At 40.0% G+C, this 288,358-nt stretch overlaps 2 protein-coding genes across 2 annotated transcripts; one reads left to right on the forward strand and one right to left on the reverse strand.

The window, feature by feature from the left end:
• Window positions 1-17,980: 17,980 nt before the first annotated feature.
• Window positions 17,981-200,486, reverse strand: sppl3 (signal peptide peptidase 3). The gene is made up of 11 exons (XM_073065430.1): window positions 199,685-200,486; window positions 131,695-131,772; window positions 105,064-105,152; window positions 92,679-92,798; window positions 81,722-81,800; window positions 76,692-76,804; window positions 37,381-37,487; window positions 34,930-35,093; window positions 33,027-33,214; window positions 26,284-26,393; window positions 17,981-19,582 (listed from the first exon to the last, which is right to left on the reverse strand). The coding sequence occupies exons 1-11, from the start codon at window positions 199,705-199,707 to the stop codon at window positions 19,511-19,513; spliced, it is 1,143 nt and encodes a 380-aa protein (XP_072921531.1). The 5' UTR covers window positions 199,708-200,486; the 3' UTR covers window positions 17,981-19,510.
• Window positions 185,996-186,477, forward strand: LOC140738956 (large ribosomal subunit protein uL15-like). Its single transcript, XM_073066965.1, has one exon. The coding sequence runs from the start codon at window positions 186,009-186,011 to the stop codon at window positions 186,453-186,455; it is 447 nt and encodes a 148-aa protein (XP_072923066.1). The 5' UTR covers window positions 185,996-186,008; the 3' UTR covers window positions 186,456-186,477.
• Window positions 200,487-288,358: the final 87,872 nt, after the last annotated feature.

The following is a 288,358-nucleotide window of genomic DNA, read 5'->3' on the forward strand; positions in this document are numbered from 1 at the left end:
GAATAAGTTCAGGGCACTTGCAAATAGTCTTGAGTTCTTACCGTAAATTGCAAAAGGTGAATTGAAGCTAAACTGTCCTATAGACTAAGAGATTGCATATGCAATGCCAAGTATAAAGACAATGGTGTTGTGTTAATTGGCTTGCATCAAACCAGGCAACATGGCTAAGGTATTTGCAACACTGGGACTTGAGTTCAAGCTGACAGACCAGACTTATATTGCCACTTTGTATATCAAACATGGTCACAGGTACAGGCAATCAATAGTTCCTGTGTACTGAGAGGCAGTCCTGACAACATTAATTTTAGGTGACGTTTCGGGTCTTGACCCAAATCGTTGACTGCTTCTTTCAACGGATGCTGCCCGACCTGCTGAGTTCATTCAGCTTTTTTGTACGTCTTGATTTGACCACAGCATCTGCAGTGTACTTTGCCTTTATTAATTTTAGGTGCTTGGCTCTCTGTTGTCAAAAGGGTTTAGTATATGTGTGTTAATTAATTTCTCCCAAAGACACTTGGACCTTCAGAGGTGACTTATCAATTATTGTGTGCTTCCACTATGTATTTCAAAAGAATTATTTGTCAACCCGAAGTATTGGAGTAAACAATGTCATTGTAACTATGGAAATTGTATTGAATCACCTGCTGCTGCCTTTGATCATAAGGGTATAAAACTGTGATATACCTTTGGGTTTGTCAGCCGCCACCAAGAGTGTCCCCAGCATGATGCCTGCTTGTTGTGCTGAAAAAGACTTCTATATCACCAGTTTTAGTGTCTTTCCAGTGACTTTGATCCACAGTCACAACATCTGGCAATTGCCCAGTGGACTGACATCAATTGTGATGAAATGCTTTGAGAGGTTGGTATGAACCATATCAACTCCTGCTTGAGAAGTGGCTTGGATCCATTCCAAGTCAACAGGTCAGTAGCAGATGGCTTTTCTTTGGCTCTTCACTCAATCCTTGAACTGGACAGTGAAGATGCTCTTCATTGACTACAGCTTGGCATTTAACACTGTCAACCCTTCAAAACTAATCAATAAGCTTCAAGATATGGGCTTTAATACCTGCTTGTACAACTGGATCCTCAGTTTCCACAATGTCAGTTTGGATTTACAACAACATCTCCTCCACAATCTCCATCAGCACAAGGCCCCTGCTGTACTCGCTTTACACTTATGACTGTGTGGATAAGCTCCAATGCCAAATACCAATTTGCTGCAGTGGGCCAAATCAAAAGTGGTGGGGAACCAGCATAGAGGAGGGAGACTGAAAATCTGCCTGTGTGGTGTCACAGCAACTTAATGTCAGCAAGTCCAAAGAGCTGATTATGGACTGGGGGTACTTGTCAGAGGCGGAAAGGGTCAGTAATTTAAAATTCCTCAATGTTATCATTTCGGAAGATCTGTCCTCAGTCCAGGACGTAAGTGCCATTACGAAGAAAACACGACAATGCTTTACTTTCTTCAGAAGTTTGTAAAGATTTGGCATGTCGTCTAAAACTGACAAAATTCTATAGATGTGTGGTGGAGAGTATATTAACTGTATTACGGCCTGGTATGGAAACACCAATGCCCTTGAATGGGAAATCCTACAAAAATTAGTGAACACAGCCCAATCTATCACAAGTAAAGTCCTCCGCACCTCTGAGCACATCAATATGGAGTGTTGTTGCAGGAAAGCAGCATCCATCATCAAGGACTTCTCTCCCCCCAGGCCATGCTCACTTCTCACTGTTGCCATCAGGAAGGTGGTACAGGAGCCTCAAGTCCCACACCAACAGGTTCAGGATCAGTTTTTACCACTCAGCCATCAGGCTCTTGAATCAGAGTGGATAACTTCATTCACCCTGTCATTGAACTGTTCCCAGAATCTGTGGACTCACTTTCAAGGACTTTTCATCTCCTGTTCTTGATACTTATTGCTTATTTATTAATGATGATGATGATGATGATGATTATTAACATTTTTTCTTTTTTTATGTAATGGCACATTTTGTTGACTTTTGCACATTGGGTGTCCATCTTGTTGGGTGAGGTCTTTCCTTGATTCTGTTGTGCTTCTTGTACTTAATGTGAATGCCCACAAGAAAATGAATCTCAGTGTTGTAAATGGTGATATATGTGTAAGTTAATAATAACTTTACTTTGAATTTTACTTTGATGGAGTGAAGTAAAGCCACGGACATAGACAACAAGAAGAACTGTCCATGATGTGTTTTCAGCCTTGAAATCTTTGTAAGTTGCCTTTCCCATTATAGCTCTTTCCTATGGTACATTATTCATCAAATTCGACTCATTCTGCTGTTATGCTTTCTGTTCCATCAAAACTCACTGTAGTCCTTCACCTCACCTCTTAAATGCTGTTGCTTTAGTAACCTACATCTCCCATTGATGTTCATTCTCAAAAAAATTTTCTCTTTCTAATTTTAAAGGTCTCCCCACCAGTATCTGAACTTGCACTATCCAGCTGTGCTTTGAAGACAGCTGTACCTTTTCCCTTTTTGCACTGAAAAGATTATTTGCAAAGATGTATTGTTGCTTACTGAAGATCCTCGCTGGTGTCTGATAGCAAAGGACACTGACAGTGTAACAAATTTTCAGCTTCTTCATCTGATAACATTTATTGATTAATTGTGACAGTTAAAAATGCTTCCTTTCCTCTTATATCCATCTTGGTGATAAAATGACTTAGCATTACCACTGGTGAAATTAGAATACTCCGTCACTCATACATGAAAATAAAAAAACATCTCATTTTCTGAAAATCTGAAATACTTTCAGAAAATGCCGGAACTACTCATCAGATATCAGATCAGACAACATCTGTCGGGGTGGAGGGGACAAGTCCAATACCCTTCAACGGAATTGGGGGAGGTTAAGTTTAGAAGAATAGTAGTGATGTTTCTTTAACAGAGAGTGGTAGGCATGTGGAATGCGCTGTTGGGGGTGGTGATAGAAACAGATATTGTACATCAGGGACATTTGAGAGACCCATTGATAGGCAAATGGATGAAAGAAAAATCATAAGCTAAATGGGAGTTGTTAGTTTAATCTTGGAGTCGGTTACAAGGATGGCAGAGTAGCATAGTGGTTAGCAGAACGCTTTACAAGTGACACGGGTTCAATTCCCTCTGCTGCCTGTAAGGAGTTTGTACGTTCTCCCCGTGACCACGTGGGTTTCCTCTGGGTGCTCCAGTTTCTGCCCGCTATCCAAAGCCATACCAGTTGATGGATTAATTGGTCATTGTAAATTGCCCCATGATTAGGCTCCAATTAAATCGGGGGGGGGGGGGGGTGCAGGGTGCCGCAGCTTGGAGGGCCAGAAGGGTCTGTTCCATACTGTATCTCAATCATGATGTGAAACATCATGGGCTGAAAGGCCTGAACTGTTCTGTAATATTTTATGTTCTAAATCATCTGCCTAGTTTTAACAAGGTGATTCAAAGACCTTCCTTTTGATCTTTATTCTTCTGAATCGGGAATTGGTTGGAATGATCTTTAAAGGAGGAAGATGTTACTAGATATTTGCTAAGTGAAAGAAGGCTCTCAAGGTGAAGTCTTAAAGCATCTACACTTACACAGGGTCTCACCCATACCAGAGATATCTTGAAGTGTTTTACAGCCAATTGATTTGAAGTGTCCTTGTTTTTGTTGGTGAATTAAGTAGCAGCCAAATACACGTGGGAAGGTCATACAAGCAGCAGTGAGTAGATTCTATCAGTTTTACTGGTGATGATTTTTTTGGATAAATATTGACCAAAGTACCAGGTCAGCATCTCCTCAAACTGTCTACGTGGAAGTCAGCACCACTGACAGTGTAGCACTCCATCACGTTTGTGCTCGTCTGTAGAGTGGAATTTAACAACACGGACAGAACACTGCTACTGGAACACAGCCACCACAGTATGATTGTGGGTGAGGACATTTCCAAGATGTGCTGTATGTCCTGTCAATACTCAGCCACTGCTGATAGCCTAGAGCTAAAAAATCACCCACTAGCATTCATGTCAGTGTCCACTGCAATTTCGAAAGGATGTTTCCAGTATATTAATAATAGTAAATAACTTATATGCAAATTTTAATAATAGTCCTTCAAGTGATTACTCCATTTTCAAGACCAATAGTCAAGCAAATGTGGAGGAGAAATACTTCCAGAGCCACTTATCAAAGAATCAAAAGGCCAACTCCATGATGCAAGTACAGTGGTAAGTCATTTAACATAATTTCCTGACAAGACAATGATGATGTGATCAGTTAAGTTGAAATTAAGTGCCAGCATATCACCCTCTCCTTTGTCTTCGTGCTCTTAGACATTTAGACAAACCTGGGCTGCAAGAATGATTTAAAACGTGCCTTTCCTCTGCATAGTTATGTTCAGATCTGTGAGTTACTGGTGGCTGAAGTGATGTTCATAGTTGAGAATCGGTGGCCCCATGCTAGACAAAGATTCAAAGGTCTCGTCTGAACAATACACTTATGTTATTTGGAAGTATAGAATATTTTTGTTCAAACTATCTTGATTCAACAGGAAACTGCCCTGCAAATCATTTCAGCTGTCATCACCAATTTAGAAGCAAGCTCAAAGTTTTGAGTATACTAACCCTAATTCAACAACAGATCATAAAATGCAGAAAATGTGCAATATTTGTTAGAACTGCACATTTATTAAAGGTGAAATTAGTTCATCAGTCACTGTCAATCAGTTTTGACATAAGTGTGACAGTTTGCTGATTTGATCCATGTCGATGCTACTGAAATGTCATTATCTCAGATTTATTGCCAGATGCATATGCACTGGTGCGGAATCAAGCAAAACATTTCCAATGTAATTCATCCATACAAAGTTTGAGCAAATAAAAACAAAATACTGGAGGAACACAACATGTCGAGCATCATAGGTGACAGCAAAGGGATGGTCAACGTTTAAAGTCAAAAATCTGATGTGAAATCCTCTAAAATGTTGGCTATCCTTTTGCCTTCATGGATGCTGACTGACCTGCTTGGTTGCTCCAGCGGTTTATCTTTTGCTCCACCTTCAGCATCTGCATTCTCTTGTCTGAGTGAAAGATCGAGGTTAGCCAGCAGGAGTCCAGCTACTTCTCTGCCTCTGGCTCATCCCACCGATTTGTCCTTTATCTTGTTTCTTCCAGCAATACCTGCCTCCCAGTTCAGAATTTTCACGCCTAATGATAATTTCATTCTTTGTTCACCATTTCTCTTGAGTTTCTGTATCTTTTCCTTCAGTCTCCTGCTTTTCTGTCTTTGCTCACAACAGCAGAGGTGCTAAGAGAGCCGTGCTTAACTTTAATGATAATGAAGACAAGACTCAGCCAAGAAAATACTCAAGAATCATTCTAATAGATTTAACAAATGGCAAAAAATGCTACTTCAGAGCTCAGCAAAAATCCAAATTATGTGTTTTATTCACACACTACTTGATATTTCTGGAATGACATACACTCTTTCATACACCATCACTATCAAAAGATGATATGTTCTCAAGCTGAGTGCTGGGAGATGCAATGACTCCTTTTTGTTGACATCTTTTTGCTTTTTAAAGCTTGACAAAGCAAATAAAAAACCTGCATTTGCTGAAAAGTCAGATTGGGCATGATTTTGTGGAGAGAGAAACAGAGATAATGTGTCAGGTCAATTACCTTTCATTGGAACATTTGGAAGGCCGTTGACTTGAAATGCTAACTGATTTTTGCCACACACATGCTACCTGACCTGCTGAGAATTTTTATCATTTTCTGCTTTTACTAGATGCTAATCATGTGATATGAATCAAAGGTTTAGTTATCATCTGATGGGTACTTCTTTCTAAAAGCATGGTGTACATGAAGATGTAAACGTGGGCCAAGTACTGCTTTTTTCACTGAACAAGCTTTTTAAATAGTTATGTAAAAATAAATAACCATTTCTGAGCAGAGAGCTAAGGAAGGAGCTTTCAATATGCCACTTAAAGAAGAAATCTGAGAAAGTGAAGTCGAGAGGTTGAGGTTGGGCATTCTGGAGCTCAGTTTCAGTGCTCAACTTGTAGGTTTCTCTTGTGCTTGTTCTTCTCATCATTTGAGATTGAGTTTCACTGGTAACTGCAGCATCTTCTTTCCATTCATCCAAATCCGCACCAGAGTATACAGGCTAAATGAGCTCCTTATCAAAAGGAGGGTAGGTTCTGTTGAAGGAGCAATCATACCTGGTAATTAAAGTGGCTACTTTGGAGACTGGAGTTAATTCTGCTCAGATTGATGACTGGAATATTTGCCTTAATGAATAAACTCTTCTCAGGTTTCCTGCTGGGTACAGGTATCAATTTTAACCAATGTTTGGATGACAAACTCTGCCATCTTCATGCCTTGGCATGTCTCATGCTACAGAATGGCTACAAGGTGAAGGGAATCAATTGGGCCCTATAAGGTCCAATGGAAAACCAGGAAACCTAACAACAAGGATGAACCTGTCACTACTGCTTGTCTTCCCTATATTTCCATAGTTTCTGGAAGGATTGCCAGAATCCTGAAGAAATACTGGATTAATACCATCCACAAATCCGTAAGGAAGGTCAAATCCCTACTTATACAGGTCAAAAGATAACCCGTGAATCAGTACGGCTGGCATTTACAGTAGTCCCTGTGAATACGGACCAGCGTATGTTGGCCAGTCAGGGCCCACGCTAGAAACCTGCATCAAGGAGCATAGGAGGCGTATCCATTTGGGTTACCCAGAAAAATCAGTGGTAGCAGGTTGGACTTCCATGGCTCAAAACAACTGTGCCACACCAATGGCTTCTGGGACCACCTGTTGAAGGAAGCCATTGAAATAAGACTGGTGAATAAGAATTTTAACAAAGACAAAGGTGTCACTCTAAGTAAGAACTGGAATACAATTATAAACAAGGTGAGACAGCAGAAATCTGATTGAGGACTAACCAATCAGGAAGGATGGACAATGAGGATATATACCAACTGACTAGACATCTTCCGTGATGAAGGTGGCAGAGTTTGTTATTGAAGCATCAGTTAAAATCCATACCTGTACCCACTGGAAACCCGAGAAGAGTTGATCTATCATATACACCAGGAATGCACTAAGTACTTTTTCATTTGCCTTGATCTTCAAGGATACAGCCATGCTGGGACAGGTTTCATTGTTGTCTAGGTCATTTGTTTTAGCAGCTGGAATTTTAAGTTTCCCTGCGTCTATCCAAATTATATCTGTTGCACTTTTAAAAATGAAGCTATAAGTTTTAAATCTTGTCTTCCGTTCACCGAACTAGCTATTTTTGTTTTGGGCCTGAATTATAGTTTATTCAAACCATTTGCTGAGCGGGTCTGTAACTCTTTCAGTCTAATTTCCCTCAGTCATTTTCCTCCAATTCATTTTGTTAAAGGGCTAGATTGAGAGAGACTAAAGTCTATTTTGCAATATTGTCTGCTGACAAGATTGTCCTCAATTCCTGTTCGAATGATACAGAGATGTTCCTAAACTGTTCCCCATATTTCTTATAAATATGTCACCCTTTACATTAAATTGTATAGAATAAATCTGTGTTGTTTATGGGTTTGTCACTTGTCATTTCTCCTACATTGCTGTTATGTATGATAGTTTGAAAGTTTGGTCTTATATTTGCCAAAGTTTCCAGAATCAAACCAGAATCAGGTTTATTATCACCAGCATGTGTCATAAAATTTATTAACTTTGCAGCAGCAGTTCAATGCAATACATAATATAGAAGAATAAATATAATATAGAAGATTAAGTAAATCAATTACAGTATACATATATTGAATAGATTGAAAATCGAGCAAAAACAGACATAAAATTTATTTAAAAAGTGAGGGAGTGTTCATTGAATCAATGTCCATTTGGGAATTGGATGGCAGCGAGGAAGAAGCTGTTTCTGAATCACTGAGTATGTGCCTTCAGGCTTCGGTACCTGAAGGACATGCCCTGGATGCTGGGGGTCCTTAATAATGGATGCTGCTTTTCTGAGACACCGCTCCTTGAAGAATTCCTATACTTTAGACTTCTGGGTTTTTCAATGTGTGGTGTTATATAGATCTGATGTATCTAAGAGAGTGTGTAACCGCTGTCAAAATGCAGCGAGCAGGTTTGTTCTTGCCTGGTTAAAATCCTCCAAGTTAGTGCTTCTGCTTTGGGAGTGTCAGCTATGTCTTTACAATTCCTTGGCCGTTAGGTGTTGAATGGCAAATTTTAGTGTGGATTAAGGTGAGGAAAACAATGTCAGTAACTGAATTTCAGAGCCCAGATTTAGGGTGGTTATAGGGATGGGGGAAGAGTACAGAAATAAAGTGAGGTATGAAGGGGTTTGAAAAATGGATGAGATGTTTCTTTAGTGCTCTTCACTGGGAACCAATAAATCAGCAAGACAGGGATAATATGTGAATGGGGATGGGCAGCAGAAATCTCAGGATTGCTACCTGTGCCACGTGCGAGTGAGGCAAGGAACAGAAGGATTATACAGATTAATACGTGGCTGAGAGGATGGTGCAGGAGGGAGGGCTTCAGGTTTTTAGATAATTGGGCTTTGTTCCAGGGAAGGTGGGATCTGTTCCGATGGGACGGTTTGCACCTGAACTGGAGCGGTACTAACATTCTTGCAGTAAAGTTTGCTAGTGCTTCTCGGGGGGGGGGGGGTTAAACTAAATTTGCAGGGGGCAGGGATCCAGAATGCGAGAGAGGATAGCGAGATGAAGAATAAAGGATGGTTCTGGAATATTAAGTGTGTAGTAGAGAAAGGTGAGGCGGAACAAGTGATAAGGAGGATATATGTACAGAGGGATGGTCTGACGGAACATAGAGTTAAATGTGCAGAAAGAATAGGTAAATTTAGGAAGGACAACAAAATTCAAGGGGTGTATAGCCCGATGGGAGTTCGGGGAGCTGGGTTAAGCACAATGGGCAGCGATTTAAACAGGGAGAGGAGAAATGGGCTAAAAATTCTATATCTGAATGCACGAAGTGTCAGAAATAAGGCAGATGAGCTTGAAGCTCAGGTGCGAATGGGTAACTATGATGTTGTTGGGATAATGGAGACATGGCTGCAGAGAGATCAGACCTGGGAAATGAATGTACAAGGGTATACGTGCTATCATAGGGACAGAAATGTGGGCAGAAGGGGTGGGGTGGCTCTGTTGGTGAGGAATGAGATAGATAGATACTTTATTCATCCCCATGGGGAAATTCAACTTTTTCTTCCAATGTCCCATACACTTGTTGTAGCAAAACTAATTACATACAATACTTAACTCAGTAAAAAATATGATATGCATCTAAATCACTATCTCAAAAAGCATTAATAATAGCTTTTAAAAAGTTCTTAAGTCCTGGCGGTTGAATTGTAAAGCCTAATGGCATTGGGGAGTATTGCAAGTCCTTTGCAAGGGGGGACATAGGATCAGGAGAAATAGAGTCTGTGTGGATAGAACTGAGGAACAGTAAGGGCAAAAAGACCCTAATGGGTGTTGTCTACAGGCCAACAAACAGTAGCATGGATATTGGGTGCAAGTTGAATAGGGAGTTAACACTGGCATGTGGCAAAGGTAATGACGCAGTAGTTATGGGGGATTTCAACATGCAGGTGAACTGGGAGAATCAGGTTTGTGCTGGACCCCAGGATAGGGAGTTTGTAGAGTGCCTACGGGATGCATTCTTGGAACAGCTTGTACGAGAGCCGACCAGGGACAAGGCTATTCTGGATTTAGTCTTGTGTAATGAACAGGATTTGATAAGCGATCTTGAAGTAAAGGAGCCATTAGGAGGTAGTGATCATAATATGATAAGTTCTTATCTGCAATTTGAGAAGGCAGCTCGGAGGTGTCAGTGTTGCAGTTGAACAGGGGAGACTATGGAGCCATGAGGGAGGAGCTGGCCAAAGTTAACTGGATGGATATCCTAGCAGAAAAGACAGTGGAACAGCAATGGCAGGTATTCTTGGGAATAATGCACAAGGTGCAAAATCAGTTCATCCCCCGGAGAAAGAAGGATTCAGAGGGGGGGGGGGGGAAAGGGGCCACAGTGGTTGACAAAGGAAGTCAGAGATTGCATAGCATTAAAAAAAAAAGGAAGTATGACAGAGCTAAGGTGAGTGGGAGGACAGATGATTGGGACATTTTTAAGGAACAACAGAACTTAACTAAAAAGGCAATACGGGGAGAAAAAATGAGGTACGAACGCAAACTAGCCAGGAATATAAAGGAGGATAGCAAAAGCTTTTTATAGGAATGTGAAGAGAAAGAAGATAGTTAAGAACAATGTTGGGCCCCTGAAGAATGAATTGTGTGAAATTGTTATGGGAAACAGAGAAATGGCAGAAGAATTTAATTAGTACTTTAGATCTGTCTTTACTAGGGAAGACACAAGCAATCTCCCAGATGTATGGATGGGCCAAGGACATAGGGTAACAGAGGAAATGAAACAGATTGACATTAGGAAGGAAACGGTGATGAGTAGACTGATGGGACTGAAGGCTGACAAATCCCCCGGTCCAGATGTTCTGCATCCTAGGGTACTAAAGGAGGTGGCCCTGGAAATTGCGGATGCATTGGTAATCATTTTCCAATGTTCCTTAAAGATTCAGGATCAGTTCCTGAGGATTGGAGAATGGCTAATGTTGTCCCACTTTTTAAGAAAGGAGAGAGGGAGAAAACAGAGAACTATCGTCCTGTCAGCCTAACTTCAGTAGTGGGGAAGATTACAGAGTCCATTATTAAAGATTAAATAGTGGCATATCCAGATAACAGTGATAGGATTGGGCCAAGCCAGCATGGATTTACCAAGGACAAATCATGCTTGACTAATCTATTGGAGTTTTTCGAGGATGTAACCAGGAAGTTAGACAAGGGAATCCAGTGGATGTAGTGTACCTCGATTTTCAGAAGGCATTTGATAAGGTCCCACATAGGAGATTGGTGGGTAAAATCAGAGCTCATGGCAATGGTGGGGAAGATATTGACATGGATAGAAAACTGGTTGGCAGATAGAAAGCAAAGGGTAGCGGTGAATGGGTGTTTCTCGGAATGGCAGGTGGTGACTAGTGGGGTGCCACAGGGCTCGGTATTGGGACCACAGCTGTTTACCATTTACGTTAACGATTTAGATGAAGGCATTGAGAATAACATCAGCAAGTTTGCTGATGATACTAAGCTGGGTGGCAGTGATGAGGATGTTAGGAGAATTCAGGGTGACTTGGATAGGCTGAGTGAATGGGCAGATACTCAGCAGATGACGTTTAATGTGAATAAGTGTGAGGTTATCCACTTTGGGAGTAAGAACAGGAAGGCAGATTATTATCTGAATGGTGTAGAGTTAGATAAGGGAGAAGTACAAAGAGATCTCGGAGTCCTTGTTCATTAGTCACTGAAGGTGAGTGAGCAAGTGAAGAAGGCTAATGGAATGTTGGCCTTTATTACAAAGGGAATTGAGTACAAGAGCAATGAAATCCTTTTGCATTTGTACAGGGCCCTGGTGAGACCACACCTGGAGTATTGTGTACAGTTTTGGTCTCCAGGGTTAAGGAAGGACATCCTGGCTGTAGAGGAAGTGCAGCATAGATTCACAAGGTTAATTCCTGGGATGTCCGGACTGTCTTACGCAGAGAGGTTAGAGAGACTGGGCTTGTGCATGCTGGAATTAAGGAGATTGAGAGGGGATCTGATTGCAACATATAAGATTATTAAGGGATTGGACAAGATAGAGGCAGGAAATATGTTCCAGATGCTGGGAGAGTCCAGTACCAGAGGGCATGGTTTGAGAATAAGGGGTAGGTCATTTAGGACAGAGTTAAGGAGAAACTTCTTCTCCCAGAGAATTGTGGGGGTCTGGAATGCACTTCCTCAGAAGGTAGTGGAGGCCAATTCTCTGGATGCTTTCAAGAAGGAGCTAGATAGGTATCTTATGAATAGGGGAATCAAGGGATATGGGGACAAGGCAGGAACCGGGTATTGATAGTAGATGATCAGCCATGACCTCAGAATGGCGGTGCAGGCTTGAAGGGCTGAATGGTCTACTTCTACACCTATTGTCTATTGTCTAAATTTGATTAGATCTAACAGCAGCATGTCTGGGTATTTCAGCACCAGGTATTCTGATACAGAGCCAGTCAGGCAATTTAGCAGAAGTGAAAACAGGCTGTCTAGGTGATGGCACAGATGTACACACTGGAGATAACCTCTTGGTTAAACATGAGGCTAACAATGCCAACAGGCTGCTGCATTCTCAGGTGGTAGGGATAGAGATGGTAGGTGTACAAACAAAATTTGTGACAGAAACTTATGTCCTCTGAACACCAAGTGGTGGAAATTTCTGCTGAAACAGTCTAATCATTGAGGTTTTGTACCTGTCAAAAGAAATTAGGTGATCTCGAGCAACCCATCTTGAGAAAAAGGAAAAATACTGCTAGACAAGTTAAACTGCACTGCAACTGAAGCTCGTGTTGAGTTACGAATGAGAGAAGCTAACAAATTAATAAAATTAATGCATTTAAATTATTTATTAAACAATGTCTATGTGGGAATCACATCTGAGAAAGATACCTGCTATCAGTTAGATAGCTATCAATACACAAATGATCCGCTAAGATTTGTTAATTCCCATGACATTTTGAAAATCCTGGTGCGGTCAAAGATTACCTTTTTTATTTTTGATTTGTCCTTTTGAATGTAGTAGACCAGAAAAGCAAAAAAAAACCTAGATAAGGGTTTTGAATCAGACATGATTATAGTTTGGAAATCCAATGTGCATTTAGAATCTTGCTTCCATTTTTCTCCAGTGAATTAGAATTAATTTTCTCTCCTCCCCTCCAGCTGAATTATACGTATTTTAACTTGTATAATTAAAGGTTGTGATGTGTACTTTGCCCATCAGAAGTAAAGATAAATTTAAACATGTGAACTTGATTACCATGTACTAATGAGAACGGACTTTTTGTACTTCTGAAATTATTTCTTTACACTAGGTATTTAATTTTTCATACAACACGGTTAAATACCACTCCAAGAGATTCAGCTGATTTTGAAAGATCACTGCTAATTGAGATTAGAATTTTGCACCTCACATTTAGAGGTAAGTTCTCTCTTTGAAATACAAAAAACTTATGAATGTGATTGCTGCTGGTTAGTCTGGGACAGGTACTAGCATTTCAAAATTGTGACAGGGCACTTAGAAATGAGAGAAATTGTACAATGTCAATGTTGTGTCATCAGATAGACGTAGTTTAGTCCCAATTTCAATTCCATATAATTTGGTCTTTAGATAAATACACAACTTTCTCTGCTACAGTACAGATTGTGTTAATACAGTGAAAACATCATATAAGCAGATATAACCAATATTAAGAAATGCAGTTATAACAGACATGAACAGAAAATATACACAATTTGTAGAGTTATCAGATTGAATCCATTTGTCCAGTAACATACACTGTTGCCTGCCTTCGGGACTCTTACAGTGAGCAAGAAATCAATGCGGCAATTGCTTGTTTTGCACTTGCATGATAACAGGTGTTTATTACCAGTTATGAACCACTGCTCACTTGTCCATCACAACATTTTCTCTTAACTATCAAAAATATGTAGCTTTTCTTATAAACAGCTTTCTTGCCTCCATACTTCTTGCCTATCCCTAAATAAAGGTCAAATTGAGCTGCCTTCTTAAACCACAGCAGTATTTGAGGGGTGGGTATTTCTGCCATGCTGTTAGGGAGAGAGTTCCAGGATTTTGACCCAGTGATGAAGGAACAGTGATGGCGTGTGGCTTGGAAGGCCTTTCATTGTTGATGTGGGATTTGCAGGTGTAGTTCCTAAGATATACAGGGCCTATGAAAAGTATTCATCCTCCTTGGAGGTTTTCCTGTGTTATTGTTTTACAACATTGAATCACAGTGGATTTAATTTGGCTTCTTTGACACTGATCAACAGAAAAGACTCTTTCGTGTCAAAGTGAAAACGAATTTCTCCACATTGGTCTAAATTTATTAATTATTTAACACAAAATAATTGATTGCATAATTACTCACACCCTTCAAGTGAGTATTTAGTAGATGCACCTTTGGCAGCAATTGCAGCCTTGAGTCTGTGTGGATAGGTCTCTATCAGCTTTGCACATCTTGTTGATTTAACTGTACTCCAAGAGATATTCAGTGATTTGGAAATTATCTTGTATCCATCTATCTTTTCAATAACCTTTTCGTGGAGTTGCTCGGAGTGTTCTTTTGTCTTCATGGTGTAGTTTTTGCCAGGATACTGACTCACCATCAGTTGGACCTTCCAGATACAGGGTTTTTTTTTATTACAGCTTACCTGCAAACAGGTTTATATATAGCTAGGACACCTTAACTAATTATATGACTTCTAAAATGAATTGGCTGCACCAGTGATGATTTGGTGTGTCATATTAAAGGGGGTGAATATTTATGCAATCAATTATTTTGTGTTTTATATTTGTAATCACTTTGTAGAGATTTGTTTTCACTTTGACACGGGAGTCTTTTTCTGTTGATCAGTGTCAAAAAAAGCTATATCTAAATTCACTGTGATTCAATATTGTAAGATAATAAAAGATGAAAATTTCCATGGGGGGGGGGGTGAATGCTTTTTATAGGCACTGTAGGAAACAGTCCATATTTTCCAGAATCACGTCATGGATCTTCATGCTTGGGAGGTTGTTGTACAAGGGCAGATTAGGCAAGTATCTTGGTTTTGAAAATGTTGAGTAAATGGTCCAGCTACTGCTTTGCTTAAGCAAATGAGTCAATGTTGACTTGAAGATTGTCCTCTGAAAGTACGGGCGCAAACACAAGTGTCATCTGAGTACTGCAGTTCAACAACTCATCTTCTGGAACAAATACAACATTAGCAAAAGAGTTTTTTTGAAGGTGAGATTGTGAGGACAGATATTGAAATGTTGGAGAATGAGGTAGCCCTGCTTGACATTGATCTGCACATTGTTTCAAGTCATTTAAAACAACTAGGATCTTCGGAAAATCATGCTTTTATTGTTTCAGAAAATATGGAAGCAGGTAAAACTGAAATGCAGAGCCCTCAGGCCTCCTATCCTGACTAAAGTAGTCAATAAATTAAATTGAAGACCTCAACACAAGATTGCAGAGCCAAAGGGACATCAGGGAATATTATGTACTCTACTTCAGAGCCATGCCTCAACCCTGGCAGTGCTTCAGCCCAAAGACTTCACCTTCCATTACATGGACCAGTCAGCGGCAGCTTTAGTTTAATGATTAATTCATTCTGACTCAGTCCTGCTCCCCTGACCTGGAACATTGGCAGTCGAGTATCATCCATTCTATCTGCCGAGGGAGTTTAATACAGTCATCGTGCTCGCAGTGTATATTGCATACCTGGCCCATGTCAGGCTGGCACTGGAAGACCTAAGCACTGTGATCAGCAGCCATGAGACAGTGCACACTGATGCCTTCCTGATCATTGTGAGGGACTTCAAATAGGCCCGCCTGAAGTCCAAGATAAACTACCATGAACATGTCACTTTGGACAAGGCAGACTGATCAAATAGGGTAAATATCTTTAAATTCCCTTGTCAAAATATTGAAAACACCTCTATGGCCTTTCTTTTGGCAGGATAAACTGTCATTTCTTTGTGTTCTGAAAAGTGTCCATAAGATCAAGTGAGGAAAGCTGCTCTTAGTCATGTAGGGATCATATATTCTTGGTCTTATCTAATGCAATTTATGCATGTGTAGCAATAAATCACCCGTTGGATTACCTGCTGCCAAGAATGGAAAAGAAGTACAGATGTGAAAATCAAACAAACTGCAGAAATTTGAAATACAAATGCATAAATGCTTGAATACTCAGCAGGCCAGGCAGTATCTATCAAAAGACAAACAGAATTGAGAGTTATTGACCTAAAGTGTTAACATTTCTCACCGCTCAAATCTCAGTTACCTCCAAACTACAAACTTCACCATGCACCCTCTGTAGCAGTGTTTGGGAGATCCCGTGAAGAACTGTGTTCTAAGCCCTTACCATTATTGATGGAATCAAAAGCAGTTCATTGCAAAAACCTGCTCTCAGATTGTGAATGATGCATTGCACTTCTTCAGCATTAACTGGTGTGTTATAAAACTGTTCTGATGATGGACTAATTGCCTGCACCTGGTGGTGTTTGCAGAAATATGAATTTATACTCTTGTTAGGGCATATTCTGGAATTAAACATTAACTTCAACAACCAAGCTTTAGACCTGAACGTGGATTGTACATTAAATTTAAAATGCAGCCACGGACAATAGTTTCCTGAAGCTGTGGACAGTAGTTAATTGGAAAAATATAATGCTGATTAACAGACATTCTGGGTGTCTGGAGTGTGGGTGCGAAGGTGGTGTAAACATTTTATGTCATTCAAAGGAAGCATTGTAGATACAATGTAAATATAGAATTGTCCTTTGATCTTTAACATATAAAATATCATGTAATATTGGGTCAGGCCTGTTCCTCTGAAAATATCAACATCACGCCGGCTGCTTATTTTTGTTGGATTAAACATTTGTGTATCCACTAGCTTCAGGGTCTCTCTGGTGACTTTGTTCACAATACAACTATCATCGTTATGATCTTGCACTTTGAGTACCCGCATTGCTCCTTTGATCAATGTGAACCTTTTCTCCCTTTACATTTCTGATAAGTGCCTTGAATGCCTTTCCTTTGGTAAAATAATTGCGCAATTGTCAAATGTAGTAGAAGCAAACAAATCATTGTTAAGACTAGTACATGATGGAAAAGAGCATCATGTGTTTAGTGCTGGGGAGACATGCTACAAGGAATATACATAACATGAAACTGTAAATGCAACTAATTATTTTTCACTACTTGGACATACCTCTTCATACAGCATGCAGTTTGGAAGACTTCCATAATCTGAAAAGAACTTAATTGACTTTGATACTGTAGCAGTTAGTGTGACATTATTACAGCTCGGAACATTGGAGTTAAGAGTTCAATTCCGATGGCATCTGTAAGGAATTTGTATATCATCTCTGTGAACGCATGGGTTTTCCTCCCACCAAGCTGTCTGGATGCACATGGCTGCACAGTAATTGAAAGGCTCTTGTGCACATAGCCTTTATTGCCACACAGTTGAAATTTTCCTTTATATGTTAATATAATTTTGAAAGCTACATTGTGAAATACCGTTCTTATGTTACTGGATATAATCCATAAATTTCCTAAATAATAAACATAAACCTTTACTTTGAAACACTTCAGAGCTTCAACATATTTACATTGCCAGTGTTTCAAATTACGACACTGTTATAAATTATTACAATAAACACAGAATGGAAGTTAGTAGCTCATTAATAAACTGCCAACCCATTGAATGCTGATGCCATCTAAGTTTAAAAGTTTCTGAAATGTGAAAGTTTTGTTTTCTTGTACTGTATTTCATTACACCCTTTAATAAATGAAATCAAAAGCATGTGATTTTTCAATTTTCATTCTAAACATTTATTGTTCAGAGCAATGGTTGGTCTGTGCAGCTGTAAAAAATATTTGAGGGAATGTTGCCCATCATCCAAAAATACACTGGTTAGTAGGTTAATTGATTATTGTAAATTGTTTCATGATTAGGCTAGGATTCAGTTGGTGGATTGCTGGCAGCATGACTCAGAAGGCCTGATTGGCTATTCTGCACTGTATTTCTAAAGAAATAAAGAAAACATCCAGCATAAACAGGTCACGAACTGGTTCAAAAGTTGTAACTTTAAAGGGCTCCAAAGTGAGAAACTTTCCCCATCAGATTGTGAATGGATTGTTACACATTGTCAGCTCACCCCAGCTGATTTAAAACTATTACCAATGTGCCTAATTCACAAATCAATGTTGTTCTAGCAAAACTCTTACCTCTGCAGGATTTACAATAAACTCAAGCAGTTCCCTTTGTTATTGTGAAAAACTTGCACAACCCCAAAAATAAACAACACGAGTGCACTTAAACTTTTGGTTTTATTTACAAAGGAATCTTGACTGCGCATGTTATATAGAGATGAAGATAATGTTCATTTCCAGGGGCAGAAATACACTAATGATGTACAGATGATTGTACAGTACCCATTCAGTCCACTTGAAGGCTTTCAGCAAAGCCATAGTCTAATAAAATGGCTTAGCAATTTGTCTAATCTACAGCACAAAAACATTACACTCAGTGGTTTTTTGGAAATGTGAATATTTCCTCCTTTAAAAGTGACACATAACACTGTTTGTGTATGCTCCAGTGATAGATGTGAAGGGACTGATGGCAGGGTAGAGGTGGGCATGGAAGAGTTTGAAGGACTGTTGGAATTAATTCATGTTGGTTCTAGGCCCTGCACTGGTCTTAAACAATATTTAGGTCTGGAGACTACAATGGCAGTCTTGTTCACTCAGTAACATTGCAACATTTTACAAGCACGCTACTTGCTGGTTTGATTTGCGCGCTGCCCAGTGTTACCGTGCTGTTGTGACAGCATCTGAAAAAAGTAATGGGAACCAAATACAAACCCAAGGTACAAAACAGATACTGCTTGTAAACTTGGACCAGATTACGCTTTTCAACAGGTAGAACTAACAACACACATTTAAACAAATGTATACAAAAAATATATTTACAAGGGTACACCACTATAATCAAGAGGGTTCAAATAACAAGTACTGCTATGATACATGCATTAGCTAAATTAATCAAACCAATAAAGAAAAAGGAGAAACCATAAAAAAGTTTTTTTTTTTGCTACACCAATCATAATTGTGCAAGGTCAACTGGGATCATTAACACGGGTACGAGTGCAAACTACAATTACATTTCTAAACTCACATATGGCATAGGAGCATTTGGAAAAGGAGACAGTGGGTCTTATACTGAAGTGATATTTAATGCTATACATGCTAAAATTTACAACAGGCCACTTAAGTACACAACATGATTCATCTTGGCGTCTTTACCTTTCTGGATCAATGCAACAAAACTTTAAGGTGTAAAGTTAATTACAGCACAGATTTTACTGCATACCCATCTCATGTCTGCAGGGAGACATACAAGTCACCTAACAGGTAATTACCGCATTCAAAAGATTTGTCGCTGCCTTGTCTTTTCCTTAGTCTAAAGTTCAAGACAATTAAAGAGTTGCTGGTCCCTTCAAAGAGGCATCTTCAAAGTTGCGTCTTCTGTATAGCAGCTGTATGTACAAGACTAAATTTGATATCTTGTCATTTTAAAAAGTGGGTTTGTTTTTCTTAAACTTGTAATATACATGGTAGGGTGTGAAAGTCTGTTGCTAATCCAAAGACTGCAGATGGGTTGAATTAATTGTACAGAGTCTGCACTCCACAAAAGGAAAAGAAAAACATTTCCTCCGCAACCTTTTTTTTTTAAACACTTGAAGCACCAATCACGTTTGATGAAAACGATGAAACCACATGACACAAATCTTCTGGTGCCCAGCATACATTATTCCTGCGTTCAGCTACACTTCCTGCTATCATACCTCCAGGAACCTGGAGCTGTTTGTCTTGGTGTGGAAGGGCTCTGACCACATACGCCGTAGATCACCCTGTAGAGAACAAAACAGATCAGGCAAACAACAACTGACCTGAACAACAAACACCTACACTTTTAATGCATCTTTAACAGGGAAAAAAAGACTTTATATGGAAACGTTACTAAATGTGATGCTGAGCCATAAATTAAGGCAGGCTATAGACAAGTTTGAATGGAGAATTACTCAAATCATTAAGGTTTAGCTAGAAAATTCTGAATTTCCTTGCTATGAGTCTTTACTTAAGAGGGACTAAAATATTCTGATAGGAACTTTATTAATACTGAGAACTATTGAGCAAATTTTCTTTTAATCATAAAACCCTAAGAATAGCCTGGCAAATTAAGGTTTTGTAATATCAAGAAAATTTGTTCAATAATCTTCAAGATTTATAAAGTTCTTAATTTATACTTCAGGATGCATTTCACAGTGTAAAGAAATCATTTAAAAAGTTGCTTTAAAAAAAAATGTTTTGTTATACAAAGTGGCCAACCAATACTAATCTCTGCAGTAAGCTACGTTTAGGATTCTAACACCATTGAACTGGTCTCAACGTTTACTCTCTGCACCCCGAGTTAACACCACAATTAGACCAGGCTGCAGTGGGGAATGTAGATAGGAAAGGGACTGGATGGAGCCACTTTACCAAAAAATGGTTTAGATCAAGGTATTGAAGTGGGCCTCACTGGATCACTCTTCATAGCTCTGATGCACCTGGCTCTTTCTCCATCCCATAATTGCTCGTGTGCTGCCAAGATAGTTGTCATTAAATAAGCAACAGGAAAATTTTAATCACCTCAAACTCCAACTCAACATACCCACGGAATGCACCTCAGTTTCGCATATTCCAGATTCAAATGACCAAATGCAGGCCATAGGAGGTATTCCTTTGTACGCAGCATGATCAATAACTGCAATAGACTTTTAGATAAACTGGAGACATAATAGGTCTTTTAGATGAATTTAAGGTATTATAGAAAGCCCCTCTGATCTTTGGCCATGCCATTAAACCCTGAATGTTTTGATGATGGATGTTTTCATACATAATATTTTAGCATCAAGTGTAATTTGTTTAGGACTCAATTCAAAGTAATTTCCCCTAATGTCATCATGGTTGGTTTGAGGGTGCAGGAGATATTTAGGCAGATGTGGCCTAGACGAGAGGGCCTGAGTTATAGGGAGAGGTTAGCCATGCTGGATCTTTATTCACTGAGGGATAGGAGAACGAGGGATGACCTCACTGAGATTTATAAACTCATGAGGGGTCATAGCCCTTTCTTCAGGGTTGAGGAATCCAAAACCATCAGGCACAGATACAAGAGGGGAGAGACTTAGAAGAGATCTGAGATGTAACTTCCTTACGCAGAGTGTAGTGAGTACCTGGAATGAGCTGTCAAAGGAATTGGTAAAGAAAGGTACAATTGTAACATTCATGAGGCATTTGAGTTTGTCAGATGTGTTCAGGAAAGTTTCCTTAATCAGTACATAGAAGTCCCAAAGAGAGAGTGTGCAATACTTAATCTTCTATCAGGGAATGACACAGGGCAGATGATAAGTTTGTGTAGGGGAACACTTCACATCTAGTGATCATAATGTCATTAATTTCAAGGTAATTATGAAAAAGGATAGGCCTGGTCCTCAGACTGAAATTCTAAATTGGAGAAACGTCAACTTTGATGGTTTCAGAAAGGATCTGGTAAGTGTGGATTGGGACAGGCTGCTTTCAGGCAAAGGTGTACATGGTAAGTGGGAATCATTCAAAAGAGAAATTTTGCAAGTACAAATCTTGTATATGCCTGTCAGAATAAAAGGTAAGGATAACTAGTGTAGAGAACCTTGGTTTTCAAGAGGCCCTGGTTAAGAGAAAAAAGGATGAGTATAGCAGGTAGGAACAAATGAGGTGCTAATGGAGTCCAAGAAATGTCAGAGAACACTTGAGAAAGAAATCAGGAGAGCTAAAAGAAGGCGTAAAGTTGCTCTAGCAGGCAAAGTAGACTCCTGAGGGATTCTACAGATATGTTAAGAGCAAAAGGATTACAAGGGACAAAATTGGTCCTCTGGATGATCAGAATGCCAACCTATGTGGAGCCAAAAGAGATGGGGGAGACCTTAAATGGATTTTTTGCATCTGTATTTACTCAGAAGATGGAAACAGAGTCAACAGAAGTGAGGCAAAGCAGCAGCGAGGTCATGGGCCCAATACAGATTACAGAGAAGGTGGTGGTTGCTCTTCTGAAGCAAATTAGGGTGGACAAACCAGTAGGGCTAGACAAGGTGTTCCCTCGGATGCTGTGGGAGGCAAATGCAGAGATTGCAGGGGCCCTAGCAGAAATATCTAAATCATACTTATTGATAGGTGAGGTGCCAGAGGATTGGAGGATAGTTAATGTTGTTCCACTGTTTAAAAATAAACCAGGAAATTATAGGCTGGTGAGGCTGACATCAGCAGTGAGAATGTTATTAGAAGGTATTCTAAGGGAACGGATATATGAGTATTTGCATTGACAGGGACTGATGAGGGATAGTCTGCATGGCTTTGTGCGTGATAGGTTGTGTCTAACCAATCTTATAGAGTTTTTCGAGGAAGTTACCAGGAAAATTGATGAGACAAGGCAGTGGATGTTGTCTACACAGAATTCAGTTAGGTATTTGACAAGGTCCCGCACGGCAGGCTGATCAAGGAGGTTCAGTCACTCAGCATACAAGATGAGGCAGTAAATTGCATTAGACATTGGGCTTGCAGGAGGAGCCAGAGAGAATTAGCAATGGTTGCCTCTCTGACTGGAGGACTGTGACTGGCGGTGTGCTGCAGGGATGGGTGCAGGGTCCATTGTTTGTTATCTATATCAACAATCCAGATAATAATGTGGTTAACTGGATCAGCAAATTTGTGGATGACACCAAGATTGGGGTGTAGTGCACAGTGAGAAAGACTATGAAAAGTTCAGCAGGATCTGGACCAGCTGGAAAAATAGGCTGAAAAATGGCAGATGGAATTTAATGCAGACAAATGTAATGTATTACGCTTTGTGAGGACAAAGCAGGGTAGGTCTTACACGGTGAACAGTAGGGCACTGAGAAGTGCTGTAGAATAAAGGGATCTGGGAATACAAGTCCATAATTCTTTGAAGGTGGTGTCACAAGTTGATAAAGAAACCTTTTGGCAATTTGACCTTCATATATCTAAGTTCTGAGTACAGGAGCTGGGATGCTATGTGGAAATTGTATAAGATGTTGGTGAGGCCTAATTGGAATATTGTATTCAGTTTTGAAAGATGTAAACAAGATTTAAATAATACAAAGAAAATTTACAAGGATGTTGCTGGGACTGTTGGACCTGAATTGTAAGGGAAGATTGAATAGGTTAGAACTTTATTCCCTAGAACACAGAAGATTGAGGGGAAATTTGATAGAGGTATACAAAATTATGAGGGTATAGATAGGGCAAATGTAAGCAGGCTTTCCCACTCAGGTTGGGTGTGGACTACAGCAAGAGATCATGGCTTAAGGGTGAAAGGTGGAATGTTTAAGGGGAACATGCAGGGAAGCATCTTCACTCAAAGGGCGGTGAGAATGTGGAACGAGCTGCCAGCACAAGTGGTAGATGTGATTTCGATTTCAATGTTTAAGAGAAGATTGGATAAATACAGGAGGGGTATGGAGGGCTATGGTCTGGGTGCAGGTTGATGGGACTCGGCAGCTTAAATGGTTCAGCACAGACTAGAAGGGTCAAAGGGCCTGTTTCTGTTTTATTATTCTGTGACTCTAATCACATAGTGACTATTTTGAGTATGCATGATCATACATTGCATGTTAGCCAAAGCTAAATGCTATCATAAAAGAGACTGCTGTATCCAGTTTATAAGCAACTTGGCTTCTCAACTGACCCAAAAACCCAAAATTTCTGAGTGGGGCCCATCACTAGTGTTCCTTGTTGTCTAGATTTGCCTTATACTTAAAGAGATAATTAAATTAACTGAAAAACAACATTAGATTCTGTATTGCTTCCTAATATTCAGGACTAAAATCCCCACTGAATGAATACTGATTCAGTGATGGATGTTGTTGCCAACCATCTATTAACAAATTTCATTTCTCTGGATGCAATTCTGAAATAAAAATGGCTGAAATTTCAGCCTGCTGGATTTGCCCTATTCATTTCTATGAGCAATCAACAGAAGCCAAAATTAAGTGTTAAGTGTTCATGTCTCCCTGATGGTACCATGTGATGGATAAGAATCTGCTTGTATTTCTCAGCACTGAAGACTCCATTAATTCTGACTAAATCACCAACTCCGTTTGCAGAACCTACAGGAAGCCTCCACCATGCTTCACTATTGGCTGAAGATACTCACCTATGTAGCGCTCTCCAGCTCTTGTACAAACTGTCTCCTGTCTGAACCAAAAATTTCAAATTTTGACTCGTCAGTCCAGAGCACTCGCTGCCATTGTTCAGCCCCCCAGTCCTTGTGTTTTTGTGCATAGGTGAATCAGTTGCTTTGTTTTCACTCCAGAGGAATGGGATTTTGGTAGCAATTCTTCCATGAAGACCAGTTGTGACAAGACTTCTTCAGACTGTACTTGGGTTCCAGTGATTTCTGTGAGTTCAGAGCTGATAGTGGGGCTGGTCTTCTAATTTAGAAGGGATATCAGCTTGATGCATCTTGACTGCTGCACTCAGTTTCTCCGGTCCACCACTATGTTTCTGGTCTCAACCATGGCAGTTTCTAAGTGCTTTTTCAGAAGACGGTAGACAGCACATTTTAATCTCACGTTTGCCGTGAAATTTCTGTTTGGGAGAGACCTTGCCAATGCAGGATGACCACCTTGTGTCTTGTTGCTGTGCTCACTCTTGCCTTGGTGTAAGAATTGATGATTTGAAGGTTAAACCATCACATCTTCCACACTCTCATCGTTTTGGTTTGGTTGTCTGTCATCCATTTTAATTCATTCTACACCATTTCTGTTTCACTTAATCAGTTTAGTTCATTCAACTCATTCTGTCATTGATCATTAGCATCCTGCTCACTATCTTTGCTTAATCATGAATTGGGCTATATATCTACAAACTAATCAAGCTTTTATTTGAAAAGTGATCTGTTACTTCATATGTTACGTTCTTTAAAGAAATACAAATATTTCTCTATAGCATTTAAGAAAAGTTTGGAAATCTAAAATTTGGTCTTTTTTACTAACACTAATGCAGAAGACAATAAATATCTAAAGCAAAGTTTATATTAAAAAAATCTAGGGTGTCTTAAGACTTTTGTACTATACTGCAGATTTTCAATAAGGTAGAGTTTATCAAGCAACATAACTACAAAGTACAACCCACATAAAATGATACATTATGGACTATATTCCAGTAAGGAAACAAAGCATAGTTTTCTAGTGGAAACTATAATTAAATTTACCACTTTCTCTCACTGTCCTATCTACTGAAAATTACTAATCAAAATTAAAACAGCAAGGTGGCCTCATTGTTTCCTTTCCTGCAATAGTGGACCACAGTTAACCCACTGATATAACAGTCTGAATAATATAAAGATTCAAAAATCATCCAGAACATGCCTTCCATTCACTGAAAACTATATAATTTTTGAAAGGGTACCCAGGCTCAGTGAATAGCACTGGCTCTGGAGAAAAGTACCAGAAATGAAATACTCCTCTTTCTAAATATACAGCCTAACCTGCAAAGTATTTTCCCAGCATTTTCCATTTTTATTTCAGATACCCAAATTGTGATATTATTTTGAATTTTCATCTGCATGCCTGGGGCAAATCATTATGGTTGTTGCATAACATCTACATTCACAGAACACCACACAAATGTAAATATGAAATGTCAGTGCATAGTGGAGGAAGATTTTTTAATGGAAGTGAAAGGGGGTAGTAGTATAAAATAATTTGGAAAAAAAAAGGCTGTGACTTTTGCTGTTGTATTTTCCAAGTCTAAGCTGGAATGTACTCTATAAACTGGAAGTTAATACATGTACTCAAAATATTTATACATCAATAACCAGAATTCACCAACCAATGATGTTACCCAGACAGACAGATCAATAATCAGCCCTAGTTTTTGCAGAGACTTCCCTTCCTTTCTGGCTATTGTACAACCTCAAAGGCAGAAGCTCCTAATTTGTCAATGTCTACTCATCTTATCATCTAAATTTTGATGAGTAGTTTCATAAAGGACACAAGTATAATAGTACAAATTACACCAATGTAGGAAAATAGCATTAAAATAGATCTGTTGCTTTGCATAATAAAAAAGTAACTATTACAAAGAAAGTCTCATTGCAGTGTGATATATTCCTACCTTAACATTGAAGATTTAATATCGTTTCATTTTTGAAAAAAAAACTGCCATTACTAGAGACAATACAAAAGGATCAAAGTCCTTTGGCCCAACTTGCCACGCGGACCAAGCTGACTAAACTGATACGGTCCCATTTGACCAGGTTTGGATCTCTGCCTTCTACATCCAACCTTCTAGCTTGTCTTAAATCCCATTCATTCTCAGTTACTCACTCTCTCAAATCTCTTTTCCCAATTCAAACCCTACCAATGAGCGAGAAGCAACTCCAATGAAGACAAACCTGAAAACATAAACTTCACTTTGAGGATAATTAGGGATGGGGGATGTTTGCAGCCCTTAGCAATACATTTCACATTGTTTAGACAGTGGTTTTGTTTAGCTTTGATATTTAACTTGCCTTTAAATAAGCCATGGTAAGAAGTGGTAGCAGTGTAAATGGAACAAGGTACAGAAGTGCTGGCTGGGCAGCCCGGTGAATTCTTGATGCTACAGTGGCAGTCAGAAGACCTAAATTAGAAGATGGATCAGAAGGACAAGGAGTTATAAAACAGGCAGAGTATGAAGATTTATATTTTAATTAAGTGCACATTATATTCTGTTCCTATATCTTATGTCTAAGTTACAGTATCCCATAAATGAAATGAACTGACCACCTTGCGTACCCTCAGGAAGATGCACAATAAGAACATTAAATGTAAATCTGAACTCCCGTTGTTTCAAGAAAACATACCTGCTACAAAAACCTACAGAAAACTCTGGGAAAAGTTAATCACTCTGAGTGAAGTTAGTGGAGTGATAAATATACATCAGTAGAACCACTTCCCTTGAATAGAATCCATGAGACTACAGTTCTTTCATAAGGTACGATAGTTACATTGTTCAACTGCACTGATCTAGAGTTACAACTTTATAACCCATAACAGTAGCAGATGTTAAGTAAAATTCAGAATTGAAAGTTAATATCTGAATTATGACCACAAAATACCACATTATCATAACAATTCATCTGGCTCACTAATGTTCAAAGTTCATTGTATAAAGTACATATTTACAACCCTGAAATTCATTTTCTTGCAAGCATTCTCAATAAATCTATAATAGAATAATAACCAGAATAGAATTAATGAAAGACTGCAGCAACCTGGGCATTCAGTGTGCAAAATACAACAAACTGTGTAAATACAAAAAAATAAAGAAATAATAATAAATAAGTGATAAATATTGAGACCTGAGATGAAGAGTCCTTGAAAGTGAGTCCAAAGGTTGTGGGAACATTTCAGTGATAGGGGCAAGTGAAGTTGAGTGAATTTATGCCTTTTGGTTCAAGAACCTGATGGTTCAGGGGTAATAGCTGTTCCTAAAACAGGTGGTGTGAGTCATGAGGCTCCTGTACCTGGCAGGAGTGAGAAGAGAACATTATCTGGGTGGTGGGGGTTCCTGATGATGGATGCTGCTTTCTTGTAACAATGTTCATGCAGATGTGCTCAATGATTAGGAAGGCTTTACTCGTGATGGACTGGGCCATACCCACTGCTTTTTGTAGGACTTTCTGTTCAAGGGCACTGGTGTTTTCATAGAAGGTTGTGATGAAGCTAGTCAATATACTCCCCACCACACATCTGTAGAAGTTTGATTAAGTCTTAAATGTCATGCTGAATCTTTGCGAACTCCCAAGGATATAGAGGCACTGCCATCTTCAGGAAATAAGATTTGCCACATATATTGAGTTTGGTCTTAATATAACACCAGACCAGAGGTTTTAATATATTACTGCCCTCAATAATAGTACAGCAAGCTACTCCATTGTACAAAGTCACTATGACAAGGACAGAAAAGAATAAAATTTGAAGACACACAGTATCAACCAACGTATTGGGTTTTAAATAATAACATCTGGTGCTAATTTCTTCAGATTAATATCTGGGACACGCTAAAACTGAAAGAACTGTACAATAGATAATACAAGCAGGAACCTGACATAGCTAAGTTTAAAACAATAAACTACCAAACTCCCTTTTACATCCCGGGTACATTCTGTTCTGTTAGAATAGACTCAACTGAAGTGCACAGAATCAGGAGGAAAGGCCACGTGGTCTTCATTAATGACATGGTGACTTGATATCAGGTAAAATATATGTATCAGACTCATTCCGCCAGCCGGTTGTTTAGTTCATTTGCATGTGGAACACAATGAAAAAACAGAGAGCAGCTAATGCACTGTGGACTTCACCAGTTTTAACTTTGTGACGCCAACACCAATTAAACACTGCTGTGAAGTTTGCCTGATCTACCTGTGACAGATGCTGGCCCGTCATAGTGAAAGTGACCTCTGCAGAGTTCTCAGAGAAACTAGGTTCTATTTCACAAAGAGGGCACTGTCACTAAATGTAAAATAGGCTGGGTAATTCCAAATTGGGAACACTATGCAAAAGCAGAATTCAATTTGACAACAACTTGTGCATGTACAATGTGGCTGAGCATGTCCAAGCCAGGAGAACGAATCTGGCTCAACAGGAACGTGCAGCAGCCTGCCAGATAGTTTCCTGCTGACTGAAAGTAAAATGGTAACCCACAGCAGTTACCACATAGGACTACAATAGCAATACAATATAAAGAGAAGGTTGTTAGGTTTTTGATTGAAGGATTCAAAGGTTACAGGGAGAAGGCAGGAGAATACAGTTGAGAGGGAAAATAATTCAGCCACAATCAAATGGCAGAGTAGACTCGATAAATCAGCTATGATTAAATAGTGAGCAAAATGAAGGAGTATGGGAGGTGACTTGATAGAGGTGTACAAGATAGTAGGCCTCCGTTTGTCTCAATAGACCATGGATTTGTGCCTTGGAAAGTTTCCAGAGCGCAAGCCTGGGCAAGGTTTTTTATTATGGAAGACTGGCAGTTGCTCAAGCTGCAAGTCTCCCCTCTCCACGCCACCAATGTTGTCCAAGGGAAGGGCATTAGACAAGATAGTAAGATTGAGTGGATAGCCCAAGACATTTTCACAGGTCAGAGATGGCTAATATGAGGGGTCATAACTTTAATGTAACTTTAAAAGATGGGGGGGGGGGGGGGGGATGTCAGAAGCAGGCTTTTTTCAGAGCGGTGGGTGCATGGAATGCCCTGCCAGGAGTGTTGGTAGAGGCAGATACATTGGGGGGCATTCAATAAACTACTAGAAAGGTACATGGATGATCAAAGAATGGAGGGCTATCTTTGAGGGAAGTGTTAGTTCTTAAAGTAGGTTAAAAGGTTGGCACAATGTTGTGGACTGAAGGGCTTGTACTGTGTACTGTTCTATGTTCAGTGACTTGACAGGCAGAATGGCCTAATCCTGTTCCTATGTCTTATGGTCTTACAAGCACCTTTAACTGACTGGAAGATTTGCAGACTTCAATTCCTTTGGCCAAAGTTGTGCATGGACCTACCCTCTCATTTCAAAAGAATGGAAAAAGACATGTCCAGAACTCATGCAACCACCCTCAGCCAGAGATGCCAAGTGAATAATTAATCATGGCCTCCTCATAAGGTCCCACCACTATTAAACCTATAATCTGTAAATGTGATAAACATCAAGATAGGTCCAATTACACATTACCAGCAAAGGCCAGGAGTCCCAAATATGGAGCTGATATTCTTGAGTTCCACCCAGAACTGTGAATGGATGTTGTACCCCCACCTAGACAGTGTTGCAGGTTTCCACACAGCAGAAGCACCCACGTCACACCAGTGGACTACACAAAGAATCCACCGGTGATTATGCGGATTCCCATCGCTCTGGTTAGGAACGCTGCCAGGTAAACGTGAATCAGCAGCAGGGCCACTAAAGTAAACAGACAAACTGGCTGCTGGGAGACAGGCAATTGGAGGTTTGATTTGACTGAACTTAATTAAAATTCTTGGAAATTGTTTGTGTATGAGATTTTCAGTCTTTTAACTTTAATATTTCACATCTCCTTAAAAGCCAGGCCTCAAGTGAATTTGAATTTGTCAAAGATATTCACAAATATTCAGCATCAGTGTAAGCTCTGAAAACTGCTGAGCCTAGTTGGAAGCTCATGGCTGTCAAAACTGTTGAGAGAGTACAGCTTGCAACTTGGGACAGGGAGAGGCCATGCACTGCACTGCTTTGTCCTAAGCTACACCACTGTTCTGGGAATGAGGCTCCACTCAAAACCGGACTGGAGGAAAGGGCAATACCCTGGGCCAGACAATCAGTGATCTCAGGTGGAGGAAGATCTTCCCCAGAGTTCTGCCTTTAGCACTGAAAGAACATGCTCCAGAACTACCTGCAACGTTAGCCAAACAGATAAAGAGCAGCAACCATGAATGAGTCAAAACAACTGAATAGAAAATGGAAAAACACACACAAAATGCTGGAGAAACTCAGCAGGTCAAGCAGAATCAATAGAGAGGAATAAAAAAAAATCAGGACTGATTAAAGGACTCGGCCCAAAATGTAAACTCTTCATTTCTCCCATAAATGCTGCCTGACCTGCGGAGTTCCTCCAGCATTTTGTGTGCGTTCCACTGAAGCTCTTGTGTAATGTAGAAAATGGTTCATTAAAAGAACTAAGCCAACCTGAAAAACTACTGCTTCAGCAACATACTTGCAAAGTGATGGAAAGGAATCACTGACAGGACCATCTGCTATCACTCTTACACTAATAACATACTCATTCTGGTTTTCCTCAGTCCCTCTTCCATTCCTGGTCTAAATACAAACCAAAAAAGCCAAACTCCAAGGGTGTGAAGATATCCGAGCAACATTTAACCCACAAACAATCTAGTAAAATGGAAACAATGGGAATGGAAGGTGTCTATGGATTTTGGAAAGCAATGATCTCAGACCCAGAATGTCCCTTCATCACTGACATTTCCCAATAGAGTGGTGTTGGTCTGGCAGATTTTCCAGGCTGCTGGATGTTATTCCCATGTGACATCCAACAACATTCCCATACAACACACATTTAATTCACTTTTAAAAATGTTACATAGTGTAATACGCTTTTCAGTAAACCTGATGAGATGAAAGGAAAATTGGAATGCAGGGCTCAGCAAACAGGGCATGGGTAAGTTAAAAGGAACACAGGAAAGGGTGAATTTAAAGAGAGCGTGGGAATTGGCCACCTACAAGTTTAATGGGAGCTTGGGAAACAGATCATTGCGAGTTTAATGGGAATGTGAGAAACTGGTCACTGGTTACTTAAAGGAACACAGGAAATGGGGACTCAGTAAGTTTAAAAGTAGTGTGGGAAACTGTACTTGTGAGCATTAAGGGAGCATGGTGTAACATTCAGACCAGAGACAACATTCAGAACTCACAAGGAGCAAGTAATACTCATGCAATGCAAATACCTTACCTATCTACCATGGCATTACCGACATCATGCTGAGGGGAATTCAACACTGATCAAATATTTAATTGGCCCAGATATAAACACAGGAATGGCAAGTGCATCCTGCAGCCAATACCTCACATTCTGATCTCCACCATCTACAAGTCCTAGGTAAATGCAGCTTTTTAACACTCAGATTCAGTACTTTAAATCCAACATTTCCAGAACACTGTATCCCCTCTTGCTTGCACCTCATTCTTTAACTTAAACATCACTCCCTTCAACCCAGTGTGCAAGATGGACTGCAGTAACTTTGAAAAAGATTTTGAACAGCACTTCCCAAATTTCTACCACCTGTCAATGAATCTGTAACACAGGGACACAACATACAAGTTATGTACCAACCTGGCATGGGTAGATGCCGAAGTTCAAAGTAAATTTATTTTTAAAAAGTACATCTTTTTTCTTTACTGCACATTATGCCGCTGACATTTAGGGCTGCAATGAAGGTCTTTGGCCACTCAGATGTAGGATTATTCATTGCTGTTTCTGCAACAGTTTTGTTTTATCAGTTAAGGTTGTTAGCCTTGAGCTGAACCCCCAAATCTGGAGGTCCAGTGAACCACTCTTACCCTTTGATCTGTTTGGCATGGGTGACTCTACCAAGAGCCTTGACTCCAGCCAGCAGAGCTCTCCGGGCCATTGAGGCGCACAAGCCTCCAAACCATGACAAGGCTGTGGTCCTCTTGGAGTATCAAACTAGACATATGTACCCTGAGATTCATTTTCTTGCGGGGATTCACAGCAAGGACAAAGAATTGCAATAGAATCAATGAAAAGGTGCACACAACAAAGACAGATAAACAACCAATGTGTAACTGCAACAAACTGTGCAAATGCAAGAACAATAAAATAATAATCAGGGACAGATAAGTACTGTTTGTGCCACCAATGCCCATATCCAGACCAAGATTAAAATAAAATCCACCTGCGTATACAGAAGGCTCAGCTGATCTATCCCCCACCATCAAGGACATTTTCAAAAGGCAATTCCTCAAAAAGGCAGCATTTGCAATTGGGGATCCCCACTGCCTTGGACATGCTTCCTTCTCATTGCTAGAACCAGAAAAGACGGTATATGAGCCCGAAGACATACACTCAATCTTTTAGGAATAGCTTCTTCCTTCCACCAACAGATTTCTGTACAATCCACGAATACTACCTCACGATATCGCTCTTTTTTTCCACTACTTTTTAAATTTGTAAACAATAATTCTTATTGTAACATATAGCAATTTCTGAAGTATTGTACTGTTGTTGCAAATCAACACATCTCACACAATGACAGGAGAAAATCTGCAGATGCTGGAAATCCAAGACAACACATAAAATGCTGGAGGAACTCAGCAGGCCAGGTAGCATCTGTGGAAATGAATAAACAGTTGATGTTTTATTAAGTCAACTGTTTGTTTATTCCCATAGATGCTGCCTGACCTGTTAAATTTCACACCACGTCAGTGATGATAAACCTGATTCTGAATCCTCTTTATAACCATGCAGCCATATTCTTGTACTGCACTGAAGTATTCACCCCAATATTGAAACAAAGACTCAGGCAAACATGTAATCCAGTTGACAGAAGTTGTATAGGGTATTATTCCTGCTTGTGTAAACAGCTCATTAGATACTACAGTTTAATATTTAAAATAACAGGTGAGAGTCCAAGCACCACAATGGTGCTACAGTACAATCTGCATAAAATACTCCTTCAGAAAACAATTTATTTTTATTATTTTCCACTTACCTACAAAGTAACCAATCAAGGTGCAATGGAAGTACGACACTTTCTGCATTCGACCGGGTATATTGGCTGGGATTGCATCGCTGTTAGCTAGTTTCTTGTAGTTGTCATATCGAAGAACAAAGCACAATAGAAGTCCTGGCATGACAATATCTCCAATCCCCAGCATAGAAAAGTGGGTGCCTGTGGAGCTGTGCAAAGGAAAAGCTAATGTAGATATTCAACTACTAACAATTAAACTCGAACTCAATTCTATGTAATTAGCAGCTAAATGCATGCATGTCATGAGGGAAGGTGACTGAATTGAGGAATGCAAGAGCTTGACACTGCAGTACGGACATCTCAGAACACCATACAGTTGGGAGAGGCTGGAAAAACTGGGATTGGACAGACCAAGGCTTGAAATATAGTTGAAAATTTCAAAATGAAGGTGATCATTAAAATGGAGCAGAATTTTTATTTATGAAAGGCGGGAGTCCATTGGACTAGTCAAGTCTAGGTAACAAAGAAATGGACAAAGGATTCGTTAACTGGTGAACCGAGGCAATTAAAGGTTGGATGTAAACAGATGTGATGATGTTGAAGCTCATCTTGTCATCAAGTTACATGCTGTTTCAGAGAAACTCTGCAAAGCATTCTTAATAAGATACTTGGATTCACACTGGGCTGTTATTTATAGAATATAATTATTAAACACTTCCCTTCAATTCCAATCAATATTGTCCAACCATATACGTTAGTCTGAATACTATGGCTTGAGTTGGAATATAGGAAGTTTATTTGAAAAGTAGTGTCTCCACCAAGACTCAATTCTCTACGCTTATTACTCAAAACAGTAACTGTTGAGGAGATCATCAGCCTCTGCTACTTCATGAGACAACCAGTGACTCAGCCATCTACAATGCAGTGGCACGTGAAACAGGTCAACTTACATTCTGGAAGCAACAAAGCCAAAGTTATTACTAATGAAAGAACAAATGGCTCTGGGCCTGTACTCACTCGTTTAGAAGAATGGGGGGGGGGGCGCGGAGGGGGGATCTCATTGAAAACTATCAAACATTGAAAAGCCAAGATAGAGTGAATGTGGTAATGATGCTTCCTATGATGGGGTAGTTTAGGACTAGAGGGCACAGCCTCAGAATACAAGCATATCCCTTTAGAGCAGCGATGATGAAGAATTTCTTTAGCCAGAGCATGGTGAATCCATGGAATTTATTGCTACAGACTGCTACGGAGGCCAAGTCATTGGGTATATTTAAAACAGAGGTTGATGGGTTCTTGGGCATCAAAGGTTATGGGGAGAAGGTAGAACGGCATCAAGAGGGATAATAAATCAACCATGATGGAATGGCGGAACAGACTTGATGAGTCAAACAGCCTAATTCTGCTTCTATGTCTTATGGTCTCATTACTATGTGGAAAATGTACATGACCCATTAATGAATTTCCTGAAAACACAGGACAGCAGCTACAAGATCTGCTCCAATCTCACATTACAGCTGCAGAAATACGTTTTTTTTTCTTGTAGATATTTTATTCTTCCAGTAGATAAAAAGAAAAGCTTATATAGTACTATTTTTCACTGGCAGCAAGCAGGTAATATGATTCATTTATGCCTCCCAACGCAACTGAATGGTGGTGCTAAATAATAAACTAGCAAACTCTATGTTGAATTGTGAAATAATAGCTACAACTACCACCACTCTGGCTCCACCTAAATTTCTTTTTCATGCAAACACTACCATACCATTTCCTAGCAAAGTTCACCCACATCTACAGTACTTCCATGCTCTTATGGAAAATTAAACTTTTAAAGACTTTATCTGTTACTGAATCTTAAAAAATATACACATGGAGCCATGTACTTAAAAATGAAGAATCCCGATCATATGCACATGCTTCCTACCTTGGAAACACTAACTTCCCAGGGAGCGAAAGACGAGGAACGTCACGTCCAACATTTGGTCCTAAATGAAGTTTTCTCGAGAGCACATCTAAAGGATTGTCAGCAGGCTGAGTGGCCACTTTCACCATCACGTTGCTGTTGAAGATGTAAGCAGAGAAGAATACCTGAAAGGCAAGAGGGTAAACATGAGGAGAAATTATTAATTATTCCCACGCAATTCAATAACTTCCAGATTACTCCATTAATCCCTTGTATTCAGTATTTTTTTTAGATGACTATTTTATTACCTCTAATCATCTGAAAAATGAATAATTCTTCTGTTCCTCAGCACAATGTTGACCCAGTAGTTTACTTTAGCAGACAACAAGCATGTTTTTGAGATAATATTTTTGCATCTAGAACTGCCCTGTACTCCACGCTCATCACTGTTCTTTCCCTAGTCAAACAACTCAAAAGTTCATTAATGAGAAACAGCTAACGCTTTGTGATGTCTAAACTAGCTGCTCTTGAGGACTAATCGCAATTAGATTATTCAAATAAGGCACTGTGTAATAAAGAACATTAAATGAGAGCTCTAATATGTCCTTCAGTGGTACTGAAAGATTAAGGAAAATTACAGGTAGCAAACAGGCTGCTTCAACAATCAGTCGAGTCAATACTGGGCTTGTTAACCTGATGCTAACACCAATGCTCAAAATAAAAAGGAAATAGTTTATACTTAGCCGCAGTTAGAGAATACTGTTGAATATCTCATAAATTCAACTAATCTGAAAGAGTCATAGTGCTCATCATCAAATGAACTCTAAGGTGAAGCAAACTACAGTAGGATTTTCTATTCAGTATCTAGTTCCATGCACTTCAATAAAAGGTAAAAATTGCAAGAGCAAAGTTTTTTTTAAAACAGCCTCAACATTTTCAGATCTCTAAAGTTCATAGGGCACAGAAGTTTGTATATAAATTTGTATTTTAGCAATACAAGTTTTGTATTCATAATGCAAAGAAACAGAACTTCATTAGTTAAAAATATAATAGCAGATCTTAATTACCAAAGTATGCCATTTGGCTTCAAAACAACTGCAGTCTCAGGAGAGGACAGAAGGTGATTTGTTGCAGTCATGCTTAGCTGAGGCAGACTACAACATATGCATAGCAAATGCTGTTATTCAGTGAAGGATTTCAATATATAAAATTGGGTATGGAATCAAAGGACATTTTGTTCAAACACAATATGAAGACTCAGTGATTAAATACACCATGTTGCTGTACAGATCTGTGTTGGGGGCAAGCAAAACAAAAAAAAAAGTCCCCTGCTAGTTTCATAGCCTCTTCTGAAAATGTGGATCTATAATTAGTTTATTTCCCTTGAGCGGAAAGGAGATGAAATTGAGAGATGAGCAAAGATACCCACTCAATGCAAAATTGTAGTCAGTGCCAGAGATGGATATAGCGTTTGATGCTCTTCACTGCTGAACAGCTTGTTAACACTTCAGTGTCAAGGCTGATATGAAAGGTTGTGAAAACACATAAGGTTTGGCAGTGTCTAACTTGTCTCAATTCCTCAAGGAAGAATGGAGATACAAGGACAGGAATAGGCCCACACAATCAAACAAACAACAAGTAGCCATTGTAGAGATTCAACTAAGTGGGATAATAAGACCTTAAGATATAGGAGCAGAATTAGGTCATTTGGCGCACTGAGTCTTCTCCACCATTTCATCACAGCTGACCCATAGCCCGCTATAATTTAACGAAGTATACTATACCTGGAACAAAAGTGGGCTGTAACAGTTGTTTCACATCCCTCATTAATTGGCTAAAAGTTCTCTCAATTACTGATGATCATTAACATTATAGTGTTAAAGCTCACTTAAACACAAGAAGATAACTGGTTTGATCTGTGACCTGTGCTGTATTAACTTTGGCAAGGTGTTCCTTGGGGTTCAACAACTGTACTCAGCAACCCTGCTGGAAGTCTGATTATGGACTTCAGGTGAGAACAGGACAAGCTCAACTGTAACCGCCCTTGAGATGGACTGGCCCATCGGCACTCACCGTCAAGGCTCATGCACGAGGAATGGCCACTTGGTGGATGTACCAGAGGACCATCGCTACCCATGGAATCGTGCCAACACGAGCCACCATCTTCAGGAGAGACAGAGCAGGGGAGTGAATCAGGGATAAACAAACTCTTAAAAAAATTGCTATCTGAAGCCTCCCAAGCTTAAAACTACATTCTGTATCAATGGCATCTCTAATTGCTTACTGACATGCATTATGAGATCACTGTATATTTTCACTTGCTTGTTGAAGAATTTAAATGAGCTAATTTTAATGCGTCTTCATGCAAAGGCACAAAGATAGAGTTGAGTGAATGTGTTTACAATTATGTAGTTATTAATGAAATTGTAAAGAGCAGAACTATTACGTTAGTAATATTTAATTGCAACCTACCCAGAAGACATCATAAATAAGGAGCCCGGAAAGCAGCAAGCAGGAAACTTTAAGACTTGGCAATCGCACAAAAGCGATCATGGCGACGCAGAGTCCCATTGCCAGAGCTGTAATAGAACAAAAAGTGAATTGGTAAACTGAAATAATTCCCTTGAAAAATTAATTTTCTATGCCAAACCTGAAATAAAACATTTCAAAACAGCGAGAATCCAAAAAAAATTATACAATTAGCGCAATAAACAAATGCTGGAATTTTGTATTCTCAGAAACCCTCTTTGCTGATAAAGTAAGCAGAAGATGAGTACCTTTTAGAAGGCTCCCTTTTGAGTTCACCAAATTGCTATTTGATGTCAGCATACCTAAAGTCCCTAGGAACTTTAGAGCAAAGTCAAATCATTGCCAGTACTCTTTATGTCTAGGTATAATAATGTCCATTTTCTTGCAGCGCTAGTTGAAACCTAGAACTGCACCAGAGGAATGCCACAGATGCCTAATGAGTGGGTAGTTTACCGTCTTAAATGCTGCTTCCAACAATGTTGCACTGCTTAATATTGCACCAAAATGTCGTTAAAATAACAATGTCTGCAGGAAGGTCTGAATGCAGCGTGTTTTAATATTTTTCTATTTAAAGAAAGAATTTTGCCCGCCATTCTTAGCTACATAATCAACATGTAAAAAGTAGCACTAATATAGGTTTATATACTTCAAATATAGTGATGACAATAGTTAGTGTTACGTGCCAGCAGCAATAGACCACAGACTCAGTTTTAATGTTTAACAACTGTATTTTCAGTATCTACTCAAAATACAGACAATTCAACAAATTATTCCCCTAAACAAAAATTAACAGTGCTATGCATTTGTAGCTCACAAACAGTGTCAGGTTTGGGAACAGTTCTTCTCAAATCTTACTCAAACACAGCCCCAGAAATGTCAATCCAGATAATTCCAGAAATCCACGGAAACAGGTGAGGGGAAGAAACTTGTAAATCCACACTAAGATGACACGAGGCGGCGATCACGGAAAACTCCAGAGCATCCACGCTGGGAAAACAAGACAGCAGTCACAGCAGATTCCAGACGTTGAGCAGTGTTCCAAAATCCACCGAAGGATATCACAAGGTGACAGTCACAGAATATTCCTCAACACAAGTGGTCGCCATCTAACATATCCAAATCCATGTATGGGTTAACAAAAATGGTCTTCACAGGAATACTCCAGAAATCCAAGTATGGATCATGTAAAGTGACAGTCACGTATCCAGTACACTGAGTGCCGCTAATGATCACAATCCTGTGGACATGGAGGAGGATTAGACTTGTCCGCTGCTGTAGCGAACTCTTCAACTATCTCCACCCAGCTCGCTCTCCTGCTGGTAGCTCGCAGTCCGCTGGTTCTTCTCTGATGAATGTCCCAGAAACCTGTCCGCATTTTGTTATAATGACGTCATCCACCCGCCTTGTCCAGGCACTTAAAATGACGCTCGCAGTAAAAACACGTAACATTAGAAGAAATCAATGGCACACATAGCATAGGGAAACTAACTGAATAAAAGACATTTAGGAAAGAGCTGCTAATGATCATTTGTTTTAAACGTCAGGCTGAGCTGACTTGCATATAAATTTTCCAGTCAATATCCAGATTTCACGAATCAGAAAGTTATAACATTAACATGGTAGCAAGAATACAATTTAAAACGAAAGGTGTAGAAACCGGTGAGAAGAATAGTGCAGGCTCCAGGAGGATACATATATTCAGAATGATGATATGAATGAATGCATGGCAAGTGACATGGATGTGCTGTGATATATTGTGGAAGGAAGATTGAGAGCCATCATGAATTAGGAAAAGAGAAGAGACTTTGCAGACTGAAAGAGATGTTTAAAAAAAGTACTAGGAAAATATACTCAAATACATCTGTAAGATAGCTTTCAGTTTGGTGGAAAATCTGGGACTGATTACTGTATTTGAGAGGTGAAGTAAAAGGGAATATTGGAATGTTGAGCCTTGTTCATCATAGGATTTTAAGAATTAAAACCTGGGTCCTTTCAATGGTTATTGAGAAAAAAAACTTACATAACAATATCCCTTGAATAATTTACTGCCTTTATCAATTACTGGAAATTTACATAAATGTAAATGTTAATTTTGAGATAAACTACATGGAGGAAAGCATGAACAGGCCCATTTTAAAATGAAAACTTGTCCATTCAAATTATCACATCACTCATTATCTTGTCAAGGAAACAAATTCTTTTTTTGTTTAAAAATCATTTCATAAATTAAAACAGAACATTAAGAACAGTTTTAATATTAATATTACACAGTGTTAACCTTACAAAGAGCTCCAAAATCCATCTATCAATGAATACTTTTTTTTGGATTTCTTCCTTTTCTGAAAGCACCAATTCACGATGGGATACCATAAAGGTGCTTTCTCTAATTGACCACTGTTTTGAAAAAACACTTTTCACTTTTTCAGCATGGGCCAATTCTTGTTGTCTGTGACCTGCCATTTCTAATGCAAGAGCCAGTGTCAAGTCACTACCTGTGACTGAGACCTGAACTGAAGCATTACATTTGCCACTCTGCTCGATTTTTTTTGTGTGCCATACTCTGCCAGAGCCTCGGCGACCACTTATTATTAAGTGGTTGTCTTGGAAGGAAGAGTCTGTGAGTGGTCCCCCACGTCCTCCTCACAGTGCAGTGATTTTTTTTTTAACGAGGCTGAGTTGTGAGCTCGACAGTCAACCCGGCATGGATGGAGAGTGTGTCTGGTGTGATTGGTTTCAAACTCAGGAATCCTTCGCTCCGGAGTCTGGCGCTGATGTTATTGTGCCACCAGCCGGGTTCGATTGCTGGACTCTAAATGGAAACAGTCAGAGTCTTGCCTTGTTGACACTTTAGTTTTAATTAATGAAGGTAAGGAAAGTGGTTTTCTTAACTAATGTCTACAAAAATGTTTATATTTTTAAAACATAATATGCATCATGGTATCATGCTCTATGTTTAATATTAGAGTTTAGCTCAAACGTTTCACACATGACATTCTATAATCATTATAGTAACAACAATCTGCATTTGAATACCACCTCAAAAGTAGTTAAATACCTGTTTTATTGCCACACATAAAACAGTACAGAGAGGACATGTTTAAAGTGAGAGGGAGGAATTTTGAAGTAGATTTGAAGGAATATCTGGCACACACTGCTTGAGGTGGTAATGGATGTCAGATACAACATTTGTAGGAGATACTGAGATAGGCATACAAGAATACAAACATGGTGCAGGAAAGTGAGATTAGTGTAGGTGAGCAAAAAAGTTAGCATGGACATGGTGGGTCAAAACCATTCTCCTTCTTTCTTTTGAGCATTTCCAACAAAGCCTCACGCCTACTGCTTTAATTCCAGAATGCAGGTTTGAAAGGAACTACCAGGCAGCTAGTTTAACTCATTCACTGTTAGATACAACTGGATCATTATAGGCCCTGCTATCTGTCAAAACTGCTCACCATCATAGGATCACTCTGACTTAAGGTAACCACAGTAGAGTCCTTTTTTAAGAACTCTACTGCAGTCTTAAATGCTTCTAACCTGTCTCATCATCTCCAATAATTAGTATGAAAAACTCATAGAATTCTTCATTTACGCTGAAGCCATGCAGTAACAGGGAAACAAATTTGAAAGGCTTCAAATTCATTCAGGGGATTTGCAAAGGAAAGGATTTGTGATATGGGTCTATCATTTTCAAACCTTGACTTACAACCCCTGAAAACAGCACCTGCTGGTGTGCCACATTCTTTTTCTATATATAGGTCATTCGTATCCATCACCCTTACACTTTTTGGGCCACAATTACTCTTGCAAATCTTCTCCTGCCTTGTAAACTCTCACAGCCACATGCTCACAATTTTGGTCCCCCAATATTCAAGCACAGAGATTCCCTTTAACAATTTTTAATGGCATCTAAAAAGAAAGGAATATCATCTTAATGTTGTTTTTAACAACGCAATCTTTGTTTACCCAGTCCTTGGTACAGTGTTGTTGGGTTTCCATGTGTGATGCTGTGCTGTCAAATGTCAGCACAAACCATTACAGTGATTTACTGTGAGCTTTCATGGTTCCTGGCTATGTCAGCAGCTGTGAGTGTGGCCCTCATCCCATACTGGGAAGCACAACAGAAGCGACTTCAGTGGATGACTGCTGCTAAAGAATGGTTGCTGTGGTGATAGGAGGAGGGAAGAATTGTTAGCAGGGGCGTAGGAGGATCTGAGCATGATGGTGAAGAGCAGGGTCCATAAGGAGACTTATTCTTTGATCAAGGGGATCACCAACACCCCCACAGCTACAGACAGATACTCTTGGCAGGTGATTATCAGGGAGATTTCTGTAAGGAGCTATCCTGCGTTTGTGCATTCAATTAATGTTCGTATTTTGGAAAAGGTACAATATAGGAAATACCTCCTTCTGAGGGAGAAAGGGAAGTTGTCAGTTTCTCCTTCAATAAGGACGATGAATTACCTTCCTTCTCAGCAGTGAGCAGGTAATCAGATAGTCAGACCAGATAGAATCATACTGCAAAACTGCACAGAAACATGCCCTTCAGCCCATCTGGTCTGTGCTGTACTGTAATTCTGCCCACTCCACTGACCCGCACCTGGACCATAGCTTTCCATACTCTCCCATCCATCTACTTATCCAAACTTTTCTTAAATGTTGCAGAAAAACCACATCCACTACTTATGCTTATTGTGTACTCTCCCTGCTCTGAGTGATGTTGTTCCCCCTCAGGTTCTTGTTAAATTTTAACCTTTCACCCTTAACCTGTGACCTCTAAGTTCTAGTCTCACACAACCTGAGTAGAAAAAGACTACTTGCATTTACCCTATCTATACACCAGCTGCACTTCTGTGCATTGTACTAGCTATTCTTCACCCATTTACTGCAAAATAAACTCTCAATACATCTAGTTTTTAATAATCGTATGCTAACAACCTAACAGCAACAGGGGAGATAAGGATATATTAATTCATTTATTTTCAATATAGAAAATCTAGTTCAAATATATACCTTTAATTTTTTTGATAACTTTAGATACTTACTCTGCCCAATGCCATATATACAATGTCACTTCGCTTCCTCAAAAACATTGCAGGTGTTCATTTAAGATAAAATACATTCCATCTTCAAAATAGTATTTTTCGTTTGCTGAGTACTGCGCACCATTAATTTCTATACATAATCAAACCATTTAAATTTTTTTAATATACAGAAGTAGTTTTCTCAAATCAGCTGAGGGGTGGCTATGGGACTACTTCCGAGTTGGGGTAGACTGGGCCATGTTAAAGGATTCATTAGAGGACCTGAACAAATACACCAGGGTTATCATAGACTTTATAAAAACAGTCATAGACGAATGTGTTCCTACAAAATCATTCAGAATCTTCCTCAACCAGAAGCAATGGATGAACTATTTGCAACCAGCTGAGGGCCTGATCAGAATCAGAATCAGACTTTAATCGCCAAATACCTGTGCACATACAAGGAATTTACTTCCGGCAGATGTTGTCTCTCTGCTCATAACAATAATAATGATAAATATAAATGAAAATATAGATTATACATACAGGTAGTGCAATCCAAGTAATAGTTAGCCGACAGTTAACCGGCAGTTAACTGTTCAGCAAAGTGACCGCAGTAGGGAAAAAACTTCTCCAGTGCCTATTAGTCTTAGTCTGGAGAGATCTGAAGCGCCTACCAGACGGAAGCAGATCAAACAGTCCATGCGCAGGATGGGAGGAGTCTGATCTGTGGCATTTCAGTCTGGTGACCAAGTAAAGTACAAGAGGTTCAGGTATGATCTCCGGAAAGTCATCTCACATGCAAAATGACAATTCGGGATAAAATGTGAATTACTGAAGGATGCATGACAGCTGTGGCAGGGCTCAATTGCTACCCACCTCTGACAAAGTGAAACCAAGTGACATAGGTGACAACAAGGTTTCATTCCCAAATGAACTCAATGCCTTTTATGCTTGCTTTAACCGTCAAAACATGCAGGCACCTTCACAAACTCCCACAGTCCTTGATGACCATGCGATTTCAGTCTCTGAGGCTAACATGAGAGCATCTTTCAGGAGGGTGAACCCACAGAAAGCATCTGTACCAAATGGGGTGCCTGACCGAGTACTAAAGACCTGTGCTGGTCAACAGGCTGGAGTGCTCACTGATATCTTTAACTTTTCACTTTGGCAGTCTGAGGTACCCACCTGCTTCAAGCAGGCTTCAATTATACTGTTGTTAGGAAGAATATGGTAACCAGCCTCAATGACTATTGTCAGTAGCAATTACAATATGTTGAAGTGCTTTGAGAGACTGGTGATCAAACATATCAACTCCTGAGGAGTGACATGGAGCCACTTCAATTTGTCTCCCATCACAATTGATGAATACCAGATGCAAGCTCATCGGCTCTTCACTCAAATCTGGAACATCTAGACAGCAAAGGTGCATATAATCAGGATGCCCTTCATTGACTACAACTCAGCATTCAGTACTATCGTCCTCTCAAAGCTAATAGGCCTCAATACCCCCTTGTGCAACTGGACCCTCGATTTTCTCACCTGCAGAAAATCTGTGCTTAGCCCCCTGCTCTACTCGCTTTATACTTACGATTGTAAGGCTAAGCATAGTTTCAATGCCATATTTAAGTTTATTGACAACACTACTTTTGATGGACAAATCAAGGGTGGTGACAAAACAGCATTTGGGGGGGGGCGACCTGGGGGAGAGACTGAAAATCTGGCGAGTGGCCCCACAACCATCACCTCTCTCTCAATGTCTGTAAGACCAAGGAGATGATTACAGACTATAGGAGGAGAAAACTGGAGGTTCATGAGCCAGTCTTCACTGGGGGGGAATCAGAGGAGGAGAGGGTCAGCAACTTTAAATTCCTTGGTGTTATCATTTCAGAGCATCTGTTCTGGGTCCAACACTAAGAAAAAACAGCAGCTCCTCTACTTTCTTAGAAGTTGGCAAAGATTTGGCATCTAAAACTTTGACCAACATTTATAAATGTGTGGTGGATAGTATAGTGACTGGTTACATCATGGCCTAGTATGGAAAGACCAATGCCCTTGTATGGGAAAAACCTACAAAAAGTAGTGGATGCAGCCCAGCTCATCACAGATAAAAGCGCTCCCCAACACTGAGCACATCTACACAAAGCGCTGCTGCAGGAAAGCAGCATCCATCATCAAGGACCCCGCCATCCAAGCAATGCTCTCCTCTCACTGCTGCCATCAGGAAGGTGGTACAGGAACCTCAGGACCCATACCACCAGGTTCAGTAAGTTATTAGTCCTCAACCATCAGGCTTTTGAACTAGAGTGGATAACTTCACTCGCCCCATCTCTGAACCGGACTCACCTTCAAAGATTTTGCATCTCATGTTTTCATTATTTATTTCTTTTTATTATTTCTTTATTCTCTTACTTTTGCATTAGCAGATTTTCTTTTGCATACTGGTTGTTGTCCACCCAGTTGGCTGTGTTCTTTCATGGATAATATTGTGTTTCTTGTACTTACTGTGATTGCCAACAATAAAATGAATCTCAGGGTTGTATATGATGACATATATGTACTTCGATAGTAAATTTACTTTGAATTTAGTGGAGCTGGTATGGAAACACCAATGCCCTTGTATGGAAAAGCCTACAAGAAGTGGTGGATACAGCCCAGTCCATCACAGGCAAAGCCCTCCTTACCACTGAGCACATTTACAAAGAGCACTGTCACAAGAAAGCAGCTTCCACTTTCAAGGAGCCCTACCATCCTGGCCATCCTTTCTTTTTGCTACTGCCACTGGGAAGGAGGCAGAGAAATCTTGCGTCCCACATTGCCAAGTTCAAAACCAGTTAGTACCCGACAACCATCAGGCTCCTGAGCCAGCATGGATAACTTAATTCACCTTCAACACTGAACTGAGAATTGAACATAACCTATGGACTCACTTTTAAGTACTCTACAACTTATGCTCTCAATATAATTTATTTATTTATTATTAGGGTTTTTTTTTGTATTTGCCCAGTTTGTCTTTTGCACATTGGTTGTTTTGTCAGTATTTGTTTGTGCAGTTTTTAACTGACTCAATTGTATTGCTTTGTTCTATTGCAAATGCCTTCAAGAAAATGAATCTCAGGGTAGTATATGGTGACATATACATAATTCAATATATTTATTTTGAACTTTGAAATCCACAAGTATGAAACAACTGCAACTGAACAGGAAAACTAGTCACGTGGTCAATTACCGATACAAATGCACTGGAATCATTATTTTTATTGTGACAAGGATAAGGAGGGATTTAGTGATTTATTATTAAACTATCATGTCCATTCTCGGGCAGCTCACTCTCCTTTGGTCTCCACCAGACACTCAGTTCTCACCTATGACTCCAAGTAGCTGTTTGTATGCAATAGTGGCCACATCCTGGTAAACCATTTCGACAGGCAGGCCCAACCAGATAAGGGTAGCCAGTGGCCCCTTACTCCGATGAGATAGGGACATGCCTGTTCTAGCATGCATGTTAGGACCAGGTGGATGTGGGATCCAATGGCTAAGAAGGCAGGTCTGCAATGCTCCGTGGAGAGCAAAGGGCATGACGAGGCACAGATGTCGTGGTCATCCATGCAGTCAAGGAAGACCCTAGTTTGTGACACCTGTTCGTACCGCTTCTGAGGTTGAGACAGTGGAACTGTTCTGTGCAACGGCCTTTCCACTTTAAAACTCTCCCATACAGATTTTCTGTCATCATTGGGGGGCGGGCATGGTGGACAACTATATATCAAAAGACACTAGTTAAGTTCCATTGATCTTTCACAAATGGTGAAACAATATGGAATTTATCACACTAGTAATTAGTAATTACATGTTATGGCCAGAAAAGCAAATCAGCACCTCTACTTCTTAGAAAGCTAAGGAAATTTGGCATATCTCCAATAATCCTCACTAATTCTTACAGATGCACCATAGTGAGCATCCTGTTCAGATGCCTCACAGCATGGTGTGGCAGCTGCTCTACTCACTACCTCGAGAAATTACAGAATTGCGAACACAACTCAGGAAATCATAGAAACCAGCTTCTACACTCCCCCCCCCACCCCCCACCCATGAGTTTGTCAGCAATCCCCAATGCTTCTGGAAAGCAGCCAACCTCATGAAATACCTCTCCTGCCCCTGGCATCCTCTCTTCTACCCCTTCCATCAAGCAGAACATACAAAAGCTTGAAACCACACACCGCCAGGCTCAAGGACAGCTTCTATCCCACTGTTAGCTTTTAGAACCTCTTGTAACTTAAAGACGAACACTTGATATCTCAATCCATCACATTAAGGTCTTTGCACCTTATTTGTCTACCTGCACTACACTTTCAAACACCATATTCTGAATTCTGGTACTGTTTTCCCCTTGAACACGTTGACCACCGATTTTCTGGAAACTGATGGGTTGGCACTTCTTTTAATTTGGATGAAATTACAAGACATAGTTTACTGGGCGGCCACCAGATGGCACTATGTTTAACACACGCAGTGCCATCTGTGATGAGACTGACAAAAGCACACTATTTTTATTATTTACATTGCACGTTGGTGGTAGTCCCAATATTTTGTGTTTATTTTACGTAAACTTAACCTTAGCTATGGCTTCTAAGATAAGTGCAAGTGCCAGTGGTTGAGTCAAATGTAATCATCATTCCACAATCAATCCAAGAGAAGGTTGAAATGTTGAAAAAGCTGGACCAAGGTGTTTCTATGCATAAGCTGTGTGACTTATATGGCATTGGTTCATCAACTATGTATGATATAAAGCACCAAAGGGAAAAAAATTTGCAGTTCTACACAAACAGTGATTCACGAAAGCAAATGAGCATTAGAAAAACTATGAAAGTTGGTAAAAGCACTGCACATGATCGAGTGGTGATTGTATGGTTTTGCCAGCATCGGAGTGATGGAGTTGACTTGTTGAGCAGAATGATCATGAACAAGCTAGGTTGTTCCATAAATAACTTAAATTAGAACATACTTGCGACTATAGTGAAGGATGGCTTCAAAGGCTTAAGAAGTGCTATGGAATTTATTCCATGCAAAAAGTCTGTGGATAAAAACAGTCTGCAAACCAGGAAGGAAATAACTGAGTATGTGGATGAATTTGCGAAGCTCATAGCTGACAAAAGCCACAGTCCTGAGCAGGTGCGTAATGCAGACGAAACTGATGATGCACACCTAGGAAAATATTAGCAACAGAAGACAAAGAAGATCCCACAGGATTCAAATAATCTAAGGAAAGAATTACCACTTTAGGGTGCTCCAACGCAGCATGTACTTGCAGATGTAAACCACTGGGCCTTGAAAGGTGTTAAAATTTACCCAGTAATGTATCGCGCAAATAAAACTGGCTGGATTACCACTGGTATTATTTTAGAGTGGTTTGAAAAATATTTAGTGTCAGAAGCCAGAGCACATACCCAAAGATCGCAAAATTCTTATTTTGGTTAACTGTTCAGCTCACCCCAAAGCTGAACTCCTGTGTAGGAATAATGTTTTTACAGCGCATTTACCACCAAATTGTACATCACATCCAACCCCAAGACCAAGGAACACTGCATTCTCTAAAGGCTCACTTTTCATGTAATATCTGTTAGATGAGGTGAATGCTTGCAATTCTGTACAGCCATTTATTAAAGAATTTAACATGAAGGACATTCTTTGGTTCATTACTTGAGGGTGGGAGAAGGTAGAACCTTCAACATTAAAGAGTGGCTGGCACAAGTTGTGCGCTGCCTTGATGTTTGATAATGCACCGGAAGAAAAGCTTGATGAGGATTTTACAAGATTTTGTGTACCAAAGGAGAAAGTAGTTATTCATGATTTGCTTGCGTATGCAATAAGTGTTACAGGACCTGCTACCAAAGATATAACAAGTAGTTTTAATGAAGAAAATCTATGTGAGTGGATGATTGTCAATGACGAAACACCTGTTGTGCAACACCTTACAGACTGAGAATTATAGGCAGTGTTCTGAATGCTGATAAAAACACTGCAAGTGACGAAGATGGCAGCGATGCTGATGAAACAGTAAGATTTACTATTGACAAGTTAATTGAGTTGTTGGGTGATTTAATCAAAGGATTAGAGAAATGTATCTTCATGACGGAACAAGATCAAATGAATTTTTATTTGATGCAAGAAAAACTACAGACAGAGAGATCAAAACACATGAAACAACTTGGCCTGGATGAAATATTTAAAAAGACAAATGAGAAGCAACATTCTTTGTAAGCACAGTAATTCAGAAATTTACACTTAATTTTTGTTAAATTAATAATCCTTTTTAAGATTCTACAGTCCATTTTTGCCATTAAGCATAGAAACATAGAAAACCTACAGCACAATATAGGCCCTTCAGCCCACAACGCTGTGCCGAACACATACTCAGTTTAGAAATTACCTAGGGTTACCCATAGCCCTCTATTTTTCTAAGCTCCATCCAGAAGTCTCATAAAAGACCCTATTGTATCCGTCTCCACCACCGTCAATGGCAGCCCATTCCACGCACTCACCACTCTCCGCGTAAATAAACTTACCCCTGACATCTCCAAGCACCTTAAAACTGTGCCCTCTCGTGTTAGCCATTTCAGCCCTGGGAAAAAGCCTCTGACTATCCACACGGTCAATGCCTCTCATCTTGTACACCTCTATCAGGTCACCTCTCATCCTCCGTTGTTCCAAGGAGAAAAGGCCAAGTTCACTCAACCTATTCTAATACGGCAAGCTCCCCAATCCAGGCAACATCCTTGTAAATCTCCTCTGCACCCTTTCTTTAGTTTCCACATCCTTCCTGTAGTGAGGTGATCAGAACTGAGTACAGTACTCCAAGTGGGGTCTGACCAAGGTCCAATATAGCTGTAACATTACCTCTGGCACTTAAACTCAATCCCATAGTTGATGAAGGCCAATGCACCATATGCCTTCTTAACCACGGAGTCAACCTACGTAGCAGCTTTGTGTGTCCTATGGACTTGGACCCCAAGATCCTCCACACTGCCAAGAGTCCTACCATTAATACTATATTCTGCCCTCAAATTTGACCCACCAAAATGAACCACCTCACACTTTTCTGGGTTGAACTCCATCTGCCACTTCTCAGTCCAGTTTTGCATCCTACTGATGTCCTGCTGTAACCTCTGACAGCCCTCCACACTACCCACAACACCAACCCTGTGTCATCAACAAATCTACTAACCCATCACTCCACTTCCTCATCCAGGTCATTTATAAAAATCACGAAGAGAAGGTGTCTCAGAACAGATCCCTGAGGCACCCCACTGGTCACTGACCTCCATGCAGAATATGACCTGTCTACAACAACTCTTTGCCTTCTGTGGGCAAGCCAATTCTGGATCCACAAAGCAAGGTCCCCTTGGATCCCATGCCTCCTTACTTTCTCAACAAGCCTTGCATGGGGTACCTTATCAAATGCCTTGCTAAAATCCAAATACACTACACTTATCGTCTGACCTCTTTTAATATACATTAACTTTGTGTGACCTCTTTTAATTTAGCAAAAACGTTAATGCAGCAAGGCTCAGGAACCGAGAGTGTTGGAAAATCAGTGGTCAACCTGTACTTATCTTTGGGATGATCTGTCTGGATGGTATGAAAAACAAAAAGTTTCACCGTAATTCAGTACAAGTGCCAATAATAAACCAATTACAATAAAGCCAGATGCTTATAAATGCCAGAGAAACGATGAATGCTTCAGTGAAAATGGCATACCTGTGAAAGTTAAATTATCTGATCTTATACAAGGGCTAATGTATAATTTCCACTTCACAATTTAACAGGCAATTGTAATTACTCTTTAGAAGATGGCCCCCATAAAAAGTTGATTTTCTGCACTGGGTTGGGAATAACTTTAAATAAAAATACCCTAAATGTTTGTGGATAAGTACTCAACACATTACTGGCAATATCTGGAGAGCTTCAAGAACACCTAGCATTAAGCATTGGCTCAAAATCCATGACACAAGTATTTTGTAAGAGTCCAACAGTCATGAGTGTACGTTATGGGCAAAGTATTTACTTAGCAATGTAGTGCAGAGTAGGCTCTCCTGGCTTTTCAAGCAACACTGCCCCAGCAAACCCGATTAATCCTAACCTAATCATGGAACTACTTACAATGACCAATTAACCTAACCGATATATATTTGTACTGTGGAGGACATTGGAGACCCAGAGCAAATTTTATGCATTCCACAAGGAAGACATAAAGAAACTCCTTACAAACAGCACCAGAATTGAACTCCAGACAGCCCGAGCTGTAATAGTGTGGTGCTAACTGCCAAGCTACTGTGGCACCCAATATACGAAATTGAATACTGGTTATTGGACCAGCAGCCATAGTGCAGCTTCACTGATCGAGACACGAGTTCAAATCCCACTATGCAGCTAGAGAATTAAAGTTATTTGGTTTGTTTCCATGACAGAAATCTACAAAATCTACAAAGTCTGCTCTGTGACCACACATATGCTTGACTCTTTCTGCCTCCTCAAGCCAAAGGGAAATTAGGGACAGACAACAAATGCTGGCATTGCCAATGACTACCACCTCCTGTAAACATAGAACAGTGCTCGTTCTCAGGTTAATCCGCAGTTACATTAGCTTATTGCCACTTCTACTAAGAAAACACTTGTACACTTGTGTTAAGTGAAACTGCAGTTAAGCGAACAAAAAAATTTAAGTCAGAAAAATCCTAGAAATCACGGAAAGATTAACTCATTAATTTCCCTAAAACAAACTAATTTTCATTTATTGAGGAAATAATACCAGTAAGGTCCGCTGTGTCTCCCTCCACAGATGCTACTTGACCTGCTGAGTTATATCACATCTAAACAAGCTGTTTGGCCCGGCTCATTTATGCTAACCACAATGACTACCTGAGCTGGTCCCATTTGACTCTTGACCTTTTCTAACCATGTATCTGCCCTAATGTATCTTAAACATTGGAAACTGTAACCACTTCAACAGATTCCACAACAGCTCATTCCATATACCTGCCTCAACACCCCCCCCCCCCATATGAAAACTTGCCCTTAGGTTCCTTTTAAATTTTCCCCTTTCACTTTAAACCATGTTCTCTAACTACAGACTCTCTTAACCTGGGGAAAAAATACTGTGGCATCCACCTCATCTACTCCAATCATGACAAACAACTGTCCACCATCACCCCTCTGACTCATTTCACTAAGCCAATTTTGCATCCAATTAGCTAGCTCACCTGGATCTCACATGAACTAACCTTACAGACTAACCTACCATGCAAGAACTTATCAAAGGCCTTGCAAATTCTAGTAACTCTTTGTTGAATAATATAGAATTAAAACTCTTAATGTGGCCAGGCAACACTGGAAAATGCAGCACTTTGTTGGTCATTCCTTTATGACGACATATTTTGGGATATGATATTACATATTTTATACATCTGCTATGCACAGGGGTTTTCCTGGTCTAAATTTGGCCTTTCATAAGTAAAGATTTACTAAAAAATAAACTCTTAATGCAAAATTCAGCCTAGTCAATTATAAAATGGTACAGTTGTTTTTTGTTATTTGAAGACAGTGTAATTGAAGAATATATGCCAAATGTAATCAGTTGATATTGTCATAAAAATTAACTAGGAGAGTTTGATATTACTGAACATTATTCTTTACAGTCACTAGCATTTAATGAAGCCTTACAAAGGTAAATTATTCATTAAGGATGACTTCAGTTCTCAATTAACCTTTAAGTAATGAGCAGGGTTGTCGATTGGAAGAAAAATGAGTAAATAATTTCAAATCAGTAGGGGCGTGGGTTCAACAGCTGGGAAAAATATGGACACTGGGAAGGAGAGTGCATGAGAGCTTACTGAAGTCTCCAGAATAATGAATAAGACAATAAGTCTAGAAAGGCATAAGAATTTAACTTCAGGCAACATGGAGACAAAACTGAAATGAAGGGTTATGACTACCAGACTGACTGAAAGAGTTATACTTGAAGTATAGAAAATATGGTAGATGATTTTGTGGTGCAGTTAGAGATTGGCAGGTGCAACAATGTGGCCATCACTGAGTCAGAGGCAGAGGGTGTGGGGTGGCTTTGTTTGAAATCAAATCAGAAAGACATAAGATCAGAAGATACAGAATCCTTGTCGATAGAGTTAAGACATTGCAAGGATAAACAAAAAATCCCAGTGGGAGTTTAGATACAAAGGTCTCCGAACAATAGCCAGGATGTGAGGTACAAATTACAACGGGAGATAGAAAAGGCATGTAAAAAAGGCAATGTTACTATGGTCATGAGGGATTTCAATATGCAGGTAGATTGGGAAAATCAAGTTGGTGCTGGATCCCAAAGAACAGAATCTGTAGAATACCTATAAGATGCCTTTTTAGAGCAGTCCACTATGGAAAATTTGGTGTTGTGTAATGAACCAGATTTGATTAGGGAGCTTAAGGTAAAAGAACTCTCAGGAGGCAGTGTTCATAATATGACTGAATTCAGCTCCAGTCTGAATGGGAGTAAATAAAATCAGAGTGGTGGATATGTGGAATGCTCTGCCCCAGAAGGCATTAGAGGCCAAGTCTCTGGATGCTTTCAAGAGAGAGTTAGATAGAGCTCTTATAGATAGTGGGGTCAAGGGATATGGGGAGAGGGCACTGTGAAAGACAACAGCAGCTGCCAGAGTGTCAGAGGGCTGAAGTGAATGTAGTCGCAATTATTAAGGAGAAGGTACTTAGGAAGCTGATGATACTGTGGAAGCAGTAGTAATCTTTCAAGTATCACTGGAGTCAAGAATGGTTACAGAGGGCTGGAAAATCGCAAATATCGCTCCACTCTTTAAGAAGGGCAGGAGGGAAAAGACGGGATATTATGGGCCAGTTAGCCTGACTTCAATGGTTGGTAAAATATCAGAAGTCCATTACAAAGGATGAACTTTATGGGGAAATCGTGCCTGACAGATCTGTTGGAATTCTTTGAGGAAATAACATGCCAGACAAAGGAGAGTCAATAGATGTTGTTTATTTGGATTTCCAGAAGGCCTTTGACAAGGTGAAGTACATGAGGCTTGTAAACAAGGACTCATGCTAGTACAGGAAAGATACTAATATGGATAGAGAATTGGCTGACTGGCAGGAGGCAAAGAGTGGGAATAAGGGGGAGCCTTTCTGATTGGCTGCTGATGACTAGCGGGGTTCCACAGCGAATGGTGCTGGTTCCACTGCTTAAATGTTAATGATCTGAATAATGGAATTGAAGGCTCTGTGGCCAAGTTTATGTATGATACAGATAAGTGGAGGAGTAGGTAGTGTTGGGGAAGCAAGGAGTTTGCATAAGTATTTGGACAGATTAGAGGAATGAACATAGAAGAGACTGATAGAATGCAGCATAGGGCAGTGTATAGTCATGCACTTTGGTAGAAGGAATAAAGGTTTATTTTCTAAATGGGGAGTGAACTCAGAAATTGGAGTTGCAAAGAGGCTTGTGAGTCCTCGTGCTGGATTCCCTATAGGTTAACTTGCACATTAAGTCAATAATAAAGAAAGCAAGTGCAATCTTAGTACTCATCTAGAGAGGACTAGAATATAAAAGCAAGGATGTAATGCTGAGGCTTTATAATGCATTAGTCAGACCACATTTGGAATATTGTGAGCAGTTTTGGGCCTCATCTAAGAAAGGATGTGGTGGCATTGAAGAGTCTAGAGGAGGCTTATGAGAATGAACCTAGGAATGAAAAGGTTAACATTTGAGGAACATTTAATGGCTCTGGGCCTGTACTCTCTGGACTTCAGAAGAATGATGGTGGGGAGTGGGGGGGGGGGGGGGTCTCTTTGAAACCTACTGAATATTGAAAGGCCTAAAGTGGACATGCAGAGGACATTGCAAATAATGAAGAGTCCAGGACCAGAGAGCACAGCCTCAGAATAGAATGACGCATCCCATTAAACCAGAGATGAGGAGAAATTACATTATCCAGAGAGAGGTAAATCTGTGTAATCTATTGCTGTAGCTGGTTGTGGAGGCTAAGTCATTGGGTATATATAAAGTGGAAGTTGATGGGTACTTAATTAATAAGGTACCTAAAGTTATGGGAAGAAGGCAGGAGAATGGGGTTGAAGGGAAAAATAACCAGCCTTGATTGTTTGGTGGATTAGATTTGATGGGCCGAACAGCCCAATTCTGTCCCATTGTCATAGTTTTCTTGCTTTGATATTCTTGCTTACTTCCAAAGTAATAAAGTTCACTGCTAGATTTAAAAAAAAAATGGTTGATACATCTAGAATAATGAGCTCAGCAACTGGCAGAGATTCAAAGGTAATCTTAAAATGTGAGAAAAGTTAAGTACCGGTATATATTTCTCGTGAAAATGTAAAGCGCAATGCAGTGATGTATTTTTAAAAAACAAATGGAATTCAATGCAACAGTGCAATAAATTTTCATCCATACAATTTTCCAATGGGATTGTAGCTTAAAGTGGATGAGTAAAACAATACTAAGCCAGGTGTTTCCAGAAAGGAGTGCTATGTATCACCACTGCTTTTGTACACCCCCTACTGGCCAGTTCACAAATATTTACAATATCAAAACAGTGCAGAGTGGTTTATAGGCAAAGTAGTTAATTTTTAGCTGTATTGGCTATTAGCATTTCACTAACAGACAGGTTCCATGTAGTAATGTATATTTTGTCAGTTTCAGACTGACAAATATTGTATTATTGGTTTACGTTGCGTATGTGTTGCTTGTATAAGTAATTCAGAGCCCAGAGCAAAAGAAAGAGTAACATCAAAGCCCAATCATAGCCCATGTGTAACTGTAGTAGAATTTGGCAGAACACAAAGAGACACCAACTAAAACACAGCCACAATGTGTGTAACTGATGCTGCATGTGATACATATGGCCGCACAGCTCTACTCAATCTTAATAAATGCAAACTTAACCACTAGGTTATGCACTGTGTCATCAGCAAATTCATTATTAACCCAGCAGATCACCAGTGCCAACACACAAAATGCTGAAGGAACTCAGCAGGCCAGGCAGCATCTATGGAAAAGAGTATAATCAACATTTCGGGCTAAGACCCTTCAGCAGGACAGCCAGTGCTGCTGAAGGTTGTTAGCCTGAAACGATGATTATACTCTTTTCCATTGATGCTGCCTGGCCTGTTGAGTTCCTTCAGCATTTTGTGTGTGTTGCTTGGATTTCCAGCATCTGCAGACTTTCTTATGTTTGTGATTAGATCACCAGTGGCTTTGTTCATTATCCTGCTGGTTTTATAGATTAGATTAATTAAATCTAGCAGCTACTATTATTTCCAGCAAACATTGCTATATGATTTAAAAAGAATACTGAACTGTTTTCCTCCATTACCAGTGAGTGGGAACATAGTACTTTTCCAACTACTTTGTAGACTACAGTCTGTAAATATGGGGCACAATTGGTTAAAAAAAAAGAAAACAGTTGTGAAAATGGCCAGACAATCTTCAGTAAAATATTATGGAATTGCCATCAACTAGATGATTGCAATAGTGACAAAATAATAGCATATTACTACCGTGAACAGGTTTATTAATTACCAGTGCTAAAAAAATCAGTCTCTGATACTCTCCAAACTACACAGCTTTCAGTGACACTTAAGGAAAAACTAATGCATTTGTTTTGTTGGTAGAATGTTAAAGAGAATCACCATTTTGCCTTCCTTTGGCTTCAGGAAGAATGTTTTGATTAACAGGAAATATGGCAAACAACCTGTTAGATAAACAGAAAGACTTTTCAGCAAGGAAGCATTTAATATAAGATGCAAATATACAAATGTGCATCGGCTATTCAAAATTAGCTGGTGTGGGGAGGATATTTTTTATATAAGCAGATCGGTCTGGAAGAAGAGTACCTTAATCAGTAAATCTACCAGAAACTGTTTGAGTATGTCAATGCAGATTATTTGTTTACATTTGTTATCAAGTTTCAGGAAGAATATGTCCCTCTTTACACAAATAAAAATTGAAAATGCCAGAAATACTTTAGAAGTTAAGCCACATCCCGGGAAGTGAACCAGAGTTAAGGAGGTGGCCTCCTATTGTGATACAATGGAACTCAAATTACACTTGGAGAATAGCACCTAATTTTCCACCTGGGCACATTCTAACCTTCTGAACTCAATACTAAATTCTCTCAACTTCAGGTAACTTTATTTCTCTATTTATATCAATCCATCTATGATAGTTCTCATCTTGTTCTTTCCTTCCTTTCTGTTCTTGTTTTAGATTTCCAGCACCTGTGGTTCATTTAGCTGAGATTCATTTTCAGTGCCGACAACCTAGAGCTATTTCACTGAAGATCATCTGGCTACTATTTAGAAGAGATATAAGTATATATACACGCTAATTTAAAACAGTGATTCCCAACGAGGGCAGTTATGTGTCCCAAGGGGGCCTTAGGGGAAATAGAAGCCGTGGGGGGTGTTCATGAATCTTGGGGGTTGGTGCGGTAGGCAGAACCCTAACTGGAGGTATGAGACCTGATCAACCTTTAGTAAAGAGGCACTTTCAAAGAAAAGGATGAGGCACTGGAAAACAGGAAGAACCACAGCTCTGCAGGTGGTGAACACTCGCTGTCACAATGCGCCTGAAACTCGGCATTTGCATTCAACCTGACCAAACAGACATTATTGGGGAAGTATAAATTAGCAACCAGGGTGTCCAACAGTTCCCCTTGACTCGTGGCATGGAACGAGCTCATGCAACTTAACAGTTGGTAAGTCAAGTACACCCTCTCAACTTTCTCTACAGATCTACGGAAAACAGGTGGTGCAACGATACACGCTGGCCGGAACCAAACAATGAAACAGAGCCAATCAGTGAATCTGCTGACCCCAAGGATTCCTCCTGAGGTGTTCCAAGCAACCAAAGCTTCTCAAGTGTGGTCAAGAACCACCTTATGGGGATTACGAGACCTTAGGCAACTGGTCAATTGCACTAATTGTAATAGTATAAAGGTAGCTTGCCCAACACCAGCTTTATCCCGACTAACATTTAGATTCCACTTTGAATCCTTGTTAATGTAATTTTTGCTGTTGTGATGGTCTTCATCTTTGCCATGCCTGTCATTTGCGTACCACTACGATTGTTCCATCTATGTCAACTTGCTGTCGTTGGCAAATTCCAAAAGGCATTCCCAGTTTATGTTAATTTATGTTAAAGATGGATAAATATGTATGGCGTGATTCAGTGAGTCTGAAGGTAGTGAAGCCTTACATTCTAATCCTGCTAAGAAACAGAAACTATAGAAAGTGCATCAATACAATGTTACATACCTGAAGTATGGTTTTATTCCGTTCCAGTCAGATCAGCGATGACCCATGTGTCTTATTTTTAAAACTGTACTGTCTAATTAAGCCATGAAACCATCAAGATTGCAGGAACATTTCCGTAAAAGACACCATAAAAAGGCCACTTAAGGTATTACTCAGTTCCACACACTGAAAGTAGCATTTAAAAAGTGTTGCCCACTCGAGTCATTTGCCAAGAAAGCTAAAAATGACTTTGATAGTGGTCTCATTGCTTCTTATAACATTTCCAAAATGATAGCAAAGTGTGGAAAATCTCATACAATTGCTGAAAGATTAATAATACCTGCTGTATCAGAAATGCTCACTACTATTCTCAAAATGGATACCAGTATTTTAAAATCAATTCTTCTGAGTAATAGCTCTGTAGTTGGTCGTATTGACGAAATGAGTGAAGACATTGAGTATCAACTATGCACAGAGCTACAAAAAAAGACAGTATTTGGGATACTGTGTGAGACAACAAGGCATTACTCATGGCATATGTATGGTTTATCAAAAATGGAGAAGTTTATGACAAGATTCTCTGTTGTAAAGTTAAAAACAAATATCAACGGACAATCAATGTGACAAGCTCAAAACATATATTGAAGATAAAAGTATTCCAATTATGAACATGATTTCTTGAGCAACACATGGAGCACCATATATGACAGGTCACCATGCTGATTTAGCTGCATTTATGAAAAAAGAAATTAGTGACTTTTTCAAGCATGACTCTTGTAATATTGCTATCTATAAAATTAAAGCTCATCCATTAAGTTATTTTGCCAGTTAGGTCAAGATAATGATGAAGCGTTTGAATGCTCAGTTCTTCACACTCATCCACACAGATTTCAACATTCACATAAAATCGATGATCTTAGAGCCAGAGTGCTGAATCAGAGGAATAGTAGGACCGCGTGTGTCCTTTGTTTCATGGAATCCTGGTTAACCCCTTCTGTACCAGATGCAGCCATTCAAATCGACGGGTTTACTATACACCAGTAGGATAGATCTATAGAGTCTCTCAAAAGCAGAGGTGGAGGTGTAAGCCTCATGATTAACTCTTCTTGGTGCACAAATATATCAGTGCTGTCCCAATTTTGCTCACTAGACCTGGAATATCTAGCAGTAAAGTGTTGTCCTTTTTACCTACCACAGGAGTTCTCTGGGGTCACTCTGGTAGCAGTTTACATTCCACCCCAGGCCAATGTCAAGCAGGCTTCTGAGCAATGGGATCAACTTGCACAAAACAGCGCATCCTAACATCCTCACCATTGTTTTGGGAGATTTTAACAAGGCCTGACTGAAAAAAAACACTAAGCAATTACTATCAACAGATCATTTGCAATACCAGAGGAAACAACACACTGGACCATTGCTACACCACCATCAAGAATGCCTACCACGCTATTCCACGCCCTCACTTTGAGAAGTCTGATCACCTAGTTGTACTTCTACTCCGAGTATATGCAGAGACTTAAGACTGGAGCACCAGCAGTAAGGACTAGGAAAGTTTGGAAAAGGGAAGCACAGGACTGAACTGTATTCAGGGATTCATCTTTGAATCTGGATGAGTATGCTGCAGTTGTTACCGACTTCATTAAAACCTGTGTGGATGAGTGTGTGCCTACAAAGACTTACTGTACATTCCCAAACCAAAAGCCATGGAAGAACCAGGAGGTACATTGTCTGCTGAAGGCTAGATCTGTGGCATTCAAGTCTGGCAACTCAGGCCTGTACCAGAAAACCAGGTATGATTTGCGGAGGGCTATTTCAAGGCCAAAGAGACAATTTCAAACGAGGTTGGAGGCGATATCACATACACAGCATCTCTGGCAGGGTCTGCAAGACATTACTTCCTACAAAGCGAAACCCAATACTATGAATAGCAGCGATGCTTCACTACCAGATGAACTCAACGCTTTCTATGCACGCTTTGAAAGAGAGAACACAACTACAGCTGTGAAGATGCCTGCTGCGCCTGAGGACCCTGTGATCTCCGTCTCAGAGGGTGATGTTAGACTGTCTTTAAAGAGAGTGAACACTCGCAAAGCAGAAGGTCCAGATGGAGCACCTGGTAAGGCTCTGAAAACCTGTGCCAACCAACTAGCAGGAGTATTCAAGGACATTTTCAACCTCTCACTGCTACGGGCAGAAGTTCCCACTTGCTTCAAAAATGCAACAATTACACCAGTGTCCAAGAAGACTAATGTGAGCTGCCTTAATGACTATTGCCCAGTAGCATTCACATCGACAGTGATGAAATGCTTTGAGAGGTTGGTTATCACAAGACAAAGGAGCAGAAGAAGGCCATTCGGCCCATCGAGTCTGCTCCACCACTCCACCATAAGCTAAACTATTCTCCCATCTAGTTCTAATTTCCGGCTTTTTTCTCATATCCCTCGATACCCTGACTAATTAGATACCTGTCAATCTCCTCCTTAAAAACCCTCAATGATTGGGCCTCCACAGCTGTATGTGGCAACGAATTCCAAAAATCCACGACCCTCTGGCTGAAAAAATTTCTCCTCATCTCTGTTTTAAATGAGTACCCTCTAGTTCTAAGACTGTGGCCTCTTGTCCTGGACTCACCCACCAAGGGAAACAGCCTTTCCACATCTACTCTGTCCAACCCTTTCAACATTTGAGTATTCTAGTTATAACTAGACTGAACTCCTGCCTCAGCAAGGACTTGGACCCATTGCAATTTGCCTATCGCCACAATAGGTCAATCTCAATGGCTCTCCATACAGCTTTAGACCACTTGGATGACACAAACACCTACGTCAAGATGCTGTTCGTTGACTATAGCTTTGCATTTAATACCATCGTTCCCACAATCCTGATTGAGAAGTTGCAGAACCTGGGCCTCTGTACCTCCCTCTGCAATTGGATCCTTGACTTCCTAACTGGAAGACCACAATCTGTGCAGATTGGTGATAACATATCCTCCTTGCTGATGATCAACACTGGCGCACCTCAGGGGTGTGTGCTTAGCCCACTTTTCTACTCTCTATATACACATGACTGTGTGGCTAAGCATAGCTCAAATACCATTTATAAATTTGCTGACGATACAGCAATTGTTGGTAGAATCTCAGGTGGTGACAAGAGGGAGTACAGAAGTGAGATAATGCCAACTAGTGAAATGGTGCCACAGCAACAACCTGGCACTCAACAGTAGTAAGACAAAAGAGCTGATTCTGGGCTTCAGGAAGGGTAAGATGAAGGAGCATATACCAATCCTCATAGAGGGATCAGAAGTGGAGAGAGTGAGCAGTTTCAAATTCCTGGGTGTCAAGATCTCTGGGGATCTAACCTGATCCCAACATATTGATGTAGTTATAAAGAAGGCAAGACAGTGGCTACACTTTATTAGGAGTTTGAAGAGATTTGGCATGTCAACAAATACACTCAAAAACTTCTATAGTTGTACCATGGAGAGCATTCTGACAGGCTGCATCACCGTTTGGTATGGATTGGCTACTGAACAGGACCAAAAGAAGCTGCAGAAGGTTGTAAATCTAATCAGCTCCATCTTGGGTACTAGCCTACAAAGTAGCCAGGATATCTTCAGGGAGCGGTGTCTCAGAAAGGCAGCGTCCATTATTAAGGACCTCCAGCACCCAGGGCATGCCCTTTTCTCACTGTTACCATCAGGTAGGAGGTACAGAAGCCTGAAGGAACACACTCAGCAATTTAGGAACAGCTTCTTCCCCTCTGCCATCCGATTCCTAAATGGACATTAAAGCTTTGGACACTACCTCATTTTTTTTTAATATAAAGTATTTCTATTTTTGCACATTTTTCTATCTATTCAATATAGGTAATTGATTTACTTGTTTATTTATTATTGTTTTTTTTTTGTCGCTCTCTGCTAGATTATGTATTGCATTGAACTGCTGCTGCTAAGTTAACAAATTTCACGTCACTTGCTGATGATAATAAACCTGATTCTGAAGTGCTTTGGCTGCCAAAAAGCAGCTGCTTAAAATGGTTCTTTGATCTTTTTGACACTGTGGTTGGATTTTGGTCGAAGTTGACAAGTGTTTGCAAAACAAGATTGAACTTCTACATGGAGATGTGGCACACTTAGCTGACCTGTATGACAAAATGGATATTCTCAATATGAAACTGCAGGGTGAGAATTTCAATCTAATCCAGGCAAGAAGTGCAGTATCTACTTTTATCGGAAAATTGGAAATATATAAGCAAAATACAGGGAGAAGAACGGTCCCATAGACTCCCTGAGTGGGAAGTATGGTATGCTCTTTCACAGACAATGATTTAAAAGAGTACTGCTCACATGTGGTCACTGAAGAAGGATTTTCACAATCGATTCAAGGACTTAAAAGATCTGGAAATTCTGGACTGGGTAATTAACCCATTTCTTTGCAAGGTGGAAGAACAGGAAGACAGCTTGCAAGAAGAAATTATTGAAATTCAGAATGATGAAGTGGCAAAAACGCTTTTAAAAAATGCCAGCTTTTGTGGTATGGGGTTACTCTGTCATATGGAGTTTCCTGGCCTCTGGAGAAGAGCCAAACTGCTAATTTCATTTCCATTTTCCTACCTTGTTGAAAGAAGGTTCAGTGAAGTGAATCACATACTCACAAAAAACAGAAACTTTTTGGACATTGTTAAGTGTGGGGTCTTGAGGCTTTTACTATCATAGCTTGTACCAGGTAATTTAACTCTTGCTAAAAACCATCAAGCTCAAGGATCACATTGATATTGAAGCTGCTGTAGAGAGCACAGGTACGGTGTAAGCTAGTTTAAAGACAAATAAAAATTTAAAGCAGAATCATTTTTCTCATGTTAGCATATGGTAGACATGTTTTTACACCATGGAGGCAGGCACCTGAAAGTATATTGTGCCAAAGAGGGCCGCTGGGAAGTATGAAGGTGCTTTAGGGGGGCATTGGGCTAATAAAGGTTGGGAAACATTGGTTTAAAACAATCCATTTATTCACAAACCATTCTTTTTTTTGTTTTATTCAATCATATAGTATATGGCAAAGCCAGGATTTATTGCTCTTGAGATGCAAAATTCCATTGTGCTTGCTGTTCCTTTCCTACAAAATGAGCTTTGTCCTGGGTAATGCCATACTTCTTAAATGGTGCTGGAGCTACACACATCCAGGAAATGGTAGAGCATTCCAACAAATTCCTGATATTCACACATTGTGGAAAGGTTTGGGGTGCCAACAGCCAAGTCACTCACTGTTGGATACAAAGGATTTGTCATTGGGCTAATGTGGTGTACCCATTTGCATTTATGATCAATGATGACTCCCCTCTCCAAGACACTGATGGTACAGGCCCTCGCAATGGTAGTGCCACTGAATATCAAGTGTAGGTGGCTATACTTTCTCATGGGAGAGCGTCTGTTTTCATTGTCTGACACTTGCATGGTGTGAATGTTACTATTACTTCAATGTTATTAAACCTAACATACTAAACGTTGCCCAAGTTCTTGCTGCACGCAGGCAGAGAGGTTAGTTCTTATTTGAGTTGGAAAAGGAAAAATGCAGCCATCATTGAAAATCCAACTTTTTGATCCTATAATTGAAATAAGATATAAGAAATTGAAACAGTCTATAACACTGCACATATACTTCTGGTGCAATTTCCTGTGGCTGCAATGATTGATGTCCTGTCCAAGCAAGCACAACTGTTTTTGCACAAGGTATAACTTCCTGAAGAAGAAATGTCCCAAGCTTCAGTTCCCAAAAAGGGCTTTTTAATCACATGGTGCCTCAATGTGAAAATTAGACATTCCAACCTTACCTCAGCAATCAGGCCTTTTAAAAAATCCTTATGCAGGTCGATGCTGAAATGAGGTCTGTACGCTATTTCTCTCAGTGAACACAAGGCAAAAACACGCATACATCACCAAATTGTAAGACATCAAATCCAGCCTTACGTGGAATGTGCAAACTTGGAGCAAATAGCAATTTTCAGTTGTGATTGGCTAAATGTACAACACCAAAAATGCACATCTCCTCAATTGGAACTTTAAATAATGTAATTATTTCTGTTTTTATTAGCAATGTGGACAACCTTGCTACAGTTTAAAATGTTCCTAGTATATATTCTGCTGATCTATTTAAAACGTACTTTCATTCAAAGTGTTCTTGGAAACCATAATTTTATGTCAGATAACTTAGAGTGCAAAACACCCAAGTGGATAAGGCTGTGTGTACTTAGCATGCCCTCTCCATCGCTGTACTCACTTTATACTTATGACTGTGAGGATAAGCACAAGTCCAATTTTAAGTTTGCTGATAATACTCGAGTTGTTGGCTGATCAAAGGTGGTGGCAAATCAGTATAAAATCTAGCTGAGTGGTGCCACAACAAACACTTCTCACTCAATGTCTGCAAGACCAAAGAGCTGATTATTGACTTCAGGAGGAGGAAAATGGTGGTCCAGGAGCCAGTCGTCATGAAAGGATCAGAGGTGGAGGGCATCAGCAACTTTAAATTCCTAGTGTTCTCATTCAGTGTAATTTTGAAGAAAGCAAACTTCTCTACTTCCTGAGAAGTTTGGGAAGATTTAGCCTGACATCTAAAACTTTGAAAAACTTCTATAGATATGTGGTGGAGAATATACTGACTGACTGCATCACAGCCTAATATGGAAACACCACCTGATTGGAAAATCCTACAAAAAGTAGTGGATATGGCCAAGTTCATCATGGGTAAAGCCCTGGATATAAAGCCCCAATACATCCAGCAAACAGTTAACAGTTTGAATAACATTTACAGTAAGCCAGTTAACTAGAATCACCTACTATTAAACCCAGTCCACATTGGCAATGCCTCCATAACCAGAATAAACAGTGATTAAAAGAAGGAGTGGACCACTCATCTCCTTGAGCTTGTTCTGCCGCTTAATGAGGTGAGCTAATTATAAACACAACTCCACAGTTCTGTCTATCTACAGTAACCTTACAGAAAGGTTTACAATCCTGGATGAACATGAATGACTTGTTGCAAGTGTCACCCAAGCTCTCCATTCTCTTACAAGGACTGAATTACCATCAAACTTCCAAAGTCTGCAATGTGGATTACTTTCATGGTAACAAATAAACTGAAAACTAAGGGATTGAGAGCACCAAGGATAATATAAGGGACATTGATGAGTAATACTCTGAAACTACTTTTGCCTACTGAGTTGAATTGCAGCTATCAGTCATGTCCTTCTGAAACCCTAAACATAGCATAGGTACAAACATACACATCTCGGGCTCAATGACACAACAATGTCAATAGTGAGAAGGAAAAGGAATTATAGTTGCTCTAACATATTTCCTGTATCCAAAACATCTCACTAGCAATGACACGACTGAAAAGCAAATTACTGCAAACCATTATAATTATTTTGCATCATATTCTATAAGTGGTAATGATATAAACAAGAATTAATCTGTTGACCAAAGGAAGTATGGTAACCAAAGCATTGTATTCCTGGGATATCTTGGAGCACTTGGTCCATTGCTCTTTGCCAAATTGCTGGAGCTGATGCGACACCAAAGATGAGATTATCATACTAGTGAGTCACTTGTGAGTGTTGATTATGAGGAATTTCCTGCTTGAGTCCTCAGTCTCCATTTGCAGATAGGCTTGTAACACGTCAGTCTTTGAAAACCTCTCCCCACTTGCTAAAGGTGCATAAACGTCTTCTATTCGTGGCAGGGGCACTACACAGTATGCAGCACTGGACTGATGCTCACCTTGAAATCCCCACGTATGCGAACAGCTCCGGTCTTCCCTTTCTTGATCACCGGGACAATGGGTGTGGCCCAATCATTCCACTCAGCCTTGGAGAGAATTCCAGACATCTCCAAGCTCTACAGTTTAGCATCTACTTTAGGATGTAGTGCGTATGGCACTGGATGCACTTTATGGAATCTTTGGTGTTGCTGTTTCATCCAGTTCAATTCTGGCCTTCATGCATTTGAGTTTACCTACCTCCTTCTTAAACATCTTCTCATAAGCATTAAGCAGTTGTGCCAGTCTCTGATTAGTGCTACATTTGGGCAGCCATTGCCTGCTGATGTCACATTGACAGCTCTGATTCAGTGCCAGTCTAGTTGGATTTTTCTCAACCATTCATGTCCCAAAAGTACTGGCCCTCCACTTTTCAATACATCAAGGCCTAACTGTTGTGTTTGGCCTCCATACGTCACATTTACTTTCTGTTTGCCTTTTGGAGACACTTTTTTGCCTTTAGCATCACTGAGGTCTTCTCTAACTGTACCCTAGATAACAGTCTGTTGTAGTCAACCTCTGGAATTATGGACAAAGCTGACCCTGTATCCAGCTCCATTTTCAGTTTTACACCAGATACACCTCTAGTGATCCAGATGATTTTATGATCTGCTTCAGTTATACTATGCAGTTCTAGGAATGCCAGTTCACTTTTGTCAGACTCTACGTTGTCTGATTCTGTTTTACATTTGTTAACTTTATATATTTGTTTAGTTTTGTGTTTGAGACTTTCCACTCAGTTGTGCTGTCTGCCTTGCACACTCCATGTGACCTTGTCTGTGACCCTTTCTGCCGACTTTTTCTTTGAACTAATAGTCATTTGCATCATGGAAGGATCAGCCACATCGATAACATCTTTGGCTTTTTGCACCATTCAGGTCATTTTGTGCATTTCACATTCTAACCTTTTCTGTAGTTCTGCTGCATCCTTTGCTGCAGTCTCTAAAGATAGTGCTCTGCTCAAAGCCTGTTTTAAGGTTAGGCCTGTTTCGGATAGTAGCCTCTTTTGAGTGCTTTGACTATGCATGCTACATACAAGCCTGTCCCTTGATGCATTAGATAGTCCACCTCTAAAATCATAGTACTGGGAAAGTTTGCGCAGTCCTGCAATGTATTCAGAAATGTTTTCATCTTTTGATCGGTTCTTTTTGTAAAATCTAAATCTCTCAGCTATTACCAGCGGTTTAGGGTTCAAGTGATTTTGTAAAATTGTAACAATTTCTTTGCTAGCTTTGCAGGGGTTACTTAGCTGCATAAGACACTGTACATTCTTGCATCTGTTAAGCTAAGAAGCATAGGGGCTTTCTTTTGCTCCTCCATGTTGTTCGCATTACAATACAGTTCCACGCTCAGCTGTCCTGACCGAAGCCATCACTGAGTTAATTTCACTTTAAATTCAGCATGTCTTTCATGTCGTCCTTTGACTTTCTCGTGCTGTTTAACACTTGCTCTTTCATCCTGTAACTGCTGGTGCAGTTTGTGATATTTTTTGACATTCAGGTTTGTACTTGTTGCCAATTTGTTGTGCCTGTGCTCAACTACATAACTATTAAATAAAAGCATGCATGCGGGAGACAGCTTTAACTGGTGTATTCACATTGCAATGGGGGAAAGACAGAACAATGCATATGCATAGACAACAGAGCAGGCGCAGACAACAGATCAACACATAGTGCTAAGTAAGGGGTGGGGGCACTGCTCTAAATTAAATAGATCCATTCATTACAGTTATTATCTCTCAAACATCAGGCTCTTGAACCAGAGGGGATAACTTCACTCAACTGAACTATTGACACAACCTATGGACTCACTTTCAAAGACTCATCTTATGTTCTTGATATTTATTACTTATTTATTTATTATCATTTCTCTTTTTTCTTTTTTTGTATTTGCATGGTTTTATGTCTCTTGCATACTGGTTGTCTGCCCTGTTGGTGTGGTCTTGCATTGATTCTATTATGGTTAGTGTATTTATGGAGTACACCTGCAAGAAAATGAATCTCAGGGTTCTATATGGTGACATATACAGTTGCAAGAAAAAGTTTGTGAACCTTTTGCAATTCCTTGATTTTCTGCATTAAGTACTCATAAAATGTGGTCTGAGTCAATAATAGACAAATACAATCTGCCTAAACTAACACAAACAATTATGCTTTTCATGTCTTTACTGAATGTATTGTTTTATCATTCACAGTCCAGGCTGGAAAAAGTATGTGAACCCTTGTATTTAATAACTAGTAGAACCTCTCCTAGCAGCAATAATCTCCACCAAATGTTTTCTGTAGCTACTGATCAGACTTGCACAATGGTGAGGAGGAATTTTAGACTATTCCTCCATACAAAATAGTATGTTCATAGTTTTAGTTCATAGTAAATAGTTTTAGTTCATCAGTATTTCTGGGACACTTTGCATGAACAGCCCTCTTCAGTTCATATCACAACATCTCAATTGGGCTAAGGTCTGGATTCTCACTTGGCCATTACAAAACATGAATTTTCTTTCTAAACCATTCTGTTGCTAATTTACTCCTGTGTTTTTGATCATTGACTTGTTGCATCATCCAACTTCTATTAAGCTTCAGGTGACGGACTGCTACCCTGACATTCTCCTGTAAAATGTCTTGATACAATGTTGAATTCATTATTCCCTTAACGATTGCAAGCTGTCCAGGCCCTGAGGCAGCAAAGCAGCCCCAAACCATGATGCTCCTTCCACGATGCTTCACAGTTGGGATGAGGTTTTGGTGTTAGTCTGCAGGCCCTTTTTCCTCCAAACCTAGCAGTGTGTATTTCTGCCAAAAAGTTCAACTTTTGTCTCATCTGTCTACAAAACATTGTCCCAGAAGCACTGTGGAGCATCCAGGTGGTCTTCTGCAAACTTGAGATGTGCAGCAAGGTTTTTCTTTGGAGAGCAGTGATTTCCTCCATGGTGTCCTTCCACGGACACCGTTCTTGCTCAGTGTTTTTCGTATAGTGGATACAGGAACAGAGACTTTAGCAAATTCTAGAGATTTCTGCAGATCCTTTGCTGTTACTCTTGGGTTCTTTTTCGCCTCCTTCAGCATTCATTGATCAGAACACAGGACTCCAATTAGCTTTTGTAGAAGGCATTACCCCAGAGGTTCACATACTTTTGTGACTGTTTAAATGGTGTACGCAGTATTGACAAGTAGTACAATTGTTTATGTGTTATTAGTTTAGGCAGATTGTATTTGTTTTTGTGACAGATGAAGATCAGACTACATTTCACGAGTAATTAATACAGAACACCAAGTAATTGCAAAGAGTTCACAAATGCAACTGTGTGTACTTTGATAATACATTTAATTTGAACTAATGCTAAAGGTAATTTTCAAATTGTCAATATATTGACTTACGCAGTTTTAGGAATCTTTCGAATTTCGGGATTCAAATAACCCATGCTACCTTCCCAAAGTTTAAAACCTTGGGATTGCTGATGTGTTAAAAATAATGTAAAAATGAGAGCTGTTAGTCTTGATTTATGGACAGGTCCAAAAACACAATGATTTTCTCATGACCCAAGTAAATCCCAATGAATATAATTATCTTGGACAAAGTTAAAAATGATTCTGAATTAAAATATAAAGTTCAGTGACAGATAGTTGCAGACTGCTAATGGGACAATGAACTTTAATGCAAAGTGTGAAAGTGATATATTTCAAATAACCACGAGGCAACTTGAATTAAATGGGATAATTTTCAAAAGGTGCTAAGTGCCAAAATAGAAAGGCCTGAAGCAACGTAGATAAACCTTTGAGAGGAGCTCAACAAGTTGCTAAGGCTGTTGAAATTCTGGATACCTGGCTTAACTAACAGAGATAGAGCACAAGAGCAAGGTGCAAACCAATTCAATAGTAACATTCAATCTAAATTGGATAAATATTTGAAAAGAAATATGGAGCTGCATTGGTCCCTTGGTACAATATTGAATGCTCATTAAGTGCCAAGAACAGAAGTTAAACTGATTGTCAAATACCATAACTTACTGTGATAGAACATAGAACACGATGTACAGCACAATGTTGTGCCAACCTTTTAACCCACTTCAAGATCAATATAACTTCCCTTCCATGTAGCCCTTCATTTTTCTTTCATCCATGTGGCAATCTAAGAGTCTCTTTACTCTCCTCAATGTCTCTGCCTCTACCACCATCTCTGGCAGTGCATTCCACTTACTTAACACTGTGTAAAAAATCTACTGCTGATACCCACCCCTCCCATATTTTCCCCCAATCACATTAAAATCATGCCTTCTCATATTAGCCATCTCCACCCTGGAAAAATAAAAAAAAAATCCAAATAATCTCAAACTCAGCAGCAAGTCTGACAGGCCAAGCTAATTATTTTAGCACAATTTACCCCATGCAATGGCTTGCTCAATCTCAAGCTCATTTGATGATCTGTATAATTTCTTCCTATTCCTGCTGTAGAGCCTAAAGAAGCATTAGTGTATACCCTATCCTTGTTATATGCATCTTCAGACTATGTGGATTCACAGTTATGCGAGGAACCTATTTCTACCTATGTCTCCTTACTTGCGTCCAAAACTCACAGTTAATCAACGAGCACTGCTTCTCCGCCAATACAAGTCACGTCTGCACGCCTCACAGTCTCCCTGTTGGGATGAGAAGTGCTGCTTTCCCGCCAATACAAGTCAGGTCCGCGCGTCTCACAATGTCGCTCCCGCCAGTCTCGCATTGATTTTGGCAAGGTGTGGATATGCAATATTGCACTTTTAAACTTTTGTTGGTTTTATCTATGTTGCAGTGATATTGTGCTTGAAATATTTGACTATGCCTCCTAAGTGTCTGATGTCACGTCCTGGGCTATCAGCCAAGTGGCAGAGAACCACTTTAACACTTGAGAAAAAGTTGGAAATTATAAACAGCATGACATCAGGTAAAGGTAACACAGCTCTGGGACACTACTGCCGGGAACAGAATCTTGCCTTTGAAGTTCTTTTGTTGCTTGACAAATCACCAGCCCATCCTAAACATTTGGACAGCATTCATCCTAACATAACAGTGTGTTTCCTGCTGCCTAACACAACATCGCTGATTCAACCACTCGACCAAGGTATGATCCACATTTAAGGCATTTTTTTTTACGGCGAACTATCTCTCAGATGCTGCAAGCAACAGAGGATTTTGAAAATCCCAGGAGTTTACCAACTGTGAGGGAATGGTGGAAGTCGGAACACTTGGCACAGATGGCGATGGACATGGACCCAAGTTTAGAATGGAGTCAGCATTTCAGTCATTCCCTGCCATCAACCCTTCTTCCCTACAAGCAAATTTATGTTGAAAAACAAAATGCTGCCAACCAAACAACCCTCATCACTTTCTTCAAACCAGTGTCATCTCCTGCTGCCAGCAGTTCTAAGAGTTCTGTGAGTCTTCCTTCACCCCTTGCTGTGCTTGATATGATCCTGACGACCCACAACCATCTACTTTACCCATATAAAGCTGCCCGACACCACAACAACCACTCATCTCCTGGAGCGAACACACTTGCCATTGTTGGTGACAACTGTACACCTTACTATGTTAACTCTATGATTTATTACGTTGAATATTACCTTAAATTGATGAAATATAATACGAATGTTGCCTTGTGGTACTGCATTTGTGTCGTATTGGTATGAAAATGTGAATAAATTACAGATAAAACATATTTAGGAAGCCCTCTGGAAGGCATCCCTATTTTCTCCATTTAAATAATTATTCACATCATGCGTTTTCACATTATGCTTCGACTACGAGGAACTTATCCCCCGCATATAACAAGGATAGGGTGTACTTCTCCAAGGTTTCCATTCACTACCTGGAAGCTTTAGTGAACGGATGCTCCCTTAGTCTCTATAATAATCACAGGAGAAATTGGTGATGTGATTCAATTTTTTTCCCAATTCCTTTTCTGTGCGATATCTACTACCTAAAATCTGTTTAAATTCCATTGGACACCATGGAGCATAAAAATAAACAAAGAGATAAATGAACCATTGTCAAAGGTCCTTCAGGTGAGATTCTAAGTTGAGACTTTAAAACCCTCCTGGATGTAAAAGTTCCACACCACCACATGATGCTGAAATAATTCCCCGTGATTTAGTCAACATCTATCCTTCTAAGCCGCAGAATCAAAATAAGCACTAAAAAGTGCATTTAAATTGCATGTGGTATTTATCATGTACAAATTGGCTAATACATTTCCTTACAAAACAACTATACTTCAAAACTCTAAGTACTGTCAAATGCCTTCAAACAACCAGAAGGCCTGAAACTGTGTCTTCTTTTTGATGAGCCACACCTTCCTAGCTGTGACCAGTTGTTTCAAAAAGAAGCACCTGGTTATTTTTCTGGCAGTAAATCTTAAAATTTTGAGGACAGTACAACAGTGGTGCCCAGTTTTGCTGGTATTTCCAGCATGAGACAATACAGATTCAGAGAGACCTCATGGTGATTTTTCTTTTGGCAGAAAAGGGAAATTATTTTAATTATATCACTTAACTAGTTTTAAGGTTGTAAATGTTTCACTGATTTTAAATATTGTAATGCTTTGAATAGTTAAAATCACTGAATGTCAAGACATCTAAAACTTCCTTAACTGCTCCATGGCTTAGAAGAACTTTATCTCAATCCCCGACTTTGCCTTCTGCCCAAACCTGTCAGTACTTTCCAGAGGCAGGAACCTCTGGGCTTTCCCACCCAAGGCTGCTCACCACTTAGTTTAGCCAAATGACTCCAAGCTTGTCGAGAACAAGTGAGATTAGCCCTCTACATCCAGTCCAGGTGAGCGTGTGAGAGCAGGGTTGTTATTTCTCATGGTACGGGTTGGATACAAAAAGATCTGTCGCCATAAGCATAATGCTTTACAATGCCAGCAGCCTAAGTTCAAGTCCTGAGCAGTTTGTATGTTCTCCCCGTGACCATGCGTGTTTCCTCTGGCTGCTCTGGTTTCAACTTTGCCCACCTCCCTCATGCCTCTGTAATTCTCTTTAATACTGATACATCTTAACTTTAGCTTCTCACTCTCAAAATGCAGGGCAAATTCCATCATATTATGAGCACTACTTCCTAAGGGTTCCTTTACCTTAAGCTCCCCAATCAAATCTAGTGCATTACACAACACCCAGTCCCGAATTATCATTTCCCTAGTGGGTTCAACCACAAGCTGCTCTAAAAAGCCAACTCATAGGCATTCTACAATTCCCTCTCTTCGGATCCAGCACCACCCTAATTTTCCCAATATACCAACATTTTGAAATCACCATGACTTTGCAGCATTGCCCTTTTGACATACCTTTTCTATTTTCTGTTGTAATTTGTAGCCCACCTCCTGGCTACAGTTTGGAGGCCTGTACAGTGGCATGCAAAAGTTTGGGCACCCCGGTCAAAATTTCTGTTACTGTGAATAGCTAAGTGAGTAAAAGATGACCTGATTTCCAAAGGGCATAAAGTTAAAGATGACACATTTCTTTAATATTTTAAGCAAGATTACTTTTTTATTTCCAGCTTTTACAGTTTGAAAATAACAAAAGGGCCTGAAGCAAAAGTTTGGGCACCCTGTATGGTCAATACTTAATAACTTCCCCTTTGGCAAGTATCACAGCCTGTAAACGCTTTCTGTAGCCAGCAAACAGTCTTTCAATTCTTGTTTGGGGGATTTTCACCCATTCTTCCTTGCAAAAGGCTTCTAGTTCTGTGAGATTCTTGGGCTGCCTTTCATGCACTGCTCTTCTGAGGTCTATCCACAGATTTTCGATGATGTTTAGGTTGGGGAACTGTGAGGGCCATGGCAAAACCTTCAGCTTGTGCCTCTTGAGGTAGTCCATTGTGGATTTTGAGGTGTGTTTAGGATCATTATCCTGTTGTAGAAGTCACCCTCTTTTTATCTTCAGCTTTTTTTTTACAGATGGTGTGATGCTTGCTTCCAGAATTTCCTGGTATGTAATCGAATTCATTCTTCCCTCTACCAGTGAAATGTTCCCCATGCCACTGGCTGCAACACAAACCCAAAACATGATCGATCCACCTCCGTGCTTAACAGTTGGAGAGGTGTTCTTTTCATGAAATCCTGCACATTTTTTCTCCAAACATACCTCTGCTCATTGCGGTCAAAAAGTACTATTTTAACTTCATCAGTCCACAGGACTTGTTTCCAAAATGCATCAGGCTTGTTTAGATGTTCCTTTGCAAACTTCTGACACTGAATTTTGTGGTGAGGACGCAGGAAAGGTTTTCTTCTGATGACTCTTTCATGAAGGTTATATCTGTGCAGGTGTTGCTGCACAGTAGGACAGTGCACCACCACTCCAGAGTCTGCTAAATCTTCCTGAGGGTCTTTTGCAGTCAAACGAAGGTTTTGATTTGCCTTTCTAGCAATCCTACAAGCAGTTCTCTCAGAAAGTTTTCTTGGTCTTCCAGACATCAACTTGACCTCCACTGTTCCTGTTAACTACCATTTCTTAATTACATTAAGAACTGAGGAAACGGCTACCAGAAAACGCTTTGCTATCTTCTTATAGCCTTCTCCTGCTTTGTGGGTGTCATTTATTTGAATTTTCAGAGTGCCAGGCAGCTGCTTAGAGGAGCCCATGGCTGCTGATTGTTGGGACAAGGTTTGAGGAGTCAGGGTATTTATAAAGCTTTGAAATTTGCATCACCTGGCCTTTCCTAACAATGACTGTGAACAAGTCATAGCCCTAACAAACTAATTAAGGCCTGAGACCTTGGTAAAAGTTAGCTGAGAGCTCAAATCTCTTGGGATGCCCAAACTTTTGCATGGTGCTCCTTTCCTTTTTTTCCCCACTCTAAAATGGTACAAAACAAAAATAATACACTAATCTTAAAATGTTGAAAAGAATGTTTCATCTTTAACTTTATGACTTTTGAAGATCAGTTCATCTTCTACTCACTTAACTATTCACAGTAACAGAAATTTTGACCAGGGGTGCCCAAACTTTTGCATGCCACTCAATATAATTCTCATCAGGGTTTCTTTAGCCTTGCAGTTTGTTAACTCTACCCACAAGAATTCTACATTTTCTGATCCTATGTCATCTCCTTTTATGAATTTAATTTCAATTTTTACCAACGGAATTACCCAACCCCCTCTGCCTAACTGCCCGTCCTTTCAGTACAATGTGTCTCCTTAGATGTTAAGCTCCTAATGATGATCTTTCAGTCTTGACTCAGTAATACCCACACACCTGTCAATCTCTAATAGTACTACAAGATCATCTATCTTATTCTTTGCACTGTGTGGTTTCAAATATAACACCTCCCACCCTGTTTTCATCACCTTTCTTGATTCTGCCCCCATGCTAAACTTCCAACTTATCGCACTGACTGAAATTTTGTCCTGTCATCTGCATGACCTTCCTTAGTCTCACTACACACTACATTTACTACTATACCAACTGACCCATCCTCAGCACTATCACTCCAGTTCCCACTGCCCAGCCAAATTAATTTAAACTCCACCTCCAAAAAGTTCTAACAAATATGCCCGCAAGGATATTGGTCCCTGTCAAGTTCAGATGTAACCTGTCCTTTTTATACAGGTCATACCTTCCCTAGAAAGAGATCCCAATCATTCAGAAATCTGAAACCCTGCCCCATGTACCAATCCCTGATCTGCCAGATCATCCTATTCCTACCCTCACTGGTGTGTGGCACTGACAACAATCCAGAGATTACTACCCCTCAGATCCTGCTTTTCAGCTTTCTGCCTAACTCCCTATATTCTCTTTTCAGGACCTCATCCCTTTTCCTACCTATGTCATTGGTACAAATATGTACCATGACTGTTCTGTTTCACTAATGCGCTTTAAAGGAAAAAAATCTGCCATTCCTAATGTGTCTGGCCTGCAAGTGGCCCAAGATCAACCGATGTAATTGGCTCCTGATTGCCCTCTATAACAGCCTAGTTGAGTAGGTTGAAGTGTAATTGGGGAAAGGCAATAAATGTCAAACCAGCAACATTCTCAACCTATGAATGAGTTTTTAAAAAAATCCCCAGATTTGTGCAAGATATTTTTTTAGCCCAATGTTTGTACAATCACATACCATTCAAAGAAAAAAAATCACATTATTTGCATAAATATATACCAAAGATTGGTTTTCTTTGCCACACGTACATCAAATCATACAGTGAAATGTGCTGGTAGCATCAAATCAAATCAGTGAGATTTGTGCCGGGCAGCCCACACGTGTTTCCAGTGTCAAAATAGCATACTCATAATTTACTGACCCTAAGCATACATCTTTGGAATGTGGGAGGAACTCACAAATTCCTTGTAGAAAGTGGCAGGAATCAAATCCTCATCTCACAGCTGCCACTGAAAAATTTCATTCTAATATTGCAGAAATCTATGCAAATAGTGCAATTGTAGAGGCGAATTTCAATGTCAATAATCTAATAAAGAACATCAAACATGCAGACCGACAACTATTTTCACAGTGAAGTCACATTACAGTGAAATAAATTAACATCAGAGGACAGTTTAAGAAATACTTGAATTCTAGATAGAGTGGGAAACCAAGGATCGGGGACTTATCAACCCTGCAATCATCAAGAGGAAGGCACTACTATCGAACAATGTTGTATGAACTGATGGGGGGGGGGGGGGGGAATCACTCAGAGTGTTGGGGTCCTCCTAAAGAGATGTGCATGAGCAATTAAAGTGCATGGTTCAATTTTCCGTGCAGCATATAAAGGAAATTATCACTATTGTGCTTCTTTCATGGAAAGATCAGATTTCAGCTGCATAACACTGTCAACTGAAGAGTACCATCAAACAAATTCCTAGGATATAAAATTCTCCAATACACTAACACTAAAATATCCTTTTCGTACAATCACAATGGCATTCAATTCAAGCTGAACAACACATATTCTCATACCACTTGAGTAACTTCAAAGTTTTATCATTAGGTCTGCCAGATAAAAATACACTTTGCATGATGAAATAGCTATAGAAAGATAATATGTGATTCACAACTACCTTCATTTCTTGATAGTCAAGTGCAATAAAGCGAATTAGCTTTAATCCAATGGTTACAATAATTCACATTGTTTTACTCACCATCCATTAGTAGCCAGTGCCCCGTTAATACCCAGATAAGCACAAGCAAGACTGAAAGAGTAAATGATAGTAGCTCAGCAGCAGTGAATCGTCCACAGCAGCCAAATGAAATTCTGAAAGAACAACAGGAATTATAGTTTGTTGTTTTTATCAATATAAACATACACAAAATACACTGCTTCCAGTTCCAATGGAAATTGGCAGCAAATGATATTAGTATGAGCTGCTAGTGTTCTGACATGAAAAAGCATGCTTGCTCCATGACAGGTTAAATGAGAAAGAATTTTCACTCTAATCCACAGGTGCATCAAATGAAGGAACAGAATCAAGGGCTTATTACATATTTACAATTATAAACAAAGTCTCCCTTGCAAAGAACTCCCTCCACCAGATTTAGAATCAGAATATCACTGGAATAAGCCCTGAAAGTTGTTGTTATGTGGCAGCAGTACACTGAAATATATTATAAAAAAAACTAAATTACTGTAAGCATATATATATTTTCTAAAAGATAAATTATATAATTAGTGCAAAAGAGAAAACAAAAGTAGTAGTGAAGTAGGATTCATGGTTCAATATCCATTCAAAGATCAGATGGCAGCGGGGAACAAGTGTGTGCTTTCAGGCTCCTATACCTCCTCCCTGAGGAGGAATGAGAAGAGGGCATGTCCTGGGTGATGGGGGTCCTTAATCATAGATGCTGCCTTTTTGAGGCATCGCTGGATGCTGGGAAGGCTAGTGCCCAGAACGGAGCGACTGAGTTTTCAACTTTCTGCAGCTTATTTTGATACTGTGTAGTAGCCCCCCACCCCCCAGCCCATGCCAGACGATGATCTAGGGTGCTCTCCATGGTCCATGTAGACACTTACAAGTGTCTTCACTGACATACCAAATCTCCTCAAATGCCTAATGAAATATAGCTGCAGTGTTGCCTTGTTTGTAACAGCATCGATATGTTGGGCCCTGGATAGATCCTCAGGGATGTTGAACCCCTAGAACTAGAAATTGCTCAACCTTTCCACTTCTGATCCCTTGATGAGGATTTAAAGTTCATTTTTGCAATAACTATGCATTTTCTTAAGTCCCTACACAAAAACTGGGAATATTTTCCAAAACAAACTCCAAAATGTTTAAAATCAAACATTTTGATACAGCTGAACAAAAGAGCCACCACAGAACTGCATTAAGCGTCAGAGTTGTGAACCTACACTGCCCAATTTAAGACTAACACTGTACTTGGGATTTGACCTTTAGGGTCAGGTGCATGGGCACAGACGTGATTTTTGACAAATTTGTAATCATCAGCAGCAACTGACTACCTCCAGACAGACCTTTAATGGAACATAGATAGGGTTAAGTCCAAATCTTTTTCCACTCAGATTGGGTGAGATTAGACTGGTGATCATGGGTTAAGGGTGAAAGATGAAATGTTTATGGGAAACACAAGGGTGAGCTTCTTCACAGAGGGTTGGTGAGAGTGTGGAATAGGCTGCCAGCAGAAGTAATAGATAGGGATTCAATTTCAGCATTTAAGGAAAATTTGTACAAATACACCAATGGGAAGGGTAGGGAGGGTGTTGGCCCAAATCCAGGTCAAAGGGGTGATGCAGATTAATAGCTCAGCACAGACAAGATGGGCTGAAGGGTATGTTTTGGTACTGTGGTGCTCTATTTACAGTTGTGAGTCATGCTAAATAAGTTTCTCTGGCTAGCGATCACCTTTCAATATCTCATTCTCTGTGCTTTGTGCCCCACACACAGAACTCATTTGGCATTTATTTTATTATGTAAATTGTTCTGTTTTGCCTCACTTCTACAGACTCTGTGTCTGTCTCCCAAGTAAATGCAGATGCAAAAGATCCAGTTAGTATCTCCCCCCAACTCTTTTGGCTCCAGATGCCACTCTGATCATCAAGAAAACCAATATCATCTTTTGCTATCCTTTTGCTGTTAATATATCTGTAGAAGCCCTTGGGATTCTCCTTCACCTTGTCTGCTACAGCAATCTAACTCTTTCTTTCAGCCCTCCTGATTTCCTTCTTAAGTGTTCTTTTGCATTTCTTATACTCAAGTACCTCATTTATTCCTTCCTGCCTATACTTACTATGTACCTCCTCCTTAACCAAGGCCTCAATATCTCTCAAAAACCAAAGTTCCCAAAACCTGCTCTCCTTACCATTTATTCTGAAAGGAACATACAAACTCTGTACTCTTAAAATTTCATTTTTGAAGGTCTCTCACTTACCAAGCACCTGACCTTTGTCAGAAAACAACCAGTCCCAATTCACATTTGCTGGATCCTTTCTGATACCATCAAAATTGGCATTTCTCTGATTTAGACTCTCAACCTGAAGACCAGACCTTGCTTTTTCTATAATCATCTTGAAACTAATGGCGTTATGATCACTAGATGCAAAGTGCTTCCCAACACAAACCACTGTCACCTACCCCATCTCATTCCCTAAAAGGAGATCTAGTATTGCACTCTCTTGGGTTGGGACCTCTATGTATTGATTAAGGATGTTTTCCTGAACACAGCTGACAAACTCTATCCCAGTCAATATGTGAAAAGTTAAAATCACCAACTATGCAACTTTAAACTAGTCCACGATCTCTCTACAAATCTGCTCCTCTAAATCCTGCTAACTATTGGGTGATCGATAATATAACCTCATTAACGTGGTCGCCCCTTACTTATTTCTCAGTTCCACCCATAATAGTCTCAGTAGACTAATAGTCCTGTCTGAGCACTGCATATTTTCCCTAATAATTCCACCCCTCTCCCTTTATCCCTCTTACTCTATCACATCTAAAACAATGGAATGCCAGAACCTCCTCCAACCTAGCCTCTTAATGGCTGCAATGTCTTAATTCCACATGCTGATTCATGCCCTAAGCTCATTCACCTTTTCAAAAATATTCCTTGCATTGAAATATGCACAAGTCAGAACATCAGTCCCACCATGCTCAACTTTTCGATTCCTGACTTTGTATATAAGCTAACAACATCCTGCCCCACAATCACTCTCCTATCAGCTCCACCCCCCCCCCCCCACCCCCGGTGTAGCACTAGCACACCTTGGAAGAAACAATATGGGAATAGTCTGACTCTAATGGTAGCTTTATTGTGAGATTCAAATCGGTAAATCAGTAGTTTCATTGCTGTTCTATGTTTAGTGAATGAACTGGCCTCTATATTCCTGGGCTAAATTCTAAAACATATCTAAAAACTTAATTGCAGTAACAATCAATTAAATACCCCAAAACAGATGCGGAACCTAATACTAACTAAACAGGCTCTGAGGTTTTACGAGGCCTTTCTTTCCTAATATGAAGCAATAATATGCTAAACCACTGTAGGGTGTTAAGCAATTAAGTCTAAGTCAATTTTCTGTACATGAGATTGCACGAGTTTTGGCAGTCTTTTGGGATTCTTGTTCCTCAATTATAATTAAGCCCATTGATTTTCTGTAATTGCATAGAAATAAGTTTTACTTTTATGATGCCAAATTTGGGAATTATTATTGTACCCTTTGTGGAATGTTATGCCATTCCTCACTAATTTTTGGAAACCATTAATTTTTAGCCATGACAATCTTGTGAGACAAAGCAGCACAGCAAATTATTACAACAAAATCTAATATAAAAAAGTATTAAAACTGCATGACCTTAAGCATATACCAATAAAGTCCTACAGAGAATGCCTGCATTCCAGTAACATTGCTGACTACTATTCCAATAGGATAGGTATCTTCTAATTTTTAATAAGTGGAACTATATGGAGTCTGTAACCTTATATAGATTTTCTCTCCCATTTTCCCCTCTCCTTTTCGCTTCTTTTACATGACTTTCCCTCTATATCTGTTCACTTTTATTTCAGCCTTTTGTCTGCCCTTCCCTCTTTTTGCTTAACTGCTCCATCACATGTGCTGTACTCCCCTCAGCCTCCCCTCCTGCAGTTTTCACTAACTTACAAATGGAGTCAATAATACTCAAGGGGAGGGAGGTTGAAACTATCCACAGGATGGGCAAGAAAGGTGGAAATCGAAAGTGGAATAAACAAGTGCAAGTCCTTATCGCAACCAGACTGTTAACTCACAAATATCTGAGTTTACTAGTGGGCTGATATAATGAAATACATTTATCAATCTAAACATGACAATTCTGGCTTTCCAAGGACTGCTAAGAATTCAGAATACACTACAGCAACAGCTCAAACTCTGACATGTTATATAGACAACTTTTCAGAAACAAAATAACCCACATCATTATTATTGATGAGGCAGTAAAGGGGTATCTCTTCCTGTGTGAGCCCATATACAAAACAGGTCATCAAACCACAATCTATGGCTATTACCAGAATCCTGTTGTGTGAAAATTGCCATATTTCAAATATTACAACAATTCCTTTTGATTACAGTTGAAAAGATCTTTAGCTATATAAAAACTCATGAGCATATGGCATCATAATTATATATCACCCCTACTCTATCAAATCTTATCAGTCCCTTTCTATAGATACTCCGGTACCTAATGTCACTTTATGTCCATACAATCAGTCTATGTATAGAAGCTTATCTTACACATTTACTGGTTTTTACACATATCTTACACATTTATTGTTTTTTTCCTGTTGTGTTCCTTATGTTTACTGTGTTTTTTCTGCTGCACTGGATTCAGAGTAACAATCATTTAATTCTCTTTTACATTTGTGTGCTAAAGAATGACAATAAACAATCATGAATCAATAGAAATCAAATTCTTTACCGCTATCTTTGATAACTTATTACCAATATAAATTTTCAGTTATGGCTGAACAAATTTTTATATTAACCTGAATAAAGGAATTTTATACAAGCATACACAACATAAAGCATTCCATATATGCAGTCAAGAGAATTTGTGTGCATTAAAAGACAGATCTTTCTCTTCTAGTAAACGAAAAGAAAATGTAAAATGTAAAATTACAACATAGTTGTTATACAACAAAGTTCACCTTGAAGAAAACAGATGGAATAATAAATTCTTACTTGTTCTGAGTTGAGCAGGCTCTTGTTAAATACTGGCACATTGGAAGCAGCAGAAAGGCAAATGCTATTGTTGCAAGAACTGAAAAAAAAAATCCATTGTGAGCTTCAGCTAATGAGAATATTATCAACACACAGAACTTGAGACTCAGCTCAGATTATTCACTCAGAATTTAAAAATGTCTGCATCATTCAAAAGGATTACCTAGGGAGATGCAAGTACAAATCAAATAACAATTTCATTAAAATTGGAAGCAGATGCTATTATTTGCTCTCATGAACAAAAGGTTTTCCAACTTAAATGTGAACTATTAGCAGGAATTAAAACTGTATATAAATTATCAGTCAACATCCTACAACACAAACCTGTAATGAACTTAAGCAAGAGGGCACCAATATTCAAAAAATTCTACAAGGAAATGCTTCAATGATAACTAAATTTGTATACCAACTGAATGATTAATGTTCAACTTATTTCATCCCACGCATGAAGCACACTTGTAAACACAAAGAAAATTTTTCTAATTCCATATTTTCACATTTTTTGCGCAAAGCCAAAATCATTAGAAGGAATAACTAACAAAATAAATGCCAACATCACTTCTTCTGTTCCGCTTTCTCCATGAGATGCAGGTTTTTAAAAAAAAATCGATGTCAGGGCAATAAATCTTAAAAGTTTTAAGGGAAATTCCAACCTCAAACCATAAACATCCACTCCCACTCAACAACTAATGTGAAGTATAGGCATGCAGATCAGACCTATATATATCACAAAACTGCTGTGACTGGCCTGGAATTCATAAGCGTTCTGCAATTTCATGTTTGAATTCATGGTGGCCAAATATATATGGAAAACTGAACACTTTCAGGTAGACAACTTGTTATTTTCAGGCTGATGAGAGATTTTAGCCACTACCTCACAGAAACCCAAATGCATTCCTGATCTCTGGTGCACTGTGGATTTTGCATGTTCTCCCTGTGATCATGAACTTGTACAAACAAGCTGGATGAACTCAGCAGGTCGGGCAGCATCCGTTGAAATGAGCAGTCAACGTTTCGGGCTGAGACCCTTTGTCAGACCTCACCTACCACCCCACCAACCTCTGGATTTTTTTTTAAAACTCTTTGATCATGAACTTGTGTTGGGTGGTACTATTTCCTCCCACATCTTAAAGATTTGCAAGTTGGCAGGTTAATTGGCTACTGTAAGCTGCCCCAAATTAATGAGAAAGTGAGGGGTGAAATGTTGAGGTGGTTGATAAGAATGTGGGGAAATCTTTAAAAACTGGGATTAATATAACATTGGTGAATATTGATTTTTGATAGTTCGCATGGGCTCAGTGAGATGAAGGGTCTGTTTGCAGGCTACATCTCTCATGACTATAAATATCATTGCTACCTCAATCACATTTGAGCAATAACAGAACACAGCCATTTATATTTCTTTTAGTCAAACTGGATTAACTATATGATTATATTAACAGTATTTAAAATGCTTTTGAATGGCAGAGTCAAAGACATACTTTTGACAACTGACAAAGCCTAGAAGCAAGGCACCATACCATGCCGAAGTTTATTTTCAGAGTACTTGTTGTTTGAGCCTTCTTTACATTTCCTCTCCTTTGTGATGTGAGTAATGCTACCTTTTAAGGACCCTTCAGGAAGGATATTATTGTGAAGATCCCACAATAATTACACACAGAGTCCATCAGACAACAACAAGTGCAGGCAATTCACTACTGCCTGGAAAATCTGGGCATTTTTTGTTTAATACATGCAATTAGCAAATTAAATAATTAACATGTTAATTTGTTTTTGCGTTAATCATGCTTGTTAACTGCAATTAAAGGCCTGTTATAGTTCTACAGTTTGCAGATGCAATTTTCTTTTGCCAAAGCATCTTTCTATAATTTACTCACTTCTATAATGCAAACATTGAACATTGATATTCTTAGATACCTGATAAAAGCTTTCCTAATTGGGATAGGTGAGAAACTGATAAAAGTCACCGAAGTTTGGAGGATTCTCTGATATTCAAGACAATACTCATTTAGAACCTTTTACAATATACTTTTGTAATTGCATTAGAATATTTGATTTCTCAAACATTAATAATGTTAAAATGAAAATAGGTTTGGATATTAACATTTCTATTCAGAATGAAAATCAGGATTAATTTCACTGGCATGTCATGAAATTTGTTTTACAGCAGCAATACATAATAAAAACTATAAATTACAATCAATAGATATTAAAAATTAAATAAAATAAGCAGTGCAAAAAGAGAGCAAAAATAGTGAGGTAGTGTTCATGGGTTCATTATCAACTCAGGAATCTGCTGGTGAAGGTGCATTATTGATATTTCAGAAATCAAAAAGTGAGGGGAAGGAAAGTTCAAAGAAAATTTATTATCAAAGTATATTGTCACCATATACTACCCCAAGATCAATTTTCTTGTATGCTTTCACAGTAAAGACTAAGAAACATAATCGAATCAATGAAACACTACAACATAAAGATGGACAAGCAACCAACGTGCAGAAGACAACAAACTACAAATACGAAATAAAATAGACAGATAGATATTGAGAACACGAGTTCCAGAGTCCCTGAAAGTAAGTCCATAGGTTGTGGAATCAGTGTTTGTGTGAGTGAAGTCATCTACTCTGGCACAGGAGCCTGGTTGGTGGTTGACAATTAATAACTGTTTTTGAACCTGGTTATGTGGGAAATAAGGCTCCTGTAGTTCTTGCACAATGGCAACAGCAAGAAGAGAGCATGGGGATCCTTGATGATCGATGCTGCTTTCCTTCAACATAACTTTTTGTAGATGTGTGCAATGGTCGGAAGGGCTTTAACTGGGATGGACTGGGCTGTATCCACTCTTCTTTATAGGCTATTCTGTTCAAGAGCACTGGAAGGCACCAGGGGTAGGAGAAGCTTCTAAAGCTTCTTATAGAAGTATTTCGTTCTGCTATACAGTCGGCCCTCCTTATCCACGGGGAATTGGTTCCGGGACCCCTCGCAGATACAAAGATTCGCGGATGCTCAAGTCCCTTATTCAACCTGTCTCAATGCACTGAACCTTAGGACCCAGCGGAACCCCAGACCTTATTTAACCTGTCTCAGTGCGGTGAACATTAGGACCCAGCACCAGAGCTCTGAATGCGCAGTGTTTCTGTTCACAAAAATAATCACGATCACGATTGAAAATAAAGTGGAAATAATAAAGCGATTGGTAAGAGGTGATACGCCATCGGTCACTGTAAAAGCGTTAGGCTACGTCAGTCAATGATCGGAACAATTTAAAGGATAAAGTGAGAAAGGCTCTGCCCTGATGAAAGCTACAATTATAACTAAGCAACACAGCGGTTTAATTATTGGGTTTTGGGGTTTTGAGTTTTTGATCCTCCACATCAACCTGGTACAGTGGAGAGCGCGCTCAGAAGTGGTCTGTCACTGGATCAAACTCAGAAAATTCCGTTCCCGAGCTCGGCGCTGAAACATACGTTCTTAAGTGTTTTATATGCATAGAAAGGTAAAATATATACTATATACTAAGACAAACGTTTGACTAACTGACGCTAAATAATACCGGATGTACCTGTTCCGACTTACTTAGTAAGAGAACTTCCGATTTTTTTCAATCCCAATGCACGATAATCCACGCACATCCTCCCGTATACTTTAAATCATCTCTTGATTACTTATAATACCTAATTCAATGTAAATGCTATGTAAAATGGTTGTTATACTGCACTGTTTAGGGAATAATGACAAGAAAAGCAAGTCTGTACATGCTCGAACAACAAGTGCTGGAAGAGCACTTCCGGGTTTTTGCGTTTGGTTGAATTCGCGCATGCGGAATCCGCGGATAAGGAGGGCCGACTGTATTTTAGGCAAACAAGTCTTCGTCTAAAAGAGACACAAGAGATGGCAGTTGCTGGAACTCAGCAGGTCAGGCAGTATCTGAGTGGGGAAATGACATCTCAGATCAAGGTCAAAGCCTAGTTTGACCATTCCACACTTCCTTAATCTCTCTTTTGACTGCCCTTGCATAAAAATTTTTCTATGCCCCCTCACCCTCCACACTTTCCTTTCCTCACAACTTATCACCTTCCTGTCCATACAGATTTAATGGCCTTGCCTGGAGTCACTGAGGTTTGGCACAGCAGACAGGGCTGTATTGCTATACTTTGACCCAGGGTAGTAAGTTGGCAACTTCTGAGACTCTCCAATGGTGATGATGAGAGAAGAGGTGGAGTAGAGGCTTGGTCCTAATATCTGAAGCACGTGACCTCAGAAATTATTACACCTAATGCTGGAAAATGTTTTGTCCAAATCTCTGGTGTAGACATTTTCCTAAAGTACATTAGAAATTTGTGCAGAATGACACCAATCAACTAAAAAGCCCTAAAATGCATGCCAAAATAACAAGATTTCTGGTTGTCATCACATGGTAGGAACTAGTTGAATTCTCGACGGACTCGTAAATAAAAAAACATTCCAAGTAGTACAACTGTTACAAGCCGTTGACCTAAAAGCTGTCTGGAGCTTTCATTTTCCCAACATCAAACTTTACTTGAATTTCAAAGAGAAAAATATGATTGAAATTTAATAGTTTTGTGCCAAACTGTTCTTGCATTGAGGCTGAACACACTGCAATAAAATGCAAGGGTATAAACAAATACCTATTCCAAATAGTACTTCCCAAGCCGATAAGTTACTAACAAAGAAATAAGAGAGGGCTGACACAATTCTTTTTAAGAAACTGTAAGCAAAGCCAAATGTACCTCTTATGATATTTAACCAAAAGCATACAGAGCCTAACATATGAAAATAACCTGCAGCACTTTAATCATTGCATATAATGGCTCTATTGCGGCCAATGTTTAACAACTTGGAAAACTTTACCTTGTAGTTGGTACACACAGCAAACTGTCCTTTTGGTTTCTGCTTGTTCTATAGTACGTTTTGTTATATTTTCTACTTTCCAAAGTAACAATAGATAACTTGTAGGGATATAGGCCAATGGACATAAAAACTCACTTCTTTAAAAGGAGTAAAATGAAAATTAAAACTGAAAAATGTGTTTCCTATTAAACATGGGACAAAGAGCAGAACACAAAATATGCAAGCAATTTTAAAATGCATCTGCAACATGATTACCATAGAAAATAATATAAATTTTTTCTCCAAAGTAAGCACATCTTTAACGAATATTTCTACATTTTTTGTTTAACAAACATTTTTGATATTTCCTGACAATTATTTTTGTGAACTATTTGAGAAAAAAACAAGTAAGTCTGAATCTGATTATTCCTGGGTTTCTGTCCCAAAGTGATACACACTACCACACTACCTTTGGTTTAGTCTGTCTTTTTGTTCTCCCACCCATCCCCCCCCCAGCAGATTCTCCAATTAACATTTTCTCAAGAAATGGAGGAACAGAAACTTCGAAAGCTTATTTTTAGGGCAATTTATTGCCTGTACTTCATCAAATATGTACTTCATACTCTGAAATTCTGAAAAAGTTTTTTAAAATCTCTCTTCAAAAACCAACAAGTAGAAAAATGACTGCATTACACAGTGAAGTCCAGTGCATTAAGAATCATATAACTGGTATTTGCATATTTTCCTGTAAAATTAAATATATTTGTAACTAATCTCATCCATTAATATATTAAAAAACATCATTATCACATTCTCTCTATCTACCTACGCAGCCTTGTAAATATATGCTATTACCCAGGTAAAGCAAAATGACAAGTTTTGGAAAATAATTTCCATTTTTATAGATGACCAAAAATGGTTTCCCCAATGTTATGCATTTGGAACTTAAAATAGTGTCCTCCTGTATGCTATGTTTAATCAAGTCCAAAGAGCTTTTCTACTTGGATCAATCTAAATTTGGTTTTTGTCAGATATGCTCCAGGTCAATCTCTTCACCCTTATTGTTCACTAACAAATCTGATAGCCATACCTTCAGTAACCTTGGCCAGTTATTTTTTAATGTATTCCCAAAGTTCAGCTGCTTCATCAGCCCACCTTCAGGACTCCTAGCTCTCTCTTGGCTATTCCTGGGGTTTGTGCCAGCCTATGCAAAACACCTTTTGCACAACAGACTGTTACATGTCACGCCCATCTTTTTGTTATTTGTTCTCTCTCTGCCCAACTTTCCTTGCTTCAGCTGTGCTGGGCCCCTCTCAATCTCCATTTAGAGTACTGCTAGACCTACCGCTTTGTCAGAATTACTCCAATCGGGATTTGGAGAGTGCAATTTGAAAAGGTCAGCATCTGGGGAAAGGGAGAGTTGACTATTAAAGAATTGTGCTAGTTCTTGTTTTTACAAACTTGTAGTTTTCGTATTCTGACCTGTGTTCTCATATTGTGGATTTTAGCTTTTGGATTACTCCCCTGGATTTGATATCTTTGGATCACTGCTGTAAATACTGTAAACATATTGCAAATAGGGCCTCCTGTATCTGCCATGTCCTTTTCCCATGTAGCTGGCACATGGCACTGAGGGAGGACTTGTTTTTATGATGCTTCCCCAACACCCTTAGAATAGAGCCAACGGGGGGGCATAACATAAACTGGGGGCTCGTCTGGGATACATCCTGTTGGAGTCAGATCCTTTTGTAAAGGATGAGTTGTTTACTTTCTTTAATGATTGATCACCTTGCTATTGAGTATTCTCATGTTAAGTTAGTGTGTTCACTCCTTCCATTGGAACACTAGTTTGCTATTTTCTATCTTTTGTTTTGGAGAGTAATCCTGGGTGGAGATTTAATCCCCAGTGGGGGTACACTGTTGGACATCTTATCTCAGAGTTGAGCGTTTAAAGCCGCCCCAAGTCCAGCAAGCCCTTGAAGAGCAGCTAGGGTTTAGATAGTACTTGTTGGTTAGGTAGACAGGGACTGGACAGTGCTCTTAAACAGTCCTTCCAGGTGAGGTAATACTTCACTTATGAGTCTGTTGGGGTAATCTACTGCATCCGGTGCTCCCGGTGCGGCCTCCTCTACATCGGCGAGACCCGACGCAGATTGGGGGACTGCTTCGTTGAGCACCTCCACTCCATCCACCACAATAGACAGGATCTCCCGGTTGCCACTTACTTCAACTCTGCTTCACATTCCCATTCGGATATGTCCATACATGGCCTCGTCTACTGCCATGATGAGGCCAAACTCAGGTTGCAACTCATATAACGTCTGGGTAGTCTCCAGTCCCTTGGTATGAACATTGAATTCTCCAACTTCCGATAATTCCCTCCCTCTCTCTTCCCCCATCCCACTTTAACTCTGTCTCCTCTTCTAGCTGCCTATCACCTCTCTCATGATTCTGCCTTGTTCTACTACCCATAGTGTTTTCCCCTTAGATTCCTTCTTCACCTCTCTTGCCTATCCCCTCCCCCACCCCTTGATCTTTCCGATTGGTTTTTCACCTAACACATTCCATCCTCCCCCCACCTTCTTTATAGGGCCTCTGCCCCCTCCTTCTTTAGTCCTGACGAAGGGTCTTGGCCCGAAACACTGACTGCTCCTTTCAACGGATGCTGCCCGACCTGCTGAGTTCATCCAGCTTGTTTGTACGTGTTTATTTGACCACAGCATCTGCAGTGTACTTTGTTTTTTGCTCTTAAACCATGCTGACTGATTTGGCTGGTGTCACTCATTGTGTTTCAACTCAATACTGTTTGGGTGAAAATCTCTCAGTGTGGATATGGACCAGTTTAGTGTGCAGGCGTTTTCAACTGATCCTACAGTACAGCAAATAGACAAGTGCCATAAGGAAGACTTGCTGGCTTTGGCAGAACACTTTAGTATTCCTGTGGTGAAACAAGCCCTGAAAATGGTCATTAAACATGCTATGCTTGAAGGTCTGATGGAGTGTGGTGTTTTCCTGCTTGGTCTGCAGGCGCCTGATGGGGGAAAAGGTACCCACAGCTGAGAAGTCTGAGGGGCAAGAGGTACAGCAGGTGGAGGCTCAGGCTGGGGCCAAAGTCACGTTGCCACCTTATGTGTCCACTGTGTCTGGGAATGAAGGTTTGCTGGCTGTAGCTTGCCTCAGAGGAGAAAAAAGCATGCGCTGCAAGCTAAGCTAAGCTGGTGACTGAAGGTTCGCAGATTGCAGCCAGAGGCTGAGAAGGACAGTGAGGTGGATTCGTACTTCAGCACGTTTGAGAGCATTGCAGCGCCATTGCAATAGCCTACGGTGTCTGGCCTCTCTTAATGCAGTGGAGGTTTGTGGGAAAAGCACAGGTGGTATGCTCTGTTGTCGCTGTCCAACAGACAATTATGAAACTGTTAAAGCTGCTGTCTTGCGTGCGTATGAGCTGGTGCCCAAGGTGTGCAGACAGCACATAAGGGTTTATAAAAATATCACAACTCAGACCTATGTTGAGTTTGCAAGGAAGAAAGGCCATCTCTTTGATAAATGGCGCATGTCAAATAAGGTGACGAACTTTGGCTCTCTTCGGGAGCTGATACATTTGGAGGATTTTAAGATTGCTTACCTGAGCTGTACCTGAATGAATAAAAAGTACATTCCTTGTCTCCAGCTGCTGTGTTAGTGGATGAATTTAGCCTTGTGCACAAGAATATATTTGCATCTCACCGTGCAGTAGCTCAGAGCAGTGAGAAAGGGGTCTACGTTGCCAAAGCTCACAATGAGAAACAGCCTCCTACTTCACCTCATTCAAAGAAAGAGCCTAAGTGTTTTTATTGTCACGGGTCAGGTCATTTAATTGTGGACTACATGAGCCTGAGGTGTAAATGGCAGTGGAAGCATTCTGACCAATCTCAAGGTGTGGGCCTGATGAAAACAGTCCATGGTGTTCTTCGGGCTTCAGCTGACCCAGAATCCAAGCCTAATCCTAGCTATATGCCTTTCATATTCCATGGGCTAGTTTCTAAGTCTGGTAAGGTAAATAAACAGGTCTTGCTGATCATGCCGCATGATACTGTGCAACAGTCTTTTATATGCTCTGATGCACTAGATTTTTCTGAGGACACGTTTTGTGGGTCACAGTCTTAGTGCAGAGGATTGAGGTGGGGTTTTTAAGAGTTCTGCTACACATGACCCATTTACAATCAGACCTAGTGAGTGGGTTCATCAGAGTCAGGATTAAGGCCTCTGCTACCAGCCAGAGGCAGTAGCTGCACTCTTGCAACAACGTAGAATAAGGAGCTTGCAGAGCTACATAGGGTAAATACAGCTGAAGATAGTGAAGCCCAGGAAGTAGCTCTGAGTCATGAGATTAAAACCAATTAAGCACTGTCCATGGCCCTGGAGCGAGCCCAAGAAGAGGCAAGGGAGCAACGTGGCATTAGCAGTTTAAGTTGCAGATCTGAGGTTGGGTCTCTAACAGGCTGAACAACAGGAAGGAGGACTAATTGTGTCAGGGATTAGTGAACTTCCAACAGAGACTTCAAGAAGCAGATAATTAAAACCAGGAGTTTAAGCCAAAGGGTTACACCTGCAAGCAGACCACTTCTATGACAGATTGAAAATCCACAGGCCACGTGTGTGGGACAGTCAGCAACCTGGAAAAAACTGGAAAAGGGCATGTCTACTCGACTAGCTGATGGTCAAACTCAACTTGCAGCTGCTGTAGGAGAACAGCGGACTGTCTCAGAAGAACTGCTTACTCTTTGAATGAAAATCTCCTTATTGAATTCACAAAACAGCTTATTGCGTCAAGAGAAAAGCAAGCTGCTAACTCAGTTGGAGTCGGAAAGGGCCAGGTTTGAGGATACTGAAGATGAAAGTAGCAGGCATCGTGTGGCTTTTGACAATCTTGAGACGAATACATTAAGGCTCTTGATGGAGCAAAGAAGGAAAAGAATGCCCTGGCGAAACAGTTGGAAGTAAAAATGTTGCAAGTTGAATAGGAAACCAAAAAAAGTAATCCTTGCGCAAGATGCAATACACTTCGAAGTTTACATAGGTTCCACTCTCTCTCTCAGTAGTAGTACACACAAGCTACAATCTCATTGTTTTTCTCTCTCACATGCAGAACCAATGCCTTACGTGCTGGTCTTTGATTGCCTAAAATTACAATATTGATATTCGTTATAAGAAAGGGAGCAAAAAAGTACTGGCAGACACATTGTCTCGGTCCATGAGTTAGTGTTATTTTTGAAAAGTTGCGACAAGCCTGTTCTTGTGGGTTGGGGGTATTACATGCCTGCACCTGTGCTTTTGTTATCTGTTCTCTCTCCGTCTAGCTTTCCTCTCAATCTCCATTTAGAGCTCTGCTGGACCTGCCCCTTTGTCAGGACTGCTCCAATCGGGATTTTCAGAGCGCAATTATAAAAAGCCAGCATCCAAGAAGAGGGAGAGAGAGCCATTGGGGAGAATTGATCGTTAAAGAGTTGCACTGGTTTTCGTATTTACAAACTTGTGTTTTCGGATTGTGGATTTCCGCTTCTGTATTACTCCATTGGATTTGGTTGCTATAAATACAATGTAAATAGGACGGCCTCTCTCTGTCTGTTTTTTCTGTTGCTGCTGGCGTACAGCACTGAAGGTGGACTTGTTTTTAACGTTGCTTCTCCAACACCCTTAGACTAGAGCCAACAGGGTGACGTAACAAGAACCTACACAGCAAATCAATCACATCCCAGGAAATGAAATGCCACGGATCATTACTTAATTAGTAAGATATAAGTACTACATTTCTACAGTTTTTGTTTTTGTTCACAACTCAGCTGCACTCTTCAAAATTCATCATGCAATTTGGAACTGCTCTAACTACCACAGACTAAAAGTCATTGAGTAACTTACAAACACCAGTTCACATCAAAATCTTTTAATATTTTGGTAGCACTTTTATCCACACATTTTCTTTAGTAAGATTAAGAATTTTAAGAATATTCATGTACCATATTTTGTATCACTTATAATGCTGTAGTGCAAATATATTAAAAAGGAAAATAATGTTCTTCAAACATACCTGCAGTGCATATTGTAAACACCACCTGAACAGAATCAAAGAAGAAAAACATCACCAACAGAGAGACTGATGCCCCAACAGGAAGAAAAAGAGCCTGTGTAGAGTCAATGGTCTGGATACCTAAAATACAAAAAAACATACAGTGAGTGCAATGCAACAAAACTATTTTGCTAAGTGTTTTCACAATTTACAACTGGTAATAGATTAAGACTCTACCAAACTGTACATTCATATAAAAGCTTGGTCAATGCAGATGGATTTCTAGGCATACAAACCAATTACGAGGGGTGATTGATATGCTCGTGGTCTAAGGTAGAAGGACTCAATTTTAGAAAACCTAGCACATTTATTTTTCAACAGAGTACCCTCCTACGTTTACACACTTAGACCAGCGGTTGTGGAGCATCCGGATCTTGGAGCTCCAGAAAGTGTCCACAGATGGGTGATTGATAAGTTCGTGGCCTAAGGTAGAGGGAGATGATTCTGCAGAAACTTTGAAGTTAATAACTCATCTCCTTCTACCTTAGGCCACAAACTTACCAATCACCCCTGATGAGTTATTAACTTCAAGCTTTCTGCATTTTCACTCAAAGAGTTGACCTGCATGTGCATGTAATGAGAGCTGTATAACTCATCTCCTTCTACCTTAGGTCACGAACTTATCAATCACCCATTTGTGTACACTTTCTGGAGGTCCAAGATCTGTATGCTCTACGACCGCTGGACTAAGTGTGTAAACACAGGAGGGGACTATGTTGAAAAATAAATGTGCTAGGTTTTCTAAAATTGACTCCTTCTACCTTAGGCCACGAAATTATCAATCACCCCTTCTACTTAGCTCAGGTCTGCTCAGCCATTCAGAGAGATCCTCCATCTATGACCATAAACCTATCAGTTACCTATATCCCTAGATATCAATAAAAATTATCTTTCTTATGTTTAACATTAACTATTTAACAAACATCAATTGCAGTTACAGAAGACAGTTCCAAATTTCTACTGTTCTTAAGTTTACAGCTTAAAAGCTGGCTCTAAATTTTGAGACACTGTCCTAAATTACCAAACCGATGGAAATAATTTCCACCCTTTTAGTTTCCCTTGACATCTTGCAAATATTGATCTTTTAATTTTGAAATCTTCTGAATTCAGAGAAACCAATGCTTTTTCTACTAAAAGAAGCCCTGGAATCAAAGTATCATTCAAGAGAATGATATTTTGACTGCATTCTATTTGTTGTTCAACAGGTAACTTTATACACCTGCAGTAAACCTATTATCCTTCTATTGTAACAAGAGCACTATCCTTAAAGGCATTAAGACAAGCAATAACTACTTGATCGGCAAATGCTGGAAATCTAAGCAACACACACAAAATGCAGGGGCAACCATAGATGCTACCCGGCTTGCTGAGCTCCTCCAGCATTTTCGTGTGTTGCAGTAACTTGCTGTATCAACACAGAATATTTCATGGCATACACCAACTTCAGGTCTCCTTAGACCCCCAATAATTCTGACTGTTCAGCAATTTATTTGGCCTATCTTTTTCCAAGTCTGAAGTGAATGTCCTACACATTGGGTAATATTGAATTCAATTCATTCAATTCTGTTTGTGTTCCATTATTCATATGCATTTCTAATTCAGGGCTTTCATTTGCACTTTTCACAAAAGAGCACATTTCTGAACTATTAGTCATGATAATTTGAGAAACTGTCCATCCAGCTGGTTCCCCCAATTTGTATAATATATCTGTGGCTCACACCATATCTTTCAGGTTTTACATAGAACATTATAGAACAGTACACCCGTTTGATCCACAATGATGTGACATATGTTTTTGTAATTCCAAAACACAAAATCTAATTGAAAGGAAAACAAGGAAATTAGGAAGACGCGAGTCTCACTTCAATTTTACTTTAGTGAGCCATCTACCTATGGCGTGATGACATGGCATTCATGTACTGTTACATAAAACACGAAATGAATCATTTAAATAATGTTTTATTAAACATATTTACAATACAAATATTACTGAAATATTCAATGCACAACACTCCTCCCTGCTTAGCTATAAACTCCAACTCAATGCAGAATGCATCTCAACTCAAATATGTAATATATTGCTCTCTTTTCATCCATACATAAACACACACGCATATGTTTAGAAGCAGGCTTACTTTACAAAATTTTTTTTACATGTGCACTGTGTGTGTGTGTGTGTGTGTGTGTGTGTGTGTGTGTGTGTGTGTGTGTGTGTGTGTGTGTGTGAGAGAGACAGATAAAGCTTGGGCTCATGTAAAAACATTCTGTAAAAAAAAAACTAAATCAAATCAATATTTGGTGTGACCACCCTTTGCCTTTAAAACTGCATCAATTCTCTTTGGTACAGTCATGCAGTTTTTGAAAAAAAGCAGCTGGTAGGTTGTTCTGAGCATCTCCAGAGAGCTTACCGTAGATTTCGCACTACAGAGCGCACCTGATTAAAAGCCGCTGGCTCTAATTTTAGAAAGAAAATCAATTTTGTACTTGTACAAGCCGCACCGGATTTTAGGCCGTGCCGGATTTTAGGCCGCACCGGATTTTCGGCCGCAGGTGTCCCACGTTGTAATATGAGATATTTACACAGAAAGATATTACACGTGAGGATTTTTTAACTTTTAATTAAATCCATATGGTAACATAAACAAATACATATTGCAAATGCTTTTTTTCGAACCGTGCCTGTAACGCGGCTACTTTTAAATATACGTTGCGTATACTTTTTTACTGAACAACATTCCAATATCTCCTAACGACTGGTAAAAAATATATATACTGCAGCCTACCAGGAAAAGTTATTGATCGCCTTTAACTTAAAAGCAGCGTTCGCTCAGATCTAATGCCGCTCGCCCCCCACCTTCCCGTTTATCGCAAACCAGTATTTCTCACAAGACGCGGCGAAACCGGGTGTGACGTCATAGCATCCCGCGATGTAGTACAGAAAACAAATATAGTTAAAACACTTCTAACTTTAACTAGAAATTACTAACAAATGAATTACTAAGCGAAAATATTATAAACTAAATAACTGCCATAAAGGCAGCACAATGCTTTTCTTCGAGTGTTTTCCATGTTGATGAGGGTGAGTACAAATGACTGATTTACAATAATTTAATTGTGAAAGTGCGCTTGATTTATCGTACAATTTCATTGGACCTCTGTGAACTACTCATCAATTTTATTGGTCTACTGTTACGAGGCAAAATGTTTTTGGCGGCATGAAAAAAAATCATGCATTAGCCGCACCGTAGTAAAGGCCGCAGTGTTCAAAGCTGTTCAAAATGTGGGAAAAAAGTAGCGGCTTATAATCCGACATCTACGGTACTTCAGATTTCGGCTGTCTCACTAGCTTCTGTCTCTCCAGGTAATCCCAGAAAGCCTCGATGATGTTGAGATCAGGGATCTGTGGAGACCATAATATCTGAAACCATATTAAAGATCGTTGGGGAACTGGGACAATATGGCGAGAAATTGGCCACTGGAATAAACCATGAATGACGAGACTGGACAATGTGGAATTAATGGAATGTTACTTTAACAGCAGCCCACATGAAAGACGATACATCAAGTGCATGTGGGGTCTTTGGTAACAATGAAGACAGTTGTCCACATTCACGGAAGAATAGTAATAGATGTGGCAATCCCAAATGACAGTAACATCGGGAAGAAAGAATATGAGAAGCTGGAGAAATACCAGAGCTTGAAAGAGCAGATAGAAAGGATGTGGAAGGTTAAATACACTGTAATCCCAGTGGAGACAGTACTTGGAGCTGTGACACGTGGACTGGGAGATTGGCTCCAACAAACCCCGGGAACAACAACTATGATCTCTGTCCAGAAGAGCACACTACTAGGAACAGCATGCCTGTGCCGAACCCTCAAGCTCCCAGGCCTCTGGTAAAGGGCCTGTGATTTGAGGGAAAAATACATATACAAATGCCCATTAGGAGTGAGAGAAAAAAATTTATATACACACACCCACCCACACATTCAGTATACTATACAATACAACTAATATATACACATCTACAGCATAGTCAATTTTAAACATTTCATCAAGGACTAAAGCTTTAGTCTCAGGATATGGAGGCTTTCTTTGTCTTGTGGAATAACATCTTTCCTGACAAGAAGGATGACTCTGCTTGGCAGGTGAGACTCGTGGTTGTTGAAACAATTTCAGGTTCTGGGGTCTCCTCCGTAGTGCTTGTAGGAGTTGACTCTGGGACTGCAGGGAAGAGGTTCTGACAGTTCTGGACACCTTTTCTGCTGTACATCCTGGCATCCCAAACAATGCATGGCAAGGTTCACTAAATGATTTGGGTCATAATGTGTGAGTACAGTGCTTGACATCACCCTTTCCTTTACCTTGAGGAAAGCAATCTCATACTGCCTTGCCCATGGCCATTTCTTCCTGATCTGTGGTAATGAGTTCAAGGGATGGAGTACAAAAACCAAGTTTGGCAGAGACTTTCTAGAATTTGTAAAAAAAAAAATGTGGCACGTCCTTTGGCCTTGGGGCATCCAGCACTGACTGTATTTTCTCAGCACTCGTGTTTAGTCCTTGGGCATCAAAGAAGTGACCACAGTAAGTGATGCTTGGTTTAAAGAATTCACACTTGCTGCATCTTGCTCTGAGTCCATAATCTTCAAATCTTTTTTAACATTGTCTTGAAATTTTGGAGATCTTCTTTGTCACCCTAACCAGTAACAATGATGACATCCAGGTAACACTGAATGCCTGGCCAGCTTTGCAGCACCTGGTCCACAGCTTTCTGTCAGAGTGCAGGTGAAGATGTAACTCCAAAACTAAGCCTATTATAGTCCTATAGCTAAGTCCACTTTGTTTAAAGTGTTTTCATACTGAATGGTTTGCAAAGATATACTCCATCCTGGGCAGGGGTTATTGACCTACTTTCAGTATTGGGTTGATGGCGACCTTAAAAATCACCACGGATCCACTCAGCTTGGCTACCGGGACTACTGGCATTGCCCATGGGCTCCATTCAACCTCGGAAAGAATTCATTCAGCTTCCATGTGATCTGGCTCACTGACTACTTTATTACCAATGGTATAAGGAACCAGACTGGCTTTGTTTTTGGCATGGTTTATTAACACTATTTTCTTCTTGATATGCTTTAGTTTTCCAATGCCACGCTTGAACACTGTGGCATCATCCAGTACATTTCTTAATTTGCTATCAATTGACTCTTTTGCAGGGGATATGGCATACAAATGGTGGATGGATCTCCAATCAAGCTGTAGCTGTGACAGCCAATCACCTCCCCACAATGCTGGCCCTCCTGTTTTTACCAGATGCAAGCCCAATGTGGTTTGTTGCTTGTTCTGGCAGTATATCAAATGTCATTCCAACAAGTTATGTTTTCTCCAGTATAACTTCTTAGTTGGATATCTGCAGGCTTCAGCTCAGTTTCTTCAAAATGTTATTCAAACTCATTTTGTGGAATGAGTGAAATAGCTGAGCCTTTCTCCAATTCCACTTTATTTAATCTGACATTCATTCTGGTGTAGACCATATTACTTGTCTATTGTTAGTTTTCATTTGGTAGATTGCAAGGCTACACAGTCCTGCATCACTCTCATCAATATCAGATTTTTCCATCAACAGTGTACAGATTAGTGAAATGGTAACCTGAGATTTTATCTTTATCTCCTCCCTGTGCAGTCCATTGATGTCTGTCTGCTCAACATGCTCTTTATGCATGTGCTACTTTTTGCATTTTCTGTAAGTTTCTCCTTTAAAACCTGCATAGGTCTGCTGTACGTGAGCCCCTGCCACAAAGGTAGCACAATTTTTTTTTGACCAGGCTGGTTTCTGTTTAGAAATTGCAATTTTGTCTACACTCACTTTAATTTCTGACTGTAACTCAATTGTGTCTCTGGCTGCTGTTTCCATTGATACAGCAATTTCAACTGTTGTTTGAATGTAAGCTGTGCTTCAGTTAGGAGGCATTTCTGAATGCTTTCTTGTAAGGTTCCACAAACTGAATGATCTCTCAGTGCATCATTAAGCCCATTACTGAACTGGCAATGCTCAGCCAACATCTTCAATTTAGCCACGTAAGATGAAATGGACTTCCCTTCCTTTTAATTCCCCTTATGAAGCTTAAAGCATTCTGCAATCAACAATGGTTTTGGTTCTATATGTTCCTGCATTACTTTCATGATATTAGCAAAGCTCATTTCGGCTGGTTTGGTTGGAGCAGTCAAACTTCGAAGCAAACTGTATGCTTTCCTACCTAATACACTTTGCAAAACTGGTACTCACTTCTCATTAGCTATTTCATTTGCTTCAAAATACTGCTCAATTCCCTCAGTATACATTTTCCAGTTATTTCTTGTGCAATCAAACACTTCTATCTTTCTGATGTAGCCAGCCAATTCTACTTTTTATTTATTATTATCACCTAATACTCACTGTTTCTGAACCCGTGAATATTGTCTGTTTCTGCCTTTTTAAAAACCTTAATGTCTTCTCCTCTTTCGAAGAAAGCATGCTGCGGCCTTTTTAAACTCAAGTGTCTCTTTATGCTTCAACAGCTAGGTAGTTGTCTCAGGTTCATTTTAAAATTTACTCGTCACCACTGCTATGATTTGCAAGTCCAAAACACAAGAACTAATTGAAAGGAAAATAAGAGTGCCAGAAATGTGAGTCTAACTTCATTTTTACTTTAAGTACAGCATGTACATTATGTCATGGCGGCATGGTGACATATGACATTCATGTGCTATTATATAGAACTAGTAATGAATTATTTAAACAGGGCATGCTTAATCAAACACAATATTTACAATATTACTCAAATAATACTGAAATAGTAAATACACAACAGTGCCACCCTCTTAACCTACTCCAAGATCAATCTACCCTTCCTTCCAACGTAACACTCCATTTTAAAGCATACTTTGTTTAATGGAAAGCAAAATGCACAGACATCATCAAGCAATCATTAGCTTAGTGCAATAAAGATCAGACAACTACTGCACATTTTGTCTTTGACAATGCACTTACATCAAGTATATTACTAAAATTAAAAATCTAATATGTAGACAATACCACTAGCTTTACCATTAAAGAACATTATAACAGAAGGAAAACTAAAAAATGAATAAGAAAGCAGATTGAGAGAAAACTGAAGAAATATAACAACTAAAGGAAGAGAGTAAGGCATCAGCAGTGGTAGAATTAGGAAGTAGCAAAAATTTTGAACACATACTTTTTATTTGTTTTAACAATGAAACACTAAAATCATTTCATTAATAGAAAAATTCAAAGTCAAGGGGGAAAAGGGGAATATATACACTATCGCTTAAGTACCAAGCAAATTAATGGGATTAAAATTTGATGTTTTTTGGAGCTGATGGTGAGATACTGGTTGCAAACCTCATAAATTCCTTCAACTCTGATGAAATTCCAGATTTGAAACCTGAAGTTTAATACCTCTTCTCAGAGAAAGGAGAAAGACAGACAGCAAGAAACAAAATCGATGTTTATTACTAGCCAGCAATCTGTTCCGTGAGACCGTGATATTCCAGGAAATCTCATGACACCCATTCCAGTTCTAACCTTGCATAATGCCAAAACATTAATCCCCATGAAAACAATTCAGTCCAACATACATTGGCCAATCTTACAACTGTCCCATAATTTCACTTTTCTTTATTATTTAGATGCAGCTATTCGGCCAACTGGGTAACTGAGTTTAGAATTGATTTTGAGGCACTATGCACTTTACAGACTCTTACAGCTCCCACTAAATTGGGCCCACCAAAACTGAATAGCATATTAATAGTGAAAGTACACTGGTAATTGCTACTCTGTATAATCCCCTTCTAATCTCCCCCCTGCTGCAATTCATAGAGATAGAGACAGCAATGATTCACAGGAAGAAGAAAGCTACTTAAAATAAATATACAGCATGACAGCAAAATGACAAGCCAAATGAGCAAGATTACAGATTATAAAATGAATTACAAAAAAAATTAGCACCAGTGTTGAATTTAGAATTGAGGCATCTGTAGAAAGAAAAAAAATACTTCTCATTTCAGGTCAGAGAGCATTAATTAGGTAAAAGACACTATGAGGTCACTGACCTCAAGTCTCCACTTACGTTTTTCTTTCCACAAATGCTACCTGAACTTTTGAGCAGTTTCAGTGTTGCCAGTTCTTTTTTTAACCTTAGGTTTCTACATATTAAATTTTCATTTACTGTTGAACTCAAAAGCTTTCTTTAAAAAATGGTCAGAATGTGGAACTTGCTACCAAAAAGTCGTTAAGGTGTGTGCACAGATTAATTGGAAGGGAAGCAACAAATAAGAGAGAAAACAACAGAAAGATTTACAAATAGATGATCAGGAGCTGAAGGAACTTGTGTACGACATAAACAATAATATGGGTCATTCTGTGGAATTTATTGTTACAGAGAGCTGTGGAGGTCAACTGAAAGGGTTATTAAATGTAGAGATTGATAGGTTCTTGATTTGTAAGTGGGTTAAGGGTTACTGGAAGGCGAGAGGATGGGGTTGAAAAGAAAATCAACCATGACTGAATGGTGGAGCAGTGTCATTGGGCAGAATGACCTGACCCTTTTATATTTTATGATAATTTGGCTCAAACAGCTTTTATCTGGGAAGCAAATTAGCAAGCTTGCTCCAATTATACAGGGGATTCCAATCAATTCCCTTGGTTAATCAGGGCAGCCACTGGGACAACTCTTAAAGAATAAAATTAATCGAATATAGCCAGGATTCCCTTGGTATATTTGGGATGCTATGCCACTTAATTGGGACAGGAGACTGCTGCTGAACAGTTTCTAACTAATGTCAGACACATGAACTTATGTGATGGTTAGACAGTGGACCATGCTTAGAGCAAATAGTTTTTAAATAGCATTAGTTGCATGTCTTTGTGTTCAAAAAACACTGCTTTTTGCCACTGATAGTTGGCGAGAAATAAGCAGTAAGACAATTTAGAATTGCTTTGCCCACTGTGGTCTGAAGTATTCAGATTTGGAGATGCAAGAAACAATTTCACTACTTCAAGTTAGAAATTATGAAGAATTTGAAGGTATTGACAAGTATCTTGAATGTTACTATGAAAATGAAGATTTGGAGGATGCAATCATCAAAAGCATTGTATGAAGGCAGTCCACTATCTGCAACTTTGTGCCTGTGTTAATTTTGTTCATTAATAGTCAATCAAAAGAACACAGTAGCCTGTTGGTAGACCTTCACATTCAACGATGACAGTGAGACCTGTGTGGGAGTGTTTTTAGAGTGGAAAAGCCACTGCATTGGGACAGTCCCACTCTCTTGACTTCAGAAGTTTGGGTTCAGTGGTACGAATAGTTGTCACAACTGGGGCCTTCCTCGGTTGCTGTGGATAACCGTGACTACTTCTGTGTCTTAGCAAGCACATTCACTCTCCAGAAGCATTGCAGAACCACCTTCTTGATGTTGGATCTTACTGTTGATCTCAGTCACCCAGTTCACCAGAGCTTACTTCACAGGCATGTCCCTATTCACTGGGATATGAGGCCCACCAACTACCTTCACATAGTTCAGCTCATCTGCCAAAGTGGTGCACTGGGGTGTGAACGCTGTCTCTTGCAAACAGCCATTTAGAGCCACAGTTGAGAGCTGAGTGTCTGGTGGGGACCAAAGATGAGTGACCTAGCCCAAAATGGACACTGCAAGCCACTTCATCAGAGGTGATACCCCTCCCTGGATCCCATACATGGCAGTGTACTCCATCAATAACTATTAGTAAATAATACCAATTTTAATAGCACTGTAGCAGCATTGGTAGTGTTCTAATTTCTGTGTTTCATTTAATTACATATTTTGTTACTCAGCTAAACAGTAGTTTGTCTTTTTTGTTTTTAACCATTTCCATGAAACTTTGACTAATATGAGCAACTGCTTAATTGGCCAAAATGTACTGGTCCTGATGTGCCCCAATTAACTGGAATCCACTGTATGTTAAACTCTTACTGAAGCTTGTTCAATGAGGGAATTTACATCTTTAGCAAAAATGGTAGGAGATATTTGAAGATTTGATTTTTTTAAATACAATTTGCATAGTATGATTTACTACTGATGTGCTATAAAAGGATATAACAAAGAAAAACAAAAAGCTCTTATTCAGCACTTTTTTTAAATCTAGAGGTAGCTTTTTTCAAACTACTTGATTAATAATTTGAAAAAAAAATTCACTTGCTCGGATTTATTTATTAAAAGCTCCCCAATTGGCAATTAAAATGTAAAATCAGAAAAACGATAATAGAAAATAAAGTGTTCATGAATTTCAAGGTCTTATATAAGGAATGAAATAGTGACAGTCTCAGACACTGCACTTCTAATTCAACACAAACACTAGCTTTTAAAGGGCTAATGTATTCAATCACATGGGTAAAATAGTCAAGGTTATAAATCAGGACCAATTTAGCAATAGATGGAAATAAAGGTAACAGCATTTTAGACCCTTTCGTTTGACCGTTAAAGGTTATGAAGGAAGCACATTGATGATACTATTGCTCAAAATGTTGGAACTTTTCACGGGGCAAAGTGATAATCATACATAAAACCTCTCACTTTGGTTATGAGGGAAAAGAAGCAGAGGCAAGAATACTATTTTTTTAAAAGCAGAATTCAGACAACATCCTAGGCCCCATACATAACCTTCCATTGAACTGTATTTAAAAATGTTCCAACAGCCAATGTAAACTTGATTTCTGCCAACCTGCCTACAGCTAGAATGTTTTCACAAGAGCTACCTGTGGGATCAGCTATTTCTCAGTCTAAACCAGTGCTTAATTAAAGGTAACAAATACAATCTTAAGCCACTTATAAAATAACGAATGGAGAATAATTTAGGTTGGATTGTTACAGACTAGCATGGATAAAATGGCAACCTTTAACTACATCTCAAATTTTATGGTTCATATTCTCTTTTTTCTCTATCATTTTCAACAGATAATAAAATGTATAATTAAAATTAATGAAGTTCAATAAAATAAAGAGGATTAGCACTAACTACCTAATGATCTTAAGTAATAAACTTTCCAAAGATATTGAACTCTTAATCAAATGCATCAAATGTTTTGGGTTAACTTCCAACATTTCCAATATTTTTCATTTTAATGATAGACTGCCATCGTTACACTGGATATTAGAGCCAGCCCACACACTATTTTACACTGTGCCAGTTCTTATACATATTAGTAGCACAGAATGAGTTAGTCACCAATTCCAACAGATGATCATTTTTACTGTGCTGCTGGCACTAACCTCTCCTTTTAAGAAAAAACACTCTACTGACTGACACGTTAACTTTTAGTTATTCAAATACCTAGAAAATTTCTAGCAAATATGATAATTTGGTCACTTTTCAGTTAATTTGAGAAATGCAGATTTACTTCAGCCTTACATTCACTTGTTCCATCGTACAATCACACCATTGCTTTATGAGCAACAACGGAAACTGTGTTGAATTATACAGTAAGAAAAAATCTTTCAGCCCATCATATCTGTGCTGACCATAAAGTACCCATCTACAATCAACTTCTCACGTCCCCTACCTACCTTTGTTAGGGAGAATTTACTGTAGCAGTATCGCTCATGAGCCACTTTACCTTAAGCATGTGAAGCAAAAATAGAACACTCAGAGGAACCTCATTTAGTCACATGCAAACTTCACATAGCCAGCATCCAAGTTCAGGATCAAACTCTGGTTTTTGGATCTTTGACGTTTTTCATTAACCAAAGAACTTCATTGAAATGAATGTATCAATACACAAATCCTTAAATTTTAAAATAGAATCACTGTGTCACAGAGTTAAAGTTGTACAACACAGAAATTAAAGCTGTGGCCCACTACATCCATGCTGACCTATTTTTGTTCATCTACACTACACCTATTTGCAATAGGAATATATCCTTCTATGCTTTGCCTACTTAAATGCCTGTCTAAATACCCTTTACACCTAGTAAAGATAAACTGATTCTACTAAGTCTTCTGATAGTGCATTCCAAATATTAACCACTCTGGTTAATATTATTATTATTATCATTATTATATTATAATTTATCATTCAAATCCTTTATAAAATTCCTTACTCTCACCTTAAACTATGCCTCCTTGTTTTTGATACTCTCACCATAGGGAAAGAACATCTGCTCTACCAAGTTCCATCAGGTCATCCCTATGCCTTCTTTGTTCCAAGGAAACAATAATAATGTCAAAGATCGCCAGTCCTGGTGAATTTTCTCCATACACGCTGCACTCAAGTCACAACTTAATGGGAAATAGACCAGCAACATTCTACTTACTATTGTTGGTATTGTTTGCATTGAAATTGGCAGCTGAAGTACTTCCATCTTTTTCCTTATCCTGGTTCTCGAAGTCCATATTCAGAGACCTGTGTGAGAGGATGGAAGATGGAAGCTTTGTCAATATCACAGAGTTGCAGGCAGATGAAAACCATGATGTAAAAGCATAAAATCGTGTAACATTTGTGAAAGAAAAGTAAATTTTCATCTTTCATTTTCACTTTAGAATTAATACCTTCTGAAAAGGGACTTTACTCCCATGACCAGGAGCTTCACAAGTTTGACGTGTGTTGTGATTATTTCCTTTACTGGAACACAGTCCAAACTATTGTAATGATGCAGAATGTTACGATAATTTTTAACATGTATACACTGAGATCTTGCTACTGTCCTTGGAACTTCTGCTCTTTATTTCTTTTCTCCCCTCTCCATTGGCAAGATACAAAAGCTTGAAAGCACGCACCACGAGGTTCAATTAAAGCTTCTATCCCACTATTATCAGACTCAATGAGTTCGACTCTTGATATTACAATCAACCTTGTTATGATCTTGGACTTTATGGTTTACCTCCACTACACTTCTTCAGTAGTTTGTACCCGTGATTCTACATGGTTATTGCTTTACCTTACTCTAGCTCAGTGTACTGTGGAAACAGTATGCAAGACAAGCTTTACATCGTATCTTGGTATATGTGGCAATAATAAACCAATACCAATTAAAATATTTTGCCAGATCCCTAAATACTCAAGAAGCTAGATTCCAAGCATAGGGTGACTGTCATCAAATACTTTGAGTGTGGACTTTGCATTTTTTGACCCAAACACAAGGTCAGATTCCTACTGGGCCAAGCTTTATGCTTGAGAGAGGACTAGTACCCCAAAGGAAAACGATAAAATTCTTGAATATATTCTGACTCTATATTGTAGATGATTGAAATTTGCCACTTGTTGTTTCCCATTCCTGTGTTCTACAAAACACATAAGAAAATCTAGATGTGAAACACAATCAACAGCCAAGGAATTGATAGGGCTCATGGGAGAGGTTCAAGATAATGTAAATATAGGGTGCCACAGTAGCATAGTGATTACACAATGCTATTACATCTTGGGGCATCAGAGTTTGGAGTTCAATTCCAACGCTGTCTCTAAGGAGTTTGTACATTTTCTTCGTGACAGCGTGGGCTTCCATAGGTGCTCTGGTTTCCCTCCACAGTTCAAAGATGTACCAGTTAGTCAGTTAATTAGTCATTGTAAATTGTCCTGTGATTAGGCTAGGGTTAAATAGATGGGATGCTGGGTGGCACAGCCCATTGGGCCAAAGTGCCGATCCTGCACGCTATCTCTAAATAAATCAATAAAATTAATAATACACCCACGAGCCAGATTATTAGTCTTCTGTTGCTTAAAAGATATTTTATGTAGAAGAAATTTATACAAATGCTAAAATACATAGAATACGATAATTTACACAATGTTAAAACCACAACAGAGGAGAAAAAAATAAACTTTAGGGTAAAATCAGAGACAACAGGGCAAGTGAAAAGGAGGAGAACAGAAAATGGGAAAAGAAAACATGAAAGGATGCAAAATGGAAGAGAGAAACAGCATTGAGTGTATAAAATAATTGTTAAATATCTCATACATCTGTCAATTCTGAACTTCAATGAAAGGTCAAGTGCAAAAGGCAAAGTCAGGGATATAGAGAAGGCAAGAGAATTGGAGAAATAAACTCATTTTGGAACAGGCTATCACTTCATTAGATTGGACCTAAGTACTTCCCTGCAAAGTAATTACTTTTAATGCAATATTTATAAGAAACTGTAAGTTTACTGGATAGCGGGAGTTAGATCCAAGCCTGGTACCTGTAATCTTGGAAGCCAATGGATCAGGGTTACATAGGTTGTATCTTTATTCCAGCAGTGAAATTAACATGAGCTATCAAATTGTGTGGTACTGTGAAGAATGTTTTCCTTATTTAAAAAACAAAATGAAACCTAAACAATCCTTACTCTCTCAAAAGGCCACACACTATCAAGCTCACTCAATGTGGACCAAAGATATCAGTATTGTTAGAAAATAAATCCCTAATTAAGGAAATAAAGAACAAATATAAACTTAAGGCCAGGATGATGCTATCAGAATTGCCATCACTTCCTCTGCTTTATTTACTTCAACAGTCTAAGTATCAGAAGCATCCAGCCTCCAGTACGGTTGAGCGAAATTCAGCAGTGAGACCAAAAAAATTATTCCCAGTAGACCGCCGATAATCCACTTGCCAATTGTTTGGAATTCCTGGTGGTTTTGCAAATGCCTCATCACCTATGACACCAGGGCCTCAGTTCCTATGCTCTGTTGAGACTTTTCTGGTTTTGGTTTCCAAGTTCCCTTGAAATCTACTATGTTCGGTAGTAAATTTATATTATTACTGCACTGCATAACCTCTAAAAAGGAGAATCAAAAGAATGTTGGAATATTAAAGGGAATAGCATCCAACACTAAAGAAGATATAACAGTCCAGCACCACTCAGCTTCAAGGGATGATTAACAGAGCTTGATTGTATTTATAGATAATAAGGAAATATAAGTGCAGCAAGGCCCAATGATAATATATGAAAATGACAGATATATGGTTTCATCAGGCTTGAACTGTTAACAAATTACAGTAACATTAAAAGAAAAATTAGCTATATCTTTGTAAGTAGATATGCCAACCCATAACATAAGAAAATGTTTACTTTGTTGTAACTCTCGTGAAGCAAACTTTTAATAGGAAACTAAAATAGAAATACAGAAATTTACAAACAGGCTGGAGTTTCCTGCGAAGTTTTTTCTGCTCAGGTTGCTGCTGAAACTGGCTTTCAAGTCAATTTTGCATCATTCGTCCTTTTACATGCAGGGACTGAAAATAAGATCTTCTCTGTCAGTACGAGCCTCTCATTTACTGGTAATTAGTTTCTCTCAAGCCATTACAATTGGAAATACACTAACCTTTCACTAATTCCACAAGCATTAATGAATTCCTGTCCAGTTAACAACAGGACATATCCAAGAGGGTTTCTGCTACTAAATATCATTATTAACCCTAAATTAGTACAAATAATGCTCAACTGTCATCAAAAATCAATCAGGGACAAACTACTAGGGTAACACACAAAATGATGGAGGAACTCAGAGGGTCAGACAGCATTGATGTAGGGAACTGGACATAAGAAACAGTCCAGATGAAAGGACTTGACTTGAAATGTCAGCTTCGTAATTGCTTCCTTAAACACTGAGGGGCTCCAGCATTTTGAGTGTTGCTCTAGACTCCAGCATCTATAGTGTCTTGTATCTCCAGAAACTATGATAAACTAGAATTTAATTCCCGAAATTTTGCACTTCCTTTCTTAAAGCTTAATCCTGTTCCACTGCATACTATTTATAGGCTATGCTGATGAGATTATAACAATCCATCTTGTACTTCTTCATCTGTCTGAAGCCTTACGAGGTAGACTACAACATCCTCTTCTATCAGACTGCACTTGAAGTATCGTTAACAGATTTGGGCCCCTTATTTAATAAAAGATGTGCTGGCACTGCAGAAAATTCAGAGGAAGTTCACGAGAATAATCCCATGAATGAACAGGTTAACGTATGAGAAGCATTTGACAGCTTTGAGCCGGTAGTCAATAGAGTTTAAAAGAATGGAAAGGGAATCACATTAATATCTATTGAATATTGAACGGATGTGGAGAGGCCGTTTCCTACAATGGGAAAGTCGAAGACCAGAGGGCATAAGTTCAAAATAGAAGGACATCATGGAACGCTGTGAAGGCCAAGTCATGGGGTATATTTAAAGTGAAAGTTGATAGGTTTAATAAATCACCCATGATGGAATGGCAGTAAAGACTTGAAGGGTCGAATGGCCTAATCCTGCTCCTGCATTTATGGTCATTTCTATATTGTCTTTGTGCTGGGCAGGATTGGACTTATTTGGTCTCAAACAATTAGCTTAGTCCCACCCAAATATCTATCCATGTGCCTCGATTCTAATCTAAACATGGTTGCACAGTAATAGCAACTGAACAAAAGAGACATTAATTTGCTTAAGAAGTTTATCTCAAAAGGTTGTGGCGCAATGATAACATCCAGCCCAGTCTCATCACCATCTCACTTGGTCCTTTTGATGTTGCTTAATTCCTTTGATGTCTTTTAATTGCCCAACATCTAACACTGGATGAGCTTTTTATTTGCAATTAACCAATGGAAAGATTAAAAAGTATATTTTCAATCCTGTTCATGAATTCTATTCACTAGTCACTAACCTACATTTTCCTTTGTGTCCAGTATGGAACCAAAACTAGACTGTTCAAAAGATGAGCTATCAACTAGATAATACTACAAAGAGCACCTATCATCATTTCCTTTACCAAACTTTTTCCAATCTCAGATCACCTTTCCTCCAATTTTTCAGACTGGTTTCTCTCATTCTAATTGGTCAGACACTGTTGTCATCTCCAAATTCACAACATTGCCTAGCAGCTATGTACTCATTGACCAACTTTGGTCAAGCAACACCATGATTAAAATTTTCATTCCTCTTTTTAAAGATCACTCAAAAGCCTCATTTGTCTTTCGTGCCACAACTTTTAGATATAAATGCACTTTTCCATTTGAAGTCTTTGATTGCGTCCAATTTGAATTATTCTGCTAATAGTACTTGGGTTCAAAACACCAAAAATATTTCCTTCTAAACTATACTACTTCCTTCTCCTCCTTGAGGATGAGGATGCTCTATGGAATCTGCTTCTGATTTGATCATCTATCCTGACATTCCCTTTAAATGTTTCCGCTCTTTCCTTAAATCTATGCCTTCTAGTTTTTAACTATCTCCTTCTGGTCAAAGATTATACCTGTAGCTTGCTACCACCCAAACTGGATCACCTACAATTTGCCTACCAACACAACTAATCGACAGACGACGTAATAGCTGCTGCTCTACATACCATTCTTACACATCTGGAGAAGGAAAATGCTTATGTCAGAATGCTGTTCTTGAACTACAGTTCAGCATTCAACACCGTAATTCCATCCAAGCTCAACAGGAAGCTCAGAGACCTCGGCCTTGACCTTGCCTTGTGCAGCTGGATCCTGGACTTCCTGTCAGATCGCCAGCAGGTGGTAAGAGTGGGCTCCCTCACCTCCACCCCTTTGACTCTCAATACAGAAGCCCCTCAGGGCTGTGTACTAAGTCCCCTCTTTTATTCCCATGACTGTGTCGCCACCCACAACTCTAATCTAATTAAATTTGCCGACAACACTACATTGATTAGCCTAATCTTAAACAGTACCGAAGTGGCTTACAAGGGAGAAATCATCTCTCTGACATAGTGGGTCAAGAAAACAACCTTTCCCTCAATGTCGCAAAAACAAATAAGCTGGTTGTAGATTACAGGAGGAATGGAGACGGGCCAACCCCTATTGACATCAATGGATCTAAGGTTGAGAGGGTAAATAGCTTTAAGTTCCTCAGCATCCACATCATGTGGTCTGTACACACCAGCTGTGCGGTGAAAGGCACAACAGTGCCTCTTTTACCTCAGACAGTTAAGGAAGTTGGGTATGGGCCCTCAAATCCTAAGAATTTTCTACAGGGGCACAATTGAGAGCATCCTGACTGGCTGCATCACTGCCTGGTATGGGAACTCTACCTTCCTTAATCGCAAGATTCTGCAGAGAGTGGTGCAGACAGCTCAGTGCATCTGTAATTGTGAACTTTCCATGGTTCAGGACATTTACAAAGACAGGTGTGTAAAAAGGGCCTGAAGGATCATTGGGGACCTGAGTCACCCCAATCACAATCTATTCCCATTCGGGAAACAGCACTGCAGCATAAAAGCCATTTAGCACACTTAGACAGAGATGTAACATAAAGATGTTTACTCCTCACATATGTGAAGGATGTAAGAAATAAAGTCTATTCAATTCATAACTGTGACCATTCACCTAATCTATTCTCCCTCCTCCCCCTCACTTGATTTAATTTTATACACCTCCATAAGGTCACCCCTCAGCTTCCTATGCTCCAGAGAAAATGGCCCCAGGCTATCAAGTCTTTCCTTACTACTCAAGCCCTCCAGACCCAGTAATATTCTTGCAGATCTTTTCTGCACCCTGTTCTGCTTTTGACATCTTTCCTCTGGCTAGGGTCAATTCAATTCCTCTGAATTGACAGTACAGTGGGATAATTAAACCAAACCTGACCTGATTGCATGAATGTGGAGTTTGTTTTCACTATAACTTTGTGGGTTTTCTCCAGGTGCTCAATAAGTTACAAGTAAGATGTCCAAAGATGTGTGGATTGGTAGGTTAAATGGCCACACCAAATTGCCCCTACCGTACAGATGAGTTGTAAAAATTGGGGTGTCAGGATACACTGAATGGAAGATGAAGAAAATAAAGTCGTATTAGTAAAGATGGGTACTTGATGGTTGACACAGACTTGTGGGTTAGAGGGCCTGTTCCAATGCTGTTTGATTCTATGACTTTAGATCATTCAGCTGAAAGACAGGCTTCATCTCTTCGTCCACTGATACGGTTTGTCCTGAGGCACAAAAACACAAGTTTTTTATGCTTGCTTTTAATGTTTGCAGCAAGAAGAATACACTCAAAGGTTAAATTGGACTCCAAGGAAAATCAGCAAGGATTGCTTGAGGGCTTAAAGGCCTTCAAAAGACATACAGGTTTTGAACAATGGATGCAATATTTCTCTCTCTAGTAACTTTGAAAAAGAAGTTTGAAACTTTGAAGCTTCTTAAGAAAACCGACTCATTAGTCTCACCTCAATTTCATGTAAAATAATGGAATTAATCGCTGGTGATTAACTGAAACCCCTTTTTACTGGGTGTCTCTGGAAATATAGCTCAGTAACCCCTCGCTACCAGCTACTGGACTCCACAGCAAGAAACTCAGCTTTCTCAGGACTCGCACGTCTAGGTGTATACAACTTCGGTTCTGCCAAATCCGTGAGGTTGGGGTGTCTCGCCCAGCCAAACCCCAGTTTGTGTGAATGCTGTGTGATTTTCTCACAATCTGGCAATCGTCGGTCGGCATGAAATAACAGGTTGAATGGTGCACACAATTATAAAGAAAGTATGGCTATGAACGTTAACTTAACCAAAGAGTTATTACAGAAAGAAAAGACAAAAAGGGCCCATCATAATTAAACAGTCAAATGTGCATACGTTGGAGCTCAAATCTTCCAAATGCCATATTCACCGATCCTCAGTAGAGCTCTGTACCTTGGGCTCCATCAAATCACGCATTCCCAACGGAATGAATCCTATGGCTGGTTCTCTCATAATCTCCAACCAAAGCCCTTGACCTATACCGATGTCAGTCCCAAAAGTTATTCCCCCAGCCTTCTCTAGAACGTTCTCCCAGTTCCACTCTCCTGATTGGATAACACACATTCCTAAGCATCCCTTATCTTTAATGATAATCCAAACACTGCCAGCAAACACACGACTTCCACAGAAAGCCCATTACATGAAATACATAGCAGTAAAAACTTTACCAGGGTGTTACACAACTTACTGAACAGTAGTCAATAGACAGTGGGTCATGCCTTGACCACATTAACTACTTGAAATAATATCCTATTTATAACAAGATTTTTTAAAAAGCTTTAACAAATTTGCTCACCAAGAAAGACAGATATTGCAGCACACTGAACTGTTTCTGCTGAATGATAAAAGCTCAGACCATATTGAAATACCCCAAGACAAATGGGTGATGCTGCAGGTTCTCTGTCCAAAAAAAATTACTGATGCTGGCTTTGCATTGATCTGAATTACTCATTGTTTCTTATTTTGGCCATGTAACTGTTGATCACATAATCAGGTTTGCAAATGGAGCACACTACACAATAAAAATGAGAGTTACATTTTTAGAAAAAGATATAGCCAATAATAATGCAGCACCTTACATGATTACCCATCTTCAGTGCGTTAAGCTCAAAAGAATGCTGAAGGCAACACTTCCTCAGTTGAAGTCTTCTTGATATTCCACAAAACTATTTATTTCACTTATTTTGCGTCTGTTTTTGTCTTGAATGCATTTCTAAAACTGTTAGAGCCTGCGATTTACAGTTTGGAGATAATTTGGGTGATTTAGCGCTTTGTCGCCGCCAAAAGGATTCTGGGAAACAGTGAGCACAAGCCTCGAGGCAAGGAAGCTACAGGACACTGTGCGAGCTGGTGTTCAACTCCATCTCGTTGACTATAAAGCTTCCATTGTTTGCCAATTAAAGTGAAGAGGGAGATTGAAACATCGAGGTGAATAAGGATGAGCGTCAATTGCCTGCCTTCTGATCGTTGGAGGAATCGCTTTGCAACCCCTAGCCCAGGCAATAACCTCAACCTTCAAATGGTCAAATTGCTCAGGTGAACAGAAAACCCCTCCAATTCAATATCATAAGACTAATGCCTTTATTTTGAAGACTAATGCAAATTAAGTTTAGAATCACTGATAGGTGTCGTGAGATTTGTTGTTTTATTGCAGCAGTACAGTGAAAGCATTAAAAAATACAGTAAGTTACAATAAAAAATTAAAAATAGGTAGTGCAAAAGAGGAAGACTGAAGTGGTGCTCCTGAGTTCATGATTATTCAGAAATCTGATGGCAAAGGGAAGCATCTGTTCCTAAAATATTGAGTGTGTGCCTTCTCCCTGATGGTAGTAATAGAGAAGGGCAGGGTGAGGGTCCTTAACTGCATTCCTTTCCATAGAAGCTGTCTGACTTGCTGAGTTCTTCCAGCATTTTGTCTGTGTTGCTCTGGATAACTCAGAGCCTTGGCATTATACTGAAGCCAAAATGAATTTTGGCCTCCGTAACTGTGCCATTTCCAAAGGAAGCCTTTACTACCCCCTTCACTTCTGTCCAATTCCGGTCTTGCTTCACTTTGCTGTCAAAACCCTCACTTACTACAGTCCCAGACCACAGTATTTTAACACACTTTTCATTGGAGTTCCATATTGTTTTTCTTGATGGAGTATCTTGGATTCCATCAAGAAAAACAAAACCTCACCAGGTTTAGCCCTATTCTTGTATTGTTTCAATGCAGAAGACAAGCGCAGTGAACTTTAGGATATTTTTATATTCTGAGTCATGGCAGTGGTCAAGTAAGAAACTTCTGTTAATGGAAAGATGTGCTGGATTCACACCCCACTGGCAGACCTAATGTGCACTGGGTGGGTGAATGAGATGCATGAGAACGGGACGTGTGTGCGGGATGACAGGAAGTAGGAGAGGGTGAAGACTGATGAATAACACATCTGTGCCAAGTGTATACGGTGGCATGCAAAAGTTTGGGCACCCCTGGTCAAAATTTCTGTTACTGTGAATAGCTAAGCGAGTAAAAGATGACCTGATTTCCAAAAGGCATAAAGTTAAAGATAACACATTTCTTGAATATTTTAAGCAACATTACTTTTTTATTTCCATCTTTTACAGTTTCAAAATAACAAAAAAGGAAAAGGGCCTGAAGCAAAAGTTTGGATACCTTGCATGGTCAGTACTTAGTAACACCCCCTTTAGCAAGCATCGCAGCTTGTAAACGCTTTCTGTAGCTAGCAAACAGTCTTTCAATTCTTGTTTGGGGGATTTTCGCCCATTCTACTTTACAAAAGGCTTCTAGTTCTGAGAGATTCATGGGCCATCTTACATGCACTGCTCTTTTGCGGTCTATCTACAGATTTTCGATGATGTTTAGGTCGGGGGTACTGTGTGGGCCATGGCAAAACCTTCAGCTTGCGCATTTTGAGGTAGTCCATTGTGGATTTTGAGGTGTGTTTAGGATCATTATCCTGTTGCAGAAGCTATCCTCTTTTTATCTTGGTGGAACACAGCAGGCCAGTTTGAATGTTTGAATTTCCAGCATCTGCAGATTTCCTCGTGTTTGCTCTTTTTATCTTCAGCTTTTTTTACAGATGGTGTGATGTTTGCTTCCAGAATTTGCTGGTATTTAATTGAATTAATTCTTCACTCTACCAGTGAAATGTTCCCTGTGCCACTGGCTGCAACACAAACCCAAAACATGATCGATCCACCCCCGTGCTTAACAGTTGGAGAGGTGTTCTTTTCATGAAATCCTGCACATTTTTTTTGCCAAACATACCTCTGCTCATTGCGGCCAAAAAGTACTATTTTAACTTCATCAGTCCACAGGACTTGTTTCCAAAATGCATCAGGCTTGTTTAGATGTTCCTTTGCAAACTTCTGACACTGAATTTTGTGGTGAGGACGCAGGAAAGGTTTTCTTCTGATGACTCATCCATGAAGCTCATATTTGTGCAGGTGTCGCTGCACAGTAGAACAATGCACCACCACTCCAGAGTCTGCTAAATCTTCCTGAAGGTGTTTTACAGTGAAACAGGGGTTTTGATTTGCTTTTCTAGCAATCCTACAAGCAGTTCTCTCAGAAAGTTTCCTTGGTCTTCCAGACATCAACTTGACCTCCACTGTTCTTGTTAACTGCCATTTCTTAATTACATTACAAACTGAGGAAACGGCTAACTGAAAATGCTTTGCTATCTTCTAATAGCCTTCTCCTGCTTTGTAGACATCAGTTATTTTAATTTTCAGAGTGTTTGGCAGGTGCTTAGAGGAGCCCGTGGCTGCTGATTGTTGGGACAAGGTTTGAGGAGTCAGAGTATTTTTAAAGTTTTGAAATTTGCATCACCTGGCCTTTTCTAATGATGACTGTGAACAAGCCACAGCCCTAACAAGCTAATTAAGGTCTGAAACCTTGGTAAAAGTTATCTGAGAGCTCAAATCTCTTGGGATGCCCAAACTTTTGCATGGTGCTCCTTTCCTTTTTTATCCCTCACTCTAAAATTGTACAAAACAAAAATTATACACGAATCTTGCTTAAAATGTTGAAAATGTTTCATCTTTAACTTTATGACTTTTGGAGATCAGTTCATCTTCTACTCACTTAACTATTCACAGTAACAGAAATTTTGACCAGGGGTACCCAAACTTCTGCTTGCCACTGCATATCAATATGTGTGTACTGTATTCAAAATGTGTGTCTGTACATGTACAGTACATACATATGTCCACGAGTGCATTGTACACCATCAGCCCTTTCCTGCAAAATCTATGTTGTGTCTGGTATGCAAATAGATGTCCTACATTAAAAAGAGCCAACACCTGGGTATCTCCCACTCCATAAAACTAGAGTCAATGTAAGTCATCGTCGATCATTCTTTTAGATCATCCTGTATTCCCACAGTGGCTCATCTTTTCTTTGTATAGCTTTTAGCTACTATGAACTTGAAATATTGATAGCTTTGAGATTCAGTACCTCTGTCACTAAAATATAATCACGTATCGTGAGGGGAAATTTTTTGAAGAAAATAAAAGCTCAGTGTGTGCTTTTCTAAACAAAACTTCACTTGGTCTAATAAACTACTCTATGATATGCTTCTTCCTTTTTTCCAAACATGCATTTACTAGGTTTGCATGCACACACGTGAATGGTTGTTACAATTTTTTTTGAAAAGGTGTTGCTTCCCCAAAATTTTTTTTCTTTATGATAGACCACTTGAAGCTGAACACATACAATTTCAGAATACTTGTATCATGCAGGAGTTTGAAGAAACAAGAAATTAACTTATTAAATATAATGCATTTATTTGAAAAAATGGTGCTGGCACTTTCCAATAGTTCAACTAAGCTAAAAATGTTTTGTTGATGGTTTTCATTTGTACTCAATATCTGAGACTTCTCCTTTAAGTGCCCAACATTAATCAGTCAGCACTGATGAATTCCAGTTGTCCTGATATCATTTCTCTGTGAATTGCAATTTCCTGGTAAAATCTTTCACCATGCTTGTGACTGACAGCAACAAGATTTGCAGTGAAGAAGTCTAAATGGGAATGCAAAAAATGAATCTTTAGGTACCTGTTGCACTTCATGGTTTTACCAACCAGCTGCACCTAGTTTGGTGCTCTGTAATTATCAAGAATTTTTTTCAACAGCATCCTTGAATGTCTCCCATGTGATTTTCTCCAGTCCCATTAGAAGTTTTTCAGATTGCCTGTCATTTGTGGACCAACAAAAATGTTTTCCTTAACCTTGTCATCAGTTATTCTGGGAAATGACTGTCTCAAATATTGAAATCCTTCATGGAAATTTATAGCCGTTCAAAAACCTGTCCTGCCATGCAGCATCCACCCTGACTAAACATGCCGAGGCATGCCTGGACAAGATAGAAAACTTTTCAGCTTACAATGTGGCAACATTTTAATTCACTTGAAATAACAAATACAGGTGACTTCAGATAAATGGTATTCATGGTGATTTTCATGATCAGATCAAAATCCGTAAGATAAACCCAAATGTATTCAGGAAGAAAGATTTCTGCTGTCTGGTGTTATTTCTGTAAATGACAATCTTTGACACATACAACACACACACAAAATGCTGGAGGAACTCAGCGGGCTAGGCAGGACCTATGGAAAAGAGTAAACAGTAGCCGTTGTGGACCGAGATCTTTTTCATAGATGCTGCCTGGCCCACGATGTTCCAGCAGCATTATTTTGTGTGTTGCTTGGACTTCCAGCCTCTGCAGGTTTTCTCTTGTTTGATTTTGCTGGCAGCAGCTACCCTTAATTTAAGGTTACTTAAATTTAAGGTTACTTAGGTTTACTTAGCAGCACAGCAGCCAGCATACATAAAAAATGTTCCACACCTATTAAAATTTTCAACCCTTAGTCAGACACCAGCCACTTATAAATCCCTCTTTGTTGACAATGTGTCCTCAACTACCCAGGCTCTCTGCTCTGACATTCTTTAGTCACCCCTTTGTTCAAATCACATCTCCTAATATCTCCTTCAATAGTTCAGTATCTATTTAGCTAATTACTAACAAATTTACTGGAGATTTAAATTTCCTGCATGTTATGGTATTATATAAACATGAGTTGGTACTGATCCCTGAAATACCTTTGTGGTGAATGTTGCACAAAGAATGAAGAGCCACTCAGGGAATGATGATCCTACTAATGGATAATTGATTTTTAGATCTAATCTCCAGGCAGCACAAAACAATGCAGATTAAAACACACTGCCAGCTCAGCAGGATCAGTACACATTTCAGTTAAAATCTCAATAACAACATTTAGAAAACAAGTGAACCAGAATCAGATTTATTATCACTAACATATGTCATGAAATCTGTTGTTTTACAACAGCAGTACAGGGCAAGACAAAATTGCTGTAAGTTACAACACTAATGCAAGAAACAAATAATAAGATGATGTTCACGGACCAAGATGGTTCTAAAACATTGAGTGTTGGTCTTCAGGCTCCATTACCTCATCTCTGGTGGTAGTGACAAGAAGGTGGCTCAGCCTGAATGGTGAGGGTCTTTAGTTATGGATGCTGCCTTCTGGAGGCACCACTTCTTGAAGACTACTCAGAAGCAATGCATATTTTAATACAAAGCAGAAGTTTATTAGTAGTTCCTGGGAATTAGTCACAAAATGGATACAATGACCAAACATGAGAAAGTCTGCAGACACTGGAAACCCAGTACACAAAATACAGAGACCTCAGCCTGCACCCCCCCCCCCCCCCACCCCCTTCTGCAGCTGAATCCTAGACTTCCTATCAGATCGCTGACAGGTGGTAAGGATAGGCTCTCTCACCAGGAGAGCGCGGAGCGACCACTCTCTGCTGAACACTGACAGCTCCTCCGTTGAGATAGTTAAGAGCACCAAATTTTTTGGTGTTCACCTGGTGGAGAATCTCACCTGGTCCCTCAACACTAGCTCCATAGCCACGAAAGCCCAGCAGGGTCTCTACTTTCTGCAAAGGCTGAGAAAATTCCATTTCCCAACCCCCCCCCCCCCCCAAACCTCACCACATTCTACATAGGATGTGGTGAGAGCTTCCTAAGCCGCATTGTGAAGGACCCCACGCACTCCTCACACAAACACATCTCCCTCCTGCAATCTGGCAAAAGGTACCGAAGCATTTGGGCTCTCACGACCAGACTGTGCAACAGTTTTTTCCCCCAAGCCATAAGACCCCTCAGTACTCAGAATCTAGACTGACATCTACATAATTTATTATTGTATTGTAATTTGTCCTCTGCTGTGCCTATTGTCTTGCTTATTAATTATTGTACTGCCCTGCACTGTTTTGTGCACCTTATATAATCCTGTGCAGGTCTGTAGTCTAGTGCAGTTTTTATGTTGTATTACATAGTCTAGTGTAGCCTTGTGCTATCTCACATAGTTTTGTGTCATTTCATTTAGCACCAGGGTCCTGGAGGAATGTCGCCTTATTTTTACTGTGTACTGTACCAGCAGTTTATGGTCGAAATGACAATAAAAGCAACTTGAACTTGAACTCTGCCCCTCAACACAAGTGCCCCCCAGGGTTGTGTCCCCAATCCCTTCCTCGATTCCCTTTACACCCACAGCTGTGCTGCCACATACAGCTCCAATCTGCAGATGAGACAGGCTACAGGGAAGAGGTTAACACCCTGACACAGTGGTGCCAAGATTACACCCCGTCCCTCAATGTTTAAAACAAAAAAATCTGATTGTGGATTACAGGAGGAAAGGAGATGAGCTCACCCCGATCAACATCAACGGGACTGCAGTTGAGAGGGCGAGTATTTTCAAGTTCCTCAGAATACACATCACTAAAGATCTCAGCTGGACTGTTGTCAGAGAGATAGTGTGTAAAAACATACAACGACGTTTCTTCCACCTCAGGCAACTGAAGAAGTTCAGCATAAGCCTCTAAATCCTCTAGACCTTCTACAAGGCACCACTGAGAACATCCAGACTGGCTGTATCATGGCCTGGTACTGCAGCAACCTTGATCACAAGGCACTGCAGAGAGTGGTATGAACAGCCCAGTGCATCTGTGGATGTGAACTTCCCTCCATTGAGGCCATTTATAGCAGCAGGTGCATAAAGAAAGCCTGGAAGATCATCAGGGACAACAGTCACCCCAACCATAAACTGCTTCAGCTGCTTCTGCTTGGCATATGGTACTGCAGCATTAAAACCAGGACCTACAGGTTACGCGACAGCTTCTTTCTACAAGCCATTAGACTTATGAATTCACATATTTGTACACTGCAACAGAGTCATAACAAAGATTTTTACTCCCTTACATTGTGGGACAGATGTAAGATTTTAATAAATTCAAATTCAAAAAGTGCTGGAGTAAATTAGGTCAGGCAGCAGATATGGAAAAGAGTCTTGGCCCGAAACATCAACTGTTTAACTGTTTTCCATAGATTCTGCCTGGCCTGCTGAGTTCCTCCAGCATTTTGTGTGTGTTACTTTGATACAATATAAAGCAATGCAATTCAGGGTGCATTAGCTATTAGATATCAGTTGACGCAGTGCTTGCAACATCAGAAACTAACTGCCAAGACGAACTGCAAGTTTTTGTGGGCAGTCACATGGCAAAAAAAAATAGATTTTATGACAAAGTATAAAACAGGGCTTGACTGATTACCATGACTCGGGGAAAAATTGATAAAAAGAAACAAAATAAATTCAGGAAGAATGGCAATCTACTTTCTGTTGATCCAGACCGATAAGCTACTGTGACATTTTAGTACCCTTCCGAAGAGTGTTACAGAGATGTTAAAATGACTACATTTTAAATGAGTTATTAAACGAAGGTCTTCTAAGTGCCATTAAAAAGTTCTTAAATTACTCAATAAAAAATTATTCTGGATTTTTCCCCAACAATTATCCCGTATCCGATATTACCGAAAGAAATTAAAATGGGCATTATCTCAACCTAATCTACAGGATTCTGCTCGTTTGTTATTGAGTTCCTTATTTAACAACAGTAGTAAAATGTAAGTATATAAAATAATATGCACATAGTAAATTCATTAAAATTGTTTTCACCCACATATTTGTTCTCTAAATAAAAACTGAGTTTAGCATTGGGCAGTGAGTTCATTTTACATTGTATACTTGCCCTGAAGAGAGCAAGTAAAAATGTATTGCTTATATCCTTGAGCAACATGCACAAAATGCAGGAGAGACTCAGGAAGTCAGACAGCATTTATGGAGTGTAATAAACAGTCAATACTTTGGGTGGAGACCCTTCAACAGGACTGGAAATGAAAGGGGCAGAGGCCAGAATAAAACAGTAGGGTCAGGGGAAAGGTGGTTGGGTGGGGGGAACGAAGTAACAAGTTGGGAGATGATGGGCTGAAGAATCTAATATGAGACAGTGGACCATGGGAGAAAGGGGAGGAGTTAGGATACCAGAGGGAGGAAATGGGCAGGTGAGAAAAGGGACAAGAGGGTAAACAGAATGGGGAATGGGGGAAAAAAAGGGGACAAGGGAGCAATTACCAGAAGTTAAAGAAATCGATGTTCATGGCATCAGACTGGAGGCTACCCAGATGGAATATGGGGTGTTGCTTCTCCAACCAGAGAGTGGGCAGCAGAAGATGCTGTGGAGCAACACACCAGAATGGGAAAGGGAAGTTGAAATGAAATGGTTGGCCACCCGGAAATCCTGCCTTTTGTACCCGACAGAGCGAAGATGCTCACCAATGTAGAGGAGGCAGCAGTGGGAGTAGCTGATACAAGATAACCCCAACAGACTCTCGGGTGAATTGTTGCCTCATCTAGAAGGACTGTTTGGGACCCTGAATTGTGGTGAGGGAGAATGTGTAGGGGCAGGTGTAGCAATTGTCCCGCTTACAGGAATAAATGTCAGGAGGGAGATCAGCAGAGAGGAATGAGTGGACAAGGGAGTCATGTAGAGATTGATCACTATGGAAAGCGGAGAGTGGGTGGGGGGGTGCAAAAGGAAAGGTGCTTAGCGGTAGGATCCTGTTGTTGATGGCACAAGTTACAGAGAATAATGTGGTGGATACAAAGGCTCATGGAGACTAGCACTAAGTGAACTTCATCCTTATAAAGGCAGTGGGAGGATGGGCTGAGGGCAGATGTGCAGGAAACGGATGAGATGCAGCATCAATGGTAGTGGATGGTAAACTCCTTTCTTTGAAGGAGGTCAATACAGACGCTCTCATCCTGAGAACAGATGTGGCAGAGACAAAGGAACTAAGAAAAGGGAACAGCATTTTTACTTAAGATATGGTGGGAAAAAGTATAGTCAATGCAGTAAGAGCCAGTAGGTTTGTAAAAGATATCAGTATAGTTCTGTCTTCAGAGATGGAACAAGTAAATTTGAGTGCAGGATGGAAGTTAAAGGCAAAGTCGATGAAACTGACAAGCTTAGCATGGATGGCAGAAGCAGCACCAATGCAGTTATCAATGTAGCACTGAAAGAGTTGGGAAGCATTACCAGTGTAGGTGTGCTACGTGGGCTTTCCACATAGCAGAGGAAAAGGCAGGCATAGCTACGACCCACGGAGGTGCTCATGGCTACACCTTGGGTTTAGAGGAAATGGGAGGCATCAAGAGAGAAATTGTTGAAGGTGAGAAGCAGTTCCACCAGAGGGTGGTAGAGGAGGGGTAGAGGTTTGTCATCCAGAAAGTAGTGGATATTATTTGTGACCTCCCTGATGGGGGATAAAAGCGTATAGGGCCTGGGGTAGGGAAAGATACTACACCCTTTGATACACCGCCCAACTTGCTGAGCCCCTCCAGCATTTTGTATATGTTTCTCCAAGATTTGCAGCAGTTGCAGGATCTTGTGCTTATGATTTACTTATATTTTATGCACCTTGTATGGTATTCCACACAGGGTGAAAACAAAGTGAGAGTCTTCAAGCAAAACATAACCATTAGTTCAATAGATTGTTATGGGATTGGCAGTGTGGGAATAATGAGGAGGAGAAAGAGTGGGAGTAATTGGATCCGAGTCATACCTTGCTATAATTTATGTCTTAAACTACAAAGCTAAAATTTATAAACCAAAAGGAAGTGGCACAAATCATATGTCAGCATGTAACACAATCTAATAACCTATGTGAAGAGTAAAGGATCCTTTGATTTCACTATTGTTGTAAACATCACGCAAAAAATAAATTTTCCTACTTGTAAATGATACAGTATCTATTTTCCAATCCCCTTTCAGTGAGTTTTGCTCCCTCTCCCTCCCTCCCAAATTGTCATTTTCACCCCATCCCTCTCCCCATTCCACACATTTCACCAACTCGTTCTCCTCCCCAATCCGACTCAATCTGCCCTTCACCTCTGTTAACTTAGAAGACTCATTTTAGTAAGCAACAACACAGAAATGGAACAACTTGTGAGCATATCAGCACTGAGTTGGTCTATTATTGAAACTTTAACTGCAAATATAGAAAAAACTAGGCACCTTCACTTAACAAACTGGAATTCATTAACAAACGTGTGAGCAGGCTCACAAAAGAAATGCATCTAATGTTCCAAAACATACCTCTAAACAGTTTTTTTTTTAAAAACTTTCCAGCATTCTAAATTACTTAGTTTTAATCCAAACACTCAAAAGTTCACTGGCCTGATGTTTTTCTTGTTGAATTTCAAACATCTTCAGAACTCCAAAGCATGATAAATTTTAAGAATTACTATACAATCAAAATAGCGAGTATTATCTACTTCTAAGCGATAACTGACTAAACTATCAATGTAGTGATTATTTTAGAAATTATGTCAAATAATTAATTTGATTATTTTACAGCAATCAAAGACTAATAGGTCACTGTTGGTCAATTTCTCATTCGCCTGTCCAATGTCCTGGGTGTCCTGATTCCTCTGTAAGCTTCCACCAATTCCACACAGATCTCCCACATCAGAATCAAAATCAGGTTTCACATCATTAGCATGTGTGAAATGTGTCTACTTAGCAGCAGCAGCAGTACAATGCAATATACGATAATACTTACTGTAATTGATTTACTATATTCTTCTATATTATATTAATGCATGTACTGTTATATACAAATATATGCACACATATATACATATACATACACATATATATTAAATAGCTAAACTAAAAATAGTACAAAAACTGAAATAATAAAAAGAGTGAGGTGGTATTCAAGGGTTCAATGTCCATTTTGGAATCGGTTGGCAGAGGGGAAGAAACTGTTCCTGAATCACTGAGTATGTGCCTTGAGGATTCTGTAACTCCTACCTGATGGTAACAATGAGAAGAGGACATCACTTCCAATTTACCAGATTAATGATTAATACTTTCTAAGGAATTAAAATGAAAAATCTCTTTCAGCCTTAAGTTCCACTTTCCACTAGACTCCTTATACAGAGTCCAAAGGCAGAGCTCGCACATTATGGAATTCAAACCTAAAGCAGGACTAAAATCCTTATTCATTTTATCAGGATTCCCATCTTAGGTGGAAAAAAATATCAGTGTTATATTTTTTTATTGTATGGACTAATCACATCCATACTTAAGTCATTCTACAGATGAGCAGTAGACAGCATCGTAACAATCTGTATCGTTGTTTGGTACAGAAGCTGCACTACAGTGAACAGCCCACCTACTATCAAGGACATAATGTATATACAGAAAGGTGCCAGAAATGGGCCAGGTACATCATGAAGGATCCCATCCATTTTGCTCATGGACTGTTTGTCCCACTCCCATCAGGGAAGAGGCTACATAGCATCCACACCAGGACCACCAGACTCAAAAACAGTTACGTACTTTCTCCAAGGTTGAACAACAATTCCACCCTCTAATCCACCCCTCCCCAAACCACCCACCACCACTACTTTATTATTTCCTGTCAGTCACCTAATGTACAGGTACTCCTGTGCCTAGTATCATTTTATGGACAATCGTATATTTCTATTTAAATTTATTGTGTTATTATTATTATGTTCTTCATCTTGTGTTTCTTTTTGTGCTGCATTGGATTCAGAGTAACAATCGTTTCATTCTCTTCTACACTTGTGTACAGAAATTAAACCATCTTGTGACATTAAACTATCTTGAATCATTTTTGGTGATGTGTCTTATCATATTTTCTAGTTTTAATATTTTTAAAAAATATTCCTAGGAAAGTGAATTTTTTAAAAAGTGTCTCTGAATAGCATACATTCTAAAAACAATACAGCCTCCAACCTTGACTAGAGGCCTACTTGCTGTTATATCTCACTTCACAGCTCCTGGGGTTGAAGAATGAGCACATCTAAACCTGCACACTCCACCTGGGTAAGTGTGAATAGGGCAGGGACCACAAACCAAGCTCCATTTGGTCCAATGACTTTGACAATTCCAATTATCCCTGCATTCAACTGGACTGTCACTTTAGGACAGGTACAACTCTGATGGAATACAAGTGACCTTTTAAAGAAAACAAATGATTTAAGTGGACAGCATCCGTAGCTCAGCACAATATAAAATAGGTAATTATCAACAATAATTTTGAGACCCTAATAAATATCATAGTACACTCTACATTTGTCAATGTTTAATTCAGAAACCAGCAATTCATGGTTCTGCATTATAATATCCTTCCCCAAATAAATTTCCTAAGCCAAAATTGTGGCACTGATACTGCCATCACTGGAAATACAGCACAGTAAAAGGCATTTTGGAATTGCAGCCAGGTCGCTGGTGCTGTAATGTAATCTCCTGCTTCAGATCTCACTTTCATTCCCTTAGTGTAACAGATCTGGCAAACCAATAGTTTAAGGCATTCTCCATTACCACAGTCCACAAAGTTATCAGGTTCTCAATCTCCCTAAATTCCTAAATGTTATAGGACCATAGAAAAATAAAAACTGTTCCTACTACTTCATGGTAAAGAAAATAATACTTCTTCCAAAATCTCTCTCCTACCCCCACCCCTCTCTCTAACCTACAATAACTTTGAACTCTTGGATTTATCATTAATCCTGAGACCACCCAGCGAGCTGCCTCTGACATGTGTTTTTCTACTCCAAGCTTCCCAAACCACTGATATTTTCTTCTAGACTAACTCATAAACTAAAATTTTTCTCAAGACAATATAGACATGACAAAAAATACCCTCCACCCTTTTGATGCCTGCCTCGAACTCAACAATGAGACATTCCTTGTTCCTTTGAACCTATTCCCTCTAAATATGCCTTCTTAGACTCCACTCAATCTGGAAGTGCTTATGACTTCTTTCCCTCAGATACTGTCCGTGTCCTTCAAATTGTAGGTTGTAAATCTAGTCAGCTCCATCTTGGGCACTAGCCTACAAAGTACCCAGGACATCTTTAGGGAGCGGTGTCTCAGAAAGGCAGTGTCCATTATTAAGGACCTCCAGCTCCCAGGACATGCCCTCTTCTCCCTGTTACCATCAGGTAGGAGTTACAGAAGCCTGAAGACACACTCAGTGATTCAGGAACGGCTTCTTCCCCTCTGCCATCTGATTCCTAAATGGACATTGAAGCTTTGTGTTGTAATGTGAGCATTATTAAAAGAAAGTTAATACTAATTAGGATAATAGTAATATAGCAATACTCCCATTATGGGAAGCCGTTTTTAAAGAGAGACTGGTTCCAAGGTTGGCGGGGTTTTACTTCCGTTCTTTTTACTTCTGGTGTGCATCGTATATAGTTTCTCTGCCATGCTGTATGGGTTACTGAAAGCCTCTGTATGTAAATATCGGCCTTGCCATCCCAGATAAAATTGTTCCTTCCGGCACGAAGTTGTCAAGTGGTCCTTTTTCAAAGTAGAAGCTACCACACTTTGGACACTATCTCACTTTTTTCAAAATATACAGTATTTCTGTTTTTACACATTTTTTTCAAGATCTATTCAAAATACGTAATGATTTACTTGTTTATTTATTGTGTTTTATTTTATTTATTATTATTTTTTCCCCTCTCTGCTAGATTATGTATTGCATTGAACTGCTGGCTGTTAACAAATTTCACGTCACATGTCGGTGACAATAAACTTGATTCTGATTCTGAATTTAAGCATTTGGAAAACAATGGCCTAATTGAGCATGGCTTAGCTTTGTGCAGGGCAAGACATGTCTTACTAACTTAATTCAATTTTTTGACACAAGGTTACGAGAATGATTGTACGAGAACGAGAACGAAGTAGAGCTGTGGATGTTGTCCGCATGGATTTTAGTATAGTGCTTGACAAGGTCCCTCATGGGATGCTCATCAGGAGATTAAAATGCATAGGGATCCATGGTGTGTTGGTTGCTTGGATTCAGAACAGGCCTTAAAAGACAGAACATAGTGGTCAAAAGGACTTATTCTAGCTCGGATTAGTGGTGTTCTGCAGGGATTGTATTCGGAATTCTGCTGTTAGTGATTATATAATTATATATAAATATAATTTTTTATATAAAACCTGGATGAAAATGTACAGTTGCAAGAAAAAGTTTGTGAACCTTTTGCAATTTCACACATAAAATGTGGTCTGATCTTCATCTACACCACAGTAATAAACAAACACAATCTGCCTAAACTAACAGCACACAATTATACTACTTCTCGTCAATACTGAGTATACCATTTAAACAATCACAGTCTAGGTTCAAAAAAAGTATGTGAATCTCTGGGGTAATGCTTACTACAAAAACAATTTGGAGTCAGGTATTCTAATCAATGAGATGCGATTGGAGGTGTCAGTTGTAGAGTTGCTCTGTCCCATAAAAAAGACACACAAAGTCAGGTTATTGACAGAACATGCTCTTAAGAAAGATCTATTTATGTGTACCGTGCCTCAATCAAAACAACTTTCAGAGTATCTTAGAGGAAGATTTGTTGAGATGCATGAATCTGGAAAAGGCTACAAAAGCATTTCTAAAGACCTGAGTGTTCATCAGTCCATAGTAAGAGAAAATGTCTACAAATGGAGGAAATTCAGTAACATTGCTACTCATCATTTCTGCAGAGACCACATCAAGAGCACAACGTGCAATGCTGAAGGGATGAAAAAGAACCCAGGGGTAACAGCAAAAGACCAGCAAAAATCTCCAGGGCTTGCTATAGTCTCTGTTCATGTGTTCACTATATGAAATACACTGAACAAGAATGGTGGTCATGGAAGGACAACACAAAGGAAACCACTGCTCTCTTTAACCATATAACCATATAACAATCACAGCACGGAAACAGGCCATTCCGGCCCTCCTAGTCCGTGCCGAACTCTTAATCTCACCTAGTCCCACCTACCCGCACTCAGCCCATAACCCTCCACTCCTTTCCTGTCCATATACCTATCCAATTTTACCTTAAATGACACAACTGAACTGGCCTCTACTACTTCTACAGGAAGCTCATTCCACACAGCTATCACTCTCTGAGTAAAGAAATACCCCCTCGTGTTTCCCTTAAACTTTTGCCCCCTAACTCTCAAATCATGTCCTCTCGTTTGAATCTCCCCTACTCTCAATGGAAACAGTCTATTCACGTCAACTCTATCTATCCCTCTCAACATTTTAAATACCTCGATCAAATCCCCCCTCAACCTTCTACGCTCCAATGAATAGAGACCTAACTTGTTCAACCTTTCTCTGTAACTTAAGTGCTGAAACCCAGGTAACATCCTAGTAAATCGACTCTGCACTCTCTCTAATTTATTGATATCTTTAAAAAACAAAATGCTGCATGCCAAGTTTGCAAAAGACCACTTGATGCTCCACAAGGCTTATGGGACAATGTTCTATGGACAGATGAGACATAAGTTAATCTTTTTGGCAGAAATGCACACTGCTATATTTGGACGAAAAAAGCAGTGCACACCACTACCAAAATCTCATCCCAACTGTGAAGCATGGTGAAAGGAGCATCATGGTTTGGGACTGCTTTGCTGCCTCAGGACATGGACATCTTGCAATCGCTGAGGGAACAATGAATTCAAAATTGTATCAAGACATTTTACAAGAGAATGTCAGGGTAGTGGTCCATCAACTGTAGCTTCATAGAAGTTGGATGATGCAACAATAACAATTATCCAAAACACGAGTAAATCAATAACAGAATGGTTTAAAAAAGAAAATTTGTGGTTTTGAATTGCCAAGTCAAAATCCAGACCTTAGCCCAATTGAGATGATGTGGCTTGACTTGAAGAGGGCTGTTCAAACAAGGTACCCCAATATTGATGAATTAAACAGTGTTATCTGGAAGACTGGTCTAAAATTCCTCCTCACTGTTGCGCAAGTCTGATCACCAGCTACAGGAAATGTTGGGTGCAGGTTATTGCTGCCATTTGATTCTATCAGTTATTAAATACAAGGGTTTGCATACTTTTTTTTAAGCCTGGACTGTGAATGATTAAACAATGTGTTCAATAAATACTTGAAAAGTACAATTATTTGTGAGTTATTAGTTTTGGGATATTGTGTTTGTCTATTATTGTGACTGAGCTGAAGATCAGATCACATTTTAAGAGTAAATAATGCAGAAAATCAGGTAATTTTTGTGGAAAATTTTCCCTCTTCCACACACTTGTGACCCATTTAAAAGGGTAGTGTACACTTTTGTAATAATTGGTTTGGAATGAACTAAAGCAAAGAATTTACAAGTTTCCATTATGAGGCCAAGACTAGTAATGTTTATTGTTACTAATTTTTAAAATGTCTCTCTTCATTTCTGTGCGTTTAAAACATTTTAGATAACATGTCTTTTAAAGAAATACTGTATTCCCTTAAAATATATCACAATTGGGTAATTTATTATAAATTCATAGACCACTAAATCCTATAATAGCTTAGCTAGTTTCCTGTTGTGTCTCCCAGCTTACTACAGGTACTTCCCAGGCTATGACAGTGTTCCATTTCTATGAACTGTTCATAACTCAGGCCAAACTGAGTTCCCAGATGGCGGAAAATGCCCGCATTCTTGCGACAGTTGGTAAATCCATCCCAACAGCTTCCCAAATGTTCAGCAGTACTGAAATTAAATACACATAATCACCTGTAGAGGTGGATATTGATAGGTTCTTGATTAGTATGGGGAAGGAAAGGTTATAGGGAGAAGGCAGGAGAATTGGAGTGAGAGGGAAATGGATTAGCCACGATGAAATGGCAGTGCAGACTCAATGGGCCAAATAACCGAATTCTGGTCCTGTCTTATATGGTCTTTTGGTCTAAATTGGGGAGGACCTGTGCTAGGAAATACCTAGGGAGGTGAGAGTGAACAGTTCTCTTGATAACCAGGGCTGCTGGACGTCTTTCACCCTCTTACTATAGACAGAAATCCAATGCACCATTTATAATGTGTGAAAGGTAGCCCTTGGCAGCAATCTCTCAATTCCATTCCTGTTCTAGTGTTAACATTTGAATGGTAACTTAGTCAAACTTGTAATATGGAGAGGGGTTATGGGGAGGCATTACTCAAGCCACTGACAAAAAAACCACTAGGTTTCAGGATTTTCTATTGCCATGCAGCTGATGAGAATTAAAATGGAAGATGGGACTTGGTAGTTTAAATGGTTCGGCATGGACTTGATGGGCCAAAGGGCCTGTTTCTGTGCTATAATTTTCTATGACTCCTATTTACTTTGCCACCCAACAGCACTTAGAACAATTTAAGAGCAAACACATCTTTAGGGCATGGAAGAAAATGGAAGCACCCAATGGAAGTTTTTGTAGCTACAGGGTGAGTACGCCAACTCCAGTTAAATGGCATAAGTGGGGTGGATTGAAACTGGGTCACTGGAACGGAGGTACCAACACTACCTACTCTACCACTGCACTTCCTATCAGATGTTTAGCTTTGTTGGAATTAAAATCTACTCCCAGTCACCTCAATGTGGGCATGTTGTTTGCAAAAATCCCATCTCCCTAGAATATACCAATGCCTCAAAAGTATATCTGCATTAGCCACAAGTCATACTTTATTCCTAAATACACAAAGTAGTCATTTTATTAGGGACAGGAGTAGAACCCATTGTGATCTTCCGCACTGTAGCCCATCCACATCAAGGTTTGACATGTTACGCGTTTAGAGATGCTCTTCTACACACCACCGTTGTAATGAGTGGTTATTTGAGTTAATGTTGTCTCCCTATCAACTTGAACCAGTCTGGCCATTTTCCTCTGACCTCTCTCATTAACAAGGCGTTTCCACCCACAGAATTGCCACTCACTGAACCTTTTTTTGTTTCATGCACCATTCTCTTTAGTAGAGATCGTTGTGCATGAAAATCCCAGGTGGTCAGAAGTTTCGGAGATACTCAAACTTACCATCATTCCACGGTCAAAGTCACTTAGATCACAGTTCTTTCCAATTCTGATGTTTGGTCTGAACAACAACTGAAGCTCTTGGCCAAGTCTGCATGTATTTATGCACTGAGTGGCTGCCACATGATTGGTTTATTAGATATTTGCATTTATGAGGTGTACAAGTGTACCTAATAAATTGGCCACTGAGTGCATCTTTGGTGCATGGAAGAAAATGGAAGCATCCAGGGGAAATCCATGTAACTACAGGGAGAGTATGTAGACCCTATACCAACAGCACAGGTGGAGAGTCACTGGAGCTCGGAAGCACTACCACTACCTGCACAGACATAGGGGTGTGTAGCTATCCGGAAATTATAATCTTCTCCCAATCACTTGTTTGTATAAATCCTATCTCTCTAGAATGCAAATACTAATGTATCAACAGTATGTCTGCATTAACCACATTGTTCCAAATTGCTCCAATACATTGTTCCAAAACATAAACACTTACCTGAAACTTCCATAGACAATGAGTAGAATAGAGATGAGGAAGGTAGAGACTTGACTCGAGTCCACGAGGGAATAAGCCCTAAAGAAGAAAATAAAATTCAGATTACAATGTTTGGAAAAAAAATACAAAGCACTACATTATTGTATCATCCTACCTTGGCAATATTTTAACATTATTTCTTCATTGCAGGGTTGAAATAATAGTGGAAGTACTTTTATCAAAAATGCTGCAGTGGTTCAAGAAGCTCTCTACCACCTTAAGGGCAATTAGGGATGGACAGTAAAAAAAGCAATTCTTGCCAGCAAATCTCTCGTCTCATAAATGAATTATTCTAAAATACTGACTTCAGTGAACACCCTTGGTGGCTCATTGATCTGTTCCATTGTCCAGCTAAGCAACACTCGCCAGAGGTTCAAGGCCTGGCAAGTATTGTTTCTGCAAAGTTACCTGACTGGAGTAGTAACTGTAATCCCTGGAGCAAATAGGCACAAACATAATTTTATCAGTCCTGATCACTTTATTATAAATGCAGCTGTGAATGAACAGCAAGACTATATGCTTTTGCAACCCCAGAATGATACATGAATAATTGCTATACATGTCAGTCTTTATTCAGTCTTCAGTCTTTAGGTCAAAAGCTTGAAAGTTCAAGCCGAGTCAATCAACTCAGCTCATATTTCCAATTTGCAGGTGCTCTTTAAACCAACAAACATTTCCTCTATGAGGTGAATTCAAAGGATGCTGAAAGATCAGTGTCCCATGCAGCCCCCTGGCAGCACAATTTCATCAACCAAGATGATTAGTGATTTACTGCACTGACAGTTGCACTGCTCAAGTTAACCATCACATTCTCCTACAATGTGAAGCCACTACATACATTCAAAAAGCACCTGACTACACAAAGCTGTCTTTCAAACATAATTTGTTAAGAGAAAGACAATACGAATCTTTTCTCCGATCATCCTCCAATACAGGCATCCACATGAATGTGTAATAATGCTGGCCATCCTTCCAAAACAAAAGCATTCCTGCTTAGATCTTGAGTGGTAAATATGGTGTAGAGATTTTGCTTTTAACCACAATGTGTCAAAAATAAATGGATAATCTCAAAAACATTAACTAGAGATGACATGGGTTAATTGGGATCCAAACCAGAGTTTGAATCTATGGACATGGACTTGGTGGCCAACAGCTGTAATTTAATTTACAATAAAGGTAAGCTAAAACTTGTAAATAATGATGACTATGATAACAGCACCCTTGCCATTTTTGCTTAATATGACCTGGGAAAGTGGTTCTCCCAAATTGCCTGTTGAAAAGACTTAGAAAAAGGTCCTCAATTTAGATAAGGATGTTTCTGACATATTTCTCTTGTAACAATTCTAATTACTTGTATATATCACCAAGCTCTTAATATGCAGCATTCAATGCCCTTTGTATGCCTAAACCAAACTATAAACCTCCTTAAGCAACAAGACCAGGAGCCATTTAGCCCGTTTAGTCTGCTCTGCCATTTCATCATGGCTGATCCATTTTTCCTCTCAGCCCCAAACTTCTGCCTTCTTCCCTATGCCATCATGCACTGACCAATCCAGAATCTATCAACCTCTGCCCTAAATATACATACAGACTTCTCCTCCACAGCTGCCTGTGGCAACAAATTCCACAGACTCACCATTCTCTAGCTAAATTCTGAAGCTGTGCTCTTAGGTCAAGATTCTCCCACCATAGAAAAGATCCTCTCCACATTCACTCTATCAAGGCCTTTTGCCATTTGATAGATCTCAATAAGATCACCCCTCATTCTAGATTCCAGTGAATACAGGCCCAGAGCCATCAAACACTCTTCATATGAAAAGCCATTCAATCTTGTAATCATTTTCGTGAACCTCCTTTGAACTTCTCCACTGTCAGTATATCTTTTCTAAGGGGCCCAAAACTGCTCACAATACTCCAAATGAGGCCCCACCAGTGCTTTATATATAAAGTCTCAACATAACATACTTGCTTTTATAGTCTAGTCCTCTTGAAATGAATGCTAACATCACATTTGCCTGCCCCAGACACAACCTGCAAATTAACCTTTAAGGAATCATACACAAGGACTCAAGTCCCTTTGCGCCTCAGTTTTTTGTATTTCTCTCATTTAGAAAATAGTCAACTCCTTCATTTCTTCCAAAGTGCATGACCATACACTTCCTGACATTATATTCCACCTGCCACTTCTTTGCCCATTTTCCTAATCTGCCCAAGTTCTTCTGCAGACTTTCTACTTAAAACTGCCTGCCTTGCACCAAACTTTGTATTGTTGTATTGTCAGCAAACTTTGCAAAGCCATCAATCCCATCATCTAAGTCATTGGCATATAATGTAAAATTAATCGGTCCCAATACAGGCCCTGGTGGAACACCACTAGTTACTGGCAGACAACCAGAAAAGGCTCCCTTTATTCCCACTCTTTGCCTCCTGCCAATCAGCCACTGCTTTATCCATGCTGGAATCTTTCCTGTAATATACATGGGCTTGTAGCTTGTGAAGCAGCTTCATCTGTGGCACCTTGTCAAAGGCCTTCTGAAAATCCAAGTAAACAACATCAACCTACCCTCCACTATCAATCCTGCTTGTTATTTCTTCAATGAATTCCAACAGATTTGACACCAATTTTTTCCTTGAGGAAACCATACCAATTATGGTCTATTTTATCATATGCCTCCAAGTAGCCCCGAAATCACATCCTTAACAATCAACTTCAATGTCTTCCCAAATACTGAGGTCAGACTAACTGGCCTATATTCTTCTGCCTCTCTCTCTTTTTGAAGAGTGGTGTGACATTTGCAATTTTCCAGTCCTCTGGAACCATTCCAGAATCTAGTGATTCTTGGAAGATCATTACTCCACAATCTCTTTAACCACCTCTTTCAGAACCCTGGGGTGTACACCATCTGGTCCAGATGACTTATCTAATTTGAGGCTTTTCAGTTTCCCAAGAATCTTCTTCCCAGTAATTGTAACTTCATACGCATGACCCTTGACACCTAGAACTTCCACCATACTAGTAATGCCCTCCAGTGAAGACTGATGCAAAATACTTGCTCAGTTCATCTGCCATTTCCTTGTCCCCAATTACTACCTCTCCATCATCATTTTCTAGTGGTTGATATCCATTCTCACCTCTCTTCTACACCTTATGTATCTTAAGAAACTTCTAGTATTCTATATGGTATTATTGGCTAGCTTACTTTTGTATTCCATCCTTACCTTCTTAATGACTTTTTTGGTTGCTGGTTTTTAAAAGCTTCCTAATCCTGTTACTTCCCACTAATTTTTGCTCCATTATATACCCTCTCTTTGGCTTTTGCATTGGCACTGACTTCTTATTAGCCACAGTTGTGTCATATTGCCTTTAGAATACTTCTTCCTCTTTGGGAAGTCTATATTCTGTGCCTTCTGAATTGCTTCCAGAAATTCTAGCCATTACTGCTCTGCCATCATCCCTGCCAGTGTTCTTTTCCAATCATTTCTGGCCAACTCCTCTCTCAGGCCTCTGTAATTCTCTTTACTCCACTGTAATACTGATACATCTCACTTTAGCTTCTCCTTCTCAAATTTCAGGGTGAATTCGATCACATTATGATCTCTTACCTTAAGCTCTCTAATCTATTTGGTTCATTGCACAATACTCAATCCAGAATAGCTGATCCCTGAGTGGGCCCAACCATGAACTGCTCTTAAAAGCTATTCTATAGGCATTCTAGAAATTCCCAGACTTGGAATCCAGCATCAACCTGATTTGCTCAATCTACCTGCATATTGAAATCCCCCATTACTATTGTAACATTGCCCTTAAGGCATGCACTCTCTATCTCCCATTGTAATTTGTAGACCATATCCTTACTACTGTTTGGGGGGGGGGGGGGGTCTGCATACAATTCCCATCAGGGTCTTTTTACCCTTGCAGTTCCTTATCTCCATCCATAATAATTCAACACCTTCCAAACCAATGTCACCTCTTTTTAATGATTTGATTTCATTTTTTTTCCACCAACACAGCAATGACACCCCTTCTGCCTTCCTGCCTGTCCTTTTGATACAATGCGTATCCTTGGACATTAATCTCCCAGCCATAATTTTCTTTCAGCCATGATTCAGTGATGCCTACATGATACATGACAATCTGTAGCTGTGCTACAAGTTCATCTACCTTATTCTATATACTGTACCCATTCAAATATAAACACCTTCAGTCCTGTATTCACTCTTTTCGATTTTGTCCACCTTTTGCATTGCAACTCATCCTGTTGACTGCAATTTTGCCCTATCATCAGCCTTTCCTTACTAGGAGTCTCACTACACATTCCCTCTGTTTGTAAACAATTTGCTTCATCTTCAGCACTATCGCTGCTCCCATCCCCCTGCTAAATCAGTTTAAACCCACCCAAACTACTCTGTAGCCAACCTGCCCACAAGGATACTGGACCCTCTCGGGATCGGGGTAACCCGCCCCTTTTGTACAGGTCATAGCTTCCCCAGAAGAGATCCCAATGATCCATAAACCCGATCCCCTGTCCCAGTTCCTCAGACATGCATTCACCTGCCAAATCAATTCTATTCTAACACTCGATGGCACATGGCACAGACAGCAATCCCGAGATTACTGCCCTGGAAGTCCCAGTTCTCAGCTTTCTACCTTGCTCCCTAAAATCTCTCTTCAAGACCTCCCCACCTTGTCTACCCATGTCATTGGTACCAATATGCACCAAGAATTCCAGATGCTCACTGTTGCCCTTGAGATTGTCATGGACCAGATGTGAGAAACCCTATACTGGTACCATGGAGGCAACATACCACCTGGATGTCTCTATCACGCCCCTAGAACCTCATCTGTTCCTCTAAGGAATCTCCTAACAACACTGCAGTCCTCTTTATCTCCCTGCTCTTCTAAGCCACACCACCAGACTCAGTGCTACAGAGCTGGTCACTGTGGCTCCCCTCTGCTAGGTCGTCCCCTTCAATAGTATCTAAAGTTGCATTCTTATTATTGAAGGGAATGGCCACAGGTGTACTCTGCACTGGCTGTGCATTTCCCCACTTTCTCCTGACAGTCACCCAGTTACCTGTCTCCTGCAATCTAGGAGTGAATACTCCCTGTAGCTCCTGTCTATCACCTACTCATTCTCCTGTTTGAGCTGAATGTCATCTAGCTGCAGCTTCAGTTCATTGCACCTGATGCAAATGTTTATCTGGGAAACTAGATGTCTCCCAGACTTCCCACACCCACACACAGTACATAACACTGCCCCGGAGCCATTCTCATTATTGTACAATGCCTTAGCTGGTGAGGAATGCACAAATAAGCAGAGAGAGAGAGAGAGAGAGAGAGAGAGAGAGAGAGAGAGTAACTTACAAGACAATGTACCTCACCCAAAACTGATCTCTGAGGCTACATCCACACTAGGCGTTTTTAAAAATATCTATATACACATTGAAATGGAGATTTCGTCGAATCTCCTCCTACTGCGCATGCGCAGGACACATCTACCAAAAACAAGTGACATGTTTGGTGTTGAGTCTCACTGTGAAAGACGACGCGTGTTCAGTTACAGACTAGAAAAACTTAAACAAAGGGCAGCTGTTGGCTCTCACACAGGAAGATTTAAAAGTAAATAAAAAACAAATACTGAAGCATATGGAGGCAACCGACAGGGAGTTCACGGACTGTATGACCTGGCTGATGACGAACATTGAAAAATTGACTTTCTGTTCCATTAATAAAGCACCTTGCTAAATGTGTAAAACATGTCTGCATCAGTATTGTCTTGTATTTCCATACAATGTTACATTAGGCTGTTACACATCTATTGTCAGAGAAGTACTTGCATAAATAGGTAAACCACCTTCATACAAGCAAGGACAGAAAACAGGGCAAAGTGAGTACAGTATACTTATTTATTCAGTAAGTTATGGGTCAAAGTATTTGGTGAGTACACTTCTAACTCTTCTGGCTTCAGTCTCATTGCTGTCTGTTCTGAAATTGTTAGGTTGCGTTCAAGAAAACAATGAAATGGTGTGCTGCCGTCTGACAGCGTTTTCAGAAGTCTCCGGTTACCCCGTCCACACTGATCTGCCCGAGCAGCATTTTCAAAAATACCCACCCTGTAAAGTGTTTCTGAAAAGCTCCGGTTTTGGGGGCCGTTTTAGTGTGGACAGAGGGTAAAAACAGAGTAAAAGCTTCGGTTACGGATTTATCCGGTGTAGTGTGGACGTAGCCTAAGTCAGTCACTCTAAAGATTGGCATGCTCAACAGAATGGCTGCTCTGCTTGAACTTGAATTCTTATTTGCCCTTTCTGATGAATCCCTCTTGCTGACTAGTCACTCCTCTTTTTATGCAGCCCTGGTGTGGACTGTCCAATTCAGAGAAAACTAACGCAAAGCTCTGCTTGTAAATCTTGAACGTGGACATGACTGAAAAGTAGCTCTTTCTATGCACTGCCTCTTGCTGACTGATTGCTCCTCAACTCAGAGGAAATGCTGCAAAACTCTTGCCTTTGAAATCTTGATTACCCTCCTAATTAAAAGATAGCCCTTTTTCCACAGCCCTAGTTTGGATTGTCCTATGTGGGCATGTTATTATTTTGAAAAGCAAAGGAATTGTGAACAAATAATTCTGTTCAATGTCTTTTTAATGTGGACACATTTTAAATTATTATAATATCTGAAATAAATCTCATCATAACTCAAGCCTAATGGAGCAGTACAGACTGAACAATATTTTCAAAGTAAATTTATCAAAGTACATATGTCACCATATACAGTTGCAAGGAAAAGTTTGTGAACTCCGTGCAAATACCTGGATTGTGTATTAATTACTCATAAAATGTGATCTAATCTTCATCCAAGTCACAATAATAGACAAACACAAACTGCCTAAAGTAATAACATGCAAACAACTGTACTTCTCATCAGTACTGAGTACACCAGTTAAACAGTCACAATCTAGGTTCAATAAAGTGTGTGAACCTCTGGGATAATGTCTTTGGAGTCAGGTGCTCCAATCAATGAAATAAGATTGGAGATGTGGGTTGTAAAGATGCCCTGCTCTATACAAAAAAAAGACACACAAAGTCAGATTACTGACAGTCTGCTCTTTTCCAGGAAGATCTGTTTATGTGCACCATGTCTCAATCAAAGCAACTTTCAGAGGATCTTAGGGGAAGAATTGTAGAGATGCATGAAGCTGGAAAAGGCTACAAAAGCATTTCTAAAGACCCAAGTGTTCATCAGTCCATAGGAAGAGAAATTGTCTACAAACTGAGGAAATTCAGTCCTGTTGCTACTCTCCCTAGGAGTGGGCGTCCTACACAGATCCACATCAAGAGCACAACATGCAATGCTGAAGGAGGTGAAAAAGAACCCAAAGGTAAAAACCTGCAGAAAACTCTAGAACTTGATAAAGTCTCTGTAAGAAAAGCACTAAACAAGAATGGTGTTTATGGAAGGACACTGAGGAAACCACTGCTCTCCAAAGAAAAAAAAAATTGCTGCACGTCAAGTTTGCAAAGGACCTGCTGGATGTTCCATGATTATGGGACAATGTTTCTGTGGACACACGAGACAAAAGCTGAACTTTTTGGCAGAAATGCACACCTCTATGTTTGGGGAAAAAAGGGCATCATGGTTTGGGACTGCTGTGTTGCCTCAGAGCCTGGACAGCTTGAGGAATCAATGAATTTCAAATTGTATCAAATTTTTAAAGGAGAATATCAGAGTAGCGGAGCATCACTGAAGTTTAATAGAAGTTAGATGGTGCACCAAGACAATGATCTGAAACACAAGGGTAAATCAGCAACCAAATGGTTTAGAAATAAGTACTGTAAATTCTTGCTTGGTAATGGCCAAGTCGTCAGAGTCCAGACCTTAACCCAATTGAGATGCTGTGGCATGACCTGAAGAGAGCTGTTCATGCAGGGCATCCCAGAAATGTTGATGAACTGAAACAGGTTTGTGTGGAGAAATGGGCTAAAATTTCTCCTCACTGTTGTGCAAGTTTGGTCAAGCAGCTACAGGAAATATTTGGTGGAGGTTACTGCTGTTAAAGGAGGTTCTACCAGTTATTAAATACAATAAGTCACATACCTTTTCCAGACTGTGAATGTTTTAACAATGTGTTCAATAAAGACATGAAAAGTACAATTGTTTGTGTCTTATTAGTTTAGGCATATTGTGACTTACATGAAGATCAGACCACATTTTATCAGTAATTAATGCAGAAAACCAGGTAATTGCAAAGGGCTCACAAACTTTCTTGTAACTGTACAACTTTGAGATTCATTTTCTTATGGGCAAACTCAATAAATAAATAACAGAATCAATGAAAGACCGTACCAATTTGGGTGTTCAACCAGTATGCAAAAGACGGCAAACTGAAAATACAAAAAGAAATAATAGCAAAACAAAATCAATAAATATCGAGAACATGAGATGAGTCCTTGAAAGCAAGGACTCATTTCAATGATGGGCTAGTGAAGTTTTAAGTGATGATTATTATTAGCATTTTTCAGCCAATCAGAGCTGGACTAGTGCTGCCTATAATAACTTGAAAATGAAAGACAGGCAATTGTAAGTATGGACTTAAAATTCATTCTTTATTCTTCATTGTTCCCCATAATAGAGCATAAATGATGCTCTATTTGAATCGGTCCATACTTGGAATAATAGTACAGACTGACTGCCTCCTCAGGCACAATATACCGTAGATTCCGGACTACAGAGCGCATCTGATTAAAAGCCGCTGGCTCTAATTTTAGAAATAAAATCAATTTTTTAATTGTACAGGCCGCACCGGATTTTAGGCCGCACCGAATTTCCGGCGGACCGGATTTTCGGCGCACTGGATTTCCGGCGGACCGGATTTTCGGCGCACTGGATTTCCGGCGCACCGGATTTTCGGCCGCTTGTAATATGAGATATTTACACAGAAAGATATTACACGTGTTGGGCTTCAAATTCTGCCCTGTGTTCGTTTTGGAAGAGAGACAACCAACACCGGATTACAGTGCAGCGTGGCTTTATTGCAGAACGCGTTTTGCCTTCCCCTTACATTCTGCTCTTATTTATACTCCTTTTTCCCCCAAACCAAACCCTCGCTACACATATTTGGTAAGGCTAAACTTTGTTATACCTACCGGTATTTGGTAACATCGGACACTTGTGTCCTTATTGGCCTGATACCATTCACACACGAGTTTTACTGTTTTTTTGTTTACTGAATCGCTAGCAGTTTCGGTGCAGCGGAATCCTCAGTTTCGCTCCCTCCCTCCCTTGTACTGCTGTCTAATATCACGTGAGCCATTCCTGACCTGAAGCGGCAGTCCCAAATTAAATCCTAACACACGTGAGGATTTTTTAAACTTTTAATTAAATCCGTATGGTAACATAAACAAATACATATTGCAAATGCTTTTTTTCGAACCGTGCCTGTAACACGGCTACTTTTAAAATACATACCTATCGGTAACACACAAATTACGTTGGGTATACTTTTTTACTGAACAGTGCATGAACAACATTCCAACATCTCCTAACGACTGGTTAAAAAATATATATATTCTGCAGCCTACCAGGAAAAGTTATTGATCGCCTTCTTCATCTTCCTCCTGCGCACTAAAACCATCAAAGTCCTCTTCTTCAGTGTCCGAATTGAACAACCTCAGGATCTCATCACTCACTTCAATCTCTTCGTTGTCGCTCTCACTTGAGCGCACGCGATCCTCTTCATCACGCAGCAGTCCAGCCTTTCGAAACCCGTTGGTGATGGTGGATGTTGTGACATGGCTCCAAGCATTTAGGATCCACTGGCAGACTTGAGTTAAAGATGCTCTTCGCATGTGGCCTGTTTTGGTAAAGGATTTCTCGCCGCTCGTCATCCAAGTCTCCCACTCAATGCGTAGTGCCACTTTAAATGCCCGGTTCACGCTGATGTCCAGTGGCTGCAAATACTTCGTGGTGCCCCCAGGAATCACAGCTGGAATTGAGTTTGTACTCTTGATGGCAGCTTTCACTGAATCTGTTATATGAGCCCTCATGCTGTCCATAACGAGCAACGCTTTTTTTATGTGAAAAAATCCCCCCGGTCGCTTGGCGTAGCACTCTCTGAGCCAATCCTTCATTAGACTCTCCATCATCCAACCTTTCTTATTGACTTTCACCATGATTTCTTTTGGGAATTTTTCCTTTGGCATTGTCAGCCGCTTAAAAATCACCATCGGTGGAAGCTTTAGTCCGGATGCTGTGCAGCTCAGAACACAAGTAAAATGCGTTCTCTCATGGCCACTTGTTTTCAGTATGATGGACGAGTCACCTTTTTTATTAACAGTCCGAGTGAGAGGCAGGTCAAACGTCAAAGGTACTTCATCCATATTTATGATTTCATCTGGCCCGATGGAATTCTCCGCTATCTTTGTTTGAGTGAATGTGCGGAAGTTAGCAAGTTTTTCCTCATGGTCGGGAGGGAGCTGCTGACAGAGAGTCGTGCGTACCCTGATGGACAGGCCTTTTCGTCTCATAAATCTAAAACACCACGATGGCCCACCTCTACAATCTTCGATTTTCATTTTGGTGGCGATTGCTTTAGCCTTCAGTCTGATCTGCACGGTGGAAACACCGCGGCCGCCTGCTCTCTGTGTGTTAACCCAGTCTTCAAGAAAGTTTTCAAGTTCGGGCCATCTGCTGTGATTACCTCTGAAAGCTTTTGTCGTCTTTTTGCATTGATTCAGTTCTTTGCGCTGGCGTCTCCACCGTCTCACCATCGATTCATGTATGCCAAGATTACGCGCAGCAGCTCGATTTCCTTGTTCAACCGCCAGATTGATTGCCTTTAACTTAAAAGCTGCATCATATGCTTTTCTTCGAGTGTTTTCCATGTTGATGAGGGTGAGTACAAATGGCTGATTTACAATCATTTGTGAAGTGCGCTTGATTTATCGTACAATTTCATTGGACCTCTGTGAACTACTCATCAATTTTATTGGTCTACTGTTACGAGGCAAAATGTTTTGGCGGCATGGGAAAAAACCTTCTATTAGCCGCACCTTATTATAAGCCGCTATGTTCAATGCTGTTCAAAGCATGGGAAAAAAGTAGCGGCTTATAATCCGACATCTACGGTAATTGTAATTCTAAGATGATGACTTCACAATTCATTAGTGTTAACTTCAGGTCTTTTTATTGCACAAAAATTCAAGCCACTACCGTGGACAGTACTCAACTACAAGAGACCAACTGAGAACAAAATTTGTTCTCAGAATAGTGATGTTGTTTGATAAATAAAATCTTTACATGCTCCAAATTCTGTATTAATTCACACAACATACATTAAAATACACAAATAGCTTGAAAACATTAGCTCCTAGTGCAGAATTGTTTGATGCATCTAATCATTTTTGATCCAACCAAGCTTACAGAAGCTATAATATTCTTACACATCACACAAAACAATAGACTAGTGCAGGCAAAATATCAGAATGAACAAGAGTTTGTGCAGTGTTCCTCTGTCAATCTAAAAGCTGGTTAATCTGATGAAAAACATCATTAAAAACAGCAGCCTGAGAAGCTTCTTAATCCTTAATTGCTTTAATGCTAAATAGATTTTAAGGAACAGCTTTCCATAAAAATAATTTCAATATTTATTCCTTCTGAAGGTCAAACACTGTGTAACTTGAACAAAAAAAAAACTTAATTATTTTTGGCGATAAGACAGTAAAAGAGCATTTAGTGAAAAAGTATCAGTTTGGTACTAATGGAATAGGGTGGCATTTGTTTGCTTCTCCCAATCTTTCTGGGCCCCATATGATACACAGAGAACAGTAATTAATTGACCTGAACTAATATACCTAGCTTGCTGTAGAAACGTACTTATGGAGACAGAAATGACAGGGTTCCTTCCCAACAGTGGTTTGTACACAGAACCCTTTGCAAGTTGGAAATGAACAAAAACTGTGTGGGAGAGAATTACAGAAAAAGTTGTGGCGGCAGGGTGAGCAAGAATAGGAAGAGTAGCTGCCAGCCGCGGGCCTCACTGATTCAGCGTGCGAGTCTGCCCAGTGCTCACAGCTCTGCTCAACTCAACCTTGCTCCCAATTGTTGTAGATCGGGGACTGAGGTGGGAAGATAGATGTCCTGCTTCCACCCGGCAGATGCCTGTACCCCAAAGATCCAGCAAATCCATTTCACCAGTCTTCAAATAAATGTGGCATTGATTTATTTGTTCTTCCACCATTTTCCCAAATGGAAGCTATTTTATTCCACATCTCAGATTTTTGGATAGTTATTAGTGAGTACTATAAAGGCAATTTTCTGTAACCCAGACAGCTGTAACATAGGGTCACCTGTACGCTCAAACCCTGCATAACACTGAGGATACGTTCCTCTGAGGTGGAGCACTATGTAAATCAGTGCTATGCAGGGTCATTATAATATGATGTAAATAGACGTGTGTGCCTGATTTTAAAAAAATCAAACCAGAGGTATCTGATATTTTATGTATACACAGTAATTTGTGGAGTAACAAACACACAAATAGGCCTAACCTATACATCAGTGGAGGGAAGTAGGTGGTGGCTACATCTTTGGGGGGGGGGGGGGAGAATGGGGAGAATCAGGCTCTGGGTCCTCCTCTAACTTTGACTTCTTCTTCAAGTAGGTGTTGAAATTTGACTCCTTTTCTTAAGTTTCCTTTCATGAAGCAGTTCTTGGTCACAGGAATTCATGTTGAGAACACCTCTCTTTGCCTTATTGCTTCGCTCCCAGTCAGAGTCATTATCGATGAACTGGTCCATGACCTGTGTGATCATGGTGATGCTAGTGCTGCCAGATTTTGTGGTGAGGTTTCTTGCTGGAGTATCCTCTTCTCCATTCGTGTCCTCAGATTCACGCAGAATGTGTTGCTCTGCCAATTCTCGAAGCTCTTTTTATTAAGGATCTTGCTGTCTACACTATCCATTTCACCAGAGAGATACATATGCTATGGTTTGTATATGCTCTGCTATTGTTTAAATTTATCAAACTAAGCTCTACTGGCTGTGAGTGTTACTGATGTATCTTCTGTCTGCATTTTTTAAATATAATTGTTCTGATCATCGATGTAGCCAATTTCAGAGGCACCAACATCAACCTGATGAAAGTTGCAGACAGCTTTCCAAACATCATGGGTGAAAAAAATGGAATATATTGGCGAGGGATCAAGACTGTTTACAAACGCAGGGGAGGCAGAGTGTGAACTGTTATTTGATTAGCTGAGTGGCTCAGAGCATATTTAAAGCGCTCTCATTGGCTGTCTGAATGTTTACTGAAATGGCCGCTGTGCTTGAGAAATTTTAAGTGTTGCTTAGAATGAATTTTTGTCATTTAAAAAAATTTCAATAAACAATTGAGTAACCATGTTGTAATGAATCAGCACTGTGCGGGGTAACATTATGAAGGGTCTGAGTGTATAACACAATTTGCCACAAGAGACAATGTTTCGGCATTTGAAATAATTCAGTAAACCGAAAACTACAAATTCTGTCATGATCAAGGTAACTGTGCAACTAATAATCCTGCCACTTCAGTCAAGTATTTCATTAGTTATACTGAAGTTACATAAAGGAAACAATTTTGAGCTCTGTAACGTGGTAACAACTGATCACACTGGGAATGACACAAGACAGATAGAAAGATTACAAAAGAGTTGGCCAGTAATCAAGAAGCAAAAAACTGCAGACTAAAATTTATAAAAGGTCTGACAGCATCTGTAGGGTACAACAGATTTAATATTTCACGTCAATTTGCTAGTCAGTTGTCAAGTAATTAATCTTTACTGCCTGACTGTATGTTCTGCTGGATCATCAATTATCAGCACAGGATAACACTAGCTTGTAACTCATTCTTGTCGACTTCTATTCATATATACTATTAAGTTCAAAAACATTTAGCTACACGACTTAAGCAATTTTTTATTTTCAGGATGAAATACAAATTATGTTACCCTTTCAGACTAGGGGAAATGTTAACTTCTGTCAGCAGTGAGGCAACAAGTGATGAAAATACAAGTTACCTTCTCCAATGTGGGCAATAGGGATTGAGAGAGCAAAAACAGAGGCTACTGGAGAAGGAACATATATAACTATAAAACCCGCTGATAAGGGGGGAGCTGTTGTTGTCTGGCGTACTGACCTCTACCTGGCTGAGGTACAGCAACAACTCTCTGATACCTCCTCTTATTTACCCCTTGATCATGACCCCACTAAGGAGCACAAGGCCATTGTCTCCTATACCATCACCAACCTATCAGCTCTGGGGATCTCCCATCCACTGCCACCAACCTCATAGTTCCCACACCCCGCACTTCCTGTTTCTACCCCCTACCCAAGATCCACAAACCTGCCTGTCCAGGTAGACCTATTGTCTCAGCTTGCTCCTGCCCCACCGAACTCATTTCTGCATACCTTGACACTGTCTTATCCTCCCTTGTTCAATCTCTTCCCACCTACGTTCGTGACACTTCTCACGCTTTGAATTTTTTCAATGATTTTAAGTTCCCTGGCCCCCACCACCTTATTTCCACCATGAACGTCCAGCCCCTATATATGTCCATCCCCCACCCAGACTGTCTCAAAGCTCTTCGCTTCTTTTTGGATTCCAGACCTAACCAATTCCCCTCTACCACCACTCTCCTCCGTCTAGCAGAATTAGTTCTTACTCTCAATAATTTCTCCTTTGGCTCCTCCCACTTCCTCCAAACCAAGGGTGTAGCCACGGGCACCCGCATGGGTCCCAGTTATGCCTGCCTTTTTGTTGGCTTTGTGGAACAGTCCATGTTCCAAGCCTATACGGGTATCTGTCCCCCTCTTTTCCTTCGCTACATCGACGACTGCATTGGCGCTGCCTCCTGCACGCATGCTGAGCTCGTTGACTTCATTAACTTTGCCTCCAACTTTTACCCTGCCCTCAAATTTACCTGGTCCATTTCTGACACCTCCCTCCCCTTTCTTGATCTTTCTGTCTCCATCTCTGGAGACGGCCTATCTACTGATATCTACCATAAGCCTACAGACTCTCATAGCTACCTGGACTATTCCTCTTCCCACCCTGTCTCTTGCAAAAATGCTATCCCCTTCTCACAATTCCTCCGTCTCTGCCTCATCTGCTCTCAGGATGAGGCTTTTCATTCCAGGACAAAGGAGATGTCTTCCTTTTTTTAAACAAAGGGGCTTCCCTTCTTCCACCATCAACTCTGCTCTCAAACGCATCTCTCCCATTTCCCGCACATCTGCCCTCACCACATCCGCCCGCCACCCCACTCGGGATAGGGTTCCCCTTGTCCTCACCTACCACCCCACCAGCCTCTAGGTCCAACGTATAATTCTCCATAACTTCCGCCACCTCCAACGGGATCCCACTACCGAGCATATCTTTCCCTCCCCCCCCTTCTGCTTTCCGCAGGGATCACTCCCTACGCGACTCCCTTGTCCACTCGCCCCCCCCCCCCCCCCCATCCCTTCCCACCAATCTCCCTCCTGGCACTTATCCTTGTAAGCGAAACAAGTGCTACACCTGCCCTTACACTTCTTCCTTTACCACCATTCAGGGCCCCAGACAGTCCTTCCGGGTGAGGCGACACTTCACCTGTGAGTCGGCTGGTGTGGTATACTGCGTCCGGTGCTCTCGGTGTGGCCTTTTATATATTGGTGAGACCCAACGCAGACTGGGAGACCGTTTCGCTGAACACCTACGCTCAGTCCACCAGAGAAAACAGGATCTCCCAGTGGCCACACATTTTAATTCCACGTCCCATTCCCATTCTGATTTGTCTATCCATGGCCTCCTCTACTGTCAAGATGAATCCACACTCAGGTTGGAGGAACAACACCTTATATACCGACTGGGTAGCCTCCAACCTGATGGCATGAACATTGACTTCTCTAACTTCTGTTAATGCCCCTCCTCCCCTTCTTACCCCATCCCTGACATATTTAGTTGTTTGTTTTTTTCTCTCTCTCTGCTCATCACCCTATCTGTTCTCCATCTCCCTCTAGTGCTCCTCCCTCCCCCTTTCTTTCTCCCGAGGCATCCCGTCCCATGATCCTTTCCCTTCTCCAGCTCTGTATCACTTTCACCAATCACCTTTCCAGCCCTTAGCTTCATCCCACCCCCTCCGGTCTTCTCCTATCATTTCGCATTTCCCCTTCTCCCCCACTACTTTCAAATCTCTTAGTATCTCTCCTTTCAGTTAGTCCTGATGAAGGGTCTCGGCCCGAAACGTCGACAGTGCTTCTCCCTATAGGTGCTGCTTGGCCTGCTGTGTTCCACCAGCATTTTGTGTGTGCTGTGTGGAGAAGGAACATTACTGTTGCACAACAGACAACTGTTCTGTTATCTGTTCAATATCCCATATAGCAGCAATTTACACCCAAACTGAAGGGCAAGACAAAACAGGAACTTTAATAGTTTTGAAATTTATTAAGCTGGTTATAGAACATAACAGTTAACAGACTTTAATACCTGCCCCCAGTTTCTCTGCTCTACCATGAAACACTGACGTGTATTTTGACTTTAAATAATCTGATTATTGCTAGAGGTTGTGCAAGATTAATTCAGATTATTCCTTCTGAAAGCAATAACTTTAAAATTCCAACTGCCTATTTACAATCCTACACAGTAACATGACAATTAAAATGAAAATTGAAATGAAATAACATAACAATAATAAACCACAAAATAAATGCTAGCCAAGACTGAACATGTTACGATATGGATCATTATCAATGACAGCAATGTGCACTAACACAGATAGAAACCTCAATCCTTACCCATCAACTATTTTCAGCCAGGGGATCAATCCTAGCTCAAGAAGAGCTGAGAAAGACATGCCTAATACTGTTGAAATACCAACTTGTGAAGCTGCATTACAAGATCGGATGCATGCACAAGCAGGCGAAGCTAAACTGATCTCACAACCAGGTCACACTGAAGCTTTGTAGTTCTACATTTACCGGTAGTTATGAATGGTAGGAGGGCAATTAAACAACTGGCAGGAGAAAAACAGCTTCAATAATGACCTGTTCCAGCAAATGAATTCTAAAGGCAAAAATAAAGCATTCTCAATCATGTTAAAGCAGGTGCCAAATTAATGACCCATCTTGGCTTCCTCCTGAGATTCTGAGACAGTCACAGAAGCCAGACTTCAGCCAATTCCATTCAGACCACATGGTAACAAGAAACAGTTGTGAACACTGGAAACAGTAAAGGTTATCAGACAGACAATATCTCCACTATAATACAAAAGAACCTGTGATCTAGAATGAGCTGTAACACTGCCCAAGCTGCTCTAGTACAGTTCCAGCTACTGCACCTAACCAACAATATGGAAAACCACACAGATCTCAGCCACTGCAAGAGAAAATCCAACCCAATGAATTACAGCCCAAATGGTCTACTCTCAAACATCAAAGTGTTGGAAGTTATTGCTAACAATAACAAGACTGATTCACCAACGGCCTGGTCACTGATTCTAAGATTGTGTTTTGCCAGAATCTCTTAGATCCAGACCTCCTCATGGTCTTGGCCCAAACATGAACCAAGGAACTACACTCCAGAAGTGTAGTAAAAATAATTATTTTTGATTTCATAATTAATTTGACCAAAATAGGCATTAAACCCTGGTAAAACAGATTAACAGACACTGGGGGAAGAAACACTTCTATGGTTGTGGCGTTTGGAGATCATTCATCCCATCACCAGAATAAACCAAAGTATCGATGGTCAGAATTTCAGGGCCAAGGATCTTGGAGCATTGTAGATCTGTATGATGCTGCAGATAAAGGGAGTAAGGAAACCATGGGTGATTTGAAAGGAAAACAAAAAGAAATTAAAGCTTTACTAGATGACTACCGGAGATGTCGGATTATAAGCCGCTACTTTTTTCCCACATTTTGAACAGCTTTGAACACTGCAGCCTTTACTACGGTGCGGCTAATGCATGATTTTTTTTCATGCCGCCAAAAACATTTTGCCTAGTAACAGTAGACCAATAAAATTGATGAGTAGTTCACAGAGGTCCAATGAAATTGTACGATAAATCAAGCGCACTTTCACAATTAAATTATTGTAAATCAGTCATTTGTACTCACCCTCATCAACATGGAAAACACTCGAAGAAAAGCATTGTGCTGCCTTTATGGCAGTTATTTAGTTTATAATATTTTCGCTTAGTAATTCATTTGTTAGTAATTTCTAGTTAAAGTTAGAAGTGTTTTAACTATATTTGTTTTCTGTACTACATCGCGGGATGCTATGACGTCACACCCGGTTTCGCCGCGTCTTGTGGGAAATACTGGTTTGCGATAAACGGGAAGGTGGGGGGCGAGCGGCATTAGATCTGAGCGAACGCTGCTTTTAAGTTAAAGGCGATCAATAACTTTTCCTGGTAGGCTGCAGTATATATATTTTTTACCAGTCGTTAGGAGATATTGGAATGTTGTTCAGTAAAAAAGTATACGCAACGTAATTTGTGTTACCGATACGTATGTATATTTAAAAGTAGCCGCGTTACAGGCACGGTTCGAAAAAAAGCATTTGCAATATGTATTTGTTTATGTTACCATATGGATTTAATTAAAAGTTAAAAAATCCTCCCGTGTAATATCTTTCTGTGTAAATATCTCATATTACAACATGGGACACCTGCGGCCGAAAATCCGGTGCGGCCTGTACAAGTACAAAATCGATTTTCTTTCTAAAATTAGAGCCAGCGGCTTTTAATCAGGTGCGCTCTGTAGTGCGAAATCTACGGTAATTAAGTTAGCAAGCACATGAGTAAGGGTTGAGCTGGATTTGGTGTGCAAAAGCCAAGCAACATTTTGTATGAGCTCAGGCTTAGTATGTGAGAAACTGACTAAGAGTACAGCAATAGCTCTGTCAACAAGCAACATCTGTTTCAATTGCTTATCACTGAAATTTTCAAGGCACAGTACGAAAGAACAGGTTGGCAATGCTAATTCTCCCACTAACCTTGCCCCGTTGCCTGGTTAGTCACTCCTCCTGTTCTGTCCCTGGTCTAGTTTTCCCAGTAGTTCACACACTTGCCCTCCCATTCTGTAGTTCATTTACAAACCCCAACAGTAAAACAATTGCAAGCTTGGCTAATCAAAATAATCCCTTCAGTTAACGTGCTCTACTGGTTTATACCTCATAAAAACAAAGATTCTAGGCACAGGCATTCCAGTTTCTTTATTTTCACTCACACCGTTACATTGGTCTGCAGATAGCAGAATAGCCCCAAAAGACCCGAGGGACAATTTGGGGTGTCCTAAAATAACACCTGGGTTAGTGGGGAGCAGGCGCACCACCCTACACAGATAACAGCACTGGTGGGGTGGCATTATCCTATTATATTCATCTGAGTATGTGGACACTGATCTACGGGTTTAACTAAGGCCCCTTGTAATAATGTGTTGTTGGGGCTTACCTTCTGTTTCTTTTCAAATGGTGACCCTTGTCAGGCATGCTTACCTGCGCCTGATAGCGAGGTGTAGCACACAAATAAAATGTCTTTTATAAAAAAGACAAACAACATCTGATGAATAATCTCAACAGCTAAATTCCTAAATCAAGTAGATGAGAAAGAAATTGGAGGTTCTGCCTGTATAACAGTCGTATCATGCTCACACATTTCATCCATTTAAATCATCCCCAACTTTTTAGAATGAACAATCCAATGTTCTTAAAATGCATAAATGGAAGTATAATTAGAAATTCATTATGTACTCAAAATAAGCGGTTACTTTTGTTTAAAATATTTTACTAGTGATTGTAGCTTTCAAAATGGACATTGAACCCACGAACAGTTAATATAACTCAGCTTTTTCTCTATATTTATCCATCATGTATTTCACTGCACTGCTGTGTAAGATTAACAAATTTCACGACATAATCGCAGTGATATTACATCTGATTCTCTTAATATTCTCATTGAGGCTCAATAGCGACTCTCTATTTCAAATTTCCAGTATCAATTACCTGTTTTTTTTTTAAATATTGTTGCTGTAAAGAGACTAAAGAACAAAGTACAAGCAAATATATTTTATCACAATTATGTCACAAAGATGATTTTTGAAACCTAGGATGGTTAGAAGAAATTGGACCATCCCCAATTCATCACAGAAACAGCAGAGTCTCTAGTTCTGCTTAGTGCAATCATTGAAAACTGCAAACGTGATAAAGGAATGGATCAACTCAAGCCAGCAATGATAACCATGATATTATATTGGAAGATTCGCAAGATGCACTGCCAAAGAATGATCTTTAACTAGGTAAAAATGTTTCTTCTCTGAGCAACTTGCAATCATATCTGATCAGAACATTGTAGCCACTGACCCCAACTCCTACAACATAAGCAAGATAATCCTAGGAAACGCAATGTATATTTTCCTCGGTGCATATATAGGATCTAACCACAGAGAAGCACGTATAGCATCAACACAAGACAAGAAATAGGACAAAGAGCTGACAGATTCCTGTAGAATGACTTCATAGAAGGGGCTCATATAGGTACATGGAGGTTAGAAAAATAGAGGGCTATGGGTAACCCTCGGTAATTTCTAAAGTAAGTACATGTTTGGCACAGCATTGTGGGCCGAAGGGGCTGTATTGTGCTGTAGGTTTTCTATATAATAGCCAATGAGTAACACAAATAAAGCCTTCACAAACATAATACTGCACTGAAGGTTACTGATATATTTTTTAACAAAGGTAACTTAATGTGGTTTTTTATTCTTTGTTATTTAATTTTCTATATGCAAGAATAGCTTTCCCTTTACTTTATAATGCTGATTATGTATATTAAAAGAGTTAAAATGAACCCCCATCTGTTCTAATATATAGCAAACGGCAGACGGCATACAGCAGAATGATTAGAGCATACCAACAACACACTGCAGTCTTTCACTTGCAAAAAAAAATCTCCAAAACATGTGCTCAATACATTAATGTGGAATGTTAAAAGTTGTTTTGACTTTGACCTGGTGAACTGCAATCAATGCAGCTTAATCAAAAGGAATACCTTGATTCCCAGAATGAACGTGGATATAAAATGAGGAACTTACGACTTCTGTTGTGGTTTCTAAGAATACACCAAAATATATACCAGACGTAAAATGTTTTACTTCTTAAAACTAAACTGCCATTAGGAGATGGGGTGCTTTAATTCAATGTAGTTTTTGGGATTTACAAGCTAATATTTTAGCATTTCATGGGGAAATTAAACATTTAAACAAAGAAAGATACAGAGCAGGCAAGGAAATAGCAGTAACAACAGATTAAAGCTCATTGACACTAATGGATTTATTCATGAGGAACCCATTTCAGTTGAAAAACAAAAATGGAAAGTCATCTTTCTTATTCTTAAATGATAGAAATGACTTACAATTTGCAGCAGTAGAAATACAGTGGATTCCAGTAAACTGGGACAAATGGGGGCCAGTACATTTTGGCTCAATTAAGCAGAGTCCCCAGTTAGCTACAGTTTCATGGAAATAGTTATATAAAAAAATAGACAAATCATTTAAATGAATAACAAATTATGTGTCGATACTACACAGTACTATAAGACAGTATTCCTAATTATTATCAACTGAGGAATTCATCTTGTGTACTTATATGCTGTCACATTCTTTTGAATGACTGTTAATGAACATAATCAACACAGGTGCCTAGAGTAGATAATGGACTGCCTTCCAGCAACGTCAAAAATCACATTCTCCTAATCCTAATCATTCAAGATGACTGTCAATAGCTGCAAATTCTTCATAATTCCTTACTTGTTGAATGAGTGAAATCATTTCATTTTCACCCTTGACCATTTCTGTCATCTTCAAACCTGAATGCTTGAAACTGCAGTGAGCAAAACCATTCTGAATTGTGTTACTGCTTATTTCTCATCAACTAGTGGTGACAAAAATAACTGCTTTTTGAATAGAAGCACACATAAGTGATGTTATTTAAAAACTGTTCACTCTAGGAATGGTGTAGTATCTAACAGCCATGCAAGTACACATATACTCCTCCCCCAATTAAGCATAGGTGTCCCAAATAAACAAAAGGAATCCTGGTCATTTTCTCAATTAGTTTTTGTTCTTTAAAAGTTGTCCCAAATAACTAGAATCCATTGTATTCAAATCACCACCATTCATCACTAAAGGTGTGCATGCAGATAATTTATAAGCTTCCAGATCTAGATTTGGATTTAAATGGCCTGCTTTATGCAGTGCAAAAATATCAGTGGAAATGATGAAAAAATAATGGAGAGGAGATCAAAACAGAATAATGGAGCAAGTTCAAACAAGAAAAAATCTGCAGATGCCGGAAATCCAAGCAACACATGGAAAATGCTGGAGGTACTCAGCAGGCCAGGCAGCATCTATGGGAAAGAGTACAGTCAACGTTTCAGGCCAAGACCTGAACATCAAGTGTACTCTTTTCCATAGATGCTGCCTGGCCTGCTGAGCTACTCCAGCATTTTGTGTTTAATGGAGCAAGCTCATTCAATGATACCACTAAACATTAAACCAAAGTGAATACATGAAGCCGTACAATGGCTGGTAATTAATATTGTGAACAGATTTTATGCTGCATCAAGCTCAGTTAATTTCTCTGGTGACAAAGGGGTGGGTATGCTCAAATCACATTGCCGCACTACAATTCCCACCCAGCAGTTATCTGGCCAGGTGGAAAGGGCTTCCAAAAGCAAACAGCCACGAGGCTGACAGCCAGTGGTTCCCAAAGACCATCAGTCAGCACATATAAACCCTTCACTTTCATTATGGAGGAAAAAAAGGGTAATTATGCCAAACTACTTATTAATCTTCAAGTAGGTAGAATGATGAGGTCAGAGGTTAATTATATAGTGGATTCCATTTAATTGGGTCATTGGTTAATCAGGACAGCTGCTTATTTGGGATAACTCAAAGAAAATTGAGCAGAATTCTCTTCATTTATTTGGGACACTATGCTGTTTAATTGGAACAGGAGACTGTTGTTGAACAACTTCTAACTAGTGTCAGTCACATGCACCTGTGTAGCCATTAGACACTACACCATGTTTTGAGTGAACAGTTTTTAAATAGCATCAGTTACATGTGTTTGTGTTCAAAAAGCAGTGATTTTTTTTTATCACTGATGGTTGGCGAGAAATAAGCAGCAAGATGATTCAGAACTGTCTTGCTTACTTACTGTGGTTTCAAGTATTTAGGTTTAGAGATGCCAGACACAGCCGTTAGTGAAAATGAAATGATTTCACTACTTCAACAATCATCTTGAATGTTACGATAAAAATAAAGATTTGGAGGATGCACTTGTCTAAAGCATTGTCTGAAAGCAGTCCACTAAATGCACTAGGTGTCTGTGCAGATTTTGTTTATTTACCATCAATCAACGGAACACAACTGTATACACTGGATGAATTCCTCCATCGATAACTTTTAAGAATACTGTAGTAGCATTGGTAGTGTTCTCATTTGTCATGTACTTCATTTAAGTACAAAATTTGTCTATGTTAAATGGTAGTTTGTCTTTTAAAAAAAAGTTTTAATTACTTCCATGAAACTTCAGCTAATTAAGGCAGTTGGGTAATAGGGCCAAAACGTACTGGCCCTGATATTTGCCCCAAATTAATTGGAATCCACTGCATCAATTTTAAAAGTCATGAATGTTTATTTTCCTTCTTCTGAAAAGTGGCAACTCCTCTCTGCATATGGAGTCCAGACATCTCCTCTGTCTCATTTGGTAGACATTTGAACTTAATTGGGTGGGCATAAAAAAGCTGACAGGATACTCAATCAAGAGCATCAGAGATGAGCCAAATCCTTTACCCTAGATCCTAAAACATTCAACCATTTTGCTGAATAGTAATGAAGTGGAAACCAAATTCCACACCAAGGTCACAACCAGTCATTGGTTTTGGAAATGAGCAATTTTCATTCTAATGAGCACCAGATGAAAAATTGCATTTGATTTTGGCTACACTCTATCCTTGTTATATGTGGGAGATACATACCTCGCAGTCGACATATAGTATGGAAAACATATTATATGAATAATTATTTAAATAGAGAAAATGGGGATGCATTCTTCAGCTTTGGCAACTATATGCTCATGGGTTTCAGAAGCTTGTCAGTTAGTTACAAGGATAATTGTCTATATTTGTGTCCTGACATCTGTACATTAGTTACTGTAAGCATGATGCCTTGCTTTCCCTAAAATTGCTTACAAGGTGCTTTCACATCGATTAAAGGAATTTGTTTGTCATGATGTTAACAACAGTTGATAACTGACTGAAATCCAAGAGTTGTTTTTCAAACAAAGTATCTTCTCTATTAATTTTCAGATCTATCCAGGACTGTTTAGCCTCAAAGATGTAGTTCAACTTGATTAACCCTGCTGTATAACTTAAATATCCTTCATCCCAAATAATTTTGATTCTGACTTTTGTGATGTACTCTTGCTTAAAAAAGCTCAAAAAAATCATAAGCTTGCTTTGTTCAGTTATGAATGAGTATGAAAATATTCTGAACATTCCTGATTAAGTTTCCAATTCTGTATCTTATAGCACATTTAAGCATCCATAAGCCATCAGAACAGAATTAATCCATCTGACCCATTGAGACTGCTCTGCCATTCCTTCATGGCTGATTTATTATCCCTCTCAACTGAATTCTCCTGTAACCTTTGATGCCCTTCCTAATCAAGAACCCATCAGCTCCACTTTAAATATACCAATGACTTTGTCTCCATGGCCGTCTGTGAAAATAAATTCCAGATTCACCACGCTGGCTAAAAAAATTCTTCCTCATCTCTGTTCTAAAGGGACATCCTTGTAATCTGAAGCTGTACACACTGGTCCAAGACTCCGCCATTATAGGAAACATCCACTCCATGCCCACTCTATCTAGGCTTTTTAATATTCAATAGGTTTTAATGAGATTCCCCCTTCGTTCTTCTAAACTTCAGTAACTAACAAGCCCAGAAACATCAAACACTCCTCATACATTAACCCTTTCTTGGATAATGGGCCCAAAACTGCTCACAGTACGCCCAGTTCAGTCTGACCAATACCTTATAAAGCCTCAGCTTTTGTGACATTTGCAATAGACCATGTGACCGAATGTAAAATCTATAAAATGAAGTAAAATACATTTTTGATGTCAGAAGTCTCCGAAACAGTACACAGTTGTGTTGGAAAGACTAACTATAATTGCTTGCTCTACAGTTTTCCCCTTTCCCTCTATTTCCCAAATTATTCATATTCACCTTCAACTTTCACAAGCTTTCAGTATCAGTTTTCAGATTAAAATGATAACCCAGATTTTTTTGCTCAGGTCTGTGGTGTGGAGTTTTAACTTTCTCATTCAAAAGCAAGAGCTCTTAACATTTGTAAAGCAGATAGAACCAGCAGCTTAACTTAAATTTGGTTAATGACTTGCTTTTTTCTATGATGAAGGCTGAATTGTTATACATGCCACTACCAATATGTACAATGGGTGCACTGCCCACTTCCCACTTACAATTAGCAGCATAAATCAAATTTGGAAAATGGCACTGATATTGAAAACATTGTACTAACAGTGTATTGTTTTATTATCACACATACCAATGTACAATGAAAAGCTTGTCTTGCATACTGTTCATACAGATAAGATTATTAAACAATGCATTGAGGTAGAAACACCATAAAACAACAATGCTGAATAAAAAAAGTTTATATACACAAATTGCTGGAGGAACTCAGCAGGTCAGACAGCAACTATGGAAAAGAGTAGAGTCAGTGTTTTGGGCCGAGACCCTTCATCAGGCCTGAAACGTCAACTGTATGCTTTTCCATAGATTCTGCCTGGACTCCAGCATTGTGTGTGCAATGCTTAGATTTCCAGCATCTGCAGATTTTCTCTTTGTGATCCAAACAAAGTTTAACATCTACGTAGAAAGTGCGGATAAGGTTCAAGTTCAGGCTCAGAGAAAGTTGAATCTTTGCGGGTGGAGTTTAGAAACTGCAAGGGTAAAAAACCACTATGGGAATCATATTGGCCTTCAAGTAGTAGTCAAGATGTAGAGTTGAGATTGGAAAAGGAGCTGGAAAAGGCATGTAATAAAGGTAATGTCACAATTGTAATGGGGGACTTCAGTATGCAAGGGAATTGGGAAAATCAGGTTCTCTTGAATCGCAAGAGAAGGAATTTGTTGAATGCCTATGAGGTGGCTCTTTAGAGCAGCTTGCTCGAGCCTGCCTACTAGAGGAAAGGAGATCTTAGACTGGGTGTTGTGTAATAACTCAGATCTTATTAGGAAGCTTAATGTAAAGGAACCCTTAGGTTATCATAATATGACTGAATTCATTCTGCAATTTGAGAGGGAGAAGCACAAGTCACATGAATCAGTATCACAATGGAATAAAGAGAATTACAGAGGCACGAGATAGGAGCTTGCCCAGGTGGATTGGAGGAAGATACTGGCAGGGATGATGGCAGAGCAGAGATGGCTGAAGTTTCTGGGAATAGTTCACAAGGTGTAGGATAGATATGTCCCACAGAGGTAGTAGTTCTCAAATGGCAAGGGTAGGCAACTAAGGCTGATAAGGGAAGTTAAGAACTGCATGAAATCAGTTGGATGATGGGGAAGATTTTAAAATCCAACAAAAAGCAACTAAAATGCTTTAAGGGAAAAGAATGAATACAAGGGCAAACTAGCTAATAATAGGCAGGATACAAAAAGTTTCTTCAGTTATATAAAGAGTAAAAGTTGATATTGGACCACTGGAAAATGATGCTGGTGAGGTAGTAATGGGGGACAAAAAACTGGCAGACGAACTTAATGAGAACTTTGCATCAGTCTTCACTAGCAGTGTGCCAGATGTCTGCAAGTGTCAGGGAGCAGGCATTGCTACTACAAAGGAAAGAGTGCTAGGCAAACTGAAAGGTCTTAAGGTGGATAAGTCACCTGGACCAGATGGACTATATCCCAGAGTCTTAAGAGAGGTCGCTGAAGAAATAACTAATGCATGGTCATGATCTTTCAAGAATCACTTAGTTCTGGCATGGTCCCAGAGATGTCACTCCACTCTTTAAGGGAGGAAGGCAAAAGAGAGGAAATTATAGGCCAGTTAGTTAGCCTAACCTCAGTGGTTGGGAAAGTGTTGGTGTCAATTATTAAGGATGAGGTTTCAGGGTACTTGAATACTAATGATAAAATAAATCAAAGTCAACATGGCTTTTGTAAAGTGAAATCTTGACTGACAAATCTGATAGAGCTCTTCAATGAAGTAATAAGCAGGGTGAACAAAGAAAAGGCAGTGGACATCATTTCATTTATTTGGATTTTCATTGAAAAGGTGCCACACATGAGGCTGCTTAACAAGATAAAATCCTATGGTGTTATAGGAAAGAGGAATGGATAGTGGATTGGCTGACAGGCAGGAGACAGTGACTGGGAACAAAAAGGGCCTTTTCTGGTTGGCTGCTGGTGACTAGTGGTGTTTCTCAGGGGTCAGTATAAGGACTGCTGCCTTTCACATTGTTTATCAATGATTTAGATAATGGAATTGATAGCTTTGTGGCGAAGTTTGTGGGAAATATGAAAATAGATGTAGGGGTAGGTAGTGCTGAAGAAGCAATGCGATCTCCCCCGGTGCCCCTCCTCCATCCCTTTTCACTGTGGTCCACTCTCTTCTTCAATCAGATTCCTTCACCTTCAGTCCTTTATCTTTCCTACCCTTCTGGCTTCACCTATCACCTTCTAGCTAATTTTCTTCCTCCCCCTCACCACCTTTTTACTCTGGCATCTTCCCAGTTTCCTTTCAAGTTCTGAAGAAGGGTCTTGGACCAAAACGGTGACTGTTCGTTCACTTTTACAGATGTTGCCCGAGCAGCTGAGTTCCTCCAAATCCTTGTGTGTTGCTCAAAATTTTAAAATCCTTCAAGGGATCACAATTCTGGATCCTTCTCCAACTACAACCCCAACCCCTATACAAACAAACACAAGAACACAAGACTGTTCAATCTTAAATCATGGACAATGCTTACCATGTCTGGCATCACCAAAGTATTTTATGTGTGTTGATAATCCTAGGCAGATTACAGAGACCAGAGCTATTTGCATCCATATCACACAGTTAAGACTTGATCATCAATGTCAATTACTTGATTTTGTTTTGAGCAAGATGCATAAACTTTTTGATCACTTTCTTACGCACAGCATGCTATGGATTGAGAGTTTTTCCAAGCAATGTTGCTAAAGAAATCCTTACATTGCTGTCCAATTTTCATGTTGGCCATGAGGGCTAAAAAATAGAAGGCATGCCTTCTAAGAATGCAGATACTTCAGCACATATTTCAGGCCATTCAGAGATAATGATCTGAAGTTTTTAAGGTAAACAAATATGGAACTAGCAACAGGATTAATCATCCCACCTCTTCTTTTTCTTTAGCCAACCTTCAGTCTTAATTCCTAAATCCGTTAATAAGTTTGGGACTTAATTGAATGATGGATTCCACTGCATGCATCATTACACTCCTGTGCAGAGTTCAGACATGCTGGGATTTCCCTGCATTACTTCAGGATAATTGCCTCCCTAATTCAATACATTCAAAATGGACATCTTGGCTGTCATAATGGAAAATAATTTATTTTAATGTTTTATGCTAGTTTCATATTTTTAATGATTTGTAAGGGACTTTGCACATTTACTCAGTTTCTTCCCAGTTCTAATAATGGTTCAAAATCATTAAAAGATTTTAAAACTATTAAGATTCCTCATAGCTTTAAACGTGCATTGAGCTCCAATTCCCCTTTCTTGTTTTGCACTCTGCAGAAGTATTTATGCAACATTAATTATATTCACCAGATTGTTGCAAGGAACTCCACATAGTTTATTTGGCAAGAGACTAGAACTGGCTATGTCAACAATGATATCTGCATTTGTTAGTGGAAATCAAACTGTACTTTATACTATTATGGTTATTTTACCACCAAAAATTGTACTCCTGATCAGAACTCAGTTTAATTGTCCACTGGGAGTAAATTTTTCACAAATTATTTCTCTGCTAAAATTCTCATTTATCAAAAGGCCTCCCCCGAACCTTCAGGAAGTTCCTGTCAGAAATGTCAACTCTCTCAAAAAAAATTTCTGATGTATGGTATTTGGTAAATACCATGTATGTATGGTAAAAAATAATTAAGCTCAAATCAAAGATGATTTTTAATATTTAACTTTTAGATCCAGGTTCTTTATTATGAAAATCAAAACATCCATTAACAAACAACGCAACCCAAGGATATAAACACAAGAGATTCTGCAGATGCACCCTCCCACCTACATACACAGACCTCCAACCTCATGCCCCAGGACAGACCACCTCCAGTGCTCACCCAAGACTCAAACATCCGACCTCTGAACACGTCGACCCAAAGCTTCCTCCACATTTTGAGTGTGTTGGTCCAGATTTCCAGTGTCTGCAGTCTGTTGTATCTCAAATAGAGCACAGAAGCCCAGAGAAGATGGAAGTGGGGTTCAGTGTATTTATATTCAGTGTTTAATGCTACACATGAACTATAAAACAAAGGGTGAATCGTTGTTCCAGATTTTCGGCATGTGCAGTCTCTCATGTCTCAGAGCATAAATTCCTCCGGTATTAAAAAATAGGTATAAAGATATACTCAGAGTCAAAGATCAGCCTTAAAATAATCCCTCCTGCTTGTACCCTCCTAAGAACGTTTCAAGAGTTATCTTTATGTGCCCCAGCAAATAGATATAGTAGACCCACAACAAATCGTCACCATCACAAACTTGATTATGAAAAATGATTATGCATTATGCACGGGGCATAGAGGTAGCAATGCAGTTAGCATGGCACTATTACAGCTAGGAGTGCTCAGAGTTTAATTCTGGCGCTGACTGTAAGGAGTTTGTATGTTCTCCCCCATGACCACGTAGGTTCTCCAGTTTCCTCCCACAGTCCAAAGGCGTACTGGTTTATAAATTGCCCTATGATTAGGCTAGTGGGTGGTGTGACCAGAAGAGCCTGTTCAGCACTGCATCTCTAAACAAAATAAACAGCAATAGCAGTTCATAAGTGCAACACTGGCTTACACAATGCTGGGTTTTACTGATAATATTTTAATAGCTTGAATTTGTTGAGTAGATGTGCTGTGCTAAGGGTTAAGCATTGTACATATATATTAAACCTAAAAATTACTTACCTACTGCCTGTTACTCTGTTGGCATTTATGGCAGCAATGAAGGTTCTCCGTCTCTGGTGGTGTTCAGGGCTTCCTTCATCCTGTTACTAGGTCAGTTTTCACTACTGCCAGTTACACAAGTCCTGGGTGGAAACTCAGGAATACTGTTGTACTCAGATGTGTGTAACCCTCGGGTTTGGCCAAAGATGCTAGTCTAGGGAAGACGTGTGAAATCTGAGGTGCTAAACCTCTTGTTTGTGTGGACACTGCGTGATCTGTTCCCCTGTTACAAATCAGTACCGCAGAGAGTATACCACATGCAATTAAACAATTTAGCTTTATAGTTCTTAATTTGATTAAGGGGTTAGTAAAGACAAAAGGAAAAGGGTCAGTTTTAATGAAACAGTTTGATGTGCACGTTGAAGCTCACTAATTCCCTTCTGTTTATCCTCCACCGATTTCCCCCCGGCCTTTGTCTACTCCCGGCTCCCACTCCATGTCCACTCCTTTCGGGTGTCTATGACCTCTCCTTTCTGGCATCTTCTCTCTTCATCTTCCACCAAACAAAAGACCTGGATCACCTCATTCTCAGGCATACAAGAAAAATAACACTCCCTTCATTGACCAGTGCACATTCCAAAGCCCTCGTTATCTCTAGTCATAACTCAAACACTGCTGCTACAGAAAAGCCATTACATCTATTAGCAGTAAAAACCTTTCCCAGGAGGTTACATGTAGAAGGATTCTTCATTGCTGTTTCTGTAATAATTTTGTTTTACCAGTCAGGGTTGTTAGCACTAAACTGAACACCCAAATCTGAAGGATCAGTGGACCACCCTTAGACTGGCCTCTACCCTTTGACCAATTTGACATAGGTGACCTTACTAAGAGCCAAAGCATAACTCCAGCCAACACATTTCTGTGGGTCATTAAAGCACGCCAGCATCCAAATCCTACGACAAGGTTGTGGTCCCTTTGGGGAGGGAAATTACTTAACATTATCAGAATTAGGTTTATTGTCATTGACATGTCGTGAAATTTGTTGTTTTGCGGCAGCAGTACAATGCAATTCATGAAATATGCTATAACTTAATATGTTAAAAATTTAAATAACTAGTGCAATAATTAATGGAAAAGGTAGCATAAATGACTGCTGTGGGCACTGTAGATACAGAAATCTAAAAGACGAAACACAATTAAACTAATGTGGGAAGTATAAAATGTAAAGTTGAAATAAGGTTATGGCAAGCTTTTATTTCCTTTGTCCATGGAAAAAAACAGATATTGTAAGCAGGGCCTGCATTCAGTATTCCTTAAATATACTGAGATCATTTCAGAGGACAAGTAAGAGTCAGCCACATTGTAGGACTGAGTCATAAAACAGATGCTACAAGAAAAAAATCTTTTCCTCTCCTGAAAGATATTACTGGTATGGCTTACTTGCATCACATTCACCAAGATCAATGGGGACATGCCAAATTTCTTTAGTCTCCCGAGGAAGCAGAGACATTGGTGAACTTTCTTGGTTATGGCATCTGTGTAGTTAGACCAAGCCAGGCCACTGGTAATGTTCACCCCTAGAAGCTTGAAGCTCTAAACCAGCGATTCCCAACCTTTCTCAGCCCAACTCCCCTCTTAGGCACAATATAGCCCCCATACTGTAAAAACATATTTACCATATTCTAACATGAGAAACCCGATTCTGCTTTAAATTTTTATTTGTCTTTAAACCTAGCCTACACAGTACCTGTGCGCTGTACCCCAGCTTCGATATCAATGTGCGCCTTGATCTTAGCAAGAGTTGAAATACAGGTCTCCCCTGCTTTACGAAAGTTCACTTTACGCCACTTTGCTTTTACGAAAAGACCTACCTTAGTACCAGTTTTCACTAACAGAAATAAATCCGAAGAGGATTTTCACTTTTTGGAAAAAAGGCGCCCGCTTTAAACTTGTGTTTACCCCGAGAAAGTCTACCATGACCATGAAGCCTTGCATGGGCAGGTGTGCGCATGCGCGTACGTGCCAATTTTTTTTCTACAAATCGTTTTTTCCCCCCGAATCTGCTAAGTGAAACTACACTGTACATTCAATATTTCCACTTTATATAGGCTGTGCATTTATCATATCATTCCTGCTTTTACTATATGTTAGTGTTATTTTGGGTTTTATGTGCTATTTGGTATGATTTGGTAGATTATTTTTTGGGTCTGGGAACGCTCAAATATTTTTCCCCATATAAATTAATGGTAATTGCCTCTTCGCTGTACGCCATTTTGGCTTACGAAAGGTATCACAGGAACGCTCTACCTTCGGATAGCGGGGGAATACTGTATTCAATTCAAGTTGTGACAGCAAAAGTTTTAACACCCCAAGCATAACAACGTCAAGCAGTTTTTGTAAGCATGTGGTTCATTGCACTGAAGCCTCTTTCAGCAAGTTAGGAGGATGGAAATACAGTGAAGAGCAATTTGGCTCTTTTCCAAAAGACAGGAAACTTCATAAGACAGTGTAGCCAAATATCACAAAGCTGTCATTTTTGAAAAGCATTTTGCTTCTCCATCATTTTGAATTTCAATAATTTCTTCTTACAAGCCCTCTTCCTGTTCTTCTACTTCGCAAAGGGTTAATTACCCAGTCTGCAATTTCCAGATTGTTTAAATCCTTCAGTCGATTCTGAAAATCCTTCTTCAGTGATCGCAGGTGTAAACAGTACTTCTGCAAATCACCATCTGTGAAAGTGTGACATACTTTCCATGCAGGGAAACTTTCTTATCCAATTTTCCAATAAAAGTGGACACTGCATTTTTTGCCCGGATTAAAATGAAATTCTGGCCCTGCAGTTTCATATTTAGAATGTTCATTTTGTCATACAGATTGGCTAGGTATGCCACATCTCCATGTAGAAGTTCAATCTTGTTTCCCAAACTCTTGTCAACTTTGAGCAAAAATTCAACCACTGTGTCAAAAAGATCAAAGAACCGTTTTAAGCAGCAGCCTTTTGACAGCCAACACACTTCAGTGTTAAGAAGCAAGCATTCAACCTTGTCATCGTTATCTTGGCATAACTGGCAAAATATTCTGCCATTTAATGGATGAGCTTTAATTTTCTTGATAGCAGATATTATAAGAGATATGCTTGAAAAAAAATGACTGGCTGAGATTTTTGGCTGCGAGATGCTGACAATGAATTACACAATTGATTGCAAACAGACTTGGAATTTCTTTTTTCATAAATGCCACTAAACCAGCATGGCGACCTGTCATATATGGTGCACCATCTGTTGCTCAAGAAATCGTGTTCCTAATTGGAATACTTTTATCCTCAACATACATTTTGAGCTAGTCATCGTTTGATTCTTCATTGATATCTGTTTTTCTCTTTCGAACAAGAAAATCTCTTCATAAATTTTTCTACTTTTGATAAACTATACAGATACCATTAGCAATGCCTCATTGTCTCACTCAGTTGACTCATCCAATTGTATCCCAAATTCAGTTTTTGTAGCTCTGTGCATAGTTGATACTCAATGTCTTCACTCATTTCATCAACAACTCAAGCTACAGAGTTATTACTCAGAGGAATTGATTTTAAAATACTGGTATCCATTTTATCACTTCGGATACAGCGGATATTAGTAATCTTTCACCAATTATATGAGATCTTCAACACTTTGCTATCATTTTGGAAATGTTATAGGAAGCAATGAGAACACTATCAAGGTCACTTTTAGCTTTCTTGGCAAATAACTTGAGTGTGCAATGCATTTCAAATGCTTCTTTCATCTTCTAGAACCCTTCTTTTCAGGGTTTCTTTCCAGGGACACTTTTATGGAAGCGTCCCTGCAATCTTGATGGTTTCATGTCTTCATTAGATAGTACTGTATTACAGATAAGACACATGGGGCATTGCTGATCTTACAGGAACAGAATAAAATCATATCCAGGTATGTAACATTACACTGACGCACCTTCTGAAGTGTGCTTCTTAGCAGGATTAGAATTCAAGGCTTCAGCACCTTTAGACTCAGAGATCATGCTGTATGTATTTATTATTAACAGGGCTAAATTAAAATTTTTAAAAAATAACAAACTGGGAATGCCAATGGATGTTGATGACAGCAGCGAGATGCTCGTGCATCAAGTTAGGGTGCTGCTTACCACCTCCCCCCCGCCCCCTGAAAGAATCTTGAACGCCCCCTGTAGACTTGTATTTTCCCTAACGCCCCTATCATTGCACTAAACCCTCTCAACATTACTCTGGTTAGTGAACCAAATGTGTTATTAGCAATCCAATAATTGTGTGGCAATTATTAGTTATTTTTATTCCAGGTTTATTTAATTATTTGAACTTCAATTCCACATTTCTACAATGGCATTAATCTTTAATCTTTGATTTCCCTGCTTAACTTGCCCTTAATTTTAGTTATCATTCTGATGATTCAATTTGCTACTTCCTCCACAGCCTGGAAGGTTCTAATGAAGGTTTATTAAATTTAAATATAAAATCTTTCTCTCTACACAACCATGGTGACATTTTCCATTTTCATTTAGACTGTCCAGCAACTGTAGCATTTTGCTTCTAAATGCTTTTGAGCCAGTGCTTATCCTACACAAAAGAAAATTTTAACATTCCATTAAAATTATTTTAATAGTTCATTTCCAATAATACAGCAGCATCCAACAAATGTGCAAAATGTCTTCAAGTGTTTACCTTGTGATCACAACACCCTGATGGACACTGGTATTATAAAATACTGCCAGTCCAGTTCAGAGAGACCGACAGTGGGGGAGCTGCATGGCCTTGGTTGCTGTGCGGAGAAGGCCCTCGTGCCTGGTCCACACAACATTTGGTATTTATATATTCTATACATCATTGCAGCAACCAGTGGACCAAGATTAAATACAATTTTTATGTTGTCCTGTTAAGCTCCACTGTCCACTAACTTATTATTAAATTGTGTCTATCCTCAGTTACTATGTCTTCTCTTTCCTATTACATCAATTTTCCCCATTCTCATGGACCTTATCCAGTATTTTTATTTTATTTAGAACAGGCCCTTCTGGTCCATTGAGCCTCACTGCACAGTAATTTACCTATTTAACCAAAAACTAATCACATATTTTCATCTATTATATATTACGTATATTTAATTCTGTGTTTCAACAATCTTGCTACTTGGTCTCAGGAATGGGTATCATATTAACTTTTCAAATGAACTTGTAATTACAATTTGTTTGATTAGTTCCTTATATACTTAATTCTTTTTATATATACACAGCATGTTAAATTGGGTTCTGTAGCTTCTTATTTTAAGCATACTAGCAGTATTGTGGTTAGACTAGCACCAGAGGTTTGGAGTTATGAGAAGGGACCCAGAACTGGTCATCATCCATTTTACTTAAGAAAAAATGTACTTTCAACTGTATGGAGTCAAAATAAACTAACAGTGCAACAACTCCAAGTAAGTTGAATAAATTAATTTCTATTGGCTGGGGAATCTGGGAAAAGGGATTTGGTTTAAAAAAAAATCAGCAGGCCTCAGGAGTTACGTCAGGGAACATTTTACCAAAGGTAATGGAAAAAAAATTGCATCTATCTTTCCTAAATGGCAACAAATAGAAGGCCCATAATTAATCTTAAATCTGAGGTTAATATCTTTGGTTAATGAAAATGCAATCAAAGGACATAGGACAAAGTCATGTATATGGAAATAGATCACAGATCAGCCAAGATCTCAATGCAGGGCAACATAGTCATTTCTGTTCTCTAACCAAGAACCTAGAACATACCCCCTACAGGTGAAAATTTAAGATGAATTAATAATTACCAGGTAATAAGTAGCATCATTTGTACTGAAGCAATACAGTATTGGAGTTGTTTTTTTTTTTAAAGCATTTTGTAAAACAGGAACCCTCACAAATCTGTTTGGCTTTAAATGTGCAACAAAAGATAATTAAAGCTCAAATAAGCTTATCCAAATGAACTGCTCAGCTGTACAAGCTGGGACGATTTCAGGCTTTACGTCAGCTCTATGCTGTGCTAATTAACTTTGCCATATTGATTAGCTTTGCACTACACGATATTTTTAGGTTCATTAAAACTGAACCAGGCATTGAAGCAAGTACCATGTTAAACTACTAGAATAATAACTAAACCTAAAGATTGAGGTCAAAGCTCTAATGCAAAACGAAATCTGGTAGAAATGATGTAAATGTCCTACTCTCTCAATCTGAGCTATCACTCTGTTAGCATTTATATGCAGAGGCCCAAGGGACAATGGCAGCAAATCCACATCATTACATTGCTCTTCAACTAAAATCCTGGCTGACAACCTAGAGCAGTACTACAGCTGTGTTCCAAGTGTTGGATCTGCATGGGCTCAAAAGAAAACCCCAGGTATTTTTTTCAAAATAGCATCATGGAAACTTTACATTCAAAGTTATTGCAGAAAATAAAAATTCATGAGTAGAAAGTAACATGTGTAGAATGGCTGAGTAACATGGAGCAGAAAGAAGAAAATGAGTGCTTTTCTGGTTGGCAAGACAAAGAGTGGCATGCAGGAATTTTCCTACCAAAACAGACAAAGATATTATCTACATGATGAAACATATCATACTTCTGAGATGTGGATCGGCAAAAAAAGGCTAGTAAGCAAGTATTTCAAGTAATTGTGAAAATAGCAGCTTAAATCTAGTAATGGGACGTCATTGCTCGTAACTCTTAATATATTTTAGATTAATTTAGCTCCTTCCCCCACAAATGACATTGCATTGAATTTCAATTTGAATTTCACACCGCACGTGGATACACTTACTGAAAGAAAATTCTGGTCAGTAGTCTCCAAAATAGTATCAAAATTCATGAAGCAGTCACTGAAAATAAATTATAATTAACATATATTTGGAAAATAGGGAAGAATTCTCTGGTATTGCTTTGCACTAAACAGCTATGCCAGGCTCTTTACAGAGGATGCCAAACTTGAGCACGTCCTACTGTAATATCAGTACCTGCACATCCAGTCCAAGAGTTTCCAGGGGAAAAAAAAAGTGAACAAAATATCTAAGGGCAAAAATATAAAAATTACTAAAATACAGCACAGAATTGGCTTTTTCAGCCCCTCGAGCCATGCTGCCTAGCAAACTCCGATTTAACCCTAGCATCATCATGAGACAAGTAACCCGCTAACCAGCCGTCTTTGGACTTTGGGAAGAAACTGGAGCACCTGGAAAGAACTCATGCATTCCACGAGAGGATGTACAGACTCCTCATAGTTAATGTCAAAACCGAACTCTGACACCCCAAGCTGTAAAAGCGTTGCACTAACCACTACGCAACCATGATGCCTAATGGTGAATTCTGTGCCACGCAATTTTTGAAATAAGCTTGCTATTATAGTAATATTAGCAATGAAATTTTTTTCAAGTTTTTTGACAATATATTGACCTCAAATTCAAGGAATGTCTTATCTCACTATATGTGAAGAGGTTTATAATTTTATCTAGACTAATTTTAACTATAGCACAATCCTACATTTAGGAAAGAAGTGACTTCATTTTCGCTTCATTACTGTAAGCAGAAAGTAATAAAAATCTAAATGCACTTCCAAAGAAATTAGATTTTGAAATCATTATGAAGGACATGCATAAGCTCTCAATAATATAAGAATTAAATCATTCCATCTGTTATCCTTAATTTATTTAGCAAAGCTGCCTTGAGTTAGCTTGAAATTACCCATATAATGGAAAACAAAAAAAATACTCTTTAAAAACAGCAACAGCCATATCAGGGACACTTCCCTGTGGAATTCTGACAGTAACATCGGCGTACAGCAAACATTAGCATTTCATTACACTGGTATAACAATTTCCAACAAAGCTTTATGGGAATAGCTTTTTAGTAAATATGAGACTTTTTATACATTAATTAGCTGCAAAGAAACACAAAGTTATCTTTAAAGTCTCCCTTTTTAAAGTTATCGTTAAAGCGGAGTTTAAATGTCTCATCAAAAATGACACCTGCAAACATGTACATCAAGTACATAGTGGAACACTATTTCTGGTGGCACAAGTGGTCTACAGGAACCGAACATAAAAGGAGAAATCTAGCGCCTTGAACTTGCATTATTTAATAAGATTATGGCTGATCTGGCATTGGCCTTGAAACATATTCCTCTATGCCAGTTTTGTTTAAATCTCTATCATTCTCCACCTTAAATAAAGTAACTAAAGACAATCACACCTTCACAGATACCAAGGAGGGAAAACTCCAACACTGTGGCTACTTGAAGCAAATAAATCAAAGTTGTACAATGTATACATTCTTCGATAATAAATTACTTTGAATTTGAACATTCATAACCAGAGTGATTCCTTATTTTGAAACTAAACCCCCAGTTCTACCACAAGGGTAATATTCTCTCAACATAGTCACTATGAATTTCCCACAGGAACACCTCACAATCTTCTAGAGTGTAGTCCAAATTTGTTCAGACTTTCTTCACATGTAAAACCTCCTCTCCCCACAGCTGTCAATCAATTGAAATGTGGCACTGCCTCCAAACCAAACACTTAAATAGGGAGATCAACCATACGAAACTCCAGATAAGGTGACATTAGTATTTTGTCTAAGTTCCCTCAATTTTGTGCCTCAACTTGTAATAAAGACCAATATTTCAGTAATTTTCTCAATTACTTGATGTACCTACATAAACTTGATGCATCAATAGGGCTACATTCAACTTTTCTCTCTACAGATAGTGACAGCCACATAATTTGAACACTTTCTGTTTTGGCTTTCTAAACATGCAATTTCATGTATGACCAGCTTACATAAACTATAAGACCATAAGCTATAGGAGCAGAAGTAGGCCATTCAGTCCATCAAGTATGCTCTGCCATTCAATCATGGGGAGATCTGATTCTTCCAGTCATCCCCACTCCCCTGCCTTCACCCCATACCCTTTGATGCCCTGGCTAATCAAGAACATATCTATCTCTGCCTTAAATACTCCACAGCAGCTCGTGGCAACAAATTCACAGATTTACCACCTACTGACTAAAGTAATTTCTCCGCATCTCAGAGTCCTGAAGTCACGCCCTCTTGTCCTAGAATCCCCCACCATGGGAAATAACTTTGCCATATCTAATGTTGAGGCCTTTTAACATTTGGAATGTTTCTATGAGATCCTCTCTCCTTCTCCTGAACTTCAGGGAATACAGCCCAAGAGCTACCAGTTGTTCCTCATATAGTAACAGTTTAACTCCTGGAATCATTCCTGTGAATCTTCTCTGAACCCTCTCCAATGTCAGTATATCCTTTCTAAAATAAGGAGCCCAAAACTGCACACAATACTCCATGTGGTCTCATGAGTGCCTTATAGAGCCTCAACATCACATCCCTGCTCTTATATTTTATACCTCTAGAAATGAATGCCAACATTGCATTTGCCTTCTTCACAACCAACTCAACTTGGAGGTTAACCTTTAGGGTTTGCATCTCTGCATTTTGAATTCTCTCCCCATCCAAATAATAGTCTGCCGTTTACTTCTTCCACCAAAGTGCATGATCTTACACTTTCCAACATTGTATTTCATTTGCCACTTTTTTGCCCATTCCCCTGAACTATGGAAGTCTCTCTGCAGGCTTTCTGTTTCCTCAACATTACCCGCTCCTCCACCTATCTTTGTATGATCGGCAAATTTAGCCACAAATCCATTAATACTGTAGTCCAAATCACTGATATACATTGTAAAAAGCAGAAGTCTTCACACCAACCCCTGTGGAACTCCACTGGTAACCAGCAGCCAGCCAGAATAGAATCCCTTTATTTCCACTCTCTGTTTTCTGTCGATCAGTCTATGCTCCGCCCATGTTAGTAACTTCCCTGTAATTCCATGGGCTCTTATCTTGCTAAGCAGCCTTATGTGCGGCACCTTCTCGAAGACCTTCTGAAAATCCAAGTACTCCACATCTACTGCATCTCCTTTGTCTACTCTGCTTGTAATTTCTTCAAAAAATTGCAGTAGGTTAGTCAGGCAGGATTTTCCTTTCAGGAAACCATGCTGGCTTTGGCCTATCTTGTCATATGCCTCCAGGTACTCCGTAATCTCTTTCCTAACAATCGATTCCAACAACTACCCAACCATTGATGTCAGGCTAACAGGTCTATAGTTTCCTTTCTGCTGTGTTCCACCCTTCTTAAATAGCAGATTTTCCAGTCATCCGGTATAATGCCAGAATCTATCAATTCTTGAAAGATCATCGTTAATGCCTCCGCAATCTCTCCAGCTACTTTCTTCAGAACCCGAGGGTACATTCCATCAGGTCCAGGAGATTAATCCACCCTCAGACCATTAAGCTTCCTGAGCACCTTCTTAATCTTTACTGCACAAACTTCACTTCCCTGACACTCTTGAATGTCTGGTATACACTGCAGACGTCTTCCACTGTGAAGACTGAAGCAAAATACGCATTTAGTTCCTCTGCCATCTCTGCATCTCTCATTACAATATCTCCAGCATCATTTTGTATTGGTTCTATATCTACCCTTGGCTTTCCTTTACCCTTTATATACTTAAAAATGCTTTTAGTATCTTCTTTCATATTAGTCACAAGCTTCCTTTCATAATTCATCTTTTCCTTCCTAATGACCTTCTTAGTTTCCTTCTGCAAGTTTTTAAAAGCTCCAAAATCCTCTATCATCCCACTATCTCCGGCTTCCTTATATGTCCTCTCTTTTGCTTTTACTTTGTCTCTGACTTCACTTGTCAGCCATGGTAGTGTCCTTCTTCCCTTTGAAAATTTCTTCTTATTTGCAATATATCTGTCTTGCTGGTAAGCTGGTAGTCTTTAGGGAGGAAGACAGGGAATATATCTTAGTACTGGTGCAACTCTTAGGGCAAGCTAATTGTATTTACAAGTTATTTACAGATTATTACCGTAGATTCCGGACTACAGAGCGCACCTGATTATTAGCCGCAGGCTCTAATTTTAGAAATAAAATCAATTTTTTAATTGTAAAGGCCGCACCGGATTTTAGGCCGCACCGCTACTTTTAAATATACATACGTATCGGTAACACAAATTACGTTGCATATACTTTTTTACTGAACAGCACGAACAACATTCCAATATCTCCTAGCGACTGGTAAAAATATATATATTGCAGCCTACCAGGAAAAGTTATTGATCGACTTTAACTTAAAAGCAGCGTTTTCGATCGGGTCTGACGCTTGCGCAATGCGATCGGGTCTAATCGGGTCTGACGCTTGCGCATTGCGATCGGGTCTAATCGGGTCTGACACGCTTGCGCAATGCGATCGGGTCTAATCGGGTCTGACGCTTGCGCAATGCGATCGGGTCTAATCGGGTCTGACGCTTGCGCATTGCGATCGGGTCTAATCGGGTCTGACGCTTGCGCAATGCGATCGGGTCTAATCGGGTCTGACGCTTGCGCATTGCGATCGGGTCTAATCGGGTCTGACGCTTGCGCAATGCGCTCGGGTCTAATCGGGTCTGACGCTTGCGCATTGCGATCGGGTCTAATCGGGTCTGACACGCTTGCGCAATGCGATCGGGTCTAATCGGGTCTGACGCTTGCGCAATGTGATCGGGTCTAATCGGGTCTGACGCTTGCGCATTGCGATCGGGTCTAATCGGGTCTGACGCTTGCGCAATGCGATCGGGTCTAATCGGGTCTGACGCTTGCGCATTGCGATCGGGTCTAATCGGGTCTGACGCGCTCGGGTCTTGCTTCGAGTATTTTCCATGTTGATGAGGGTGAGTACAAATGACTGATTTACAATAATTTAATTGTGAAAGTGCGCTTGATTTATCGTACAATTTCATTGGACCTCTGTGAACTACTCATCAATTTTATTGGTCTACTGTTACGAGGCAAAATGTTTACGAGGCGGCATGAAAAAAAAAACATGTATTAGCCGCTCTGGATTATAGGCCGCAGAGTTCAAAGCTGTTCAAAATGTGGGAAAAAAGTAGCGGCTTATAATCCGGAATCTACGGTAATTTATATTTTAATTGGTACTTCCCATCATTTGCAATGACCAAATAGAATTTTATTGCACAAAATGCCATTCCGTCTTTTGAGAGAGTCTATCAGCACTTTGAAGGAGTTTGCCAATTACTTTACAAGTTTTTTTTCTTCCCATACTCTTGTAGATGCTTCAAAATAACTTCATAAAACTCTCAAAGACATGATAAAACTGCCTGTTGAAAATAAACCTGTATTTACATTTCAAAATTTATTGCAATTCAATTGGAACCAATTTCAAACTGTCCACCTTATAAATTAATATCAAAACTAGACAAAGTAATGGCCAGCAAGTCACTTATCCAGAATGGTCATGTAACACAACTGTACTAACATAAACCAATTAACCTATATAATACTAGTAAATGCAGTAGTCCCATCAGGAACCATTGGTTAACCAGCACATTACTTGGATGAAGTTCAAAATATGTACACTAGGATGCAATTGTACCTTTTCCTTCCACTGGAAAAAGTATGTGAACCCATGTATTTAGTAACTGTTAGAACCTTCTTTAGCAGCTGCTGATCAGACTTGCACAACTGCGTCAAGGAATTTAGACCAACCTCCATATAAAACAGTTCAGTTCATACCACAGCATCTCAATTGTGCCAAGGTCTAGATTCTGACTTGACCATTCCAAAACATGAAGTTTCTTCATTTTAGACCATTCTGTTGTTGATTTACTCGTGTTTTGAATTGTCTTGTGGCATCATCTGACTTTTATTAAGCTTCAGATGACAGACTGCTACCCTGACAGTCTCCTGTAAATTGTCTTGATACAATTTTGAATTCATTGTTCCTGCAACAATTGCAAGTTGTCTAGGCCACGAGGAAGCAAAGCAGCCTGAAACCACGATGTTCCTGCCACTATACTTCTCAGTTGAGATGAGGTTTTGTGTTGGTGTGCAGTGCCCTTTTCCCTCCAAATATAGTGTGCTTTACTACCAAAAAGTTTAACTTTTGTCTCATCTATCCACAGAACATTGCCCCATAAGCGTGGATTATCCAGGTGGTCTTTTGCAAACTTGAAACTAGCAACAATGTTTTTCTTGGAGAGCAGTGGTTTCCTCCGTGGTGTCCTTCCATTAACACCATTTCTTAGTGGACACATGAACAGAGACTTTAGCAAGTTCTAAAGTTTTCTGCACATATTTTTCTGTTACCCTTGGATTCTTTTTCATCTCCTTCAGCATTGCCTGTTGTGCTCTTGGTGTGATCTTTGCAGGATGCCCACTCCTAGGGAAAGCAGCAAGAATATTGAATTTCCTCTATTTGTAGACAATTTCGCTTACTGTGGACAGATGAACACTCAGGTCTTTAGAAATGCTTTTGTAACCTTTTCCAGTTCCATGCATCTCTACAAATCTTCTTCTCAGGTCTTCTGAAAGTTGTTTTGATCGAGGCACAGTGCACATAAACAAATTTTTCTCAAGAAGAGCAGATTCTGCCAGTAACCTGACTGTGTCTTTTTTATAGGGTGGGGCACCTCTACAATCACATCTCCAATTTCATCTCATTGATTGGTACACCCAACTCCAAATAGCTTTTGCAGATGGCATTAACCCAGAGGTCCACATACTTTTTAGAACTGGACTGTGATTGTTTAAATAATGTACTCAATATTGACAAAAAAATACAACTGTCTCTGTGTTTTAGTTTAGGCAGATTTTGTTTGTCTATTATTGTGGCTTGGATGAAGGTCACACCACATTTTATGAGTAATTAATGCAGAAAACCACGTAATTGCAAAAAGTTCACAAAATTTTCTTGCAACTTTAGAACAAACGTAATGTGGGAAAACACAATGTCATCCAGTTTGGAAGAAAGAGTAGAGCTGTCATTGAGGAACCTATGAGGGTGAATTAGCCTGATAGAACCAGGGAAATGGATATGATCATCAGCATGTGAACTAAATTTCTGGTGTAGTCAAGCAGAATGGCTTTAAAAGTCTCGTTTGCATTCTAAAAATCATAAAAGTGTTCAGAGGGGAACATAATGAACAAACTCTACTGGCTCAGGCCCACTACTCACAGTCTTAAGTGTCTGTAAAAAGTATTCACCTCCCTTGGAAGCTTTCATGTTTCTTTTGTTTTGTAACACTGAATCACAGTGGATTTAATTTGGCTTTTCTTAACACCAGTCAACAGAAGAAGACTCTTTCATGTCAAAATGAAAACAGTTCTCTACAAAGTGATTTAAATTAATTACAAATATAAAGGACAAAATAATTGATTGCATAAGTATTCACCCCCTTTAATATGACACACCAAATCATCTCTGGTGCAATCAATTGGTTTTAAAAGACATAATTAGTTAAATGGAGATCTGTTTTTGGGGACCTGTGTGCAGTCAACGTGTTTCAATTGACTATAGCAAAAATACACCTGTATCTGGAAGGTTCGGCGGCTGGTGAGTCAGTATTCCCGGCAAAAACTACATCATGAAGACAAATAAACACTCCCAAGCAACTCCGCAAAAACGTTATTGAAAAGCACAAGTCAAGAGATAGATACAAGGTAATTTCCAAGTCACTGAATATCCCTCAGAGTACAATTAAGTCAATCATCAAATGGAAATAATATGGCACAGCTGCAAATCTACTAAAAGCGCAGGCTGTCCTCAAAAACTGAGTGACTATTCAAGAAGGGGATGAGTGACAGATGCCACCAAAAGACTTATGACAACTCTGGAGGAGTTACAAGCTTCAGTGGCTGAGATGGGGGAGACTGTGCATACAACAATTGTCACCCAGGTGCTTCACTAGTTGCAGCTTTATGGGAGAGTGGAAAAGAGAAAGCCACTGTTGAAAGAAAAAACCCACATGATATCTTGGCTAGAGTTTGTCAGAAGGCACATGGGAGACTTTGAAGACAGCTGAAAGTTCTATGACCTGATGAAACCAAAATTGAGCTTTTTAGCCATCAGACTAAACTACATTTGGCATAAACCAAACATCTCACATCATAAAAAACACACCATCCCTACCTTGAAGCATGGTGATGGCTGCTCCATGCTCTGGGGATGCTTCACTGCAGCAGGCCCTGGAAGGTTTGTGAAGGTAGAAGGTAAAATGAATGCAGCAAAATACAGGGAAATCCTGGAGGAAAACCTGAAGCAGTTTGCAGGACTATGACTTGGAAGAAGGTTTGTTTTCCAGCAAGACAAATGACCCCCAAGCATAAAGTCACAGCTACAGAAGAATGGCTTAAGAACAACAAAGTTAATGCCCTGGAGTGGCCAAGATGGAGTCCAGACTTCAATCCAATTAAGAATTTGGGGCTGGACTTGAAAAGGACTGTTCACTCACAATCCCCATGCAATCTGACAGAGCCTGAGCAGTTTTGTAAAGAAGAATAGGGAAAATATTGCAGCATCCTGATGTGCAAAGCTGAAAGAGACCTATCCACACAGACTCAAGGCTGTAATTGCTGCCAAGGTGTATCAACTAAATAATGACTTGAACGGGCTGAGTAATTATGCAATCAATTATTTTGTTTAAAATTTGTAATTAATTTAGACCAATTTGTCAAAATTTGTTTTCACTTTGACATGAAAGTTTTCTGTTGATCGGTGTCAAAAAAGCCAGATTAAATCCACCATGATTCAATGTTGTAAAGCAATAAAACATGAAAACTTCCACGGGGGGGGGGTTAATATTTTTTATAGGCACTGTATACTTATTTGACTGTGTGTGAATGCTTGCCTTGCTAGCCCAAGTCTTTCCCCAAATTCCAGCATTGCAGCAAAGCCTACGGTAGGGTCTGAAATGGTGCACTGAGGAAGTCTCACATTGAAATAGCCCTGGCAGCTTTAGCAGCTGTCAAAGCACCAGTCCAAATTTGTCAAATACAGTATCTCCTATTAAAAATGAAATAAAGAGAATTTGAATTTCTGAAAATTAAAAAAAATTACCATCATTTTATTATTTGCAGCCCCAGAATCTCCAATGAAATCAACTGTCAGGGTGGGGAAGATGTTCGCAGATTCAACATCAGCTTAAGCATGAAGCAAAATTTAAAAGAAGATTCTTAAATACTCAATTTCAGCAAGAGTAAACTTGACTATTGGCTCCTTCGAGAGAGATCAATAAAAAGTAGAGCAAATCAGGCGCACAAGTCCCAGGCTTGCCACAGTAAGTGGGCAAATTCCAGTAATTTTGCTTTGAATCAGCAGCATTCATCAGCAAGATTTGGGTTGAGTGCACACGTGAAATAGTTTATAGTGATATGTTAACAGAGCAATTTAAGTTGTAGAGCAGCTAACTTAATGAACACTAATAGAGATACAAGTTCAAATCTCACCATGGTAGACAGGGAATCATGGCCAAAAATTTGACATTTTACTCTCCATAAACTTAACATCTAAAACTGTACTGCTTGTGACCTAACTGATACTAAATCCTAATTAACCATCTTCTCTACGTCTAGCATGGTTCTCAATCTTGTTTCATTTGATTTTAAAACTTTCAGCCTCGTTATCAAACCCTGCCTTTGCCTCATTTCTTCCCATCTCTAGTCCTGCAACTTTTATGCTTCTCCAATGCTAATCTCTCAAGCACTCTTACTTCACCTGCAGACATACTTACAGCTGCCACAGTTATGGACTCTGAAATTCCTTTCATAACTTCTTAAAACCCAGCACTCGGAGTAAGCTCATGATCATTTTCCTCAACATCTGTTTATAGGGTTTAATTCAAAGTTTGATTGATAAATACTCCCATTAGCACATTTTACCATGTTAATGGTTATTCACTGCTGAGGCACAAGAGGAGGTGAATATTTTGGATAAGGAGTAAGCCCACTACTGAGTGGAGTGTTAATTTCAAACCACTAACATTTAGGAAAAGGACAGCTTCCTCCCAATTGACAAAACCAGTAGTTAGCAGTTATTTGTCTAACAAATTAGTAGACTCCTACTGCTATTAATGGAATTATGTTAAGCTCTATTCCAAAAGATACTCCACTAACTACAATGTTCATCCTCAAGTCCTGTGACAGTACAAATGTTCTTTTTAAACATTTGCATTTCTATGATGTTACAGATTAATTTTAAATTGAGCACCATATCGAGTAAAAGTACAATATGACAAAAACTCCCTAAAATTATGGTGAAAATTGAAGAATATATTGACCAATACAAAAGGAAACACACCAGCAACCCAGATTCATTTCCACCACAGATGCTGCCTGGCCTTCTGAGTCCCTCCAGCGTTTTGTGTGTGTTGCTTGGATTTCCAGCATAGGCAGATTTTCTCTGTCTTTAGGAAAGGTTGGCTCTGTTATAGGAGTCAAACTGGACAGATTGGAGGCTGTGGTAGAACAAAGGACCCTATGGAAAATCATGCCAATTCTGGACAATGTTTTTCACCCTCTGCTTGGCACCTTGGCTGAAAAGAGGAGCACTTCTAGTAATAGATTAATGCAACAGCACTGCTCCAGAGAGCAACATGAGGTCATTCTTACCCTCTGCCATTAGGCTCTATAATGATTCAACCTATAGCCCGGGAAGTGATGATCCCCTCCTGTTAGACTGTTTGAGGTGTTACGAACCCCATAACTGGGTCACTTACCAGCAAAGATAGAGAGGTCCATTGAAGTCTGATGATACTATTTTTAACAGTATTTATTAGTAAAAATACACAAAAATAATAACAATGCAAATATACAGATAATATACGTCGTCAATACTAAATCTAAAAGTGCGGGTATAATAATAATCAATAAGAAATAAGCTGTATCGTTGTCTAGGGGATAATGTGGGGACCGCTGGGTTGCAATGGAGGGGGGGGGGGGGGGGAGAGGAGGAGGAGGAAGAGAGAGAGAGAGGGAGGGAGGGGGGGAAGAGGGGGGGGAGGGGGAGGGAGAGAGAGTTGGAGAAAAACTTGCCGGCTTTTCCTTTTATGATCTCGATCCGTCAGGAGTCTCGTTTTCGTGGCCTTTCACTTGTGGTCTCTCCTTTAGCTAAACCGTTCTTCCGTGAGGAGCCCGCCACCCTGGCAAGGGAGGACGCACACGAGCCCTCACCGGCTGTCACTATTAAAAGCTGTCACGGGATCTCTAGCGTTTCTCCTGGTGCGTCTAAAGGGGTTGTTCCCCAGACCCTCTTTTATCCTTACTCACGGGGTCTCAGATGTCAATCAGGTTGGGATGATGCAATCCCTCAACCAGCCCCCTCTGGTTGTCCAGAGGGGTTTCAATGAATAGTACAGTACTCAATACACAATTCCGTCTCCAAGAGACAATAGCCGTTATCAGTGGTTCCGTTTCCCTGAGGCCAGGACACATTCCAAACCCAGTGTATTCTGCGTGTCTCTCTCTCATTTCCTGGGTCCCAGACCTGAATTAATAGCGATCTTACGATTCAAAAAGGAGGGGGCAACTTTGTACCCTTCGGCCCCTCAGAGTTGCGTCACATTCGTAACAGAGGCAACTTGTTTTTTTATTCTTTCTTACTTCTCTTCTAATATTTGCATATCTATGCACTTGCCATGTTACTGTAACACTGTAATTTCCTTTGGGTTCAATAAAGTTTCTATTTATCTAAGGAGCTTACACGCTATCCCCATGACTGCTTGAGTTTCCTCTGGGTGCTCCAGTTTCCTCCCACATTCCAAAGACATAATGATTAGTAGATTAATTTGTCATATGGTGTAATGGGAATGTGCCGGCTCGCTGGGCTGGAAGGGCTAATTACTGCCCTGTATTTCTAAAATGAATAAAAATAAAAGAAACAAATTCAAAGAAAACAAATGCAGGAGCACATGTAATGCTTCAATCCACATAAAAGCTAACTTAGTGTATACCATTACACTAGTTTTGATAATATACCGTAGATTCCGGACTACAGAGCGCACCTGATTAAAAGCCGCAGGCTCTAATTTTAGAAATAAAATCAATTTTTTAATTGTAAAGGCCGCACCGGATTTTAGGCCGCACCGCTACTTTTAAATATACATACGTATCGGTAACACAAATTACGTTGCATATACTTTTTTACTGAACAGCATGAACAACATTCCAATATCTCCTAGCGACTGGTAAAAATATATATACTGCAGCCTACCAGGAAAAGTTATTGATCGACTTTAACTTAAAAGCAGCGTTTTCGCTCGGGTCTAATCGGGTCTGACGCGCTTGCGCAATGCGATCGGGTCTAATGCGCTTGCGCAATGCGATCGGGTCTAATCGGGTCTGACGCGCTTGCGCAATGCGATCGGGTCTAATCGGGTCTGACGTGCTCGGGTCTTGCTTTTCTTCGAGTATTTTCCATGTTGATGAGGGTGAGTACAAATGACTGATTTACAATAATTTAATTGTGAAAGTGCGCTTGATTTATCGTACAATTTCATTGGACCTCTGTGAACTACTCATCAATTTTATTGGTCTACTGTTACGAGGCAAAATGTTTACGAGGCGGCATGAAAAAAAACCATGTATTAGCCGCTCTGGATTATAGGCCGCAGAGTTCAAAGCTGTTCAAAATGTGGGAAAAAAGTAGCGGCTTATAATCCGGAATCTACGGTAGTTATTTTAGTCTAACTGTAATGAAAACTCAGCTTTAGGGCAAATGCATTTATGCACAGCATTCTATATGATTTATAGTCCAATTGCCTTGACAATAGCTATGCTATTTTTGGACCAAAAATATGTAGTTATTTTAAAGTACCTTGTACCATTAAGAATGTCTGATGAAATGTATTATTATTGCTCATTTTCAGATCAGAAACAAAACTTGAGACAATTTGTTCTCAAATCACTTAACAGGTGGATGGTTACAAGAAACCTAGCCTTCAACAGAATGAAAGAGGCGATGATTAAAATGTTGATAGCATATTTTTAAATTTTCCCTGTACAATTAGAGAAAAGGGCAATGCATTCCATGGCCTTATCTTAGAGTATCCAGTTGAAAAGTTTAAAATATTGACAAAACAAAATTGAAATTTCCCATGAAAATATTTTGCCCAAAAACATTAACAACTTTTGCAATTCAGAAAACCTACCCACAATGGGGTTTGTTCGAAAGAGAAAATGCACTTAGCTACAGAAACTAACATTGCTTAAAATAAACTGGGGTGACACAACAATCAATTCAACTAAGTGGCAAGTTTCTCAAATAGTGAATGCAGAATTAACAGCAAACTACATTATCCTCAAATATAAAATAGATAATTGTGCAGAATAAAATGGAAGAGCTTAACACAATGTTTAAGTGCAACATTCAAGTTCCAGAACAGCATTTGTTGTCAAACAGACAAATACTCCATGTATCCTTCAGGAATCCTAAAACTCCAGGGTATTCACAACCCTATTCACATTAAGGGTTACAACAGTTACAATAGGTTAAATTATCATTGTTACTGGAACAAAATTGTACACTTGGCTTGCTGCAATCATAATACTGGCTATAATACAAAGTAGACATTTAACAATCTTAAAAGTGGAAGAATTGGGATGTAATTGATATAAGCATCTTTTTATATGAAGTGGCTTGATTGAGGCTAATTGCAATAAAAATCAAAATGCCTCAGCATGCACTGTTTCTGTCGTCATCTCACGATACATGAGAATTCCTTGGTTTTATCTTACATCCAAATGACTAATTGAGAATATTAGTTAGGCATGAAAGAGTGCAAGGATATATACCTGCGTGGAAAGTGGGTGGGCTGAATCATAAACTACATGCACTAGACCGGCAGCATTTTATATTAAGCAATGTTAATGGACTTATTCAATTTCACCTTCCGGTTTACAGCTAACCTGGCTCACCCATCCTCTTAAAGTGCTGTTTTATCCTAGGTGTCAAAATTCCAACCTGTTCTATCATAGCAACTTACTATAATTCATTCTGCTTTGTAATTCTGTAACAAACAGCTATAAAAAATTGCAATGATACAAGTTAATGAACAGCCAGCCACACATTGAACTCTGGAAATTCCATGTTCAACTCACACAAACATTTAAAGTTATTAAGCAGCAATAGCATAGATCTGAATTTAAATAAACAGCACTGGAAGACATGAAAAACTTTTCATTGGGAGTCAACTTTTACCTTGCATTCTTATTTGTTTGCATTCTAACTGGTGACGTTCTAACAAGAATAACAGGCAAGAACAAGCATACATATGCAAACAAATAGTTCAATCAGCAGGGCATTTGGTACAGCCAAAAAGTAATGACTTGCATTTTTAATCACACAACTCCCAATACATTTAAATAAAATCGCAGCCCACTGTTGTAAAGTAAAAAAAAATGCAGCAACCACTTTATTCATGCAATTGTGACTATAGAGGCAGAATTTCTTTCGAGTCCATCAGAACAAACCTAATTCCCAACAACAAACCATCATCAACCTAATTCCCCTTCATCTCAGTCACCTGTTGCCCTGCAACACATTCAGTTTCACAAGCCTACCAAATTTTCCATTTGATTAGTTTTGCCAGTTACCATACAGGGGGATTTACAGTATTCAATCTACCAGCTCATCATTAGAACCAAGAAAAACCTGAGCACCAACAGAAACCCCAGCAGTCATGGGAAAATACCCGAGAGTTAGAACTTTTGCATTAGATTTTAATTTATCAATAGCAAGATTAATAGCACTCACCGGTTCTCCTCACCCCCCCCCCCATGAAACATCCAGCACTTTGCATTTAATACAAGACGTCAAAACTCCTGCCAATTATTCACTCTTTTACAAGGCGTGCTAAGGTCACCCTTGCTAAAAGGAATCAAGGGAAATTTTATGAATTTATATAACTAAGAGCCAACATGAATGCAAAATACCCTGAAAATGTTGTTTTGTTGATAGGGAGGCTTATTCTTGGGGAACACCTTGAGATATAACATATTTGAAAAAGAGTTTTTTTTCCCAGCATCAGCCTCAACAGCATGATTAAGGCAGTCCAGATGCAGGGTCTCAGCCTGAAACAGTATCCTGACCTCTGCCTCCACAGTTGCTGCTGACCAGTTGAGTTCCTTCAGCAGTTTGCTTTTTGCTCCAGATTACATCTGCAGTCTCTTGTCTCCAATATAATCATGTGCTTACTTCCAATATTTAGCACTCTATGATTTAAAATAAGCTATAGTTTCTTCTCTAATTTGCCACCTGTGAAAATTGCTGAACCAGCTTATAATGACTTTAGCTATCCATCTGAATGGAGGACTCATTTAAGACAAGACAGGCTATGCCACAGATTGTTAGACTTTTGCAATAACTTAATTATTTCCCAGGGGAACAGGAGGCATAGAGCTTGACAACTATCCGAGAGCCACAGTATTTTTAAAGCAGAAGCATTAGGTTAAAAGAAAAGGGTCCCTTTTATTGCTCTTGCTCTACTAATTAAAGGTGTTCCTAGAAGTGAAAATGGTACATCAATTTCCCAATGCACTGAGCACATCTACGTGAAGCACTGTTGCAGAAAAGCAAAGTTCCTCACCACTCTTTTGCTATTTATTTATATTTGCATTTGTCTCCTATGCTCTTGCTCTTTCATTGATCCTGGTTACAGTTGCTGTTCTAGATTTGCCGAGTATGAACATAGAACAGTACAGCACATTACAGGCCCTTCGGCCCACGATGTTGTGCCGACCCTCAAACCCTGCCTCCCATATAACCCCCCCCACCTTAAATTCCTCCATATACCTATCTAGTAGTCTCTTAAACTTCACTAGTGTATCTGCCTCCACCACTGACTCAGGCAGTGCATTCCATGCACCAACCACTCTGAGTGAAAAACCTTCCTCTAATATCCCCCTTGAACTTCCCTCCCTTTTCCTTAAAGCCATGTCCTCTTGTATTGAGCAGTGGTGCCCTGGGGACGAGGCACTGGCTGTCCACTCTGTCTATTCCTCTTAATATCTTGTACAACTCTATCATGTCTCCTCTCATTCTCCTTCTCTCCAAAGAGTAAAGTCCTAGCTCCCTTAATCTCTGATCATAATCCATACTCTCTAAACCAGGCAGCATCCTGGTAAATCTCCTCTGTACCCTTTCCAATGCTTCCACATCCTTCCTATGCTGAGACGACCAGAACTGGACACAGTACTCCAAGTGTGACCTAACTAGAGTTTTATACAGCTGCATCATTACATCACGTCTCTTAAACTCTATCCCTCAACTTATGAAAGCTAACACCCCATAAGCTTTCTTAACTACCCTATCTACCTGTGAGGCAACTTTCAGGGATCTGTGGACATGTACCCCCAGATCCCTCTGCTCCTCCACACTACCAAGTATCCTGCCATTTACTTTGTACTCTGCCTTGGAGTTTGTCCTTCCAAAGTGTACCACCTCACACTTCTCCGGGTTCAACTCCATCTGCCACTTCTCAGCCCACTGCTGCATCCTATCAATGTCTCTCTGCAATCTTCAACAATCCTCTACACTATCTACAACACCACCAATCTTTGTGTTGTCCGCAAACTTGCCAAACCACCCTTCTACCTCCACATCCATATCGTTAATAAAAATCACAAAAAGTAGAGGTCCCAGAACAGATCCTTGTGGGACACCACTAGTCACAATCCTCCAATCTGAATGTACTCCCTCCACCACAACCCTCTGCCTTCTGCAGGCAAGCCAATTCTGAATCCACCTGGCCAAACTTCCCTGGATCCCATGCCTTCTGACTTTCTGAATAAGCCTACTGTGTGGAACCTTGTCAAACGCCTTACTAAAATCCATGTAGATCACATCCACTGCACTACCCTCATCTATATGCCTGGTCACCTCCTCAAAGAACTCTATCAGGCTTGTTAAGCACGATCTGCCACTCACAAAGCCATGCTGACTGTTCCTGATCAGACCAAGATTCTTTAAATGCCCATAGATCCTATCTCTAAGAATCTTTTCCAACAGCTTTCCCACCACAGACGTAAAGCTCACTGGTCTATAATTACCTGGACTATCCCTACTACCTTTTTTGAACAAGGAGACAACATTCACTTCCCTCCAATCCTCCGGTACCATTCCCGTGGTCAACGAGGATTTTACGTCACCAACCAAGATGCCAACTAGGTTTAGGAAAACCAGGAAGCTGCGAGGGCACGTTAGCCACGGTCATGGCCGTATTGGCAAACACAGGAAGCATCCTGGAAGCCGAGGCAATGCTGGTGGAATGTATCACCACAGAATCAACTTTGATAAATATCACCCCGGTTACTTTGGGAAAGTTGGTATGAGACATTACCATTTAAAGAAAAACCAGTTATTCTGTCCTACCATAAATCTGGATAAGTTGTGGACACTGGTCAGTGAACAAACCAGATTAAACTATGCTAAGAAGCCTGAAGGACCAGCACCTGTTACTGATGTTGTACATGCAGGTTACTATGAAGTTTTGGGCAAAGGAAGGCTTCCAAAACAGCCGATCATTGTCAAGGCTAAGTTCTTCAGCAGAAAAGCTGAAGAGAAAATCAAAGAAGTCGGAGGAGCTTGTGTATTAATGGCATAAACTTCAACTGGATGTAAGAATTAAAAAAGTATGCCCACAGGAAAAAGAATCTCAGGGTTGTACGTGGTGACATGCATGTACTCTGATATTAAATTTTACTTTGAACTTTTAGATGTGAAAGATTAACACACACAACATAAAGTTCAACAGTACTTTGTTTTCTCTTCATTGATTTCTAATTAATGTGCATGATTTAAGTTAAGTGGAGGATTACATGGTTTTGCAAAGTAATTACAACAAAATCCAGTGATAGTTGAGTGCAGTTTCTAATTTTGTGCACAAAAGTTACAACAGTCCATTCAGCCCAATACACACTGGTGTTTACTTCCTAATCAACTATTTGCTCACAGACAAAATACCTACCTTAAAGCAAGACAACACTGAAAAGCCAAAGCCTTAAAGAGAAATAGGAAATCAAACTGACAACTGCACAACTTAGCACTGTTAGAAGTAAACCCTTCACCAGCATTCCAATGATCAGTGGGCCTGACAATATTCCCCATATCCTTCCTCTCACTCTCCCCACTTTACGCAAGTCTGAAACATCGACAGATAATCTGACAACGTAGAGAAAGCAAAGGAGAGGTACTGGGTATCAGTCAACATACTCACTTAACCTGAATCATGACTTTAAACAAGTCAAGGTACAGCAACGCAAACGCTTTGGTGGAGGGGTGGGGATTAAAGAAGCTTGCAAGATTCTTGAGATAGTTAGAGGGAAAATGGAAAAACTATTGCTGTTTCTATGGCTATGACTACAACCAGCAGAGAAAATCATTGGCACTCAATCATTGTTTTTGTACAACACTAAATGCAAAATCTGACAACAGATTGGAATAAAAATTTGAACATAAATGCAAATTAATTTCTTTATGTAAACTGCAAACACATGGAAAAAAATCTTTCATGCACCTGATAAACTTTTGACTGATACTGTCTACCAATTTACAAATTGTTCACTCAGAATTTTGCAGATACATTTATAGCTCCCTAGAAAGAGAAAAAAAATGAAAATATAAGATTAAAGTCATCCATCACTTGATGCTTTTTGCAACTCAATTAATGTGCAGGAACACGCATCTAAAACACATTATATAGATAATGCAGAGATTAGCGCAACGCTATTATAGCTCGGGCGTTAAGAGTTCAATTCCGGCGCTGTCTGCAAAGAGTCTCTGAGTACCCTCTCCGTGGAATGCATGGATTTTTCCCAAGTGCTCCGGTTTTCTCCCACAGTCCAAAGACATACTGGGTAGGTTAATTGGTCATTGTATTTTGTCCTGTGATTAGGTTAGGATCAATTGGGCTTGTTGGGTGTTGCTGGGGCAGTGTGGCTAGAAGTGCTCTATGACTAATAAATAAATAAACAGATTCTTCCCCTCTTACAAAATTTAGGAAGATAAAAGCTAGCATTAAATTTTAAAAATGAACAAGTATTACTATATTCTCTGCTCATTTCACCTCACAACATTCAAGCTACTTTGAAATATTGCAGAATATTGGTAGTTCGAGTTGGCTATTTGGATCCACCGAGCTTGGCAAAATGTTTGCAGATGTTTCGGCTCCAATCAAGAAGCCATCATCAGTGCATGGGGCCCATTCAGACCTTGGAGGAGTACCTAAGCCGGCATTCTGAGAAGGGAACACCCTCAAATGAGCAATGGTGATGGCTTCTTGATTGGAGCTGAAACGTCTGCAAATATTTTGCCAAGCTCAGCAATCAACCAAACTTCTAAATTCAGGCTACTGTTTGCTTTGACTGAAGTGAGATAGCAGAATTTTACAAGACACTTCTCAAACACCAGAGATAAATCTAATGTCACTGGCAGCAGTAACACTTTCCTTGCTTCAAGCATCTGAAGCCACTAAAGAGAACAATATAACGTCCATACCAGTTTGCAAAATGCCTAACCAGATGCTGACTAAAGACCAAATAGAAATCACAAATTGTGGTTTATTTTGCATCAAAATGGCACTGAGCTGCAGTCTTCGTTGAGGTCATGGCTCAGACATAATTTGTTTAGTGTTTTTTTTAGGGTTGCAGGATTTGGGGACAGAGAGGGGAGCTAAGGCCAGGGGTGTGGGGGGAAAACAGAGAACAGGCTAGAGTCCAAGTCTAAGCCTCTGCTCCACGTTTGAAGGCCAACGGCGTACGCGTGGTCAGATGATGGGTGGGCAGACTAGCGAGGACGCTCAGGGTTTCATCATCAACGAATCCAGCACTCGAGACGAGGAACTTGGGCTTCATTTGTCATCAACTGTAAATCCTGGGTCAATACTGAAGATCAAAACTCTAAAGGCTGATTTATACTTGTGCGTCACATCTACTCCGTAGGGTGACGTGCACCTCTCCAGAAAAGTAACTCACACGTCCCGGTGACACAGACTGCAACAACTGTGATTGGTCCGCTTGGTAGCAACGCATTTCCTCCTACGCATTTCTGGTTGCTTCTTCTCTGCCATGTCTGTACACCAATGCGAAATAGATGAACCAAATCGTCAAATCTACCTGCTGACATGCAAAAATGTCTGAAATGCATTTTCTCATCCATGACTCTCACGAAGAAACTCATCACAGTGGCATAGAAACCCCACCGCCAACTAGCGTTTTGGCACACACCAATGCATGCTCGCTACAGCATAGATAGATAGATAGATAGATAGATAGATACTTTATTCATCCCCATGGGGAAATTCAACATTTTTTCCAATGTCCCATACACTTGTTGTAGCAAAAACTCATTACATACAATACTTAACTCAGTAATAATATGATATGCATCTAAATCACTAACTCAAAAAGCATTAATAATAGCTTTAAAAAAAAAAAAGTTCTTAAGTCCTGGCAGTTGAATTGTAAAGCCTAATGGCATTGGGGAGTATTGACCTCTTCATCCTGTCTGAGGAGCATTGCATCGACAGTAACCTGTCGCTGAAACTGCTTCTCTGTCTCTGGATGGTGCTATGTAGAGGATGTTCAGGGTTTTCCATAATTGACCGTAGCCTATTCAGTGCCCTTCGCTCAGCTACCGATGTTAAACTCTCCAGTACTTTGCCCACGACAGAGCCCGCCTTCCTTATCAGCTTATTAAGACGTGAGGCGTCCTTCTTCTTAATGCTTCCTCCCCAACACGCCACCACAAAGAAGAGGGCGCTCTCAACAACTGACCTATAGAACATCTTCAGCATCTCACTGCAGACATTGAATGACGCCAACCTTCTAAGGAAGTACAGTCGACTCTGTGCCTTCCTGCACAAGGCATCTGTGTTGGCAGTCCAGTCTAGCTTCTCGTCCAACTGTACTCCCAGATACTTGTAGGTCTTAACCTGCTCCACACATTCTCCATTAATGATCACTGGCTCCATATGAGGCCTAGATCTCCTAAAGTCCACCACCATCTCCTTGGTCTTGGTGACATTGAGACGCAGGTAGTTTGAGTTGCACCATATCACAAAGTCCTGTATCAGTTTCCTATACTACTCCTCCTGTCCATTCCTGACACACCCCACTATGGCCGTGTCATCAGCGAACTTCTGCACATGGCAGGACTCCGAGTTATATTGGAAGTCAGATGTGTACAGGGTGAACAGGACCGGAGAGAGTACGGTTCCCTGTGGCGCTCCTGTGCTGCTGACCACTGTGTCAGACCTACAGTCTCCCAACCGCACATACTGAGGTCTATCTGTCAAGTAGTCCACTATCCAATCCACCATGTGAGAGTCTACTCCCATCTCCGTTAGTTTGTGCTTTAAGATCTTGGGCTGGATGGTGTTACGTAGCGACGTAGAAGTAAAATCAGGGTTACAATGTAGCCCATACACACAAAGTATAAATCAGCCTGATCAGAGGTCTGAAGCTTAGTTCAATGGCCGAAGCACAAATATGAAAATCTCTGCAAGACCACTGGGGAAGACTGTGCCCAGTGTCTGCAAATCCACGAGTCCTCTGGAGGCTGAAGACATTATGTCCTAGGTTTAGAGGACTGTGCAAGTACGTGGGTGCGTAAGAAGAAGGGAGGAAGGACTGGGACTCGTTTTGCTTTTGTTGCTTGGTACGTTCTGTTTTTTGCGTTCTGGAGAGCATTGTGGACATGTTAGGTTGGCACCGGAATGTGTGGTGACACTTGCAAATGATACATTTCATTGTAAGTTACAATGTACATGTGATAAACAAATCTGAATTCAGCAGGTCAGGCAGCATCCATGGAGGGAAATGAACAGTCAATGCTCACTGATCCGCTGAGCTCCACCAGCGCTGTGTGTGGGTTAAAGTAGAACAAATACCGTAGATTCCGGATTTTAAGCCGCTACTTTTTTCCCACATTTTGAACAGCTTTGAACTTTGCGGCCTTTAAAACGGAGCGGCTAATACATGATTTTTTTCATGCCGCCTCGTAAACATTTTGCCTCATAACAGTAGACCAATAAAATTGATGAGTAGTTCACAGAGGTCCAATGAAATTGTACTTAAAATCAAGCGCACTTTCACAATTAAATTATTGTAAATCAGTCATTTGTACTCACCCTCATCAACATGGAAAACACTCGAAGAAAAGCATTGTGCTGCCTTTATGGCAGTTATTTAGTTTATAATATTTTCGCTTAGTAATTCATTTTCTAGTTAAAGTTAGAAGAGTTTTAACTATATTTGTTTTCTGTACTACAGAAAATGCTATGACGTCACACCCGGTTTCGCCGCGTCTTGTGGGAAAAATGCCAGTTTGCGATAAAACGGGACGGAGGGAGGGAGCGCATTACGCGAGCGGCTTTGGATCTGAGCGAAACGCTGCTTTTAAGTTAAAGGCGATCAATAACTTTTCCTGGTAGGCTGCAGTATATATATTTTTTACCAGTCGTTAGGAGATATTGGAATGTTGTTCAGTAAAGAAGTATACGCAACGTATATTTAAAAGTAGCCGCGTTACGGGCACGGTTCGAAAAAAAGCATTTGCAATATGTATTTGTTTTTGTTACCATATGGATTTAATTAAAAGTTAAAAAATCCTCACGTGTAATATCTTTCTGTGTAAATATCTCATATTACAACGTGGGACACCTGCGGCCGAAAATCCGGTGCGGCCTGTACAATTAAAAAATTGATTTTATTTCTAAAATTAGAGCCAGCGGCTTTTAATCAGGTGCGCTCTGTAGTCCGGAATCTACGGTAGTTCAGAATGAATTTCAAACCCAGAAGTCCTTGGAAGCTGAAACCAACATTGCAAATAGTTGAAAACGTAACGCTTTTGTCTATATTGTCACTGGATATCCAAAAGCACTTTACAACCAATGAACTACTTGGAAGCGAAGTCTAACGATGTAGTAATTATTGCAGGGGAACAATACTATTTGCATAAATGGAAGGATGCTGAAGAGAAGCTAGAGCTAGCACACAAGAAGCTAGAATAGAAAGACTGGTTAAGAGTGGAGGACTGGCAAGAATGTTGTGCATTTTGAACTAATTTTACAATCGAAAAACCACAAACAGCAGCAGAAAATTCAGTGTAAAAATAATACTTTTCTTTAAAATTGAGCTATTTATAAAATAGCTGTTACTTTAATGTTAAATGGTAGAAAAACCAATTTTTTTTCTGAGTTTTGATTTTTAAAAGTTCAACTAATCTATATACAAAAATAGACCAAGAAAAACAATGCTGTATACTGCAAAATAGAGACAGAGTTTAGAGGTGCTGGAATCTGAGGCAACACATAAAAAGCTGGAAAAACTCAGCAGGTCTGGCAACATCTATAGAAGGAACAGGCACTCAACCATTCATTTTGACCCTCCACCAGCTTTTTGTGTGTTGGCATATACTACAAAGTTCACTTAAAAAAAACCTGTTGGTTAGCATGCATAAATCACTTGTGATGCAAGGAAATATCATTATAGTGTGTGAAAAAATTTACAACCTATTTTCTACTTCACGCACACACAATACGAACGTGGTGGTGAAGCCAGGGTACTAATAATCATGTAATAAATCCAGATAAATTTCAGGAAGAGGCACACAAGTGTATAGTTCAAACTAGTTAACACACGGGAGTTCTTTGAAGAGGGGGGAATCTGGATACAAATTTCTTCTTGCCTTCCCATTCTCTTCAGTAGAATAAACTGTTTCCTGAGTATTTTTTAAAGGGCAAAAATGTAAATAACTGAAAAAAATACACCAAAATATTTTCATTTGAGAGCTATTAAAGCCTTCCACTTCAAGAAAGTGATCTTTGGGATTATTATTTTTAGATACAATGTGAAATGCAAGCTAAGATCCAAGGCTTTTGCAGAGGATATTTCTAAGTTTTAATCAACAAGATAAAATCAGAAAATGCAGGAAACACTCAGCAGGTCAAGCAACATTACACCCGCTGAGTAGTTGCAGCATTTTCTGTTTTTATTTCACATGCCCAGCATCTGCTGCTTGTTGTTTTTGTCAATAATGCCAAGATTGACATTTTCTTTAAATAAAATTGCAGTTTTAAGATTTTAACCTCAATGGTAGAAGTAGGGGAAATAAATCAGAGATTAGATATGTAGACCAAAGACTCAGCAGAGGTACTGATCACAACAGGATTGCAAATATCTAATTTGTTAGGCCAGATGAGTAGAAAATAATAGGCGAGCAGAGAAACAGCAGAGAAACGTATTGTTAGAGGCAAAAAGTGGTTAGGTTAGGCAATGTCCAAACCACAAAAACCACAAACTTTTTCACAGTTCACATGCAACTTTAAAAAATTCATGGTCAATAAACTCTTTGGTGCCTAACATAATAATTCCAGCAGACATGTAGTCGCAGAGTTATGATAACTATTGCACAATACCTTTTAACCTCAGTAGACATACATTGGTGAAAGGTTGGGATAGTGACCGTACATTAAACTTAACAGACTGGTCACAAAACATGCAGTTTCAAATTGTTATGGTGTCAGATATTTACCACTGTCAGTGGGTGCACATGGGGTGATTGGGATCTCTTCTGTTTACCAGTTAACCATATAACCATATAACAATCACAGCATGGAAACAGGCCATTCCGGCCCTCCTAGTCCGTGCCGAACTCTTAATCTCACCTAGTCCCACCTACCCGCACTCAGCCCATAACCCTCCACTCCTTTCCTGTCCATATACCTATCCAATTTTACCTTAAATGACACAACTGAACTGGCCTCTACTACTTCTACAGGAAGCTCATTCCACACAGCTATCACTCTCTGAGTAAAGAAATACCCCCCCCGTGTTTCCCTTAAACTTTTGCCCCCTAACTCTCAAATCATATCCTCTCGTTTGAATCTCCCCTACTCTCAATGGAAACAGCCTATTCACGTCAACTCTATCTATCCCTCTCAACATTTTAAATACCTCGATCAAATCCCCCCTCAACCTTCTACGCTCTAATGAATAGAGACCTAACTTGTTCAACCTTTCTCTGTAGCTTAAGTGCTGAAACCCAGGTAACATCCTAGTAAATCGTCTCTGCACTCTCTCTAATTTATTGATATCTTTCCTATAATTCGGTGACCAGAACTGTACACAATATTCCAAATTTGGCCTTACCAATGCCTTGTACAATTTTAACATTACATCCCAACTTCTGTACTCAATGCTCTGATTTATAAAGGCCAGCGTTCCAAAAGCCTTCTTTACCACCCTATCTACATGAGACTCCACCTTCAGGGAACTATGCACGTTGTCTCTGCTATTCAAGGTTTTTTTAAAAGATTATTCGTTCTAATAACATGAACATCACTGGCATGGTCAGCATGTATTCCTCATACTGAATTCCCCAAGAACCAAGGAGGAAGTTAAATTTCAACTCAGGGTGTCTGGAGTGGCACACTATTAAAGTGGGTATGGATAGCATGTTTCCTTCTTGAAGGTTAGCAATGAATCATCTGGAGTTTTTAAAATTACAAAATGGTAGCTTCACTCTACTACATTAGTGATGGCCCTTAGTTCCAGTTTTATTTACTTGAATTTAAATTCCCAGCTGTCATATGACATCTCTGGATCAATGGTCCAGGACTCAGGCTGCTGATTCAGTGACAGCATTATAGTCCTACACTACTGAATTGTATGAAAAAAAACAATGACTTTTGACCATAAGGCTTGGGAGCAGAATCAGGCCTTGGCCAACCAAGTCTGCTCTGCCATTTCATTATGGCTGATTTATTATCACTCTTAACCCCATCATTTTTGGTGCCTTTGCTAATCAAGAAACCATCAACCTCTGCTTTAAATATACCCGATGACTTGGCCTCCACAGACATAAATGGGAAATTGATTTTGCACTTACAGTTCAAGATAACAAACCACAGTAGCTTATCTTAAACTTGAAAGGTTATGGCTAAATAATTCAAAAATTTAAATATCCTCACGAATCATAAATAAGAAAAAAATATATCCAAATGGGCAAGAGATGACAATTTTTACATTCTGCAAGACAGAAGAGAGAAACACGAGTCAACACTTCTCATCTGTGACCTTTCATCATAAATAAGCTTTAGTATGTAGAGAGTGGTAGTGATGTTGGTTAGGGGTTGCAAGAAAGTGGAAGACAGCTGTGATTAAATGGCATAAAGAGGGAGATAGTGCAAGGTGAAAGGGTGATAGGACAAGAACCAATTAACCTGACATCTAATCACCCCTCACTAGTTTGACTAGTGGTCTCACCAGTTAGGCTTGAGGTGAGTGGATAACAATTCACCTCAACTCACAACCTATGGACTTACTTTCAAGGCCTCATGACCTCAGTATAATTTATTTACTTATCTTTTTATTTGCATGGTTCGTTTTCTTTTCACATTGGTTGTCAGTCTTTGTTTTTAATTGATTCTATGGTATTTTTCTCTGTTCTACTGTGAATGCTTGCAAGAAAATACATTTATTTTGACTTTGACCTGATGTCTACTCACACTCACTAATTAGGCTGTCCAGGAAATATCAATGATCTTGCTGAACTCCTGATCAAATTCACCCATACTGAGCCTATGGCAAATTGTACATCAAGTTGGTCACACTATTGAGAAGGGGAAGTCACGCAAGCCTTACCGATGATGCAACTTCCTTCACTTCATAAGTGATTGGTTTAAAAAAAACCATGTACAAACATTTCTTGGTTGTGTCTTATTTGGGGCTGGATGATGGGAGGGAAAAGAAAGCATGAAAACCTTTCAAAAAATGGGGACATAGTCAAGAAGCATTGCAGGGAATGTCATTTCAATCATACAGGAAAACAGGAATTTTAAAACAAATTAAGATATGAAAAATTAGGGCCAATGTTTGCATTAATTATTGGGTAGTTTTCTTGGGCAAATGATATTCAGAAAATTCACTTTCAGTCATTGATCCAAATGCTTCTCAGAATCCCTCACATCCAGAGAACTTCCACTACCAGTGATGAAGTTAGTATATAAAAATATATCAGTCTGGCTGCTGATACAAAAAAAACAAAATAGGAGATTCTAGTTCCCTGAGACATGGCAAAGAGCTAGGCTAGTTGGAACATGGGCACTTGGAAAGTGGCTGGCTTGGTGTGAGGTTCAGGCACAGTTATTACCCTTCAACCACTTGGCCCCCGAACTAGCATGGATAACTTAATTCACCTTATCTTTAAACTGATTCCATTACCTATGGGTTCACTTTAAGGACCTTACAACTTATATATTTTTATTTGCACACTGTCTTCTTTTGCAAATTGGTTGTTTCTCGTCAGTCTTTGCTTATCTGTAGTTTTCACATTGACTATTATATTTCTCTGTTCTACTGTGAATACCTACAAGAAAATGAATCTTAAGGTAGTATATGGTGACATATACATGCTTGGATAATAAGCTTACCTTGAACTTGGAATTCACTCCACAGGTAGTTCCACCTTCAAAGTGGAAACTAAGACAAGGGGCAGCTGTTGCTCCTTTAACTATCAGTGGACGGGGTAGACCTGGCCCCCCAAAAAAGGATCTTTACCTCTGAATGGCAGGAAGCAGAATCTCAATCTAAATTTACTGAAAATACTGGGGATGCTAGAAATCTGAAATTAAAACTGTAATGCTCATTTTCTGATATTTCAACAACCCTTGTGGATGTATGTAATACTTGCCTTCTTGCATGCAGATTTAGGCAATTACTTAACCACACACATATATACAATTAACTTTCAGTTAAATTTTCAGTTTACCAAATCATAGGTTTCACTAGTCGATGCAATTTCTTCACAAGACAAACTGAAAGGACAAAATCCTCTTGTAAATTACTTACAATGTAAAGTCACAAAGTAACACAACATGGCAAAAGGCCCTTCAGTCTCACTGATCCACACCAACCACACTGCCCACCAAACAAGTTCTGAGCCACTCCTTTCCATGTACCTATTGAAATGTCCTTGAAATATTATTATTCTAAGAGCTTGTTCCCATGCTACACTGTTCTAGGTTATATAAAGTCACTTCTCAATCTCCTACATTCCAAATGATACAGGACCCAACTGCTAGGATATTACGAAGTTTATTATTAGGCATAAATTAACTATAATTAGTTTAACCAAAAGAAAAAACCTAGAATGCCTAAGAGCTTGAAAATTAATACTATGGTAACCATATCTTAATCTACTGGTACCTCCCCACATCATGATTAACGACTCTCAATGCTTGCATTCCTATCAACTTATGCATGTCTAAAATGTTTTAACAAGCTAGGACTACCCAAATGATTTATATCACTCATTAATTTGCTTGGTCCATTACAGAGACAATTTCTGTCATATATATGCAGTAATCAATATTTTCATTTGGCCTTCAAAATATCCTTTTAATCATTTTACTGAAGTTCAATTGCATGTAACAAGTTCATTCAGTGATTACTACTTTGTTTAGCCCAAAGGCAGTGACAGTGTTCCATCGCAACAACTCATTGCAAATAGATATGAAAGATTTAAAACACTGAAAAATAAGGATTTTATGAACCTAAAAATCCAAATGATATGCACCACCTACAAAAATGTCAATAGCTCCTAAAATACAGAAGTAGCATAGCCAAATTAGCATAAAGATACTTACCAAGACCAATTATGCTTCAATTACAATTCTAGTTTCAGCTAAATTCAAATTATAGAGAGACCATTTAATATGCTGCTGAAGTAGTAAATTTATACAAAACATACTTTATTTCTAAAATGCCCTTGCTGCCTCAATGAAGTTAAATTGGAGTTGGCCATATTTGGTTACTGAGCATTAAGACTCCAAATAATCCCTTCAACATCAGATGCTAAAATATGGATTTTAATTCCCAACATAAAATGTGATGTTTTGTAGAGTGGAGTAGAGCAAGATAAACATTAAAATTTGAGCTACAAGCATGGCATATAACCATAGCTCAATAGGAAATCTGAACTACTTTTCTATGCTTGAAAACAGGAGCATCAGATTTGTCCATAGAAGACCAAGTAGCAACAAATAAAGCCCCTAAAGTACATGGAGTAGAATGGAATATCCAATTCAGGATTTCAAACTACAGGAGCAAAGCTCAACCACTGTCATCAGCTGCTACTAAAATGAAGATTTGTTAAATGATGTGCTACATTACTAAAGTCTCGTAACTTAATAGTGGAGATTTACAATTAAATTTTGCAGTATTTTTATGAATAGGAAAACTTCAAAATAAAACATCAATGTATCAAACTAAAGAAGAACATTTCTTCACAGGCTATTATGAATATGACTAATATGGGGCATTGAAAACAATAAACACAACTTACTTTGTCCTTCCCTTGACTTAGCTGACACCACCCTTTTCTTACAATGAACACCTTAAGTCAATATGGCAGTATAATTAGAGACCCCTTTCTTGCCTGGCCCAGCAGCTCTTCACATTGGATAGCTGGAAATTACTTAATCTATCAATCCAGTTGAACTGCAAAATCAGTAGTACAATACCATTCTTCCAACTTGGACTACTACCATGGGCATTTTGAGTTATGGAACATAAATATGAAGTACTGATTCTAAAAGCAATACAAGATGAAACTATTGTGCAATCATTAAATCCTTCTTGTGGCTTAGGAAAACTGCTATTTGAGAAACACACAAAATAGATTGCTCTTCCAACATTCTCAGGTCATTTAATCTCAACTCAAAGCATTGGATAATATAATTATACATAATTATTTTCTACAATGGGAGTTCAAAGGCATGCTGAATGTTAGCTGCACTTAAAAACATCGCAAAGCCTATAACTAAAGATTTCACTGCGCCCAAGATACAATGAAAACTAGCGCCAATGGAGTCCAAATGATCATGTTACACGCTAAACAAGTCCAACGATTTGAACATACCAATTTTAGTAAATTCTTTCAATATACATTACTAGATCAGATTGAATAAACTACAAAAAAAATCCTTGCCTTCATAGAGGATAATCCAGAAAGCTTTTAAAAATGTATTCATATACTGTCCTTATGCAATCCATTTACCCCTCCCCCTTCAACATATTATCAAGGCAACCGTGAATTCTGCCAGTTTGTAAAATGTCATTTCTGCAGTGTTGAATTTTTTATCAGTACTAGTTACCACAACAAAGTGTACGGAATATAATGCTCACTAACCCACTTGTGGTCGAGCTATCATCCCTAATCCTAGGAAGTGAATACTACATACCATAATATTTGTTGTGCGGCTTTTTTTTTAAAAAGCAAATGTCGGAAACAATTAGCCGCTGGTTGAGTAGGCCTGAACAACATCAGTGTTAAAAATTCTTAAAAATGCAGAATCGTTTATTGATTATCCTGAGCATTACTTGACATGTCTGATTTTCATCTGTGTTGACATCTAAATTGCACGGAGTCATAACATCCACTATCACTACAGGCGGATTCTACAAATTCGGATTAAAAAATGTCATTGATTCGCTGCTCCTGGCCCCAGGATGCATGCACCCAGAGCTTGTGTTTCCATACAAAGTAATGCAGCCGCGAAGGCTGCGCCGTCCGTCATTCACTTAGATCCCAGAGAAACACTGCGGAGGTCGGAGGCAGCTGCAGTCGGCACCAGAGCGCCCTCCAGTCGCCGGAGATGCAAAGAATGCCTCCCCACCCCGGGCCCTAGCAAACTGCGAGGCCGAGGCCGCCTCGGCCTACAATGAAAACAAACCGCCCACCCCGCCCACAACAAATCGAGATGGCCGAACCCTTCCGCGCCAGCAAAAAGGGATCAGGAAAACCCAGTGCAGGGCTCGGAGATTCACTCACCAGGAGTACGCCTGCTCCGCCATGGCAGCGCCGAGTGTGAGAGGGTGAGTGGAGGCACAAAGCGGCGGTGGCGGCGGCGGCGGCTGCAAACTCAGGCTCGCTTCCCTCCCTCCTTCCTTTTCCTCCCTCCCTCCAGGGCGGGCGAGATTAAAGTCGACGGGAATATTTTCAAATATTAGTGCAGATTAAAAACAAACATGTTAAAATATCCAGTCAATTCCTGGCCATCATTGTAACATGGCGGACAGGCGCCTTCATTGTGCACCAGAGGGGGCAAAGAAAAAATATCTTTCTCTCCTCTTCGTCGTCTTCGGCGACACAGAACGTAAAATATTTTTTTTGCGAAATGTAATATGAGGTTAAACCTCCGAAGATCACCGTCTCCAGACACCCCGATAAGTGGCTGTGTTTTCCGCCTTTTTTCGCCCTCTCTCCTCTTCGCCGCTTAAAAGATGTGGTTTTTTTCCCCCCGTCTCCCAGAAAGAAAGACCTTTTCTCCCCCTTCGCAGACGCGGATGCCGGTCAGTGTTTGCACACACAGGACGCTCGCTCGCTCGCTCGCTTTCTCTTTCACCAAGTCATGGTCGTGTCCCGGTCCAGCCTCCCGTACCGGCTCCCGCCCCCTTCTCACTCCGAGTGGGTGTCACCCAAGGGGCCCGCGTCGTCCATCAGGCGCCGCTGCCGCTCCTCCCGAGTCGCTCTGAGGGAAAATTCAGGGAAATGTCGGGCAAAAGAAAAGCCCCCGAATCGCAGCTTCCCTCGTTTGTTTTCACTGCGCCCTACGCAAGCGCATTCAACGAGCCGCAGCGAGGGCTTTGACATTACTCTACGCCTCTGTCCCCTCCGGTCCTCAAATAAAGGGCTTCTGCGATCGTCAAAAGAGTAGTAGTTGATCTCCTTCGAACAAATGGTTTTGATTTGTCCCGATGTGGCTCGTTTTGTTCAATGGGCTTTCAGGGTCTGTAAAAATTTGCACTCATTGAGGCCATTCAGCCCTCCTTGGTTGTAAAAGAGCTACTGTGCTTAATTCCACCTTAAATTTGATGCAGAATTTCTATCAAAAAGGTTGACAGATCCTCCCGCCCCCGCTGATAGACTCAATGAGTTCCTCCGGCAGTTTGTCGTTCTGGGTTCCTTCTACAGTCTCCTTGTCTCTCTTCGAGCCGAGAATTCCTGGCTCCATACGTGTTCAAGTAACCATTGAAGCACTTCTTTAAAGTGATGACAATTTCTCCTTCTACCCCGTTTCAGACAGAGAGTTTGACCAAACTGACTTTATCCTCTTGATGAAGGAAAAATACATTTTCTTCTCTTTAAAGGTTCCTTTTACTGCCAATCACTTTAAATGAATGCCTTCTGGTTTTGATCCCTCTGCTAAGTAAAATGAGTCCTTTGTATTTATTTTATTCAATTGCCTATGTCCCACTCCTCCGGGGGACCACAACCTTGTCATGGTTTGGAGGTTTGGCAGGGTCACCCATTCCAAACAGGTCAAAGAGTAGAGAACAGACTAAGTGATGCACCAGTCCTCCAGGATAGGGGGTTCAGCTCAGAGCTAACAATCTTGACTGGTAAAACAAAATTGTTACAGAAACAGCAATGAATAATTCTTCTACATCTGAGTGTGATGGTATTCCTGAGTCTCCATCCGGGACTTGCATGACTGACAGTAGTGAAAACTGAGGAAGGAAGCCCTGAACATTGCTAGAGACGGAGGACCTTCATTCCTGCCCTAAATGCCAATACATAACAGGCAATAAATAATTAAGTTTGTTCCAAAGAAGACAACCCTAGCTTAACCCATCTCTTGCAGCTACAATTTTCCAATCCGGGTAACGTGCCCCTCCTACCCCTAATCTGTATAATCATTATCATTTTTTTGATGTTCTGCAAATTCTCACACTAATTTTGTATTCTCTTGTTCTGTTCTTCCTCCCCAAATGCATTACCTCCCACTTCTCTGATTAAACTATTTTTGCTAATTTCCTGTTCAATTCACAAATACAATTGGATACTCCTCCAGTTTACATTTGACAATTCCTTGTAAAAGAACTGACAACTTATAAAGATTTTGGTCTACTGCATGAAAGTTACTATAGAATAGTAAGATGTTGATGATAGTCCTGAAGAGCTTCTAGTCATGCAATGCCATAAAGACATTCATGGCTCAAATTACATTGCCATTTGGAGCATTGGTTCACGTGATAGGAATGAGAAAGATGATACAAATCTCAGAACCAGGTTTAATATCACACACAAAATGCTGAAGGAGCTCAGCAGACCAGGCAACATCTATGGAAAAGTGTACAGTTGACATTTCGGGCTGAGAGGGTGTTGCTTGGATTTCCGGCTACTGCAGATTGTCGCTTGTTGGTGATCAGGTTTAATATCGCTGGCATATGTAGTGAAAATTGTTGTTTTCCTGAAGCTGGACATTGCAATACATAATAAAAAATATAAATATATCTAAGTAGTGCAGAAAGAAAACAAACAAAATAGTGAGTAAGTGGACATGGGTTCATTATCCATTCAGAAATCTGATGATGGGAAGAAGCTATTCCTGAAATCTAATTTTATTTTTATAATGCTTTACATTTCTAAATTTTATTAGATGATTTCAATCCGTTTTGGTTTTATTTGTACCTTGCTCCTGCCAAAAGTAATCAAAATAACCTATGTGAACCCCTCCCTGTAGGTTATGCTTAGTTTTAGTCACAGTGTATTTATTCTGGTTGTGGAACATGTTCTTCTGAATATTTGCTAACCCATAAATATTCAAATGAAAATGTAGAATATTTATAGATATATATTGAAAGAAAAGAACAATTGTTCTAATAGCAGCTGCCACTGATAAAACAATCTGCTGATACCTCAACTTCTGTTGGTAATCTATAGGCCTCCCAATAGATGGCACAGGTTTTCCATCATGCAGGATTGTGACTCACTGAGAATTTGCTGGCAAATCAATTGGAGTTTATGGAACTTGCTGTTATTATTATGTAAAAGAAAAATATCAGCTATCTTATCTGAGGTAAAGTAACAATAAACTGTGTTACAAGTCTCACTTTCTGTATATAAACAAAAGACCCCATGCCAATCATTTCTTCAAAAAGTTTCAGAAAGAAACTTTAGCATTTACATAGCATCTTTTACCATCAGGTTGTCCAAAATGCATTGCCACAATGCCACAAAATATAGGTCGTTTAAATGTTTGTTACTCAGGTGACATTATTTCAACCAACTGCACCATGAGTTTCATGGCTGTGCATTCAACTTTGACCAGTTTATGAATACCTTAAAAGTTGTTAGTTGGCAAATCAACGACTAGCTATAGAGAAATAAAGCTGGGATTTCACAATTTAAGGAGCTTATTATTGTTGATTTTTTTTTACTGCCACCCAACTCCATTTTGCCAGAGAGGAAACAGTTAAGACATCTAAAGAGTCATGCTGTAGGTAGCAAATTATTTCTAAATGTTTTTAAAATTTTAAGTTATATTTAAAAAAATAGTATCTGTTTATGACACAGTTAATCTATTCTCACAGCTTCTTATGTTTCCCTTTCCGCACATAATTCACTGTGTTACATTCTGTAATATGTGTTCTTTCTCTAACATTAAGTCTCATTGATTAAGGAGGTTAAAATTAATCCCATCATCCAGCACAGTGCCTATCACCCCATTGACCTCTCCACACCTTTATCAATTTTCAGTTTCAACAATTTGCACTGCAAATTATAAACACAACAGATTCTGTAGATGCTGGAAATCCAGAGCAATACACAAAAATGCTGGAGGAACTCAGCAGGTCAGGCAGCAGAGGAATAAGCAATCTTGTACGAGCCTGTCTTCCTTCCCCTCCTCTACCTTCTTTCTGGTTTCTTCCCTGTTCATTTACAGTCCCAATGAAGGGTCTCAGCCCAAAACATTGACTGCTTATTCCCCACAATAGATGCTACCTGACCTGCTGAGTTTCTCAAGCATTTTTATGTAATTTACACAGCATTTTTGAAATCTGAAATGCAAGGAAAAGTTTTCGACATCATAGGAATGCTGTGAGACACTCTGCTCCAGTGAAGTATGGAGCATTTGCCCCATTAGCTTTCATTTTACATTGCAAATTGACTTTAATGGGCTGGATCTTATGCTGAAAGGCCTCTCAAATCTATTGGGTTCTAAGCACTTAATTGGTTAGAAGCTCAGAACTTCTAGTATGGGATAATGTTCAGCCTTCTACTTCTGTTAAGTGTTGGTCTTAGATAGTTTTGCAGTGCTGATAAATGTCCTCAGGTTCCTAAGCTTAAGCTGGTGTATCTGAATATTCCATGTGCAGGAGCCCCGCTGGAACCAGTATGAAGAAATGGCTGCTCAGAGAATGGCAAGTAAAGTTTATTTTATATGTCAGTTAATTTAAATAAGCTTAATTGATCTTAAATATGTTTTCTCAGTGTTTTAATTTTTTAGTGATTTACATTTTATAATACTGTTACTTTTCAACAGTACCTGCTTGTTCCTAGATTTTTTTGTATGTTTCGCTGATGGCTTTGAGAGGCATTGAGTCTGATGAGGTAAAATTTCTTTTGCACAAACATTGGGAAAGGTGAAGCTACCATCCTTGATACATGTCACAAACCATTCACTTTTCACCAACTCTAACCTCTCCCTGCTTATTGTCTGAAATCAAACCAGTCTGCTTGTAGCCTTGATGTCTAATTTATTCCAAGTTGAGTTTCAGCTTTACATCAAATTCACTTCTGGCCATTTTCTCCTCTTCTACCCTCCATAATGTTGAGGTCATTGAAAACTCTCGTACCTAAGCCATGATTCGCAGTAAGTTATGTTCTCTTCTTGCTGATCGACACTAATTCTCGGTTTATCAAAGCCGTAATTTCAAATATTTTCTTCCTTTTGTTCAAATCTCTCCAGGGTTTCACCCCTCCCTATCTCCATAGGCTCCTGCAGTCCAAGTGCCTTGAATTCAGAACTTTTGAACTTAATTGGTCTTGGCTTTAGCTATCAATGCATTACATTATGAAATTCCTTCCCAAATCTGCTCTTGTCTCTTTTAAAGAGATCCTCAAAATCTATCCCTGACCAAATATTTTGTCATCAGCCCTGATACTGTTTTGTGTATGTCAGTGGGAATTTTATTTTATTTTAATACAATCCTGTGAAGAGCCTTGAGGAGCTTCTCCCACACTGAAGCTGTTGTTTTCTCTAAAGCTTTCTTTGAACCAATTAGGCTTGAGATTTTAATATGTGAAATGTAAGAAGTAGGAGTAGGAGTTGGCCTTGCTCTACTGTGCTTCAAGATTATGGTTAATTTTTTAAAGTGCCATTTTTCAGCATGATCACCATATCTGTTGATTCCTTTAAAATCCCTTGATTCTAGAAATATATCAATCTTTGCTTTAAAGAAACGTAACAATTGGGCTTCTACGGCCAATCTGGGTAAAGAATTTCACATGTTCAACACTCTCTTGAGTGGGAAAAAATCGTCCTTTGCTTAATCCTAAAGGACATACCCTTTCTTCTCAAATCATGAATTCTAGAATCCGTGGTCAGCAGAAGGATTCCCCTTACACCTAGCATTTTAAATCATTTAGGAATTTACCCAAGTTTTGATCATCTCTCAGTCTAAACAATGAAGAAGACAGACCTAGTCTCCTCAGTTTCTGCTCAGATGGAAACTTGTCATGCCTGGAGCCATTCTAATGAATTTTTGCTGTACTCTCTTGATGGCAAGTACATTATTTTTGCAGTAATGTTTTGCATTTCAATTCACCATAACTTACCTGCTTTGTTTATTAAAATTTGAGGCAAGAATTGTAACTTTAAAGGAACAACTTTCCTAGAGTAAGAATATTATCCTGAGAAGTTTGTTCTTTAAAAGTTGCAAATCTAACCACAAAAGCAGAATTATATTTTGGTTACTACTGATATATATGTGATATAAAATTTCAAATAATCTAGCAGTGTTGACAATCTCACAAGAGACATGTATTTAGAGTGTGCCATCACTTTCCAGGTATGACATTTAGTAACAAATAACACTAACTTTTTAAAAGCCTATGATGACATCTAGTCATTTAATTCAGGGGTTTCCTCACCTAAAGTTTTAAATTTAGAGGTAAATGGAAACTGATCTCTGCCTGACCTATCATCACTTTGAGACAAAAGCAACTGCAGATACTGGAATCTTTAACAATACACACAAAGTTGGGAGAATTCAGAGGGTCAGGTGTCATCTTTGGAGGGAAATGGATAGTCGAGACCCTTCATTTGGACTTCATCATTACATTGATTTTTCTTTAAAGACTGTCAGAAACGAGCCACGCTCCCGAATAATGGCTTCAAGACAAATTCAAGGAAACAAAGTTTATTAACAGGTCTGCAGAGCTGGGCCCCCTCAGAGAAGGGAACCCTGAACCTTACAGGGCAGCAGGTTTTTTCCTTCTTCCTTACCACCCCTCCTCCCTGACTCGGGAGGTACATAGTGTTTTCCCATTCCATATTTGGAGTTGTTTTTTTACACGTTTCTATAAAACAATAGTCCATATCTCAGGACTTCAATGATTCCACAAACAGTTAATCTTGTCAGGGCTTCTGCATTCATAATTAAATCACATTTGTTTACAGACTTTAACCCAGACATAATTAAATCACATTTGTCCCCGGACATAATTAAATCACCTTTGTCCTTTGACCTTAACCCAGACCTCTTTCAGAAACGCACATCTTAATTTTGAATCTTACAATACCACCCTTATTCTTTTTAAGATGTGCGTTTCAGCTAGCATTTCTCTCACTCCCTGGGGGCCCACCACCCCTCCTCCGCCTCCCCGTGAGGGTCAACTTTCTTCTTTAATAGCATAATCTTTAGCTCATTTGTCCCATGTTGGGGTATCGCTACTGCCTGGAGCTGGAATATACTGCGCCTGATCAGTGTTCGTATACAAGGAATCACACACGGCAAAAGTAAGAGAATCATTAGACCCCCGCCTGCTACTAGGAGAGCGGTGCGCCACCAACTACCTCCCAGTAGCCCGTCTAGCCAACTCATGTTCCCCAGGGATCTCCAGTTTTGTACTGGCACGTGGGCCAGTTTCCGAATTTTGTCGGATATTTTTAACACGGCCTTTCCACTGTCGTCTATCTTAAGGCAACAGTTTGTAAGATTGAACTTCCCACATACTCCGCCTTCAGAGGCCAATAGGTAATCCACAGCCAGCCTGTTCTGGTATATTGCTGTTCGCATCTGACTCTGCTGTTTTGCCAACAGCTCCAATGCCAGTGCCGTGCTGAGGTATTGCTATTGCCTGAAGTTGTGACACACTTCGTCTTATTAGTGCTTCTACACAGGGAATGAGGCAGGGTAAACGCATCAAACTCATTAATCCACCTCCCACCATCCAGAATACTGTTCGCCACCAACCGCCTTTATTATAGACCTGATAGTACGGCTTACCATTTTCCCAACACTCTTCTGCTTTTATCATAACAACGGTCGTTTACATGCGAGTGGGATACGAAGGATCCTGGGAACACCCTCTGCCCCACTCGTACCACGGTTCTGCACTTGTCACATTTCCCTTCAATTTCCCCGACATATAGAATCAAATATATTACAGTCAATAATGTTACAGTCCACATAGAGTTCATTTTTGCTGCCTTTTTAGCTTCACCACCAACGGTTCTTCACCGGGAACACAGGTCCACTCAGTGCGGCTTTCGGGCTTCACCGGTCCTTTTACCCTGGATGCGTGTGTCCACCCTTTTTCTTTTGTCCGTACAGCCGCCTCTGTTGTTAGCAGGACCTGGAAAGGACCTTCCCACTGTGGCTGTAACTTCTCCGGCTTCCAGGTCCTTACCAGAACCCAATCTCCAGGCACGATCTGATGTAAAGCAAAGTCGAGCGGCGGAGTCTGGGCCAAGAGACCCTTTTTCCGCAGTTCTGCAAAGGAACGGGACAAGGCCAGTAAATTGTTCTTTACAAATAAATCACCCCCCTGTAGTGTGGGATACCTCTCTATTTTATTCCAATATGGCAGTCCAAAGAGCATCTCATAAGGAGATATTCCTATATCCTTGCGGGGCGCTGTACGTATTCTCAGGAGAGCGATCGGCAAACACTTGGTCCATGATAGCTTGGTTTCCAACATCAACTTGGTCAGTTGTGCCTTTAGGGTGCTGTTCATTCTTTCTACTCGTCCCGAACTCTGGGGATGCCACGGGGTATGGTACTTCCATTCGATATCAAGTGCATCGCAAATTAACTGGTGCGTATCTCCTTCTTGGTACGTGGTAGTGACATTCCCGTTATTCCAGCTATCTGGAGTAATGCATCACTGTCCTTTACTGACCCGGTGTCCCAGATACCTTACTTCCTTTTCTACAAATTGTAACTTTTTCTTTGAGACCCGTAGCCCCTGCTTCCCCAGAAAGTTCAGTAGTCTGATGGTGTCTTCCTGCACCCCTTCCTGTGTTGGCCCGGATAGTAATAGGTCGTCCACGTACTGTAGCAGTTGGCTCTCTGGAGCACATTGGAATTCCGCTAGTACTTGCTCCAAGACCTGCCCAAATAGGTTAGGTGATTCGGTGAACCCCTGTGGCAGGACCGTCCACCGGAGTTGTCTTTTCCGCCCCGTCGTAGGATTTTCCCATTCGAACGCAAACATGTCACGACTGCTCTCTTCTAGCGGGCAACTCCAGAAGGCATCTTTTAGATCTATTACACTGAACCATTCATGGTCAGGGGAGATCTTACTCATCAGTGTGTAAGGGTTGGGCACTACCGGGTATCGGGTTTGGACTACTGCATTTAGGCCCCGCAGGTCTTGTACCATCCGATAAGTCCCATCTGGCTTTCGCACCGGGAGTATTGGGGTATTATATGGTGACATACATTCCTCCAGTAGTCCGTCAGGTATCAATCCCTCAATCACCGGCTGCAGCCCTTTTCTTCCTTCCATTGAAATAGGGTACTGTTTTCTCCGTACTGGCGAACTGTTAGGTAATAGTGAGATTTGCAAGGGGGGACGTTCAAACCCCCCCCGGTTCCCTTCCTGGTACCATACCTCCGGGCTTATTTTCCTATCGTCTTCTTCCCTGAGGGCAAACAGCTGTACCATTATCTTTCCGTTCCTGGGCACAGTCCCGATGCCTAGCCTGACTTGCAGATCCCGCCCGAGCAGGTTGAATCTCGCAGAGGGTAACAAAAGTAGGTCCTGTCCCGTTACCCTATCCTCATGTTCAATTTTCACGTTTTCTATAACAGGTACTTGTATTATTTTGCCTCCAATACCAGATACTCCCATTACCTTTGTTCCAGTTCGGGCGCCGGGAGGTATCTGGATTACGCTAGATCTTTCGGCACCCGAATCTACCATAAAGGTTGTATCTGACCCTTGGGGACCTAATTTCAGATTTACCAGGGGTTCCTGTCGATAGTTTCTTTTCCCTAAGGGTAGGAACCCCCGACCCCCCTGGTCTTCGTCTTCCATCATGGCATACGAGTGCACTTCCCATCGGTATTTGGGGCACTCGCGCCTGAAGTGTCCCTCCTCGTTGCAGTGAAAACATCTAGAGGTCCTCTTGGGTTCCCTACTTCGGTCTTGGCTACCGCTTCGTCCCGGCCAGGGTTCTCTTCTTTCTCTTTTGTCTGCGGTCACCTGTTGGACCGTCTGGACCATTATCCTGACTGCTTTCTTTTGTTTCTCCTCGTCTCTTCTAACAAAGACCTTCTGTGCCTCACGGAGTAATTCACTCAAGGGCTTGCTATTCCAATCTTCTATTTTCTCCAACTTTTTCCTAATGTCTGGCCAGGCTTTAGACACAAACTCCACTCGTATTAACTGTTGTCCCACCTCTGTCTCTGGGTCTACCCCGGCATATTGTTGCATATTTTTCGGAATCCTATCCAGGAAATCGGTCGGGGTCTCATCGGGGTTCTGGTGGTTCCCGAAGGCTTTGGTGAAATTGTGTCCTTTGGGGACCGCCTGCCTTATCCCCTTTATTAGGAATTCTCGCATATCCCTCATATTTTTCCGGCCCCCCTCCGTTTGCTTATCCCAGCCTGGGTCCACAAGAGGGAATTTCTGTTGTGGCTCTGCTTTGTTTGGCCTTTCCTTTTCCCACGTTACTATGGCCACCTGTCTTATCATTTGTCTTTCTTGGGTGGAAAACAAGGTTCCCATAATTGAGTACATTTCATCCCAGGTATAAATGTTGGGTCCTAGGAATTGATCCAACTGTTCGGCCAGGCCCATGGGGTCTTCTAATAGGCCTTTCATTTCCTTTTTAAAATTCCGTACCTCAGCGCTAGTCAGGGGAACATTAACATACCCCGTCCCTCCAATTGCTCTTCCCATAGGCACTTCTCTCAGAGGATATAGTCTGGCGGTCTGTTCGACTTCCTCTTTGTGATTTTTAGCTGTTTGTGACCTGGTTTGCACCCTTCTAGCTTCTACACCCTGCGGTTTTGCACGCTCCATTCCCTCTTCACCCTGGTCTGCATTTTCTCCAGCTGCAGCTACCGATTCAATTTCACTTTCCCTTGCCTCAAGGTCATCGATTTGCGGAGCGGTAGGGGGCACATATGGGGCGGCAGGTGGTTGAGCACCTCCCATGTATTCTTTTTCTGTCCCCCTTCATTTATCATTTTCAATTTATAACTATTTGTCGTTGGTAACCAGCATAGGGCATAATCACTTTCTTCGGGTTTAACGTTAGGTTTTGAATTCACGTACAGATTAAGGGCTTGTTGTACCCAATCCTCGCTAGACCCGAACTTAGGCCACCACACAGCCGACCCTTTGATCGGCTGGCGGGACCAGAATTCACAGTACTGTATCATTTTTTCTTTGACTTCCCTTTTCACCTCCCGTAATCCCAATTTTCTAACATCCGTCCCAACGGACTATCAGGGGGTACCCCGGGGTATTTTTCATCATTGGCGCCTGGATTTCCTTTACCCTTTTCTCTCTTAGACCCCTTATTCCCCATCTTGAGGACTTGCTCGGTTCCAATCCACCCGCAGGCACCCCGTAATTCCACAATTCTCGTGCACTACGTCTCTGCAGGAATTTAATTTGAATGTGACCCACCTAGCTCGGTTACTCCTGTCCAATTCCGGAACCTGTATTCCCGCGATCGCCTAGGAATTCACCTGCAGGCACCCCGCAGTTCCACAATTCTCGTGTACTACGTCTCTACAGGAGAAATCACCTGCAGGCACCCCGCAGTTCCACAATTCTCGTGTACTACGTCTCTACAGGAGGAATCACCTGCAGGAACCCCGCAGCTCCACGATTCTTGTGTACTACGTCTCTACAGGAATTTAATTTCTTACCTGGGTCCTGTGCACAGAAATTACTCGATCGCTCACTGTCTCAACTGCCTCGACAACCCCTCTTTGTTTCCTTGAGTCTGCCGGATATCACTCGCTCAAGCCGCACGGGGCGACGAGCAAGGAATCAGGGACTGCCGAACTTGGCAGGGTGCACCTTCTCCGATGTCCTTCCTTGCCCCCCTCACGGCTGGAGTGTGGATCCCGGACGAGCCCCCAAGTTGTCAGAAACGAGCCACGCTCCCGAATAATGGCTTCAAGACAAATTCAAGGAAACAAAGTTTATTAACAGGTCTGCAGAGCTGGGCCCCCTCAGAGAAGGGAACCCTGAACCTTACAGGGCAGCAGGTTTTATCCTTCTTCCTTACCACCCCCCCTCCCTGACTCGGGAGGTACATAGTGTTTTCCCATTCCATATTTGGAGTTGTTTTTTTACACGTTTCTATAAAACAATAGTCCATATCTCAGGACTTAAATGATTCCACAAACAGTTAATCTTGTCAGGGCTTCTGCATTCATAATTAAATCACATTTGTTTACAGACTTTAACCCAGACATAATTAAATCACATTTGTCCCTGGACATAATTAAATCACCTTTGTCCTTTGACCTTAACCCAGACCTCTTTCAGAAACGCACATCTTAATTTTGAATCTTACAAAGACCAATTCCTAGAGGAAAAAATAAAATCACTTGATATTAACTTTAATAAATATTTCCTCTTCTTCTTGGTTGGTTCCTAGGGATGTGATCAACTTTAGTTTTGTGGGTTCTGAGGTGGTTGAAGAAGATAACGTGGGCAGAATGAGCCTGTCAAGGTGAGTTGACAGTCTTGGAGCTTCTTTTGCCAACTATACTGTGCTTTTATGTGCTCTCCACACATGGACAAGATTCTCACTGTCATCTTAAACGTTCTTTCTCCACTTTAATGGCTCAGAGATGCCGAGCAACCCACATAAAATGTTAGAGGAATTCAGCTGGTCAGGCAGCATCTTTAGAGGAAAATAAACAACAATTGACATTTTGGGCCAACTGAGGAAGTGACCATACTAGACCTTGATTGGAGAATGACGCCGGCCAGGTGATTGAAGTTTTGGATGGGGAGCATTTTGTGAACAGTGCTCACAATTCCGTGGGTTTTAAGTTGGTTATGGATAAAGATGGGACTGGTCCTTGGGTGAAATTGCTAAACTGGGGGAAGGTTAATTACCACCATGTTAAGCAGAAACTTGGGAAAGTAGTTTGGGAGCGACTGTTTAGAGGTAAACCTACATCTGGCAAAGGTCTGCTGTTCAGAGTTCAGGACCAGAATGTTAGGATGAAGGTTGAGGATTGCAAGCTGCAGGAACCCTGGATATACAAAAGATATGGTAGGTGTAGATAAAAAGAAAAAGGAAGCATACCTTTAGGCTGCTGGAAGCTCTTGAGGAATAAAAAAGGAAGCACAAAGGAATTTAAATAAAAAGCTTAAGAGTGATAAAGCAGGCCAGGAAATTACCTTGAAAAGTATGCATAAGGAGAATCCCTAAGGCATTTTAAATGTATACTGGTGCAGAAGGGTAGCAAGGGAAAGGACAGGTCCACTCAAGGACAAAGGAAGAAATAAACACAGTGGCCACTTTATTAGGTGTCTCCTGTACCAAATAAATTGGCCACTGAGTGTATGTTCATGATTTTCTGCTGCTGTAGCCCATTCTCTTCAAGGTTTGAGGTGTGTGTTCCGAGATGCTTTTCTGAGCACCACTGTTGTAATGCATGGTTATTTGAGTTACTGTTGCCTTCCTGTCAGCTTGAACCAGTCTGACAATTCTCATATCACCTCTCACTAACAAGGCATTTTCTCCCACAGAACTGCCACTCACTGCATGTTTATCTTTGTTGTTCACACTGTGCTCTGTAAATTCTAGAGATTGTTGTATATGGAAATCCCAGGAGATCAGCAGTTTCTGAGATACTCAAACCACCCTGACTGGCACCAACAATCATTCCACGGTCAAAGTCAGTCAGATGACATTTCTTCCCCATTCTGAAGTATAGTCTGTACAACTAAACCTCTTGACCATGTCTGCATGCTTTTATGCATTGAGCTGCTACCACAGGATTGGCTGATAAGATTTTTGCATTAACAAACAGGTGTAGAGGTATACCTGATAAAGTGGCCACTGGGTGTATTTATGTAGGTTCAGAGGAAGTGGGTGATGTTCTTAGTGACTAATTTGCACCAGCTTTTACCAAGTAGAAGGACATCTTGATGGTGAAATCAGCAAGGGGAGGTACCGTCTCATCAATTTGACTAAGTTTTTTTGAGGAGGTGATAAAGATAACTGATGAGGGAAGGGTAATGGTTGTTCTATACATGAGCTTTAGCGAAGTGTTTGATATGTAAGGCATGTATATGGCAGGCCTTTGGGAGCATTGATCTCAGAACGCAAATCCATAGCTTCCTGAGAGTGGCAATGTAAGAAGATGGCAAAGGAAGTATATGGTATGCATTCTTTTATCATTCAGGGCATTGAGTAAAAACGTTGGGAAGTCATGTTGCAACTATATAAAACTTCGGTAGACCACATTTAGAGAATAGCACGCATTTCGGTTCACACACTATGGGAAGGATATTGTTGATGCACCATCAATAACTCTCGGAGACGTGAGGCAAGATATAGGCTTTTATTGGCTGGAAGAAAGAACAAGCAGCAATTGACCACCACACTACATCCTGGAGACTGAGGCCGGGGCTGTGTCTCCAATCGCCTTTATAGCGGGGTCCATGGGAGGAGCCACGGTCAGTGGGAGGAGCCACAGGAGCAGTCAGCTGGGGGAGGGGGGGTGTCCAGACAGGTATATGTAATTCACCACAATTGTGGTTTTGTAGAAGGTGCACCAGAGGTTCACCAGAATTTTACCTGCACTGGAGCGCGTTAGCTATATGGCGATGTTGGACAAATTTGCATTGTTTTCTCTGGCGCATCAAAGACTGAGGGAAGACCTGATAGAAGTTCATAAAATTATGGGAAGCATGGATAGGGAAGCAACACACACAAAATGCTGGTGGAACGCAGCAGGCCAGACAGCATCTATAGGGAGAAGCACTGTTGACATTTCAGGCCAAAACCCTTCGTCAGGATAGGGAAGATAGTTTTCTTTCCCAAGGACAGAACTATCAAGTACTAGTTGTTATAACTTTAAGGATGAGTGTGTTTGTGGGGGGGGGGGGGGCATCATAGGGGTGAGGAAGTTTAAAGGAGGTTTGCAAGGCAAGTTTTGTTTTTACACAGAGAGTAGTAGGTGCTTGGTATGTGCTTTGAAGGGAGGTGGTAGAAGCATATAGAATAGCAATGTTTGAGATGTATTTAGACGGATGTTTGACCAGGCAGGGAATAAAGAGTTGTAGATCATGTTCAGGCAGATGGAATTAGTTAGATGAGAATGGTAGTTGGCATTGACATGGTGGGATGAAGGACCAGTTCCTGTACTGTTCTAACTGTCACTTGATTCCCTATCCAAAACATATTAGATATCATTGAGCTGAAATATTAAGTTAATCCTCTCTACACTGGATAAATCGCTGTTGTGATTGCTCTTAGAAAAGTGGATCCTGGTTTGGATGTTAAGCTATTTAATAGAAATGGAAAGGTCAACCAGAATGATTGAAGGAGTGGAAGGACTGAGTGATGAGAACCAATAATAAGATATGGGAGACTGTATATATTGATTCATTCAAATACGGATTAGATGAATTTTTAAAATTAACTTTGTATGATTTAATTTTAAACAAGGTAAGTGGTTATTGTTATATACTTTGGTGCTTATTGTTCCTAAAACTCTACACCACTGGAGTTTATTCTGAATCTTTCCTGGATGTTTTAAACTCTAATTGCTGAAAATTGATTAGTCTACAACTCTTTTGTTGTATCAAGTAACAACTCTGATGACAAAAGGTGAGTTGAGAGGACTTTGCAAGTCAGACAGCGTCTATGGAGGGGAATAAACAGTTGGCATTTCAGATTTCAGGCCGTGATCTTTCATCAGGATTGGAAAGAAAGGGGGCAGAAACCAGAATAAGAAAGTCAGGGGGGTCTGGAGGGGCACGTTGGAAAGGTAAGGAATATAAGCTGGCAAGTGATAGTTGAGACCAAGTGAGGGAGAAGGATTGGAGGGTGGGGGTATAAAGTAAGAAGCTGGGAGAGGATAGGTGGAAGAGGAAAAGTTCTGAAGAAGAAGGAATTTGATAGGAGAGGATAGTGGATAATGGAAGAAAAAGAAGGAAGAAAGGAACCAGAGAGAGGTGATGGGCACTTCGCAGGTGAAGTGTTGTCTCACCTGGAAGGACAGTTTGGGGCTCTGAGTTTGTTTGGGTCATTTACTGTAAGCTGTGCTTCAGTATGTTATGCAACCTCCTCTGCACCAATGAGACTCCATGCAGATTGGGGTACTGCTTTGTTGAGCAGCTTACTTTTGTTTGACACACAAGGCAGGACCTCCCTATGGCTACCACTTCAATTTGACTTCCCATTCTGACACAATCTCCTCTACTACCAAACTCAGGTTGAGCGAGCAACACCTCATATTCTGTATGAGTAGCCTCTAACCTGATGGCATGAACACCGATTTCTCCAACTTCTGGTAATTTCTCCCCCTTTCCTCCTCCTCTATTTTTTCATTCCCCTTTCTTACCCCTTTTCTCCTCACTTGCCCATCACCTCCCTCGCGTTTGGCCTCGTTATGGCAGTAGGGGAGACCATGGATAGATGTGTCAGAACGGGAAGACAAATTGACGTGGATAGCCATAGCGAGGTCCTGCCTTTTGTGACAAACAGAGCAAAGGTGCTCAACAAAGCAGTACCCCTGTTTGCATGGATGCAGAGGAGATTGCCCATCTGCTCCTCCTTCCCTTTCATCCATGGCCCACAGTACCCTCCTATTACATTCCTTCTTTTTCAGTACTTTATCTCTTCCACCTGTCCCCTCCAAGCTTCTCACTTCATCCCCCCCCCCCACCTCCCTCCCACCTACCTTCCCCCTGACCTGGTCTCACCTATCACTTGCCAGCTTGTACTCCTTCACCACCTCCCACCTTCTTATTCTGTTGCCTGCACCCTTCTTTTCCAATTCTGATGAAAGGTGTTGGCCTGAAAAGTTGACTGTTTAATTCCCCTCCATAGAGGGTGCAAAGTTTCCCCAGCTTTTTGTGTGTGTTGCTCAAGATTTCCAGCATCTGCAGAATCTTTTCAGTTTCAAAAGATAATCTGAAATGTCAGTGAACCAACATCACCTTTATTCTTGATTACACGCCTTGCATGATCTTGACCTACCCTTTCTCTGCACCCTCATCTTTTCTGTGGTATTCTGCCTTTGGCCTCATGGATCACTATTGTTGCCAGTCCAAATTCAAAAGAAGAGCCTTCAGCATTCTCAGCCTTGTACTCTATCTAAAATAAGCACTATTCAGTACTGTAAAACTATTACAAACACGAGGAAATCTGCAGATGCTGGAAATTCAAGCGACACACACAAAATGCTGGTGGAACGCAGCAGGCCAGGCAGCATCTATAGGGAGAAGCGCTGTCGACGTTTCGGGCCGAGACCCTTCATCAGGACTAACTGAAAGGAAAGATAGTAAGGGATTTTAAAGTAGGAGAGGGAGGGGGAAATGCAAAATGATAGGAGAAGGCTGGAGGGGGTGGGGTGAAGCTGAGAGCCAGACAGGTGATTGGCAAAAGTGATACAGAGCTAGAGAAGGGAAAGGATCATGGGATGGGAGGCCTAGGGAGAAAGAAAAGGGGAGGGGAGCACCAGAGGGAGATGAAGAACAGGCAGAGTGATGGGCAGAGAGAGAAAAATATGCTAAATATATCAGCGATGGGGTAAGAAGGGGAGGGGCATTAATGGAAGTTAGAGAAGTCAATGTTCATACCATCAGGTTGGAGGCTACCCGGCTGGTATATGAGGTGTTATTCCTCCAACCTGAGTGTGGCTTCATCTTGACAGTAGAGGAGGCCATGGATAGACATATCAGAATGGGAATGGGACGTGGAATTAAAATGTGTGGCCACTGGGAGACCCTGCTTTCTCTGGTGGACTGAGCGTAGGTGTTCAGTGATCTTTCCTTTCAGTGAGTCCTGATGAAAGGTCTCGGCCCGAAACGTCGAAAGCGCTTCTCCCTATAGATGCTACCCGGCCTGCTGCATTCCACCTGCATTTTGTGTATGTAACTATTACAAACATTTACTTTAAATTTTCACTATCATGAGTGGCCAGTCAGTCAAGTTGAAGCAATCTTTTGGAGTGAGCTTCAAATTGTGTAACCTGTACAACAAGGATACTATTTGCTTCCAGCTCCATAATATTGGTCGTCTATGGTTCAAACCCAATGTTGCCAAATCTATCCTTCCTGCTTTTCTACTTCATGAAATATATAACCAGTCCTTGGTACTCATCTGAGCTTTAGCCCATATACGCCAAGCTGGACTAAATATTGTGGCACACAATTTTCTTGTAACTAATCATACTCCATTACTGGACGCAATACTTGTTAAACTTCATTGACTCCCTTTAGTTACCACACCTCTTTGCTTACAAGTCTGGCCTTGTTCTAACCCACACGTGAAAAGGCTTTATGTTATGCATGCTGTCCTATAAATATGGTGGTAGAGCTTTAAGTTATCTCATCCTATCTCCTGAATCCACTATTGAGATGCATTCAGTCACTTTCCCCAAAACTCCCTAATCAGTCAATACCCTTTACTTGTTCTTTGGAGTATTGTGTGCAATTCTGGTTGCCACACTACTGGAGAAAATGTAGAATAGGTTCCCAAGCATGTAGCATTGATTGGACAACACACACACACACACACTTACATGCACACAACATTATAATACAATATAAAAAATGCAATTTGTTCTAACTTCTGCAAGGCACACCTTTTTCACATCATTGGTGGCATCTGCAAACTGTTGTCTATAAGTAGGAGTTTCTAGCTATGATGCATTTGTGAAAACCCTACCATGCTGTAGAAAAATGAATTTCATTTTTTAAAAATCTGTTTCATCTTCCTGAAGTGTCTGATGTGGTGAGATGGTTCAGAAATATAAAATTACAATAACTATGTGATCAAAAGATAAACAAACATCTGCAGTCTAGAGGTGACAAATGTGATTTTGTACTTCCAGACAGCTAAGCCCAAGATATATGGAAAAAAATACGAGGCTGTGTTTCTGTACATATTTTAAACATGAAATTGTCATGGTGGTCATAAACAATTGCCTTTAAGCTACACTAAAACCTGTTTTCCTCTTTTAAAAGTAAGATTTTGACATTATTTTAAATGATATAGAGAGTACAGATTATTGTTTCTCTGCATTTTATGGTTTAAAAATCTACATAATTCTACATTGCTCTTATTGTAATAAAGTGTATTAAATGCTTGTTTTAGATATATAAATATTATGGATGGAAAAATATTGCATCACTAACATTTTGATACACATAGAAAACTGGCTTAAAAAGTGCATGTGAAAGAAACAAGAAACAACCAATCAGAAAATGACCTTGCAAGTTCAGCATACACATGAACAAGCTAATAGCACCTTGGAAAAGATCATTTCTGCTCCACAATTATTTAAATAATTGCCTTTTCATCAATTAATGGAACTAACTTTCACTGATGATTTAAATCAGGCTGATCTGAATCGATATTCATTCTGAGGATACTGTTTTCTTGCAAACAAATTAATAAAATAAAATATTCTTGCTAAGCACCAACTCTGGTTACACCATCACAAGTTGCTGTGGCGTTAAACAGACCAGAGAGTGGAATGGGAAAACAGAGTTTTGATTCATGAAACAAGAATCACAGTTGAGAAAAGAAAGTGCATTTCCTTTGGGAAGAGCTCCATTGTATCTGTTTTGGAGTAAGTGCCTTAGAAAATGTAGTGACTAGAGCTGCAGATGGAGGAGGGTAGGGTTCAACTGAAGGAAATTTTGTACCATAAAAAGTCAATTGTAAAGAACCCTCCAGTGATTTGGGTAAAGCATGGTGTAACAGAAAGTGACAGTAGAGTCAAAGAAATTTGAAGTGAAGAAATTCCATTACCAAGTGCAGGTTTCTTAATGTTTTGAGTTCAGTAATGATAGCAATTGGAACATTTTAGCATTCTGCAACAGTTAGGGCTGCCATGTGCAGCTCCAAGGACCTGAGTTCGAAACCGGCCTTTCATGCTGTCTTTGTTGAGTATGCATGTTCTTCCTGTGAGTCTGTGGGTTTCCTCCACATCCCAAAGGTGTACTGATAGGTTAATTAGCTGCTGTAAATTGACCCTAGTGTTGATGGGTGTAGAAGAATTGGGGATTTGATATGATTATATGTTATTGGGAATAGGTGTAACTGATGGAAATTCTCTTATGCCTAGGTTAAATTCAAAAGCCTGTCTGTTGTGAGAATACATATTGCATTCAGTTCATACTAACAATTAGTGGGAATATAAATACAATATACATATTTTTTAATATAATGCAGGATATCATGTCTGATCAAAATTCAAATTTACTTACAGTATCACGTGTACATACAGTGAAATGCGTCATGAAACAAACAGTAGATGGATAACCTGCAACTTGATTTCTTCAAGGATTCATTGATTATTTGCTGGTTTGTTAAGTGACTTGTATGTGGGCTTATTGGGGTCAGCTGGGTTGAACTTTTCAGCTGCAAGGATTGCAGAGGTTTCTGCTCAATCTTCCGATTTTTTTGGGGGGGGATTTTTTTTTTTGTTTTATTTTAAATCAGGCACTTTAGTAACTGCCTCCCTGGTCTCCTGTATATGTAGGAACAGAATCTGAGGATCTGATGTCAAGGCTGATTTGGCAGAGGATAGAAAGGGTGAAGGCCTCCAGCAAGCAGAGCCCATTTCCACAGAGTCTCGTGGGGCCATAAAGAACATTGGGGAGAGAGCCAGTGGGCTCTTACAAAGGTAGATACTTGGACTGACTTGCAGTGTACAGACAGGGGTTTTCCGATTTGTCGTTGTTAACTGTTTCCTCCTTAGTTATCACGTATATGCAGATCTTGTCAGCTGCTCTGTGCTGTGGAGGAGGAAAGAAGGAAGTAGAACAGCTGACTGCAACAAAGAGAAGCCCTACTCGGGCACATTTAATCTCCCTGCAATTCAGATAATGAACTGACTGAAATGAATGAGGGATTAGACAGCATTGCTTGAATGCAGGAAGAACTTGGAAATTTAGGATCATAAGGGTCAAGTCATCACCATCAACCTGGCATTTAATTGCAAACTGAAGGCTGCATACCTTGCAGTGAGGGACTCAAACTCCATTTTAAATTGAAAAAAGGTTCCTCGCTTGCCTGTGTGGCTGTAGCTTCGAAGATGCTGAAGAATGCTCTTCATTTGTTTTGCAAACACCATGTCTGAACTGAAGGATCCAGAATTCATGCAGGGAAATACAGCACTCTGGAGTGTCATTCGGTTTACCCGCATCTGCATTCTCTCTTAGCAGGTCGGGCAGCATCCGTGGAAACGAGCAGTCAATGTTTCAGGCTGAGACCCTTCGTCAGGACTCGGCCCGAAACGTTGACTGCTCGTTTCCACGGATGCTGCCCGACCTGCTGAGTTCCTCCAGCGTGTTGTACGTGTTGCTTCAACCACAGCATCTGCAGTGTACTTTGTGTTTGCATTCTCTCGTGTTTACCAAGAGACATGTTGGTCATGGTCAGCAACTGCCACGATTTCCTCAACAGTACATGGAAGAACCTTGGCCTGTACAGTACAAAAGGACAAGCATAGCATTCTTTGGACACCATGGCATTTATAAGGTGACTTCCAATTCACACACCATTGAGGCTGTCTGTTGGTCAGGGTTGACCATAGATGGTGCATTCCAGCTGTCTATGTGATTTGCAGTGCAGGACTGTACGATATGGAGAGCAACCTGTTACCAATATAGCAGGCTCCCTCTCCACGCAGCTGATGAATCCAAAGAAATGGCAGAGACGGATACAGTTTGGAATAGCTGCATCACAGGAGTTGGACTCAACATAGTTGGACTCAACAGTGTCCAGTCAGTGTTGGACTCAACATAGAATTGCCTTAGGGACTCCAGGTGTGGATTTTTCCTCGGGATTTACTCCTGAAGCCTTCCCCATTAGTGGGTATAGCCAGAAGGCAACAGAGGTTTAAGATAAGAATTTTCTTTCCCCTAGATGAACTACCAACCATAGCAGCTGAGCCCCATCTGCCCAAAGCAACTGGTTTCAAGGTCCCAGTAACCTGCCTTTGCCTTTTGTCAGAAGAATCAATTCCTCTGGGCTTACTAGCTAACCCACGTGTGAAGTCCAGGAGCTGAACTTGGTTGTCATTGGCTGTTTGAGATTCTTGCCACTGGGAGGATTTAATAGGTCATGGAACCATGCCCAGCTATAACAACTTTAAGGAATCTCGCACACCATTATGCTTCATAAACATATCACTGTTCCTTCATGCTTCCCTGTTGATGCTGTTGGATGCATGACAGCGAGTCATGAAGATGCCTGAGGTGGGGCTGGCATACAAGAGGCGAAATTAAATCACCAGGACTTTTTAAGTCAGTGAAATATAAGGATGAGGATAGGTAACATGTTAGATATGGGCAAGATAATGATAATGTAATGACATTAAACTTATTGAAGGATCTGCTCCTTTGGCCATTAATTTTGGTACAAACTGCTTGGCCTATCCTCTCGATGTGCTTCCTAGGCATTTAAGTGTGTTGGACCTCTATCCTGGTGGTGTTCTTTTTCAGGACTATTTTGTGGACAATGTTTGAAAAGTGGAGTGGTTCCTCCCAGGGCTTGTTTGCCATGCTGTATAGTACATATAATGACTTCATCAGTGGCTGTATACAGTGAGTAAATGCAACTTCAGTCAGTACAGGTTACATTCATTCAGTGGGCGTCACCTAAGAAACTGAACACCATTGCAGAGAAACAGCTTGCGCAGTTCATTATATGAGACATGAACATGTTTTAACATGCAAATTGTACTGGAAGAAGTTGGTGGAGATCCCCTGCATTTTTGCTGTCTTTAGCACAGTTTCCTATGTAAATTAATTAGTAGTCCATTGAATTTTAACACAAAAATACATTAGTGAATTAACTTGAAGTGGGAAAAATGCAAGTTAAAATTAAAGAGGCTTTATCTGGACTCAAGAAGTGTTCATAGCTGGATGGATAAATTAATGATTCAGAAACAAACTAATGAGTTTGATCTGGTAGCTATAACAGGGGTGAGATTGCATCATGAAAATTAAGGGTAAGTAGAAGAGGAGGGCAATAAAGGATGAAATGAGAGCAATGATGAGGAATGATGCTCACCAAAACAACAGGAAGTGTGGAAATCAGTGTAAATGGATACAGGAGAAAAGGGATAAGGGACATGAATTATTGATGGGAGTAGTTCAAAGTCGAAGTAAATTTATTACCAAAGTGCATATATGTTGCCATATAGTGCCTTGAGATTCATTTCTTGCAGGCATTTACAGGAAGAATAACAAAATACAATTTATGAAAAACTATCCATAAACAGAGAAAGACTGACAACCGATGTGTAAAAGAAGACAAATTCTACAAATAAAAATAATACTGAGAACATGAGTTGTAAACAGTCCTTGAGTCTATAAGTCATAGAATCAGATCAGAGAATTGCTGAATGAAGTTACTGTTTTTATGCTGGTTCAGGAGCAAGATGCTTGTAGGGTAACAACTGTTCCTGAACTTGGTGGTGTGAGACCCAAGGCTTCTGTACCTCCTGCCCAATGGTAGTAGCAAGAAGAGGGTATAATATATTTTTACGTCAAAGTATAGCACAGGAAATTCAAAGCTTTTAGCAAACTTCTCTTCAAATTCCTTCTCTTCTTAGGCCGTCATATGGGATTAAGGATGACTTCTGCTTCTTTAAATGAAGATGACTTGAAGGAATTGTGGAACTGGTAGGACATATAGTATGTCAGTCTTTTTCAACAAAGGCAACGAAGATGACGTTACCTGTTGCAATTAAACAGGGCACTGTTAAGTGCAGACCTGAAATATTTTGTTCAGGTTTGATTTCTACACCTAATGGTGTAGGAGAAATTGAGTAGGATAGGCATAAAGAGTGGATGGGTTTAGAAGAGTAAGAGATAATCTCCTTAAAACACATGTATCCTGGAGTCCACTGGCTTGGTCTGGATGACAACTGGACCATGGGCTGTGTAGTTTGATGGCCTTGCCTCCAGAGTACCAGAGACATAAGCAAACTTGGGGATGGAGCTTTGCCTTCTCTCAAGGTTGTCATTATTTCTAACTGTTTTTAATTGCCTCTCACATACATAAGCATAATTCAAATTGAAACAAATAATTCGAGGCTTTGTGGATCCAGAATTGGCTTGCCCACAGAAGGCAAAGAGTGGTTGTAAATGGTTTGTATTCTGCATGGAGGTCGGTGACCAATGGAGTTCCACGGGGATCTGTTCTGGGACCCCTCCTCTTTGTGATTTTTATAAATGACCTGAATGAGGAAGTAGAAGTGTGGTTGTTAAGTTTGCTGATGACACAAAAGTTAGGGGTGTTCTAGATAGTCTGGAGGGTTGTCAAAGGTTACAGTGGCACATCAATAGGATGCAGAACTGGGCTGAGAAGTGGCAGATGGAGTTCAACCCGGATAAGTGTGAAGTGGTTCATTTCAGTAGGTCAAATTTGAAGACAGAGTATAATATTAATGGTAGGACTCTTGCCGGTGTGGGGAATCAGCGAGATCTTGGGGTCCATGTCCATAGGACACTCAAAGCTGCTGCACAGGTTGACAGTGTTGTTAAGAAGGTGTATGGTGTGTTGGCCTTCATCAACTATGGGACTGAGTTCAAGAGCCGTGAGGTAATGTTACAGCTATATAAGACCTTAGTTAGACCCCACATGGAGTACTGTGTTCAGTTCTGGTCACTTCATTACAGGAAGAATGTGGATACCATAAAGAGAGTGCAGAGGAGATTTACAAGGATGTTATCTGAATTGGAGAGCATGCCTTACGAGAATAGGTTGAGTGAACTTGGCCTTTTCTCCTTGGAGTGACGGAGGATGAGACGTGACCTGATAGAGGTGTATAAGATGATGAGAGGTATTGATTGTGTGGATAGTCAGAGGTTTTTTTTCCCAGGGCTGAAATGGTTAACACAAGGGGTATAATTTTTAGGTGCTTGGAAGTGGGTATAAGGGGGATGTCAGAGATAAGTTTTTCACACAGTGAAGGTGGTGGAAGCGGATATAATAAGCTCTTTTGAGAGACTTAGATAGGTACATGGAGCTTAGAAAAATAGAGGGCTATGCGGTAATGAAATTATAGGCAGTTTCTAAAGTAGGTTATATGGTCGGCACCACATTATGGGCTGAAGGGCCTGTAATGTACTATAGATTACTGATTCTATGTTTTTATGTTTTCTAAAGAAAATGTTAAATATTAAAATTAACTGAAAGCATAAAAAGATTTAGAATTCTTTCATTTGAACATTGATATGATTGCAGTCTTAGGTCATCAGCACACATTTCCAAGAGTCTTGTAAGCAACCAGATTTTAAAAATAGATTTGCAGCCATCCTATAATGACTTCCAAACACACATTTATATCAATAGGAAAAAGCAACTGAAGCATTAAGAGTGGCATCTTTGCTGTAACACTAACTAAAATAAGCACTCAGTTCTTTTTTGTCACTGGCAAGGAACATTGGTTGCAAAAACATGTATCGGATATCTAATATGAATTTATAAAATTATTGAAATATGCGTCTAGATCAAAACCTTCCAGGAATTGGAACATATGTATCAAATATCAATTTAATCTAAGCGGAATGACTATTATCACTAGCAACGTTCCCTCTAATTATTTTTACAGCTGCACGGACCAACCGTTGCTCTGAGCAGGAAATTTTTACACAGCCTGAAAACTGTGTGGCACTAAATAATAACATTTAACAAAAGAAAATTCCAGCTGCGTGGCAACGTAGGCTTTGCGCATGGGAGCATTTCAGTTACTGCGCGGCAGTGCGCCTATGCTGCTTTAGAGGGAACAGTGCTTTCTAGTCTCTCCACATAACTCTTCCATCTTTGTCTCATTTGAAACAAAAGTTGCCTCTGTACTATCTAATAAGCCTTGACATCATTCCCAAAGAATGGTGTGAGAATTGGGTATGATGGAGCAATGAGGCCTAACCAATACTTTGTAAAGGTATATATTTATTACATTACTTCTGGCCTGTATATTATTGCCATAGGTACCAAACTAAAGTGAGAAAGTTCTGATTGCAGGCAGATCATGCCATGCATCAAAGTAGTAAAAAGAAAATTGAATGCAGAATATAGAGCAGCAACTACAGAGTAAATAAATGCACGGGCTATATCAAGGTAGATTGGGAGCTCAAGAAATCACTTTTAGTGTGTGAGGTCTGTTCAAGAGTTTGATAACAACAGAATTGAAGCTGTCCTTGGAACATGCATTCATGTTCTTGAATCTTTTGCCTGTTTGGGAACAATCAGGGTGGGATGGGCCCTTGATTATGTTTGCTGCTTTCCTGATGCAGTGGGGAGGGGAGGCTGGTTTTTGTGTTGACAAATGACAGCAGTTTCTTGTGGTCTTGGGCCAAGCTGTTGCCGTACCACGCCACGATGCATCCCGATAGGATGCTTTTCATGGTGCATGTGTAAAAATTGGCAAGAGTGGACATGCTGATTTTCTTAAACCTTCTGAGGAAGTAGAAGCATTGTTGTGTCAAAGTTTGCCTATGCTTTCTAATAATCCTCACATTGGTCTAGTGAGGGTTTTTGCACAGTGAGAACCATGCCTACCTTACTGCTCATTCCTCCAGCCCCAGGTCAGCCCTTTAAAGCTCAGTTATTTAACTAGTATTGTTCCTCTTTATTGGTTTTTTATTCAATGTTAATCATTTTACACTTCTCTCTGTCAGGTTTCCTCTTCCTCCTCCCACTCCTGTGAATGGTTTATATAGTGTCAGAGTTACATAGAATCCAGCCTGTGCTGATGGAGATTGTGGAGCAGATGTTGTTGCCAATCCAAACTGACTGGTGTCTTCAAGTGAGGAAATCAAGGATCCAGTTGCACAAAGAGGTATTGAGGCCAAGGTCTTGAAACTTTTTTATTAGTTTTGAGGGGATGTTCGTATTGATTGCTGATCTGTGGACGATACAGAGCACATGGTCCACTGTCCTCTCCTATCGGACTTCTTCTTCAGCCCTTACCCTCTTCCACCTATCACCACCCAGCTTCATAATTCATAATCCCTCTCCCACTCACCCCAGCTTCTTATCCTGGCTTCTTTCCCTTCCTTTCCAGTCCTGATGAAGGATCTCAGCCCAAAATGCTGACTGTTTATTCCCCTCCGTAGATGCTACCTGGCCTGATGAGTTCCTCCGGGTGGGGGGGGGGGGGGGGGGTGTGTGTGTGTATGTGTGTGTTTTTCAAGATTTCCAGCACACTTCCCACACACCCTCTGGTATACTGGGGCACAATATAATAAAGTAATAACAATGCAGAATGAAGTGTAAAAGTTACTCAAAAAATGCAGTGCAGGTAAATGATAAAGTGGAAGATCATAATGAGGTAGATTGTGAAGTTAAGAGCCCATCTTATTATACAAGAAGTCCATTCAAAAATCAGATAACAGAGGAGTAGAAGTGGTTTTTGAGCGTGATGGTATGTGGTTTCAGGTTTTTGTATCTTCTGACTGATGGGAGAGAGGCAAAGAGAGAATGTCCTGAGGCTTGGCTTTCTGTATTCCATTGAAATAATGTTTTCTGGCAAATTTATTATAATTCTGTATTGTGAACATCTTAAGGAAATGTGAGATAAAAATATGCTGGAGTATGTCTGGACTAAAATGGTGTGGAATAGCATAGTCAGAAAATCACTGTCTGTCACCACCCATGTCCTAAGCATGCCGGATTAACGGTTTTGTTGTAATGAGTTGATGGCTTATTTCCATGCAGTTACATGTTTACGTAGAGGGTGATAACCAAGGAAATGCTCTCATTCAAAGCTGAAACTTCAAAATCACTGAGCAGCTTCCTGAGAGCTCTGTGGTAGGCTACAGCAGTGAGTGTCAATTATGTGTGTGGGCTTCTCAACCAACGTGTACAGAAACAAAGCTGTTTGAAAATATATATTCCTGTAACTGGCTAATGATTACCCAAAGTAGGAAATATAACCTGCTTTTACTGGCAGTGCTCTAACCAAACGTCTGTTGCCTTTCAGCGAGCATCTGAACTCATCACTGAACACAACATATGGACTCACTTTCAGTGACTCTACAACTCATGTTCTCTGTATTAATTAACTATCAAAATACTTATTTATTATTATTTGCTTTTTTTTGTATTTGCACAATTGTCTTCTTTCACACGTTGGTTGCTTGTCAGTCTTTGTGTAGTTTCTCATTGATTCTAGTGTATTTCTTTGTTCTACCGTGAATGCCTGCAAAAATGAATCTCAGGGTAGTATAAACATACATCAATAATAAATTTACAAAATAATAAGCTTTGAACTTTGATTACAATTAAATGAAATTCTCTAGACTGCACTGAGAAGTGTTAACTTTGTTTTTCTTTTAATTCACTTTTTGGATATATGGATCAGTAACATGGTCAGAATTCATTAGCCATCCCTCACTGCCTTTGAGAACGAGCCAGTTTCTTGAAACGCTGCAGAACTTCTGGTGAAGGCATTCTTTCAGTGTTGTTAGGTAGGGAGTTCAAGGAGTCAAGTGCTCCTGGGGAAAATTTAAACTCCTTCACTGAGCAGGTAATGATGAATAAATAGTTCTTCATAGCACTTTTGACATAGCTTTCAACACTTTGCTGTATGACTGAGTTAACGATCAAGCTTGCATTTCTCCTGACTTTTGCAAACAAAACCTACTTGGGCAATTTCCACATTGTCAGGTAAAAGCCTGTGATGTAACTATACTGGAACAGTTTGGCTGATTCTGGAGTGAGTACTATCGTCAGGATGCTGTCTGGTTCAGTAGCCTGTTCTTTGACTGGTTGTCTCAGCCATTTCTTCATAATCAGAATCAGGTTTATTATCACCGGCATGTGATGTGAAATTTGTTAAATCAGCAGCAGCAGTTCAATGCAATGCATAATATAGAAGAAAAAATAATAAGTAAATGAGTAAATCAATTACAGTGTACTTATATTGAATAGATTAAAAATCGTGCAAAAAAATCAGAAATAATATATATTTAAAAAGTGAGGTAGTGTTTATGGGTTCAATGTCCATTCAGGAATCAGATGGCAGAGGGGAAGAAGCTGTTCCTGAATCACTCAGTGTGTGCCTTCAGGCTTCTGTATCTCCTACCTGATGGTAACAGAGAGAAAAGGGCATGCCCTGGGTGCTGGAGGTCCTTAATAATGGACACTGCCTTTCTGAGACACCTCTCCATGAAGATGTCCTGGGTACTTTGTAGGCTAGTACCCAAGATGGACCCAACTAGATTTACAGTCCTCTGCAGCTTCTTTCAGTCCTGTGCAGTAGCCCCCCCCCCCCCACATACCAGACAGTGATGCAGCCTGTCAGAATGCTCTCCACAGTACATCTGTAGCCCCCTGGTAAGCTTCAGGTTTGCTCAGCTCACTTCCGTCTAGGGGGAGCAGCCTTCGGCCCCGCCATACTGGGTAATCAGCTTGTGTAGATGCTGTGTGATGTCCCCACCACGCCCAATAACAGGCAGTACACCATATGGAATTAAATGATTACACTTTATAAATCTTACTGGAGCTATGTACTTAATAGAGATACAATATAAAAGGAAAAGTAAAAGGCACCAAACTTATCAAAGTTCAACCACTTCGTGCACAACCGTTGGAGCTCAGCTAACGAAGTCTTCTTGCCACCATTCGATCCCCTCTGACCTCCTCGACCCACCGCCTGGGACCAACAACGGTGGTCGACCAGACGCTCCACACGAATCTGTCCTCGACTCCTCTCCTCGCCGAAAACCCTGAGCCTCAGTCCGTTCCATCGCCCAGCTTACAACGTCACGTCTTCTCCCTCTAACCTCCTCACGCCGACTCCCCAAAAGTCCGCACAACACTAGCTTACAGCCCCACAAGAAAGAATAACATCTATCCCAATTGGTTAACAAATGAATACAATTCTCATTATCAGCAATTATAACCCAAACAAGCTGTGAGAGAAAGCACTCTCTCACCAGTTAACATAACAAAGAAGCATTTTCACTATTAACATAAGAAGCCATTTTATTAGCCTTAGCAGTAACATAAAAGAAGAAACCCCTTACACATCTATAGAAGTTTTTGAGTGTATTTGTTGACATGCCAAATCGCTTCAAACTCCTAATGAAGTATAGTCGCTGCCTTGCCTTCTTTATAACTGCATCGGTGTGTTGGGACCAGGTTAGATCCTCAGAGATCTTGACACCAAGGAACTTGAAGCTGCTTACTCTCTCCACTTCTGACCCCTATGACCATTGATATGTCTTCCTTCGTCTTACCCTTCCTGAAGTCAACAATCAGCTCTTTTGTCTTACTGACGTTGAATGCCAAGTTGTTGCTGCGACACCACTCCACTAGTTGGCATATCTCGCCCCTGTACACCCTCTCGTCACCATCTGAGGTTCTACCAACAATGGTTGTAACGTCAGCAAATTTGTAGATGATATTTGAGCTGTGCCTAGCCACACAGTCATGGTAGAGAGAGAGTAGAGCACTGAGCTAAGCACACACTCCTGAGGTGCCCAGTGTTGATTGTCAGCGAGGGGAGATTTTATCACCAATCCACACAGATTGTGGTCTTCTGGTTAGGAAGTCGAGGATCCAATTGCAGAGGAAGGTACAGAGGCCCAGGTTCTGTAACTTCTCAATCAGGAGTACCCTAAGAAGTGAACAGTGTTGAAGTGAGGTATCTGTAAAGGTGACAATTTCAGAAGAACACTGAGATAGGTCATCCACTCAGCATTTCTGGCTATACAGGGTTGCACATGGTTTAGCTTTCTATTTAGCATTCATGTGATTAAGTAGAGACCTCCTCCTCAGGTGTCCTGCCTAATTGTCTCCCACCATTTGTGACTATATGAGGCAGGACTGCAGAACTTGGATCTGATTAACTGGTGGCAGCATCATTTACTTTTAATGCTGTGATTGCTCCTCTCCCCACTAAAGATGACCTGACCTGCCGGGCATTTCCAGCGTTCTGCCTTTATTTCAGATTTGCAGCTTGTGCCTTTTCATTTTGGTTTTGTGTCTCCTCTATGCTGGAATTGGCATGAAGGGCAGAAGATGGCATTAGTAAGAAAAAAATAAAGTAAAAGGGAAAATCAGACTGTAAAATCTCTAACGCCATATTAAAGATAAATTCCTGATTTTTATCCCCTCCATAAAACTGTAATGTTGTATAATTAGTGAACTCCATCATGGGTACGGGCCTCCACAGTATTCCAGACATCTTCAAGGAGCAGTGCCTCTGAAAGGATCTATCTTGAAGGATCCCCACCACCCAGGACATGCCCTCTTCTCATTGTTACCAATAGAAGGGAAGTACAGAAGCCTGAAGGTGCACACTCAGTGATTCAGGAACAGCTTCTTCCCCTCTGTCATCCCATTTCTAAATGGACATTGAACCCATGAACGCTACCTCACTACTTTTTAAAATATTTCTGTTTTTGCACCACTTATTTTAATTTAACTATTTAAAATAGATATGTACTTATTGTAATTCCATTTTATATATTTATCATGTATTGCATTGTACTGCTGCAGTGAAGTTAACAAATTTCACAATATGTGCCAGTGATATTAAACCTGATTCGGATTATGCGAGGACAGCTGTCCTGTTAAGTCTAAAAGGCGTAAGTGATTTGGTCATATAGTACAAATACAGATTTGATTTCCAACTTCACACCCTCTGACTACTCAAGTTGATCACTAATATATGTACTGTATAATACACTAGATAATTGATTCCACAGTACCAAACTGTATTTCCCAATTATTATTTCAAAATGTTGTGCTCTACATTTTTATTTTGCACCATGCTTCTGTGAGGAAATTAATTTTATCTCTGCTACTTTCAATTATAATACTAATGGACAATTCTTCATTTAGAAAGAATAGCACACATAATTAGACTACCTTGATCACTTTTAGCTTTCTGTCTCAAGTAATATTTTTAAAAAACTCTTGGTTTAGATGTCTGGATACAACTGGAGTATATATTTAATTTGTTCTACATGGTGTAAATCTTTATTTCTTCCAGAGGACCTTGTATGGCAAAAAGAAATGAAGGTACTGTATTCCAAATAGACCCTCAATCCACACTCACAATTTTCAGCTTCAAATATTCCTCACCTCTCATTATTATCTACCAGTTATGCTCTGATTAACTTCAGTTCCCTGTGGCTACTCAGTGAGCTAACAATTAGAAACGTCACTACTGTTCTGCCTGCTACCAAGCAAGCACTTAAACTCAAACAGGCATTTGGAGCTGGCCATTCCTTTAAAATGGCTTGCAACCATTGCTTAGGATGTGGCTTGTTCTGATATAAGGTTAAATAAGAATGACTCCCAAGTTGTACTGTTATTCACAGATTCTACAGGACGTTTGTGGGAAATGTAAATTCTGCCATCATGTGACCTTACTATCATCCAGCTATTTGTTTCTGCCAATTGGGGACAAAAGAGGGTAAAATAAAAGTAATAATGTATAGAACTAGAATTAAATAAAAATTTAAGATGTAGCCACTAAGCTGATATTCTTATATAAGAATAATTTTAAAACCTACAAGGAAACAAGAAATGATCAAGTCTGAAACTAATACAAAAGTTAAACTAGTGCTTGCAATGTTGATGGGTCCTGAAAATTGCCTTGATGAGTATTCCTACTCTATAAATAGTTTGGATTTTCTTAGTAAAACACACACTTGTGTGATTTTAATACTGTAAGCTCATCCACTTATACAAGACTAATTTATGTTGACTTGCGCCTGTGCTGACTAAACAGTGAAGAACTTGCTTCTCTATATAATAATCAAAATGCTTATCATGTATGTCAATGTGAAAGTAAATTCTGACAGACCTAACTTCAAAATACTTTAAAATTCCCGTTATTACTAAAGGCTTTATCACATTGTCAGTCAATTAAATGTGTTTACCTTTTCCTGTGTTATATAAATGAGTGAGTTGGACTGTGTTTATTTGAAGCCAATAAATTTGGTGGTGATTTTTTACTTAAGATAGCTAATGTAATTGGAATTAAACATAAACATGACCCAAAAATGATTAAGGATAAATATTATACAATCATAGATTTCTAGACAAAACATTCACTGAGATTTCCCTGTGAAACACAGTGTTCTGTAAGGAAATTTGCCAAAAGCATATACATAAAACAAAGCATAAAATGTGATATACCATAGGATAAATCAGCCATTGAGGTTCCTCCCTGTCTAACATCACTCTGGAAGTACCTTCATCACAGTGACACCAGCTGTCAAAATAGGTGGCCCATCACCAACCAGTCAAGGTTGTTTAGGTATTGGCAATATATGTTGGCCTGACTAAGGATATTTACAGTTTATTCCACACAAAAAATAGATAAAACTGCTCTACTGACCTTTGTCATTGGGTAATTGATGTGTTAACCTTCATGGTGCATCATCTCCGTTTAACAGGTAGAAAATAAAGAATCTTTGTATTGCCTAACTGAATAATTCTTTATAAATAATTAAACAACCTTTTTTAATTGTCTACAAATAATTTCAGAATTTAATTATCAGAAGCGTTTAAAGGAGATAACTAAAAATACATTTTCTTCATGCCAATGATTTGTTTCCTGGGTTGCTTGGAGTAGTGTCCTAAAGATTTATATTTTAATTCTGTGATTTGCTTGCACCATATTCTTTTCCCTATTTGTAATGCAATCTGTACGGTTTGTTTGGTGTCTACGTTAACTAATGCACATAGAAATTTGATTGACATTCATTAGAAAACGGTGGAGATTGTAACCTCTCACCTGCTGTGAATAGCAAAGATTGAAACACATTTTGGCCATAATTATTCAATTAGAACTTGCACCATTGATGATTCCCGTGGTTTTTGAGCCTGGCTTATTACTTAATCAAGAGTTTCAGTTAGCTGTTCGTCTGTTACAAATTACTTAATGGAATGTCTTCTGTAGAGACATAATGAGCACTCCATTGCTATCATCATCACTTTCTATCTCATCCTCAAAAGGGTACAATAAACTTCCAAGGCTTTTAATCGGCCTGTATTGGTTTTAAATTGTTGCTTTCAGTCTTTTTATATATGCTTCAATTGCTCCATTTATAATTGACTTTGATACTTCATCCCATAAGGGCTAATAGACCTATAACCCCTGATATTATATTTCTGACCTTTTCCACACCTTTTAATGCCAGCTATTTTCTGGTCTTCTGGTTTTGTATTAAATGACTAGCAAAACATTTAAACCACAGTTCATTTGCTTTTACTGTCTACAACATGGATTTATAAGAAAAAAGGTTAAATGAACAAATGGGAAGAAAAGGAAATGTGAAAGAAAAATAAATCAACTAGCTGAACAGATGTAAGTATCTCATTTCAAGTCATTTTTGAAGTGATTATTTTTCTGTACTGGAGATAGCAATGACATTAAAGGGTGGATGTTAATGCACTGGAATTTTTAAATTTAAATTCCCCTATACATTTTCATCGGCATGTTTTTGGCCACCATACAACAGCTATCCTAAGCTCTCAGTTCCATACCATTTCCTTTCCTCTTCCCTTTCCCACACTGACCTGTCAATCCTCGGCTTCCTCCATTGCCAGAATGAGGCCCAACGGAAGCTATACGAACAACATCTCATATTCCACCTGGGCAATCTATAATACAATGTTATGAACATACAGTGGAATTTTCCAGTTACAAATAACGCTCACCTCTGGTGTGTTTGCTGAAGCCACCTCTTCCTATTTTCTTCCCCATCTACCTTACCTCCATACATTTTACACACTGGCTCCATCCCACCCTCTTCCATCTACTTCTGCTTCTGTCTGCGCCCTTCACCTCTTTCCTAATGATTCCAATTACCACCTTTATTACTTAGCAGAGTCTAACACTTGTGGTCTTTGTATTTCTGCTTATCGCATCCTAGCTATCTCCACTCCTGCCCCCACTTGGCACCATTTGCCTTCATCCACCTGTCTCTGTCTCCCAGCTCCGCACATCCTCCTTCCCTTAGCCCTCTTCCTGGCTCCAGCTGTTCTCTATAAACCTATGCAGGGAAGAAAAGTCCTACAGTGATGGAGTTTCCTCCTGATCTTTGCAAGCAAAGAACCAGCCATCATCATCAAATTGCAATAAATAAAATAAAAATACAATAAACATGAAAGTAAAAAGGCAAAAAGGTACTATTTAAAAGCAAGGTTAAATAAATAGGTTTTGGGCTGCCATTTAATAGTGTCAACTGAGTCTGCATCCCTTAGAATTTAGGAGTGTAGTTGAGAAAAGCTGACCTGCCAATTATCTTCTGAGGGAGATGGTTTAATGAATAAACTCTTATTGGGCTTCTAGCTGGGTACAGGTATCGATTATAACCAACATTTCGATGACAAGCTCTGCCATCTTCATCAAGAATGATGCCTGGTGTTATTTATACCCTCGTTGCCTGTTCCTCCGGATTGGTTAGTCCTCATCCAATCAACTTTCCACTCTCCCACCTTGTTTACAATCACTTTCCACTTCTTACTTAGAGTGAGGCCTTCATCTTTATAAAAATTCTTTTCCTCTAGTTTTATTTTAATGGTTTCCTTCTCCAGGCATTCCCAAAAAGCTATTGGTGTGGTACAGTAATCTTGTGCCATTAAAGTCCATCTTAAGTCCATTGTGAATGCAATGTTTTGTTACCACTAATATCTCTGGGTAACCCAAACAGATATACCTCCTGTGCTTCTTGATGCGAGTTTCCTCTGTGCGTCCCATCTCGCCAACATATGCTGCCCTACATTCACAGGGAATTCTGTAAACGCCAGCCAACCTGAGACCCAGGTCATCTTTGACCCACATAAGCTATGATTTGAGCTTCCTTATGGGTTTGTGGATGGTATTACAGTAATCCACTATTTCTTCAGGATCCTGGCGATCCTTCCAGAAATCGTGGAAATATAGAGAAGACAGGCAGTACCAACAGATTCCTCCTCATTATTATTTACCTGTTTTTTCCATCAGTCCTTTTCTGGACTAGATTGATTTACTTATAGCCATTCTGTAGGAACATTGTGCGTAATCATCTTGTTTCTTCGGGGAGACTCTCCGGGTCCGAAATAGTTTTCTAACGTTTACTCAAAGTAGAAAGAACCGCTCTAGGTTGGGAGGCATGATGGTAGCTGTTCTTGTGTGAGTGGGTTGTTTAAATTCATGATTGAGATTGTTTAAATTTAAGAGAACAGTGGAAGAAGACCTAAGAGCTTGAGCAGGATTATAAAACAAAAGTGATTCTGTGATGTGGTCTGGTCCCAGACCATTAAGAGCTTTAAAAACAAGTAAGAGAACTTTAAACAAGAGGCCTTTCAGACCTTTGCTCTCTGCCACAAAGTGTGGGATTACCCGATGGCAACCCACTTCTATTAGATTTCCATTCCCATGTTGACAAATCTATCCATACTACTACCATGACGTGACAATTGCCAGGCTAGTACAGCACCCTCTCATATTCTATCTGTCGGCATGAGTATCAATTTCTCTGACTTCCAGTAACTTCTCCCCAATCCCCTCCCTTTTTCCATTTCCCACTCTGACTCTCCACTCTCCCCTTCTCGTCTCCTCACCTCTCATTGGTGTCTCTCCTCCTTCCCTTTCTCCCATGGTCTGCTATCCACTCATATCAGATTCCTTCTTCTTCAGCCCTTTAATTTTTCCACCTATCACCTCCCAGCTTCCAACTTCATTCTTCCTCCTCACCTGGTTTTTGCCTATCACCTGCCAGCTTGTACTCCTTCCCATCCCCCATCTTCTTATTCTGGCTTCCTCACTCTTGCTCTCCCATTCTGATGAAGGATCTTGGCCAGAAATGTCGACTGTTTATTCCTCTCCCTACTTGTTGCCTTACCTTCTGAGTTCCTCCAACACTTTGTGTGTGTTATAGAGTCATAGTGCACTATAGCACAAAAACAGGCCCTTCAGCCCATCTATTTCATGCCAAGCCATTATTCTGCTTAGTCCCATTGTCCATAAGAGTAAGAAATCACCAGTTCTTAATAGTCCTCCATATCTGTCCCATCCATGTACATATCCAAACTCTAAAACCTGACAAAAACTTTTCTAGAATATCATTCTCATTCAGAATGTTGTTGAGTTAGTTTAAAATGACTTTCTCAGGAATCTTGCCCAGGAAGGAAAGATTTGATAGAGGTCTATAGTTAGCTATCAGTGTCAAAGTTTAGCTTTCTAACAGCCAATTTTGAATGCATCTGGAAAATCTCCAGTTTCAAGGGATGTGTTAATAATTTTCCTAACAGAATTGAACATACTATTAAAAGAGTCCCTAAGTGTGGTAGTGACAGGTTCGAGACACCAAGTAGACACTTTACTCTTTGTTACTATCTTATAGAGTTCTGAATTGGAAATACTTACAGATTTCTGGGTTGCTGTCTTTTTACTGAATAAATCAGACTCCCTTAACCTTCCCACAGGGGAGATTATGCCATAATCATGTCAGTCATGATTATGTCGAACAGCAAAGCAGACCTGGGAGGTTGAGAAAGCAGCAAAACAGGTAGATAGAAACGTAAAGCAAGTTTTTTGTACATTGGCCTTCATAAATCTAAGTACTGAATACAGGAGTTGAGATGTTATGCTAAGGTTGTATAAGACATTGGTGAGACCTAATTTGGAGTTTTGTGTACAGTTCTAGTCACCTACCTATAGGAAAGATATCTATCAATAAGTTTGAAAAGAGTTCAGAAACAAAAGATGTTGCCAGGATTTGAGGACTTGAGTTATTGAGAAAGATTGATTGAATAGATAAGGACTTTATTCCCTGGAGCATGAGAGGGAATTTGAAAGAAGTATACAAAATTATGAGGGGTATAGATAGGATAAGTGCAAGCAGGCATTTTTCCACTGAGGAAGGGAGAGACTAGAACTGGAGGTCATGACTTAAGGATGAAAGGTGAATGTTTAAGGGGAATAAGAGGAAAATCTTCTACACTGAGAGAGTAGTGAGACTGTGGAACAAACTGCCAGTGGAAGTGGTAGATGTGAGTTCAATTTCAACATGAGAAGTTTGGATATGTACATGGATGGGACAGATATAGAGGACTATTAAGAACTGGTGATATCTTACTCTTATGGAAAATGGGACTAAGCAGAATAATGGCTTGGCATGGAATAGATGGGCCGAAGGGCCTGTTTTTGTGCTATAGTGCACTATGACTCTATAACACACACAAAGTGTTGGAGGAACTCAGAAGGTAAGGCAACAAGTAGGGAGAGGAATAAACAGTCGACATTTCTGGCCAAGATCCTTCATCAGAATGGGAGAGCAAGAGTGAGGAAGCCAGAATAAGAAGATGGGGGATGGGAAGGAGTACAAGTTGGCAGGTGATAGGCAAAAACCAGGTGAGGAGGAAGAATGAAGTTGGAAGCTGGGAGGTGATAGGTGGAAAAATTAAAGGGCTGAAGAAGAAGGAATCTGATATGAGTGGATAGCGGACCATGGGAGAAAGGGAAGGAGGAGAGACACCAATAAGAGGTGAGGAGACGAGAAGGGGAGAGTGGAGAGTCAGAGTGGGAAATGGAAAAAGGGAGGGGATTGGGGAGAAGTTACTGGAAGTCAGAGAAATTGATACTCATGCCGACAGATAGAATATGAGAGGGTGCTGTACTAGCCTGGCAATTGTCACGTCATGGTAGTAGTATGGATAGATTTGTCAAAATGGGAATGGAAATCTAATAGAAGTGGGTTGCCATCGGGTAATCCCACACTTTGTGGCAGAGAGCAAAGGTCTGAAAGGCTGAGTGGTCCAAACCTGCTCCCCAATGCTCTTGTGTTCTTAAGCTACTTCCTACCTGAATCCTGGATACCAGCTGAGTTTAGGATTTGGCAGGAAGAGTTAGGGAAAGCTCCTGGGAAAACATCCAACTGAAGCAGGTCATATCAGGGTCCTCCCAGTCTCCTCCCAGCTAACATGAGGTCACCTGTCTCCAACTCATCATCCGGCTATTTTAATCCAGCTGTCATCTACGACCCTTATTCACTCATAGAAGCCAGCCAGCCTCAACCAGTTGCTCCTAGCCTTCAGTTACCTTGTTGTCTTGTCGCGTTAAGTCTCTGGCCCCTTGTGGCTTGTTCTTTTGCAGTTTATTATTAAAATTATCTTTCACTGCTAGATTGTCTCCGTTGCTCTGTGTTTCAGCTAAGTCAACGCTAAATTTCCTGACAGTAAACTCATTGCTCCAACAGTGCTACCAGATAATGAATGATCTAAGCAGCTCAAATAAAGCCCTAAAAATATAACTTAGAATTTATGTCCATTCTAGTAAAACAAATGATGCTGCTTCCAAGTCCACAAATAAAATCAGAGCTGCCATAACGTTAGTATAGTCAGTGTAACCTCCAGTACAGATCAGACCACCTTTCAAACCACTTAAGAACTGGTGATTTCTTACTCTTACAGACTGACAGGCTTAAATGCAGCAGTTTATGGGCATTTCTGAGCTTCCTGATGCATTAAACTGGTTGAAAAATTAGTTTTATAGTGTTACACACCTGTATTGATTTGATTGCACATTTTGGGAAATCTTGAATGACTATTTGGAAAAAGCTTGAAAATTAAAGGCACGTTCATGCAGTTATTTTCTTGTGCCTGTCAAAATGGTCATGTAGAAAAGGAATCTGACGAAAGTGCAAAATATAAAGTTGTGTCAATAGTAACTTTTCTCTGCAGCTGCATCCTGCAGAAATGAACCACGTATGGCAACATGAAAAATGTGTGAATTACCGTAGCTTTAAATGTCAAAGTTAGGGAAAATAATATTAACAAGTACAATTAGATTAAAGAGCAAATACAGTTTCCTACTATTTATTTAATTGCTTCCCTACTCTCCAATTGGTGTTATCTGAAATGCCAGGGAACTTTTAAGAGGATTTCAAATAGTAGAAAAGCCTGTCTTAACAGATAATTCATTCCTATCAACGTACAGCTTTAACGAAAAGAACCTTTCATCAGTGGGTGCAGAAAATGAATGTGGTGAACTACATATACCTGTCTGGACACACCCCCCTGCTGACTGCTCCTGTGTCTCCTCCCACAGACCCCGGTATAAAGGCGATTGGAGCCACAGACCCTTCCTCAGTTTCCAGGCTGTTGTGTGATGGTCACTTGCTGCTTGTGCTTTCTTCCAGCCAATAAAAGCCTACCTTAACCCACGTCTCAGAGTTATTGATGGTGCATCAATGAAGTAATTAAGTGTAATCATTCTTTAACAAGAATTGAAGCGCCTATTGAATTGCCAAAAATGAACACAGGAGTAATCTATTAACCCCACCCCCCCCCCAAGCTTGTCTTCCATTCAATTACATCATGGCTCCATCTACATACCTTCATAATGTAACTCATCCCAAACAAAACTATTATTCATTGAGTAGTGTCATTTTTAATTAATCTAGATTTTTTTTGAAGGGGGAAGAAGTTTTATGTTTCCCTTAGTCTGTGGTGAGGAATGTTTCCAGGGAGCATATTCTGAGAATTCCAGCTCTAGTTTATGGTTATATCCCTCACTTAATACACATTTAACTTCCACTTCCTGCTTTGTTTCTCTCCTTCCTGAATTCCTCTTGAGATTTCCATGCTTTTGCTAAGTTAGTTTAACTCCTCCCCACCTCTGTAAGTCTATTGGCCCTGGTTCTGCTGAGGTACAACATGTCCAGTCTTCACATACTCTGTTGGCTCAGAAATAGTTCCAAGGCCTCAGAAATCTAAAGGCTTCCCTTCTTCATCATCTGCCTGGCCGCACAATCACTTGCACCATCCTCCCATTTTTGTGCTTTTAGCACGTACCATTGGGAATAATCTTGAGAGTACTACTTTGAGATTCTGTAGAGCACATCTGCAAGGAACACTGCCATGGAAATCAGCAACCATCAGGAATCCCCAACATCCAGGCCATGCTCTCTTCTCGCTGCTGCCATTGGAAAGGAGGTACAGGAGCCTTGGGTCCCACCAGGTTGAGGAACAGTTAATACACTATAACCAGCATGGATAACTTCACTCACCTCAACGCTGAACGATTTCAGAACCTATGTACTCACTTTCAAGGACTCTATAACTCAGGTTCTCAATATTATTTACTTACCCTATGTAATTTTTTTTGTATTTGCATAGTTTGTCTTCCTTCGCACTTTGGTTGTTTGTTGGTCTTTACGTGTAGTTTTCCACTGATGCTATTGTTTCTTTGTTTCACTGTACATGCCTGCAAGAAAATGAATCTTGGGGCAGTATGTGGTGACATATAAATACTTTGATAGTAAATTTACTTTGAACTTTGAATTTATCCTTTTTCTAGCTCCCAAAACTCTGCGTGCAGGAACATTTTACTACCTGTCATTGGTTCCGTAAAAGACAATAACCTTCCCTTTCAGGATGGTCTAGAGAAATATGAAATAACTTTCATCTACCTTATGTACTCTATGTACACATCTCAGGTAGATCGTTTATTGTAAAATCAAGGGAAAATAGGTAGAAAAGTGATGTTCTCTATACAGTGTCTTTGTAATTTAGTGTAAAAATGCCACCAATCAAAATGGAAAAATCTACAAATGCTGGAAATCTAATTTATAAAAGAGAGAATGCTGGAAATATTCAAGCAATATCTGCACCGAGAAATTCAGAGCTAACATTTCATGTCTAAGACCTCCTGAGTGTTTCCAGCATTTTCTGCTTCTTTTATTAATGATTAAGCTCATTTGCTGTGTGAAGATGGTTGATGGTGCTGTAAGGGTTGGGGAAGGGTGGGCAAGGCACTGCAGGAATGAAAATCTTCTGGGACAAGTAAACGTAATTGTTTTAAAATATTATGTGCTTTCCTCCTTCATTATCTCTCCTTGAAATAATTCTTTACATAGGCAGTGTCTTCAATGGACTTTCATTTTGTGTGGAATTCTTTAAACTGCAAAAGGTAATAAAGTACCAGCACAGTTGCAGTTTGCCCTTGTGTTGTGAGTAAAATATCATATTGAGTTGCATAATTGTAAGCCATTACTGAAGCTATTACAGAACTATAAAGAAATGAAATTAGAGATAATTGTATAAGTGCTTTAATTTTGTGCATTAGTTTTGTATTTAGATGAAAGTATTTTTTTGGCATCATGACAAAAGGCTTTCTCATAATACCCTTGTGCAGCTCAGCAAAAGTAACTAATGTACAACCAAGCAGCAAGGCAACAAATGCATGATGACATTAAATCACCCAATATTTCCTTTAACTGATCATTATTAGCTAACAGTTGAGTACATCAATTCAGATGTGGAATGTGCAAATTGAGGTATTGATGGAGGAAATAAAGAATAATAGCTAAACTGAAAGCAAAAGGGGTTAGGAAAAAGTCCACAGCAAGGCTGTAAGCATAATTAATACAAACTAACTTGTACAAACACATTTTTTGTAGGAAAACATTTAAAGTTGCTTTGTAATGTCAACAACTTTCATTTACAGTGGTGCTAGAAAGTTTGTGAACCCTGTAGAATTTTCTCTATTTCTGCATAAATATGACCTAAAATGTGATCAGATCTTCACAGAAGTCCTAAAACTAGATAAAGAGAACCCAGTTAAATAAATAACACAAAAAACCATTATACTTGTTCATTTATTTATTGAGAAAAATGATCCAATATTACATGTATTTGTTGGAAAAACTATATGAACTTCTGGGGTAATGCCTTCTACAAAAGCTATTTGGAGTTGAGATTAGATTGGAAGTGTAGGTTGTAGAGGTGCCCTGCCCCATAAAAAAAGATACACAAAGTCAGGTTACTGACAGAGCCTGCCCTTCCCAAGAAAGAACTGCTTATGTGCACCATGCCTTGATCAAAGCAACTTTAGGACCTTAGAAGAGGAATTGTAGAGATGCATAAAGCTGAAAAAGGCCACAAAAGCATTTCTAAAGACCTCATCAGTTGATCATGAGTTCATCAGAGTCCATCAGTAAAGAGAACTGATGAAGAGTTCATCAGTACACAGTAAGAGAAATAGTCTACAAATGGAAGAAATTCAGTACTGTTGCTATTCTCACTAGGAATGGGCATCCTGCAAAGATCACATTAAGAGCACAAAGTGCAATGCTGAAGGAGGTGAAAAATAACCCAAGGACAACAGCAAAAGACCTGCAAAAATCTCTAGATCTTGCTGAAGTCTCTGTTCATGCGTCCACTATAAGAAAAGCACTGAACAAGAATGGTGTTCATTGAAGAACACCACGGAAGAAACCATTGTTCTCCAAAAAAAAAACATTGCTGCACATCTCAAGTTTGCAAAAGACCACCTGGATGTTCTACAATGCTTCCTGGACAATGTTCTGTGGACTGATGAGACAAAAGTTGAACTTCTTGACAAAAATCAATATTGCTATGTTTGGAGGGAAAACAGCAGCACCAAAACCTCATCCCAGACTGTGAAGCATAGTGGAAGGAGCATCATGGTTTGGAGCTGCACAGCTTACAATCGTTGAAGGAACAATGAATTCAAAATTGTAACAAGACATTTTATGGGAGAATATCAGAGTAGTGGTCCTTCACCTGAAGCATATTAGAAGTTAGATAATGCAACAAGACAACGATCCAAAAGACAAGAGTTAACAACAGAATGGTTTAAAAAGAAGAAAAGTCATCTTTTGGAATGGCCGAGTCAAAACTACAGAAATGTTGTGGAAGGACATGAAGCAGTTCATGTAAGAAAGTCCACCAACATCCTAGAGTTGAAGCAGTTTTGTAAGGAATGGCCTAAACCTCCTCCAAACTGATGTGCAGGACTGATCAACAGTTACCAGAAATGTTTTGCTGAAGTTATTGCTGTACAAGGGGATCACACCAGTTACTGAAAAGAAAGGTTCACATTATTTCCCCAACAAATGTGTGTAATATTGGATTATTTTTCTCAATAAATAAATGAACAAGTATGTTTTTAGTGTTATTTACTTAATTGAGTTCTCTATCTAGATTTCAGACTTGCGTGAAGATCTGATCACATTTTAGGTAATATTTATGCAGAAATAGAGAAAATTCTATAGGGTTCACAAACTTTCGAGCACCACTGTGCAGGCTGATAGATTCTTGATTAGTTAGGGTGTCAAACATTACAGGGAAAAGGCAGGAGAATGGTATTGGGAGAGGTTATAAATCAGCCTTGATGGAATGGTGGAGCAGACTTAATGGGCTGAATTACCTAATTATGCTCCTTTGTTTTATGGTTTAATGATCTTATATTGCATTTGTTAATGTGACATGTATCAATTGGTGCAGTTTCTGAGCATTATTAAGTAATATATGATAACAGATCAAATTGTGGAATATTTGGGCAGACATTTAAGAGCCTCATTAGAAAGGTATCAACATACGCTGAATGCTGGAGGAACTCAGTAGGTCAGGCAACATCCGTGGAGGGAAATGAACAGTCGACGTCTTGGGCTGATACCTTTCATTGGGGCTGGAAAGGAAGGGATAGAACCCAGAATAAAGAAATGGTGGAGGTGTACGTGCTGGCAGATAATAGGTGAGGCCAAGAGAGAGGGGGAGGGTAGGTGGGTAGGAGAGGGGGAATTGAAAGGGAATAATCTGAGAAGCTAGATGGTGATAAGTGGAAGAAGCAAAGACTGAAGAAAGAATCTGATGGGAGATTAGGCCCTCAGCAATTGAAAGCAAGGCTTCAAGGATGCAACAAGGAGAAGTCAGAGATGGAGGAATGCATATTTCTGGAACAGTTATAGGATCAGAAAGTTCAAAACTCATGAGTAAAATAGAGATTCTTGAGGACCAATAATAAATATGGAATCTAAGCAGAGACACGAGATTCTGCAAATACTGGAAAATCTTGAGCAACATACAGAAAATGCTGGGGGAACTCAGTGGGTCAGATAGCATCTATGAAAGGAAAAAAACATTTTGATTTATTGGGCCAAAATATTGACTGCTTCTTTCCCTGCATAGACACTGCCTGAATTGCTGCGTTTCTCCAGCATTTTAAGCATGTTGTTCTTAGCTGCTAGGTTTGAGAAGATGGGTGAAGAGTCAATGGAGCAAAAATCTGCCTTGGTATTATAATAGAAAAGTGACTGCCTCTCCATAATTGAACCTGGCAAAACTTCATCCAAGTAATAAAATAACCGATCACTTTGTGTTGTCACCCAGTGTTTGCAATGTTGTAAGTTATTCCAAGATATCTTTGGATAGATATGTGGTATAATGGGAAACCACTTCCCAGTGGAAAATGTAAGACGTATATATGGTGCCAGGGCTATAGAAAACAGGTTATGACCCTGTTCTCACCCCTGAATATACCCAAATCTCAGCTGTAATGAACTGGGAAAATCAAATTCCACACCAAGTGAAAATCTTCAGGTCTGTTCGTGATTCCTGCTAGTAAGTTTAAAGCTACTAATGCAATGTTAATAAATACAGAACTAATCATCTAGATGTGCAGTTTAATCATGAGTAGATGGAGCCTTGGGAATTAAATAGAACAATGTAAAGACTTACCCTTATGTGCTGATGACTTATCTCTGTTTATTCATTCCTATGACTCTATAAATTCATTTAAAAAGTCCAAATTTGCTTTAATTTATTCCATGTTGAATTACAACAATCTGATTAGTAGGAATAATTTAAGAAATGACTAGGAAGTTCAGCACTGATTGATTGCATCATGAAGTATTCATCTGCACCTTAAATGAAATGGTACAACAAAAAGATAATATTCATTAACTTGTGTATGTTCTGCTAAACTGTTAGAGTATTGTATTACACTTAACAAAATGCCATCATGGGGAACATAATTGAAAATACTTTGAAATGGGTTTATATTTGGGTTTTGGGTATTTGATCCTCCACAGTATTCCGTGTGGGAATTTAAACTGGAGGTGGCAGTGTTTTTTTTTTACGAGGTGGAGTTGCGAGCTTGACATCAACCCGGCACAGATGGAGAGCATGCTCGGAAGCGGTCTGCCACTGGATCGAACTCGGGAACCTCCATTCTCAAGCCCAGCGCTGATCTCCCTGCGCCACCAGCTGACTTATTTAACACACTTTAAGCCTGAAAACTATTTGCTTATAAACACACAACACCCAGGCTAACAGTATGCTACTGAGGGAGTGCTGCACTGTTACAGGTGTGGGGTGAGAACCAGGTCTATTAACACTGACATACTATACTGTATGTCATGAAATTTGTTATTTTGTAGCAGCAGTACAGAGCAAGACATAAAAATTACTGTAAGTTACAAAAATAAATAAATAGAATGACAAGGTGGTGTTCATAGGCCCATAGACTGTGCAGAAATCTGATGATGGAGAGAAAGAAGCTGTTTTTAAAGCACTGAGTGTGGGACTCCAGGTTCCTGAACCACGACCTTAATGATAGTAATGCGTATAAGCCATGTTCCAGATGGTGAGGGTCCTTAATGATGGATCCCTTTTTATGATGATAGGGAGGCTTGTGCCCATGATGGAGCTGTCTGAGCCTTCAGTCATCTGCAGTCTCTTATGAGCCTGTGCATTGGAGCCTCTCTTTGGTGACATACCAAATCTCCTCAAGCTACTAATGAAGCAGAGCTGCTGCCATGCCTTCTGCATGATTGCGTCAGTGAGCTACGTCCAGGATAGATCCTTTGAGATGCTGATACCCAGGAACAGGCTGCTCACCCTTTCCACCACTGAGCCCCTCAGTGAGGTCTAGTGCAGGTTCTCCCAACTTCCCCTTCTTGAAGTCCACAATTAGTTCCTTGGTCTTGCTGACATTGGATGCGAGGTCATTGTTGCAACGTCACTCAACCAGCCGATCTACCTCACTCCCAGATGCTTCCGTCTGCGATTCTGCCAACAACATGACGCCATCAGTGAATTTATAGATGGTGTTTAGCCGTATAGTCATGTGACCACTTTTCAAAAGGTCATAGCAATTGTTGATTCACACTGACTGATCATCATAATGATTTTGGTATTCAGCCAGTACTGATTATGCTGTTCATTGTTTGAAAGCATCAGCCTTTCACCAGTTAAGCCAACCAGCAACTACCTAAAGCTCCCTGCATCCTTAGAATGTGTCATGGGTTGCTGGATGGGCATCTAGAAGGGGTTCTCTGGCTATGATAGGTTCTGGAAGTCATTCTAAATTATGAAAACCTGAACTTTGAGAATAAACAAGCTGTAAGGTTACCAATGAAGAGTTTGATAGAGAAGAATTTAAAAAAATCAAAAATGCATAATAAAAGACCAAAAAATTAAAGATGAAAGATGCAGAAAATACCAAGGGAAACTAGAAACAATCTGACACATTACAGAATCCTATAGCAATTTAACTCAATCTGATCACTTACATAGGCACAATCAAGTGGTAAACATCACTGATCAAAATCCTGCTTTAAAGTACTAACTCATAAAAGACACCATACTTTAATATAAATACAAGCCGGATCCAGTTGTAGAGTCAAAGTCCTACAAATTATATTATGTCATTGCATTATTACAGATAGGACAATCCATAATAACCATCTGGATGTAATAATACAGGATAAACAAGCAAGAATCACTTAATAGAAACAGCCATTCCAAACACACATAACATACAGAAATCAATAAGTGAAAAAAAAAACACCAGAAATATGCTGAATTAAAAGAGGAAACTGAAAGGCTATGGAGCATGAACAGGGTATATACATTATCCCAATAGTAATATCTACAACTGGTATCATCCCAAAATCTCTACATAACAGCATTAAACAGTTAGGCCTACACAGCAATATTTATGTAAATCTCTAGAAAGCCACACAATATTAAACACCGCTAGTTAAGAGGACTAGAACACAAAAGCAAAGAATTAATGTTGAGACTTAATAAAGCACTGGTGAGGCCTCACTTGGAGTACTGTGAGCAGTGTTGGGCCCCTTATCTTAGAAAGGATGTGCTGAAACTAGAGAGGGTTCAAAGGAGGTTTAGGAAAATTATTTGAAGATTGAATGGCTTGTCATATGAAAAGCATTTGATGGCTCTGGGCCTGTATTCACTAGAATTCAGAGGAATGAGAGGTGACATAATTGAAACCTATCGGAATGGTGAAAGGCCTTGATAGAGTGGATGTGGAGAGGATGTTTCCTATGGTGGGAGAATCTAAGACCTGAGGATAAAGCCTCAGATTAGAAGGTCATTCTTTTAGAATGGACGTGAGGAGGAATTACTTTTGCCAGAGAGTGGTGAATCTGTGGAATTTGTTGTCACAGGCAGCTGTGGAGGCCAAGTCTTTATGTATATTTAAGGCTAAGGCAGAGGCTCCTATATCTTACATTCTTATGGAAATCTGCAGGGCAAATTTTACTTACACTGATATTTGTAGGTGCTGGAATGGGCTATCAGGAATAGTGGTCGAAATGAATATGGTAGTGATCTTAAAAAGTTCTTATGTAGACAAGTGATTACTCAAGGAATGGAAGGGTATTGATTATGTACAGACAGTTGTATCGCAAACATTGTGGCCCAAAGGACCTGATTGTGTGCTTTACTGTTCAACGTTCTCTGTTGTACATTCTGTGAATGCACAATGCTGATTAGTTGACTTTTGTACAGAATGCTGCATAATTGCAATGCATTTTGTATATTGTACTGGCTTTTATTGTTGCGCAGTGGCCAATTGAGTGCTACCAGGATTAGATGGTATGAGCTATGGTTGTCATTAATCGAGAAGATAAGATGTGAGGCATCTGCTTGTTCCACCATCAAATGTCATGATTAAAGTCCCGGTAATCCTCTGGACTTCTCTACATTATGACATTATTGCCTTTGAAGACTCTAAATTAATGTCTTTTCGTCTTTGGTAATTTTGGCTTCTTTCCCCAATCCCCTTTCCTACTATTTTCCCTTTTATCCCCCCCCCCTCTAATTGGCAATGCAGTCTTCATTCCACATTCTGGGTACCCTCTCACCCCTTCTTTTCTCCTTACCTGCCTACTACCTCCTTCTGCTTCCCATCTTACTTTCCTTTTTTCCATTGTCCTATTAGATTCCTCCTTCATCAGCCCTTTATCTCTTCCTTTTATTGCCCCCCTGCTTCTTGCTTCATCCTCTCTCCCCCATTCATCCATTTTCCTCCTCAACTGATCTCTCCTATCATCTGCCAGCTTGTATTCCCCCCCCCCCCCCACCTCCTTATTTTGGCTTCTGCCCCCCTCCTTTCCAGTCTCGGCTCAAAACGTCAACTGTTTATTCCTCTCCATAGATGCTACCTGGCTTGCTAAGTCCCACCAGCATTGTGTGCATGTTGCTAAGCTCTGAGGAAGTTTTTTTTTCCTGAAGGCAAGGGTCATCACACAGATGTGGGCTGTGCTGTGTTTGTGATTTTTTTTTAAAGCTCAGTGCTCATACACAAATAGAGAATTGTTTTCTGTTTGTATCACCCCATTAGACAGATCCAACAGTTTCTGTACATGACACACTAAAGCACATTTTCCAGTTCATGGCTCTCAGTATTTGTCGTGCATATGGCTGTACCCAGCAGAAAATCTTTCCTTTAGTAAATGCTGAGCAGCTAATCAACAGTGTTACTTGTATAAATTGTACACTTCTTTCCTGGGATCTTGAAATTGGACTGGATAACTATCAATATTTATTTGTTAAACATTCTCACATGAAAGGGCTTTACCCACTCTTTCAAGATATACTTGCCTTTTCATTTTAACAGGTTGAAACTTGCCTGATAGATACCAGCGTGGCTCTGCAATAGTCCAGGTTCTCTCACCTTTCAATCAACAATGAAAGGAGGATTTACTGCGTCTCACCTTTGTTTTCTGGTTGTGTGGCAGCTAGAGTGGTGGACTGGCTGACCAATCGCCAAGGTGGCCACCTTCCAACTGACCGCTCATCACTGATGCTGAGAGCTGGGAACTGCAGCCTCCATGGTGTCAGGCAGCCTCTTCAATTCAGTGGTCTGGCTCCGCTGAAATTTTTTTTAATGCAACTGGAGTGCTGAGAAGTGAGAGGTGAATGAGATCCTGGGCATTCCCAGGAAGTATGGCTCGGTCTGGGCTCGGAGAGACTGGTGGGTTGGAAGGATGTCAGGTTTGGAAGGGGATAGGGAGTGAATTGGTAAACATCATCCATGCGGTAGTGATACAGTACTTGGATGAATTATCCCAGGCTTCAAGACTACCACTAATTTTCTTTGCCTTGCACGCATTCTCTTTCACTTCTTTAGTTCATTTAATTTTCTTCCTTACTGAGATGCATTTTTACTGAGTGTCATGAGTTTCTTCCTTAAGTCTCTGCCGTTGCTTGCCTACTGTTTTTCTTCCTAATCTATTGGCCCAACTCCATCCACATCACATTGTCATTACCTTTAAGTTAAAAAGAGTTTATTTTTATTTCTATTACAGTCGCAACTAGGAAAAGGCTCTTTCAGCCTGACAAGCTGCACCACCCAGCAACACACCCTAGCCAAATCACAGGACAATTTGTAATAATTAAGCTAACAACCGGTACGTCCATTGGAATGTGGGAGGAAAGCGGAACAGACACCTTTACCAGTATGTCTGTTGTGGGTGACATTCTTCCACTCAGGTGGGTGTGATGTTTGTAAATTAGGCACTGGAGAGTTGGGGTAGGATTCCCAGAGTTTTACACTTTTAACTCTTCCATGTTACCTACTTTAAAATTATTCTCATTTTTGTATGTATGGAGATTAAACTCCTCATTGTTAATAATTGATAATACTGTTCTTCTTGGGACAAACAGATGACGTGGATGATTGAAATGTTTCACTAATATAACTCTGGTGCATTATGAACTGGTCATTTTCATGGAAAACAATGTTCCAAATTGTCTTGGTTATTATTAAAGACAAGATTAGATAGTGTGAATAGTACTTACCAATTTTTTTGGGCACATCATCATCTATAGTGTAGGCCCCCATTAGTCTCGATAGACCATGGATTTGCACCTTGGAAAGTTCCAGGGCGCAAGCCTGGGCAAGGTTTTTTTTATGGAAGACTGGCAGTTGCCCTCTCCACACCACCGATGTTGTCCAAGGGAAGGGCATTAGGACCCATACAGCTTGGCACCGGTGTTGTCGCAGAGCAATGTGTGGTTAAGTGCCTTGCTCAAGGACACACACGCAGCCTTAGCCAAGGCTCGAACTAGCGACCTTCAGATAACTAGACGAACACGCCTTAACCACTTGGCCACGCACCAACACGCCAACAACATCATCTAGCAGGGGGCCAAAGAAAGTATATGGGATTCTTTTGTTCTTGTAGACTATTCTGTGACTTTGCCTGTGGAACCCCCAGATATAAACTATGATTTGCACAATAGTGCTCTATTCTGATGATCAATGCTATTTCCCTTGCAATTCATGCAGTTTAAACATGAAGAAAGCTCACCCAGTAATGAATTCACAACCATGAACAGGAGCAAGCTTATGAATGAGTAGAAATATGGTAGCAGCAATTAACAAAGAACACACCCACAAAGAGAGGTTTAATATTCATTCATAAAATAGGGCAACAAAAATCTGCTGTTAGTTTTAATTTTTTTCTGCAAACATTTTAAACTTACCCCACAAGCATAAATATGTAACAAATTCTAAAAACTATTGTAAATTTGTGTTTGGAATGTGAATGGCATCAATATAAGATGTATCCCTCTAAGGAAAGCCCAGCATTTATTGTCAAATCCTAATTGTTATTTGAACTGAATGGCTTGCTAGGTCATTATGGAGGCAGATGATTCTGAAGTCACAATGGAATATCAGATGTTGCTCCTCTAAACTGAGGGTGGCCTCATCGTGGGAGTAGAAGAAGCTATGGACTGACGTGTAGGAACGGGAATGGGGAATCACAGAATCATGGAATTCTGTCTGTGATTTCCCTGTCCTTTCATCCCTCTCCGCTGATCTCCCTCTTGGCACTCATCCCAGCAAGTGGAACAAGAGCTGCACCTGCCCATTCACCTTCTCTCTCACCTCCATTCAGAATTCCAACCAGTTCTTCCGGGTAAAGCAACACTTCATCAGCAAGTCTGTCGGGGTTATCTGCTATATCCGATGTTCCTGGTGCAGCTTCTGCTACATCAGTGAGATCCATCGTAGATTGAGGACCACTTTGTCTACTCACCTCTCCTATCAGATTCAGTCTTCATCAGTCTTTTACCTTTTCCTCCTATTTCCTCCCAGCGTCTCACTTCCCCACCCACATACCTTCCCCTTCACCAGGCTTCACTTATCACAGTCCATCACATTCCAGCTGGTACTCCTTCCCCTCCCTTACATCTTATTATTATCCCTTCCTTTCCCTTCCTGATGAAGGGTCTAGGTCCAAAATGACGGGTTTTTACTCCTCTCCATAGATGCTGCCTGACTTGCTGAGTCACTCTAGCATTTTGCATGTGTTACTTTGGATTTCCGGCATCTGCAGAATCTCTTGTGTTTTTATGTCTTTTTGAAAGTTGGTTTCATATTTTGAAACTAGCACAGTGGGATTTGCTTTCACAAAACTTAAAGATTGTTGGTCAAGATTTTGTGACAAAAGCATAGCACAATCATTCAAGAAACAAGGGGAATTCTAAGACTCATATTTGTGCCTGTAATAGATTGCACTTCCAGTAATTTTAGTATTTTGTAAAGATCTGTGGACAAAATTGAACATTGTGCAATTGATCCACACTTCTTACCTTATGATGGAGGGATGATCATTGATAATGTAGCTGGAAAGAGTTGGCCTAGGATACTTCACTGAGAAACTCATGATGTGATTTTCTGGGCTACCACAATTATATTCTATGTGAATGTTATGACATCAAATTTTCTAACGTTTTCCTCTTGATACCCATTGACTTCAGCTTTTTTTTTAACCAGGGCTTCTTGATACAGCACTAATTGATGCTATTACTCTCAGCTCTTCTCTGCAATTCATCTCTTTGATCCATGTCTGAACACAATGTTGTGCTGACCACGTAACCTATTCTAGAAGCTCCACGGTGGAACCTCCCCCTCCTGGTTTCACCTATCACCTACTACCTTGTACTTCTTCCTCCCCTCCTCCACCTCCTTACTCTGAATTCACCCTTTTCTTACCAGACCTGATGGCCCAAAACGCCGACTGTTTACTCTTTTCCATGACTGGCCTGCTGAGTTCCTCCAGTATTTTGTGTATGTTGCTATGTTGGTATTTGCCTTTCTTCTTGGAGAAGAACGGAGTGCTTAAAAGTCACAATGGAGTGGAAATTAACCTTTGGGCTCTAGTGCTAATAATCTCTCACTGAAGTCAACAAAACGAAAAATGTGAAGGTGAACATAGTGTAACAACTGTTACTCCCAATTACATTTTAGACTTAAGCTAAAAGGTAAATTTCTTTCCCAATACTATATCATGGTAACACACACAAAATGCTGGTGGAACACAGCACACCAGGCAGCATCTATAGTAAGAAGTACAGTTGATGTTTCGGGTTGAGACCTTTCATCAGGACTAACGGAAAAAATAGATAGTAGGAGATTTGAAAGTGGGAGGGGGAGGGGGAGACCTGAAATGATAGGAGAAGACAGGAGGGGGAACGATTCCTCTGGAAGAAATGCCGTTATTAGGGGTTGTTTTGGAGAGGGATGCAAAAGAATAGTGTTTCCACTGTTTTTGCACTTTGATGAGTTCAGACTTGTAATCTGTTGCTCACAATAGGGCAGATGTTGCAATTAATGTTATTAAGTTAAATGTTTAGTGCAGCAGTTTCTGGCAGAGGTATGCTAAGGAATGTAGTTGTGTAGATTAGAGTATACAAGCCAACTCCAGTTCCAACTTCTCATGAATCTGAACTTCTTAGTGTATCTGGTGAATTTCTGAATTTGCCCTGGAGAGTTCAGGCATTTATCATATATAGCAAGAAACTCAATGTCCTAAAATGTAGATTTGCCCCAGGGCCCCAGTTCATAATTTGAAAGTTTAAGATTATCCAAGGTTTTGGGGATCCAGTGAATTGGTTGTTCCATTATGTCATATAATGTCCTCTAGATGGCAGGTCCAATCAGAGACACAAGCTGTTCCTCCAACACTTTCTGAAGGTTGAGGTAAATGTGACAGCACGATGCAGGAATGCAGATATCAGAAAGAAGGCGGGGTGGAGCAAGAGCTGGTGAGCAATAGGTGAATGCAGGCAACAACACACACAAAATGCTGGTAGAACACAGCAAGCCAGGCAGCATCGATAGGGAGAAGCGCTGTCGACATTTCGGGCCAAGACCCTTCGTCAGGACCAACCGAAAGGAAAGATAGTAAGAAATTTGGAAGTAGTGGGGGGGGGGGGGGGGAAGGGGGAAATGCGAAATGATAGGAGAAGACCGGAGGGGGTGGGATGAAGCTAAGAGCTGGAAAGGTGATTGGCGAAAGTGATACAGAGCTGGAGAAGGGAAAGGATCATGGGACGGGAGGCCTCAGGAGAAAGAAAGGGGGGAGGGAGCACCAGAGGGAGATGGAGAACAGGCAAACAACTAAATATGTCAGGGATGGGGTAAGAAGTGGAGGAGGGGCATTAACGGAAGTTAGAGAAGTCAATGTTCATGCCATCAGGTTGGAGGCTACCCAGCCGGTATATAAGGTGTTGTTCCTTCAGCCTGAGTTTGGATTCATTTTGACAATAGAGGAGGCCGTGGATAGACATATCAGAATGGGAATGGGTGAATGCAGGGATGGTTTGCACCTATCACTTGCTAGCTCTTTTTCCACCCCTTGCTTCCATCCTTTTAAAATGCAAAAGATTCTGCATACACTGGAAATCCATAATCACACAGACAAAATGCTGGGAAAACTCAACAGATCAGGCAGCATCTATGGAGAGGAATAGACAGTTGATTTTTTTGGGCTGAGATCAGTACTTAACTTTTTATACTCAGGAATTGCATGTTTTTACACTGGCTATCTCCCCTCTGTTGTTCAGTCCAGAACATCACTGTCCATTTCCTTCCACAGATGCTGGCTGACCCACTGGGTTTCTTCAGCTTTACCTGCGTTGCTCAAGATTCCTGCAGCTGCAGCCTCCTAGGATTCTGAAGGAATGTGGCTAGCTGAATGATGGCAGAGAGTGTTGGATTGGCAGATTGCAGCTGTCAATTAAACAGCTTTGTGGAGGTGTTAATGGACTAATAACATGAGTGATAAATGGTGCACACTTCATTGAAGCTATCCTTCCTTTAGTGTAGCACATGACTCAGAGGCTCCTGCAGCCAAATGTCAGCTCAGTAGGAATAGCCTTCACCACCTCCACCCACTGCTATTGGCTTATTGCCCACATCTTTGGCAAACCAGAGTAACTACTGCATGCCAGGAGTTGTAGAACGTGTATTAGTGGAGTGTTTTAAACAAATTATGTTTCTTTTCACAGTTAATACTATTACAAAGAATTCTAAACTGATTAGAAAGATTTAAAAAACCTCATTATCCAACTGTTTTGGCAGCTTCTAGTGTCAGATATTTATCAAATACAACTAACAATTCAAAGTAAAAACAGGACATTACTATGAATGGGAGGGCACCAGTGAGCACAACAGAGTACAGAGATTTAGAAGTATCAGTTTGTTGAATGCAGCTCACTGGTAGATGGGAGGTGAAAAAGATATTTTAGCACAATGGCCTTCATCACTCTGGGCACTATAAAAGTTATAAAATTTGGGATGTCATGTTATAATTGTCAAGTGATTGTGGAGTGGGGTGGTGCCGCAGCAACAACCTGGCACTCAATGTCAGTAAGATGAAAGAGCTGATTGTGGACTTCAGGAAGGGCAAGATGAAGGAACACATACCAATCCTCATAGAGGGATCAGATGTGGAGAGAGTGAGCAGTTTCAAGTTCCTGGGTGTCAAGATCTCTGAGGACCTGACCTGTCCCAGCATATTGATGTAGTTATAACGAAAGCAAGACAGTGGTTGTACCTCATTAGGAGTTTGAAGTGATTTGGCATGTCAACAAATACACTCAAAAACTTATATAGATATACCATGGAGAGCATTCTGACAGGCCGCATCACTGTCTGGTATGGGGGTGGGTGGGGCTACTGCACAGGATTGAAAGAAGCTGCAGAGAGTTGTAAATCTAGTCAGCTCCATCTTGGGTACTAGCCAGGACATCTTCAGGGAGCGGTGTCTCAGAAAGGCAGCGTCCATTATTAAGGACCTCCAGCACCCAAGGCATGCCCTTTTCTCACTATTACCATCAGGTAGGAGATACAGAAGATAGATAGATAGATAGATAGATACTTTATTCATCCCCATGGGGAAATTCAACTTTTTTTCCAATGTCCCATACACTTGTTGTAGCAAAACTAATAACATACAATACTTAACTCAGTAAAAAATATGATATGCATCTAAATCACTATCTCAAAAAGCATTAATAATAGCTTTTAAAAAGTTCTTAAGTCCTGGCGGTTGAATTGTAAAGCCTAATGGCATTGGGGAGTATTGACCTCTTCATCCTGTCTGAGGAGCATTGCATCGACAGTAACCTGTCGCTGAAACTGCTTCTCTGTCTCTGGATGGTGCTATGTAGAGGATGTTCAGAGTTTTTCATAATTGACCGTAGCCTACTCAGCGTCCTTCGCTCAGCTACCGATGTTAAACTCTCCAGTACTTTGCCCACGACAGAGCCCGCCTTCCTTACCAGCTTATTAAGACGTGAGGCGTCCCTCTTCTTAATGCTTCCTCCCCAACACGCCACCACAAAGAAGAGGGCGCTCTCCACAACTGACCTATAGAACATCTTCAGCATCTCACTACAGACATTGAATGACGCCAACCTTCTAAGGAAGTACAGTCGACTCTGCACAAGGCATCTGTGTTGGCAGTCCAGTCTAGCTTCTCATCTAACTGTACTCCCAGATACTTGTAGGTCTTAACCTGCTCCACACATTCTCCATTAATGATCACTGGCTCCATATGAGGCCTAGATCTCCTAAAGTCCACCACCATCTCCTTGGTCTTGGTGATATTGAGACGCAGGTAGTTTGAGTTGCACCATATCACAAAGTCCTGTATCAGTTTCCTATACTCCTCCTCCTGTCCATTCCTGACACACCCCACTATGGCCGTGTCATCAGCGAACTTCTGCACATGGCAGGACTCCGAGTTATATTGGAAGTCTGATGTGTACAGGGTGAACAGGACCGGAGAGAGTACGGTTCCCTGCGGCGCTCCTGTGCTGCTGACCACCGTGTCAGACCTACAGTCTCCCAACTGCACATACTGAGGTCTATCTGTCAAGTAGTCCACTATCCAATCCACCATGTGAGAGTCTACTCCCATCTCCGTTAGTTTGTGCCTTAAGATCTTGGGCTGGATGGTGTTAAAGGCACTAGAGAAGTCAAGGAATGTAATCCTCACAGCACAACTGGCCCCATCTAGGTGAGAGAGTGATTTGTGCAGCAAATACATGATAGCATCCTCCACTCCCACCTTCTCCTTATACGCAAACTGAAGAGGATCCTGGGCGTGCCTGGTTTGTGGCCTCAGATTCTGTATTATCAGCCGCTCCATGGTCTTCATCACGTGCGACGTCAAGGCAACAGGTCTGAAGTCATTCAACTCCTTTGGTTGTGGTTTCTTCGGTACCGGGACAATACAGGATGTTTTCCACTGTCTGGGTACTCTTCTCTGCTCCAGGCTCATGTTGAAGATGCGCTGTAGTGGTTCTCCCAGCTCAGTCGCACAGGCCCTCAGTAATCGTGGGGAAACTCCATCCGGTCCAGCCGCCTTGCTGGTACAGATCTTCCTCAGTTGACCTTCCACCTGTGCAGCCGTAATCCTGGGCATGGGCAAGGTCTCCTGTGAGTGGCTATTTTCCTGTGAGGGAAGTAAGCCTGGTGTGGATTTCTGCGGTGAGGATGAGATTGAGCTGTCGAACCTGTTGAAGAAGTTGTTCAGCTGGTTCGCTTTCCCCACATCTCCACTTATGTTTGCCCCCCGCTTTGCCCCGCATCCGGTGATGATCTTCATCCCATCCCACACCTCCTTCATGCTTTTTTTCTGCAGCTTTTGTTCTAGCTTCCTCCTATACTGCTCCTTTGCCCCCCTTATCTGTACTCTGAGTTCCTTCTGAACTCTTTTAAGCTCCAACCGATCACCATCTTTAAAGGCCCTCTTCTTCTGGTTTAGGAGGCCTTTGATGTGACTAGTGATCCAGGGCTTATTATTGGGATAGCAGCGAACAGTTCTAACAGGGACAACGGCATCCACACAAAAGTTAATATAGTCCGTTGTGCATTCAGTGACCTCCTCAACGCCCCCACAGAGCCCCCCTTGCAGTACATCCCAGTTAGTAAGGCACACACTCAGCGACTCAGGAACAGCTTCTGTCATCCAATCCCTAAATCGACATTGAACCCTTGGACACTAACTCACTTTTTTAAAATATACAGTATTTCTGATTTTTGCATGTTTTTTAATCTATTCAATATACGTATACTGTAATTGATTGATTTATTTTTTTATCATTTTTATTCTCTTCTAGGTTATGCATTGCATTGAACTGCTGTTGCCAAGTTAACAAATTTCACGTCACATGCTGGTGATAGTAAACCTGATTCTGATTCTGATAAAACTACACTTGGAGTTCTGTGGACAGACTTGGTCCCCTTTTTAGAGGAAAGATGAGTTACACTGGAAAGAGTTCAGAAAAGATATATGAGAATACTGCTAGGACTATAGAGCCTGAGCTATAATATTGGTATTGGAAATGGTTTATTATTGTCCCATGTACCAAGATACGGTGAAAATCAGAATCAGGTTTAATATCACTGGCATATGTCATGAAATTTGTTAACTTAGCAGCAACAGTGCAATGCAATACATGGTATCTATAAAAAGAAACTGAATGACAGTAATTATATATATATACACACTAAATAGTTGAGTAAAAGTAACTAGTGCAAAAATAGAATTTTTTTTAAAATGAGGTAGTGTTCATGGGTTCAATGTCCATTTAGAAATCATATGGCAGAGGGGAAGAAGCTGTTCCTGAATTGCTGAGTGTGTGCCTTCAGGCTTCTGTACCTCCTACCTGATGGTAACAGTGAGAAGAGGGCATGTCTTGTTTAATGGTTGTCCTTAATGATGGATGCTGCCTTCCCAAGGCAAGGCTCCTTGAAGATATTTTGGATACTATAGATATTTTGCATACAGTTCATACAGATCAAATCACTACACACACTGTATTGAGGTAGAATAAGGAAATCAGTAGCAATGCAGAATAAAGCATAGAAGCTAGTGAAAAAGTGCAATGCAAGTAAACAATAAATATCATAAGGTAGATCGTGTGGTCAGTCTACAAGATAGAGGGAGAGGCTAGCCAGGTTAGGTCTTTATACTTGGAATGTGGGAAAATGGAAAACAACCTTATAGAAATGTTTAAAATTATGAGAGTCATGAGTAAGGTGGATTTTGATAGTCTTTTTCCCAGGGCAGGGAATTCCAAAGCTATGGTGCAAAAATTTAAGGTAAGAGGGGAAAAATTTAAAAGGAACCTGGGGGACATTGTTTTCATGTAGAGAGTGGTGAACATATGGAACAAACTGCCAGAAGAAGTGATTGAGGCAGAAATAATGATCCATCATGGCTTGTTATGGCTCATGACGGCAAAGAGTTGTGGACACATCAAAGAAACGAGCCTTCCCCTCTCATTGGCTCTGTAAAGCAGCCATCATAATCAAAGATCCCAGCCCATCCTGGACATTCTCTCTCCTCCCTTTCCCATCAGGCATAAGGTGTGACGTAGGAGGACACAGGATCATGATGGCACTAAATTGTGACTCCTTCACATTCCTCCATGAAAACAGCTGAATTTCTGCCTTTGATGTCTCTCTTTTTCCATTTCAGGGTGGGTGGGGTTCAGTTGAGGACCGTGACTTGGAGTTACACTCAGAATTCGATTCTTAGTGATGGTGGGACCCACTCACACACACAAAACGTGAACATTCAAACCCACTCCTGGGGTTTCATGACTGGCCACTTTTCAATATCCCAAGGACATGACCCAGAAGGTGAGTGCGGGCTGATTCTCAGCCTGTGCTGCCAACTGAAGTGTTGTGGGAGAGGATAGAACATCGGATCAGTTGTCGAAGGCTGTGTACTCGGCGAGTTGTGCTCTCTCACTCTCACTTGGCGGTGGGTGAGAGATTGATGCCGATTCTTGGTCACAGGACTCAAGGGGGGGGTTGAGGGGGAAGTGATGCGACAGACTTTTAACACCATAAATCAGCCAGTTGCTTTTTGATATCTCTCCTCTTGCTGTGAAAGGGGACACCTCTTTTTCCCTTTATTAGGCCGGTGGCAAGTCGAATTGTCAGGTTGACGATCGGTTTGTGTTGTACTGCAGATCATGGTCTTTATTGGGGGCCTTGCTTGGTGGGTGGAGGGTGCTGATTTTTTTTGTGGAAGTGAGTGGGGTGGGACGGGGGAGGTGTCGTTGCTTTGCTACTGCTCGTGCATGGGAGGGATGAGTGGGGGGGGCTTTGGCATTCTAATGTTTTAACTCATTCATTCTTTGGGGCACTCTTCTGTTTTTGTGTATGTCTGTGAAGAAAAAGAATTTCAGGATGTCTATTTTATACATTATTCTGCTATTAAATGGAACTATTGAACTAATATGATAAGATGGGCACTTGACCTTGTTGTGACCTTTCTCCTTATTGTCTACCTGCACTGCACTTCCTCTGTATTCGACACTTGTTATTATTTGACCTTGTATTTCCTCCCTGCACCGTTGTAAAGAATTGCCCTCTATGGGTGCTATGCAGGACAAGGTTTTCACTGTCTCTCAACACATGTGACAATAATAAACCAATTTACCCATTGACCACTTGGATAAGTACATGGAGGGACAGGGCTTGGAGGGATATGAGCCAAACTCAGGAAACTAGAATTAGCTAGTTATGCACTGTGGTTATAATGGACTCATTGGAATGAAGGGCCTGTATCTGTACTGCATTGCTGACATTGCATTGCATTATTGACATTTTTATTAGAAACCTAACGCTGGTTTACATAGAACAAAGAACAATATCCCTATCACCTTCCAGCTAGCCTCCTTCCCCTCCCACCCTACCCCCACCTTTTTATTCTGGCATCTTCCCCCTTCCTTCTCAGTCCTGAAGAAGGGTCTCGGTCCAAAATGTTGACGATCTATTCATTTCCATAGCTGCTGCCTGACCTGAGTTCCTGCAGCATTTTGTGTGTTGCAGAACATTACAATACTGCTGTTTTCACTCCAGATTCTGGCATCTGCATCTTTACTTACCAATTGCTCTTGGTGCTGATAAAATTACACAGACAATGTCAAGCTGAAGTATAATTGATAAACTTCGGGATGCAATCATGACATTACTGTCACTTTTAATAACATTCCAGGGTGTGATTGTGTGATCTGTGGTAGCGCTATGATGTTTGACTCTAACCTCTAGCAATGCTTCCTTTTCTAACATCAGTTGTCATTAGAATTCAGTTCAAGGCAATCACAAGAGTCTTGCAGTAGCGGTGTCATCAAACTAGTTTAACGAGCACCTTACTTGAAGAATTCCCACAGTCAAGAAATTAGTTAATATTAATTGTGATTTAAATTGACACATTTTACAGAACAGAATATTAAGATTGGAATATACACATAAGATTAAGGTGAATGCTGAAATATTATAAAGAAACATTGAAAAATATGTAACAAAATATTTAAAATCATAAGATTTAGGAGCAGAATTAGACTAATTTAACCTATCAAGTCTGCTTTGCCATTTCATCATGGCTGATCCATTGTCCCTCTCAGCCCCAATCCCCTGCCTTCTCCCAGCGTCCCTTCATGCCTTGGTTAATCAAGAGTCTATCAACCTTTGCCTTAAATATATAAAATGTATTCACCCCCGGGAAGTTTTCATGTTTTGCTGTTTTACAACATTGAATCACAGGGGATTTAATTTGGCCTTTTTTGATAGTGATCAACAGAAAAAGATTCTTTGGTGTCAAAGTGAAAACACACCTCTACAAAGTGATCTAAATTAATTACAAATATAAAGGACAAAATAAGTGATTGTAAAATATTCACCCCCTTTAATATGACACAACAAATCACCACTGGTGTGGCCAAATGGTTTTAGAAGTCACTTAATTAGTTAAATGGAGATCAGCATGTGTAGTCAAAGTGTTTCAATTGATTGAAGTAAAAATGCTCTTGTATCTGGAAGGCCCAACTGCTGATGAGTCAGTATCCTGGCAAAAACTACACCATAAAGACAAAAGAACACTCCAAGTAACTCCATGAAAAAGTTACTGAAAAGCACAAGTCAGAAGATGGATACCCAAGTCACTGAATATCCCTTGGTGTACAGTTAAGTTCATCATCAAGAAATGGAAAGAATATGACACAACTGTAAGTCTGCTAAGAGCAGGCCGTCCTCAAAAACTGAGTGACCATGCAAGAAGAGGTCTAGTGAAGGAGGCCACCAAGAGACCTATGACAACTCAGATGGAGTTACAAGCTTCAGTGGCTGAGATGGGAGAGAGTATACAACTGTTACCCAGGTGCTTCACCATTGAACTTTCTACTAGCTATCTTCAGAGTCTCCCACATGCCTTCTGGCAAAGCAGCTTTATGGGAGAGTGGCAAAGAAAAAGCTACTGTTGAAAAAAAAACTTGCATGTAATCTTGGCCAGAGTTTGCCAGAAGGCATGTGGGAGACTCTGAAATCAGCTGGAAGAAGGTTCTATGGTCTGATGAAACCAAAATTGAGTTTCTTGGCCGTCAGACTAAATGCTAAGTTTAGCGTAAGCCAAACACTGCATAACATCAAAAACATGGTAGGGATGCACTGTGAAGCATGATGGTGGCTGCACCATCCTGTGGGGATACTTCACTACTGCAGGACCTGGAAGGCTTGGGAAGGTAGAGGGTAAAATGAATGCAGCAAAATGGGGAAATTCTGGAGGGAAACTTGATGCAGTCTGCAAGAGAACTGCAGCTTGGGAGATTTTGTTTACAGCAAGACAATGACCCCAAGCACAGAGCCAAAGCTGCACAAGAATGGCTTAAAAGCAACAAAGTTAATGTACAGGAGTGGCTAACTCAGAATCCAGACCTCAATCCAATTAAGAATTCGTGGCTGGACTTGAAAAGGGCTGTTCACTCACGATCCCCATTCAATCTGACAGCGCTTGAGCAGTTTTGTAAAGAAGAATGGGGAAAAATTGCAGGGTCCAGATGTGTAAAACTGATAGAGACCTATTCACACAGACTCAAGGCTGTAGGTGCCATCAAAGATGCATCTACTAAATACTGACTTGAAAAGGGTGAATAATTATGCAAACAATTATCTTGTGTTTTACCTTTGTAATTAATTTAAATCACTTTGTAAAGAACTGTTTTCACTTTGACACAAAAGAGTTTTTTTGTTGATCCGTTTCAAAAAAGCCAAATTAAATCCACTGTGATTCAATATTATAAAACAATAAAACATGAAAACTTCCTGGAGGGGCAAATACTTTTAATAGGCACAGTACATAAAGATGGCCTCCTCAGCTGTCAGCGGCAACGAAATCCACAGATTCACCTCTCTCTGGCTAAAGAAATTCCTCCTCCTTTTCATTCTAAAAGGACACCCTTCTATTCTGAGGCTGTGCACTTTGGTCTTAGCACCACTGTATTTGGAAACATTTGTCTAAGTGTATTTATCTGAGTTAAAACTCAGATAAAGCTGAAACATTTATTTGAGGTATAATCTATAAATACATTAATAGAGCTAGGAAAATTGCTGAGCTTAAATAATGCCTTAATAATTCACTTACATTTCAATCAATACAAATGAGCTTTTTCAGGGTGTTTTGTATATGGGAATAGTTAATTGAATATTTCTTTTTTTGTAATTTTTTTATTGAAGTTCATCATCAAACAAACATTTCCATAAGATGTATTTCAGACATTGTACATATATATCATATAATCATCTATATCACAAATCTCCACAATGTATTTATCTAAGATACACTCATAGAAAAGAGTGGAAAGAAAAAAACAAGCAAAAGGAAAGAACTATGTAAAAGTAGGGAGTGATCTTTTTTTTACAACAGATTCATTGATTTGTGAGAATAAAATCAGGCCTATGAGGCATTACGTAGTTAAACCATTTTTCCCAGTATGAATCAAATTGTTCCAGCTTATGGTTAACAGATGCTGTTATCTTCTCCATTTTGTAAATGTCCATTGTAATTTCCATACATGTATTTAAAGTTGGGCTCTCTTGTGATAACCATTTCCTAGTAAGAGTCTTTTTACCAGCCACCAACAGTATATTCATTAAATATTTATCTCTTTTCAACCATTCTTGAGGTATATATCCAAAATATATGGTCTTGAATGGGGTTGGGGGGGATGGTGGTTACTGAATGGCTTGAACCCTTATTTCATACTATTCCCACCAAATGCTTTACTCACTGCTGAGATGTCTGTTCAACCCCCAGGTTAGCTGCTGTGTGGACCTGCACAATGTTTTTGCACTCACAATGCATCACGGTCAGTCACACTGTCTGGAACATTCACACAGACTCAAACAACCAGTAATTAGGTGTTGTAGATTGTAGAGTTAAACAATGGAATAACTGACTCCCCCACTTCACTGTCACAACCTGAATTTATTTGGTGTAAAATCCGAGTCATATGCACATCATTTAAGAATTGCAATATCTCCCTCTAGATTATATTCTTTTATAGTAGTTTTCCATATTTTAAGAGTCAATTTCACCCATGGGTTATCAATAGTATTTATGTACCTTTGCAGGTTGTTATCAGCCAAAATTGCTTGTATGGGGATGGGAAGTACCCACTCCTCAATGTTTTTCCATTGAGCGTCATATGATGGGTTGCACCAACATATCACAGCTCTCAACTGTGCTGCAAAATAATAATCTCTAAGAGAAGGTAGGCCCATCCCCCCTTTTCCTTTGCTAATTGCAAAGTTTTGAGACAAACTCTAGGCCTTTTACCCTGCCAAATATACCCTGATAGCATCTTGTTCCATTCATTGAATTGATTTTGATTAATCTCTATTGGTAGGGTCTGAAAGAGATATAATAGTCTGGGCAGTACATTCATTTTAATAGACTCAATCCTTGAACTGAGACTGAGAAAAGGAATCCGGCTCCATCTTGCCACATCTTCCTTAATTTTTTTATATAAAGGCTGATAATTACATTCTGATAATTTTGCCAAATCTTTTAGTATAATGATGCCCAAATATTTGAAGGACTCTGTGTGCCATGCCCAGGGGTATTGAATTTCAATTTCTCTTGGTGGGCTATAGTAATATGAAAGTAATTGGGTTTTATCTATATTGATCTTGTATCCTGATAATTGACCATATTGTTCAAAGGATTGCATCAATTTAGGCAAAGAGTATGTTGGTTGCCCTAGATAGATCAAGATGTCATCCGCATAACAAGCCAATTTATGCTCTGTCCCTCTAATAGTAATTCCCCTGATATCTTCATTCTGCCTGATGTATTGAGCTAATGGTTCCAGATATAATGCGAAGAGTAGTGGTGACCATGCACAACCCTGTCTCGTGCCCCTTTCTAGGGTAAGACTATTTGATAAATATCCATTGATTTTAATCCTAGCAGTAGGATTGTCATATAATGTCTGTATAGTTTTAATAATTGTGTCTTGGAAACCAAATCAATGTAAAACTCTGTAAAGGAAATTCCAATTAACCGAATCAAATACTTTTTCAGTGCCCACGCTTATCACTATTGCTTCGATTTTATTTTTTTGTATATGATCCATAATGTGGAGTGTCCTTCGTATATTGTCTTGTGTCTGGCATTGTCGTATAAAACCTGTCTGATCGTTACGTATCAGTATGGGTAGAAACTCTTCTAATCGTTTGGCCATGTTGGAGGTAAATAACCTATAATCTACATTAAGAACAGATATTGGTCTAAATGACCCGCATTCCATTTTATCCTTGCCTTCTTTCAGTATAGCTGAGATTATCGCTTCCTTCCAACTGGGTGGCATTTGTGCCTTTTTTAGAGCCCAGTTCAGTGTGGGGAGTAAAATAGGAATTAACTCATTTTTAAATTCTTTGTACCACTCTGCCATATACCCATCTGATCCTGGTGACTTGCTTAATTTAAGCCTATTAATTGCAGCTTTTAATTCAACTTCAGTTATGTCAGCAGTCATCGTTCTATTTTGTTCTTCGCTTAAAGTGGGTAACTCTAGAGAATTCAAGAAGGTGTCAATTTGGGTTATGCTTCCCTCTGGAACTTTGGAATATAGAGTTTTGTAAAACACTTCAAAAGCTTCTTGAATTTCACTTAGCTTATTTTTTATCATTTTCATTCTTGGGTCCCTAATTCTATGAATTGTATTTTCTGCTATCTTTTTTTTTCAGTTTCCACGCCAGTATTTTCACAGATTTCGATCCACTTTCATAATGTCTCTGTTTCAGTAACATTAAGTTTCTCCTGATTTCTTGCGTAGCCAAATTATTTATTTCATCCCTATTTCTTCTAATTTCCCCTAATGTATCCCGTGTCAAATTCAATTTGTGTTTTTTCTCTAGTTCCTTCAGCCTATTTTGTAATTCCTCTAATGTTTTATTCCTTTTTTTTCTTATATGAAGATATCGCTATAATTTTCCCTCTTAAGACCGCCTTCAGAGTATCCCATAAAATGGGAGGTGAAAACTCTCCATTATCATTAAATTCTAAGTAGAGACCAATTTATTTTTTAATTTGTTCCTTAAAGTATGGATCATTGAGTAGACTTGAATTTAGTTTCCAAATAGTATTCTTTGGTTGTAGGTCAAAATCAACAGATAAATATATAGGTGCATGGTTACTTACATCTATTGTCCCAATTCCACAGGTGTTTATTTTGTCTTTGGCTTTTCCAAATGTTATGAAATAGTCTATTCTTGTATATACAGAATGGGGAGCAGAATAATGAGTGTAATCCCTTCTGTCAGGGAAAAGGTCCCTCCATATATCAATTAAACCAACATCCTCAAAAAGTGTATTAACTTTCTTGTGTAAAGATTTTGTTTCATAGGTTTTTCTATTGGAAGAGTCTAAGTTTGGTTGTAATTGTAAATTTAAGTCTCCCCCACATATCAGGAGACCTTCTGTTTCCGTTACCATAATATCAGTAATTTTCTGAAAGAAACCGATATCACTTCCCGGGGGTGCGTATATATTCAATAGAGTAACTGAATTGCCATCTATATTCCCCCTTACCAGAATATATCTGCCCTCTTTATCTCCCATTTCAAATACTTTTTCAAAATTTACCTTACTTGAGATAAGAATAGCAACTCCTCTCCTATGTCCTGATTTATATGAGGAGAAAAACAGATTAGTGAAGCCCATTCTCTTTAGTTTTTTATGCTCATTATCACTTAAATGAGTTTCCTGTAAATATACTACATGGGCTTGTTCTTTTTTCATTTTGGATAAAATTCTCTTATGTTTGATTGGATTTAATAGCCCATTGACATTAAAAGAAATGAATTTTACCTTGTCCTTAGCCATCTGTATTTATCTGTCAATGTATCATTGAAATTAGAATAAAACTTAATCAATCTGCTCCCTGAACAAATAAGAACCAAGAAACGCAAATAATAACAAAAATGGCAACGAACGTGTGATTCCAAGGCTGAGGTCTCTAGTAGATGACCCTGCGTTGAGCTAGAGGAAATGTCTAGCTGTGGGGGATAACCCCTCCTACTTGTGAGTTGAGGGCCCCCATTGCAGTATTCATAAAAGTCAGTGAACAAATCCAGTATACAGAAAAGATTTCACTGTGTACTCCTCCTATACATATATATATATACACACACACACACTCATTACATACATACACATATATGCACACCTATATATATTCTCATTTTGGTGGGGAAAAAGGAGTAAGTGAGCAAATAAAGAATAACAACTAAGTAATATAAAATCCACATTATAATCAGTGTTTCTTGAGATAGGTATATCACCATGTATTTTTGCTTCTGTTTAGCTTCTCAACATTTTTAAAGTTAGCCAAACCTTATGTCTCTTCTGAAGGGGGTGAGGACTGTCTTTGGGAAACTCCCGGTCCCTTCCTGATATATTTCTCTCGGCCTCCTCCCGTCTCCTGCCTTCTCGATTCTCGCACAATTTCCCAAGCGGAGTGGGACAGTTCCTCAGTCAGGCTTTCCCTCGTTTTGGTGACACTGATGGGCAAACCTCTGGCCTTCATGTCTGTAGTCACCTCTTCCACTGTCTGGTACAACCACATCCCGTTGTCATAAAACACTTGAAGTTTAGCAGGGTACGGAGTTTGAAATCTAATCTTATTTTGCTTTAGTACTCGCTTTACTTCAAATTATTCTTTGCGTTTCTGGAGGACCACAGGGAGGTAATCTTGGTCGAAATATATTAATTTATCGTCGAAAAACACTCTCTTCTTACCCCAGGCCCTTCGTAGAATCTCCGCCTTGGTGCTGTACAGAAGGAATTTAATTATTATTGAGCGTGGCTTTCTATCCTGGGTAGGTTTCGGGACTAACGCGTGGTGGGTTCTCTCGATTTCCAGCTCCATAGCCGGGGGAAGCTCCAGCGTGTCCAGCAGTAACTTTCTGACAAACTCCGTCATGGACGAGCCCTCCGCTCCTTCAGGGACGTTGTAGATTCTGATATTTTTCCACCGTGATCTTCCCTCCAGGTCAAGCAGTTTACCTTCTTGGTGATGTATGATTTTTATTGTCTTGCTCAGTATCTGTTCCACGTTTTGAACGCAATCTTCCACCACCTCAATTCGAGTCTCTGCCACCGCTATTTTTTGATGAATGCTGGCGAGCTCTGACTTAATATCACGGAGCTGCTGCTTTATATCTTTCTGGACCTCCATAATTTCTTTCAGGATTTCGAAGACATTTGCCGCTTCGACTGAACAAGGCCCAGCAGCCACCTCGCTCGCACGCGGTCGGGTCGGAGAGCCGCTCGCTGCACTCCTCTCGGACGCAGGCTCCGCAGTGTCGCTTTTTTTATTTCCATTCTTTTTCCCCATTCTTGCCCCTCTTTTCAGTTCAAATATTTCTCGAAAAATATTATATTTGACAGGTTAATGGGGCTTAATACGTGTTTTTCCGGAGGAGCTAGTGACTTAAGCTGCCGTCCTCGATGATGACGTCACCGGAAACCCAATTGAATATTTCTTAAGGTCGCTGATCCCTCAGGATTACACTGGAGGTGGGGGAAAAAGCAACATGCCCTGTGGAGAGGCAGCCCAACACTAAAGCCAACCAGGATTTCTGCTGTTAGCTGTACCTGCATGCACTTCAGAATCTGATGTCACATTTAAGGCATAGACACAGACAATGGCATTTTGTGCCATTGCTACTGCAAAGTCTGAGTCAGTGATTCTTACAGGCAACAGGAAGGCCCTCAGCACATCATCTCCATACAAGCTCTTTGAAAGAACTGTTGGTCCCACTTCCCCTGCTCTTATCAGTAGGCCTGCAAATTTTATCCTTTTCTAGTATGCATTCAATAACCTCTTCGCATTTGCTATCGACTGTGCTTCCATGACCTCTGCAAACAATTTTCAGATCGTAATAACTCACTGCACTAAAAACATTCTCTTCATCTCGGTTTTCTTTTGGCGATTACTATATTTCATATCTATGATCAGGATGCAGGGAGGTGACTGAGCTTCAGGTATCAGATCAGAAAAGCCCAGGTCTTGGAAAAACAATTGTGTCCTGTTGCCACTTGAAGTCTTCTGCAGTTAAATAAATCGTTGCAAATATAATAAATACAATATCCTCCAAATCTGTGCTGCTAGTGTAGAGTCATCTGCACCCAGACTTCTGGGCGAGAGGTGTTGGGTTTGAATCCAGCCAGCTCCTTGAATGAGTTCCAACCGTGCTGGGTTGAGCTTCGAGCTAGCAATTTGTTTTCGTAAAACAGACAAACACTAAAGGAAAAGCAAAGTTGCTGCCCGATGCACCAAATGAGGTGCGGGAGGAACTTTACCTTTTTTACCGAGTCTTCATACTTATATAAAGTATGTGCCTTAAGCACATCCTTAGGTTGAATTGGTTGTTCATGCAAATTACATATTTCAATATACATGTTATAAGTTATTGAATTACTCTGATTTTATCTTAATGCTTATAATTATGAATAATAAATGATTACATGCATTTCAGAATCAGGATTATATCATTGTGAAATTTGGTTTGTGGCAGTGGTGTACTGGATAATATAAAAGAATATAAATCACAATAATACATATATTAACTCAAGTCAATAGTGCAAGTAGAGAGCAATTATAGTGAGATAGTGTCCATGGGTTGGTCCTTTGTCCATTCAGAAATCTGATGATGGAGGGGGAGAAGCTGTTCCTGAAATGTTGAGTGTGTGTCTTCAGGCACCTGTGCCTCCTCTTTGATGGTAGTAATATGAAGAGAACGTGTCTTGGGTGGTGGGGGTCCGTAATGCATTTGCTCGTTCATTTTGAATGAATGGTGTGAAGAAGAGGGTCGAAAGGCATCAGTCAGTGCGGCAGAGGTCTGCTGCCAAGGCCAGGACTTCAGCAGGTGGTCTGATATGTCAGCATCGGCCCTTCCTCTCTGCCACTGGCTTTCCACACTTCAAGGTACAAGCTTAGATGTCAGAAACAAGCTAAGTAGCAGGGAGGAGATAGACCATTAGGAATAGGAGCAGAATTAGGCCCATCAAGTCTGCTCCAGCATTCAATCGTGACTCATCCTTTTCTCCCCTCCTCAGCCCTACTCCCCATAACCTTTGATGCCATTTCCAATCAAGAACCGATCAAGCTCTGCCTTAAATACACCCAACAACTTGGCCTCCATAGCTGCCTGTGGTAATAAGTTCCACAAATTCACCACCAGATAGGTGGTGCCATTGTATACACTGCTTACATAACATAGAAATCAATGTAAACTATTTAATATAATGCTTGTTTAACCCAAAATATTAATGTTGCATTTTTGCTGATTTACCAAAATACTTTGTTGTCAAGCAATAGGATGCAGTCTATAATTAGATAAATTTATCTTCTCTTGTAATGGTATCTAAACACATCCATTACACATTTGGTAGAACTCTCATGTTTTCAGTAAGTTTTTGAGGGTATATTGGACTGAGGCTCCCAGAAAATTTCCAACAGAAATTAGGTGAATGGAGGAATGGAGGAAATTTTCCAACTCTGTTGGGAGAACAGCAAAATAGTTTCCTTGTATCCTGCAAATACGAGGAAATCTGCAGATGCTGGAAATTCAAAGAACACACACAAAATGTTGGTGGAACACAGCAGGCCAGGCAGCATCTATAAGGAGAAGCACTGTCGACGTTTCGGGCCGAGACCCTTCGTCAGTTCTGACAAAGGGTCTCGGCCCGAAACATCGACAGTGCTTCTCCTTATAGATGCTGCCTGGCCTGCTGTGTTCCACCAGCATTTTGTGTGTGTTCTTTGTATCCTGGTCATTGCTCATTCCTCAGTTCAACCCAAGATACAGAATATCCAGTAATTGTCACATTTCGGTTTGAGGGATCTTGCTGTCCTATATTGCAGTGGTAATTAGCCCTCATGCATTCTGCTCCTTTTTACAATTTTGTGTTTTTAATTTATTTATTTCTCTCTTTGCTGTAGAAAGACTCGTGCAGCATATGTATAGATAGATAGATAGATAGATAGATACTTTATTCATCCCCATGGGGAAATTCAACTTTTTTTCCAATGTCCCATACACTTGCTGTAGCAAAACTAATTACATACAATACTTAACTCAGTAAAAAAATATGATATGCATCTAAATCACCGTCTCAAAAAGCATTAATAGCTTTTAAAAAGTTCTTAAGTCCTGGAGGTAGAATTGTAAAGCCTAATGGCATTGGGGAGTATTGACCTCTTCATCCCGTCTGAGGAGCATTGCATCGATAGTAACCTTTGCTGCCGAATCAGGAATCAGGAATAGTTCTGCCTGCATTTCAAAGTCTGCTTCTGATCGAAGAGTTGTTTCAGATTTTGATTTATTTATCACATATACATCGAAACATACAGTGAAATGTCTCATTTGTGTTAACAGCCAAATCACCCAAAGCTGTGCTGGCAGCAGCCCACAAGTGTTGCCACACATTCTGGGGCCAACATAGCAAGTCCTACCATGTTTGGCAGAACAACACAGAACATAATGAAACAGAACGTACCAAGCAACAACAGCAAACCATGGCTCACTTCGAGTTGAACTTGGGCTGGGTGAGTTAGAGCTATGTGCATCAATTATAATTTCTGTTGAAAGCCCTCGGCTCTGGAGGCTCAGAGAGACAAAAAAATGTGCCTGTGCTAGCTACAAAGAGATCAAAAAATCTGTTGCAGATCTATGTCAAATACTCTATATGGAAGGACAAATGCCTTACAAGCTTAGTTGTACTTTGTGTTGGCAGTGAAGAAGGGAAATAATAATCTGAATTCAGACCTCTGGTCTGAAAATTATGTGCATTCCACTTGTGATTTCTGGCTATGTGCTTACTGTGGCCAAAGTTCCATGCACGATTGGAACAAAACTGAAGAAATGGCACATTTACCTTTGACTAAAGAATGATCGCAAGAGTCAATCCTTGCTTGGTTGAGTCATACCTACCCAGTATGTTTGATAATGGCTTCCTTCAAATGTTTTCCTTAAAAAATTCGTTTGAGTGCTGAAGTAAGTACAGCAGGTGGTTATAAAGTTCTCTTTATTTTTCCGATTATGTGTTATTTTTAAGAAATCAATTTGTGAGTTTACTTTTAAGTAATCATCTGATAATAGGAAGTGGAAAATCATCAGATAATTGCCTTTAAATACATTTGAACAATATGGCCTTGCAGTTCCCTACATCTTCCTTTAATTATAGCACTATAAGTGCCCACCTCCGTGTATGTAAAAAGAAGGAAAATGACTGTGAAATGAATTTGTAATTGAACCCACGTAACAACATTTAATTATCGAGCTGCAATCATTCACTTCCACTTACATAAAAGGGTCTTCTAAACATGATGCAAAATTATTGCTTTACAGTAAAACACAGCCTTCGTATAGGCCTTCATACTGGTGCATAAACTCTTCATTACATCCATACCAAAAAAAGAGAGGATACTGAAACACTTATGACTTTCAAGGCAATTCATTGTTAATTGAAACTGAGGGCTAAATGTCCATGGCACAAAACTAAATTAATGCAGTGTCCAAGGGCACCCATGCAATTAAACAGAGAAAAAAATTACACCTCTTTGTTTGATCCTATCTCTTCCCATGAATGATGATGGGGAGATTAGGAGAAGCTATTAATGTGACACTGAACCCACTGTAAATGTGGTGACGCATATGGTTCAGTCACTGCCAACCCAATACATCTTGTCAACAAATTATTTTATTCAGATTTAGGCACCTTGTTCTTCCTCAACCATCAGCAAAATGTAATTGAATAAAGTTGGTCATGAACTCAAGTTGTACATTTATTTTGATTTCTATTTCCCATGAGTGTGTGATCCATTAAATGTGCTATGCAGTATTTCTTCCTTGTTGTGAACAGTGATCGTGGCATGACAATTACGTGGGTACAGACAAAACACAACTCATATTCCTTATTATTTATTATATGGTAAACAGTTTCAAAAATGTTGAAGTTGTCTTTTCCCGACATGACACTCCAGAAACCCAGCGCAGATCCACATAGCTCAAACTTCTGTGCTTATACGAATATACCAGTGGAAGAATCTCTGGTTCCCACATTGACCTCATGAATCGCCTCGGAGTCCACAAAACTGGAGTGAAAGCATAATTCCCTTTTTTTTTTACGATATCACACTGTGTTATAATTTCCTAATGAACCTGGTTAAAAGTGAAGAAACCAATAGTATTCCTAAATAGACCAATATTAGAGGACTGGAATTGCCTGATGGAGATTAACTAATTCCACAAGTAGACAGAAAAAGATCCAGAAAAGTTTATAGACTTCAATGACTCTCTAAAGTAAGTGGCAGTGTAGTACAGCATCTAACCTTGCTTCCAACTGAGAGCTTGCTTCATTATTTACTGATGTGTTGGGGTTTTCAGGAAGTAAGAAGCGATTAACAACTTCATCAAGCAAATACTCCCACTGAAGTTGAAAATCCTTTGGATCATAAGAGGACATTGGTGACCCAGTATTAAACTGCTCCTCTCCTTATATGCTGAGTCCAAGAAATTAAAAACAATAACCAGTCACCAGGCAGAAACTCGTCAGCCTGCCTGGTCACTTTGTCTACAATATTCCAACTATTAGTACTTCAGTTAAGTCTCGACCATTAGCTTTCAGTCTGGACTGCTGAATCTGAAAGTCTTCAATCTACTATGAATTTGGGACTAAACTCAGCTTAAACTCCATACTTCCATATGACTTTGTGGGAGGCCATTCATCTCTGAGTCTCTGCTGGCTCACAGAGTGGATGTAGAGAGGATGTTTCCATTAGTAAGAGAGTCTGAAGGATCTGAAGACACAGCTTCAGAAAAAAGGGATGTCCCTTTAAAATTGCCACTACACAAGATTGGAAAAAGTTGCTGAGGGTTGTAAACTCAACCAGTTCCATCATGGGCACTAGCCTTTCCACCATCAAGGAAATCTTCAAAAGGATAATGCCTTCTTGAGGCATCACCATCATAAAAGGCCTCTCCAGCATCCGGAACATGTCCTCTTCTAATTACTCCCATCAGAGAGGAAATACAGGAGGCTGAAGGCACACAATCAACATTTTAGGAGCAACTTTTTCTCTTCTGCTTTTAGATTTCTGAACGGTCAATGAACCCATTAAATTTTCTTATTCTCTTTTTGTACCACTCATTTATTATTTTAATTTGCATTTATTTTTGTACTTTATAGTATAGTATATTTTATGTATTTCACTGTACTGCTGCTGCAAAACAATAGATTTCATGACAATTATCAGTAATACTAAATCTGATTCTGAATTGAGAGGAGGAAGAATTTCTTCAGCTGGAGCAGGGGTTCCAAACTTGGGGCCCATAGACCCCTTGCTTAATGTGATTGGACGATGGCATAAGAAAGTTTGGGAACCCCTGAGTTAAAGGGTTGTGAGTCTGTGGAATTCACTGCTACAGAGGTCTGTGGAGGGTAAGTCATCAAATGTAATTAACGTAGGCTCTTGATTGGTGTAGGGGTTAGGGGAAGGAAGAAGGCAGGAGAATGGAGTTGAAAAAAGTCTGATTGACTGGTGGAGCAGATTTAATGTGCCAAATGGCCTAATTCTATTCCTATATGTTATGTTCTTATAGCTATTATAATGTGCAGAATTAAATGAAATTCCCAAGTTTGGTTTAACCAATAAAAACATAGCATTTATACACAGCCAAACTTCGATAACTCAGCACGCTGGGGAGCTTGTTAGTGCTGGACTAGCAGATTTTCTGACTATTAGATGTAATACCAACAAACGTTCACTTTTTATAGATGTTATGCAGTATTATATTTTCTAGTGAACAGAACTCATACGCCTACCGAGCTTGGCTTTTCAGAATATTGTAACAGCAGATTATTGGAATTTTTTTCCCTTGGTGCCTTTCACAGAGACCCAGAGTGCATCGTTCAGACATTATTAATATTTTCAATCATGAGATAACATGATGTTGACATTGATCGTAATGCCTAATTGTACAATTAATCTGAAGAACTTAACTTATCATTAACTTTGTCATTCATTTTTACTGCTTTCCCCAGCTGAAGGTAGCTTGCAATATTCAGACCATTATGTGGAACCTCCAACTTACTTGAGCAAAATAGTAGAAAAGAACAAATATGGGTACACGTCTGTATGGTATTTAAGTGTATTATGTGACCACAAGAAACATTTTAAACATTTAATTAAATCTAGCGTAAGCCTAGATGCCGTATATTGATTCTATTGTTTGAAAAGGGTAGTCATAATAGAATAAGAGTGAAATATGTAAACAGAAGTTGTGAAGTATTTATGTTAAGATAGTTATTGTCCTGATGAGATTTCACAATTTGTAAAACAGTTTTTGAAATGTATTCACTATTTTAATGTAGGTGAATCGCATATTGTCTAAGTGTTGCTTATGAAGCACTCAGGAAAGAGATTGGTTCAGATGGCAGTGCTCTCTCTTTCTTTGAATATTTTACTTGTTGACATAGTAACTATACAACATCACAATTGTTTAAAAAAGTACTTGATGAGTTCTTGAAGCAGGACCATATTAGCTTGCATTAAGATTTCGGGTCGGATGGATCAAGCAATATTTAATGATTAAAACAGGGAGGTCAAGATGGTTAAATGGCGGAAATATCCAAGATACAGCGAAAAGCTTTTGCTTTGAGTGATCTCCAGACAGATCTTGCCATACGCAATTAGATCTTGGTTGTAAAAAGAAAGCAGAATGCAGAAAATAGTGCATTTACAGAGGAAGTTCAGTGCCGATAGACAATGTGCAAGGCCCACAACAAAATAGAGCAGGACTTCAAGAATTCATGCTTTTAGGCCTCTGTATCTCTTGCCCGATGGGAAAGGGGAGAAGGCAAAATGACTGGGGTGGGAGGGGCCATTTATTAAGCAGTGGGAAATCCAGATGGAGTCAATGGAGGGGAGGATTTATGATCATGATAACATAAGGATTCAAGATTCAAATTTATTTTATTACGTGCACATTGAAACATAAAGTGAAATGTATCATTTGCATGTGCTGGGGAAAGCTCGCAAGTGTTGCCACACATTCCGGCACTAACGTAGTATGTGCACAATGTTTGGTAGAATGACACAGAACACAACAAGCAACAAAACAACAGTAGGAAAACAAGCCCCACTCCTCCCTCACACCCGCCCACACACATATACAGTGCTCCAACCCCAGAACAGGTCATCTTCAGACTGCAGCCTCCAGTGGATTTGGATTCGCAGACACTGGGCCTTCAACTTCCCCAGCAGACTTGTAGAGATTCGCAGTCATGGGGCTCTGGCACCAGGCATTGACTTCAGGACTTCCGATTGACCCTTGGCCTTAGATTCTCGGCATCAACCCCAGGACCAGCCGGTCATCAAACGTCAGGCCTTGAACTCCGGACTAGCCAATGAAGGGACCCCAGACACTAGGCCTCAAATTTTAGTCACACTGATTCACCTATCCTGGGGATCTTCAGACCTCGTTCCTCTTGCCCAATAGGAACTCCAACCCTAGATCCCCCAGCAACTCACTGACCCGGGGAGAGTGAGGGCTGACGCCAGCCCTCATCCACACTGGTCTGCCAGCCTGCCATCCAACCACGTCGCTGATCTTCGAATGCAGAGCAGAAGCTTAGAATTTGCTCCCCACCATAAACTCCGTTTTCCCCAACGTCGAAAGAATGTCTTTTTATTGGTTATTTGATTTGAAAAACAATATATTATTTGCTTTCCAATAGCCACCACCACTTTCCATGCTACCACCCCACTGCTGTGAGCTGTGTTGTGATACTGTTTCAAGAAATTCTGAAGCCTCTTAGCATTTCCCTGCAATGGCTGTGCTTCATATGTGAAACTAAACACCTAATTTAGTTACTTCACATGGGGAAACATCCCCCTCAAACCCTGATCTCATCATTAGGTTAAGGAAGGTTGTTGCATTTAAAAAGAACTTTTAAAACATTTTGGTGTAAAACTTTCATGCCGTATGGTTGAAGTGTTCAGCTTGGTCCTGTCCATCAAAGCTGCCTGCAAATCTTGCATGCTGTTACCTAACCATTTACTTCTCTGCTGATCAAAAATAGAGGACAGAGAAATCACCAGTCTGAGCATTACTGTACCATGAGCAAGAAATAGGCAGCACACTCCCTCACTCAACTTCTTGTTGGTGCAATTGTATCGGCCGCTGAGTTGGGATGTGTGATGGTATATGTGACATTATTCACAGTAAATTGACTACTTTATAGTAAATACTTTCTAGTTAGCTAATAGGTTTGATTTAAATAGTACTGTACATTGTAACTCGGAGCCCACAATAACAAACAGAACTTAGTGATCAAAACTGCATCAATGTTTTCCTATAAAAACTCGGTGATTTTCCCAGCAAATGTAATGAGTGGGCAATAGCTGCATGCTAGTTATGTACGTAATATCAATTCAGGCCATTTTAAAGGTGTATATAAACAGGGAGAGTGAATAAATACTCTCTGTTCTTTCTAGGAATAATCATGCTACTAACATGCAAGCTTCCTATTACAGGGGCAGGAAGGCCTAATGCTAAGTTAAAGAATATCTCATTATTTTATAGGATGACACTTACCTTATAAATGTATAAAAAGATGATGCTTTATTATTGTCAGATGGGGCAATATCAAAAAGAAGAGGCAAAAAAAAAATGGAGACAAGGAGATTACTCGAGAGGATGCACCTGTCCTTTCACCCAATGTCTGATAAACCTAGCACCTGAATCATATTCCAAAGCATTCCCTCTTCCCGTATTCCCCACTCTGACCTTTTACCTCTTCTCACCTGCCTATCACTTCCCCCTGGGTCCCCTCCTCCTTCCCTTTCTCCTATGGTCCACTCTCCTACCAGATTCCTTCTCCTCCAGGCTTTGACCTACCCCACCTGCCCTGCTTCACCCAACGCTTTCCAGCTAGTCCTTCTTCCACTCCTGCCACCTTTTTATTCTGCCATCCTCCACCTTCCTTCTCAGACCTGAAGAAGGGTCTCGGCCCGAAACGCCAACTGCTTATTCATTTTCATGGATGCTGCCTGACCTGCTGAGTTCCCCTGGCATTTTGTGTGTGCTGCTTTATATTTCAAATCAGCTCGGATTGCTTGGAACTCTTTCCAGCCACTGTCTTGAGGAGTTTCTATATTCTCCCTGTGACCATTTTGATTTCCTCTGGGCACTCCAGTGGGCACTCCTCCCACATTCCAAAGATGCATGGGTTAACAGGTCACATGGGTGTAATTGGACAGCACGGGCACATTGGGCTGAAGGGCCTGTTATTGTGTATCTCTGAATAATGAATAATAGTTTTGACAAATATGTTCATCAACTGAGTAACCTGTTTAGCAAGCCAGAAGTTTTTGAAATTGCTGCTACCATTCAAGGTTAAATAATAACAACCTGAGACTGGAGGGAAGAATTTGACAGATTAGGAGAAACTGGTTCTTTTGGTAGTGAATCTGTAAGCAGGATTAAGATAACAAGTAAAAGGACCAGCAGCTATATGAGGGAAGAGTTCTATGCAGTGTGGGATGGGCCTGAAGTCTGCAGTCAAAATCAAATCATGCCACCGTCTCGTAGACAGTTCTGCTCGAACGTTCTGTGATATTGGTGACGAGAAATCTCCTGTTTCTAATTCATGCTGTTTTTTTGCTATCTACAGGTTTGCCAATGATACCGGCAGAACCTCAGATGGTGGCAAGGTAGCCTACAGGAGTGAGATCGATCAGAGGGTTGAGTGGTGTCACAGCATGTGGGGCAGCAGGGTAGCGTAGTGGTTAGCACAATTGTTTACAGTACCGGTGACCCGGGTCCAATTCCCGATGCTGCCTGTAAGGAGTTTGTACTTCCTCCCTGTGACGTATGGGTTTCCCCCGGGTGCTCTGGTTTCCCCCCACCAGTTGGTAGGTTAATTGGTTATTGTAAGTTGTCCTGTGATTAGGCTAGGGTTAAATCAGGCGTTTCTGGGCACTGTATCTCAATAAATAAACAAATAAACATTCAATATCAATAAGTTCAAGGAATTGATTGCGGTCTTTAGCGGGAAGTTGGTAGAATACACACCAGTCCTCGTCGAGGGTTCAGTGGTGAAAAGGGTGTACAGCTTCAACTTCCTTGGTGTCAATATCTCTGAAGATGTATGCTAGGTCCAACATACTGATGCAACTACAAAGAAGGCATGCCAGCAGCTATATTTCAATAGGACTTTGAGTTGATTTGGTACGTCACCAAAGACTTTCACAAATTTCTACAGACGTATCATGGAGAGCATTCTAACTGGTTGCATCATCAGCTGATATGGGGATACCAGTGCACAGGATTGAAAAATGCTGCAGAGGATTGTAAACTCAGCTAACTCCATCATGGGCACCAGTCTCCCCACCATCAAGGACATCTTTAAAGAGCGATGCCTCAGAAAAGGTGGCATCCATGATCAAGTACCACACCTACCTGGACATTCCCTCTTCTCATCAGGGAGGAGGTACAGGACCCTGAAGACACACACTCAGTGTTTTCAGACCAGTTTCTTCCCCTCAGTCATCAGATTTCTGAATGGTCCATGAACTGATGGACACTACCTCACTACTTTGCTCTCGTTTTGCACTCTACTTACCGGTATTTATTTTATATATTTTTTATTATGACTTATAGTAATGTTTTATGTATTACACAGTACTGCTGCCCCAAAACAACAAATTTCTCAACATTTGTCAGTGATAATAAACTTGATTCTGATTCTGATTGTGGTACCATTTCAAGCCAATCCTAGCATCCATCACCTATGTTGTCATGTAACTGCAGCCAATCAAATAAAAGAGTTAAAGACAGTGTAAAAGGAAGCAAGAGCGTAATTTTAATTATGCATTATGAAATATCTACGTGTTGTAATGCATATTAATAAATGAATCTTTAGCAGCAGATCAATTATTATTTAAATAATTCATGTAAGGCTCAAGTTACAAACTGACACCATAGCCTAAATTTATGTCAGTTCCAGTGACTGCTTTGAATCAGATGGTGATGGCTATAAATAGTGTAGCCTGTAGACATGTGTTGATTTCCACATTTAAACTACTCATACACATCAATTTTCTGGTATAAGACAGGAAGCATTTTTCTCTCCCTACAGTGGTAAAATTGGGGCCATTATGTTCTGCAATGCACTGCCATGAAAAATGATGGAAGTGGGATTTATTAGTAACTTTCAAAAGGGAATTGGGTTTCACTTAATAGAATCTTGCAGAGCTGTTGGTCAAGGAAGTGGGACAAATAGATGTTTCAAAAAACATTTTTGCTGGAAAATAGATGATTAACTAACAATGTACGATTACTCCCTTTCCTTTGATCTGGAGCAGGGAGCACTCAAAAGTTTCCAAAGTCATTATCATACTTTAGTGTCCAATCATCAGACATATCATGTACTGCCTTAATGTGTATACACTGGGCCTATTTCGGTGAATACCTAGCATCAGTTGAGACAACCCAACTCTAATAACTTGTTAAAGGAGAAATGTTTTTTTTGGTCTGGAATCTGAGCCTTGGTTAATGGAGCAAACACTGAGAGAGGTCATATTCCTATGGAAATTCTATAAATAAAAATTCAGTGGCAATAGGATGAAGAATCAAACAAATGCAATGTGAGGAGTGGAGAGCCTGCCATTAGGTTTAATAGCTCCAGTGTGTGGTTAAGATTAGTACCTCCAGCGTCAGCTCCTATGTTCCATCGATGCTGCCACCCAATTCAAATGCCGCTCCATGGTTCAGCCACTAGTGATTTATGTCACTCAAGGCCAGGACCTAAAACTCAAATTTCCAACACATTCTCACAGAGTCGCTACTACTTCAAGCCTCTGAGAAGTTCCGTTGATGGGTATGCTTAATAAATAAGCTACAAAGAATTCTGGGTGTGAAATTCCTTGTTTTTCTGTTCACCTCATGACTCTTGTGTGGAGACCCCATGACAATGTGGGCGTGATCAATAAATCATCACAGTATTGGAAAGCGTTCATCAGACAAGTTTTGTCTGACGAGAAGGTGATTAATTTATAAAATAAGCTCAGAAATTCCTTTTGAAGTCCTGATGAGGGTTTTCAGCCTGAAATGTCAATTGTTTAATCCCCTTCATTGATGCTGCCTGACATGCTGACTTCCTCCAGTATTTCATGTGTTGCTCTGGATTTCCAGCATCTCTTGTGCCGATAGACATTCCTTGCCTTAGCAGCCTTCATTGACAATGACCCTGGTCTGTGGCTGTAACTGACGAGCACAGCAGCATGTATCATGGATGACCCAAATTCCAGGTCTGACTGCATCAGGGTTGGACTAAAGCTTTAAGAATAATTTATCCCCACAGAACTCTCAGATAGCAATGAATCAAAATGCACCATTGTTCAAGTGTCAGACACCCACAAGTGCCTACCACCAATTCATCTTCTGATCAGTCACCAATCAAACCGCAAATAATTGAAGGTTTGAATAAGTAGGATACTGTAGGTTGAAGGGGTCATTGGATGTGCGCTGAGGTGAGGACTTCTGAGCAGGTTAATGCAGTTTCTTCATGCTGGTTGAGTAGCTGAGCTTAGACTGCAATGATTGAGTTAATTGGCCCACTCAGTGCTGTAAGATGATTGACATGACTATGCTTTGCATAATTTACGTATGATCAGGTGTTACACGGGCTGCCGCCCTTACAAATGTGGCAAGTAGTGCGAATTGTGATCATGCTAATCATTCTGGCATCCTGGATTCGTGAGTCTGGGTAGGAGGGGCAGAGCAAATTTCAATTTATGTGTGTGGGTGAATTGAACTGTGTCCTTGTAGGCAGGTGCTGAGCATGTGGCATCTCCAACTGAGGGGAAAGTAAAGTCAATATTAACCTCTTCTTTTTAGCAGCCTGTGAGTAGGCAAAGATGTGGATATAGCAGAAGTCAACTTCAACAGTGCTCGAGGACCAGGAGAAACTTAATGTTGCTGATGCTGAGATGCATCCTAGGATGCACTGGGACACATCATCAGTGACATAACCTGGGACCATTGGGTGTTTCAGGTCTTTCAACATCAGACCCACCCAAGGCTGATCAGGCCCTGGCTTGTGTCCCAGCAGCAATGATCCATGGGTCCCACCTCTTAATCCACAGCCATCTGGAGGCTCGCTCAGCAGCCTCTGTGACGGTCCTGATGGCTCTTTTCTTTGCAATACCCATACTGCTAAGGAGAGAGTAGGTTCTGCACAGTGGGCAGCCAGCAAAACCTCTACACTCCACCTCTAAAGGTTCACATCGTGCCCTTCATCCCCCTGTCTCGGGCACTGCTCTACCAGCTCCTGGTATTTGGCTTTCTTCTCCTCAAGTACCTCCTCAATCCCAAAGAACTGTCAGTTCTACCATGACCACCTGCTTCAATGTTTCTGACAGAATGACCACGTCAAACCTCAGGGTTGATGATGCAATTAAGTCAGGGAACTTTAATAGTTTGACAAGATCAACTCAATTGCCATTCAGACGCCTTGGCAAGCAAGCCTGCTGGTGATGTAAGTAATTGTGTTTAAAACAGTGGAAAAGAAAGCTGATTTTGCACAGAAAGCCTTTGGAATATGAACTTTGTGCTCACAAATGATTTAATGCACATGAAAAACTCAATAAAAGTCCATGTAATAGGTTGCTGCAGAGTATAGATCCCATTGGAGGACTCAAACGTCAGTATGACCAGTACGAATGAAGATGTAAACCATATTTTAGTCTTCTTTACCCTATGGTGTTCAAATGTGACTTTCATCTAATGAGTTACAATGTCTTCTTATTGTACTAACAGAGTTCGGAAATCAATTAACATGTTTTATTATCCCTGCAAGCAAGAGAAATGCTACTTCTGCCCATTCACGTCCTTCCTCACATCATTTCAGGGCCCCAAGCAATCTTACTTAATGAGGCAACACTTTACCTGCAAATCTGCTCAGGTTGTTTAATGTATCTTGTGCTCTGGATGCGGCCTCCTCTACATTGGCGAGACCCAACTTAAATTCGGGGACCGCTTTGTCAAGCACCTCTGCTCCATCTACCAAAAGCCGAATTTCTCAATGGCCAACCATTTTAATTCCTCTCCTCATTTCCCTTCCAACTTGTTAGTCCATGGCCTCCTCTTCTGCCATGATGAGGCCACTCTCAGGGTGAAGGAGCAATTCCTCATATTCTGTCTAGGTAGCCTCCAACCTAATGGTAATCTTTTATCCCCCTGCCCTCTTCTTCTATACCCCACTCTGGCCTCTTACCTCTTCTCCGCCACTTGTCTATCATATTCCCTTTCTCTCATGGTCCAGTCTCCTCTCCTTTCAGGATTCTTCTTCTCCAGCCCTTTGTCTTTTCCATCAATCACCTCCCAGCTTCTTACTTCATCCCCACTTCCCTACCTGCCAAGCTTCACCTATCACCTTCCAAGATGACCTCCTTTCCCTTTCCTCACCTTTTTATTCAGGCATCTTCCTGCTTCCTTTCCAGTCCTGATTAAGAGTTTTGGCCCAAAACATCAGATGTTTATTCATTTACATAGATGCTGCCTGACCTGCTGAGTTCCTCCAGCATTTTGTGTGTGCTCCTTTGGATTTCCAGTATCTGCAGAATCTATTGTGTTTATCTTTTATTAGTAACCACTTGGCAAAGAATGTCCCCACCTATAAATACAATGTGAAATTTACTTTTAAGGAAAAATCTACACAGGGTTCAACCTCAAATTAAAATGTTGGTTGGATCTCGGATTGGTTCAATAATAATCTGTGAGTGGTGATAACATTAAAGTGTTACAGTTTTGCCTTTCAGCAATAACAATATCAAAGATGGATACAAAAGAACTCTTCCAGGAGAAATTCAGAGTGAGACAAAATATCACCGTCATTTTTCCCTAACATATCTTGCAGTTACTGGCATTGGAAAGGAGTTTGAAAACAGCTCACCTCTCTGTCCTATCAGTGTAGTGGGGCTCCTCAAGAGAGCTGGCCACAAAGTATGGGTGAAGAAAGTGTGATGGATACTCAGTGTCCAGGGCATGGGGGTATGCTTTTTGCCAAGCTCAGCTTTCTAACACTACCGTTGACTCTTCAAAAGTTGTTTTTGAGTAAGTCAAACTCTTAACCAATGTTCCTTGCTCAGCTTCTTACCGTAAACCAGTGTTCAGTTCTTAATGTAAATTGCAAGCAATAATCAGTCTGAAGTTAAAAGGACAGCTTTGCAAACAAACAGCACTATCTATAGGACACAGACTGCTGGCCCACTGCATGGGGTGGGCTGCTCAAGAGATGCAGTGTAAGACAATAGGCTTGTGTTAATTGGGCCTGCATCAAACCGGACAACAGTGGTTAAATTATCTCTTTCAAAGAAGTTTGCAAACCAGACAGATACTATCATTTAGCACATCAAATAGCAAATCTGTTAATAGTTGAGAGATTTGTGGGACTCACAACACTAATCTCGGATCTCTGTCCCCAGGAATTGTACCCATGTTTTGGAAATCCTTGTTTTAGAAATAATTTATAGTTAGGAAATCTTTTATGAGATAGAAATCTTCTGTGAGTTCTAAATATGTCTTAAGAATTTGGTCTAAATTTAAATGTGTATCACTAAAAATAAATGAACTATGCTTAAACTACTTAGTTTATCGGAGGTATCTCCTCCTTGGTAGGGAGGGGTGACCCACCACTCAAACATTGTTATTGGCAGCTATACTTGCCATGAAGAAAAAGCAGGGAAGTGATCTAGTTTTTGAAGAGTAGGTAGTTACACTATAACCTCCCTTTAGTGAGGGTACCCTTAACTATCACAGTGGGCTTAAGATCTTTGCTTGAGTTTAGAACTTCACAGAGAGCAAACCCAGTACTATCAGAAAGGAACCTGGTGTTGTAACCTTGTGAGCCAATCCACGTTCTAGGTCCAGAATGACCTGTTGCATTTTCCAAATCATTTTCAGTGGATACGTACGTAGTTTCTATGGAAATTGAAATGAATCCTCCTGGCCCTTGGCCTTAAATAATTACGGTCAAACTCCATTAGTCCAGCAGATTCAGGATTCTGCTGGTGACAGACTAGCCAGACTAGCATATTTTCCAGATTCATTATCAATTGGTAGTCCTAGACACTCAGAGATCAGCTGTGCTATGTGGTAACATTTCAGCTAATCCAGCATGTTCAAATCGATTGTGGAATCAGAACTAGGTAATTTTCGAGTGAGAATGGCCAAGGGAACCAGGTAAATTTAAAGGTGTGCGGGAACGAGGTCCCAGTGAATGGTCGGGGAGTCTGGGAACAGGGCCCAAGTGAGTAAACAGTGAGCACAGCACATGTTATTTGATGTATGAAACACCAAGCCATCAGGATTTCTGAATGGTCAGACAGTGGTTTATTGGATTTTAAATGCACTGCTGAGAACAATTATTCTTTACAATCATGAGAGGCGGATCATCTGGAAGTCCTCTCTCTATTGTCAGTACCTCTCATGCAGCCTGTTGGGAATCTCTGACCTTCTTCTGTTTGTCATTAATGGCTTGAGATGCAGGTGACAGGAGAAACTCTGCAGATACTGGAAATCCAAAGCAACACACACAAAGTGCTGGAGGAACTGAGTTCCTCCAGCACCTTGTGTAAGATGCATGTGAGCAGCTTTGACTGCAGGAAGCTTTCCTCTCAGTCAGCAATTCCGCAACTGAGGGGGGAATCCTTTCAGTTACAGCATTGGTGGACAAATCCTATTGATCTGTGGCAGCTGCAACACTAGCTGTCACCTGGGAATGTATATCTGTAGTCTAGGTTCTACACATATCAAATCGTTTAAGATTGTTAGAAAAATCAAATTGTCTTTTCTTATCTTTCCCATCCAAACAATAAGGCTCAATCAAAAATGAGTGTAGAAGGCCTTGACAAGTGGCTTTCATTAGTTGTATTTTTGTTCTTCAATTGTGGAGATATTATCAAATCAGATAATAATGGCCATCCCTTGATGTCCTGAAATCAATAAGGATTAGCCAGACAGGACAGATATGGAATGCAAGATCAGAATCAAAATCTGGTTTAATATCACTGGCTTATGTCATGAAATTTGATGTTTTGTGGCAGCAGTACATTACAATACATAATAACAAACTGAAAGTTACAATAATATCTATGTATATATATGAATTATGTTAAATAAGTAGTGCAAAAAGGAGAGGACAAGATCCAAATCCGGTAAGGACAATAATTTTACATCTTGCAGTTTGATTTTCTTCATAATCATTTCCAGTAAGCCTCTACCCTGGGAGCACCCATAAAGCACTTTTGCATTCCTAAGACCCCTGTCAAATCTTATTTCACATTCAACTCACTCTCAACTCCCACCAGGCATAGTTACACACAACAAAAACAAGACAACGCAGGAAACACCGGTTAAATCAGTTTATATCTGGGAAAATCCAGAAATATTAACACTTTTATTACTGAACCTTAATCATTTTCACAGGTTGCTTCAAATGTCTAGCCATTCCTGTAGGGTAGCCAAAGCTTGGCTCCATTTGCAGGAGCCCACCACATTTTCCTTAAATGCCCACAAAAAGCAAGGCTCCTGGAGATCCATGGTACTTCTATTCAAAATTGAATTTATATGGTCTGTAGTTTTGTCATTTTTGGATTCTTACCTTGGCACCTGTTTCATAAGATTGATGGTGGAATGGGCAATAAAGAAGGTTATCTTAGTGTAACACTGGGAAAGGCTTCCTTGCTAATGTAATGGTTTCTCTGTAGTGTAGTGTTTGGGTTATGACTAGAGATAACGGGGGATTCTGTCTGTGTAGCCTCCAACCTGATGTCATGAACATTGATTCCTCTAACTTCTGTTAATGCCCCTCCTCCCATTCTTACCCCATCCCTGATTTATTTATTTCCCCCTGCCTTTTTTTCTCACTCTGCCCATCACTCTTTGTCTGTTCTCCATCTCCCTCTGGAGCTCCCCTCCCCCTTTCTTTCTCCCTAGGCCTCCTGTCCCATGATCCTTTCCCTTCTCCAGCTCTATATCCCTTTTGCCAATCACCTTTCCAGCTCTTAGCTTCACCACCCCCCCCCCCCCGTCTTCTCCTATCATTTCGGATTTCCCCTTCCCCCTCCGACTTTCAAATCTCTTACTATCTTTTCTTTCAGTTAGTCCTGACGAACGGTCTCGGCCCAAAACATCGACAGTGCTTCTTCCTATAGATGCTGCCTGGCCTGCTGCGTTCCACCAGTATTTTGTGTGTGTTGCTACAAAACTAATTTGCCTCTTTCCTCTACTATGTATATTTCTATCAGTAATTGTTCAGTTTAAATAATATTGTAAGAAGTTTAGTCAAAGCTTATTTCCCTTCCTTCTCCTTTGTCACCAATGTGCCTTTAGCCCTGACAAAGGCTACTGTACAAATGAGCTTGGATACCTTTTTGACTTTACTTAGACTTCAGATAGGTCTTTCTTTCTTGTGAATGTCCTTTAAATATCCCCAGCCCTTTTAGATAGTGACACCCAAGAACTTAAAGTTACTGACCCTCTCCACATCTGATCCTCTGATGATTACTGGCTCATGGGCCTCTGGTTTCCCTCTCCTGAAGTCTACAATCAGTTCCTTGGTCTCATTGACATTGAGTGAGAGGTTGTTGTTATTACACCACTCAGTCAAATTTTCAATCTCCCTCCTGTATGCTGATTCATCACCCCCTTTGATACAGCCCACAACAGTGGTGTCATCAGCAAACTTGTTGGAGCTGTACTTAGCCACACAGTCATAGTTATCGTGACTCTACAGAATGAGGGCATTAGTGAGTATTCCAATTCAACTGGAGATTTTGCACTTTGCTCACAGATGCCTTAAATTGCTAATGTATTGGATTCTGGTTAATTGGGACAAATCAGGACCTGTACATTTTGGTTCAATTACGTAGCTGCCCCGATTAACCAAAGCTTGCTTTGGAAATAGTTATAAAGTTATAAAAAAGACAAACTACCAGTTAACTGAGTAACTAATTGTGTATTTAAATGAATCCAGAACAAATTAGAAAACTGCCAGTACTACTCCTAGTACCATTGGTAGTGTTCTAAATTGTTCTGTATTTCATTTAAATATATAGAACTGAGTACTATAAAACTGTGCATTAGTTCCTAATAGTTATTAATGAAGGAATTCAGCCCATGTATGTTGCTGTGTCCTTGTAATTGACTGAAAATAAACAACATCAGTGCAGATACATAATGCAGATAATGGACTGCCTCCATCCAATCGACTGACGCTAGTTAGAAACTGTTT

The sequence above is a fragment of the Hemitrygon akajei genome, chromosome 14 (assembly GCF_048418815.1).
Source record: "Hemitrygon akajei chromosome 14, sHemAka1.3, whole genome shotgun sequence".
NCBI classification, from domain to species: domain Eukaryota; kingdom Metazoa; phylum Chordata; class Chondrichthyes; order Myliobatiformes; family Dasyatidae; genus Hemitrygon; species Hemitrygon akajei.

Coding starts and splice junctions, on each gene's coding strand:
- sppl3 (XM_073065430.1), bottom strand. CDS start 199,707: ATGGCGGAGCAGGCGTACTCCTG. Junction 131,773..199,684: donor GCGGAGCAGGCGTACTCCTG/GTGAGTGAATCT, acceptor TTTCTTCTTTAG/GGCTTATTCCCTCGTGGACT. Junction 37,488..76,691: donor GCACTGGCTACTAATGGATG/GTGAGTAAAACA, acceptor GTTCTATTACAG/CTCTGGCAATGGGACTCTGC.
- LOC140738956 (XM_073066965.1), top strand. CDS start 186,009: ATGCCAACTAGGTTTAGGAAAACCAGGAAGCTGCGAGGGCACGTTAGC.